Raw genomic sequence first — 244513 nt, forward strand, 5'->3', positions numbered from 1 at the left:
CAGAGCCTGGGGCCTGTGTGTTCTGTACACCTGAGGCTGGCTCTGCGTCTGGCACAGGGACAGCGCCCGTTTATCCAGCCTGGAATTCCACCAGAACATGGTCTCTAAAAAACCAACCTCATCCCATGACTACAAAACAACTTCTCACAGCTCCCCCTGTCTGTTTTTCCGTGCTTTCTGTGTAACAGCCACACAGCTCATCCGAAGTGGGAAGAAGGCAATGTAAAACCACAGCTTCTGCCAGCACCTCTGGGGAGAAATCACTGGCAGTACTCTGAGACCTCTGTCACCAACCAGCAAAGTGTCACCTAACACAGACTCTAACACTGGAAACAGCAGTTCCTGGGTTTTGGGGCTTTTTTCATTTGAAAACCATTAAATTAAAAGGGAGCATCTCCTCCCATGTGCCAACTAACACCATGTGTTAAGGCAAAGCACATATGAAACAGAACAGCAAGTGAGTCAACTTTGCCCTCACACCCCTGTTTACAATTAATTTGCAATAATTTATTACAATTTATAATTCTGAAATCTTTCTTGGAGGAGAGATACTGGAAGAATTTTCAGCTCAGCATTACATCAGAACTACAGGCACAAGAGTTCTCTGCTAAAACTCTCAAAACAGGGGAAATAATGTCCCACCACCTTTGCTGAACAGCCCCAAACCACTTCCTCACAGGTGAGGGTGGAATATTTTAATGCAGAACGTGGCAGAAAAAAACCCCTTCCACAGATATTTTCCTTCCATAGATATTTCCCCTCCTTCTTCTAAGCATATTTAAAATTAAAATCTCTCAAAACAAATTCTCTCAGCAGTGCCATTTTACTATACAGATAAATAACAAACAACTCAGGAGGGTACAACTCATGACAGTGCAGAATTTCTTCAGAACAAGACAAAAGAACGCAGGAGTTGCCAGAGAGAAGCTTTGAAACTATAACTGGCCATGTTTTTAAATAGTGTTAGTGCCTACACTCCCTGAAAACATCCAGGTTGCTGATATTTAACAGTGTTACACACAAAGTACTTCGTAAAAAAACCGAAACCCAATGCACGTGTATCTGAAAGGGTGCAGGATCCTTGTGTGACGTGTAGGTGCTTATTTCTCTGTAGAAAAAGCCCTTTTCATCAACGGGGGGGGGGCTTTTCCAACATCAAACATCATTTCCAGAGGAGGATTGTTCAGACAGCACCAGTCGGGAATGCGGCCTGTCTGGCTGTAATATTCCTTGGACACGGATCGGCTCCCAAGGATGTCCTGGAGTGCTCCAAAAATGGCTCCTGCATTATTGGGAAGGAAGAAAAAAACCTGCATTCATTTGATGTACTGAATTTCATTCCCTAATTCTTCCCATCAAGAATCTCAGCTGGTTGGGCTTTTCCAGCTCTGTCCCACAAATTAAAGGAATGAAAGGATAGAGCTGCTTTCCTTTTCAGTAGCCCAGCTAATCCCAAACTGCTTCCATTTATGTCCCTTGAAAGTAACTGAAAACAAAGAATCATCTAACTCTCTGCTGACAGCAAACCTGGCCTGGTTAACCAACTTCTTATGACAAAGTTTCCTAAAAGTTTTTATTTTAAGCATTTCAACCAAACCCCTTTTGTAGGGGGTTGTTCAAGGCAATTTCAAGGCAATTTCCTCTCCCCAAAAAGATGTCCCACAACTTCACACAGGCTGTGAGAAGGCCCAGCCCGTGGCAGCTGACCAGAGCTGCCAGGGAAGAAAAGCATCAAGAACTTGGGTGCCTAGAAACTGTCCTGGTTTGCTAATCCTAAAAATAAGAGGTTTGAAAACTAAAAGTTTATGGTGTTTGTTACTGGCACTTGTAACCAGCACAGGGAGTTGGCAGCCTTTCCATAGCTCCTCCATCAGTGATTAAACTTGATTTTTCCATAAGGAGATTATCTCACAAGTAGGAATCTCTGCTCTGCCTTGTTAGTATGGAAGTAGCTCTGTCCTGCACCTGAGCCAGCACCTCACCTTCTGCCTGTTTCCAACTGCTCCTCACCTGTTTAAAGCTCCCACAACCCTCAGTGCCCTCCCAACATCCCTGAGAGAGCTTTACCCCACACACACACTAACAATTCCCCAGAGCTCACTGCAGCTCCATTTCAACACTTCACCTCGTTTGTCCTGCTATTTATTCATCACAAACCTCACTTGGAAGGTTTGTTTTCACCTTCGCCCCTCAGTTGTTCACATTCTTACCTCCCAGCCAGGCCACACAGTTGGGTTTGGCGGGTGGGGTGTGAATCCTGAAGGTTTTGGTGGCCAGTGCTTCCTTGTACTTGGGTTTCTCCACCAGGTACCTGATCTCTGCCATGAGCCTGTGGAGGAACCCCGGGAGCATCGCGGTGCCCCCGATCACCACCAGGTTCTCTGCCAGCTGCTTCCTGGTGTCTATGGGGCACTAATGCAAACAGGGAGAGAAAAAGAAAAAACAAAACCCAAAAAAATAATTTTAACTGGAATTGCCTGAACTTGAAGTGCATTCAGAGGTCTGTTAGACATTCAGTCCATTTCCATGCCCTCCAATTGCTGTTTTCCCATGTTTAACTGGAACATAATCAACATAAGCCAGAGGGAAATGCCTGGAGGTGCAGAGGTGAGGGGTCCAGGCACAGATCTCCTTAAACAATTTGTTTGCATAAGGAATTCTAATTGAAGTGTTTGTCATGTCAGCCCAAGTCTGTGGCTCTCCAATAAATTATGTCTCAGCAACTTTATTTAAATGGCATCAATAACCACAGGGAGTCGACTTTAATTAACACACATCCATCACCACATAATGAAAATTTCCATTTATAGTGGGTTTTTAATGCATTTTTTTCCTAAATATAATAAGAACTGCAGTGTTTGTATATGCCAAGAAAATTTTCTGCACTAAATCCAATATGCTGCCTGTAATAAAGATGTCCAAATTAATTTTATTCCAGCTCAGGTAAACCAGCAGCCTGCAGGACTCAGAGTCTTGAGTCATTTATAACTGCAGGATCTCCAAGGCTGGAGGAATTCCATAAATTGTTTAATACAAAGATACCTGAACGAGGGAATCCAAGATCAAAGTGGCAACAGATGTCTCTTCATTATCCTGTTCAAACAGTATTTCCACCACGGAGTCTCTGTGGAACAGGCAGGAAAGTGAGTGTTAACAAGAAGCAAAACCACACTGTGAGCTGAACTCAGGAACAGCAGAGCTGAGATAACCTCAGACTTCCTGCTGCCAGCACATTGTCACCTCTGTCACACAGCCCATGCACTGGGCAGTGCCAACAGGGAGGGGACAATCGTGGAATCCTTAAGATTGGAAAAGACTCCACCACTTCCCTGGGCAGCCTGTTCCAACACTTAACCCTTTCAATGAAGACATTTTCCCTCATCTCCAATCTAAACCTCTCCTGGTGCAACCTGAAGCCATCTCCTCTCATCCTGTCACTTATCACTGGGAGAAGAGACCAACCCTCACCTGGCTCCACCCTCCTGTCAGGGAATTGTAGACAGTGAAAAGGTCTCCCCTGAGCCTCCTTTTCTCCAGGCTAAAATTCCTCATTCATGTCACTAAATCTGTCTCATCCTCAGGCATAAACACCCATTTCTCCTCCCCAACCCCTCCAATCTCCTTGCTCTCACCTTCCTCTCTGAGCTCTGGAGAAGCCACCACCTCCCATGCTGGGTCTGGACTCTGCCCAGCATAAATCCTTTATTTAGGAGGCACTAAAAGCATATGCAAGTGTTTCATTAAAACTCAATTTTATGCAAACTAATGTGCTTTTAGAGTTGAGATATATCCTCACAGTGATCAGTACCCTGTTCTGGCATTTCTCACCTGATGGGGCCAACCACATGGAGAATCTTTTCTCCATCCAAAGGATAGTCCACGTCTGGAGGTGGTGAAGGACGCTGGAAACAAAAACACAAGGGTGATATTTTAGAGGCCAAAAAGGCTCCAGCCCCCTCATAAAGAGGAGGATGAGCTTCATCCTCCACTCACCTCAGCACTGCCATCAATGTTGAACTTGGCTGCCTGGATCTTCAGCCCACGTTGGAGATCACTCACAAAGCAAGTACGGACTGCACAGAGGGAAAGGGCAAAGTGAGGCTGTCTTGGATCTTTTAATCACCAATAAAGACTAATTTTTTTCCAATTTAGAAAACAACACACAATTCAGGCCCTTGCTGGTCCAAGCCATTATCAAACAAATGCAAAGAAAAGCAGTCTCTACACTCCAGCAGAGTTCAGATGGTGTCTGACCGTGAGTTTAAACGCAGCTGAACCCAAACCACGCCAGGACAGGCAGGATTTCTTCCTCAGCCAAACCACAAAAGATTTAAAGCCAGAGGGATGTTCCTGATGGTGCCTTCAGCCACCACAAGGTGTCAGGGGTTGTACCCTGCTGTCAAACGCTCCACTGCAGGTCTTGCACCACCACTTCAAATGAGACACTGCCCTTTTCCTGAACAAGCTGCAATCATGGAGTATTTGTCCTGGTGTAACTTCTCAGCACCCTAAGAATTCCAGAGGGGTTTTTTTTTCCTCCAGGCAACACTGACAGAGCACAATCTCATTGCTATCCCAGCTGCAACTGTTATTATATACTTATTTATTTGTATCTGGCACAGATGAGCATCTTCATAAACTGCTGTTCCAAAGAAACAACCCTCCGATACACAGACAACCCTGATTCCATCCCTAGTGTGTTCCATCTGCTTCCAAAAGACTGCCTAAAAACCTGGACTGGTCAGAAAACTGTCCTCAAGTCCAGGAATTAGAAAAGCAACTTCCATCTGACAAATTATTTTGCATTTGACCAGTGGATTTCTTCCGTATTTGGTCCAAGATATATATCCTAATTGCTATTTTCTAGGTTAATATATATTTTTATATCTCTAGCACATGAAACATTACACAGGAATTCATCCAAGTTCTGCTCAATGAAAGACTCTATTTTTTCTGATATAAATGTAGTCCTTGTCTCATCTTGCCTACCTGACTAACACCCCAAAATGTCTTTTATACATACCTTTTTTTTTTAATTAACTTTAAAGCAAACTGAGTCTTTCTAGTTAATCTACAAACAAATCTCCACAACAGTGCAATCCTCTCTCTGTGCTCATCCACCAAATCCATCTCCAAGTTCCATCCCAACAACACACAGGCTGAACTGAAAGAGGAATTCAACACACAGTTTTGGTTTTGCTTTCAAAGAGTAAAAACACCACAGGTTCTTCCAGCAGGTAAGAAATATGGCAAACAGAGAAGGGAAATAATGTCCTAAATGTAAAATATTGCAATCTTATTATCATACTCTAATGCACAAGTTAATAAACCAGAATTTCACAAAGCAAAACAAAAAAAAATAATCTTACCTTTTATGTCCTCTACTATGTCTTCTGGAACTGAGCCTGAAATGAAAAAAATAACTTAGAATTAAACATTTATTTTTTTTTTAAATAGAAGGAGAATGAAACTAAGTTTGAATTACATTTAATATATTAAATTTTCACTTTCACAGAATCATAGAATCCCAGAATGGTTGGAGTTGGAAAGCACCTCAAAGATCACCTTGTTCCAAGGACATCCTTCCACTAGACCAGGTTGCTCCAAGCCCCACCCAGCCTGGCCTGGAACACCTCCAAGGATGGGGCAGCTTTTAAAGATTTCCAAGATTTTAAAGATTTCCAAGGAAGAAAGGATATTAAGAAGTGAAATAAGGTGTTTGTCTTGCCTCAGAACTGATGGGAAAAATTACTACAGAAGTTTACCTCAGCCCTTATCCAAAACTGCTGTTATGAGTGGCTTATCATAAAAATAATATACCTGTTAAATACAAGGAAAGAATTCATCCTTGTGGGTGACACAAGAGGCAGTGATTATTAAACTCATTTTGTTCACTGTCAGTATCAACCCAGTTTCCCTGGTGCAAGTTCACAGCACATCTGCCACATCCCAGACCTTACCCATCACAGATGGAAGGCTCTGTCCTTTGGCTAATCCTGTATCCACTGTGCACTGCTCCAGCAACTGATACTCCAGCTCCCTAAAACATTGCACAAAGGTAGTTAAAGACAGCCAAGAACTCAGCCTGGTTCTCTGTACTACCCTTAACAGGCAATATTTACCCCTTTCAGTCACATCCTTCTAAATACAAACTTCACAAGATCTGATTTCCACAGCTTTTACCACATCAGTGAAAGCCAAACAGTGGTAACTCTAAAAACTGGACGATGTTGCAGCAAGTTATGATTTAAAAACAAGAATCTCTGCTCATGAATCAAAGATGAACTTTCACAAATAAATAATTTGTGGATAACTGTGAACTTACTTGTGGATGGCCCTTCCTCCCAGGGGCAGGGAACCCCAGCAGCTCAGGATTGGAATTCCTTCATAGATCTACAGGAAGATCAGGAAATTCTCCTTTTTTTCTGTCATGAGTTTTCAGTCTGCTGGAACTAAATGCTTTTCCCCCTGCATTAGCTGTTAGAAACACTTTCCAACTGGCTTTTCTCCAAAACTAATTTCTAGTTTATAAAGGCTGAAGTCATGAACCCACTTCCCAAGGTTTGAGGGAGCACAGATGCCCCACTTCAGCTGTGAAGGGATTCCCCAAGCTGTGACATCCCACAGCCAAAAGCCAGACTGGTTGAGCTGCTCCTATCAGTGAAGTCTAGAAAAATCCCATCTTGGCACAACAGCCTTACTGCTGAAAATTCAAGGATACAGGTAGCACCAAGCTTTCTGCATATCCACAGTCCAGCACCATGGCAGAATTGATCCCAAGGGTCAGGAGAGACATCAGGTGACTTGGAGCAAACAAAACAGATGGAACCTACATGGAAACCAAAAGGACAGTTCACAGGAGTGGGGAAAAAGAAACAAACCACTCAACCCATCTTAAGTCTTATATCAGGTTTCTTATTGTCACTGAAAAGACATTAATACACAGCTACTTGAGAAGCTGCATAAAGACTTGAAGATGTGAACAAAAATGTGGAAACTCAGGTTAAAATTACATAAGAATTACTTCCTTCTCCCAGAATTCCACAAATCAAGTTTCCCAGATAGCAACAGTTCCTTCAATGGAACACCTTGGAGTGTGAATTAAATGAGAAATATCAATAAATCCTGCATTTATGGGCAACATTACTGACATTTAGCTCAGAGGTGTGAGTTGGAATACTGAGCCTGTATTAATAAACCACTTTTATTCTTTGCTCCAAATGGAAAGAGAAACCAGAGAGAATTAACCTCCCATCAGTATTAACTGACTTCCTCACAAGTTACAAGGTGTTTCCATCAAAATATGACTCTGAAGTCATGAGTAATTTTTGCCAAACCACTTTGGATGGGATGTGCTTTATCTGAGACACATTTTACTCCTGTAAGGGAATTCGGAAAAAAAACCTCAAACAAATCACTGAAATCTTTCAGCAATTTCAAGTCATCAGAAAATTGTATCAATAGTAAGAAAGAATTATGTAGAAATTTAGCATTAGTTGGTAACTGTGCTGTGGAAGCACAGTGAAGAGGTACTGCAGACAAAGTTTCACTGATTTTTATAGAAGAACCTTAACTTCTGTTCTGTCTGAATTGAAAAAGTATGGAATCACCTTCCAAAACATTTTCTAAGCCAGAATTAGCTTCAGACTTTTCACAGAATCATAGACTGGTTTGGGTTGGAAGGGACCTTAAAGATCATCCCATGGGCAGGGACACCTTCCCCTATCCCAGGTTGCTCCAAGCCCCGTCCAATTTGCCCTTGGACACTTCCAGGGATGGAGCACCCACAACTTCTTTGCTTCAACAAATCGTCATTAAAAACACTCATTAGGCAGAGAAGATAATTAATTTCAGGTAAGCTCTTATCTAAATGAGCACAGCCAGAGCTCAGCTCACGTGCCAGGCAGAGCTATTGATGCTGGCAGAAATCAGGAGACTGGCTGACAGAGCACTAACAAGTGTTTAAATATAAATCCTGGCTCCAGGCAGCGCTCAGTGGGGATTATTGGATCTGTCTGGGACAGTGGGATGGGAGCTCTATTATCCTATAAGCCAGAGAAACCTTTCAGAGTCTTGTTAATTGCTGCTGCTTTGTGGCCTCATGAAGAGCCAGAATGGAACAAAAATGGCCTTTAAACCAACTTCCAAGCTCTGTTTCCTCAGATGTTTTTTCTTTAGGCCTCTCTCGCTCTTTTTGGCACTATTTTCATTTCTTGGTCCACATCTGGCACCGACTGTAAGCACAATTTCTACTGAGAAGTGCTACACTGAGCACGTGGGGCAAATTTACATGTTTCTGGAAAACATGTACCTCAAAATGCTTGAACAGGACCCTTGTGAGGGTGTCTCTGAAGTGGGAAGGGCACAGGACCGATTCTATGATCACGACACGCCGGTCTCGGGGATTCACCAGCAGGTGCCTAAAAAAGGGGCAAGACATGTAAACCAAAACTGAGAAGTTCAGGCACATATTTTTAGACCTACCTTATATTCATATTCCATTTTCCCCCAAAAAAATCCTAAACATTTGCATTTAGATAGCATTTCCTACAGAAGATCCCAATATAAATATAAAAAACCCCAACGCTTTCCTCGAAAAAAGTTAAGAAAGGTGTGGTATGGAAAATAGAGCTTGTAGTTCTGAATATCCACTATATACTTCTAAATCAATATAAAGAAATGCAAAAATAAGTCATTGCTGGCTTGTTCAGTATCACACAGCATCATAAAAGACTGAGAATGATGATACAGATGTTCTGATTTCCGTGGAAGAGAAAGGAATTGTCGTGATCTCAATTACAAAGCAACGGCCAAGGACAAGAGAAGAAAAGAAAACCCAACCCACACCAGAAGATCTGAGGCCCAGAAATCAAATACTGGTTTCCCTGTGAGGGTTTTTTACTGTGTAAAAATAAGGATTGGAAGCAAAGAGGAAAGACCAAGTCCAACGCTGTTATTCGCTAAGTGTGCTAAAAATACAATAAAAAGAGGTATTGTTGAGGTAAAAATATTCCACAGATTAAGATTCCTCCTTCCAAAGCACTGTGGAGAGCTCTGCACTGGTACAGGATGAGCTCCAGCCCGACCAGAATCAATGCAGCTTCCTGGGTAATGACTTCCCCTTACTGAGTCCTTTAAAAATGGCACAGTTAAAAGGGCAACTTATCAAATAATTTCTATTTCTAGAGAGCAAATGATGCTGCAAGGACATGAGCTCGCTGGGATACAACCCAAATCTCAGCAGCACTGAACTTCTCCTGCAAGAACAGAGCCAGGCAGCTGCTTTTAAAGTCCTGTTTGTGGTTTTTTTTTGTTTTCTTACCCATCAGAGCTCAGTGACCCTCCTCACAGCTCCCCAGGTGCTCAGAAAGGAGCTGCAGGAGGGGCCTGAGGAACTGCCAGCCAGGGATCTCTCACCTGAAATACAGCATGTGGATAAATTCCTTCAGGTAGGAATACAGCTCTTCGGTGTTAATGTTGTACTGAACCACCCTGACAGGCTGGGAAGGGAAAACATCCACAGTCAGTGATTACATGTAAATATACACAGGGTATGTGAAGAAATATGATATATACAGAATATGTTCTACCTGAACATACCTCATCTGGCACTATATATACAGAAAAACTCGCTCTTTGTCCTTAAAGCACCTCAGAAACTCAGCCTATAACTAAACTCCAGAGTTTATCAATGCTAATTTTGCATTATTATAATTATTTCTCACTATTACTATCACAGGCAATTTAACATTAGTTTTCCAAACCTCCACTCTCTACCAAAAGAAAGTATAAAAAGCTTTAACTAGGCAAAGCAATTTCTCAAAAAAATACCCCAAATTAAATCAGCATTGGCATCACATCACTTGTATCAAGTCACAAGCTTCTAATAGCAGCAGTTAAAATACTGAAAAATATATTAATATTCCAGAATATTTTATTCAGACAATGAAAAAACCAGCCTGTGATGGACAGAAAAAGCACCTGCAAATCCTTTCTATCTCATAACACACCAAACACTACAAAGCAGCTGAGGTAACACATTTCACCTTTGAGACATCAGGTTTCTTTATCTCACTGGGGATGATGCATCTTGGTCCTGTTTCTCCTGCAAAGCCACACCTGAAAGAAAATGCAGAAAACTTTAATATTTGAAGTCACTGTTTAACACACTGGGCCTGGGAACCATCAGAGGGTGATGAATTAGGGCTGTTTCTGGGACTGCAGAGGGGTGTTCTGCACAAAGATTTTCTATCTGGCCATTTACAGATGGATTAAAAGATAGAGAAAGATTCTATATCTTTTTTATTGACTCCCTTAATTTATCCCAACAAGATAAAAATAGCAGCAATCCCCAAGCAAACTTTTCAGAAACCCACCTGCTCTTCCCAAAACACACAAGAACAAGGGACTGAAGAAAGGAAATTAAAACCAAAAGAAATTCAATTTATTTTAATAAACCCAGTGTCTGAGATTTGTTTCACCTCTGCCAAACCTCAGAAGAAAACTACAGTAGGAAACCAAAAAGCTGCTGGACTTGGAGCTCTTTTAATGCAGAAGGTCAATTAATATTTGATTTTCATAGTTGACAACTGTCAACGTGTTGGATCATCTCAGAAAAAAAAAATTAAAATGGCCACAGTTCAGAATTTAATTATTTTCTTCAGTCTCCCAAAACATTCCTGTGCAGTCCCAGTGTGCACAGGAAGTTTTCCCTGCCTGTCATCCTGACAACTTTTGAATTTTTGGCTGATTTCAGCCTTATTTGGAGATGGACAGAGACATCTCTCATGCAATTGTTATTTCTTTACAAGAATGAAAGCTGAAAACAGGCCCTAAAAAAAAAAAGAGGAAAAGCTTTCCCATGGGAGTATTTTATTGGATAAATTACGCCCAGGGGATAAACCTCACAAGCATCCTAAATTTGGGAAAAGCCTCTGACTGGCCACAGGGCACAAATCCACAAAAAGCCACTCCTGGAATCACTTGTTTCCATCCTGTTAAATCCTCTCATTCCCGGGTAACAAAGCTGCTGCTGGTCTGCAACTACACTGTCACTTGAAAAAACCCCAAACAAATAAAACTAAATAATAAACCAGTTTTGGACAAGGGACCCTGTCCCCTGCGATTCCTGCCTGTTTTGGCAACCAGGGAACTTCCCAGGGCTTCCAGCAGGGAAAAATCCACGTGGACACGGCCACAAGCCTTGTAAGAGTGCTCAGAGCTCAAGGGAGAATTAATCTTGTAAGATAATAATAATAGTAATAATCAGCTCACTGACACCCAGAGAGCATTTCCAGACAGTTTTAACTTTTCTTAAACAGCCCCTTTGTCACGAGGGGGGTTTGTAACACAAGGGGGTGTTTGGACAAGGGGAGGGCAGAGGCAAAGCTGCACTTTTGGGCCACGAGATGAATTTACTAAATAAACACCTGAGTGTTTCTGCCTCAACTGCAAGCTACACCTTTTTTTAACCTAAAACATCAGATTAAAACCCAAATCTGTTATTTTTGGCTTTGCACCACATTGGTCGACACAGAAAGGGAGTGAGGGGGAAAACCCCGCATAATTATTCTTAGAATCCCAGAATGGTTTGGGTTGGAAGGGAACTTAAAAATCATCCCATTCCACCCACCTGCCATGGGCAGGGACACCTTCCACTAGCCCAGGTTGCTCCAAGCCCCGTCCAACCTGACCTTGGACACTTGCAGCGATGGGGCAGCCACAGCTTCTCTGGGCAACCTGTGCCAGGGCCTCACCACCCTAACAGCCAAGAATTTCTTCCCATTATCCAATCTAATCCTGCCCTCTGGCAGTGGGAAGCCATTCCCCCTTGTCCTGTCGGTCCATGTCTTGTACTAAGTCCCCCTCCACTATCCCGGAGCCCCGTCAGGCACTGGAAAGGGCTCCGAGCTCTGCCCACACCATTCCCTTCTCCAGGCCGAACACCCCAAATCCCGGCAGCAGCGCGGGGCACTCACTTGGTGAAGGCCTGTCCCAGGTCGATCACCACGGCGGTTTTCTCCCCGCCGCTGCCGAGCCCCTCGTACAGCGGCATCGCGGCCCTTCGCTCCCTCCCTCCTTCCCTTTTCCCTCCCTTTCCCTTCCCTCCCCTCCCGCTCCTCCTCCTTCCTCCGCCGCGGCTCCGCGGGGCTTTCCTACCCCGCGGCGCGCCGGGCTGCCCTCGGCGCCTGCCCGCCGCGCCGCCGCCCCGCCGCCTCAGTGGGAGCCGCGCCGCCGCTCCCGCCCACCCCACTGGGCTTTGAGAGTGTCCGGGAGCGCCGCGGTGACGGCGACGGGGGCGGTGCGAGGTGAGTTCCCCTCAGCTCCGCGCCGGCGGCGGGAAGGGCGGCGGGACCGCGGAGGGGCCTGAGGGGCGGTGGGGCCGGGGGAGGGCGGGGCCGGGAGCTCGTGGGCGGGATCACTCTGTGGGCGTGGCCGTGTGAGGACAGGGGGCGGGGCCTGTGTGAGGCGACCGCGTTGCCGTGAGGGGACGCGGAGCTAGGGCTGCTTCTGCCCGAGGAAAATCGTAAAATAACAGGCTCGTTTAGGTTGGAAAAGCCCTCCGAGACCATGGAGTCCAACCGCTCCCCCAGCACTGCCAAGCTCGCCACTAACCCGCGTCCCCAAGTGCCACATCCACACGGCTTTTAAAGCCCTCCGGGGATGGTGACTCCAACACTACCCTGGGCAGCTGTGCCAGGGATGGACAACCCCTTCTGTGAAGAAATTATTCCTGATATCCAATCTAAACCTGCTCTGGCACAACCTTGAGGCCATTTCCTCTCATCCTGTCCCTTGTTCCCAGGGAGCAGAGCCCGACCCTCAGCTGGCTCCCCCCTCCTGTCAGGGAGTTGCAGAGCCAGAAGGTCCCCCCTGAGCCTCCTTTTCTCCAGGCTGAGCCCCCCCCCAGCTCCCTCAGCTGCTCTTCATGGGACTTGTGCTCCAGACCATCCCCAGCTCCGTTCCCTTCTCTGGACATCCTCCAGTAACTCAATGTCTTGTCGTGAGAGACCCAAAACTGACCCCAGGATTTGAGGTGCAACCTCAGCAGTGCCCAGCACAGGGGGACAGTCACTGCTCTGGTCCTGCTGCCACACCATTGCTGACACAGAAAGAGCAGCAGCACCGTGGGGTGAGAGCTGGTCGAGCTTTAAGCCACAGTGAAGTGCCTGAGATGTAGGGATTTGTTAATTCACATCACACAGCTGATTTATGAGGGGCTGGACATCACCTGTCCACACCATCCAGCCCTGCATCAAACCATCTTGTGTCCTCCCAAAGCCCCCACAAAAGACTAAACCCACCACAGACCCTGCAGCACAACCTCTGTCTGCCACATTTAATGCAGTAGTCATTTCTATGAGGCTAAATACGTAGGCACCTTCAGGGTACAGCATCCTTCCTCTTGAACAGAAATGAAAAGTCTCAGGAGCAAAAAAGCCCCCTCACATCAATGCTGAGAGGTGGTGAGTGAAGGAGAGGAGCTCGAAATACAGTGAGGATAGAAATTATAAAGCCCACCATGGCTACCTGTGCAGGGCCAGGAGTTGGATTTGATGATCCTTGTGGATCCCTTTCAGCTCAGGATATTTATGTATCCATGCTTTCAAGACTGAGTCGCCTGTGACTGGTGATCAGAGAGGCAGAAGATCAGCTGTGATGAGAGATAACTGATGGGACATGAATCCTCAACAACTAATTTTAATCAGTTCAATTTTAGCCATTTTCATGGAAGTGTTTAATTGTAGCAGTACAGCTGGGTTTTGCCTTCATCTGTCTGCACTTTGAAGAAGGGGAATGTTTGGACTTTCAAAATCACAGAGCCATATCACAGGACACATTCTGTAAAGTTTGTGAGAATGCTGTATTATCTCAGATTCTCACAAAACAACAGGTGTAGAAACCAAGATCCTATTCAGTTTTGGAGCAAAGAAAAAGCTGTGTTTGTATATACCTACATATTACAACAAAATACTTTGACTTAGGGCTGAGATTTTAACCCCATCAAGGTTAGGAAATGTTAAGCTTTTCTAAATAATCTTCAGCTCTGCTACAGGTGGGATCAGTCACCACAGAAAAGTTGTCCAAAGTGTCTGAAACAGCCTTGCTCAGATGGTTGTGATGTTTCTGGTCTGTAACAGCCTGTGACAAAAGCACCTTTGCATGAGTTTGTGGGAATGGGTTCTGGAAGTACCTCAGAGTGTGGATGGAGATACAGTTACCTAAAAACAGACTGAAGAAAGGAGAATACATGCCAAAGGGGAGCAAATCCCCCAGGAATTAATAAGCCCCACAGAATAGGGCTTTCTGCATCCAGAAAAGTGGTGGCTCCACCGAGGCAAGAGGATTTTCCTTACACCTGATGAAACAAGGCACCCTTTCACACAACCATGGAATCATTAAGGTTGGAAAAAACCTTTAAGATCATCGAGTCCAACCATCAGTGCAGCACCAGTACCACGTTCACCACTAAACCGTGTTCTCAAGTGCCACATCCACACTATTTGAACACTTCCAGGAATTGTGTCTCTACCACTTCCCTGGACAGCCTGTCCCAACCCCTGACCACCCTTCCTCTGAAAACATTTTCCCCAGTATCCCATCCAAACCTCCCCTGGCACAATTTGAGGCTATTTCCTCTGGTCCTGTACTAGTTACCTGGGAGAAGAGACTGACCCCATCTCACTAGAATCTCCTTTCAGGTACTAGTAGAGGACAATGAGGTCCCCCCCTGAGCCTCCTTTGAGGCACTTGGTGAAAACCCACCTAAAAACTGTTGGCACATCAGTACAAGCTGGGATTGTCCTCCCAGCTGTTGCTCCAGCTGGAAAACTGAGAAGGAGTGTGTGTGTTTGAGTGAAGTGTGTGAGAAGTTATCTACTATTAATAATAGCAGTGGACTCCATTAATAGTAAAAGGCTTAATCAATAAAAGGTGTTCTGATGAATATTGTTCGTGATTTGTGAGTCCTTTGTGACTTGATGCCCTGGCTGGGAAAGGGGAGTCTCTAGCAGATTTTGGTTGGTGTTAACGAAAATTTGGGATCACTTGAGAAAGAGGTTCCTAAGGTAGTGCCTTGCCCTGTTCCCAACAGCCATCTCCTTTTCCCTACTAATCTTCCCCTTCTCCTTTCCCTGCAATAACCACACCTGTAAACCCAGCTGCTCTTCAGGCAGCTGCTGTGCATGTCCAGGAGTGTAACTGAGACCCTGCTCATATCCCCAGAATATCTGTCCCCGGGTATTTATATCAGCCAAGTGAATGGGGCCCATTTCTTCCTCAGGGAAGCAAAATGAATATTGAAAAAGCTATTAACTGGTGAGCTGGGTCTAGACATTTGCTCACTGCCAGCCGGGCCAGGCAGAGAGCCTGGGGGTTTGTGCAGAGCAGGACAAGAGATACTCATGAAGGAAGAGGACTTCAAGGTGGGCTGTTGTGATGCTGATGTGCTCTGTTGCCCCTGAACCCAACCCCCCTGAGCTGGGAGCTGCTGTAGCAGCTTGTGGATGCTGTGCTTTCCTCCCTGCAGCAGTGCTGTTTGTCCCACATCCACACCCTCCATTTACGATCCGTGAAGGTGGAGGTGTGTGGGAGAGCTGGATGATGAGTGGGAGTGATGTGAGACACCGAAAGCTGTCGCTGCCACCATCTGCTGTGTCTCCTGAACAAACCTCTGCACCAGCCCATGGGCTGCATCAACTCTCCTTTCTCTGCTGCTCCTGTCACAGCCTTGTCACCTTCCCCGCTTCTGGTCCCCCTAAAGTCACCTGAGTCACACAGAGGTAGTGCTGAGAAGAGAAGGTCTCTGTGGGTGTGTGTGTGTATCACAAGTGCAGACTGGGGGAGCTGAAGCAGATGGGGCATCCTGGAAAGGCTCTGCTGATGCAGGGTGTGAAGGGGAAATCTGCAGGGAGAGACTTCTCAAAAGTCCCTTACATCCCTCATAAAGCCTTAATGTCTCTCCTTCAGGCACCATCCCAAGACTCCACATGAGCCCATGCACTCTCCATACAACCCATCACCAGCTTCCCATCCTGTCATCTACTTTTCCTGAGGAGCAAGGAAAAGGCTGTAGTGGTGATGTGAGATGCAGGAACAGCAGCAGGACCAGCCCACAGTCCACAAGCTCTGGAGGAGGAGGGATCATTGCCAAGGCAGCAGCCAACATGTGACAGAATAAACAGACAAAACCCTGTAGCAATTAAACATTCTGACACAGAGCTCGGCTTGCCTTAATGTTTTGTGTGGTTTTATGTCTTTAATGGTTTTTTTAATTGTTTTTTATTGTTAGCATTTTATGCCCTCCCAGAACACGGAAATGCAGCTGAACTTTAAAGCATGTGCACACAGGGATGCAGGAAAATGTGTTTAAATGTCATTCCCACAACAGAACCTTAACTCTGCCCTGTTTGAGCAATGCCCCAGTGCACCAAGAAAACAGGCTCAGGTGTAATTCCACCTGGCAGAGCTGGGAATCATAGTCAAGAAACTTTTTTCTATTTGGGCCTTTTGTCAGGGAAATGATCCCAGAATTTCCAGGTTCTCCTGGGGAGATTCTGATTACACACAAGAGGAAAATTTTTCATGATGGGAGCAATCAGCCACTGGAATCATCTTCCCAGGGAAGTGGTGGATTCCTCAGTGTTGGACACTTTAGGATTCAGCTGCCCATTCAGCTGGGCCATCTTGTCTAGACTGTGATTTTGCCAAGAAAAGTTGGACCAGATGATCCTTGAGGTCCCTTTCCACCTGGTATTCCATGATTGTATGATAAGTTACTGCCCGGAGTGCTGTCTGCCCTCGCTGTCCAAGGACAGCAGGAGAGAAGCCATGAGGTTACTGTGCCTGGTGAGAACATGCTGTCACTGGAGTGTGAATTTTCCTTCTCTTAAATTCTGTAAAATCCTCTTGAATATCTCTCTGATAGGGGCCTTATAAAGACACAATATAGTATACCTAATGTTGTTGCTCTTGAAATACTTAAGGTTTAAAAAATGGGAGTAATTTAGATAATATATGGTTAATTTACAATCTAAGCATGATGTTTGCATCACTTGTTTTCATCTAAAAACCTCATCTGTTTATGATAACTTACCGTGCCGTAATTGCATATTTACAGCACTATGCTTATGTTTTAAATATAATTTTTAATGTAAAATCATTATTCAGATATGTTTTGCAGAAGTCATGGGCCTTTCTTGAAATCCACAGCCCATCCCTTCCTCCTCAATGTATTATCCCTGGGTTAGGAACGATCAGAGTTTCCTGCTAATCACACCACCATCTTCATAGTCCACTGGAAATCCTCTTCTTAAATTACATTAATCAATCACATTTAACATGAGTTCTGAAATGCAAGCTGCAGCTTAAAAGTGGCTTAATTTAATGGATGGTCTTTTCAGAGCCTAGAAGTTATTGATAACAGGAGCCAGAGAGCCGGAGATGAGCCAGGGTTTCATAACAAAATCCATCCCCGCCGTGCTGGTTTAATCAAGGGAGCTGCTTGCATAATGTGAAAAGTGCTCGTGCTCTCCCAAATATGTGACTGTTGGAGAAACAGATGGTGATGCTCACCCAAAAGAATCAGGCTATAAATACCATGCAGGATAACAATATAAATGGAGATAATCATTCACAGTCTAAGGAGACGGTGGGACAATTAAGCCAGCTTGTAAGTAGAAAGTCCAGAGGAGTAAAAAGCAGGAACTCCCTAACACAGTAAGAAATTATTCCCTGAATGCAGCCAGGGAACTGCAACTTTTGGGAGCGGTGATACCTCTGACAGGCAAGGAAGAGGTCGCACAAGTACATAAAAATAAAAGAAATTAACAGTAGCCCATTGTAATCAGTGAAAACTCTCATATTGTAGAATCACAGAATGGTTTGGGTTGGAAGGCACCTTCGAGATCATCCAGTTCCAACCCCCTGCCATGGACAGGGACACCTTCCACTAGATGAGGTTGCTCAGAGCTCCATCCAGGGTGGCCCTGAACACTTCCAGGGATGGGGCACGCACAGCTTCTCTGGGCAGCCTGTTCCAACGCCTCACCACTCTCACAGCCAAGAATTTCTTCCTATTATCTAATCTAAACCTACTCTCTGTCAGTTTGAAGCTGTTCCCTCTTGTCCTGTCACTACATGCTCTTGTAAAAAGTCTCTCTCCATCTTTCCTGTAAGTTCCCTTCAGGTATTGGAAGGCTGCAATTAAGTCACCCAAAACCTTCTCTTCTCCAGGCTGAACAATCCCAGCTCTCAGCCCTTCCTCTGCTCCATCCCTCTAATCATCTTGGTGGCCTCCTCTGCGCTCGCTCCAACAAATTAAAATTTGTAGGACAGTTCCTTTTGGTTAATGCAGTTCTTTTTTTCTTTCCTTTTTCTTTTTTTCAGGACTCTGTTGGTATTCAAGCAGCAAAAAAGAAAAAAAAACCCAACCCTTTCAGATCTCCTGCAGACACATCATTGTGACAGAGCAGCTCTGTGCTCTCCCTCCACACGGAGCCTTGAGGTGGCAGCTACAGAACCAGCCCCGAGGGTTAAAAGGGAACGTTTTTCATAAAGAAAATTACTTTTCTGTATGAGCCCTGAAATACAGCAGCTCTCAGCTGAATTAATCCCCTAGGTGCACTTGCAAACACTGGAACCATAAAAGAATGTGTCCTGCAGCACAAACACTGCAGGCCCAAGCGGGGACGGCACGGAGGCAGCACGCCCAGATAATACTCTGTTCCCTTTAAACCCAAAATGCCTATCTGGACCCCTGCAGAGACTGGGATTTCAGCTGAACCCCTGCATATTTCAACAGCAGAGCATTATTATTTTTTCTTGGTCATAAAATAAACAGTCTTTTGTGTCCCTACATCGGCTGGCTTAGTCTGTGTACTCGCTTCTAAGCCTCCCTAATCTCTGTGTACAGGCTTGTTGAGGCACATATCCATTTTTTCCTCAGGAAAAATCAGGGAATTGCGTACTTAGGGCCAGCTTTAGACCTAATAAAAGAGCTCCTGAGTATTTCCTCACCTTTTTTTGGGGAGTATGGATTCCAGGAGATCCATTTATCAGCTCTCCAAGAGGAAAAGAGGAAGAAAGCCCAACTGCTTCGGGTTCTGTTCACAGCTGGGTCTGGTTCCTGCTGTAGGATTTCAGCTTAATCGATTTGAATATTTCCAACACAAAAATGTGTATTTCTATGCTCAAAACCATCCCCAAAGTTTTCTGGACTTACCTAAAAGTCCCTCCACAGTGGAATAATGAAAACACCGGTGGTGTGTGGACGGAGAGCATCACTCTTTCACATCAGCACACTGCACACTTCCCACCCAGATGTCCCAATACCACTCGCATTGGGAAAAGACCCCAAATCTCCCTCTGGTGGGGTCCTTCAGCCCCTCTATTCTATTTTAGAAAAGACTGTACTGTGAGGGATGGGGTAGCAGTACTGTCACTGCACTTCTTTAAAACTTGTGGGTTTAGTTTAACTTCAAGTTTTGAGAAGCAAAAGAGAGCTGAAGTTTTCAAAGTCCCTGTATCAAGGGAACAACTCTATTTCAGATGATGGAGAAGCTGAGGGTTTGATGTCAGAACCGGGCTTAGGGTTATCTTGCTCTGGGGTCGTGGGTCAAGTGCTTTTTTTATTGTCAGCCTAATTTTGTAGTGGGATATGTAGGACAGGGGGAAAAAAATATCCAAGCACTAAGGGGAGTTGATAGATGGTTCATGTTTTAGCTGAGACTCCAATATTCATGGGGTTGGCTTCCTCAGCACTTTATCTCTGGGAAAATTGTAATATGTGGTGTACCTGGATATTAAATGCATAGATTTTGCTGAAGGATATGAGGGGGGTGCAGTGATTCAGTTTTGGAGGGGAGCACTGGTCCTCCTGGGCTGTATTCCCAGAGCAACTGCAACTGATTCCGGTGACCTTGGAGCAGTCAGCAGGAGCCTGGCTCTACCCTGGAGAGCGAATGTGTAAAAATGGCATTTCCTACTCAGCAGATCTGGTCTCTGTGTGCTCTCCAAGCCACATCTGCTGACTTTAGTGACAAAAATAAGTTTTTACTGCTTTCCTGCTCTGTGGGCACTTCAGAATCACGAGAGCTGGGGAAGCAGAAGCTGGATCCCGTGCCCCCTTGTAGGACTGATTACTGTGAATCCCTGGCAACAGTGAGGCTGTACTGGCATCTCTTGGCCTTGCCCAGCTTTCCTCTTAGTGCTAGCAGTGAGGAACTTGGAAGAAAGGAATCCAGGTTGATCCTCCTGATTGAGATTTAATTGTAGATGGAATTTACTGAGTTTGCAGTTGCAGGAAAAAGAAACATGATTATATTTGAAATAATTAATTGGCCACAAACTCCCTGATAACTTTTTCAAAGTGGACTTGTTTTAAACAAATTTTCCTCTCGGTGCTGTTCTCACTTCCCCTGAATTAGACTCAATGCTACTCCATTGCAGTGACTGCTCTTCAGTGGGAAGAGCAGGCCCCTTAAAACAGATGCTACCAGCTGGTGTAAAGGTGAATGGTGTGATGGGGATGTGCACTGATTTGTGTGCTGGATGTCCCAAATATTCACTTTGGGAAAGTTATTCAGCAGCAAAATTAACGGTAACTATTTTAAAATTGCCTTTACCTTCTGTGGCATGTCCTGACATACTTAGGAGAGCTGATACATCTCAGCACAGGTGCCAGGAGTAGCAGCACAAGGTGCAACATTCTGATGTCAGGATGATTTTTTAGTTAAATTTATACAGACAAAATGCGCCTTCGTATAAATTTTTATGTGACCCAGTCTCTTAATTAGGACAAAATTTTTAGTTTGTGCAATAAAGGTGTGACAGGAATATCACCTTTAAAGGAAAGCTGATGTATTATTACTTTGCACAACATACTCCTGTTATAATAATACACAGATTTTATAAGGGACTCTTACAAAAATTGAGTTATTTCCATTTTACAGAAGGGGAAGTAGAGGCAGAGAGTGGTGAAGCTCAGTTTTGAAAGTCTTCTAATGAGGCAGAACTGGGAATGGGACATGATTCTGACTCTTTCCCAGCTACACTACCCTCATGGAAGAATAAACCATCTGAATTTAATCTCTGAATTTACCTGAGGTGAGAGATCTTGAAGGACAAGACCAACAGAGGATTGCACAGAAATATCTCAAACCAGAGCCAGGGTAAGAAGGGAAAGGAATGGATGTTTCTTAACTTGCCATGGGCTGGTTTTGCTTGGTTACTTATATCCTCTCTGGCCACAGATCTGAGTTTAAAAATCAGTATTTCCAATTACTAAACCATAGAAATGAATAACAAAAGAGTGCTCTCTGGCGATTTCTGATTTCTGCTGCTTCCATCACACCTCCTTTTTTAAGTCTGCAGATATTTTTGTTGATAACACAGAAGCCTCTGATTTTGGCAGGTTATGCGGGGTAGAGAAACTTGCAGCGTACGGGGAATATGCAATTTTAGGCAGGGAAAAAACACAGATAACCAGCTATTTTGGTTACAGTGATTATCAGTGAAATATATAACCTTGAGAAGACACGATGCCAATCTGGGTTCAGAGTCAAGGGGGAAGTGAAAACCTCTCCAGTCTTTTAAGTGCTCTGCACCCTTGGAGAATAGTAGAGCATCCCTTACACACGCTTTACATTTTAAATAACTTTTCTGTTAATTTTAAAGGTTAGATAGAAAAGGGGTTGAAAACAGTATCATGGAATCATGGACTGGTTTGGCTTGGAGGGGACCTTAGAGATCATCTCATTCCAAACCCCCTGCCATGGGCAGGGACATCTTCCATCAGAAAATCTGGCTGCCAGGTCAGCTGTTAGGGGTGAATTGTGGAGCTGCTGGAGCCAAGCCTCTGGCTCGAGCCTGGTGGACTCACTGCTCAGGGCTCTGATTTCTGGTGGGAGATGTCTCTGTTATCCTGCCCCTCTCCTTGCACATGGATGACTGAGCAGCTTGGGAATCAGTTCCAGACCCGCCACAACGTCCAGCTGCATAGAAAATAAGCCCTCACTGATTTTGGTTTCCTGCACAATCTGGCTGCACCATTAACTTCAGAAGTGGCACATCCATTCCCTCTGCTCAGCCAGAGCCCTTGGCCAAAATGATACAGAAGCTGAACCTGCTGAGAGTTTTAAGGGTCCCTAATTCAGGAGTCAAGGGAGTCAAAAAGGCCCCAAAAATGCAGCTCTTACTTCTTCCTTCCCCCTGCCCTGTCTCCTTTAGAGGAGAGAGTAAACATCCTTTCTTTTCACATATTTGTAGTTCATTTCAAAAGCTGGTGCAGCACTAAAAATATTGATTAATGAATAATTTCCTCAGATTTTACAACTCATAGAGGCAAAGCCAGAAGTGACTTTTCCCAACATTTTTTCTAACTATTTGCTACATCAAACATAACTCTGAAGTTCTTTCTTATGCCTTTTGCCAGTGACTGTCTTTACTGCTGATACAGGCACTTTGACACTTTATTTTCATCTCATGCAGAGCTTAGCAATATTACCTGGAAAAAAATTGCCCTGACCCACAACAAATCTGTCTTTTGAAACTTTTAATATTGGATGCACAATGCTACAATCAAATGAATTGGGCTGGATCCAGTTTGGTTGAAATCCAGCAGAAAACACACTGTTTCTCTAAAACTGAAGAGGTAAAACCTTGGAGTGTGTTTAGCACAGAGAGCAAACCACTAATATAAAATGTTGTTTCTAGTAGCAGAGCAAACAGAAAAAATAATGAACAATTTCCTGAGGAGGAATATTTCATTTTCTTTGATCAATTATGTTGTTTGTTTAAAGAGCTGAGTGACACGTACCAGCAGGTTACATCTCCCTTTGTCTGGGGGAAAAAAAAAAAAAAAAAGGCAGTTTATTTTGTAGTGTTTTATTTTAACTGGAGGATTCACTGATTTGCTTCCTGTGGCAGAGCACGTTCATAACAAAGCCAAGATTTCAAGTCACCTCTCCTATACCTTTCCTCTATTCCCTTTGAGCAATTCCACCCCCAAAATCTCACCTTAATGAAAGCTCGTTATTTTTGGTCTCTTCTCACCTGTCCCTGCCCACCACAAACGCTTTGCACCTGCTGCAGCCCCGCTCTGAATGAGTCACTGCCCTATAAAACCCTGTGTGTGGTGCTGAGACCTCGTGGTGCCTCTGACACCAGGCTTGAGGGAAGCAAGAGGAAGCTTAGCTGGTCTATTTTTTTGTGATTTTTGGAGTCAAGGTATGAATTGCTGAGCTGCTCTTTGACAAAGTGAGTTGATGTGCGAGCCAGGACCTGATGGTGTAAAGGTTTTATTTTCCTGTTGTTTGTTAGAGGGTTTCTGGCTGGGGACAAAAACAGGTGGGAGGAGGAAAATGCTACTAAAATTGCTTACTTTTCTTTCTCCTCGGTGTTTAGAACAAAGCAACAACAAAAAAAAAAAGAAACTGAATTAAGCTCTCCTAATACATGTGTGGGATGTTATTTAAGAAGACTTTCTCCCGTGCAGAGGGAGTGTTGGGGGAAGGTGACCTCTGCAGCCGAAAACACTGGAGGAGAATCTCTAATAGATGGAAAACTACTAAGGGTGCTGCAGGCCTTGTTTTCACAGCTCCTTGCAGGCAAAGAGAGGGGGGGAACCCGCCGGGTCAGGCTGCGAGGAAGAGTTGGAGGTGGGGGGGGGGGGCTGAGGGCTTGGATGCTCCAAAGTCAATGGAAAAGTAAACGTAAAACCGGGCTGCGGGCGGCCTCCCACGGGTGCTGCGGGCCGTGGGGGAGCACGGAGCCCACCGTGGGCAGGCGGGGGCCGGCGGTCGGGCGGGGCGGACCAGCCCAGCACAGCCCCCCGACACCGCCCGCCGGGTGGGCCGGGCTCCGCTCCGCCCGTGCGGCCGCGGGGCTGGGGCAGCGGCGCCGGGGAACCGCCGGGACCCAGGTGAGGCCGGGACACGCACACACACACACACACTCACCCCCCGAACACAACCAGCATCCCACCCCCGGGGCGGCTTCGCCCCGTGTTCGCTCGTTTTTTAATTGGTTTTTATTGTTTCCCGGCGATGCTCGGCTGCCCGCGGGGCAGCGCATCCTCGGCGCGGCTCTTTGTTCCCGGCGAGCGGCTGGTCCCTGCAGCCCCGGGGGATGGGAATGGGGGGGGAAAAAAGGGACAGCGGGAGCTGGGGGGGTGGTGGCGTCCTGCCGGGATGGGGGTCCCGGTGGGCTCCCTCGGAAAATCTTTGTGGGCTTGGGTGTGTGTTTTCTCCCCAGGGTGGTTTAGGGGTGACCGCTGCTGTCCCTCCGTCCTGCTGCGGGCCTGGGCTGGAGGGATCCCGGGGCGGTTGTTCCCCCTGGATCTCTTGCTGTGTAGGGAAAGGATGCGCTTTTGGGGCTGTAAACTCACCTGGAAATGTGACTGAGGAGGACGGGGAGATGGATCTGTGCCCCGCAAGCAGGCGTGCTGGGTGTCATGGAGCCTTGAGCCAGCCCCTGATCCCACTCCCTGGATCCCACGCAGGTCCTACCCAAGCTAAAAGGGCCTGACAAGGTGTATCTAATCTGCTCTTAAATCTTTACCTGCAGAGACTCATGAGCCTCCAGCTCTCCTGTGAGGTGTTGCTCTCTCTGTTTAGGTGAGGCACTGAAATTCCGGAGTGTTTCTTGCTGATTGGAATCTGAGTGTTATCCCTCTGCTCCCAGGCAGGCTGGAGAGCAGCGTTTCCATCCTGCTGCTTGAAAATCGCTGCACCCTTTGGCCTCCTTCTTAAGCCCCCCCTTCCTCCTCCCGGTCTTAATCCCTCAGGAATTCGGTAGACCTTCGACTTCTGTGGTGCCGGGGACCTGGCACGGGTCAGAAGGCACGGAGAACTATGCAGCTTTTACTTACAAATCCGAGGAGGGATTTCCAAAGGTGGTCTGTGGTGCTGCTCTGAACAAAGCGAGGGATCGGCTTCGTGGCTGGGGGAATTATGCCTAAAACATGTCATGTCTCTGGCTCCACAAAGAACTACTGCTGGAATGCCGAGGCTGGAAGTGGAGGTGATGTATTATGTATTAAGGTGCCTCACTAGGACCGGTGGGAAGCTGGTCTTACAGAATATTAATATCTCATTTGTTTGCTTGTAAGGATCAGCCCTCAAGGGTAGGGGAGGATGTGCCCCTCTGATGTGTGCTTGTCTTGACATAATTTTTCTCACCTGACTTTGTGTTGGTGTAGAGTTGTGTCACTGTTGGGATTTCGCTGAGCTCTTGGAGGTGCCTTATTTGGTGGAGTCTGCTTATCTAAAGTATGTGCTGCGAGAGCATCGACTCTCCCAATTCACTCGGTTGAACTGGGCAAGGACACAATGCAGGATGAAATCAAGGCATTTTTCTGGGCTTTTGTGTGAAAGTAGGAGTTGGAGCTCTGCAGTGTATTATCTGCTGGCTTTTGTATTCAGCACAAGTAATGAGGCTTGGATTGCATACATTAGCACTGTGTAACATAGCATTGGTGGCTGGCAGTTGCTGGAGTTGTACGTTTTGGCTAAATCTTCACATGAAAAGATTTGCAGCGGTTTTTTTTGTCCGGTTCCCTTGTCGATTGTCAGGTGAATTGTGGAGCTGAGCACACCCAGGCAGAGCTGGCACCAAGCTCGTGCTTGGAGGTGTGAGAAGCTCTGTTCCAAGGCAAGACAGGGATTTGTCTGGGGCTGACCTGTTCATCTCCTGCACTCTGCTTTATGATGCATGCAGCCACTTCACCTTCCCAGTGTGGGAAAGGGATTGATGGAATAGGGCTGTAGTTCAGTGAGTTAAAAACTTGATGCTTTTTTTTTTTTCCTTCTGTTTCAACAATTCAGGGGAAAACACAGCCAAAACTTGCCAAAGGCAGAAAATAACAGCAAATGGGTTTTGTTTTTTGGGGGGGGTTAGTTAAGTAGACTTGACAGGGTGACAGTCTAAAAAGCCCTCTGAGGGAGTAGCTGCACACGGCTGGGACAGAGGGGGAGAGTTTAATCCTCTGCAGTGTGTGCCCACAAACCACTGGTCCGTGCAAGGAGCAGCTATTGAAGGAGAGACATCTGCTCTGCACTGATCCCCTGCAAAACTGCACTGTTGGAGTGACCATAACAGGCTGGGGTTCCTCCTGAGCTGGCTTTTGTGTGGCTCCCCAAGAGCTGACCTCAGACAGGTCTCTAGAATTCACAGAGGGGTTAATGATTTAATAGGTAGTGCAAGTGCTAATTGTGTGGAGCAGGGAAGCAGCCTGGTTCAGAAAGATCCAACTGAGTGTGCAGAGCTGCTTCAGCTGGTGACCAAATTATATTTATTGTCCCTCAGCTTCCTGACTTGCCCACAGTAGTAGTAAATAGTTCTTAGTTCGTTTCTGATGGAATTTTGGCCCCTGTTTCCAACCTGGCAGTCCTTTGTGTTTCTTTCCAGCCTACCAGGTGTTAAAAGAAAACTTATTATTTTCCCTGCTAAAGATAAAGCTCCCTGGCTGCCTGCAGTCGTGCTGCCTTTGCAGCTGGGGGAACTGCATCTCCTGGGATTTGTTGTTATTAAGTGCAGGGGAAGTAGCTGGCACTGCCTCTCGCCCTCAGTGTGTGCTTCCTATTGGAAGCAAGGATTAGTTTTTCCACTGAGAGCTTGGCAGCTGCCCTCCAGGGCTTCTGCTTGTGGGATGCCAGGTGAAATCTGGGGACAAGGAGTTCCTGGGGCGTGAAATATTGAGTTACGAGCTCCAGGCTGGTAACAAAGTTTAAGCTTAGTACAGAGGGGGTGCTCGGTCAGGGCAGTGTGCTCCAGCCTGCTTTTAGTGCTTGGCTAAGGCTGGAGAGCAGAATGACTATAAAAATAGCCAGATGGGAGGATAAATGTGTAACTCAATGATGCTTGAGTAACAAAGTGCTCTGCAGCCAGATACCTGCTGGAGCCTGCATTGAGTGGAAGTGCTGCAGCAAGGTGTCAAACTCTGCTTAAGGAGATAGCCAGGTCACTGCTGTTCATACACTGCCTAATCCAGCCTCTTCCTAAAGCTAAGTAGATCTTAAGCTCTGACTAATCTTCTTTGAAGTGTGAACCTGTGCCATTATCCTGCAGCAAGCTTGGTGCCACTATCTCCAGCTTTCGCTGAATGTAAAGGTTTAGGTTAGCTTAGATCTACTTGTTGTGGATTTCCTGAGCAAATAACTCTCCAATATTATTTTTTTGCCCCATAGAAATGTAGGATTATGGCCAAAAGTGCTTTTCAGACTGAGAGAAATAACATGAGGCTGCCCAAAGGACTGAAGGAATTATTGTATCAGGCTGGTACTGACTGCCCACACATCTAATAGCCAGAAGGAGGAACGGCTCTTAACAGGGTTCTTTGCATTTTAATTAAGGGATGTCCAAAAGCCAGTGGTTTAGGGAGCAGCTTTCCCTCTTATCCACTGACACTTCTGATTCTAGTAAAGATGGAGTGAGCTTGTTGAGAAGAGATTAACATTTTAGTTCTTCTGCTAGCCACCTCCTGAATGTCTTGGGCTGTTGGAAAACCTGGAGCTGCAAACCTACTAATTGTCTATACAGATGTGTATGTGCATATGCATAATGTGTCTGACTGCAAGAGAAATGCTGTGGCTGTTTTTCAAGTGCAGCTGGAGTTCTGTTTAGGTTTAACCACTGCTGAAAGCATTTGTGCAGCCTGAAGACTCCTGACTTCTTGAGAAACTGTATTTAGGGCCAAACTCTTTTTGAAATAGGAAAAAAACCCCCAACTTCTTGATGTTTCAATATGTCTGATCTTAACAGGCATTTGCTAAAGAGGTGTGAGGTGAATGATTTATATTCAGCAGCATGGCAAGGCAGATGCCTGTAGTTGGGCCCTAACAGTTTAACTTGCATAATATACCCTTAGTGCTTTTTAATTACAAAATCTATAAATAATTAGTGTGAAAGAAGAGCTCAATATTGTCAGTTTTCAACTATTTTTGGCAGGAAGGATAGAGGACATAGATAGGTGGCCACCCATCTTTTAGAGGAAGAAGATGCTAAAAATAAAGTGGAAGGTGTCTGTGCTGGTAAACAGCTTTTGGTGGCTTCTGCTTGTCCCTGAGCACCTGGTGCATGTGTGTGGCCTGTGGTGGAGAATTAGTCCAGCAGCTCAAAATGCTGGGCCAGGGCTGCAGGGAGAGTGGAAAAACTGACTCAGTGTGCCCTGAGGGCTCAGCCAGATGCTGGAGCCTGCAGTGGTTGACTCTGAGCTGTGTTGCTGCACTCTGTGTGTGCAAATGCAAGTGATACTTGTCTACAAGCTATTTGGAGGGGGAAGTGAGGAGTGTGGCAAGCTGGGGGACCCATCCTGGTGCCCTTGAGCAGGACTGCACAGGGTAATGTTTGCTCTTCTTTGGAAGGCTGAGAGGCGACTGACAACCCCAGCAACTTTCCCGAATAATATTTGTTATTCCTGCAGTTTGCTTGTGAGTCACAGAATCATCTTGTTCCATGGGCAAGGACACCTTCCACTAGCCCAGGTTGCTCCAAGCCCTGTCCAGCCTGGCCTTGAGCACTTCCAGGGATGGGGCAGCCACAACTTCTCTGGGCAACCTGTGCCAGGGCCTCACCACCCTCCCCTCACAGGCAAGGACTTATTTGTAATGTTTTATCTAAACCTGCCCTCCTTCAGCTTAAGGTCACTCCCCCTTCTCCAAAAGTCCCTCTCCAGCTCTCCTGGAGCCCCTTAGGCACCAGAAGGTGCTCCAAGGTTTCCCCAGAACCTTCTCTTCTACAGCCCCAACTTTCTCAGCCTGTCTCCATAGGAGAGGTGCTCCAGCTCTGTGATCAACTTAGTGGCTCTTTGGGCTCATTCTAACAGGTCAATGTTCCTCATGTTGGGGGCCCCAGATTTGGATGCAGGACTGGAAGAAGGTACTAGAGAAAGCAAAGGAAGCTGTTGATGATTGGAGGCTTCTTGCAGTAGGGCTTAACTCTACTATTGACAGGCTACCTCCAGGAGCTGGAAGGAGGAGGGACCACACCAGCTCTGCTGTGTGATGGAGGGTTGTCTACTGTGTGCCTGAGACTGGTGTAACCAGCTGTCCTGCATGGGATGAATGGGACCATGGCTGGGATGGTCTCTGCTGTGGGGTGGTGGTGCAGCAAGCCCAGGACTGAGGGGCACCTGCCTGAGGGCGGTGTCTGGGAGCAGGCCCGGTCTGTTTGTCCTGCTCCTGGAGCTGTGTGAGTGGAGGCAGCAGAGCCTGCCAAGAGCAGGCTGTCAGCTGGCTGGATCACTGCTGGGATCCTGGTTCAATGCTCTCCTGGAAACTCTTGACTTGCACAGTGATTATAGACATGAAACTTTCTGGAAGTGCCTCCATGGTGCAGTGCAGCACAGGCACTGTGCTAATGCAGCAGTGCTGCTGTTCTGGGCTGTAGTTTCATCTGTGGGGCCAAAGGCCTCAGATAGGACCTGGCACTGGTGCAGCCCTAAAGCCTCTTGTGGTGGCTCCAGTCCTGAGTTGTGCTTTACAGACCCATCTTGTTCTCTGTGCAAGTTCCTTGGTTTCCTCCTGTCAGGGCCATAACAAACCTGGGACTTCATGGCCCTGACAAGCATCATTTTTGGACTTGAAAAAGGACACACAAGTTGATCCTCAACCATTGCTTACAAGTCTGATGCCTGCTGGGTGGAGCATAGCACTCTACTGCTGGTATGAGAGCTAGGCAAGGTCTGTCTTGGGCTTCAAATCAAGGTTTGGTTTTGCCTGTCATCTTCAGATAGAGTAGACTAAGAACCATAAAACAGATGGAGGAACTAATTGCTTGGGATATGTAGGAGGTGTCTGCTCACAACTGGCCAATTCTTGACACTTGTCACCCAGTTATTTAAGGCCCTGGGTCAGTGGATGGTTATGTGAGTATATGTAATCTTGGTTTCCTTTTGCCTTTCCAGGCCTTGCACTCTGGATTTGTCAGCCTTGCAGGCTTCTGGACACATCTCTTCTCAGCCATGGGGAGATCAGTAGGATTTAACATCTTTGTGGTCACCTGCAGCATCCTGCTCTTGTCCTCCAGCCTGCCATGCCTTGCATCTCAGCCCCTGGAGGAGGGGGACACGACCAAGGTCCAGCATGGCCCCTGGGCAGGGAATGGGCTGGAAGATGAAAGGACTGGCATGGTGGACTTGAAAAATACCTTGGGCCCTTCTGAGCAGACAGTTTCTGAAGAGCCATGCGGAGTGTCAGCAGAGCCGTCTGGGACACCCTTGAATGAAGCTTTCACTGCAGAAGAAATGCTCCCTGTGAGGCCCAGCCATGTCAGCCCCAGCACCCAAGGCCTGAGTGACCACACCTCTGCTGGGCCAGTGGCTGCTGTGAGTGGGGAGGAACTTGGTCCCACGAAGTCAGAGCTGGATGAGGATGATGCCCTCAAGGCCATGCTGACCACAGCTGTGACCACACTGAGCCCCCCTGGCCAGGAGGAGTCTGTGGGTGGCCCCATCAGTGAGGTCACCACAGAGGGTGGTGTGGCTGTAGAGCACAGCTCTGCCAGCCCCTCAGCAAAGCTCCCCCTTCCTGGGACAACTGTGGAGGAGCAGGAGGGGGCAGAGAGCAGCTCACACCCCTCAGCTGTGCCTCAGCCCACACTGAGCCCCAGCTCCCCCAGCTGGGAAACAGCGAGTGACCACCTTGTTATCCCAACTCCCCAGGCTCCTGGTGTGACCCCTGAGGTGGGAATGCTGAGACCTCGCACAGGGAGCCCTCTGAAATCCCTGGCTCCACCAGTGTCTGTGGCTGCTGAACGTCCCCTCGTGGTGACTGAGGCCTCCCTTCCCCCAGAAGCAGGGGCAGGGGTCACACAAGGAGAGCTGCCCACCACAGCTGGCACTGTCACCATCCACCCTGTGGACACTGTGCCACCTGACTGGGATGACACAAAGCTGGGGGACATCAGTCAAGGGGGAAGCACGTCTCATGAGGAGGTGACAGAGGACCTGGCGACGACAAAACCATCCCAGACCCCACAGGGAGGTGTGGGGGAGGAAGAGGACGCAACAAGAGCACTGCCATCCCCAGTGTCCCCTCCACCAGAGCCTGAGGTTGCTGAGGAGACTAACTGCACAGTGCCAACACAAGGAGAGGAGCTGCCAGCAACTTCCACAGGCAGCAGTGGTGCTTCCCACACTGGGAATGTGACGTATGGAGACAAGGCTGATCTGGACTCGCTGGAAAACACAAGTGCAGTCACAGCAGGGGAGGAGAAAAGCATTCTGCCATCACAGTCAGAGGCTGCTGCGGGGGCAGAGACTCAACCTGAGCTCTCCCCTACTCTGGAAAGTTCATGGGAAGGTAAAACTTGCTTGTTACAGACACTTGATTCGAAGTGTAGGTTTAGGAGGGGTGCTCTTGGGAATCTATGCTTCCTTTCAGAGAATTAAGAGTGGGAAAAGGTGTGACCTTGATACCTGCAATAGAGAGGGTGTATCTTTCCCCTCAGGAAAGGCTGTGGGGCTTTGTGTAGGGGTAAGAGCCTAAATGGGTAGTTGCCATCCATAATACACTGCAGAACCTTGGCTGTTTCTATACATGATTCCCTGTGCACAGTTGGGTGGTCCCCTGTCCTGGCTGTGAGTGAAGCAGCTGAGTTGAGCTGCTCATTCTGCTCCTCAAGCTGGGAGGGTGGTTGTAGGAACAAATAGGAAAGCTGAGACTTGAAAGGCTGTGGCAGCTGAGCCTGGGGCTGAGAGACATGGAGTATTTGGGTATGGACTGCAGAGCTGGAATCTCATCAGTGGAGACTTGCTAATTGAAAAACTTCCTTGTTCTTTGGTTTTGGTGCTTGAGTGGGGACAGCTGTAGTCTGGTTGAAGGCATCTTGCCTTGACCAGAGGTGGATAAATTGTCACTGAATAGTCTTCTGATTCTGCCCCTTCTGTGGGTAGGGAGGGACCCCAGCCTCTGACCCACTGGTAAAACACTTAATTTCAGAGAAGAAAACACTCCCCCAAGAATCCCTTTGATAGGAACCAAAGTACCCTTGCACTAGCCCATGCTGAAGCTCTGCAAATAATTCCTGGGGGGTTACATTAATTAGCATCTGGGATCACTTGGGTCTCACTTGCAGTCAGTGCAGAAGATGCAGAGACAATGGATGGCTGTAAATGCTTCCTAAATCCAGGAACAAGTGAGTTGTACCAGTAGCCTCAGAGTACCTAACATCTTAAATGACTTTACAAGAACACTCAGTTCTAAAGGCCTGTCCAGAGAGCTGCTGCCTTGTATAACAGAAGCTCCTGGTGTTGTCTCCCCACTCTGGAGTGAAGCTGTGGCCAGGCTCTGGCTGCCCAGTGCTTGTGCCAACTCTGTCACCAGGCAGGAATCTTCCTCCTGGACAGCATTCTGCAGGCCACCCTGTCCTGCATGGACCTGCAGAGGTGGCACCTTCAGCCTCGTGACAGTGTTTCTGCTCAATACCTAAAAGATAAAGGAAAAGGTTTAAAATACAGGGAAATGTTAAAAAAAAAAAAAAAAAGCCTGGTGAGGTGTTGGGCAGTCAGATCTTTCTAGGCTGGTAAGGGAATGTGAGCTGGGGCTTAGGACTTCTTAATTGCTGGGCATCTTTAATCTTCCTTCCCAGGCTACAGAGGCAGAAGGACTGTTTCCCTTTACTGCATCCAAAAGACCTAGTTTTTGCTGTAAAAGAAGAAAGGCTAATTGCAGCCTGGTGCTGAAACCTGACTGATTAATTTCTAGATTAATTTGTAAGCACTTGACCTGTCAGCAGGTTCCATCTCTGCTGCTTCCCAGATGACGGGAAAACAACACTGTCTGTCAATAAAACTTGTGCAACAAAAATAAACGCTTCTGCAAAGCTCAAGTCTCAGAGCTGTGAGGGCTGGTCACTCAAAGCCACCCTGCTGATACTTGGCTGGACCTGCTTCTGTAACTGTGGCCCTGGAATTGTTAATCATTGGAGTTATATTCCTTCAGATGTGTCCTCTGTTGCCGTCAGGTGTCCTGTGAGTTGGTCCTGACTTGTGTTCTCGCTGTAGGTGTTGCTCAGGAGGTGACAACAGTTGCCCAGGAGGCTGATGCTGGTCTGTCAGTTGTGGCAGTGGTGCCTGGTGCTACCCAGGGAACAGGAGCTGCAAGCTTTCCCCAGGAGAACAGTGGGGAAGACACCCAGATGCTGACTGCTCCCAGTGCCACTGAGGTGCTGGTGGCAACTGGTGCTTCCTCTGCGGTGAACACTCTGGACGTTGAAGGTAAGATTCTGCTTCAAGGACTCATTTCTATATGAGATGGGATGGGACATCTGAAACTAGTATCAGCATCCTTATTCTAAGTGACTTTTTTTTTGCTCTAACCTTCTGCAGGCCTCCTCTAGCCCTGGGCTGCCACTGTTTTCTGCCCATGCTGTGAGATCCACCACTTGGATATTTGCCAGCATGGGGTTTTTTTGCCCCAAATAAGTGGCGTAGAGATTAAAAAAAATTGCCCCAAACCATACAAAACCCCCTTGTCTATCCTTGCTAGCAAACTGCCTTTTAGCTTTAGACACTTAAGCCATTTTTTATTTATGGAGGGGGAGCTCTTACCCCTGGAGCCCAAGAAAGTCACATACTGCTGGTGCTCAGTCCAAAGGATGAAAATGTTTCATCAGGGTAACACAGGAGCAGTGTGTGGGGGGGGAAAGACACCTTCTTCTTGGAGTCTGGCAAGCCCTTGGGTGTGGAAGCCTGCATTGATATTCCCTTCTGCTGAGGAGTGGTGAGTTCTTGTCAAGTTGTAGCTCATACAGGAATGCTTTGGGCAGTTGTGTTCATCAGGCTGCTGCCTGCTGGCTCTGTGTCACCTCAGCAGGTACATGGAGGAGCCTGTCCTCTTGACAGGGGTGTAACAAGGGATCCCTCAGCACAAGGGCTGGCTCCAGGCTGGAGTGTGCTTCTGTAGCAGTAGGGACCACTGTAATGAAACTGCTGCTGGGCAGCTCTTATATTGCAGGGCCTTGAAAGGAAAAAACCACCTTTCTGCATTGTATCTCTTAATTTAAGGTCCCTTTGTGGGAGGGAGAAGGTTCTTCTGGCAGTTTCCACTAATTAATTTGCTTCTGGGGTTTAATTATAAATTCAACTGACTTTTATCTTTGCAATAAACAATTAGATCTGTCACTTGGTTGAGATATCAACTGGTGTCCTCAAAGCAACAGAATTAAAACTTTCTTTGGGGGTTTCCTCCCTCATTAAGGGGAACCTCCTGTGCTGACTGTCCTTGAGGAGAAAGTTTCATTACAGCAGAGTCACATCTTGAAGGAAGCAAAAACTTAATAACTTCCAGTCAGAGTTAAGTTTTCATTTAGGAGTTTGTTCTTAAATGGTAGGTTTTTAAATATTGTCGCTATTTCCTGTCCTCTGTAGATCTCACGGATGGGATCGTGGTCACCAGTGAGAAGGCTGTCCCAGCTCCTGGTGGGATGCCTTCTATCCCATCTGGACAGACAGAGGAACCATCCAGCAGAACTGTGGTCCTGGTCACTCCAGCATCCATGGCCTCTTCTGCCAGGAGAACAGCCCTTCCCTCTGTGCGGAGGATCAGCACGGCCGTGACCTACGGGCTGGACCGCCTGGAGTCGGAAGGTACCCCTGAGGAAAAGGGCCAGGCAGCTGCCTGTGCAGGGGCTCCCCTGCCCTGACACTGAGCCCCCAGTTTGTCTGCTTGGCACACTGCCATGTGCATGTCTAATTGTGCCCAATAAAGTTGTTGAACAACCTGTCCTCTCCCGGGAGGCACAGGAAGGAAGCAGTGAACAATGTCATGGAGGATGCCTGGAATTCCAGTGGCTGTGGTGGGAGGGATGGGATTTTCCCTTGGATAGGGATCAGCAGTGCTATTGCTGTTGCAGTAGAATCTGGCTCTGCACACCTGTGATGCTGGAGTGTGCATCCACTGCAGAGCCTCTGGACCAGGTAACACCCACCCGGAGATGCTGAGGTGAAGTAAGTGCTGCTCTGGAGCTGCTCTGCAGCTCTGATCTGGTACCAGTTCAGCTCACCCACAGTTTTCCTGCAGAGAATTGTTTCTTGCTCTTTCTCCTACTTGAACTCCTCTCTGCTTGCTCATCCATCCAGTTTTGTACTCCAGTGTCTGGACTGATACCACCTGGCAGGAATTAATCTTTCTGCCTGTGTCTGCTCCCCTTCCTTTATCTTGACCTTCTCTTGCCTTCGTATTTTACTGCAAAGGTTGGCAGCTCTCCAGGGGTGGCACTGCCAGATGGTATTTCTCCTCTGAGTAGAGGTGGGGTGCCATAGACAACAGCTCATCAGCATCTTTCCTCTACCGGAAGCAATAACTCTCACTCCTGTTAAGTTTGGAGGGCAGCAGAAGCTGGGAGTCCTCCCCATTGCCTTTGCAAGTCACTTGCTGCGTGCTTTGAAGCCTGCCCTGAGCTTTCTGTGACTCCAACTGCAGCACTTTTCCCTTGCCAGGATGAATCTTGCATGTATCTGGCAAGGCAAGGATGTGGTGCTGATGGGAGAGTGGCAGCAGGGGAAGGAAGGGTGTGTGTGTAGGGAAAACCTGATCTTTCAGGCTCTGCTTAGCAAGGGCAGCATGAATCAGGAGGCTAAAATGTTTTATAGCCCTCTGGGATCTCCTTTAGAAGCCTGGGTTTCTGCAGGGGAAGATAAGAGGGATTTCTGTTTCAGCTGAGCATTGGTCTCTCTCTATTTAATGAGACTTTCTGCACAGGCATTTAAAAAAAATCTTTCTGCTCCAATATAGGACTGATGCAACTTTCTTGGATTCCTTCTGGGTTCCTCTAAAGGCAAATGTGGGCTGTAGCTGGAACTAGCTCTCCTAGATGATGATTCAATTGGAAGGCTGTGGGTTTCTTGGCTCTGGGGTCTGGCTCTGCAGGGGCCTGTCAGCCAAGGGACATGGTGCTCTCTGTGCTGTGGGGATTTGGCAGCTGGCACAGCTCTTGTGGTCTAAATTTCTTCTGCTCAACCTAGACCTTGGTGCAGTGAGCCAGAATTTTCCCTGGTGCTGGGGGTCACCAATCCACATCCTTTAAAATGGAACAATTACCACTTGGGGAAAAGCTTTCTGCCTGGGGATCCTGCTGCCCCCATTAAGCATGAAGAGGAGGATTTTTTTTTTTGAGCTACAAGTCTGCTTTCTAACACCTCTTTGTATAATGGCAGTGAGGGGGTGCCACATCCTCGGGGTGGAGTGGCATTTGGAAGCATGGTTCCCAAAATTACAGTTCCTAGTGTTTGCCCTCAGAATATCCAAATGCTGCCAGATCCAAGGTGTTTGGGAGTGCATTGCTGTAAAGCTGCACTGAGCTCCACCCCAGGGTGCTCAGGCTTTTGGGGGATGCTGTTCTAGGCATGTGCTTGGGTCCCTAATGAGGGATCTTGGCCCTCTTGGGAGAGGCTGTGCCTTGCTCACTGTTGGAAGAAGTGCAAGGAGCTGAGTGAGCTCTGCTGCCTTCAGTGGGGTCTTGCTGACTTGCCTCACTGAGGGCCTGACTCATCATTAAATGTAACCCCCTGCTGCTCTGTTTCTTGGGGACCATCTGTGCCAAACTGCCTGTGGTTTAATTGCATCGGTATATTCACCTGCCTGACTTGGATGCAAAACTGTTTTAAAAATCAAATTGCACAGGCAGGTTGAGATGCTTTGAAAATATGTCTAGATGAGCTTCTCCTCCTCTCCAGTGGACTCTGGAGAGATGAGCTGGTTAAAAAACATCCTTCTGCCTTGACTCTGTGGTGAGACTGGTTCTACTTGCCCTTCCTCGTCAGAGAAATCCTATAAAGGGATTACAGGATATGGGGACAGGACACAGCAGAGGATAAGGCTTTACTTGTCTGGGAGAACTGATTATATATTTTGTTTCTGAGCCTAGAATTTATATGTCTCTCCAAGTTGAGCACTGCAGCTTTCTTTGTAGGGTTTCTTGGGTTCAAAGAGCTGCTGGTTCAACTTGCCTACTCAGGACCAGCGTGTAAACTTCCCAACACACTTTGGAAAGAAATGACATTCCTTTTGGACTTGATTCCTCTGCTGTAGGGGTTGGCAGAGGTGGCTGCACACCCTCAGCATGGCAGCACTGGGCAGGTATAACTCTCTGAAGAGGCAGGTCACCTACCAGGTTCCCTCTTCTGCAACATCCTCGCAGTGTTTAGTTGAAACATTTTGGATAGAGCACAACAGAATCTGGCTCCTTTCAGCTGGTGCTCAAGTAGCTCCTGTCACTGTTCCACCTGGGATGTGACCCAGGGATGAGCTGAGGCTCAGCAGACTGGTTCACACATTCTCCATGACAGCCTTGAGGGCCTTGTTATCCTTGAGTGCTAACCTTAAACCAGCAGTTAACCTAAACTAGGCAGTTGCCAAGGGTGATGGATCACTCACCCATCACAGCTGGGATCACAGCACCACTGTGGGGCCTGTTGCTGAGGGTGGGTCTGTCATCAGTCTGCACTGGCAGATAAGGTTTGGTGCTCTTGTGAGCCACCACCCTGCCTGACAGCAAAGAATCATGGAGTCACAGAATGGCTTGGGTTGGAAGGGACCTTAAAAAACCACCTTGTTCCAACCCCCCTGCTATGGGCAGGGACACCTTCCCCTAGACACTTCCAGGGATGGCACATCTTTAAAGCTGGTTCAGGTATCTGGTGGGCTGCTAGGTGTGGAGGGTGCTTAGAGAACTTTGTTAAAAGCAGGAGATGCTCTGCCTCTCTTATAGTGTTGGGAACAGTCAGTAACTGAATCTGGGAAACTTAAATTCAGTTACTCTAGAGGAGGAGATTTAACTGCGTAGCTCTTGAATGTGGAGTGTTTCCAGTTAATCAGGCTGGCTCTCAACAGGCAGCTGGCAGAGTTTGGAGTTTCATGTGCATTTACAGCCCACTGTGAACTATTTTGTCTATCACAGAACAGTTTAGGCTGGAAAATTCCTCCAAGATCATGGAGCCTGACCTCTGACCCAACATCACCATGTCAACTAGGCCAGAGCACAGAGGCCACACCCAGTTGTTTCTTGAACACCTCCAGGGACAGTCACTCCAGCAACTCCTTGGGCAACCTGTTCCAGTGCTTGACCACCCTTTCAGTGAAGAAATTCTTCCTGATCTCCAGCCTAACCCTGATCTTTAGAATAGAGGGGTTGAAAGGACAGCATCAGATGTCTGCCTGGTTGGCTGGTGTGTCCCCACCTGATGCAGCATTTGGCTGTGGAGAAGCCCCTCAGTGATGCTGGGACACAGCTGGCACTGCCCTGGGGATCAGAAATCCAGTGTCCTGCAGTTATGGGGCACTTCTTCTCTGAGCCTTGGCTGTGTTGACTTCATCTGCTGTGCTAAAGGCTGTAACAGAGCAGTGCCAGGGTGAAGCTTTAGACTTTGTGACCTTGACATTTTCATGAGATTTTAAAAATATCCTCTTGTCTTCGGGTTTTAACAGTTCCTATTGCTCTTTGCTGACCTGTGTACTCAAGTTTACCCTTCCAAGGAAGCTGTAGCTTATCCAGTTCTGGTAAAAAGAGTTCTCCTAGTCCTTTTCTCCATTCTCTGCCTCTTTCCCCTGTTTCCCCTGCACCTTGTTCTTCTCATGCCCAGTCATCTGAGCTGTGTTGTACTTCAGAAGTAAAGACAGTGGTTGCCATTTTTCAGAAAGTATTTCAGAGCTTGTAGCCATTTACATAAATTTATAAAAGATCCTTCAAATCCCCCTTACATTTTTCTTCTGAGCTGTGTCACACTAAAAGGAACCTTCTTTTTCTTTTTTTTTTCTTTTTTTTTTTTTTTTTTTGCATAGGAAGAGTGTTTTTGCTGGAAGTTGAGGCTCTGAAGGGGACTGTTATTTGGACCCTGACTGTATGGATTAAGATCTGCCTCATTAAATCTCTGCAACCCTGTTAAAAATTTAAATTAGGATGCAGAGGTGTAAATAAAACAGGCACTTAACCCAGCATGGTTAACTAGCCTGATATTATAATTTCTCACCAGCTCTTTGGATATCAGCTAAATTGACAGGGAATGGAAGATTTAAAACAAAGCACATGCAGCATGAATTATTAAATGTTTTTGGTACACACTTTTGTCTTGCCTCTTGTTTATTGCTACTTTTGAAGTAGGAACTGCTCTCTCTCTGTGGTGCAAGCTGACCTCTGTCTTCCTCACAGTAGGTGGTGGTTCATCCCTCATTCTCCTTTGTAGCAGAAAATGGTAAAAAAAAAAAAGTGTGACAATTTTGCATCAAACCTAAGCTGTTCCTTCTTTCTTTCTTCTCCTGTGTGTGTTTGACCAAAGATGACATCTCTGCTGCTAAATGTGGTGGTGACTTATTTTGTTTTCTGGAATCCCTCTGAGAGCTGAGGAGGGAGGGATGTGGAGGGTGATCAGGCCTTTAATGAGTTGGGAGCTTGGGTGTGAGCAGCTAAGAGGGTGTTGGGCTAATAAGGGCTCACAGGGAAGAAGAGAAGGGAGGGAACTCCAGCTGTGTGCAGCTGCTGTGCTGGGCTCAGCCTTGGCAGTGGGCTGAACATGGTCACCCTGCTTGGCCTCAGAGGCCCTGGCACCTCTGATGAAACCCAAACCACAGGATCCCTCAGGGCCTGACTGTGCCAAGGGATGCTCTCCAGGGCTTCATCTCTCAAACACCCTTTCTGCTCTGCTTTATGATCTTCAACAGCACCTCCTGAAGAATCCCTTGGAGTGGTTTAAAGCATGTCTGGGAAGGGACATTGGTCTGCCCAACTGGTTCACTCTTGGTTGATGGGAGGGGAAGGAATCTCCTCTGAGTAGAATAATAGAGCAGTTTGGGTTGGAAAGGACCTTGAAGACCATCTTGTTCCAGTCCCCCTACCCTGGGTAGGGTCACCTTCCACTATCTCAAGTTGCTCTGAGCCCTGTCCAACCTGGCTTTGAACAGTTTCAGGGATGGGGCAACCACAGCTTCTCTGGGCAACCTGTGTCAGGGCCTCACTGCCCTCACAGACAAGAATTTTGTCCTAAAATCTAATCTAATCCTGCCCTCTATTACCCCTTATCCTATCACTCCAGGCCCTTGTCCAAAATCTCTCTCCAGCTCTCTTATAGCCCCTTTAGGCACTGGAAGGGACTCTAAGATCTCTCTGGAGCCTTCCCTTCTCCAGTCTGAGCAAACCCTGCTTTCTCAACCTGTTCTTTGTGCTATTCTGGCACTGTTCTGCCTCAAGCAGGTTAGATAACATTTCTTAGTCTGACACACCTTGCTTCCTGTTCTGTCCAGGCTATGCTTGAATTTTTAACTGTATCTGACTTCTCATTTGTCCAAAAAATTAGAGTTCACTTAGATATCTCTTTAATGTTGTAGCTTTCCCATGCTTGCCTTCGAGCTCAAACAAAAACAACAGCAATCCCCCATGGTTGCTATTGAAAGGTAATTGGGCTGTGTGGGTGAAAGGTTTTAATGAGTTTCTGTTTGTTTTAATATGAGGATCAAGCAGTTCAACCTCCTGGCTGCAGAGAGGTGGATTCAGATAAGCAGGGATGTGACAGTGAGTGTCTGCAAGGAGTGTTTTCTTCTGGAGTTGCTCTTGGCTGGAGTCCCTTGGAGCATGGGGGATAGTGTTGCTCATGGAGCTTCTCTGGGAAGCTTTGGGACCAGGGATGCTGCAGGAGGGTGATCAAGGACTTGGAAAGAAGCAACAACTCAGACTAGAAGTGAGCTGAGTGGACTCACGTCTTTTTCCCTTTGGCTTCTGATAGGACTTGAGCCAAAACCTTGATGTTTCACAGACTGTTGCCTGTAACAAGAGATCCACCCTGAAATCTCCATCATCTGTGATGATCCATGCTGGGCTTTTCTAGAATATGAAGCTTAAATCAAATGTTTTCTTGATGCTTGGGCTGTTGGTTGTTTCCAGGCAGTGTGGTTGAATTGGATGCTTCTGGAGAGACACAGTCGGAGAGCCTTTTCCAATGAAAATGGAATTAATGTCTCTGCTGGGGCTTCTTTTTTTTTTTTTTTTTGATTGGAAAAAACACATTATGCCTACAGCTCTTTTTACGTGGGAAAGCATTTTGTTGACAGAAGTAAGCTCTGTATCTGCATTCATCTGTCTTGTTCTGCCCTGTCCCCTTACAGGTTGTGGTCATTAAATCTGGACTGATTTGACTGCTCTCACTTCATAAATTACCTTATTCTTGTCTTGTTTTTTATCCTGGTTAGTTCAACACCTGCACAACCTGGCTTAGAAGAGCTGTTCTGCAGCAAACTCTGTCACAGTCAATGCAGTGTGTTCTGCAGCATTCCATTTTTTTCTCCATTTAAAATAGTCTTCTGTTGCTAAACTGACTCTCCAGCCTGGCTCAGTGTGAAAACAATTTTGAGGTGAATGGTGCTGGAATGAGATGGTCTTTAAGGTCCCTTCCAACCCAAGCCATTCTGTGATTGTAGGAATAATTGTTTCTGATCTTAATACAGAAGCAGACCTGTGGTCCCTGCTGGAGTATCTTTTACCTTTGTTTTCCTTTTTCTTCCCCCAAAAAGTCCTTAGTACCTCAGATATTCTGTGACAAAGCAGTGAGCCAGAACTGTGAAAAGCAAGTGTGATTCCCATCAGGTTTGGGGGGAAGTAGGTTAGGATCAGGTTCCAAATCTCTCATACTTGTGCAATGTCAAAGAGCCTTCTGCTGGAGAGCAGCTTCTGCAGCTCTTGGGCTTTGGCAGGGAGAAGCTCCTAAACCAGCATCAGCTCAGCTCTGCTGCCAGGGGAGCAAGGATTTCCTTCTGTCACAGAAAAGCTTTGGGCAAGAGGAAACAGCCTCAAGTTCCACCAGGGAATTGGATATTAGGAGAAATTTCTTCACCAAAAGGGTTGTCCAGGACTGGCACAGGCTGCCCAGGCTGGTGGTGAAATCACCATTCCTGGAGGGATTTAAAGGATGTGTAGATGTGGCACTTGGGGCCATGGGTTAGTGATGGGCTTGGCAGTGCTGAGGGAATGGTTGAACTCGATCTTTCCAACCTAAGTGATTCTGTGATTCTGTGACATGTTATTTCCTCTTCTCTTGAAACTTCTCTGGGTAGGGTTATATTACCTTGCTTTGTGTGGTAGGATCCCATTCAACAGATGCATTCTTCCCAACAGTCCCTTTCCTTGTGCAATAGCCTGGATGCTGATACTTCCCATGGGAGGCCGTGCTTGATTTGATGCCCCTTCCAGAGCAAAGCATTTAAAACAACGTTCGTGCAGCATGGGCCACAAATACCCCAGATAGTGAACGTGACTGTCCTTAGCTGAGCTCATCACTAGGGAGGTTTTTCCCTGATCATTTTACATAGTTTCTGTGCCTGCTACTTGCTTGGGAATCTTCAACCACCATGGCACAGCTCTGCCCGGAGAGCAGCCTGTGCACCAGGAGAGCCCGTCCACATTCCAACAGCTGCCTCCTTCCAACCTGTCACTGGTTGTTCTTGGCAGCGTTTTGGAGCCCTTGGATGGTGACATTGTTACTGATCACATGAAAGCAGCAGATTAATAATAAAAGAGAGTTGTCCTAGAAAGGCCTCCCTGCCTTGACAGTCTGCTGTGATCACAAAAGCAGCACAGAAAGTGAACCAAGGAAAACATTTGGCAGAGGCTCTCTTCCTAGAGAAAGTGGTCATAGACTCCCATCCCTAATCCTGTGGCTATTTCCACATTATTATTTATATATTTACACACTGTTTTTATTAGCATACATGGGTGACCCTGCAGCACTGAGCATTTATGATATCACAGCTTAAACTCTCATGGATCATAATAAAACTCTGTGGTATCATTTAGACATCCTAGAATCAGCTGGGTTGGAAGGGACCTCCGAGATCATCAAGTCCAACCCTTGATCCACCACTGCCGTGGTTGTTAGACCATGGCATTGATGCCACATCCAGTCTTACCTTAAAAACCTCCAGAGATGGAGAATCCACCACTTCCCTGGGCAGCCCATTGCAATGCCAATTGCCCTCTGAGTTTGATGTGAGCAACCTGGGCTGGGAGGGAAAAGGACAGAGAAAATGACAACTGCAGGTTTTAACCTTTTAGTTCTTTTTTTTTTTTTTTCTTTTTTTGGTTGCGATTTGAATTCAGTTTGTGCCTGTGAGCAAATATATCACCTTCTGCTGAGAGTCTCTCGCTGCTCAGGGCACAGCAAGATATTTCTCTTGTGCACTAAACCTGACAAATGATGGTTTCTCAAATCTTCTGAGGAATAAAAGTGTTTGCAAACATAAATAGGAAATATCTAAAGATAGAAACATCCTTCTTCAGTGAAAGTTTCTTCAACTGCAGGCAGAGGCCCTGGTGTAAGTCTGTTGCCTTCAGCAAGGTTATGACCAGGGTGTCTTCAGCTGCAGCTCATTTCAAGCAATGATACCCCAAAAAATGGAGTCTGAGGCTTTTACTTGAGCTTGCTGGTTGTTGTCCAACTGCTTCAGACCCTGCTGGTCGTGGGTTCCCGCTGGGTCTGTGAAATCCCTCAGGAGGGAGGTGTGATGTGGTCTCACTTCTCTTTGCTGAGCCACAAAAGTCATCACGGATATGTACAGTTTTTTAGTGGAAGACCTGTCTTTGAAGCAAGCACAGGGGGAGCTTTTGCCACCCTGCAATAGCAAACCCCATCCTGTGGATATCACCAGTGTCACTCGTGGACCTGTTCAGAATCCCATGATAAAGGCCAATGGTGGCTGTTTCTGGTGACTGTTAATAAAGCTGGGACAGCCCAAAAAGTCTGCTAAGAATTTGCTGTTTTTTCTCAGGCTTGCTTTCTTGCTGTTCTCTTGTCACTTCTCCAAACTGGAAATTTTGAATGCCTGTTACAAGGTTGTCGAGTCCTTCAAAACTAAAATCTTTTGATGTGTGAAGTGGGAATCTAATTTTCCCTGGGGTTCCTGCTGCCTGCATCTTTCTTGGCTTGGTCCATCATCACAGCATGGAGGTGCTGAATTTCTTAGGAGTCTTTTGCTTTCCTGTTTCCATAAAGGCAGAGCAGAGCCTACGTTATTGAAACCAGTAGTTATTTAGCCTGTCAGAGAGTGACAGATTTTGGATTTCTTCACTCTTGGAAATGAGACTTTAACTGCCACTGGCTATTCTTGCAGTAGAAAATCCCCCATCCCTGGAACTGTTCTAGGCCAGGTTGGATGGGGCTTGGAGCAACCTTGACTAGTGGAAGGTGTCCCTGCCCATGGAAGGGGGTTTGGAACTGGGTGGTCTTTAAGATCCCTTCCAACCCAAACTTTTCCATGATTCTGTGAAAATACAAACGTCTGCTTAGACTCTGAGTGTTTCAGTGCTGAAGTCTCCTGGTGTTACCAGGAGAGGAGACAGGATGCCACCTCTCCTTGATAGATCCACATGGCACGTCATGGATTCGGTGCACACAAACAGGATAACAAAATCAGCTTATATGTGACATCTGAAGATCTGCAGAGCACGGATGGATCACAGCAGAAACTGCTTAGGTGGCCAAGAAGGCCAACAGCATCCTGGCTCATGTCAGCAATATGTGGCCAGCAGGACTAGGGAAGTGATATTCTCTTCTCCCAAGTAACAAACACAGGATAAGAGGAAACAGCCTCAAACTGCAGCAGGGGAGGTGTAAATTGGATATTAGGGAAAATTTCTTTAACAGGAAGGTTGTCAAGCACTGGAACAGGCTTCCCAGGGCAGTGGTGGACTCACCATCCCTGAGGGATTTAAAAGCTGTGTGGATGTGGCACTTGGGGACATGGGTTAGTGGTGGCCTTGGCAGTGGACTCAATGATCTTAGAGGGCTTTTCCAGCCTAAACTGTTCTGTGACACACAAAATAGTTCACAGTGGGCTGGAAGTGCCCATGAAACTCTGAATTCCTTCTGAATCTGCTGGGCTTTGCACTTTCAGTCCTTGCTACGTTCAGTCTCTCCTGTTTGTTTTCTTTCAAGCTGTTGCTGAGGCCTTTCAAAGGCCAAAAAGTGCCAATTTAGGAGGGAAAACGTGACTTCTGTAAAAGGCTTTCAAGTGAAGCACAAACCTCCAGCTTGAGATTCAGCTGTGTGATGCTCACTTTAGTTTTCCACCTTATGAGACTACCAAGCCTTCTGCACAGCCTGCCCACGGGCTCCTGTTGTGCCTCTGCTCTCGAAATCCCACATTTGTGAAGTTTCTGGTTTTTTTTTTTTTTTTTTTTTGGGAAGTGTAGCTTCCTCCTTGTGACCACCAAGTGGTGCTCTGCACTGCACCTTGCAGCAAGGCAAGCTGCTGGCATTTTGGGATGGGGTGGGGGGGGTGGTTAAAAAGCTGTTTTCAGATGTAGGAACGAGCCAGAGAGGAGAAGGAAACAAAGGAAGAGCCTTTTCCTGCTCCCTTGCAGCGGTTTGTGCTACAGGAATCACATTATTCACAGCTTTCTGCTGTGGCTGGTGGTGATTGATGAAGCTTGGTGATGATCAGCTGTGATAAGTGGTCTCAGCACTTTCAATTTGGGTGTTCAGCTCTGCTGCCTTCGAGGCTTTGGAGGCACGGAGATGGCTATCTGTGGGTTCAACACTAGATCCTGGCAGGTGTCTGGGATTTGGCTTGCTAAAATCACAAGAAGCTTCTAAAATCCTTGTCCCAAAGTAGTTTTTCAGAGATAAAAATCTGATGCCTGTTCTCTCTTGGCTGCTTTTTCACCCAGTCTAAGGAAAGCCTCTATTCACGTCCCTCTTCTCTACTGTTCTAGCTGTTAAATTTTAGGAATGTTTATAGCTGTGTTGCTCTCAGCAGGGGCAAAATACTTGCATTAACTTGTCTTTGCAGGTTTCCTGTGAGCACTCTCCAGGTGCCATTCTCAGCTTCACATCTGTATGTTTTATATGAAAACATGCAGTTTGACAGAAAAAATTCTTATGTTGATTCAAAATGATGGGCACACTGTAAGACAGAAACTGCCTATAAAATGTAATGGGAATTTAAGGGGCTAACTACATCCCTGTAAGCTCCATTAGATGCTCTGTGTGGTATAATTGTGTGCAGGAATGATTTTTCCCCAAAAGCCAGGAGATAGCAGGATGATGCAGCTAAATCCAAACAGCAGCTCATTTGTATGAAATACAGGACTAGAACTGAAAGGTGGCAAGTGGGGTTGTCTTGTCTGGTGAGCTGAGAAAAACATGCAGTGTTTGAAAGCAAATCCTTGATACAACCTCTCAGTCATCAGCCTGTGTCAGCAATAGTGTGGCAGCAGGACCAGGGCAGTGACTGTCCCCCTGTGCTGGGCACTGGTGAGGCCTCACCTCAAATCCTGGGGTCAGTTTTGGGTCCCTCAAGACAAAAAAGACATTGAGGGGCTGCAGTGAGTCCAGAGAAGGGAACAGAGCTGGGGAAGGGTCTGGAGCACAAGTCTGAGGAGAGGCAGCTGAGGGAGCTGGGGGGGAGCTCAGCCTGGAGAAAAGGGTGCCCAAGGGGGACCTTCTGGCTCTCTCCAACTTCCTGACAGGAGGATGGAGCCAGGTGGGGGTCGGGCTCTGCTCCCAGGGAACAAGGGACAGGATGAGAGGAAATGGCCTCAAGTTGTGCCAGAGCAGGTTTAGTTTGGATATTAGGAATAATTTCTTCACTGAAAGGAAGAATTTCTTCACTGAGTGATCAGGGACTGGAACAGGCTGCCCACAGCAGTGTTGGAGTCACCATCTCTGGAAGTGTTCAAAAGGCATATGCATGTGGTACTTAGGAACATGTTTTATTGGTGAACATGAATATGGTGCTGAGCTAACTGTTGGACTCAGTGATCTTGGAGATCTTTTCCAACCTTAATGATTTTATGATTCCCCAGGTTCCCCAGTTTGTTTCTCATGTGCTTTGGGGAAAGCTGTACTGGAGTGCATCACATCCTGCAGCAGAGAGGAGAGGAGTGAAGCATCACCTTCTTTACTTGCAGCAGGAAGGGTTTGTGCAGCCCCTCAGGTGTCCTACCTCAGCCACTGCATCTCATTGCAGTGTCTGTAACCTGTATGAGGTACAACTCCAGCAGAAATAAAGGGATATCTAGGTAACAAATGGGGATTTGGATGGATTGTTGGTTTTTAACATGGTCCTAGACCCTCAGCTAAAGCGTCAGCCCAGGTGCAGATGGGCTGTCCCAGTCTGAGCACATCAGGAGGGAATTTTCTACAGGGCTAAGTAGAGCTTTGTGCAAATTAGATAAAGTGCTAAATACTATGTTTTAGTTTCCAGCTTTGACAAACTAACCATAAGAAATTCAAAGCATGTCATTGTTTCAGATATTATCTTTTCCTGGTGGGTGGCTCCATTAGGAGCTATTAAGTAGCTCTGATGCAAATTCTGGCTTAGGAAGTCCTCAGGACTTTGGTAACTAATAGCTGGGAAGAGAAAGTGTGGGAAGACTGGCTCTGTGTGTTCCCCACTCTGGTCTTTCTTTAGCATCTGTGGCCACTTGTGGTTGGAAATAGGATGTGGACAGAAATGGCCTTTGGTTTGATCCAGCACAGTCCTTCCCGTGTGACCATTTTAGATTCTAGCTGTGAAGTACGGCTTAAATATTTGTCTGTGTTTGTTGGCAGTACAGACAGTTTTGGAATGGATGGTTATCTGCCGTGGTGGAGAATTTGTGGAATCACAGAACGGTGTGGGTTGAAAGGGACCTTAAAGATCATCTAGTTCCACCTTCCCTGCCCTGGGCAGGGACACCTTCCACTAAATCCACAGGGATTTCCTCTGTGTCACATTTATCTGCTTTTCCACAGGGTGTTGTCTGTGCTGCCTTGTTTCCAATGCTTTCCAAGGCCAGGTTGGATGGGGCTTGGAGCAACCTGGTCCAGTCAAAGCCAGGTGCCTTTTCTGGAGGAGGGACCATATCAGCGTAACTGGGCTGGAAAGCAGCACCCTTTCCAGAGCTGGGAAAGGCTTAATAAAAGTTTAAATCAAACCCAACTTATTGCTGCCTCCAAGATTGAAAATCAGGGAAATAGCTCTCACTTGAGCTGAAATGAGTTGAGCAGAGAGCTCTGTAGTTGCAGATGCTCAAGTGTTGTACACATGCTATTACACATGTTGTACACATTGTGCTCTGCTATTAGGAAGGAGAAAATTACTGTATTTCCCACTAATTTGACAGTCTGGGACAACGTCTCATTGTTACTCAGCAACTTCCAGTGGTGAAGAGCTCCTCCAAACTGACCCCTGTGGGTGTCTTTCCTGTTGGAAAATAAGCACAAGCTCGTTCTGCTGCTTTGCCTTTGGAGGAGTGGTATCAGCTTGGTGCTCACCTCTAGGGATTTATGAACCTGCTGTCTTGTGGGATCTTTCCTGATGTTTCTTTTCTGTTTCCCTGGCCAGAGGGTGAAGAAGAGGAGGAGGAAGAAGAAGAGGAGGAGGAAGAAGAAGAGGAGGAAGAGGAAGATGAGGAGGACAAAGACCTAGATCTGATGGATGAAAGCATGGAGGGCGACACGGAGCTGCCGGGTTTCACACTTCCAGGGGAGACCTCCCAGGATCCCATAGCTGGCCTGGAAAACCCTGTGGCCCAGCTGGCTGGGGTGTCCTACCAGGTTCCTGACACCATCGAGTGGGAGCAGCAGAACCAGGGTCTGGGTAAGAGAAAAAGCCCCTTCTCCCTTTACCCTTACAGAGGATGTATCTCCTGCTCTGCACTCTGCATGAGACAGTCCCTTGTGCCAGCAAGTCTCAGAGATTGGCTCTCAAGCTAAACACAAAGCTGGTTCATTTATGGAGGAACCTCATCCACCAGCAACAACTGGTTGAACTGGAATGAGCATGACCTAAGTTGTCATTTGGGGGAGAATGTGAATGCTCCAAATTTACTCCTTCATTCCCAGACCTTAGTGTCGTCTTGCTCCAAGGGTGGACAAAAAAATAACCTCTCAGGTGAGGTTCCTGGGGAAATTTCAGTTCCCTTTGCCCAGCATGTGTTGGTACAGGGATGTATGTCCTGTGAGGGCAAAGGGAGTTGGGTAGTTGCTCATCAGCCCATTTGCTGCTTCAGCAGCATTTTCCAAGTTCCACTTTTCTTTGGAATGTGGTCCAGCCATGGGACCCTGTGCTGACAGTGTTAAGACAAACCCACAAAGCCTCTATAAAGCTTTATACAATTTCTTCCCACTGTACATTTAGGCCCTGTGTTTAGTGACTAGAACTAATTTATTCCACCTAGGAATCAGGGTTTATATATGTTAAATCCATGTGATGCAGTTCAAAGCTGGTGTGGGACAAGGTAGAGCTTAGAAAGGAACTTGCTCAGCTTGGTTTAGGGCCAAGGAATATTTTCCCAGCATACTCAATTCCCAAACCAATCCCCATCAAACAGGAGAAGTAACCTTTCAGGTGAGTTTGTGGGAGCTGAACCACATCTATAGAGAGGGTCTTTGTGCCTGACTATTAGAGAATTATCTGTTCTGAGAAGCTCATCAACTAGAAAAACCCCAAAACTCTTTCACATGTTGTGTATCACATATATCTATGTGATGTCTATCACTTCCCCTGAATGCTTAATTCTGATTTAACCTGGTGGTTCTCCCCCTCTGATGCTGTTTCCAGCCTGCTTTAGTTTTCTTGGCTTCCTCTGAACTGAATCAAAGAGTGTGCTTCAAGAACTCTGTGGGAAGGTTGATTTCAGGAACTCCATGGGAGGATTGGCCTTTGAGGGCAGATTGAGTTTGCACCAGGTCTGATACTTTCCTATCCCACTAAATCTTGCTTGTAAAATACCCTGTTGGGTGGTTGCCGTGTCAGATCTGTTTCATGTGTCCTGTTATCCCACCAGGCTGCACAGGAGCTGTGTGAGGGGAATAATTCCAAGTATTTAAGGGTTTCTGGCTGGCTTTGGCAAGCTGGGTGAAAGAGGTACATGACAGTGCTCAGAGGGGAAGTGTGTAAGACATAGGATTAGAGTGGGAGTTGAATCAGCAGCTTCGTGTTCTGTTCTTACTCACTTCCTTGGTGCAGAGTCTTTCTCCTGAGAGAAAACAAGACAGGAGCAACATATTTTCTGCACTCAGGGTTGCATGGTGACTCTGTTAGCAATGGTGAGAAGGTTGCATTAAGCTGTTAACCACCTAAAGCTGTTTGCCTGGTTCAGGATCGTACCAGGATGGATGTCTTAGCAGAGCTTTGCATCTGAGTCAAATCCTGGCTAAGGGTGCCAGGGCTTTGCAGTGTGTTTGGGAGAGGCAGCATTTTGCCAAACACAAGGTGTGTCCCCAAACACCACGTATCACATTATGCAATGTGGAGGAAGATGGCACTGATACCTATTCTTCAGGGATCTTGGTACATTTAACCATCTCAGCCAGGGTGTCATCTGGCTTGGCTCACTGAAGGGTTCTGACAGGAGTCATGTTCCCAGGACAGGGTGCAGACAAAGGGTCAAAGGGTGTCTGGATACTGCTGAAGATGCTGTTGTATGTGATGAACTGTTCCCATGAGCTTTGGGGCTGTGGAGGAGCTTGTTCTGTCCACAGCTGGTCTGGACTGGAGTCGTGGCTGCATTTCCAGTTGCTGGAGGAAGAACAGTTTTCAGGGTAGGAGATACCTGCTTCGTACATGAGGCAGGTGAGAAAGCAGTGCCCAGAGGCTGAAGCTGTTCCTGGTGTGCAGTAACCCTCTCTGGCTGGAGAGGCTGTAATATTTGTCCATAAAAAAGAAGCAGGCCTGATCTGTGAAAGAATGTGTAGCTTTAGCACTCCTTATAGAATCACAGGATGGTTTGGATTGAAAGGGACCTTCAAGACCTTCTCATTCCAGCCCCCTGTCATGGGCAGGGACACCTTCCACTAGACCAGGTTGCTCCAAGCCCTGCCCAGTGTGGCCTTGAACACTCCAGGGATGGGGCAGCCACAGCTTCTCTGGGCAACCTGTGCCAGGGACTCACCACCCTCACAGACAAGAATTTCTTCCTAAAATCTAATCTACCCTGCTCTCCCTCAGTGTGAATCCATTCCCCCTTGTCCTGTCACTCCAGGCTCTGTCCAAAGTCCCTCTCCAGCTCTCTTGTAGCCCCTTTAGGCTGGAAGAGGCTCTAAGGTCTCCCCAGAGCCTTCTCTTCCCCAGGGTGAACACCCCCAGCTCTCTCAGCCTGTCTTATATATCACTGTGGCATAGGATGTGTTTTGAGGGGTCCTTGCCCTGGTGCAGAGCCTTCCTGGAGGATGCCCTTTGCAGTTTCTCTTCCACAGATCTGCTCCTGAACATGGGGCTGAGGTTCAGTTTCTGCTGTTCGATGTTTCATCATCCTGCAGCCTTCATCCTCCACCACCTTCTCTCTTCCTCAGACCTTGGAAAGGCCATCTTTCCAAAGTGTTCAGACATGGAATAAATTGAGGATTCTTCTCCCTAACGGATGTTTTATTGACCCTTGTGCAAGCTGGAGGAGGCCTGTGTGAAGCCTGTCAAGCTGGGTCAGCTGCAGAGCACCCGGTCCAGGCACCTGAAGGTCTGGGCAGACTTGGATTTTAATGTTCTCTGGAAGAAAACTGGCTGGGTTACTTGTCACCAGCTCCAAATGGTTTGGATTGCCCTTTTGTTTTTAAGCAGTTGCAGTCTGTGCAAACATCCATGAGGGAGAGAATGAGGCTGTGGCTGAGCTGAGTTCACCCTTAGGACTTAGATGGGACTTCTGTGCAGTAGTGGTGGGGACACAGTGGGATCAGTCTCTCTGTGACTCACCCCTCATATTGCATCAGGGAAACACTTCTGTAAGGAGATATTTATTCTTTTTCTGTCTAGATGACCTCAGTGGCTCTGTGATTCTGCTCCCCCATCTCCAGTGTGCTGAATGCCCACAGTGCTCCCAAGGGGAAGGGAAATTATTTATGCTTTAGAGGCACAAAGAAAATGGAACTAGATGGGGGAGACTGGAACTAAACCATTTTTAAGGTCCCTTCAAACCCAAGCCATTCCATGGTTCTGTGGTTCCATGATTCTGGGAAAACTGGGAACTTTCATGAGCTCACTGAGGCCATGGAATGAGCTGAACCCAGGTGGTGGGAAGGCTGATTTCCTGGGAGTGTGTGGGGAATGGGAAATGCTGTCACATCTTTGTGGCTGTACTGGGCTCATTTTCCCTGAGATGCTGCTGCAGGAGTAGAGACCTTCCCCTCCTTCCAGTTTGTCCCAGGTAGGAATTTCTGCCCTGCTTCCCCTGCTCTGGGTTCGTGGGCACACATCAGTCCATGCCTGGTCCTGGCTATGTGCTTCTTTGTGGAGTGTTTTAGGGAAAGAGGAAAGGTGGAAAAAGCATATACAGCTTGTGTCAGCAGGAATTGGATTGTTAAGACCATAAGAAATCCCCCCCAAACCTGGCAGGAGGCTGGAAGAACTGCTCCCATTGTTCTGCTGGAGCACCTGGAGACACCAAACACACAGTACAGGGCTTGTAAAGCTTTAGATCTCCTGCATGGGCTACTTCTCTTTGAAACCCTTTTTCTCTGAGTGATTTTCATCTAAAGATACCTCTTTGAAATCAGCTTCCTGTTATTTTAAGGCAGCTTTGTAACCACTGGACATCTCCAGATGCAGCCCCTGGATGCAGCTGGGTCAGGGGCATTGTGTTCCTGCCTGCTTCAGCCTTTGTGCATCCCAGGGAAGAGCTCTGTGTGTCTCTTCCTTCACCAGATAGTGCTGAGATGTGAGGAATTTCCCATATTGTGTGAGTGAAACATGGTTTAGAAGGGGAAGTTGTTCTGCTTCACCTGGGATACAGCACAGGAAAGGAAGGACTGGAAAAAAGATAATGGTACCCAACAGAGTACAGGGTGAGGGTACAGCAGCCAAGCACCAAACTTTTGCAGTTGGCATTTTCCATTTTTAAAATACTTTGCACCTGTGTCTTTCTCCTGGGGATGCACCTGTCCTCCAGCCTTCAGAATTGTGACATTTTAACGCTAAAATCTCTGGTACAGAGGAGCCCAGAAGTGTTGGAGTAGCAATTCTCAGGTCAGTTATTATCGAGCTTGCTTGGTCTGATGGCTGACACACTGCAAATCCCCAGAGGACAGGGAACTTGATCCACAAAACAGCTTGGCAGAACAAGAGACAGATCAGATTTTTGTAGTGGTCAGTGAGAAGGTGCTGGAGAAACAGAATCATTAAAACTGTCAGTTCTGGGCAGTCAGATGGTCCTACATGAACTCCAGCTGAGCAAAAGCAATTTATAAGCACCAGTAACAAGACTGTCAGTTTTACAGCCCATCAGCTGACTCTCTAACCAGCAATATTTAGACAGAAAGTAAAGCAGAAAATGAGATAATCTGTGCAGAAAATGAGATAATCTGTGCCTTCCATAAAACAGGAGTCCTTCTGGTGGCCTGCAGCTCTGGAGAAGGAAGGTCTGAATATGACTTGGGATCTCTTTTGTTGTCCTGTTCAAATGCTTTGCCTTCAGAGGTTGTCAGTGAAGGACACAGCAGTACTTTGGGACCTCTCTGCATTCTGTACGAGGTGACTTTGACCTCTCTGTGCTTGTTTCTTGATCTGTATGTAGGTGGTATGTGGTAGGAAAACATTAAACTCTTGGAGAATGTCAGAGGGGCAGGAAGACCAGGCTGGATGGGGCTTGGAGCAGCCTGGTCTAAGGGGTTTTGGAACAAGATGGTCTTTAAGGTCCCTTCCAATCCAAACCATTCTGTGGTTCTATGATTCTATTATTCTGTGAATCTTGGGCTTTTGAGGAATAAATAAAACCCCCTATTTCTTCCCTGCTACCTCTTTTGTGATGGTTTATGCATTACCAGGAGAAATGCAGTTGGTTTATCCGGGTTCAAATCTAGTGAACAGTTTTTGGACCTTTAGTTACTCCTCACGAATCTTAAAGTAGATTGTCTTTATTGTGCACTACCATGGAAATCAAACCCCATTTACTTCTGTTGGGGGTGACTTCTGTGACTGTGCTCTTCTCCCAGTGCTCGTGTCTGTAACTGTTCTTAATTTAATGACCATGAGCCAAGATGAAAATGTCCCCAGGCTTCCAAGCTGTTTGTTGATGCCTTAATGCTTGCATCATCCATGTCCCAAGACGAACAATTCCTGCTATCCATAGTAAAGTGACAGCAGGAGGTCTAGGGCAATTTACTAAGCCTTTAATTTTACTGCTTTGGGACATGCAGTAGTTTACTTTGTGCATTTAAAATCTGTGGAGCTGTTTAGAGTGACAATGACATTTTCACCTTGAAGCAATACAGAAATGTGATGTTTGGCTCAAGTTGTCAAAGCATAGCTTGTTGTGGTGGGCTTTTTCAAGATGTTGAATGAAACTACTAGTTGCTTAATCCTTGGCCACCATTAACAGGAGATAACAGCAGTAAAGAGAAGAGAGACTGATTTGAACCATAAACTTTGAAAGAAGAAACTCCATTTTTATGCTCGAAACCTTTTATGGGCAAAGAGGAGCCACACCTCATATATATACACAAATATACACCCAATAATTTATTGCTAATAGAACTGAAATCTTCAGAGTATGCACATTATTAATCCAGATTTAATTATCAAGGGAAAAGAAATGATAGTGCAGTTAGGATTGTTACACACACACTCCTCATTTCCTGTACTTTATCCTGGTTTTGTGCTTGTCCTTGCTTCTGTGGGTCCTAAGCTGGGAGGTTTCATTCAGAGGTTTGTGGTGGCTCAACAACTTCTGGAGTCCTTGGCCAGGAGAAGTACAATGTTCACATTGATGTTTTCTTCTTTCTCAATTTCAGGTCCATTTGATATAATTTTTGTATGTTTGCTGACATGGTTTTGCACCTTGCTCTGTCTTCATTGACCTGCAATTTCATATTACATCTGAATTTACTGTCTGTGGTGGATTTTATGTATGTCAGCTACGATTTTTTTGTTTCTCTTTTTAACCCCAGACCCATTTTTTGTCCATGTCTGCACTTCTTTAGCTGAGCATTGATGTGTTCTTCACCTCCACCTGTTTATGACAATACCAGCTTACAGGGCTGTAGCTTGTGAGAAGTCACCTTTGTTGCCTGGTTCCACAGCATGGGTTGTAGGTTTCCATCTACCCATGTAGTTATTTTACACAGTGGAGTTTGGACTATCCCTGTAGATGGGATTTGGAGATAAACAAAATATAATATAGCAATTTAGAAAGAAGTTATGAAGTGTGACAATGTAATTCAAAACATGTAGCTTCCAAAGTATAAACCATGTCTGCATTTCATATATTTTTTTGTGCTTTGGATGTTAGTTCTTACCCTAATGGAAAGTCATATAACTCTCTCACTTAAGTAGTGACAAGGCACTTGCATAATAAACACACTTTTAGAATGTGAATTTTTTTTTTATGATGGATAAAAAATATCTGCAGCTCTGAGCAGCCCCTTATAGAGAAAATGGCTCTCACTGTATTGCAGATCTGTGGCTGCAAATCACACTGCATAAACCATATAACAGATGCCACTGGTTAATGATGGTGAGGCAGAGGGACAGCAGTGGAAGATGATGAATATCTGAAATGTCATTTTTACAGGAAGATAGGATTAATGCCTTTATGGGCAAAAATAACCAGCATTAGGAAGGCAGGAGCTGAGACTCAGAAATTAGTAATATGTTCTTTAATTGCTGCCCCAAATGGATCTATTTTAAGTACTCCTACAGCTCGTGGTATAGGAACATCAGAGTGCCTTTTAATCTTTAATGCATTTATCTCCTTAATCACCCTGGGCAGGTTGATCTGTGTCTTAAAGGTGGTGAGCAAAACCATGGAGAGGCCAAGTGACCCCACTGGTTTCATGAGAGAGCCTTTAGCAGAGCAGGGATTTGAAGGAAGGGAATGAAATCCGTGCTTGGTCATTGCTTTTCCCATGCTGGAGGAAGGATGTGCACACCTGCACTCCTCCCTGGAATGGGAGCAAAGGGTCACACAGAGTCACCATCCCAACAGAAGGGACTGAGTCCATAGGAATGCCAGGTGAGAGAGGCTGGCAGGAGCCAGGGTGAGGAGTGGAACCAGCAAGTTTTCCTTCCCCACATTTTCCAAGTGCAGCTCCCTGCAGCAATCCTGCCCTCTATAGCTTTGCCCCCATACATGTTAGTGGGAGTTTTGGGGCACCAAACATGGGCTGTGTGAGGCCAGGGTACCAGGCAGCTGCAGACCGAAATGAGCAGTCTCAAAAATGTAGGTGATTATTTTTCCTGTCTTTCTGGGTGCTTCAAACAATTTATACAGTTCCATATGTTCCTTGCTGGCTCCCCTTCCCTCTCCCAGGCAGCAGTAAAGCTCCCATCATCAATCTGTGCCTAATTCAAGTCTCTGTCCCTTGTGAGGTATGTGCACTCTGTTTGGAATGACTTCCTTTTTTATCTAAGAGATTTTTCACGGTTGCATCTTAACCCTGGGGCAGACTCATATTTGACCAGGTTTGCCCTGGCAAAGGACATTCTGCATCCACCTGTGAACAGTGATGGTCCTCTTTGCCACCTCCCAAGAGGGGACAATTCCCATTTGGAGATTGGATTTTTCTTCTCATAAAATTTAATCCCAAGGTATTTTGGAGGACTGTTTCTCTTTCCCTTCTTTAATATTGCTTCTGTATTCGACCTTGCTTGTGTTCTGAAGGCAGCTGAGATGAGGAGCCTTGCAGTGTGGTGCTCAGTGTGTTGGTGAGGAGCAGCCCTGTGCCTCGTGTCGGGATTTTGGGCAATGGGACTGTCCAGGAGACACAAAACTTGACAAGTCTGAGCCCTGTGATCCCCACCTACCACTCTGCTCTTCCCTTTTTCCATCCAGCCTGAGACTGCTGTGCCCTGGTGAATGAGACCAGTGTGTTTTAAGGGGAAGGCACCTACAAGTGTCTGTTCTGGGAACTGGGATGTGGAGTTTCCAACCACGGAGTAGGAACAGTAACGAGTTGGAACCATGTCCTTCCTCTTGGAAGCACCTCAGCTCTTGTCCTCAAAGCAGAAATCAAGACTAAGGGAAAGGAGTAGAGATGAAGGAACTGGTACAGTCACCATTCCTGGAGGGATTTAAAAGATGTGTGGGTGTGGGACTTGGGGACATGGTTTAGTTGTGGGCTTGGCAGTGCTGGGGGAACAGTTGGATTCAATGATCTTAAAGGTCTTTTCCAGCCTAAATGATTCTGTGATTCTATGAGTAAAAGAGAAGATTGGAGGGTGTTTTGGTGATTCCCAGCTCAGCTATCAGAAACAGGGGACATAAAGTGTTGCTTGCCTTAATTTATTGTAAGGAAGGGGAGGACAGCAGGGCCCTTTCTGCATGGAAACCTGCATCAGGAAACTCGGGCTGATATTTTATCCTGACATTTTTGATGGGGTATATCAAGAAACAGCAGCACTAGAACATCTTTGGATGCATTATTTTGAAATAGCATCCCATCCACAAGGTTTATGCATCTGGTTAAACCTGTGTCAGAGGAAGACTAAGCCCATTTGTTACCAGCCCTTAAGTGCTGCCTTCAGAGCCAAGGGAGGATTTATAGGAGTTTGCTTGAGTTTAGCTCTGCCTTCCCTCTCCCTGCCCATGGAGAAGGTGGAACCCCATCAGACAGGGTGCTAAACTGGAGTCACTGGCTGTTTCTGGGGGGAATGAAGAGGTCCTGTCCATCCACACCATTTCTGCCTCTTTTTCTTCACTTTGGAGTGAGGTGGTGTGAAGCCATGGAGAAATCAGACAGTTTCTTGTGACTTATGGTTCTTGAGAGGAGAGAGGGGACATTGGTCACTGTGGCTGACACATGAGAGGTCCCAGCTGGGGTCTGGCTGATCAGGGGAAGTTTCCAATGAATGCTGGAAGGCATGGACAAACCCAAGTTCATCCAAGTGAACGAGGCTGAAGAGGAGCAGCTGAGGGAGATGAGGGGGCTCAGCCTGGAGAAAATGAGGCTCAGGGGGGACCTTCTCATTCCCTACAACTCCTTGACAGGAGAGTGGAGCCAGGTGAGGGTCAGGGTCTGCTCCCAGAGAACAAGGGACAGGACAAGAGGAAACAGCTGCAAGTTGTACCAGGGGAGATTTGGATTGGATATTAGGAAAAATTTCTCCACCCAAAGGGTTCTAAAGCACTGGAACAGGATGCTCAGGGAAATGGCTGAGTCACCATCCCTGGAAGTGTTCAAAAAACACATGGCTATGGCACTTGAGGACGTGATTTAGTGGTGAATGTGGTGGTGGTGGTGGTTTGATGGTTGGACTTGATGACCTTAGAGATATTTTCCAACCTTAATGATTCTCCAGAAGTCACCCTCCTCAGTGTGCTGGGCAGCACGGAGAGGCAGCTTGCAGCACCACCAAGCTCCTGTGTTTCCCAGCATTGGAGGACTCCCTCCTGACAGGCTTTCTGCTGCACCTCCAGTTGCTCTTGTTGGCCCCAGAAAGCAGAGTTGGAAAACTCAAGCACATGGCTGAGCATTTCTGACCTTCTCCAGCTGTTTGTCTCCATTTATCCATTTGCTACACCCTTTGAAGTTAGGATATGTCTACCTTGGAGCACGACTTTGCATTTGCTGCTCCAGGTAATTTGTCTTGTTTTTTTTTTTTTCTCCTGGATTAAGGGATAGGGTCCATTAGCCTGTGCAGAGCTCCGTGCTCTGAAGGCTGGACTGCATCTGCTGCCCAAGCACCATCTGCACGCTGTGGTGAGGCAGAACATCCTTCCAGGCTGTCAGCTGCCTTGGCACTGCCTGTCAGCCCTGCTGGAATATAAATCATAGTGTCTTTGCTCTCTTTTTAGTCTGCAGTAGTCCTTTTCCATTCTCATCCCTGCAGTTTCAGTGTATACATTTCACATCTTTGCATCTTCGCCTACCCTTCAGTTTATACATGTCAGAAAACTTGGCTCCGTTCAGACAGAGGAGCTGGTTTTCAGCCCTCTCTCCCTTTGGATTTTAGGAATCACTTAGCTTGACTGAAGAACACAGACAGGGCAGTAGCTTTCTCTGGGTGAGAGTTATTAATTTTTCCTTTACGTGTTAGTCTGTGTGGCCTTTGCCACGCAAAAAGAGCCTTGTCCTTATGTTGGAGAAATCACATTTATTTTCTGATAGTGATCTATGCTGCAGTGCAAAAGATCTGTCTGTTTTCATGGCATTAAAAAAAATGGAGAGAAGGGAACGTGAAGGTTCATCAGCCTTGAAATGCCTCTGTCCTTCTGGGGATTTGCGTCAGAGGCTGATCTCTGGGGTTAAAATGTTGGCTCCATGGCAGAGCTGGTAAGAGAAAAATAGAGGAGAAGAGCTCTTTGCAAAGAGCAGCAGGGAGAGAGAGGTTAATTTATTGAGAGCATAGTTTTATAATATTCTTTCCTGATGAGAATGTAGATACACTTTCTGCTTGGCCAGTGCAAACCTCAAATGACTGATGCTGAACCCATCTCCCCTCTGGTGTTTGCTCAAACTCACACCCTTTGAGAATCAAAGGAGATCCAAGTTCCTGCCTGGAAGGATGTTCTCTTGATATATATATATATATATATGTAGAAGTCCTGCTCTGCCTGGGAGCGAGTTAGGAACATATATTGGAAATAGGTAAATTGCTCAGATTTTGTCTGACAATAAAATAATTACCTCAAACCTCCAGCAATTGTTGTGCTGAAAAAATGCTGAGTATCAGCATTAATCACAGAGAGGGGTCGATATGGTGAGAATTACTGGAGGCTTTTGCTTTTATTTTTGCTTTTTTTTTTTTTCTTTCCCCTTGTTTTTTAGTAACTCTAATCACAGCTTCATCCAAGATTGGCATGTAATAAAGGGTTTCAGCGAGGCTGCTCCCTGATAGCACATCATTTATTTTAATAGATGGGCAGCACCATCTGTGCTTGAGGCTTTATTAATCTGAAGTGAGGCCAAGAGGTTCTCCAGTTTGATTCCTTTTCAAGGCTGTTTTTCCCAAATCCCCCTTTACCCCTCTGATCACTCAGGCTGACTTTCTCACTCAGGTATTTGCAGGAGTGGGTACTCAGCCTTCTGCTTGTTTTAACAAGGGGCTGGATGCAGTACCTGGGGGCTCTGCCCTCCTGGCCACCCCTTCTGCAGCCACAGTGTGTGTCCCCATGGGACTCCCTGTTTTGTTTAGCAGTGTCACATGCTGTTCTGCTGTCACTGTCCCCTTAAGTTGGATGTGCTGTTGCATCCATCATACCAGCTTGGGATGCCCGTGCCCAGGTGATCCAGATGATGCTCTGAGCTCCCTGTTGGGAACCCAGCTCAGGAACCCAGCCCTGGCACATGTGGCATCGTGATGGCCCTTTGCACGTGCCAGTTATTCCAGCATTTCCCTTTGTACACTTTGGGACAGGGATAACACCAGCAGAGGTTTTCCAAAGCCCCTCAGTGGCTTCCCCACACCACCCACTGACCTACCATGGGACTGCCCCCCTTGAGCTGCCCTGATTTTGTTCCCTTGCACCCCAGGTGTCCCAAACCCAGACTCGAGCCCCTGCTTTGGTTTAGGATTGAGGAGAGATCTCAGTGTCTGCCCTTCCAGTCCAGCCAGAAGCTGTTTCTTTCTGTGAGTGAGGGGGTTGCTTTGCCCTGCTCAGGTCTGGCTTTCCTTACAGCTATCCATAAGCAATTTCTGGAAAATGATAAGGTAGGATTCAGTATAAATATGCTGTCAGGAAAATACCTTTCTTGTGGGTTTTGTTATTCTCTGTATCTGTTAGAACTGGTTAAGTACAGCCTCTTTCTGTTTTTTGGTTTTAGGAAGTGTTAGGTAGAGGGCCAAGTATAGTATCAAACCAAGAGAATATCCTCAGTGAAGCAAAGCCTTCTGGTTATATGTGCTCTTCTGGAGCCAGAGCGTGTTCCTGTGAGTGCTGTTTGTGAGGCCTGGATTTTATTAAGTGCAAATAACACACTGTTGATTTAGAAGATCTTTTGGGGGTTTAGTGGGCAAGGATGTAGTCCAACACTCGGCATCTGCTCCCTGTAAGTGTGTGCAGCTGGGCAATATCTAGGCTGGAGGGGGGTTTTTTCTTTGCCAGACAAAATGCAGCTGCATAATTCTGTACCCTTTGCTGCATTTGTTGTAGCCAGCAAACAGGTTCCTGGTTGCAGCCTTCCTGGGAGACACATTCCACCTTATGCCTCAGGCTTGTGGCAAGTCATGGAGCACCAGCTGAGGCATGTGGGCTGGGTCTGCAGTGACCTCGTGGTGACGTGCCATCACCTGGTCCTGTGAGCCAGGACAGAGCACCTGACCTTTCCCATGGGCTGGGAATGCACCTGTGGCTGGTCCATGTGGCCCAGGAGTTCTGTGGGAACCTCTGAAGTCACAGTTTGTGGTGACTCTGTGGCGAGTCAACCCTGCTCAGCCACATGCTCCACTACAGCTGGATGGACTCAATGATCTTAGAGGCCTTTTGCAGCCTAAATGATCCTATGGTTCTATAATTCCAGTCTGGAGCAGGAGAGGCAGAGTTTAATTTAACTTCTAGTAGACAGAGGCAAACCAGGAGCATTTTTTGCTGAGGTGCATAACTTAACGAAGCGGATAAAGTCAGAATCTCAGCGGGCAAAACTGACCATCACTCTGGTGACTGCTCTGTCTCACAGCCTTGGAGCTGCAGTGGGGGCTGTGAACACCTTTTCTGGGTCCACATACCACTTTTCTTCAAGCTTAGCAGGGCTGCATCACTGGCTCCTCGTGCCTGACTTGAGACTTTGCATCCTGACAAGCTCAGAGCAAAGTTAAGTTTGGCCCAGGTTTAATGTCTCAAACGATGCCAGATCACCTCTACCTGGCTGCAGGCAGACTCTGCCAGCACCAAGCAGACAGAAATGCCTTCAGGGGCAACACAGAGCTTGGGATGCACTGCATGGCTCCTTCCCAGGGCACTGCAGGGAATCCTGTTCCCTGAGATGTCTCCCAGAACTGTCCCTGCAGCCAGTGGGAGCTCCTGGGATAGTGCATGAAGATGGTCCAGCACAGATGGTTGGACTCGATGATCTTAGAGGTCTTTTCCAACCTTAATGATTCTGTGAGATGCTGCAACACCATCCCTCCAAAGCAGAGCTGGCATCTCCAAATCAGAGTCCTCTGCTGTAGGGAAAGCACACTTCAACAGTGCTAATTGGCAGCAGCAGTGATTAGTTATTAAGGTTTGATTAGTCACTACTGTGTGGGCTCTGAAGATGAATGTGAGGGTTTAAAAAACAGTGGGACTCTCAATTTTTTAATATATTCTGAATCTGCTTCAAGTTCCTGCCAGCAGTTCCACTCGATGTATTACACAGCATGGGTGAGCAGTAGAGCTCCCTTGTCCTCATCTCCCTGGGATGAGCCAGGAGAGGTCTGCAGCTTCCCAGAGTGCTCCTGAGGGTGCTGGAGTCCCTCCTCATGGCCTGGCAGCTCAGTTGTTTCCCTCCTCTGCTCTGCAATGGGTAAAAGTTAGATTGGATATTAGGAAAAATTTCTGCACTGAAAGGGTTGTCAAGCATTGGAACAGGCTGCCCAGGGAAGTCACCATCCTCAGAGGGATTTAAAATACATGTATATGTGGCACTTGGGGACGTAGGTTAGTGGTGGGCCTGGCAGTGCTGGGTTAGTGGTTGGGCTCGATGATCTTAGAGGCTTTTCCAACTTAAATGATTCTGTGATTCGATGACTAAAACCAGAATTTACTAGCAGGGTTCCCAGGTGATGAGTGCTGACCCTTCCCACCCTGTCCCAGGCCCCAAGCTGTGATGCAGAGATGTTCTCCACAGTCCCTCCAAGCTTGGGATGGGTGGATGTTAATGCTCAGAGTAAATATCCCTGCTGAGTCATGAGAAAAATAGGACTTATTTATGCCTGTGCAAGTAGGAACAGTTAGATACCATTTCTGAAAGATATCCTGGAGAAAATCCTAGGGACAGCCAAGTTCCAGGGGGAAATTTAGTCTGAGAGTTATTTTTATTGTTAGTCCTCTCACCACAAGAGAGTGAATTTAGCTGGTGAGCTGGGAACTCTTGGCAAAGAGTAGAAATTAAAGCAAATTCTCTGCTCCAAATCCTTCTGAGAGAAAGGGGAGGATGATACAGTAGGAACACACTGGCCTGGTGGGATGTGGGGGAATAAAGGAACAGAGAGAAAAACAACCACCAGCATTTTGGCTCTGAGTGCTCAGTGCCATTCTACCCCTCTGTGCATCTGGAGAAGGATACAACAGAGCTGGAAAAAAGGATAACCAAAAGGGTAAAATAACAAGAATAACCAGAGGATAAATGGGATTCTGTGCAAGGAATGACTACTCAGACCCTGACCAAAGCTGGTAAAATCACAAGGGGAAGACCAAGTGACTGTCCCCATATACCACCCCTGGGGAGCATCACAAGAAAAATTCAGAACAAATTATGTGAGATTTGGCTCAGTTCATCACTAACCATGAGAGAACACCCATCCATAGGCTGCTGAGGATGCTCACAGTCTGTGTGTTTGCTTTTCCTTTTGGGTAGGCGATTTCACAGGGGGAAAATCCACCCCTGTGTCTGGCTCTGGGGGTCTCTGAGCCCCAGGAGGGTGTGCAAAGGGAGCATTGCTGGGTGATCATCCCATTCCTAAGCTTTTCCTAGACAAGTGGTCACTGTGAGCCTTACTAAGCCAGCCCAACCTTTGGTCTGACCCAGGTTGGCTGTAAGCAGAGCCTGATCTCCTCATCTGTTTGATTGCTGGCAGTGCTGCTTTTTTTGTGTATCCTTGAGCAAATCACTTCCCCATCCCGTTCCTGAGTCCTGGTGTTCGTAGATTGGACAATATCAGTACTCTGGGGGGGTTTATTAATTTAGGTTCTTCTGGGCAGATTCTGACTCTCTTTGCATGTTTGTGGAGCATTTATGACATGTGTGTGTCATCTCAGCTGGCCTTTCAGGTGTCACAGTAATAGAAAGGATAAACACGAGATTCTGTCTGTTCCTCCCTGTGTTACATTTTGCTCATAAATAAAATGTTGACAGTTACTGAGACAAGAATCTGTGTTGAAGCCTGCTGAGGAGGAAAGATGTGACCCCTGGATCAGAGGGAGAGTGAGGTAGGGAAGTATCAACTGCGTGTTTGCCCTGCATTTAGGCTTCTCTGTGAGCCTAAATGAGCCTTCAGAGATGGGATGTGGGGCTAAGCTGAACCAGTACAACCATTCCTGCCTTCTCTTCATTTGCCACAAGGTTTCCCCCACAGCCCTTAACCACGTTCCAGGGGCAGAAAACCCAAAAACTGTCTGGCAGGGAGTGGGACTCAGGAAGAGAAGGTACCTTCCAAAGCAGTTACTTACTCAGTGTCTCAGACCCACCAGGCTCCACATAAAACATTTTTATACTGGAATCAGAGGTGTGACCTTGTTGATAATTTAACTCAGGGACCAAAGACAGGCAGCTGAGCACAGACATCAGTCTCTGTCATCCCCTTCCCTTGCTGAGGACTTGGCACATTTTCTTTTGTGGTCAGGCTGCCCTGCGGTTGCTGTCACTGCTGGACTGAGTTAATTTTCCTCTTGCAGGGCCTTATCTCAGCTTTTCAAGGCAGAAAAACTGGTGCAATAGCACAGAAAGTCACGGCATTTCCAGCAAGGCTTTTCTCTGCTTTGCAGATATCTTTGCTGTTCCCAAATACCAAATGGAAATATTCCTGTACACATAAATTACCTGTGGATTCCCGAGGCTGGCTATGGGTCCAGTAGCTCAAATGGAAATGCATGGGTTGTTGCTCCTTTAGTTTTAGTAGATCTGTTTGTTATCTCTTGGCAATGGACTTTGAAAATGAGACTTAAGCTCCTGTATCCCTTTGGGTTACAGGTAAATGTGGACAAATAGCATTTCTCAGCCTGGAGAGATTTATAAATCAGGATGTTGTGATGAACTGATTTGAGTCAACAGTTCTTTGGGTGCATCAATCAAACTCCTAACTAGGCTAGATCAGCCATTGCCCAAATCTGCCAACTGATTCACAACATTATAGGGTAAGGCCAGTAATTCATCTTTCATGTTTAGGACCAAATTTCAGAAGTGCTCTGCAGTTTCATTGTTTTGCGTACTTGTAAAGAATTTCAGATTTCAGGTGGCCTGTAGAGGTTTTGTTTGTGATGTGGAAAAGACAGCCTTTCCCCTGGGAATTCCCTGTTGAGAATGATAAACCAAAAAAACTGCAGCTTAGCCAGGCAGAGCACTCTCCTGACCCATGAGCTGTGATACTTTTGTAGCAGCCAAAAGAAACTTCTGGTTCCCAACTTTTTTCTTGGCCTCGTGTGTTTCTGAAATATGCTGTTGGATGAGGATTTCCTTCTCAGGGAAGAAGCCTTCTGCTGCTGCTTCTTGTCTTTTTTGACTTGTATTGCATTTTCTTACCTCATGGGTGATGCTGTGACCTACAGACCTCCAGACTGAAGGGGACAGTCACCTCTCTGGGCAACCTCCAACAGTGCCTCAGCACCCTCATCCAGAATTTCTTCCTGACATCCAATCTAAATCCCTTCTTCTTTAAAACCACAGTGCAGTCAGGCCACTGCAAAAATGAGTTTTAAAAGTGTCCTCTGCTTATTCCTTCCTTAGGGCTTGTCAGTGACTTTTTTCTGTGTCTGTCTCTGCAGAGTCTGTATTTCTAGAGGACTGATATCACACTTGTCAAGTCAAGAGAACTTTCTGGCCCATTTGGTGGCCCTTGGAAACCAGGCAGCACTGAGTGGCCATCAGCATTTAGATAATAAACACTTGCTGCTACTTTGAAAGCAGATGAACCTCTGAAGCTTTATCCAGATAATTTTGTGAAGGTTCTCACAGATTGTTTCTTCATTATTTGAACAGATGATGGCAGCAAAATCAGGAGTTCATTCAGAGATACTCATGTTCCAAAATGTCTTCTTAGAGCCACATCATATCACTGTCCTAATCAGAAAGGGCTCTGACCAGTTCCAATCAGGGTAATGCCCTTTCAGGATAAGTAAATTGTTACAGATCATCTTAATCTGCTTGGAGAAACTCCAGATCCGTTCATTTCTGAGTGGAAGGAGTGGGATGGAGAATGCCACAGCACCTGGAGCGGATGCAGGGGGAGAGCAGCAAACCCCACAGAGCCTGGAGTCACACAGACATTAATCACACAGGAACAGTGCTCTGTGCCATATGTGAAATAAAAGGGAAATGTGGATAACAGAGGAGCTGAGGATAAATTAACCCCTTCACCTGCAGGGCTGTGCAGAGCTGTCTTGGCGGGTGGCAGCAAGGTTTGGCGGGTGGCAGCAAACTTCACCAAGATTTTTGGATATTAGTTTGTCTGCAGATCCTAACCCATTACTAAGTGCTGCAGGTCCTACCCTGGTGCACACCACCTTGAAGTTGCCAATCTAGCCAGTAACGAAAATTGTTCCTCTCCTCCAAAGCATTTCCCTAAAGTGTTTGAGATCAGCCCTTTCTCCCTATGCAAGCTGAAAAAGGAGCTGCCAAATATATTTGTGACTCCTTTGTTTGGATAGACCAGCATCAGACTGTCATGTTCTGCCTCCTGCAAGAGTTTTTGTCTGTCAAACTTGCTTTCTCCTCAGCCAGTACAGACTCGGTGGAACCTTTTTTGTTTGATTGCCATCATCAGGTGTCTGAGTCATTATTACTGGGAAATACCCACAGAATTATATCTGTGCTGAAGATATTTGCAGATTTTCCCTCTGCTTTCTTCTCTGGCTTTGAGTCTTCCTGGCTCCATTTGGCTGTAAATAGAATCATGGAATCCCAGAATGGTTTGGGTTGGAAGGGACCTTAAAGCCCATCTCATTCTACCCCTTGCCATGGGCAGGGACACCTTCCACTGTCCCAGGTTGCTCCAAGCCCCATCCAACCTGGCCTTGGACACTTCCAGGGATGGGGGAGCCACAGCTTCTCTGGGCAACCTGTGCCAGGGCCTCACCACCCTCACAGCCAAGAAGTTCTTCCTAATATCCAATCTAACCCTGCCCTCTGTCAGTTTGAAGCCATTTCCCCTTATCCTGTCACTCCAGACCCTTGTCGAAAGTCTCTCTCTGTCTTTCCTTTAGGCTCCCTTCAGGTACTGGAAGGCTGCAATTAGGACACCTCGAAGCCTTCTCTTTTCCAGTGTGGACAGTCCCAATTCTCTCAGCCTTTCCCCTAGGAGAGATGCTCCATCCCTCTCATCATCTTGGTGGCCTCCTCTGGACTCTCTCCGACAGGTTGATGTCCCTCCTGTTCAGGGAACTCCAGAGCTGGATGCTGTACATCCCATCAGTGCTTTCAGGTTTGGATTCCCAGTCAGTAGATGAAGATGGTTGTTTATATTAGAGAACTGTTGTGAGTGCAATTAATAAAGCTGTTAAGCTGAAAAGTAGTGGAAGAACTAAATATCATCACGTAATGAGACCTCCTTCACAGTAAATGATGTGAAAAATGATTTCTTGCAAAGAATAACAAATCGCTGTGGCTTTTTACCCTAATTGTAGATGCTTGATTCTAATTTGTTGTTTGTCATTTCCATGTTAATGAAGAGTTTTAGCTATAATTACCACATTTATGGCAAACAAGACATTATCATTTACCAAGGCTCACAAAGCACTGGCTTCTTTAGAAAGAGAAGAACTGATTAATTATCCTTGTTGTGCAGCCCTGGGAAGGACCTACAAGTCACAGTGTCCAGCTCCCTGTGCAGAACAGGTCTTGTGCAAGATGCTTCTCAAAGGAAGGTGATCTCATTAACCCTCTTCTGCATTTGTGGAGCCAGGACTCAGACATGAAGTAACTTCCCAGAGCACTCAGCAGTGCTCCTGGTGCCTGAATCCCTCTCAACAGCATTTTTTCATCACTCTCACGACACAAAAGACAGCCAGAGACATCCTTTTGCTTGGCACTAAGTTTCCCTTGTTTGTCCTAGTTATCCTAGTCAGGGAGATGATCCTCAAGCCCCATTCTCTGGTGTATCGCTGAGATTAACTTGACCAAGGCTGTGTTTGACTTCCATTGGAGGTGATAGGGAGTTCCTGGGTTTCTAGGAGTATCTCCTCCAAGGCCTGGAAAGTCCTGGTGCAATAGGAAGCCCACAGCTGCTGTTTTGGGATGAAGCAGTATAATATTTGTGAGTTCCACCAGATTGTGGTCTTCTATTGCATTGATAGACGTGGTAGTTCCTGATCCTGTGTTTTAGCTACATCCTTTCTTGTTATCCTACTCAATCCAACAACAGGGGCAGCCCAGCCTGGTATTCTCTTCATGGGATGGCAAAAGGTGATCTGGAGAAGCTTTAATGAGTAGAAGCAGGAAGGAAAGGTCCTGGTGCATTGACTTGAGATGCTGGTGAACACGTGGCTTCTCAGGGATGGGCAGCTGTACCTCACCATCCTCTTCCTCCAGCGAGCTCCAGCTCAGAGCTGCTTTGAGGTTTGGTCACTGTTATGAGTGGAACCTTGTTGCTCTGATCGTGAGAAACCTTTGGTTTTCCAGTCACAAGTGCCTGTGGCCCCTTTGTCCCTGGAACAACAGGATTGTTTAGCTTAACTACTTCCTTTTTGTGGCTCTTCCTCCTGTCCTGGTTCTTGCACAGTGGGATGTGCTTATGGAATACATTGGTGCTCCCTTTCAGCCTTTCCTGTGGCTGAATGAGCCAAGAGTCTTTTGCTTTTCCTTTTAAGAGAGTTTCTGGTTTTTCTTCCTAGCTGAGAAGGACTGAGCACATCTGTTATGGACATGTTCCATATGTGCCTTTTCATCACCTGTAAGGGAAGGTGGAAGATGTTGGGACACCAGGAATGTGATGGTGCTTTACAAATGTCTTAAGGGTCTGGTGGGTAGCCTGGGTAAGAGGCATGTGCTAAGCTTTGGGGACAGACAGATCCAGTGCTGGATAGAAGACTATGATCCTGAGTGTTTAGGATATATGACAAATTAGTGATTCACCTCCCTAGAACCCCTCAAAACAGGGGTTTTCACTTTTTCAATCCTCTTCTTGTTCTGAGTTCCTCCCTTTTGTCACCTGGGCTCAGAGCCTGGGAGGTGCCATGGAATGTGTTCAAAGTGGAAAAAATCAGTGGGCACTGCGTTAAATTTTCCCAGACTGAGCTTGTTCCCTGCAAAAGGCAGGCTGTGAAATATGGCAGGAGAGACAAGGCATGAGCACTGCCAGAGCATCCACAGTGATCTGAGCACTGTACTTGCCCTGAGCAGCAATCCCTGCCTCCTGCAGCTCCAGCCACCCGGATTTGGGAAGGCTGAGCACAGAGGGAGCTGGAGGAGAGCACTAAGTGCACTTCTGCCAGGATGCCATTGCTGAGATCCTCAAGCAGCTTCTGCAGCTCATGCTTGGAGCCACTTCAGCCTTTCCAGTCAAACATGAGATGTCCTGGGCTGCTTCCTGGAGGAGGAGGGCACGAGCTGCAGTGTGACTGTGTGACAGCAATAGAGGAAAAAGTGTTCTCTCTGTTGTGTTCCTACAGAGACAATCTCTTGTCACCCAGCTCTGAGTCTCCAGCCTCTTGTAACAAAATCGTCAGGAGGGAATGGCCCATGGTAGTGAAGTAGAGGGGACTTGGTTAACTAGAGCTTGGCTCTGCTGTTTCCTTTGTATGAGATAGGATTAAATCACTGCCATTCAAATGATGCAGTGATTTCTGCTCAGCTTATATTGGTATATCTGAGCTTATATTGGTATAAGCATGCATTAGCAGTGCCAGAAGAATTTCAGCTTGTCTCAGAAATGAGTCTGGAAAGACTGTGTTTAGGGCTTATCATCTTTTCTGGGGCCAGATCTTTCCTTACATCCATCTAGTGTTGGATGGGAACATCCCTAAGCACCTCAGTGGACTTGCCCACCAAGGAGACCTGTCCTGTGGACAGCCCAGCCTGGAGGTGGAGGAGAGCAGGAGAAAAGGAGAACCCTTTTTACACTTTGGTGTTGTGTTGGCACCTAGGAGCCACCTGACAGTGGGACCTCACCTTACAAGTGCTTGGGGACAATCAGAGTGGCCTCTTCCCTCTTTGCACCGTGTCCCCATAGACCCCTGTGCTGTCACTGACAGTGTTTTCTCCCTGTTGCAGGTTTTTCTTCCTCACTTAGTCTTGTGCTAAGATTTGGATCAGGGTGGTGGGAGACAAAACTGATTTAGTTGCAGTGGATGGAGCACTTCTGCTGTGGAGACAGGCTGAGTGAGTTGGGTTTGTTCAGCCTGGAGAAGAGAAGGCTCCAGGGAGACTTTATTGCAGCCTTCCAGTACTTGAAGGGGGCTTATAAAAAAGAGGGAGAATGACTTTTTGCATGGGAAGGTAGTGACAGGACAAGGGAGAATGGCTTTAAGCTGAAAGAGATTTAGATGTTAGGAAAAAATTGTTGACTGTGAGGGTGGTGAGGCCCTGGCACAGGTTGCCCAGAGAAGCTGTGGCTGCCCCATCCCTGGAAGTGTTCAAGTCCAGGTTGGACAGGGCTTGGAGCAGCCTGGTCTAGTGGGAGGTGTCCTTGCACATGGCAGGGGATTGGAACAGGATGATCTTTAAGGTCTCTTCCAAGCCAAACCATTCTGTTATACATGATTCATTCATGTTTCATTTATGATTCTATGATCCTGTGATAATTCTCTGCTGTCTCAGGAGCTGCCTTTTCCCTTGAACATTTTCCAAGGTCTGGGGTTATAAGTCAGAGGTTTATGACCAGGGAAGGCTCCACAGCATCTGACCTGACACCACACCACTTGTATGGGATGAGCCCACATCCATTGTGACAAATGACCAAAGAGCATAATTTCCCATGGAGATGGCAGTCAGAAAAGAGCTACAAGGTGGCATAATATCAAAAAAACAAGGGACTTGCAGTGCTGGCTTTCATCCCACCCCAGGCACTCTGCTCCTCTGGTGTTCAGGCTGCTGCGGTGTTGGGCACAGCATATGATCAGGCACAGAGCCTTCACCTGGGAGGTGACTCCAAAATCACCTCAAACTATTCCTTAGCCTCAGCCCCTTCCCCTGGGAAATCATTTTAAGGCAGCTGCCAGACTCCATGTGGGGCTTGCTAGCATCAGGAGTGAGCACATTCACACTGGAGGGGCTGATTTGTGCTGGCAATGGATCCACTGCCCTGGTGCCTGTGGATTGCCCGTGGTCACTCTGGTTCCTGTAGGCACCAAGCAGCCTGGTATGACAAGAATTATGTCTCTGATTTATATTTCATTTCAGTCAGTGCTGTAGTAACACTTCCTGATGCATCAGATCCCGTCGCTTGGCTTCTGCTTTAGCCTGGTCTGACAAGATTTGAAGGGATGTACACGGGCACTGCCCTCCCCCACTCCCTATGCTGTAAATTTAGGATGGCAGTGCTCATTCAGGATGCATTACAGGGAGTGCAAGGCATCATTCACGCTGCCTTGGTGCTGTGTGTCATTACCTCCCTGTCTGCCTCGCTTCCAGGCATGAGGCATTTCTGTGCCATGGATTTCCTGGAGCTTGGAGTCTCATCAGCAGTCTGCTGGTACCCAGCTCTCCTGTGACCTTCTTGCTGACCTGCCCTCCAAGGAGTGCTGTAATTCCTGCAGTTTTTGCTGTTTTCTTAGGGGATAAAATTGCCAGTGACACAGGGCATTTGTAGACAGCAGGAATAAATCACTGGAAGTGTAAACACACTGTAAAATCACTGTACAACTCCTAAGATGCTGCTATGTCCATGTTGTCTCCTCATTGTTTTGCTTTACCCTTTGGCTCATTCCCTGTCGCTTCTTTGTGCTTTTCCTAGGGCCCATTCCCGTAGGTCTGCCTGGAACATTAGAAATAGTTGGGAATAGTTCTGAGAAAACAAAAGGGGGGCAGGTTTAGATTGGTCATTAGGAAGAAATTCTTGCCTGTAAGGGTGGTGAGGCCCTGTCACACGTTTGCCAGAGAAGCTGTGGCTGCCCCATCCCTGTAAGGGTTCCAGGCCAGGTTGGACAGGGCTTGGAGCAACCTGGGATAGTGGAAGGTGTCTCTGCCCATGGCAGGGGGCTGGAATGAGATGGTCTTTAGGGACTTTTCCAACCCAAACCATTCTGTGATTCTATGGAAATCACTTTCTTCACCTGCCTGATGAAACTATTTTATTTTTCTTCCTTCTTCCCTGGCTGGATAAGGATGTTTTTCTCCACAGATTTTCAGACTTCCCAGTTGTGAATTTTACTGTAAGTGGAGATGGGTATTGATCACTTGGGGCTTAATATGTAGTTTGGTCAGGTTCACACTGACCTTAGTGCACAGTGGGTAAGGCCTTGGGTGAATTAAATGTAAGAGCATCTTTTCACGTTCTCTTCATCAGCATTGAGTGTGAACTCCAGGCAGGGACAGGTTGATGAGTAGCAGGTGGGTATCACCTCTTCCCTGGAATCAAGCTTCTCCTGGGAGCATGCATGATTTTCTCTAACTTCCTGAGGTATCAGTGGACTCTACAGGTGGATAATGTGACAGCAAACCTGGATAGGGCACATCCCCTGGTGGGATGGTTCAACTCTTCTGAAGTTCATGGGGGTTTACCACAGAATCATAGAATAATTTGAGTTGGAAGGGACCTTTTCAAGGTCATCCAGTCCAACCCCTGTGTAGGGAAAGGCTGAGTTTGGTTTGTTGTCCTTCATTTCATATTCCTTCCTGGAGAAGGAGTAAGACCAAGTTCAATTTCTTTCTCAAATACATATTCAGAGCAGCAGAATTCTTCCCTCTTTGGTCCTATAGTTACTTAAGAGTTTGTTTCTCCTTGCAAGTGTTCATTAAAGAGTTTTCTGGATGTTTTATCTTCAGGAATAGTTGATGCAGTCTGGGTAGATGTTAGTGAGGGTAGGGAAAGGAAAATATATTTGTGTTTCCTGAGCATCCTGGGTACTTCAGTGCTTAAAATAATGGCGTCCTAAGGAACATCTGTTTCCCAATAATCCCATTTTGCTGTGATTTAATATTTGTGCTGTATTAACTCCCAGAACATCACATCCAGATGGAGGTGTTACAGTAGGGGCTGTTAAAATAGGGAGGAAGAGGCTCTGACACAAGCAACAGAAACAGAAGAGATATGCTAGATATGATCTATTGTACCCTTAATATTCCCATGGTAAGGATGGGAAATGGAGTAAGAGAGATTAATTTACTTGCCTTGGTTATACAAGAAGCCAATTGCAAGGCTATTGAACTGGTGTTGGGGACCTCGAGTCCCCATTTGATGTTTCATCACAAGAGCATCGAATCACAGTGGGAATCAATGTTCAGTTCTGGATGCAGGAGGAGTGTGGGATCAGACTTTTCCTGTTAGCAAACACAGGCAAGTTCATTTTCTTTTTGTGACTAACACTGGACAGTGCTCCTGTTGCCAAGTATTTGCATGAAAATGAGTCCCTGTCATAATAAGATCTTATTTTTAGCATCTAATCGATGCTCAGGGCTTTGTGGTTTAATCACTGGAATAATTGTTTGCTGAAAACATGGTCTAATATTTGTTTTTTTTTCCTTTAAAGGTCAAGTCCATCATTTTCCTTTCCAACCATTTAGTACTTTATTGATCTTTATGTCATTTCATGGGGAGCGCTGCGTCTTGCCAGATGAAATAAAGGCCGAAACTTGAAATAAGAAAAATACTTCCTTTTCCTTAAATACAAAAGTGGAAAAATCCCTATTTCAGCCTTCCTTGCTGCAGGCAAATCCTTCATCCAGTGTCCCCAGGAAAAATGGTTCTGAAAATTACTTTTGTTCTTTATGGAAGGGGAAAAAAGCACCACCAAGAAACTTTCCCCAGCCTGATTAATATCAGACATAAACTGGAGTACAGGAAGAAATTTTGCAGTTTATCTGCTGATCCTTTAAAGCAGATAAGGCTGCAGGCTCTGTCAGGGGGACAGGAAAGTCTTTGTGGTTCGCATTTAGAGAGGGCTGGGTGAGAAATGCCCTCTTCTTTCAGTAAAAGGGAATATCACGTGGCTTCAGCTGGAGATTTAAAAGGTGTTTAGTCACATAACAGCCACTATTATTTTGCTGCCGTCCTGCAGCTGAAATGAGGTGCTGTTGGAGCAGAGGGATGTGTGAGGTGCTCTCCATTTGCAGCCTCTCCAGCTTTTCCACTCCTCTCATCATCTTGACATTTGGGGTTAATTTGCAGAAATCTATCTGTCTTTGCCAGGCTATGAGGAAGGGTGCTGGGTTATGGAGTGGAAAATAGGCTTGGTGAAAAACGGGCATTAAAAGGTAGCAATGGACCAATTTCCATTTTGTGCCCTTTTTTACTACAAATACTCGGGGCCAAAGCCTACACTTGTCTCTCAGGCAAAACCAGCAGTGATTTCAGGGGGACTTGGTGCCAGAAAAGCTAAAACATTGGCTTAATGTAGGGACACTGCCCTGTAAATCTGCACATGGCATGCCAATCATTCAACTTGTTGGATTTATATTCTGTTGTCTTCTAGTTCCTGATAACTTAACTGAATTTTAACTGTTTGGACCAAGATTTTGCCATGGGCAAAAATAAACTATTAATAAACTTATTACTGGAGACCTCTGAGAAAAAAATAATTGTACAGCAAAATTTTAGAAGAATTAAGAGTGCAGGGATTAGCACAAACTCTGGGAGAGATGTTTTAGTGCCCTGAAAAAGCCTGGGAAGGCTTTCTTTCATAGGACATGTGGCTCTTCAGCTGCTGCTTCTATGCAGTTATATTTGGATAGTGATGTGTAAATAAACAGCACACAAAAGCTACCTTAAAAAGGTTATTAAAGCTGCAAAGTCAAAGCTCGTGAGTAAAGAAAGATTGTGCATCTTCAGCAGGATATCACTTGATAAAATAGCTCCAGGGAGACTTTAGACCCTCTTCCAGTTCCTAAAGGGGCTCCAAGAGAGCTGGAGGGGAATTTTGGATGAGGGCCTGGAGGAACAGTTGGAGGAATGGCTTCACATTGACAGAGGGAAGGGTTAGAGGGGATATTGGGAAGGAATGCTTGACTGTGAGGGTGGTGAGGCCCTGGCACAGGTTGCCCAGAGAAGCTGTGGCTGCCCCATCCCTGGAAGTGTCCAAGGCCAGGTTGGATGGGGCTTGGAGCAACCTGGGATAATGGAATGTGTCCTTGCCCATGGCAGAGGTTGGAACGAGATGGTCTTTAAGGTCCCTTTAACCCAAACCATTCTGTGATTCTGTGAAAGCTGGTGAATATGAACATTTTCAGCACACAGGAAACCCCATTAGCTAAAGGAGGGTGGATTCTCCTTGCTGGTAAGTCCGTGTGTTGCTCCAGGAGCTGTGCCAGGGCAGAGTGATGGAGAAGCTGATCCCGTGTCTGCTCCAGCAGAGCATTTTCATGAGCAAATTTTGCCATTTCCATGAACAAAGTTTGCATTTCCTCTCCCAGAGTGCACACAGCTTTTGGACACTGTCTGATCCAGTAAATGTTTACTCATCCAACAAATTATGACAGGCAGTTCACAGCAACAGCCTCCTACTGCCTTTTACTTTTAGGATACTGAGAGGTTTTGTACCCTTGGCTTTGTCTTAGCAACTTGTGCCTGTCTGGGGTCCCTCAGAGAGAACCAAACAGTTTATCTGTGCCAACAAGTGTTTTGAAGGCACCACAGAAGAACTGAGTTCAGAGGGGAATGCCAAGGCAGAAGGGCAGTGCCTTTGCCAGCCTCAGCAAGTGGCTGCTCAGATCAAAGTAGAAAACAGCTGAAAAAGTGCAAGGAAAAAGGAAAAGGAGGAACCAGACCTAATGCCATGGGGCAGGCAGTGTCAAAAGGATTGATAAGGCCAAGGAAGGAGTTGGGAAGCCCATTTTAGTTTCTACTTTCTGGATGAGCATGGCAAGTTCTCTCCCCATCTTCATTTCTCTCCCAAGAGATTTGGGCAGGTCATGGCAGGTGATGGTGTGGAGCCAGGTTTGGATTGCAGCTGGATGGACAGGGAAAAGGTGGAGTTGGTAGAGTTCAGAGACCAGACAGTTCTGTGGTAACTGTTAAAATTCACTTTGTCAATTCAAAGTTCACCCAACCAAAATTCTTGCCTGAAAACATAAATGGTAATTGTCAGTTTGACATTTGTTTGATTATCTGGCTGTTCAAGTCTCCTCATGTCGGGCATGGCAGGCATTTCATCCATCAGCATTCCTATCAGGTAGTTCTTCTTCTGGAATTAAAAATATGCTGCCTTCCAGCCAGATGCCGTTTTCTTTATTATTTATTTGTGCTAGTAAGTAAATTGAAAATCGTGGGTTTTTTAAGGGAAAGGAGCTGCTGCAGCCTTGTGCCATTAAGTTGTCAGAGCTGAGCAGATGAAGCACGAAGCATTTCTGCAAAGTTGTTCTCACTAGTCTCATTTGGGAAAGAAGTCTCACCTGCAAGAGAACGGGATGAAATCTGTAATGGAACAGGGCAGGTTTCTTGCTGTATACAGACTGATTGAAAGTAATTGATCTTTATTTTTTTACACTTTAACCAGCTTTCCTTTGCTGAAAGAGCATAGGTTTGGATTAGATATTAGGAAGAAATCTAATATCTGATTAGATTAGATGTTAGATGGGTGTGAGGGTGGTGAGGCCCTGGCACAGGTTGCTTAGAGAAGCTGTGGCTCCCCCATCCCTGGAAGTGTCCAAGGGGCTTGGATGGGGTTGGATGGGGCTTGGAGCAACCTGGGATAGTGGAAGGTGTCCCTGCCCATGGCAGGGGGTGGAATGAGGTGATTTAAGGTCCCTCCCAACCCAAACCATTCTGGGCATTTATGAATGAGGAATGTAGTTGTTGGCCCCAATGAGATGCAACACCAAACCCCAGCCATTCCATGCTGGGGGATGGGAAGAGCAGGGTAGCAGGAAGGTGTGGAAGAGTGGAATGGATTTGTCTTGGGGAAGAAGACGATGGCAAATCTGTGCTGAGCTGCATCAGCTGCAGGATGCACTTACCTTTCACTGTGCCTGCAAAAAAAGCCTCCTCACTATGGATTTACAATTTCCACACTCCTGCAGATACACCAAGCTGGCCTTTTGTTGCCTTACAACACTTCGTGGGTGGGATGAAGGCCTTGTCCTGCTGGAGGAAGGCAGAGCAAACCCAGCATCCAGAGCAGGCATTGCCAGTGCTCAGGAAGGGCTGCTGTCTTTACCTCTTGGCTCCATCCACCTTGGCCTCCTGGATGTGTCTGGTGCACTTGCAGTGGGAACTGTCATCTGCTGCAGTGGGGACCTTGTCCTTAAACAGCTTCTCTGACTCCTGAGATAGGGATGTCTCTGATCTCAGGCAGATGTGAAAGTAATTAATAGTATCTGTTAGATCAAAATCTTTTCATCCTCTGAGCATGACTGATAGTTTCTGATCTCCCAGAGTGAAGTTTGGTGCAGCCCTCTCAGCCTATTGCAGCTCAGGAATTGCAGGTGTGATGGTTGGGGCAGGTTACCCGAGCTCCAGGTTAGTTCTTAACCATTAAACCATCCTTCAGTCCTTTTCCCTGCCCTTGAGAGAGCGAGTAGGATCCTAGGAGCCACATTTTCACCACTGATCTGGTGGTCATGGTGGAGAATTATTAAAAGAGAAGGTGATGGATGAATCTTCATCAGTAGTTCTGGAATGAAGAGGTAAACACCGGATTTGAAAATAAAGGGAGGTGTGCAGGGATGAGGGATAACGTGCCACGGAAAAACAGAATTGTTTTAACTGATGATTGAAAAAGAGAATATGATTAAAACAAGCTGATAAGATGAAACCAAAGTGACAAGATAAAGCAGCAGGGCATCCAAGAGGGGAAGGGGGGAGACAGAAATGATGGCAGGAGGGCATGAATTATTGATCGAAATCTGTACCAGAAGTCTTTGCATTTTCTTATCTGGGAAGGGAGAGAATGAATGAGAAGCGACCAGAATTATTAAGCAGCTTTATCATTGCATTGGAGTGGATAATTAGGCAATTAGGATTACTAAAAGTTGGCAAAGCAAGAGGCCTGGAGGCCTTGTGATCCTGATTCTAGAGGGGGGTGGTGAGGGAAGCAGGGAAAAGCCTTTGGCAAGAGATTTGATGGTGCATTATGGTCAGATGAAAAGGCAGAGCCAGGCTCTGGCACCCAGTGCCCTGCAGCTTCCAGAGCAAAGGGGGACACCGGAGACCTGACTAATGAAACACAACTAATTTGAAGATGGGCAGTCCATGGAACAGCAACAGGAAATGAGATCAGGAGTGATGGCCTAACTTATGAAGGATGTGGACCTGCTGGAGGAAGCCCAGAGGAGGCCACGAAGATGCTCAGAGGGCTGGAGCCCCTCTGCTCTGGAGACAGGCTGGGAGAGCTGAGGGTGTTCAGTCTGGAGAAGAGAAGGCTCCAGGGAGACCTGAGAGCCCCTTCCAGTGCCTAAAGGGGCTCCAAGAGAACTGGAGAGGGACTTTGGACAAGGGCCTGGAGTGACAGGACAAAGGGGAATGGCTTCCCACTGCCAGAGGGCAAGGTTAGATGGGATATTTGGAAGAAATTCTTGTCTGTGAGAGTAGTGAGGCCCTGGCACAGGTTGCCCAGAGGAGCTGTGGCTGCCCCATCCCTGGAAGTCCAATGTCACTCACTGTCCCTCTCCAGCCTGCACCTGCCACAACCTGAACTTTCAGAATGGTTTTGCTTGTGGGGGTTTTTGACTGTCCCCTTAGACCAGGTATCTCCAAGGCAGGGCCAGGCAGACACCACAGGCTGCTGCTTACCCTCCTTTAGTTGGCACCATAGCATCTTAATAGCTAGCTGCACATTTTGAAGGGGAAAGCTGGGTAAAAATGACTAAAAATAGCACAATGTGAGTGTCTCAATTCATCCTGAGCTGCTCTGACACCACTGTCAGACAACTGGGCTCCTCCTCTGCGCTCCTGACCAGCTTAATCTTCATCTATATTCTATTTAAAATTAATTTGTAAAGATGCAGACATTATATTATAAATCACTGAGGAAATGTCAGATTATGTATGTAATTTGCAGAAGTGCTCCACACTGATCTTACTTAGCTCCCCATGAAACCAAGGGATCAAAATTAAGCCGAGGCAGAGTTTGGACAGTTCACCATCCTTAAAATGCCATGGAAAATGAGCCAGTACTGCAGACACTTGTTGGTAATTCACACCCAGAGATTGTTGTAATGTCTTCAGGACATTTGGTGATCAGGGAAGGAGAAAAAAGGGGGATGATGAAAAATACATGGACTAGAGTATCTCTTAGTAATTGTTTGCTTGGCCTCATTGGAAAGTCACCTGGTGTTCTTGGAGAGCGTTGTGTGTTCATGAGGAGGTGCCAACCACAATGTTCCTCTTCCAAGACCAAGTTCAGAATATTAATCATGGATAATGATGCATAATTAGAGCCTGAAGTCCAGAGTTAATTGATGGTAGCTGCTTAGCATAGATATCAAATCTAACCTGAAATAATGCTTTATCTCCTACCCACACCCCACAGTGTCTCCAGATGGGTAAGGAATTGTTGCAATAAGTGCTTGGTTTTGATGACACTCTGACTTGTCATTTCCTCAAAGGTGCTAAAACAGTTTTGTGCATTAGTGACAATGAAAAGTGTTTGTAATTCATGGTAATCCAGGGCTCCTTGACTTGTCCTGGCCCCAGCCTGACAGGCTGCAGAGTCCAGGACCTTGGTTGTGATGGCTCCGCACTCTCTGCTCCTTCCCAGGAGAGGTGAATCCACTGCTGCCACACACCAGTGCAGTTCTGCCAGGACATTCAAGGGTTTTTGACCTCCTGCTGCCTTAATCTCATGAATTTAGGGCCATTATTTTCTTCTAGCAGAGGTTAGAGGCTGTGACCCAGCCAGCCAGCCTGTGACTGCATTACAGCATCCCTTGGACAGCCATCCAGTCTGGCAGAAATCACCTTGGGTTGTTTTTCCTGTGGCCTGGGTTGATTCCCAGAGGCATCTGACATGTGCTCTGCATGGCTGAAAACAAGGTTGGTTTTAATAATGAGCAATTATGTGATAGCAAACAAAGATTTGTACTGTGGAGCTTGTGGGTCCCAGCGGACGCGCTGCCGTTGTTTTGTGGAGCAGAGGGGAACGAAGCCAGAGCTTGTGTTTGCTGGAAGTAGGTAATAGAATATTATTAGATCAGCCCCTGCCTCTGCCTTGGCAGAAACACTGCGGAGTTAATTGCTGCTTTAGAGCACCGTTGTTCAGCTGCAAGAAAGTGGGTCGGCTATTGAGGAGATCACTGATCCCATATAATTGCTGTGAGAGACATAAAAATAGGCTTTGTGCTCAGCTTGAGTTTGGGCCAACTGAGCAGCACAGTGGCTTTCATCAGTGGTGGGCACACACTGAGGGTACCTGTGTAGCTGTCTGGGCATGCACAGGGGACATCAGTCCAAAGCCCTGTGGTTGTTACTGTGTGACTGAGCCACTGTCACCACCCTTCTCATCAGTGTCACATCTGGAAACCCAGCTGAGAAACCTGGTCCAGGGGAACCATGAATTCCCTTCCTCTCTAGTGTTCCACTGGGAGTGACTTCAAGGCAGGCAGGATGGTGATGGCACCTCCAAAAACTGAGTTTACTACGGCTTAGTCCATGCAGGGCAAGACTAATGGTGGGAAGAGCTGATAAAAGTAGACCTTTTGCCCTCTCCTAGTGCTGTGGGTGTCTCTCTCCTGGATAATTCATCTTTTTTCCCAGGTCCTTGTCAGACATGAGTTTGTGTGTGTTCACCTGTGCCTGTTTCACATGTTTTCACCTCTAGGTAATTTGGGATCCTTTTTTTTTTTGGAAGTGTTATGTTATTAACACTTAAAAGGGGAGTATTCAAATCACTTTGAATTTGTGGTCTGAGTCATAAAATAACCATTTACTGCTGGCCCCTCCCCACTCACAGCAAGGCTCCCTTCTGAAGGATGCCCTGGGTGGTGTATGTGCATGTGCAGACTCTAATACTGCTAATACAAGCTTTGAAAGCACTTTCTATCACAAATCAGGCTTGGAGATAGGGTCTCACTCCATAAATGATGAGTTACATTTGAAATTTAATGTGTCCTGGGAGAAATATCCCTCAGAAGGACATTGGTGTTATCCAAGAGTCCCCTTGTGCCCGTAGCATCGTCCTCCTGGAGAAATGGGAATGCTTGGCCAGACTTAAAACACACTTGGTGAACCCTGGAAAAAACAACATTTAACTGTTTAGTTACTTCTTACCTATGAGCAGGAATTAGTTAAAATCCTGGTGGATCTCTGTGGGCGTTTTGCCCTCAGACACATCCAGTGCCCTGTGGTGTTGATGTTCTTTAAGACTAGCTGGATATTTCATCCCAAAGTCCATGCCATCACAGAACTTTAATTCTCAGGTATCGTGTTTCACAGGACTTACATTAACTCTTAGGAAAAGAAAGTCGCTGTGCTGGCAGTGTAAATTTACTTAGTTTACAAATTTAGCACGTCCAGTGCTACCCCAACCCTCTGGTGGCTTCCCAGAGCAGGCAGTGGCTCTTCCAGAAAAGCAAGGGAATAAAAGACAGGGAATAATACTTTTTTGGCCATGATTACAGGCTGTTCCAAACAGAAGGAAGAATATCTATGTGGAGGAGGCCAGTGGAAGGGGGTACCTGCACTGTAAGGTTTTCTTCTTGTCCTTGTATGAGAAGTAAAAATCCACAACCTGAAATACTGGTTTTATATTCCTTTTTTAACCACTCTGAAGATGTGAATTGCTCAGGCAAAAGTGAGCTGCTTGCCTGCCAACTCACTTGAAGAATTGCTGGTGTTGATTTTCAGCTGCATTTGCTCTTTCTCATGAATGAGAAGAGAGGGAATCTAGTGTAAAGTCTTATCAGCTTGTCAAGTTAATTACTGTCTATTTTAATATTATCATTATCAGTCGTTGCTAATTAACGTAAGTAACATGATTACAGCTTTTTTGTCTTATTTTTCAGTGAGAAGCTGGATGGAGAAGCTGAAAGATAAGGTAGGAGGCTCAGTGTTTCAATTCCTTTCAAAGCAAAACATGTTTACTTGCAGGAATAAATAAACTCATGTCAGTGCAGTTCTTTATCTCTACAAAGACAATTGAGAAAGGGCTTAAAATTTTCTCTGGAAGGCAAATGAACCAGATGAAGCTGGTATATGGTGGTGTGAATCCACAAGACATCCCTGATGGGCAGTTACTAAGGGCAGAAGGAGGCACAGGGGTATTTGATTGATCTCTCTGCACCAGAAAATGACCTTGTTGTCAGACAACCAGAGCTACTTTTTCAGTGCCCCTTGACTTATCATAGAATCACAGAATAGTTTGAGGTTGAAGGGACTTTTAAAAGGTCATCTAGTCCAACCTCCCTGCACTGAGCAGGAACATCTTCCACTAGATCATAATCAGGTTGCTCAGGACCCTGTCCAACCTGACCTGGAGTGTTTCCAGGGATCCCAGGGTGAGGAACTTACCTCCACACCTTTTCTCTTAAGTGCTAAGCTTGGTTCTGAATCCAAATCAAGAGATTTTTGGTGCTCCTCTCTGGTGAGAGGCTGTGTGCCATGTCACCTCTTGGACAAAACATTCCCTGCCTCCACATGCACGAAGAGCTACAAATCCCTGGAAGGAGAAAAGAGTAAACATAGGAAGACTGAGAAGGTAGCAGGCCCTGATCATTTCTCCCTGGTGTCACAGGGGGTAATCCATTGGAATCAAGAGCTGTGCCAGCCACAGGCAGTGATGGCTTTTTAGGCTCTGTTGCCCTGGAGCAAATATTAACATTTTGAAACGGTTGTGAAGCCTTCCAAATGTCGTGTTGCTGGTGGCAGAGCCGTGAAGCTGGAAATGAAGGTGGCAGTAGTGTTTTAAGGCAAGAACATTTTGTGAGTCAACAAGGCTGGGAAATTCTTGAGCAGGATCGGAGTCAATGGATGAAAAAAACCACCACAAGGAAACTCTGAAAATACATCTCTGAGCTGAAGCAGCCTCCTCACCCCAGGAGCCCAGCCTTCCCACGTGGTCCTCACCAAATTTCAGCAGCACTTTACTGCCAAGTCAGAGCAGAGGGATGGGGTCTGGGTATCAATTTTCCAGGACAGGGGAGTGGAAGGGTTTAAGGTGGGTTCCTGCCCAGCCTTTTTTGAGTTGCTTTTCTGCCCACACCAGGAAGGAGGAATGTCTAGTACGAGCTCTGCTCATGGCAGAGCTCTTTGGCCTGGGATTCAGCCCAAGCAGACGCTGAAAGGACAGAGAATGGTTTTCCCAATGAAGGTAAAGAGCAGACACCAGGGCTGGCTGGGTGCCTGGAGTGAATGCAGCATGCACAGGGCACCTGCTCATGCCAACTGCTCATGCCAACACGTGGCACACACGAGCTTGGGGACATCAGTGTGTTCTCACTGAAGTGTAGCTTTCACTTCTTTCCCCTTGGCACCTTGGCCTCCTCTGTCCTTCCCCGTTGCAGAGGGGGTGCTTGTTCCATGTTCCAGCCTCTTGCAGGTAAATCCTGGGCTGCCTGGAAGTGCCCAGCACAAACACTGGTGTAACTGAGGATGCACTGGTGTCCACTTAAAAGAGAGATTTGGCCCTGAGCCATCTCCCTCCTTTGGGGAACAGCAGACACGTGGAGGCAGATCTTTCACCTGGCTCACATTTTCCCTTAGAAGAGCCCAACAAAAAGCACTTCCCCACCCCCAACCAAATGCTGGTGTAGCAAACAAACCTGTTCACCCCATTCCCTCCTCTTCCTTGTTGAGTTTATCATCACCAGTCGTATGTGCCCTACTCATTTGCCCTTTTCCTCTGTTTTACAATCCCTCCATCCAGAAGAGGATCCTGGCACATGATGGCCTCATCCCTGAGAGATACGTCCTTGTGTGTCCCTCTCCACGGGAGAGGAAAGGGTGTGGGGAGTGTGGGACCAGGAGCAGGGGTCAGGGACAGATTTATGCCTGGTCTCCTGCAAACACTGTGCAAATGTTGCATTTGGTGTGGTGGATAATGGACATGACGTTCCTCTGAAGTTCTCTTGCTGTTATCTCAAGGCTTGGGAAGGTCATGGTCATGGACTGGGTGTATTAAAAGCATCCCTAAGGAAGCCACATCTTCCCCATGGGAAAGGGTCAAAAACATGGCTTTGGAGCTGCCTATAAAATGGGGGTTTCTATCAAGCAAGTGCAGAAACCCTCAGGAGCTGGGCTGCACAGCACAGAAGAGCTGGGTCTGTGTCACATCACAGGCTTTTGGGGTATAAAACATTGATCTGGGTTTTGAGGGAAACCTGTAAAAGGCCACGGGCTGGTCAGGTGTGATAAAGGCTCATAGACAGGCTAAGGAGTTTGCTGTATTAAAAGCAGTGATTTCTAGGTGGAAACTCAACTGGGCAGCAGCTAAAAGCCATTTCCAGTCACTGCCTGTGCCAGCAGCAAAGTTCCAGAAATAGAAAACCCCACGCTACACTAATTAGGTCACCCAATTAAGGCACCTTAATTGCCTCTCAGAGATAGAGCCTTTTTAACTGTGTTCTCACTAACCTCCTTTTTTCAGGAGCTGGGTGCAGGGATGCAGCCCCCTCCCAGCACCTGTGCTGAAGGGGGATGGGTTTTCTGGGAGGGTGTTCAGGGAATCCACAGGATGCAGCTGAAGATCCCTCAAGCCTTGGGATCCACACACAAAGGTGTTACTATTTAAAGCACTGAGTAGGATCTGGAGGGGTTTGGGAGAGCAACCCAGCCCTTGTTAGCATTGTGTCTGCCCTAGATGAAAGCAGTTATTTTCATTCTCCAGGTAAGGATACAAAGGCAGGGCAGTGCACCTGAATAGCTTGCTTTTTTTTTTTTTTTTCCCCTCCCACTTTGTGAATTATAGAAGAAAAGTGATTCTGGTGTGTGTGTTGTGGCTCTGTGTTGCAGTTTGGGAGTGCAGATGAAGATGAGTGGTTGTAAGCAATGGGCTGAGGCTCTCTGAGAGCTGGCTGATAGTCCTCAGGATTGGTGCATCTGTCCCTTGGCAGGTGTAAAATCTGGTTTGGGGGGTGGACATGGTGAAGGGTAAAGCTGTAGTGGCACAGCAGAGGACTCTGCTGCTGCAGTGAGAAGAAAGGCAGAGCTTCTGAGGGAGGGGGGCCAGGCTGTACCTGCCTCCCTTGCAGCACTGGGCCCCCCAGCCTGAATTAGGTGAGGATTCTGAAGCAGTCTGTCACCTTGGAACTTATGTTCATTTTCATTTGAAGCAGTAAAATATAAAATAACAAGGACTAGGGAATATTTTCCAAAGGATTTTAAATGTTTAGATGTGTAATTTTTAAATTAGTCTTGCTATTTATATGTTTTTTTAGTGGGCTGTGCAAACATATGGATCACAGCAATGGAATTAGAGCTGATTTACTTTTGCTGTGCTTCCCTTAGGGCCAGCTGAAGGTCTGTGTGCCCTCCCTCTATGTCATCATCCTGCTCTCATGCAAGTCACCCCTTCCCATGCAAAGAAAAAGTGTTTGCCTCAAAGATTTTGAGTACAAAGCAGAGAAGACCTAGGCTGAGCTGGGCACAGAGAGAGGGCAGGGTGTCCCTGCCCATGGCAGGGGGGTTGGAACAAGATGATTTTTAAGATCTCTTCGAACCCAAACCATTCTGTGATACACCTGTGCCTTTATTTGTGGTGGTGGTACCTGGGGGGCTCAGAGCAGCACTCAGCCTACTTTACACAGCATCTGGTCAGGCTGTTTGAGTGGTCACAGATCTTTGGTGTGACTTGAGATTGCCTGGCCTTGGTGATTGAGGTTTTCCTTCACACTTACACCCATATTGATAGACACTTCACCCAAATTGTTCCTTCTCCTAAATCTGGGCAGGCACTGCAGGTTCTCAACTATCAACAGCACATATCTGTTAGAAAAAGCTGATGGTGAGGGAGCTGTGGTGGTTTGACAGCTTGGTCCTGGAGTGGGGGCTGGTTGGGGCTTGCTTAGCCCCTGGAACCAGGGCTCATCCTGTGCAGGCAGGTGGTAGGGACTCAAACCCAATAAACTTTGAGGAAAGCACCACAGGGATACATCTCAGCCCTAGAACTGGTGAAAACTGACTCTGAAAGGATGGTCTTGTGAGTGCTGCTCTGCTTCTCTTTCCCACTTAGGCAGGGTACATGTCGGGGATGCTGGTTCCCGTGGGAGTGGGAATAGCAGGAGCCCTGTTTATCCTGGGAGCGCTCTACAGCATCAAGATTATGAACCGCCGAAGGAGAAATGGCTCAAAGAGACATAAAAGAAAGGTATGGAAAGTGCAAAGAAAGACCCCAATCCCACCCATTCTCCCATTAACCCTTTGGGCTGTAAAGCGAGCGCAGCCTGGGTATGACTGAAGTGCCCTGGATGTCTTGGTTAAGGGATGGAGGGATTCAAATGCCTTTTATCCAATCTCCTTTTTGCACGTGGAGCTCTTTCATGTCTCTTTTTCCCCCGCAGCAGAGGGAGTTTAACAGCATGCAGGACCGAGTCATGCTCTTGGCTGACAGCTCCGAAGATGAATTTTGAACCGGACTGCGGTGCCCTTGTGACTTTTCCGAGGAGGGAGGGAGAGGGAGAAGAAGAACAAGTGACTCTGTGCTGCATCCCTGCTCTCTCCACCACCCCAGGGCCCCAGCAGGGCTCAGTGCCCTGGCCAAGGCATGCTACGCTCTTCGTGTCCCGCCAGTGATGTTTGTTTGATACAATAGTGGAGATTTCACATTTCAGATCCACAGCGCGTCTTGTTACAGCTGGAGCTGATCCATATGGATGATTATTTTCCTATCACCCTGGTGTACTGTTTTGGTCCTGGCTGGCAGTAATCTAATCATAACAATAGCTCTCACCTAACCTGGGAATGGAAATCTTTACTGTGAATGACTGCTGTCCAATTAATTTTAAATGTTACATTACCTGAGCTAGAGTTCATTAGTGCTAAGATTAGCTGCTCTGCTTAATTAATGAGTTGTACACCTGAACTGTGTCCCTGGCCACCTGAGAAGTGCCCACGTTCAGTGTTCTTGATTCAGTTTGAAGCACATTTCTGCACTTGGGTGCCCGACTCTCACCCCTGCTCTCTCCCTTCAGCTCTGCTCCACACTGCTTGGAGACACACGGGAATGGCCTCAGCACTTGATTTCACCACAAAAATCCTGTCCATTTTCAACCAGCACTGTCTGTTACAGCACAATAAATACCAGCGCTCGCCTGCTGACGGGTGGTCTTGCATGGATCTCTCAGCTCTTGGTCAGTGTAGGTCAGAGAACAGGCAGATCTGAGGCTTCCTCAGCTCCTGCCTCCTGTTTGAAGGACACTAGTTAGTGGTTCATCTCTTTCCAAGGCTGCTTTCCCATAGAGATGAAAGTGGAGCATCTGTCCTGCTGGAAATTGCATTTTCAGCCCCTGAAAGCTGCACGAACAGCAGCACCTTTGGGGGATTTGGATGGGTCTTGTCTTATAGAATCACAGATTGGTTTGGGTTGGAAGGGACCTTCAAGACCATCTCATTCCACCCCCCTGCCATGGGCAGGGACACCTTCCACTAGCCCAGGTTGCTCCAAGCCCTGTCCAACCTGGCCTGGAAGACTTCCAGGGATGGGGCAGCCACAGCTTCTCTGGGCAACTGGTCTCCAGACCACGGAGTGCAGAAAGGCACTCAAGGTTGTGGAGCAGGTGACTGCCAGTGTTGAGGGATTCGTGGCTAAGATTGGGAAAGCAGCTACAGCTGGAGAGGTGTTTGCTGCAGGGATGTGAAATGGTCACACTGGGAACCTTTGGCCATGGGGGGGGAAGGTAGAGCTGTAGGACAGGTGGATTCAGGGGTTGTGGCGGTGAAACCAAGGGTGGCACAGAGTGAGGGCAAGCTGCTGTGCTGCCTGGGTTAGCCCTGCTAGCCCTGGGTTACAGGGGGAGACACAGCCACTGCCTGAGATGTCACAGGCACCAGACAGGGGAGGCTGATGTTGCTTTGCACAGAAACGCTGTCAAAATAGCCAGAAAAGGGGCTGCGTTACTTTATCTCTGCTTCTGGTAATGGAATTACTTCAATCTGACATTTTGTGCAAAGCATCCATGTTTCTGAGGTGGAAATCACTGTTTTGTGGGGAATCATCCTTCATGCAAGGAACGGTGATTGTTGCCAGAGGAGACCTGATCAGAGAAATAAGGGCAGACCACACATCTGTGAGATTAAATCCCACTGAGCCTTTGAAGAAGTGGAGGGAGGAGAGTTTGAGGAGGGGCAGGTGCAGGATGTCATTCCTTGTGAAGGTGGAAAGATGGTAAAAGGTAGATGCTGATGATGGGAAGCAAATGCCTTGTGGGAGTGTGAGTGGGATTGCAAGGCAGGGAGGACATTCAGAAGCCCCTCCTCAGGCTGAGGTCTCTTTGAGGAGGTCAGGACCTCCTCTGGACATTAAGTCACCAGATGTGATGTTCAGCTCTGAACAATCTATGCTCTTCAGAGGCCAGGTATTTTCCTGAGAGCCTTACCTTTACACCTACTGAGTCATCTCCCACCTGGAGAAGGACAGGTGAGACAAACTGGTTTCAAAATGCTGCTAATGCAAGTCTTCCAGTCAAACAGCTGTGTGTGGTCCCTCACACATTCATCCCACCAAGTTTATGGGAAGCAGGTTGGGGAGACTGGTCCATCAACGTGTTGGGGAAGGTCTTCATACCCTAGTCCCTCCAGGTCAGGCTTTCCCAGACAGGGAAATCTCACAGTGCATCTCTCCCTTCTTGTTCCTGAAACTTTAACGAGGAAAATCTTGCCCTGCTAAAATCAGCCCCATATCTTTAACAGGCACTGAGGGGCAATCCACCAAGTCCAGGTGCCCCTACCCAAAATTAAAGCCTCTTTCTCCCATAATAAGCGATCACTCCAAGTTAAGATGAAGTTTTCCTTCCAGACTCATCTGTCCCTATTTCCTTCTCATTCCTAAGTCTCTTGGAGGTGCTCAGGAAGTGTTAACAGTCCAGGTGAGCATTGCTGACTCTCTTGCAGCATTGGAAATCAGGAAATGTTGTCCCTTGGGCTCTTTGGTGATTTATTCCTGGCAAGGTATGATGGGAGTTGCAAAGTGAAATGACTTCTCCCTTCCAGGTTTCTGGAGATCATCTTCAGAAAGGCTTGTTTTTCAGGAACAGTGCCAGGCTGGAAATGAAACTCAGGCAGCTGCAAGGTGTTCTTGAAGTGCTTTACCCTGGTCCAGCTTGGAAGGCACGAGGAGTCAGCAGTGATAAAGGGCCCTGGCCTCTGCAAGAGGGGGCCTGTCTTGGAGCATAAGTTGTGTTAAGTACTCAGTAAAATGCAGAGCTGCTGGGCCTGTCAGGAGAAGGAGGAGGGATGGCTGAGCAAAGCTGCAGGCTGCTGGTTTAAGTACCCCAGCTCTGGCAGCACAGGAGGATCTTTATGGATGGGTTGTCAGTTTGATGGATTGGGAAGGCGGGTGGGGAGGTGCCATGGCCTCTGGTTGTGCTAACAAATCCACAGTTTGGGAAACACTGGCTTTCTGCAGCAGCAATCAGTCTCCCTGTCTTTCTTCTGCCGCCCCAACTTAATGAACTTGAGGAGTTAAAGGCAAGCCTGTCAGTCAGAATGACAAAGGTGGGGTTTTACTGCATCAGCTGGGTGCCCTGGTGTCCTCAGAACCAGGCTTTCCTCAGAGGGGACATGGCAAGGCTGGGATGCTGGAAATCAGCAGTGCCACAAGTGGGGCTGACAATTAGTTGTAAGTGGATGTATGGAAGGTATGGTGGGACAGCCTGGGCAAGCAGGAGAGTGGTAGCCAAAAGGGAGACCCAGCTGCATGCACAGTTCAGTGTGGGCTCTCTGATCTGTGCTGGAGACAGAGTTAGCAACTAGAAGGGTTTTGCTGGTGGTCCATCCTCACTGCCAGGCCTGTCTCTGACTCTGAACACCAACCAAGGAGTCTTGACTGGGAGCTGACTACTGTTGGCCAAATTTCTGACCCGCTCAGCAGTGCAGAGATCCCAGCTGATGTCCATCTGGAGAGGAGGTGTCTGTTGAATAGTTGGTTTTGGTCAGGTACCAGGCTTCCCATGTCTTTGGCTTAACCTGGAAGCAAGTTGGACAGTCAGAACCAGCCTTGGATCCCAGGGAAGCTTGTGGGAGCCTTTGGAGCACAGACAGGGTTTCCTGCAGTGCCCCCGGCATCAGTGCAGTTTGTGAAAGTCCTGAAAGCACAAGCATCATTCAGCTCCTTCCCTTCTCATCCAAGGCCAGTAGACTTTGGATTGGGCTCTTAAAATTATTCTCTATACAACTCCTGGAGCTTAATTCATTTCCTTGAACAGAGATGGCAGGAGGGAGGGGAGGAGGGGTTAAGGTGGGAGCTGAAACTCCAGTGGCTTAAAGCTCTGCTGATTTAATCTGTACCTCTGCGTTGCCAAACAAGCAGATTCTTTTGAGAGAGACAGGACAGGAAAGGCAGCCAAGAAGGATCCTCCTCATCCTCTGTGCTGGGTGAACTGTAAGCCCCTGAGTGCTGAGGTGACCCTGGCACGGCTGTGACTGTGACTTCACTGCAGCAATAGAATAATCCCTCGACTGACACAAGACAGGTCACTCACCTCTGTTTTGCATTTTCCTGATAGCACAAGCCAGAATTTATTGAAGGCATCACACAACAGCATCTCCAGCCCCATTTCTGACAGGAGGAACCAGCCTGGTGTGCAGCTCTTGCCCTGGTGAAATGCACCTCTTCTATACAGCTGCTGATTTTTAAAGGTGTCTCTAAGGCCAGATGTTCCCCCTGGTGAGGTTTCTCTGGACTGCACTGCTTCCATAGAGTGATGTTAGCAGTCCTCATGCTTCCTCGTGGTTTTTTTTCTATTTTGGACAGGAACAACTCCTCATACTGTAACTATGGAATGTAGCACTTTGTTAAATGAAAACATTGGGAAATAAAAAGCTGTCCATCATAGCTCACTCTGAGCCCCTCGTCTCCCTGCTCTGTGGTTTGTGGCATTCACTGGCTCCCAGGTAAAGCTGTGAGGAGATCATTTGAAAGTCTTGACTGTTGTGTTTCTTTCTCCACACTGCGTGGCCTGGGCAGGGACTCAGGCTGGGCTTGCAAGGGTGATAGGAGCCCTGGGGAACTTCAGCCTGGGACTTCTTGGGTAGGATTTACCAGGAGGTAGATGTTTGCCATAGGCTGTGATGAATAACACCCCAAATTCCCTTGGTGTAATTTGCAGTAGCAGGAATGAGCCCCACTACTGACTTTCCACATGGCCAGAGGTCTCTCTGTGCACACCAGGACATTTTTCTTTCTATTTTGTCCCATGAGCAAAAGTTCTGTGCCCAAACCTTTCAAGACCCCAGTGATACAGCACTGGTGAGCTTTGAGTGTCAGTTGTAGGTGCTGCAAATGTTTCATAAAAGCTGCCTTATTGCAGGTGAGTATTCATAGAATCACAGAGTTGTGGAATGGTTTGGGTTGGAAGGGATCTTAAAGGCAAACTTGTTCCAACCCCCTGCCATGGGCAGGGACACGTGCCACCAGACCAGGTTGCTCCAAGCCCTGTCCAACCTGGCCTTGAACACTTCCAGGGATGGGGCAGCCACAGCTTCTCTGGGCAACCACCCTTACAGCCAAGAATTTCTTCCAAATATCGCATCTAACCCTGCCCTCTGTCAGGGTGAAGCCATTCTCCCTAGTTCTGTCACTCCAGGCCCTTGTCCAAAGTCCCTCTCCAATTCTTTTGGAGCCCCTTTAGACACTGGAAGGGGCTCTCAGGTCTCCCTGGAGCCTTCTCTTCTCCAGACTGAACACCCCCAGCTCTCCCAGCCTGTCTCCCTGGCAGAGGTGCTCCAGCCCTCTGAGAGTCTCCGTGGCCTCCTCAGGACTCACTCCACTAGCTCCATGGTTTGTTGGAGGCTCTGGAGCTAGATGCAGCACTGCAAGTAGAGTCTCCTGAGAGCAGAGTAGAGGGGCAGAATCCCCTCCCTCACCTGCTGCTCACCCTGCTGGGGATGCAGCCCAGACACAGTTGACTTTTTGGGCTGCCAGTGCCCATTGCCAGGTCACGTCCAGCCTCTCACCCACCAACACCTCCGAGTCCTCATTGCACACCCTTCCATGGACCCACAATCCAAGCAGCAGGATCAGAAGGACTTGAGAGTGAGTAAAAGGTGTATGGGCTGGCTTTGAAATTGTCCTCCCAGTGCCCTGTTTGCAGATGTCTTTGCATGCATTGAGTTCCTGCATGTGAGAACAGGGGCTGGGTGCACATCCCGTTGCCGTGGAGGTCCCAAGGTGGGAATGTGAGCCCTCCCAGTGCACAGCCAGTGGTGGGGGCTGCCTGCCCCTCTCCCCTCTCCCTCTGCTAATAAGAGCCAACGAGATCTATTTGTCACTGTGTGTATTTTCTCTAATGGAAAGTGGCTTGTTCAAAACAAGTTATTCCCAGGGAAATAGCTGTTTGGGGATTGCACGAACACATTCTTTGCTAATTGGCAGTTGCCAAAAACAATCTGTATATTCATGAAGCTGTTTGCTGCACTGCTGGCTTTTTCCAACGGAAAAAACAAAACCTGCTGAAAGAAGATAAACAATGACAATGTTGGGGTTTTTTTCCCCATAGGTTTGTTTCCTAAGGAAATTACTCTCTGTGAGCCTCTGCCCATCAGCCTGTCTCCTTCTAATATGCCTGACTCTGCCAGCCAAGCCAGGGGTTTGTGAAAACTGGGAAGAGGAGAGAGACCATATTAAAAAAGAAAACAAACAAGAAAAGCACGTGTGGAGCTGTTCTAAGGCTGCAAAAAACCTGCATATGCAGGTTATATGTGCCCTGATGGAGGGGATGAGCTGGATATCCTGGACACCCATTGGGGTTCCTGCCCTGTGTGGGGTTCCCTGGTGCTGAACAAAGCATGAGATGAGTCTGGCACAAGGCTCAGCTTAATTCAGTCACAAGCAGCAGGCTGATTGTGCAGAGGAACGCTGGCAGCCCAGCTTGGGGTGGTTTTGATTGATGCATTTTGGAAGGACAAACCAGAATTCATTCCCTGTGGTGGTAAAGCCACCCGTGAGTGTTTGTCACCCCTGTGCCTGAGCCCACTGAGGTCTGTGCTTGGGGCCAGGCACAAAAAACTCCTTTATTTTGAGGCAAGTCTCACCCTGCACCTGTGAAACACCTAGTCCATGTGGGGGCTATAAATGCCTTAGGGTTGGACTTCAATGGGCAAAAATTTAGTGCACAGGGATGTTGACTCTCAGCTTACTCAAGGCTTGCGGTGGTTTTCCCTTTTTCCCCCAAGGGTGATGCTCTCCCAGGGAAGGGATTTGGGTCTCAGCCAGCAGCAGGGAGTCAGCAGAGGTGGCACTTCCCAGCCAAAGCATTTCCACCCTTGGAAATCCCTTCCTAATGGTAAGTGCTGGGCACTCTCTGCTCCACAGATCTACGTGGTATTTGCCACACAAGTTTTCCACCTGCCAGGCACAGTGGTTTATTTCTGATTTACTCCAAGTTGCTTTGACTCAGGTCTTTTCTCAGTCTGATTTCCTAGAGTCTTACCCATTCTTTAACATAAGGCTTATTGCCTGTGGAATCTGCTGAAGGACACACAAGAGGGATCCTTGATGGGACTCTGGGAGCAAAATCTTTGAAGCAGAACCCAAAGGTAGGACGGGAAATGGTGAAAATCTCTTCTCAGAGCAGTGGAAATGTGCCACTCACCTTCTGTCCAACAAAAGGCTCCTTGTTGGAATGGGCTGGGTTACAATGCTGGTGTTTGTGCTTCTCCCATCAGAGAAGTAAGAGGAGCACACAAACCCTCTTGGCACGGCTTATGGGCTGCTTAGCCCTTGATGGGGACAGCCCTGAGACAAACAAGGTGTGAGACCAGCTCCATGCCTTGTAGGAGTTGGTGGATCCAGGTGCAACCTTTGGATGACACCTACAATTTCATTCTGGGGCTGAAAGAAGATCCTTGATGTCCAGGCAGGAATATTGATGGGCAAGGGGGAGTCGATCTCTTGTCCCAAGTAACAAGCAATAGGACAAGAGGAAATGAGTTCATGTTGCACCAGGGGAGGTTTAGATTGGATATTAGGAAAAATTTCTTCACAGAAGGGGTTTTCAATCACTGGAACAGGCTGCCCAGGGCAGTGGTGGAGTGCCCATCCCTGGAAGTGTTTAAGAAACGTGTAGATGTGGTGCTTAGGGATGCGATTTGCTGGTGGGCTTGGCACTGTTAGGTTGGTCTCGATGATCTCAGAGGCCTTTTCCAACCTTAATAATTCTGTGATTCTCTCACTCTGACACTAAAAAATTGCCAGAGACCTGAGCAACTGCTGGCATTGCTGGGCTGCTGATGCAGCTTCAACACAGGGGTCCATGGAGGGACATAAATGGAATTGAATGGCAGCTCTGGAGAGTCCCTTTCCAAAAATATCCCCGGAAAGGTCCTGGGTCTTGCACATTGTGCATGAAGGGAAATGTTAACCACTGTGTTGGTGCCAGCACTCAGGAGTGGAGCCTTACCTGGAGGTTTCCAGAGCCTCCTGACAGAGCCTTTGTTTCAGTATGATGGATAATGAAGGCACTGGAGGGAAAGCAATAAATGTTTTCCTCCAAAGCCAGTTCTCAGGAGCCACATCTGACACCGAGGGCAGGATGCCGGGTCCAGCCTGGTGTGACAAGTGTGTGAGTGTTTCCAGCATCCTCATCCTGAATCCCATGAGTCCAGCAGGAAATAAATCTCCATCAGAGGGTTGGAAAGGGACCCGTGGGGTGCCCAGCACGGCTTCCAGGTACTGCTGCTGCTGCATTTTCCAAATCTTTCATACAAAATGACTGGAAGGACAAACTGCAGTCAACGAGGCTCCTCACTAATGATTTCATTTCACTTGAAGCAGAGGAAGTGGAAGTGGGTGATGAGAAAAAGCCCGATGTTAACGGGTTCACTTACACTGTTCTCTTTAATGGAGGGCAAATTGGTAACGTGGTAAGAAGGAGGAAAGAAAACACCTGCAAAAGTATGACCTTATTCATATAAGGGGGATATTCAGAAATAAACCAAGAATTTCTGCTGCAAATTTAAAACGTCTGCTATTATACAAGCAAAGTCTCCATAATGAAAACATTTGCCAGCATCAGGCTGTAACCTGACCCGGGATTTTGCAGCAAAAATGTTTAAATCACTGCACTTAACTGTGCTTTATATCAAGAGGCTGAAAATCCTTGTTTTAAATAACTTGTTGACTAGCTTTTTTTTCATTTTTAGCTCTTTTCCGAAGGTTCATTCTTGCTGGTCAATATGCCCTTTAAAACTTATTGATTTGCCTCTGGAGATCATCTGCCCACAGAGTTGTGCTTTATTCTTTCCATAACTTACTCTGCACTTATGAAAGCAATTTCAGGGCTTCTGATTATTTTTTTTCAGATTATTTACATTTTGCGTTTTTAATAATAAAAAATAGCAAACAACATCCTTCTATTCAACTGGTTTATTGCATTACACTCCAGTCTGGTTAAATTCCACTTGGATACAGACTGAAATTCAACTGGAGTACCCAGAAATTAGATTTTTGTTATAAGGTGTGAGCTGCACTGTTGCATGAACATCCAGGACTGGTTTGTGGTGACAAACGAGGCAATTTGGAAGGAGCTGGGGGGTTTGCTGATGGGGTCATGCTTTCTGAAATTAAATAACACAACAGCTCCATCAATCCCTGCATCCCAGAGGAATTTGGAGCTGCCCCCACTTCAGCACTGTTGGGCATGAAGAGTTAACTAGAGAATATTGATATTATATTCGAGACACGGCCATGGCTAAAGGGACCTCCATAAAAGGTACTCTGGTCTTGGGTTTAAAATGGAAAGGAGGGAGGCAGTAAAATGCATCATTGAATTCAGGCTGGAATGAGAGAGAGCCATGCTGTGCCTGCATGAAAAATGGTGGTGGAGGTTTGTCAGGTGTTTTGTTCTTGCTGTAGGTGATGGAAAGGGTTTTCAAACCCACTCACAGGATCTGTCTGTTGGGCAGGAGGTCACTGCCAGGGGGCTGGAGGAGGGGGAAACTGCGCACCCCTTTGCTCCTGGCTGCAGTATCTCCTCCCTGCCAAAAGCCTCTGGTTGCTCACACAACTCCCTGCTCAGTTTTATCAACTGTCCATCATCAGCATGGGACAAAAGCACATGGTGCCAAAAGTGAGTGTTTTTTGTGTCAAACTTAATCCAGAGGATGACATTTAATCTCCTCCACAGGGGGTGATGTTCTCAGGTGCTAAATGAGTTCCCACTTTACAGCTTTACGTGGCCACTCCAGGGTGCTGTGAGTGAGAAAAAAAAATTACAGGGGTGACACATCCATGTGTTTTTGTGTGAGATATTTCAGCTGGCTGATGAATGATCTCTGCCCCACGCATAACAACAACCCCTGATCTCTGCACAGGGACATGGGGCTGAGCTCATGGGGCAGAGCACAAAGCTGGACCCCTCTGTGGTGGCATCACACGAGCATCACCTTCCCTGTAACCTTCATAACGTTGGCAGGGAAGCTTCAGTGAGGTCTCCACGTGGGGGACCTGCTGGTGGCTCTGGTGCTGCGTGGATGGAGGCTGGATCGTGGTAGACACCACGTCTTCTCAGTGGCACAGAGGCTGCTGTGCTTTTAACTTCTCCAGATGGTTTCACAGGACGGTAACTCTGGGACGTGCAGGGGTAACTTTGCATGCCTAGCTCCAAGCCAAAGGATTTTAGAATTCAAAATTAAATTTTTCTCTGTAAAAACAAAACAAAACAAACAAAAGAGCCAAGAGAAATAACCCAAGTCCATCCTTGTTTCCAGCAGAACAGAGGACAGGTCAGTGAATTGTTAAAGGCTCAACAGCAGTGAATGAGCTGATGAGCACCTGATAGAGAAGACTTTCCTCTAAAATTGAAAGTGGAGAGTGTGGTTTAACAGCATGAAAAATGCAAGGCTAATAAAGGGATTTGGCTGCATGCAAGCTGTACAGCATCTGCTAAAAGTAAGTATTTAATTGGATGTTTGTTTTACTGTCAGCATACTGGGCTTAAAAATACACACTTGCCCTGAGACATCTGGGTGTAGAAAGGAGATGAGGCTGTGGAAACACTAAGCCAGAAGATACATGGAGGGTTTTTTTGGATGGCAGATACAGACTTTGAGGAGACAGGAAACAAGAAAACCATCTTATTATTTCACATTTACCTTATAACATCTTCATCTTATAGGCACGTGGTAGCCCAGGGCACTGGAAGTGTAGGGTCTGCAAATGTGCCATGGATGAGAGAGGGCTTTAAGCATGGGGGGGTTGGAAATTCATACAGGTTGAGCATTGTTAGAGTCCACATAGAGACTCTTTTGTAGATACCCCAGTCTGACAGAAACCTGGAGCTAAAATCTTAGTGTGAGTTGCTCGTGAGCTCTGCTGCCGTAGCAAACCCCTTACACTGCTGCACACGGGGAAACCACGGTTTGGGAATCTTTTGCAGAGGAGGGATCTCAGCTGACACTATGGAAATAAAGTGCTAGTGATATTTCATGGGCTGAAGATTGTCTCTGAAGAACAGCGAAGTGAAGGAAAGGCTCTTGCTTACCTGGCTGCTCGTGAGCTTACAAACCTATGGCCACTGCTTGTGAGACAGAACTGAAGCAATATATGTAATATTGGGTTTAGTCAGCAGTAAATAAGTACATATGTCATCAAGAATTGGTGCAGTAGAGAAGTGAATTTGTGTAGTGATCAGCCCAGATTTAGCAAGTGAACCTAAGCACTGGAAACACTGCCAGTGCCAAGGATTAATTTAAACCTGCATCCAGCAAAACCCAGGACATCATAACAGAGCTGGCTGGACCTGCCATGTTTTAGGCAGTCATAGAAACATTTGCATGACCATGTAAACTACAAGAGGCACTACAAGTGTGAAGTGCCTGGGCAAGGACACCTTCCCCTAATTCATTGTGTGTTGATTTAATAGATGGAGAGGACACATCTTTGATAGTACAAGTGCCTGACACCAATTTGCTTCATGGCTGAGCATCCTGGCAGGTCCTGCACTGCAGAGGAGGAGGGAAACCCATTTAAGGAGGGAGAGTTCATGAAAGGATGTCTCTGCCTCTAGAAGAGCAGCAGAGTTTGATGGGCACAGGCTGGGACACTGGAGGTTGAAGTTCACATGCCCAAGGGTTGCTGGGTGATCCACCAGAAAATTAATTTCATCAGCCTTGATTTTCACTGTTTAAGAGAGCAAATGGCTCTGCTGACGTGCTCATGTCCATCTGCCAATGTCAGCCCCTGTTGCAGGGTGTTTTTCCTAAGTAGAAGTGCAGCGTTGGAAGACAAAAAGGTTTTTCTCTGCAGTTTGTTTCTTCCTCTGTGATATATTGAAGCGTCCAAAGAACGAATTGAGCACAGATGAATTTTATTTTTCCCTAAAGCTCATAACCAGCTCCTCACAGGGTGTGTGCAGAAAGCAGCACCTTCAGTCCCACACCTTCTGAATGTGTTTCCTCCTCTGGAAGGAGCTCAAGAAATAGATGAGACCTGGGCACAGCAGAGCCCACGATAATTTCTCCAAGTCCCTTTGCCCATCTGGCTCTACTCTGCAGATCATTTAGTGTGGAGAAAGCTTCTTTTTTTTTTTTTTTTTTGTTTTGCCTTTGATACTGAGAGCAGGGAGAAGGGTAATTGGAGCCTGGAAGGCGCAGTAGCTATCAAGCAATCTCAGCCCTCGTGGTCTCTGATGTGCTGAAGAACTCAAAGGGGACTTACAGTTACAACCCATTACTTGCCCTGGATGATGATTTATCTTGCAGTCACATGAAAGCAAAATCTCTCTGATCTGGTTCTTTTTTTTCCCCCTCCCTGTACCTGGTCAGGATGTATCACATTTCAGATTAAAGGGGCTTTCTTTTCAAACGCTGCAAGGAAAACCTGTGTGTGTGACGTTGGATTATTCTGCCCTTTAGAATAATATCCCTGATGAGAAGGGAGTTGTTGCTGTGCTGGTGTCCTGAGAAATTGGATGCTGAAGTGGATGCCTGGAGTATCTCATAAAGGGCCACAAAGCAAATGGTTTAATCGATCATTTTAAGCTCCTTTTGAGAGGGAATGACGGCTCATTAGCTGGGGAGTGACCCAGGATGCAGGAAATGAGGCATCAGTTCATCGTGTTGCTGCAGATGCAACAGGAAAATGAGTTAAATGCAGGACAACAAATTTGGTGGATTGGGTGGCAGCTTGTTTGCAGTAAAGCCCTGGGAGCAGCCACCCAGGGAGGGTGTTACATGCAGGACAGCTCGGGGATCAAATGCACCCACCCAACACACGGCACTGTGTGGGCAGCATCCTTCTGCTGGATGGGCTTCCCTGGGGATTCAGCAGGAGCTGCTCAGGGCACAGGGGAGGAGGCTGCCCTGGGGATGGTGCCTTTGGGATGCCAGAGTGTGGGAACTGTCACAGGAGGTGAGAGCCCTTCAACATCCCCTCCTGGTTTATACAGCCCAAGGTGTGCTCTGAACAACAACTGACACTTCAAGGTGAGATCTGCGGAGCCCTGATGGATGAAATGAGCTAAAATAGGGAGCTTCTGCCTTAACATGGGATCAGTTTTATTTTGGCTCAGGTAACTCCTCAAGAGCTGACCCCTGAACTGCTGCTTGGGAACAGGCAGCAGCCTCTACAGAGTGTCATCTCCAAGCTGTAATAGCATTAAACCTCTGGAAATAGCTGAGGTGTTCTAAACTTGACATTTTCCCTTCTTTTCATAAAATATAATAGCACATCACAGGCGTGGGCTGCAAGAGAAACCCTCCTGGTAAGTGGCAGTGCCACTGCCGAGGAGGATCGTGCTTGTGATGTCTCTTTGTCTGCTGCTCCCCTCCAACTCCTCTCTATTAAGAGGTGCTTTTCAAGGGAAAAGGAGAGGCTGCACAGATCCCAAACTCCCACCGCTTCAAGGCAAATGAGACCCCTTTCTTTGTTCAGCAGCACTTTGAAAGTGCAAGTCACAGACAGAGAAGGGAGAGCAGATCTGCCTCTCACTTCTCCTCCTGGCTCATCAAGCATCCCACGCTCCTCTGCAGATGAGGCTGATTTGGGATCCACGGTGGTGGCGGGGCAGTGGGGAGGTGGTGGCCTGATGGGTTCCCTTCATGAAACAGCTTTGGCTGGTGACATGGTGTCACAGAATCAAAGAATGGTTTTGTTGGAAAGGATTTTAAAAATCATCCAGTTCCAAACCCCCTGCCATGGGCAGGGGCACCTTCCACTATCCCAGGTTGCTCCAAACCCCATCCAATCTGGCCTTGAACACTTCCAGGGATGGGACACCCACAGCTTCTCTGGGCAACCTGTGATGGTCTCTGCTAGAGAGACGCTTGAATGATCTGTGGGATGTAAGGAAGGGAAAATATCCCAGGAAAAATAAGGGAGTTGGCCCAGTCTGGGGTTTATGTGCTATCACAGCTTCAACCATGGGCCTGGAGACCTTGGGTGTCACTGAGGCCTTGAGTGCTGGCTCTGGGCTGTTTGTGTTTCAGGGCACAGCAAACACCCTGCACACAGCTCAGGGAATGCTGCTGAGGAGCTGGGAGCAGCTTGTCTCCATCAGCTCTGCTCTGTTGCTCTCCTGGAGAAGCTCTCATTTGGGATGGGGATGTTGCAGCAGGATGTCACCAAATGCTGTCACGGACACAGAGCCCGTTCACACTGTCCTTGCAGCCCATCTGTCCACTTGTGGTAGCTCTTGGTGAGGCTGGAGCCTGAATCATTATTTTAATGGTCTATTTAAAAGCACAGAGACCTTAAAAAAAATAATTACTGCAAAGTGCAATAATTTGCTGGGTACAGACAAAAAGAGGCACATAAGTGCCCATAGAGGACATGATGTCCACCAGTAGCTTTTGAGCCTATAGATCAAATGCTGCTGTGACCTGCTCTGCTCTGACAGCTGAACATTTCCATAAAAGCATGCATATTATTTTTTTTTTTAATTGATATGGTTGTGCCTGCTCTGAAGGCAACAGGATTTTTTTTGCTGCTCTGAAAAACCTACCAAGTGTGAGGAGAGTCCCCACTAACTCTGAGCAGCAGAACAGGCTTTCCCTGAAGAGAATAAGTAGCAAAGTTTCATGACTATTTACCTCTCTTTCTGAAACACGTCTGCACAGAAGAGGATCCACACAGCTTTCCATAACTCTCAGGGAATTTTTGGGCAGCCTTTAGAAGACACATGGGAGAAATATTGAGGGTTGACCTACAAAATGACTTTCTGGCTTATGTGCATGAGCAGCCCCTGGTCCCAGAGAACTGAGTCAACATGTGTGTTTTCCAAATGCATGGGGCATGGAGACTGGAAACATTTGGTTTGTCTCCCTAGAAGAGCAACTGGTGCATGCGTTCCCCCAGATAAGGCTTTGGAATACTGATGGATAGTGGGCTGTGGCAATTTTCTTTCTTTATGTTTTTCTGGGTGATTACTGAGCAGACCCAGAGAGGAAACTGCAGGGAGGGTGTGTGCCTTTGATCCCTATTTCCGAAGGAAACACAGTGCTGGAATCAAAACAACTCCAGCAAACACTTTCAGTGCATCTCCTCAGATCCTCATCACGCAGTTCCCACAGGTTACCCTCCTTGCTGGGAGATTAACAGCTCCTCCCTGGAACTGCACTGGGTGGAGACTGCCAGGAGTTTAAAACGCTCCTACTGCGGGAATTTTCACTATCCCTGATTTATGAATGGAGATGGATATGAAAAGAAGTCCAAATCTTCTTTCCCAGAACACAGCTGCCTCTCAGGGCTGTCTATGTAGCAGGGGCTCATCAGACCCCTGCCAGCCCCTGGGCACAGTGAGGAGGAGCTGAGAATTTGAGGAGCTGGAAAGCTGCCAGGGAAATGGCAGTGTTGGCCTCAGCATAATTCTCCTCCCAGGTGCATGCTCTTGCTTTCTGCAGTTTTTCATGCTCTGGGTCATAACAAGTCTCCTCACCCTTGTAAGAATTCCTGGCAACTGCACTTTCTCCATGTTTCTTTGGGGCAAGGGAACCAGCACGGGCCAGGGCTGCATATCCCTGGAGAGCTCTGGAAGTACGAGGTGATCTCAGGAAGGAGAACCACTCAGTATCTTTTGGAACCACAGCTTGAGAATTCCACTTAAAGACACTTCAGGCTCCCTGGGATAATGGGATCTTGAACAGAAAGAAGGGATTACATTTTCCAGGGTAGCTTATGGAAAAATTCAGTCTAGCCAGGGCTGTGAGTGTCTGGGCTGGCAGCACCAGAGCACTCAGGTACCACAACTCAGTGCTGAGCTTCATCCAGGATGAGGAAAGTGAATTGATCCATACCTGTGAGGGCAGCTAAAGTAGCTAAAGAGTATTTTGAGGTCACCTCGAGGTGGCTCTCATGGTTGGAGTTCAGGAGTCTCCTTACAGGGCTGAGACAGGGCGAGTTTTTCTGTCCCTGTGTTGGAGAAGGGATCTGTGGAGAAGGACAAGTTACTGAGGGAACGTGTTGTAATTCCAAATGACCACTGCAGAGCCTAAATTTGATTATTGTAATAAGACATAGCAGGCAGCAATTTTTTTACACAGGATTGATTTCTGCAAACTGCAATCATATCATGGAAATTTTATTTTTTTTTTAGAATGACTGGAGATGCATCTTTTCTGCTGGGATTTGACCATAAAAACTTCATCAAGTTTGTGGCATTGTTCATCATTACTTTAGATTAGGTAAAAGGAGAGGTGGCTGCAGCACTACCCACACATTTCCATTAAGCAGCCCTAGGTATCCAGTCAATTCATAACTGGAAGTAATGTCCTAATCCACATTCTATAGATGAAAAAAGTGAGTCACATTTTGGTGCAAAACCTTGTCAAAAATCATTTGTCAGAGGTGGAAATAGTCTGAGGGGTTTGCTACAACACTGCAACATTTAATATATGTGCAAAGACCAAGAATATCCAAATGTGAAATGAAATAACTAGTGTGAAGAAGTATTTCTAACTGAAATCCAAGGAGCCATAGCAGTGAAAGTCAACCAAAGATCATCTTTATTCATATAGTAACTGGAACAGACATAAAATTACAAACAGGTTCTTAGAAATGCTGTCCATGGGTGGTTGCACGCTGTGATGATTGATGGCTTGAATTCTTAATACTCCCTCTGGGTTTACTATAAGCTGCTCACACTTATTATAGATCTACTATATTTAATTTTGTTACCAAGTTAATTGTATTTTCCCTAAGAGCTCCAGCAGCCTGCTGTGTATTTCTGTGTCTTTGCCAATGAACTGCCCCACTTATTGGCTAATAACTGACTGTAAGAATTTCCTTTATAAATGCAGTCCCCTTAAATGTTCCTGATAACGTGGTCTGCATAAGGATTCTTCTGACTTCTCTTTCAGTTTGCCTTGCTCTGAGCACAGTAATATTTTGAGCTACTTAAAGGTTTAGTGCCCCTTTGTCATATTTACTATCAGTATCTGACCTGCAAATAGAAAAATGACTAGTTTGTAAAAGCCACTGTAATTGCTCCCAAATCTCCCTCAGTGCAAGTGAGTCTTGAAACAAAGGCTTGGAAAGATTGTCTTTGTCAAACTGTGCAGTGTAGCTGGGGAGTAATAGGGAAATAGCCAGGGAAGCAAGGAAAAATAGCCTTTTAGTACCTAAAGGGGCTTCAAGAGAGCTGGAGAGGGACTTTGGACAAGGGCCTGGAGGGACAGGACAAGGGGGAATGGCTTCAAGCTGAAAAAGGGCAGGTTTAGATTAGATGTTAGGAAGAAATTCTTTACTGAACACTTTAACTCTGTTGGATTTCATTTGGCAGAGTCACTGTTGGAGAAGCAAGAGGAGCAATGAACTGGTGCTGCCTTCCTCTATATGGGATTACTCTTCCCTTAAAAGAAGTAGTTGTCATTTTTATGTCTATTCAGAAAAAATTTCTAGATAAAATCTATTAGTTCAGATCAGAAACACATCAAAATTTGGGTCCTGTAAACAGTTACTGATTTGTACTGAAGATCTCCAGGAGAAAAGACTGGCCAAGAGTCACATATGGACTATAAATGCATCTTTTGTTTTACAGCTGAGGAAACCTGAGGCAAGAAGAGTTGAAATTTGGCCTAAAGTCACACTGGCAGCCAGAGATTTCCCCTGAGTCACAACTCATGGAAATTATTGTGTTGCTTTCAGAGATTTTTGATTGGAAACTTTTTTGTTTAATCTTCCTTAGAGCACCTGTTAAGACATGATGCTAAAAGGCATCTATTAAGGGTGTCATCAAGGATCCTTCTCCTCAGGGTGGTAAAAATGCAGAGAAAATAGTAAAAAAAGGATCTTTAGATACTAATGAGATGGTAAAATGCAAGATGACATGCAAGGGAATATAGAGTTACAAAATGCTAATTAAAAGCTCTAAATTAACTGCTACCATCCAGAAGAGATCTTCCAGCTGTGGCAACACTTCCAGACCCAGAGGTGTTCAAAAAGGAAAACATCATGGGAGGGTTATTGGTAAGACTAAGTAACAAATCAGAAACTATCACTTGGCATTTTGTGCAGCCCCACAGGGTGTTTGCAGTCACGTTTTATGCAGGGCTGCTCTCCCAGCCCAAAGAGGACATCTCAGGAAAGAGCTGGAGGAAGACACAGTGAAGGACATCAGAGATGGCCAAAGATATGCAACTTCTGTTTAAGGAAAAGGGAAATAAATAAGACCCTTCAGCCTGGAGCAGAGATTAAAAGGGAGAGAACATGATGGACTCATGAAAACAGCAGTAGCCTGCAGAAGATTTAAGGGAACAGTTCAACACTTTTCTCATAATGAGGAGAACAAGGGGCACTATCAAGTGGTCAAGTGGGAGGTTTTAAAGCAACAAAATAAATTTCCCTTCACAATAGGCATTTTAATGTGAGGAACTCATTGTTGTAAAACATTGTTTATAGAAATGCCTACAGACATTGAAAGAATTCAGGGAAGAAAAGTCCTTTTAGATGCAGCTTAGCAATCACATGGAAAAATATCCTGCCACTTGTCTGAGCCATTGGGACCAGGATGGGATGAAGGATCCTCTGGAACTGGTAATCTTTCTCCCTTGATTGCAACAGGAATGCAAAGGTCTGGTTTAGGCTAAAGGAACAGCTAAAGGAAAGTGTGATAATTCTTCTCACCCTCTCTGACAGGTTCTCCTTGGCACTGCCTTGCACAAGGTTTGTAGGAAGAGAAATTCTTTCAGGTACAAGGTGGTGAGCCCAGCTTGTGACCAACTCAGCAAAAAGCTGGATTCTCTGGCTCGGTGTTGGAAAAGCACAGGAACAGCAGTCTGTGTCCTGGAAAGATAAGCAGCATATCCAGAAGGGAGTGGAGGAAGGTGGAGTAGTTCTGTGTATTACAGATTCCGCCAGGTTAGTTTTGATGTTTTTGTAATCTCTTAAGTAGCAGTTTGAGGCTTCTTTCCGAAGTGGCTGCTTGCATTTATGTTTGTGATTTTTTTTTTTTAACACAGATATGATTGTGTCTTTGTTCCATATCATTTTGCCCCTGGTTTTCCTCCTGTATCCCACGGAGCGACGCTGTCACAGAATCATTGGTCTCTCAGGTGAGCAACAGGCTGCAATTCTGGTAAAGAGATTGAGATTTGTCTGAGAAAATAAAGCCTTTGTTAGTGTTTCATTGCCAAGCACCCCATGGCAAGGCAACCAAAGCAGGAGGAGGAATAGCAAACAAGTTTCTTATCCCGTGTTTTCCCCTGTGGTCAGTGATTATCAGTGATTTATTTTGTGAGGTCCCCACAAACACACACTAGGCCTGATTTTTGGGTGTCTCAAGCTCTCCAAGCTACCACTGGAGCCACTGAGAGCTGTGCCTTGAACACATAAAGTGCTAAAACACAGTTAAACATCTGGGAAATTGGCACCTATGTCCCTGCACCTACTTCCCTGTGTGTGAAACGAGGGCAGCCAGGACTCCTGGCGCGAACGGCGTGTTGTGAAGGCAAAGTCTAAAAAGTGACTCTTGCACTTGGTTTGCAAAACTCCCAGTTTCTCCTGTGATGAGTGTCCCAGAAAAGTCCCACAGGGAATTATTTGTGTTCTATTCATTGCAGAGGTTTGGTGCTGTTTGGAAAAGAGGGGCTCAGCTCTCACACAGGGCGTGGAAAAATAGTGACTCGGTGTCTTGTCCCTCTCTGTGTCAGCACCTCCAGGAGGTAAGAGGGGAAAAATATGCAGTCATTTCATGGAATATGGGCTTATGTTCAGCAGGATAAGTAAAAGATAGCTCTGAGGCTGTGCTACTTAATAAGTCCTAGAGATATGAGAGGGGTTGTGTGTGGTAGGAAGAATGGGGGATGGTCTGCCTCTAAGTCAAAGGACAAGAAGAGGATGAGGAGGAAGAACCATCATTTAAACTAGGCATAAATAACTTTAACATAACATAACTTTAACATAAATAGCAGCTTTTGGAAGCAGAGCAGTTGCACAGGGCAGAGGTTCTTGCCAGAGCCATTTCATAACAGCAGTTTGGGTTCCAGGCACGATTTCACAGGTGGTAAAAGTCCACTCAGCACAGTCCTGCTGACACAGACAACCTGAAGCCTGGTGCTTCTGAACCTCTTAGTGCTTGGCTTTGTAACCTTGACCTTAATGGTCCCTGTTTTCCATATAATAAATTGGGAGTAGCAACAGAAGTTTCAGATACACACGACATATCCTTGAAATGGAAACTTTTGATTTATACCACAATTGAATAGCTGGCGGGGAGGTAATTTATTACAAACAAAGGAAAATGGCTGGAAGGCCACTTATTCTTCACATCAAATGATAGGAAGCAGTTATTGCTGCTCTAAATTTCAACAGTATGATAGTCACAGCCCTGGGATTAGTAAATTAATTTCTTTTAGAGATTATGCTGGCAGATGTGTCACTTCCATGTTACACTTGAAACAGAAACACAGCTCTGTCCTGGTTTTGACACGAGAAGGTTTCTTGACATGTAGTGTTACTTCTGCAAAATATCATTAGGTTATCATACAAAAAAATATAAAACAAAATAAGAAAACCTACAGAGCCAGTACTCTTTTCAAGTAGATCTCAGTGCCACCCCAAATACCGTTTTTGTCCTTGAAAAGTGATGCTGCCAGCAGTGTTGGGTAAGAACAGAGGATTTTTTCTTTCTAAGTAAAGAAAAACTCTGTGGTTTCTTGGGTGTTTTTTTGTTGTTGTTTGTTTGTTTGTGGGTTTTTTTGGGTTTTTTTGTTTTTTTTTTTTAAAGAGACAAATATTCACATATGGCAAGAGGGAGTAGCAGAAAATTAATCACCTCCAGCCACTGAAAACGTTGTTCATGGTAAGTTACAGTACTCAGGAAAACAGCAAACAGTGCTACTATTTAAAAATAATATATTTAGCTAAAAAACATTAACAACTGGGTCTGTTCCTGATGAGAGATTTAATAATTTATGTGATGAATAGCAAACAGTTTTGATGTTATCTGGGTCAGTATTTCAATATGACAGCTTGTTCTGGCTGCTGAATATGTTGGTCTGTGCTGGTATTTGACAAGCCCTGTTTGTTAGATACACAAGGCAAACTCTGATCATGCAAACACCAAAGACCTTATTTAAGTGACTTCAGTGTGTGATCACTAAGGGAAGAACCATACTTCAGTTTTCTTTCTGTCCCTGTAGTCACATTCCATTTTATCTTGTATAACAAAACTGAATCAGGTGGAATTAGAATGGAACATTGTGGGAGAAAGGAAATGATTTTTTAAGGATGCAGCATCAAGGACTGGGTCTCTGGTGCTCTGGGGTGGATGGGTTCTCTGCTGTGGGATTCTTTTTAGGTACAGAGTGGCTACAGGTAGATCTGATTGTCCAACCTGTGAGGAAGACATGGCTGCAAAGACCTCTTGGGATGTTGATTCAGGTGCAGCTTTCAAACACAGAATCACAGAATTGTTTGGGTTGAAAGGGACCTTCAAGGCCATCTCATTTCAACCTCCCTGCCACGGGCAGGGACACCTCCCACTATCCCAGGTTGGTCCAGGCCACGTCCAACCTGGCCTTGGACACTTCCAGGGATGGGGCAGCCACAGCTTCTCTGGGAAACCTGTGCCAGGGCCTCACCATCCTCATTGTTTTCGTGGTTTTATGATCCCTGAGGGCCTTGAGGGCAGGAGGAGTCCTCTGGCACATCTGGAGTTGCACTCCTGGTACAGGTTTCTGGAAGAGCCATCCTTGCCTGCGCTCGGTGGTAACAGGCAACATACCTAATTTTCTGCCTGATTTTGAAGAGATGTGTGGCATTTGAAAAACATGGGAAAATAAGCTTTACTATAAACTAGAATACATGCTGTCCCACCTGGGAACAACCTGGGTTTCGCTAGAAAACTGTTTGCAGAAGAGATCTGCTGTCCCTCCCAAGCCTTCTCCTCGGACACAGTGATCGATCCCCAAAGAGCTGAGCCGGGTCAGGTGGTGGAAAACGGAGCCCTTGAACAGCTCCGGCTTTGGTGCAAGGTAATGGTTGAAACATCGCACCAGCAGAGGGAGCGGGACACCAGATTTCTCTTCCTGCGTTATGTGTCTAATCCGGAGAGAAACCAGACGCTAAAAGCCAGACTTCACGCCACCGATCCTTTAGAGAAAGCGTTAGTTGATCCAAGTTTTCTCCCGTGGTTGGGAAGTAGCTGCAAAAGCAGAAGAATAAAGTCTCCAAATATGCATTGCAGCAAATATTATGGAGAAAGCCCACAATGGGGTATTTTTTTAGCATATTGGTCCTTCCAGTTTTGTTTTTAATGTCCTGTCATGAGACATCTCAGATTTGAGGCATATGATAGATTAGGGAGTGAATAGTCTGGGCAGTGGGGCTGCAATATGAGACCTGGATGAGGAGGCTCAGTCAAGTTCATGGTGTTCTTTGGGGGGAAAGCAGCTGGACTCCTTTGGCAGGGTCTTTGGAGTGATGCAGAGCTGCTGCAAGGGCTACATTTGCAATATCAGCAGCAGCAGGTCACAAGTCCTACATGTCCACCTGTGTGGCAGAAGAGAGCTCACAGTGCTGGGCTGTGAACATGGCAGGTATGAGCCCAAAGGAGAGGGGGTGCAGAGCTCCAGCCACATCTGCCACGTGGTAAGAACATGACAAACCTGACTGGAGGAAATCCAGGGAATCTGAACCCATGAGGTCCTTCTGAAGAGGGGTCAGGGGTGTCAAAGCTGCCTGGCAATATGACAAAGTCAGTGTGCTGAGGCTGGGCAGTGAAGGCTGATCACAATCTGCTTCACTCAGCCCAGCATGTAAAACAGATGGAAAACACAGGAGAAAAATCAACCTCACCTTCACAGGCAGTTCACGCCATAAAAACCTCATTCCCAAAAGCAAGAAGGCTCAGCTTTGCAGTTGTGCTTCTCTAAAAGATTGATGTGGCTTCCTGAGGCCAGCTGGGAAAGCAGAGCACAGCTAAAGGGACAATCCCCAGCCTGGGAGGCCTTACTTACTCCACATATTTACCTTTCTGACTGGCCAGCTTGTTTTCAAGGAAGATATGGACACACACACAGACTTACAGAGCTAATCTGAGTGCTTGCTGCTGTTTTCTGTTGAGCTGTGCTGCCCTATCCCCTCCCAAGTGCAATTTAGATAGTTCAGAGCAGACAGTCAGCAAATCCATCAGCCTTGGGACACTGCAACATCCTGCTCTTCAGCCTCCTGGAAGTCTTTATGACTCAGGAGGAAACATCCCAGTCTCTAGAAGCATCAGGATGATGTTTTTTCCCAAATCAAGTCAAAGATTTATTTAGTGGTGACACTGAGGGTTTGGTTTGCACAAAACTTCAGAGCAGTTTGGGATGTGCTCTGGTTCATCCTCAGACATCAGAAGGAGCTGAACCTCCATCCTTCCATAGAATATTGATCTGGAGGACCTGTGAAGGTCAGGGGACAGCACGAATTTTATTGCTGGGGCTAAGTCACATTGCTCGTTTTAATGTCCATGGTTTTGGGACCGAATCTGGAAATGTGCCCACTTTCTCCAACAGCACAAGATATGCCAAAGGGAAGGAGACAGAGGAGAACTTTCATCTTGGCTTAACTGGCCAGAGTGTGGAGAAGCCTAAAGGAATTGATCTGATGTAGGCAGGGAGAAGCACGGGAAGGAAAAGCTGAGCACAGACTGGACAGCTGCTGCTCAGGTAGCACCTTATGTATCCCTGGGAATTTTAAGGGACTACAGAACTGATCTGAAGTCACCAAAATCTTTACAGTGATGTGAGATGGTCAGGTCTCAGTCCATCGTCTTTTTCCTGTGTACACAGAGAGCAAATCACTGCCACCAGGAGGTGGTAGAGATTTTTGAGTTTTTCATGCCATTTTCCATGAACTCTTATCTCCTCAGAACACCATCTGGGAAACTTCAGAGGTGCAGATGTATCAAAAGAGCCAGGACTTGATCATCTGCAAGAAAACTGCTTAGTAAAACTATCCAGTACTGCAGCTTTCTTCTGTGTGTTACGTTGTGGGTCCTGCTGATGTCAAAAGCAATTGAAAAACTGTCATAGATGATTGCAGAGATTTCTGACACCACATCATGAGCTCAGTGTTGTCCTGATCACCAGCCATCCAGGCACTTCCATGTCAGTGCATCAGCCAGTTCACTTTGGATTGACACAGGCCTCCAGATCCAGGGACAGGGGTAAATACACAGAATCTTATCAGGCACTCATAAACCAGGGTGGGTCTCATCACAGCTGAGTCCTGAGCCAGTGTGGAACTCCAGTCCCTCCATGCCTTCTGAGTGCTGAAGACTGTTCTGGGATAAAATCATGGTTTGAATGGGAAGGTCAGGTAAATTGTTCCTTGGAAATACCATCATAGATTTATTCCAAAAAGTACCTTGTTTCCTCTACAAAGAATAATTTCACCTCCCTGTTGCTACCTTTACAGTCAAACTGAAATCTGAAAGTCCAGTTAGACTTTGTCCATCTGAATTCTCACTATTCCCAAGAAAGATCTGCTGGTGCTCATGGTCAGAGCTCTACTGAAAGGAGCAGGAAAACCTGGCTGTGGAGGTTCATCATTCTCAGACATTGCTGAATAAGTGGGAATTGAAAAAGGGTATCAGCTAAATCTGGCAGTCAAAGAAGGAAGACAAAAAACTTCATAAAAACAGGTCTCAGTCCATCTTGAGTTGATGCATAACACAGTAACCGTGTGCTATTTGCATTTATATGGAGTTCTGTAAGTGTTAGCCTTATTTTTGTCATTGGGACTGAGCAGAAGTGTCTTGGATGATCCTTAGGGAGTAAATACCTGCAACAACCAGCTGCAATTTGGACTGAGTCTCTTCTCTGTTTCCCCTCTCTTTGAAACAGGCATCAATACATTGACTACCGCTACTGCTAAACAAATGTTTCCAGGAAATGTTTGAGTGTGGGCTCAGAGGAATAACTACCTCCCCTTGCTGTTTGTAAACAGAAATGATGAGTGCCCTGAAAGTTCCTTTCTTGCTATCTTTAGTTAGAATAAATGTACCAAGCTGGGGGGTTGTGATTTTATACACTGTGGGGGCAATTGCTAAATGCCCCTCTGACTCCTGGTGTCCCAAGTGCATCAGAGCATGGATGTATTCACACAAATTGCTTTAGAGCATGGGTCTTGCTCTGGCAGCTTTCTCTTCCATCCTTAATACCATCTTTGTGTCTTAGTTTTGGAAAGAATTGATTTGTTTCTTGTTCTGCCTCCCATCAATTAAATCAGCTGGCATCGAAAAAGCTGCCTTGCTCCTTGCCAAATCAAAACCTTTTAATATCTGGTGATGCTCTGCAATATTTTGGAACTGGACTTCAAATTTTGTTCCAAGCTGGAATCTCCCCAGTTTTCAAACAGAAGGGGAGAAAAGCTCTTAAAGCCAAGCTGCCAGACCCAGGCATCTTTACACTAAATGGTTTTGTATTGTCAATGAGTCCTTTTGACCTTGATGTCAACAGAGAGACCAGTCCATCCTTCATTCCTGGTGTGTGTGAGGCAGAGTGAGAAAGAACTGGCTTTGCTCCAGTGGCTTTCATGGGCACCACTTAAGAGGACAATTAGAGGAACTTCAAATGCTACAGATTTTCTAAGTATTCAGCTTCTTCATGTTTATGCTTGTTTTACACCAGCATGATTTGTCTGAAAGGAGAACTGGGCCCATAACACACAAAATAATGTTCTCCAAATGACAGAAGTCCCCTTTGCCGTGACTTTTTAGAGATTCTTGCTAAGTTACAGTTCAAGCCAAAGTGACACATTCTTGTTTAAAAAAATCAGTGTATTGGAAGAATGAAAACAGTTAATTTGGAAGGATCGACTTGTAATTAATTTTTCACTTTAAAGACTCACTTGGCACTAAACAATCCTTGCTGTGTGAGCTCTTTTTTCATTTTTTCACATGTTCACAGGCTCACAGATAAGGTGCACTCAGGAATTAACAGGCACTGATAGACCAAAGCTGCCTGAGGTTTTTTTTTATAACTCTCAATAACAAGTTAGGCCTGAACCTCCTCAAAGAGCTGACATGACAGGATTGGCAGCAGCCTCTGCTCATGGACAGAAGTCTCCCCTTTTTCTCACCTCAGGTGGGTTGGGGAGGTATGTGGAGGAGGGTGTAGTAGAGAAGGAGAAGGAGAGGGACCTGGCATGGGAAAGAGGAGAGCTGGGTTGTATTCCTCAAAGCCTGTAGTTGATCTGCTTTAGGATCAACCACTTTAAGTATTTTTGTTATCACTCTTGTCTTGTGTCTTTCCCTAAATCCTAACCTCAAAGGCTCCAGGATGACCTTACTGAGGCCTTCTAATACCTAAAGGGGAGCTGGAGAGGGACTTTGGACAAGGGCATGGAGAGATGGGACAAGGGGGAATGGCTTCAAAGTGCCAGAGGGCAGGGTTAGATGGGATATTAGGAAGAAATTCTTGGCTGTGAGAGTGGTGAAGCCTTGACACAGGTTGCCCAGAGAAGCTGTGGATGCCTCATCCCTGGAAGTGCTCAAGGGGCTTGGATGGGGTTGGGTGGGGCTTGGAGCAACCTGGTCTAGTGGAATGTGCCCCTGCCCCTGGTGGGGGGTAGAACAAGATGATCTTTAAGGTCCCTTCCAGCCCAAACCATGCCATGATTCTATGATTCCATGACCCTTTGGGCTGTTTGTCCAGCATGGGGAGCCCTGAGCAATCACTGTTGGGTCTTTAGGGTGTCCTACAACACAAATAAGGGACTACAACAGAGGAAATGATGCCTCTTGCCTCCTTGGAGAAACAACCAGAGCCGACGTGGTCAGCAAACAAGCAGGTAAGGAAAGGTCTGGACAGGTTTGCTTCTTCAGGCTCTGCTCACGTGAGGATACTCATGGTTTCCTGACAGCCCCATCCAGTGGGATCTGAAAGGCAGCTGTAAAGTACACCCAGACTCTTGTTCCTTTCTATTTGAGGCTGTCTGGGAAAGCTGTGAGCAGCAAAAAAGACACTGGGACTGTCTGCAGAATCAGCAAGATGATCAGGAGACATTTACATTGTTCTCTCACTTGAGAAGTTATTTTTGCAAACATATGGCCTGGAGTTAAATATGTTTTTTTGAAAACACTGTGGCCAAAGTCTGTGGCCATTAATAGTGTAAGGCTGTTTCTTTTCCTAGAGAAAGACAGGCATTTGTAGATTCTGGGGGAAACTCATCCTGTACGAGAAGCTCCAGGTTAAATTGATGCTTTCAGAGCTCTTTTCTGGATCAACCCCTTAATTTTATTTTTCACAGAATGGTAAATACACAAATCTCTCTGCAAAATCACTTAATCATATTTATGCAAATAGTGACTTTGATGGACCTGTTAACTTGAAGAGAGGAAAGAACTCTCCATGTGCCCCTCATCATCTCTCTTTTTCTCAGTAATAAATGGTAGTTCATGCATCTTGCTCAGCGAGGTTTCCTCTGCACTCCTTTAACTGTAACTTGTAAAAAGCCCAATTGCAGGAAAAGCAATTTGCCTGAGTTTTCTGAAAAGAAAAATGGTCAGCGTAGTAGGAATTCAGAAACGATACGAAGCTGCAATTCATTACAAGCTTTCAACAAGGCAGAGGGTACCAGTGGGCATCTATTGCACAGAGTGATGTTGGAAGGGAACCATGGGCAGGAGCAATTTCAAGAATGGCTTTGCTTACATTATCATCTAGTGGTGTTTAAACATGCACAGCATGTCCTTGAAAGCCTAGGGATAAGAGGAAGAGAGGAGATGAAAAATTAAACCAGAACTAAGGTGTTTGGAAAGCTTGAAGCTTAGAGTTGTTTCTGGGCACATCAGTTTAACCTTCAAATGAACCAGGCATTTCTTTCCTTCTCTTCAAAGTAACGCTTTTAAGTCCCGAAATTTGACTTTGAAGCTGAGATCAATGCTGGTAATGTTCTCATAACACCAACTCCCACTGGAGGTGAAATTGGGAAGGGGGGGACTTGTAGTTTGTTCAGAGATTCCACACAACACACCAGGCAAGTGATTTTTGCATCAACTGTGCTTCCCTAAGTAGGGCAGGGAATTTTAATCTTGCAGAAGCGCTTAGAGCCTCACCAGCTCCTACTGACCCAGCACCTCTCAAAGCCAAATAATACATGGTCTGGCTCTCAGCTGCTTCTGTCCCACGGTCTGTGAAATCCTCCAGGGGCGTGGGCTGCTTATGACACCCCACAGATTAGAAGCAAAAGAAAATATCTGGTGTCAGTTGGCATAAACTTGCCACACGGGAGTCTGTGTTTCTGTTGAGCAAATCAACAGAACAGATCTATATGTTGCAAAACATTAAAAGTCCCTGATCTTATTTCATAGCTAGACTAAAAGGGTACCTTGAATTCCCAAGTTGTTTTGGTGGCTGGTGGTTGATTTATCACTGATTTGCAACTGCCCTCAAGTATTGCACAGCAGCAGGGCAAGAGACAAGAAATCAAGATCAAAAGGGTATTTAATATTGTAAGTGAATTTATTATATCTGTACCCATCCACCAGAAAACCTTGATCTTCAAAGCACTGTGCAAACACCAACCAGCTAATGACTCCCTGAGCAAAGCCACAGCAATGGCTATTTTTAATACATCTATTATTTGTTTGTGCTCATAAAAGGAGGTTGTGTGCCATCAGCTTATTTAGCCAAGCACAGAAGGGAGAAAAGTGAATGTGAACAGAGGAGGAAGGAAGGGTTATGGAATGTCTTGACTGGGTTCCCCATGCACCAGTTAATGAAAATGGCTGGATGAAATAGGAGTAGGTGAAGATAAGTGTGACAGAGCCACAAAACAGTGAAAAAAATTAATTTATTACTAGACAGAAATATGTCTTGAAGGAAAAAGGCTGGTTGCTAATGGTCTTTTCAGTCTAGCACAGAGAAGCCTAATGAGGACCAGTGGCAGGAAAAGTCAAGTAATTCAAAGCCCAATTTTTATCAGAGGCAGAATTAGCCTCTGGAATGAGTTACAAAGCCAAATGGAGAATTTCTCACTTTTTTTTTTTTTTCAAATGTAGGCAATGATTTAGTGGTCATCCTACAGAGAGATGTTAGAGAAGGTGTACAACCTGCCTGGGTGGCTGAGGGAAGATATGCTTTCTCCTCCTCTGAACTTTCCCACAGTGTGCCTCCAAGTGACATAAAGAGAGACATGGGCTCCTCTGGAGGGACATGATGAACATGTCAGATCAGAGGGCTGGAGCCCCTCTGCTCTGGAGACAGGCTGAGACAACGCCTTCCAGTGCCGAAAGGGGGCTACAAAAGAGGTGGAGAGGGACTTTGGACAAGGGCCTGGAGTGACAGGACAAGGGGGAATGGCTTCAAACTGACAGAGGGCAGGGTTAGATTGGATTTTGGGAAGAAATTCTGTACTGTGGAGGTGGTAAGGACCTGGTACAGATTGTCCAAAGAAGCTGTCCCATCCCTGGAAGTATCCAAGGCCGGGCTGGATGGGGCTTTGAGCAACCTGGTCTAGTGGAAGGTGTCCAAGCCCACGACAGGGGGTTGGAATGAGATGGTCTTTAAGGTCCCTTCCAACCCAAACCATTTTATGACCCTATGACATAGACACAGTCATATTTCACAAAGTGGTGAAACCTTCCCTCCCCGAGTCCTCTGAGGCCAAATTTGTCCTCCCTCCTTCCCCTGAAACACGTGCAGCCCCTGGGAGGGGGTCAGATCTGAGGAGCTGCAGCTCTGTAATTCTCAGGTGCCGATTCCCGACACCCTCTGCTCCGGCACCAAACCCCAATTCCCAGCGCGTGTGGAAGTGCTGCCCATCCCGGAGCAACCCCCCTCACCTCCCCATCGCCCTGCGTCCCGCGGAGGGTCCGGGGGTGACAGGGTGACACCGGCACCCCTTCACACGGACACACAGACGCCCCAGCGCTCCGGGGGCAAGATCCGACCCTCACCCCCCCCGCCCCCTCTTCCCACCCCACCTGCGGCCCGGAGGAGCCACTCGCTGCCTTTCCCATCCATAGAGGGCGGGAGCCGCGCTGCGGAGCCCGTCCTGCACCAGGCGGCGGAGGCAGAGCGAGCGCCCCGCCGGCACCGCGAGCTGCGGCGGCCGTGCCCGCGCCGCCTTCCTCCTCCTCCTCCTCCTCCTCCTCCTCCTCCTCCTCCTCCTCCTCCTTCGCTTCCCATTCCTCCTCCTCCCGCTCCCGCTGCCCTCCCGGCTCCGCTCGCCGTCCCGCCCGGCCGCCCCGCGAGCGGCTCCTTCCCCCTATGGATGGGAAGGCAGCGCCCAACGGCGTGGCCACCATCGAGGACCGGATCCTGCGCATCACCGGCTACTATGGATATTACCCGGGATACTCCAGCCAGAAAAGTAAGGCGCCCTCCCGCCTCTCCCGGCCCTTCACGGGGGGGGTGTGTATGTGTGGAGGGAAGCGTCGGCAGAGCCCGTGGCCCCCCAGAATGCCCCCCCCCCCTCCATCCCTCGGGGTGCGTGTGGGGTCCCCGCTGTCCCCCGCGGCTCTGCGGACGGAGAGGGGGGCGGCGGCGGCGTTTGGCCGCGGAACTTCGCGGCTCGGGAGGGCAGCGGGGGCCTCTCGCTGTTGTTTTGGGGTTTATTTCTAATTTCCATCCCCCCCCTCGCCCCCTACCCCCGCGGTGTTTGGGGGGGTTCGTTCTCCGGGTGCCCCGCGCCCGCCGCACCGGGAAAGTTTCGGTCCCGGTGGGTCCCCCCCGGGCGGGCGCTTCGGCGCGAAGCTCCTGAATTATTCACCTTCCTCCCCAAACTAATGAGATTTTTCCAGAAAAGTGGGGAGTTACCGATGGGGGCTTCCCTTCGTCCCGTTTTAATACGAGACTCCTGTGGTTTAGGAATTTACTGTTGGTTTGGGGTCTTCTTGTGTGTGTGTGTGTGTGTTTATTTATTTACTTCCCTTAAACGAAGAAGCAGAAATTAAAGCAGTTGGTCCTTGCAGAAATTCCCTATCTTTTGCTTTTGAAGTTTTTAATTGGTAGCAGCGGGTTTCTAGCAGCTGGGAGGACCTCAGTGGGTTTCTCTGGAATTCTGGCAGTCCCAGCGCTCTGTTTGACGGAGAAAGTTTGGCTGAGGAAAGAAATTATTAATTTTTACCACCCAGGAAACACATGCAATCGAGTTTTATTGTGTTAATAGTTGCTTTGCAGTTGGCAAAAGCTACAACATACCACAGCTTAAAAAACAAAAAGGGAATTGAGGCAAAGTGGCGGGGTGGGGGGGAAAGGAAAGGCAAGAAGCCCACGTTGGTGAGGTGAGCATTAAAGAACAGACTTTCTTCTGAATATTTAAACTCCCCTCGGAATCGGGGGTGGGGTGTGTGAACTGATTTCCAGAACAGGCAGTGCAGTGCTCTCCAGGTCCAATGCAACAATAAACCAAAACACAGTTAAGAAATTGCTAAATGTGAGACAAAGACATCTGTGGGATTTTTCTGATGGAGGAAAGCCATGCAGTGAAAACACTTAAAATAAGAAATAATAATTCCTTTGTGTGATGGTCATCACTGTTGGATCTGAAAAATCTAACAGTCAATCCCTGTGGTTTTATCCAGCTGTTATCTGTGGCATGTTCACAGCATGGCAGGTGTTATGGGCATTTATTTGGTGAGGTCACTTGGTTTTTCTGTAGTCAGAAGAGTTGAGAAGAAGCTCAGAACAATCTGGAGGAATGGCTGTATGTCAGTCCAGGGACTATTTAAGTCCGACCCAGGTGGAACCAGTGTCCCAAATTCTGCAGCAATTCCAGACGGTGTCTACAGTGTGATTTACCAGAGAAGGGTGAGGATTTTGGCTTAATACTTTGTCCCAAGTTTGCTTTGGTGTCAGAACGCAATTTTTCAGTCTGCAGCGACACTCCCACTCTCCATCAATCTGTAGACCTGAATTCAGTATTGGCAATGCAAGTGCTCTGTGTGGTGCAGTGGCAATGCCAGGAGAGCACTGCCCGGACAAAGAGAAGCTCTTTCAGCCCAGGTTCAGGTTCTGCAGATGCTACAAAGCACATCTGCTTAAAATTAGACAAAGCGTGTCAGGAGAGGCCAAGGCTTTCAGAAGTACTGACTCTTGGGATTTTGTTGCAAACCTCCCAGCCTTTGATGACTGGGTGCTGAGGAAAAAAACAAAAAGGATTAGTAGCTCAGGTTTTGCTGGTTGAAGAAAATAAACTACATTTGTGGTCATCATGCTTGAAGAGGAAAACTGCAAGTGCATAACTCAGAGGTATCCCAGTAATTAAATGCCCTTGGGTAAATGAAAAGCATGAACCCTTTCTGACCTACGAATGGATTTTAAATAAGTCTCATAAGTTTTGGAACCATCCTCATAATTTTTGGAGTGTTTGCAGTTGGTGGGTGACTGCTTTATCCTCGTGGCTGTGAGTTTTGGGTTTATAAAATACTTTAATGTTCTGCAGTTTTCACAAAGATGTTCTGTCCTTACCTGGGTTAAACACAGGCCTCCTTCAGGCATCATGAACATATATCCTCTTGGCATTTGGGCAGCGAGAGTCACTCTTGCAGGTCCTGGCTCGGAGTTCTTACTCCATTCCTGTGCCTTGGCTTTAGTCAAGGGTGGTGCTGCTTCAAAGTTCTGCTGACTGACAGTTCTTGCCACGGCTGATTGTTCACACAGCAGCAGGACTGTCAACGTGTAAACACACAGGGTGGGGAGTTTGTACAATCAACTATTAATAGACTTCATATCTCAGTTTATTTAAGTGAGGGCATGATTGTTGTCACTGTTGTCCAAATACAGTTTTAGTGCAGCTGGACAATGCTGGTGCCTTTGGCTGGAGAGCAGGGTGCTGGTGGGGTGCAGTGTGCTCAGAATTCCAGGTGGGCTGTGTCCCTGCCCTCCCCAGTGGCAGAGGAGTTGTTGTCCTGTCCCTGTGTCCAAACCTGTGGCGGGTGCAATCATCTGCCTACGCTGTCGCCTCACTCCTGCCTGGGTCTGAAGGGTCCCTGAGGATGAGCTGTTGCCCCCAGGATGGCTTTGTGCTGTCACCCCTTGGGTCTGACCAGAGGGCTGGATGGGGATGTCATTTGGGTGGTGACAACCTGCTGATGGTCACCACCTTTCCTGAGGCTCCTCTTTGTCCCCAGCCTGTGGTGCCCAGCTAGGGACAGGAACATTTACTGAGGAAAGCTGAAGGCAGGGCTGGGTGGCTGTTCTTCTGCTCACTCTTGGGGGGGACCTGGAAAATGACAAAAAGCCCCCAAGACTCTGAACTGTGCTGGTGATTTACATCCCTCCCTCAGTAGATCAGCAAGTATTCTGTGGTTTAACAGGAGACCATGCCTGGGTTTCTGTGTGTGAAGGCTGAGGACTGGTCACAAATGGCCATGGAATGTAATGTCAGAGGGCTGTGGTGTTCAGGAGCTGTTACCACAGAGAACTGCAGTGTTTTCTAGTGACTTTTGCTTCATCTATATTTGTGTGCACTTCAGACTTGGAGTGTCCACGTGACGAGTCTTTTGGTACTTTTACCATTTTTAATTATCCTTTAAAAAGTTACTAGAGAAGGAAAATACCTATTTTATTTCCCTGTAAATCATCTGAAAAATCAGAGACATGTATTTTGGTCTGGTATTTACATCCATGTATGCTGCAAAATTCCTATATCCTGCCTAATAAGTCACAGGAATTGGAACAAGATAATATGGTTTTTTCCCTCCCTCACTTGGTGCTGAAATGGAAAGGGCTTTTCCTGGTCCCAGTTAACCTGTACTTCTGTGGGAAGAAAGAGGGGCTGTGTCTCTCTTCCAGTCAATTTCTTTGGAGTTACTCCGTAATTTCCAGGACATGGTGCTGGTGTAGATCAGATGCTCCAGCCTCTGTCCTGGGGTTGCAGATGGTGCTCCCATGTTAGTGACCATGAACAGTGGGAAACTCTGTTCCCTCTCCCAGCTCTTTGCCATAACTTCTCATTCTTCTCTGACTTTTTTGCTGGCAGTACAATCACATTTAGTGTTTCCAGGTTCAGGAATTTGTATGGGTTTGTTTCTTTGTGGGCTTTGTTTTTTGTTTTTCTTTCTTTTTTTCCCATCCTTTCCAACTGCCACCCCATCTGCCTTTCATCTCAGTACTGAAACCTTTTTTACTTTCACACTACAAAGTTCTTCTCCTTCAAGTCTGTCCTAACACCTCTCCTGTGCCTTCCGCTGAATCAAAACTGATCCAGTCAAAGTTTCCTGTCTCTAATCTTCATCAACTTCACCAAGTCCACCTCCAAGTCAAGTTTCTGTCTGTGTAATGTCTTTCTGATGGAGCCTTTCCAGCATCCACAAAGTCTCATATCTTGCAGGATGCTCTCAGCATCGCAGATCTGCATTTCTGTAGTTCTGTTTTCTCAGGCCTGGACAAGCACAGCATCAATGTACTGAAAAAACAGTGGTTTGTCTTGTGAGGCAGCACCTTTTTTTTTTTTTTTTAATCATGTTTGGAGAGCTTCTCATGTCTGGAGGATTTGATTCCCACCACAGCAGATTATGAGTGCCCATCTCCACCAGGCCCTTGCCAGATTTTTAAGCAGGTTCCTTTGGACACGATCCTGTGCTGATACGATTTCCCCTTCTTCTCTCCTTCAGGCCTGACCTGAAACCATGGAGTTGTGTAAGCTCCTGGAAGGAGAAGGTGCTGCCACGTGGCTCTGCAGCAGTGGGACTGTGACACTGTGACAAGGGGTGACCACCCCTGTGGTGCAGCCGCATGGTCAGATGTGTCTGCCAGCAAGCTGGAGAGCCCTGACACCAGAGTGTGACCTTAGCAGTGCTTGGCACCTGGGCTGAAATGCTGAACCTGTCCTTACTAATAGCACAGTCACTGTCAGGAATAAACCACATGTTTTCTTACTCCCCTAGAACAGCTCAAGCAAGGTTTTGCGCTTTAATTTGGCAGGTTCAACCTCAAGTCAGCAATGTGAACTTAAGCATCTGCTTAAGTCTGAACTTGCACTAAGCCACCGGGCTTTGATGATGTGTTTAAAGTTAAGTCCATGCTTAATTGCTTTGCCTTAATAAGACATGGCATGCTGAGCCAGCACCACTGGCTTGACAATTTGGCTCTTGCTCTCTGCGTGGAGTAAAAGGCTGTGGAGGGAAAAGCTAACTCTGAAACATTGGACAGAATTTTCTCCTGGTTATCACAGCAGCTGTGCCAGCAGCTCTGCTGCAGTACAAATCACATGGCAAACCCAGATCATCTCTGCTTACTGAACACCCTGCCCTCCTGGTGGCTTGTCACTTCCAGTGAGAGGAACAAAGTCTCCGTCTGTTTACTGGAGGCTCCCAGCTGCTTCTCCAGCTCTTCCCTGTGCAGAGCAAACACAATGGGAGACTGGCAAAGGGGCAGTCGAGCAAAGGTGCTTTGAATTGTTGGTGGATGGGGCCGGTTCCATGGAGCTGTGTTTGGGGGGTCTGGGAGGGAGGTGGTGGTGTCTGAATCAGTCTCTGTGTGAGTTGAAGTCTCAGGGCTGTTTTAGCTCGTACCAGTTGTGGCAGCTGCCCCTGTGCCACCTGGTGCTGTTTGAGTTGCAAGGACACCAGATGCAGGGCTAACCCAAAATAAGGTTTATTTTAAAGCCCTTCCTTTCCCCGCTGGACAGTGATTGTTCATAGGGGGTTATTCCCTTGGAGGGTGTGCAACAGTGAGGGCTGAATTAAACTGCCAGTTTAACAGTATTTTCCTCCCCCACTCTTGGGCACAAATGGATGTCATGGCACAGGATGTTGTAGATGTTTCTCCTCACAGGCTTGTCTCTCTGTTCACGTAAAATAAATTGTGGCTGTGTATCAGCACTGGTAGCAATAACTTATTAAGTAATTTCTTTCAGCAAAACAGATTTTGTAAATACTCCTTTGCTGACTAGTTTTGGCAAGACCAGGTATGTATTCTTTAATGGAATGGGGCCATTTGTGTGGATTTCTGTTTGTGCTGGAAGGGACAACATGGCAGCCTTAAACCTGTGGCTGGAATGGAGGACCTCCCCTCATCTGGGGACTCCAAGTGTTTTGGAAGATGAGGGGTCCCATTAGCTGGGAAGAGAGGAAACTGGTTCAGTCCTTGGCCTTTCCTCAGGGACTGATTCAGCCTTTTGGGGTGAAATCTCCAGGTAGTCGAGCTGTGAAACTGCAGCACTGGACTGCAGTTCTGCACATCTGTGGGCAGGAGGGATGGATTCAGACTGGGAAGAACACCATTGTGAGCAGGGCAATGAGGAGCATTATCCTTGGAAGAGGGGACTGATAGAGCTTAGCTTGTGTAGGCTGGCCAGGGTGGGAAGAGGGCTGCTGCTCCAAATACATCCTGGGAGGATGAACAAGGGAATGTGGGAAAGAAGAGTGATTTAAGCTGAAACTGCGTGTTGGCACACAGACAAATGGGTATGAACAAGCCATGAATAAATTAAGGCTGGAAATTAGCAGAAGGCTGAAATTAATGGCCAAAAATCTCACTCAGTCTTATGTATTTAAATAAGAATTATTTCCCAAGCTTTAAAGGTGCCTCATAAAGAAGTATGCCAAGATTTTGAGAAAAATTACCCCCATTTGGCAGGGAAAATTGAGGCAGTAAGGTGGGGGGAGCAATGCTAATTTGCCAGAGGTTGTTCAGAACAAGCCATAAAGTTTGATGGAGCGATCTCTGCCTCTACTGGTGACTGCACAGCAGGTCTGATGCTGTACCTGGTCTGGTGCTGAGGGTGGGAGAGCTGCCTGCAGTACCTTGATAGCTTTCTACATGTGCTCTCTGCCTGCTTTTCAGTTCCCCTCCCTTCCTGGGCTCATTTGCTCCAGCCCTTTTCCCATCACCAGTGGTGTTCCCCAGGGCTCAGAGTTGGGCCCAGTCCTGTTTAATATCTTGATTGGTGACTGGATGAGGGGATTGAGTGTACACTCAGTAAAGTCATGGATGACACCCAGCTGGGTGGGAGTGTTGATCTGCTGGAGGGTAGGAAGGACCTGCAGAGGCATCTGGACAGGCTGGACTGATGGGCTGAGGCCAGCTGGATGAGTTTCAACAAGATAAAATGCTGGGTCCTGCACTCAGGCCACAACAACCCCCCTGGAGCACTCCAGGCTGGGGGAAGAATGTCTGGAAAACTAAGAATGAAAAGGATCTGGGGATGCTGCTCGACAGAGGCTGAACATGAGTCAGAGTGTGCCCAGGGGGGCAAGGAGGACAATAGTATCCTGGCCTGTACCAGCCAGAGTGTGGCCACCAGGACTGGGGAAGTGATTGTCCTCCCATGCTGGGCACTGGTGAGGCCCCTCAATTCAAGAAAGACATTGGAGGCTGGAGCATGTCCAGGGAAGGGCAACAGAGCTGGGAAAGGGTCTTGAGGGTAAGCCCTATAAGGAGCAGCTGAGGGAGCTGGGGGTGTTTAACCTGGAGAAAAGGAGTCTCAGGAGGGACCTTCTCACTCTCTACAACTCCCTGACAGGAGGGTGGAGCTGGGGGGGGTCAGGCTCTGCTCCCAGGGAACAAGTGACAGAACAAGAAGAAATGGCCTCAAGCTTCACCAGGGAAGGTTCAAGCTGGATATCAGGAGGAATTTCTTCATGGAAAGGGAAGTGAAGGATTTAAATGGACTGCTCAGGGAGGTGATGGAGTCACCATCCTTGGAGGCATTCAAGAAAAGACTGGACATGGCTCTGAGTGTGTAGTTGTCAGGGCGATGATCAGAGGTGGCACTCAACAGTCTCAGAGGTCTTTTCCAACCTAAATGATTCTGTGGTTCTGTGATTCTGTGATTCTTGCAGAAAGGCTTCCTCACTGCCCAACCCTCTGGGTGTTGGATGGGCTGTGCCTCGTGCTCCCAGGTGGCACAGCTCCTGTTTCCTGCTGCTTTGCCTCACTTGGCTCCATTCACCTGAGGTGGCTTTAACCTCACTCAACTTGACACCATCATGGCTGCGTGGAGCTGCACACTTCCTTCTTTTCTTGTTTTTCCTGAAAGTGTGGCTGCTGCACACAGCATTAGGAAACACATTAGGAAATTACCTGGGTATGCCATGAGGTCCTGCTCACTCCTCTGGAGTGCACAGGAGAGATATCCCTCATTTTGACTGTCCTTCCAGCACTCTTTCCCTGACTTTGTCTTCCCCATCCACTCAGGCAGGCAGCTGCATATTTGGTCTTGCTTAAATGTTGTAAAATAACATTCCAAGGTGACAGATGGTTCTGGCAGACTTTTATCCTTCCAATGCTCGCATTCCTGTTTTTTAATAGTGGTTTTAAAGGTTCGCAATTATTTCTTCTGCACATTTGGAAATTGATGGGCTTTTGCTCAACTGCCTGCATGGGAATTCACCCATGAAAGTGAACTTGCAGCTTTACTGTTGAAAGATTGGTGGCAGGAATTTTTTCACATAAACCTGCTGCTGGATGATCACGTAATAATGAATAATGAAAATGCCTGGGAAAAAAAAGGTCAGTGTCGCTCTGTGGCAAATGTGCAAATAGGGTGTGTGTGGGGGGGGAGAAAAAGTGAAGTGCTTAACTGACCAGTTAAATTATTCACCAAGTGGACCAGCTCTACTCAGTGAGACTGAAAACCTTTTTTTTTCAGTTGTGGTGAGGTGAAGTGAGACTCCCCGGTGGCCTTCACTTTGGGCCGGCCCCTCTGCAGAGTGGCAGATTTCACTGCACAGGGATAGAAGCTGCAAGGTTTTGTGAGCTAATACCCAGGGTATGGCTTTCACAGCCATGGCAGAGCTGTAAGTGAGAGCATCCCGGGCACTTTGAGTGGCAGCAGTGATTTTATTCGGGATGTGTTCAAGTGACAGGCTTTCAGTGTGTCTGCCACAGATCTTTCTGTTATTACTTTAAAAACACATTGAATCTTCCTAAACGTCCCTTGCAAATACTCTTGATGAAATGGGTTTGTCCTTTCCTGCCTTTAACTGGGCTGGAGCAGGGGTAGAGGAGTGAGGGAGTGAGAAAGGTGCCTCTGCTCTTCTTTTGTAGAAAGTAGAAGATGATTTTCTCCTCTTCTGGCTTCTATATGAGCCAAAGTAAGGGAGCAGGATTCAGATCTAGGGGTAGAAGATGAGGTTTCCTGCTGTTTCTGGCAATCTTAAAGCTGTTCTGTGTCTCAAAGCTCTTTTTAACTGATACAAGAAGAGTTCCCATGCCTATTTTTTTGTTTAAGTTTCCAGTTTCATATTGGACAGGGAAGAAGGGAGAGACAAGTACCAGCATGGCAGCTCATGGGTCAGTACAACTTCACCAAAACAAGTCTACCAGATATACTACTAGAGCAGTCATAGTCCTGGCAGTGATCCCTCCATCCAGAGTGAGAAAGACATTGTAGCCTGAAGCCAACCTGGCAACTCTTCCAGTTTTATTTCTTCTTGCTTGTGTTATGCCTGAGAAGTGGCTGTTTATGGCACTGAAAAAGCACTGCTTGAGCAATTGCCTGCTTTTATATACTATATACAATAGTGCAGCTCTCTGTCTTCCTGTGGAGGCTTGGTCTTCTGGGGGACATTTTTGATGAGGGCTAACACCTCCCTCTATTATTAATGGGGTAGTTGGAGATGCTGTGCACTGCACTGAAAAAAATACTTCCCCGTTGGGGACTGATTTTTCACAGGATTCGTGGGAACACAGCTGTGCAGGCCCATTCCAGCTAATGGGCATCATATACCTGGATGTCTGAGGACAGCACTGAAATCATCTGCTGCTGTGCCTGAGTAAGATAAGCATGAAGCAAGGCTGGAACACGTGTTCTCTGTCGGGGAGAGAAAAGTGATCACATTAGTTTTCACAGTGTGATTTATATTTGGCATCTTAAGTGAGATGGCACAGTTATAGAGCAGTTGATGGTGCAGTCATTATGACCCTTTTCTTTTATATATCTGAATCCTGGAACTTTTAACTCCTTTCTGAGACAAAGCCTGCCATGTGGAGTGTGCAGCCCTGGAATTGTGTGGGTGCAGATTGGGGTTTTTCTCTGCATGGTGCCAGAAATAACCTGTTGTGTGATACGTTACAGGGGCTAGGATTTGTAGCAGCTTGAGTGCGAGTGGGATGCTTCAAAGTGCTTCACCAGAGGAAATTCTTCAATGCTGACAGCATGGATGGCAGGAAGGTGAACTCTTCATGGTGTTCCTGCACTGTGGTTTGGAATTCTACCTGGGGAGGATTGGTTCTATGTGTGAGAAAGCATTTACTCAATGCTCAGTATCCAGTGAGCCTGCTGACACAAAGAGAAGGTGGAAAATGATTGAACTTAGCATTTACCAGGAAAAAAACCCCATACCCCCTACCATACCATTCTATCAGTTTTTGCTTCTTTCCAGGGTGGGATGGTATGGGGGAAAAAAAAAGCGAGGAATTAGATAAAAAGAAAATTTTAAGCATTTTGAGAACATTTCTTCAGAGGGAAGAGAATCCGGGGCAGGAATGTCACTGAAGAAGTGCCACTTTTCACATGCATTGCAAAACAAACCTTGGAGGAAGGAACAAAAGACGTTTTTCAGCAGAAGGACTTAGCTGAGCTGTTGTGGGTGTGCTGAGCCATGTGTGTCCTGTCGAGGTGATTCATCCACGCAAGGCCTGCCTTCTGTCCCTGCCCTTGGGGGCCCTTTGGCAGAGGACATGGATTTATCTGTGGTTGGGTGGCACAAAGGGGAGCATTGGACTGACTTCGGGGTGCAGTGAAGTGCACAACTGTCCTCTGGCCTGGTGTCTTCATGGAGCTGTGTGTCCAGGAATATTCCTTCTGAAGGCCACCTGCTCTGGGATGCAAACCTCACTGAGTCGACTAAAAAGGCTGGGTTTTTCCTTCACCTGTAGGTGCACTGCAGCATCTGAAAGCAGTGAAGCTTAGCTGGGTTTTCTAAGGCTGGAAAGGAGGTTAATTAGATCACAAATTAGGGCAACTCTATTTCTAGCAGGGGTCTGTGCCGTGTTTTTGTGCTCGTCTGCTTTGAAGTGAATTCAGAGCGACTGTTCTGAGCATCTCTGTAAAGACAGGCATCCCCAGCTGGGGGCTTGAGAAGTCAGCCAGAAGGAAAGATGCCTGCATGTGGGCAGGTTCCAGAGAACTGCCTTCAACTTAGGTATTCACACAGGTGCAGCAGTGGCTCTTCTGAGAGCCAAAGTCTCTTAGGCAGAGCTGGAAGTGCCGCTGGTGAGTGTGTGCGTGGCTACAGCACCCTCAGATTTGGTGTGCCTGACTTTTAGATGCACCTCCTTGAAAATGTGCCCCTTAATTACTATTGGTGTAAAATATTTCTACAGTATAGTGAAGTTTCATAGCATTTTGTGGAGTTTACTGCTTCAAGGAGTCAAAGGAAATGGGAGGTACAGCTCTCAGATTTGCCCTGTGTGGGGGAATGGAGAGTAGAGGAAATCTGTCACTATCACTGGGCACATTATTAACAGATGTCTCTTATTAAAAAGAGCTTTTGTTTTAGCTGGGATCTCTGATTTAATGTAGTAGTAGTAGTAAGGGACAGACCTCAGCTGGCTGGGTTCAGATTTACTTTAGTTCCAAAGCTACTTCCACGTGTGGGATGTTCACAGCTGAGGATGTTCTTGGCTTAGTTGTAGACAAAAATTAAGCCCTTTAAAAAATGATTTTCTGATAAGCACAGCTTGGAGAAAAATGTCAAGGTTCTGATAATTTTCTATGTTTTTTTTTTTTTCTCCTCATGGTGAAGCACTTCTAATGGTAAAAGATCAGCTGGCAAAAGATCAGCTTAGAGTGGGTGAATCTTCTGGTGTCTTAATGACTGTTGCCCTTCACACCCTCCCTGTAGATAATGGATGGTGGATGGCTGCCTAAAGCGAGTAATCTTATTTTATTTGTGATCCCCAAGTTTTTCTGTTTCCCTCCTGGTACTGTGGACAGAAACTATAGTTTAGAGCAGCCTGAATTGCCATATATCCTCCTTACACACAAAGACAAGATTCACAGGACTTCATTTGTGGGGTTACAGTCCTCTCCTGTCATACTCAGGTGTTCAGAAGCAGGTGTCTCTGAAATCCAGCTGGAATTGCACAGTGCAGTTTGAACTGACTGTGTAGATCCTGGTTCTTCTGCTGCATTTCTGCTTTCCTTGTTTATCTCGGTGGCTTAAGCCACTGTCCTTGGTTCTGACTTTCCCGTCTCGTCTCAGCCTCCCTTCTCTCCCTGTGTCTGTAGCGTCGGACTGGGCTGGTTGAAGGGACGATCTGAAAGGAAATGTATTCAGTGCTTTTGATGCGCAGAACCCTTTTTTTTTTTATAAGTTATGAACAAAAATTGTGCCTGTGTGTTCCCAAACTGAAGAATACATGATTGCTCTTCCCAGCCTTCCTCTGAGAACAGGCTTTGACATCATTCATACTCTATAATTTATGGTATTTTTGTAGCACTCTGTTAAGGTCTGCAAGAGAGAGAAAGGGATGATTTAGAAAGCAAAGAATAGTCCTGTGCTGGTAGGCCTGTGACTGAGTAGGTTCCTGCTCCTTGGAGTTGCTACCGGGTCTCTCTTTTATCATGGAATCATTTTTCCTGCTCTTTGGAGTTGCTACTGGGTCTCTCTTTTACCGTGGAATCATTTTTTTAAGGATGATGTTGTTTTCCTTAATGTAAGCACTTGCTCCTTGTCAAACACATCCTCGTATGCCCTGTTAGGACTTTGCGCCTCATTCCAGGGTGTTTTAAAAGCAAATTACAGAACGTCTTGTAACTCGTCAGCCCTTGATTTTTTTAACCTGGTTTCTTAAGGAAACAAGGCCTATGTTGAACATCATATCCCTCTCCCTACTCCCTCTCTCTCCCTGTAAAATCCAAGCAAGCTTACCAGGAGTCAGAGAGAGTGAAAGGCATGGAGCCCTGGCAGGCCTTACGTAAACACGTGGCCAGCTGGAAAAAGGGGGCCCTTGGTTCTCCCGTGGTGAAAAAACTGTAGAATTAGCTCACTCCTGAAGATGAGATGGACTGCACACAATTTCTGGGATCTCATCAAAGCCACATCTAGTGAACATCCAGCGTCAGACTGTGGTGATGTGCAGGGAAGAGTATAATGGAGGCTCCTGGTGCATTTCCACCCATCACTGATCTGCGCCTTGGGACATTCTTGGTGTACGTATATTTTAGTAGCTCTTAGTGAATTTTCCTTCCGTGAATTTGTAGGGAAGAGACTGTGTCCATTTTGCTGTTGTTGGATTTGTTTTCTCTTTTGCTCCTGGCTCTTTGGAAATGGCTCTTCAGCTGAGGAATAACTCCCATGAAGCCTTGGAGTCAGGTCCTCCCCACCCCCCAGTATATGTGGAGAGAGAGGAGGAGAAAGAGAACAAAACATTGGCCTGTTCAGTGTGAATAAACATCCTGTGGAGCTAACACATGTTTTATTCCATAATTCCTTCCAGCACAGAGATAAGATACAGCCTGGGAAGAGAGAATTTGGCTTCATGTTGTTTGGCTGCTCCTTCAGGGGATGTAGTGGGATGCCAGGAGTCTCACAGGGTACACCTGCCTTTGTTTGGGGCTTTGAGATGATGCAGTAAAAAACCATAAAACAGTTCCACAGGGGAGTTTCAAGTTCTGGTCTGAAATTCAGTGAATATAAGATTACTTTGCAGAACCACAGCTGTTGATAAAGGTCTGTGGAGCATCACAGACAATGGTTGTGAACCCTTTGCAGTTTTAAAAAGTGGAGAGAATGGGCTTGTTTTATTAAGGCTACAGAAAATGTTATCAAATATTCATGATGATCATCTCCTCTTATTTGAAATAATAAATCCAATGTTAATTTTGTGCTTGCAGAAAAGTGGTAGTGACTGTTGGCCCCCTATTTCTTTGCTGGTGTAATGCACTGAAAATATTTAATATTTTATCTACTTTGCAAGGATGTTATTAGGCTTACAAGTATGTCATGGAGCCCAGAGAAGGAAAAGTAAGTTTCTCCCTCTTTTTCCTGCAGGTTAGAGAGATAGAGGCTCCTGCAGTAATTTCAAGCTCCCTAAGAGCCCAGGGAAAGAAAACATTGTGCACAAGAGGGCTCACATAAAGCAAAAAAGTTTGTTAGCAAATTTAAAACCCAGTATAACTCTTAGCTTTAAAACAGGCAATAAAGAAATACCACCAGTTCTGTTTATTTTAAAGGCTAAGTTCTTAGAAATTGTTTTTGTCACTCATGCCATCCATTGTGTTGCCAGTTATGACATTTCTGACCCGTGTTGAAAATTAGAATTTGACATTGTAGTTAGTGACTGCACTGAACAAGGAAATGTGCTGCAGGGCTTTATAAATAGGATTTAAAGCACCCATCCCATAGTTGCATTTTATTATCCTGCTGTACGTGTTTTTGTTAGTTATTTATGTTCCCCAAAATGAATGCTAATTTTTAATATCACCATGTGGCAACAACATGAAGCCTTTTTAGTCACTGCTGCTATGCAAAGTATTGTAAAGTCTGACATCCCTTTGAAGAACTGTTCTTAGCCACTGCTGCTATTTTTATTTTTGAGTTGTTCTCTGTTAGAATATTTTTTTATTTTGTCCTCGCCTGCCCTGAATTTTCAAAACACTTTCAGATCAACTTAAGACAAATCAATCGAGGTCTTTCCTCCTCCTGTGTTTTCCCCACACTTATTAACTTTTACTGGACTGTGCCTTCGAAAATCTAGTTGAAATGTTTTTTTCCCTTGAACTCCAAAGAGTCTTTAGAGAAATATCTGCCAGAAGCACTGACCTACAAAATCTATTAGGCTCTCCCCACTGGTGTAAACTCATTTATGTAATGCTGCTGGATGGGAGAGCAAAATACAAAATTCAGTCTTCCTTTCATAAGCATAAGTGCAACTAAGTGGCTGATAATGAGATAATGTTTGCAAACCTACAGAAGGCGACTTGTGAAGTTTTCTCCTGGTTTTTTTGCCTTATGGATTTGTAGAGATTGCTTGAGGGCAGAGACCTCAAGGAAGGTTTAGCACCTAAGGGCTGGCAGCCGGGTACTCTGTGCTGGTTCTTGACTTCTGGGAGCATGTCAGGAAAACCAGCCTGACACCCCTAATGAGAGAGCTCTGAGAAGAATGATGCTGGCAGTTATCAGTGAAACTAATTCAGTTGTCTGTGCTGTTCAAACATAAACTGCATAACAAGGTCACTTGGGGGCTACATGAGTGGAGTTGGGTCAAGTATTGGCAGTGCTGTTCTGCTGTGTTGTTCGTGGTCCTTGCTGTGCCAGGAGAGGGCTGGATGGTGTCCTGTGCTGGAGGGAACTGGGAAATGCCAGAATCCAAACCAGAATCACAGAGTATTCAGAGCTGGAAAGGACCCACAAGGGTCATAAATCCCAACTCTTAAGTGAGCGACGATTGTCATGGCAAATTAGAGCCAACATTTTCTGCTTTGGCAGAGGTTGCAGAGGATCACAGACTGGCTCAGGTTGGAAGGGACCGCTGGAGGTCATCTGGTCCCACCTCCCTGCTCAAGTGGGGTCCCGCAAAGCACAACACTCAGGATTGTGTCCAGACAGCTTTTGAATGTCTCCAGCTGGGGAGACTCCACACTCTCTTGGGTGTTCTGTTCCAGTGCTTGGTCACCCCACAGTGAAGAAATTCTTCCTCACGTTCTGGTGGAACTTCCTGTGCATCAGTTGCTGCCCATTGCCCTTTGTCCCATTGTCTGACACCACCGAGAAGAGCCTGGTCCATCCTCTTGGCACCCTCCTTTCCGACAGCTTGAGGAAGAGAGTACTCCCCAGGCATTTTTCAATCCCTTCAGCTTTTCTGTACCAGGATCAGATACAGGAGCAGAGTTTCTGGTGGAGGTGTAGGGATCCAGTTGGCAGTAGATGAGTTTGCTCCATTGGCAGTGCCAAAGGCTCTGGAGAGACTGACTTTATCTTTGTGCCAGGAATGTTTAGTCTTTGGGTAGAGGTGGGCTTGCTCTGCTCATGCTGTGAGCCGTGGGCATGGATGTCAGGCAACTCCCAGTTTGAAATGGTGGTGCCATGGCAGCTCTGGGCTGTGTTAGCCTTGAGAAACCCTGTTGTGGCTCTGAATGAGGCCACAACTTGGTGTATCTACCTGTAAAAGACCATGGGGGTGTATCTGTAATATCCCTACTGCTCTGGGATAGTAGGATACAGAAAGAAGAGTTTAAGGAGAAAGTATGTCAGCATTTAGCATATTTTTTTATTGAATTTTGCAAATGTTGCCTGATTATTAACCATAAGAAAAAAGGCTGCATGTTAACTGTGATCCTATGTAACTTGTCAGTGGAAATATGGCAGAGAAGGGTGTCAGCAACAGGGGAATTAATTTCCAGGGCGTGTCCGAGAGAGAAATGTTTCTGCCCTCCATTTCTGAGCAGAGTAATAATTTAGTGTCAGGATGATTAGTCTTACTATAAAGACAGAAATATAAACAGGTGATTGGGAGCACATCACTAGATGGCTAGAGGTTGCATAAATTATCTGGTGATCTTTCAATTTTGATCATTATAGATCTAATTAGCAGCTTATTCACGCTCCATGTATCCCTTAGAAATGTGCCCGTCATGTGAAGTGTGACGCAGTATCAGAAGTTTATCTCTTTGCCCTCTGAAAGGTCTTTCAGGGGTGGGGATGCAAAGGTGTCTGTGTCTGCTCCACCACAGCATCAAAGTGCAAGCAGCAGAGAAAGCAAAATGTCATGTGCACCAAGTGGATCAGAGGGAAAGGGCAACCAGCCCATGAATTTGAACTTGCACTTCCCTGGCTTTGACTTGTGAGACGGATGAGCAGAGGAGGAAGTTCTGAGTTTTCCTCTTCAACCAGTTTTGGGGATTTTGGCCGTGGAGAAAGTTCACTCAAACTTTGTCCCCTTCGGATGAGTGAAGTTAACGTACAGCAGTGCTTCTAATCTTCACTATGTAAGGGCACGAAGAGGGTAATATTGTATCCAGCAGCTTGGATCTGCACAAGTGGGATTAATTTGGAATGCAGCCTTTGGACTGAGGCTGACCTTTGTCTCTCAGGGTCGGTGAAAGGATGCCTTAATCCTTCTGCCCCCGAACCTATTTTTAATGCTATGCATTCCCCCTTTTGATTTTTGGGGAAAAGTTTTCTTATTTCCTTTGACTCCTTTGAAAGTCGTCATCTTTATCTTTTTGAAGAGACATCTGAAAGCTGTGAATGCCTTCAGTGCCATTCCCCAGGGAGCCTTGGCATTTCTGAAGTGGGCTGGGGGATGTGTCCCAGACACATTAATAAAGCTCCACATCATGAAGTAGCAGAAGGAGCTCACAGAATATAATATTCCTGCTCGTTCCCTGACCTTCCATAATTGCCTCTCATTATTCTATTACAGCAGAACATTTAAAAGTAATTGTGGAGTGTAAAGCCACAAAGGTAGTCCTAAAACTTTGCAAAATCATGAACAGGCATCCAAGTTGTGAGTCAGTCTGCCTTAATCTTCTTTCTCAAGTGAGATGTTACCCAGGCTGAATAATGATTTGTTCCTCAGATGAAGTTACATGGTGAAAAGTGGCAGAACCTGACATGGTTTTTGACATTTTTGCCATCAGTGCAGATTCCAGAGTCAGGAGAAGTTTTGGCCAACTACAGTGTTCAGGATTTGGCTACTTTTACAGAAATTTCATTGGTGAGCTCCGTGGTTTGAGCAGTGATCATCTAATAAGAGGATTGCAGAGCTGGCAGAGGTATGGAGAAATAACTAATGCCTTAAGGAGCAGGGTCACCTGGATCATTCTGAATGGATACATGTCTAATCCATTTTGAAAACATCAGTGGTGGAGATTGCCCAGCCTTCCGGGCAGTCTGTTCCAGTGCTTCATTTTCTGTTATTTTCTCATGGCTAAATCTTTCTTGCTGTAGTTCAGACCCAATACTTGTCCTTGTTACCTTGTAACTGGTCTCCTCCTTTGCAGCAATATCTTATAGATCTCAGGGCCTTTTTTTTCTCGTTTTCCTTCATCTTTACGGAGTAAACCAAATTCTTCCACTCATTCTGTGTAACCATATTTTCTGGAAACTTTCCTGTATTCTTTATCTCCTGAACTCAATTGAGTAGCTATCACCTTTCTTAAAATGTGGTTGCAGCCTTCCTGTTAATTATAATTTTAGGCACAATGATTAAGCTCCCTATTACAAAAATGACAAATACTAAAAGGACCTTCACTTAAAATCCTTCTGCTTGACAGGGACCCACTGATAAAAACCAGGTTTGGCTCTTGGGCACTTTTCCTCTCTAGTGAAATTGTTTCCCTGTTGTGTTGTGCTGGGCAGTGTCAGCAGCTGTACTGGCATCAACATCTGTAATGTCTCCTGTCCTTCCCTGTTCACAGACCCCTTATTCTCTCATGGAAAGAACTAAAAATAATCTGATGGGATTTAGTCTCAAGGAATTTTCTGGTTTTCTTACACATAGCCTTGTTTGATTGTTTGGTGTAGTATTTTGATGGGAATGGAGGACACAGGCTGCCTTTTATATCCAGCAGCTCCTATTTCTTTTTTATTCAAGTTTGTGCTTTTCCAATCTTTTCCAATTTCTTTTACCTACACAAGGTTGTCCAAGATGCTTTGAGCAACCTGGTCTAGTGGAAGATGTTCCTGCCCTTGGCAGGGGGCTGGAATTAGATGGTCTTAAAGATCCCTTCCAATCCAAGCCATTCTATGTATCTAGGAAGATCCCTATAACATATTTAAACTAAGTTTAGAAGTTCCACTAAGTTCCCAGAACTGTGCTTTTTTGTCCTGGATATACCAGAACAAATTGTTGATGTGAAATGCATCCCAGAAGCTCCAGACAGACCTTGGTTTGGTGCCACCTCATTCCTCTTCAGAATTTACTGCTTCACAGAACAGTGACTGCAGAGGCATGTTTAAGATATAGCATTTCATTGCTCTATTAATAATTTAAACATATATATTAAGATAAAATTCTGCTTTTCCCTTACTTTTAGGAGGTGATCAAGGCAAAAGCCAGGCAGATAATGAGGCAAAATTTTTGGCAAAGTTATCAGTGACTTTGAAATGATCTTCATAACTTACTTTGTGATCTTTCTCTCCAGCATTTTCCCAGTGTTTTGGAAGTGAAATCATCTCAGCATATTGCTCACAGATGGTGACATTGTTAGATGTGGTGGATGGCAAGCAAAGGTTCAGGTACCATTTGGAGTTGTAGACATCACCCTGACCTTGGCACAGGTTGAAAAATTCACCTACATAGCAAAGTATGGGAGACCAAAGGAATAGTGAAGCAGAAACTGCTTAAATACCAGAAGAAACATGTGTAATGATCCTGATAAACTGTTACATTGTGGAAGTGTTCAGGAGACTGAGGTTGTCCAATTCAGACCATTTTGCCTGCTGCGTTTTGTCCCATGGCCTTGGGAAGTGAAGAATATCCCTAAAACAGCAGATTGGTCCACCAGCCAAACATCTCCCACTTCATCACTGCATGACAGTGCTGTTGAGTTGGACCAAGAGTTGCAGCTGTATCCATAAGAGGTCTGAGTGGTGAAGGGGTTTGAATTCAAAACATCGAGCCCACGGCTGAAAAGCCTGAATAATCTGTGACTAGGCTGTACAGGACATTTCCTGAACAGGGAGCAGTGACTCTTGGAGTCAGGTTGGAGCAGGCTGCTGGCAGATCTGCCATAGTGTGTGTTATTTCCCACCTTGAGTGGGAGAACCTCCTTCCCAGCCCCAGCTCCTAGAAATGGGATCTGGGAGGAAGTGTCTCCCTGTGGCCACCCAGGCAAAGGGCCCAGCAATCCGAACTCTCCATCACTTGCCACACACCAAGCCCCAGCCAGATAGGTCACGACCCTATTTGTTTCTGAAAACTCATGGAAATCATTTTTTTGAGTTCATAAACATCAGCGTGTCTCTTGTTACTGTGACTAATTAATATTTTAAAGATTTTTATTTTCCCCCTTAGTGCTTTGTATGCAAAGTGTTGTGCTCCTGGTGGCCTGACTGTGGTTTCAGCACCAAAATCCTCACACAGCTCAAAGGGGGGTGACCATTCATCTGTGCCCCAGTCTCATTTTGCATTGTGTGGAGAAGCTGCCTGGATAAGCTGCCTGATGACTGTTTTTTCAGAACCATCTGTTTTTTTCGTTGGCTTGAGCCCCAAAGCTTTAGTTTTGCATGCCAGTGACAAACCCTTTGTGACTTCGGTGCCATGGGAAATGCAGAAGAAGCTGACGAAAAGCAGAGCCTTGCTGGCTGTTACATGGCTTAGGGAGAGGCACTGATTTGCTGGCAGAGCTGTCTGTGGGTTGGTTGTTCAGCTGCAAATAGGGTTCCAGAGCTGGAGTCCTGACCCAGACAAAACCACTGAATGGGAATGTTGCCTGGAGTCAGGGCTGCACAAGTCAGCCCACGGTCTTTTTTCCCCCCCCTGCTGCATCTTGTCTTGTTTGCACCTGCATGCAAATCCACTGTACTTACTGGTGCATAAAGTGAGTTAATTTTGATCTTGGCCTGTGCTTATTTGCAGGTACTCATCCATCAGCCTGTAGTTGTTTATTTTACCCTCTTCCAGGATCATCTCTGCAGATCCTGACTTGCAGTCTAGAAAGACTCAAGCTGGGAGAGCAGATTGCTTGGGGTGTGCTCAGGTTTTGTCTGCTGCTTTGTGGAGTATGTTTGTTTGAGTTGTTTGTAGGAAAGCAAACAGCTGACTAATAACTTTAAATGTTATATAGTATGTCAAAGCAATAGCAGCACTGCTAATTTAGTGATCACAGGAAGACAAGACTGTTGTGTGAAATTAGAGAAGATTGTATCTTTGTTATATTCTTTTATCTGAGAAGGCAAAGAAAGCCTACTCTATCAGTTTTTTTCTAGAGCAGCAATATGTTCGTATCTTAAACATGCCATGTAACATAAATAATTAACCACAAGGATTAAAAATAGAAATAAATATAGGTTAGTAATCTTGTGTGTAGATGAATCCTTTCTCCATTTAAGAAAAAATACAGGATTACACCAGTGTATACCTTGTGTGAGTGAGATCAAAATTAGATCACTGAATGTTTAGGTGCTCTGCCTGTGTTTGGCAATTCTTCTGTCTCGGTGCTTTTCAGAAGACTGCTGGAGTCTATTTATAGCACAGATTTTGAGCATCTGACACATAAGCTCCTGTGGACAGTCGGGTTAGTTTTTAAATGCAAAATACACAGTTTGCTCAAGTTGAAAATGCTTTTTTAATATTTCCTTGTTAAGCTGTCACCTTCCCCTCCAAGCTGGAAATGTGTCCATTTGTGAGCTTGGGATCGGTCTGAAGTAACGACTTATGAATAACTCCTTTCCAGCATGGGAATTTATTTCAGGTTCACAGGGATATAACCAGGATCAGAGCATTGCCCAGCCCTTGGATACACAAATACTGCAGAAACAGAGATCACCTTTAGAGTGCTTTGTGGTAACTTTGAATTTAAATTGCCTTTGAACAAAAGTATAGTCTGCTGTTTGTAGGGGCTGACTTTTTGTTGTGGTTGACTTGAAAAGGAAGGGGGAGTTTTTGACAAGCAAAGGAGACTTGTAAAAAAGAAGGAGAATGACTTTTTACATGGGCAGATAGTGATAGGACAAGGGGGAATGGTTTTAAACTAAAAGAGAAGAGATTGAGATTAGATGTTTGGAAGAAATTTTTTACTCGGAGGGTGGTGAGGCCCTGGCACAGGTTGCCCAGAGAAGCTGTGGCTGCCTCAACCCTGGAAGTGTCCAAGACCAGGTTGGATGGGGTTTGGAGCAACCTGAGATAATGGAAGGTGTCCCTGCCCATGGCAGGGAGTTTGGAACGAGATGATCTTTACAGTCCTTTCCAACCCAAACCATTCTAGGATTCTATGAATTCTTTTGGACTTGCAGATGAACTTCCTAGGATGGCTACTAAGGGGAAATGGAATGTATTCTGCATTCTTCCAGCTCTGTGGATGCCTGTTAATGATTTTACTCCTCATTAACCTGACACACATTAAAGAAAGCATGATAAATAAATAAATTAAAGCTCTATGTTTTCTCCTCCAAGGGATTTCCCTTCTAGTCTATCCAAATCTAATTCATGTAGATCTAATGCATCCAAATTTCCCACTGTGTCTGGTTAGAAAGCATGTGGGAGAAGTTGTTTTGATAACTCCTGAAGTGAGCCTCCTGGATATCACTGATCATCTGAGATATTTTTGAATTTTCGTAAGGACAGCTGTACCTTGGAACCACTTCTCAATGAATTCTCTTCTGTAGTATTTTTGCTCCAGAGGTCTCCTTCCTGTCTGTGCTTTGTGGTCTGCTGAGAGGAAACAGGAAAGTAGAAGTTTAAAATGCCTTTGATGTAAACTCTGCTCAACCTTTGCTGCTTTTGGTGCTTACCTGCTGCAGGTATCCACGGTACCATCAGGGAAAAGCGATTCTACCAGGGCTGGAATTTTCCTGGCAAGCTGAGAAGGACCTCCAAAGTTTCTGGGTGAAACTCAGCATTACACAGGCAACCATGTTGATGTAATACTTCCTCTGGAGTCAGTCTGCTTGCTGGGAATCCTGAGCTTTGGTTATCTGCTGCTCCTTGGATTTCAGCAACATTTGAGCCAGGGAGCTCTTATCTGGTCAGGCTACCTTGACTGAGTTTGCCTGGCTGCTGGATCAGCTGGTTCTGTCTTCCTAAAGCCTTGTGGCTGATAGATGTTTTTAAGACCAGAAGGGACAGTTAAGGTTAACCTGACCACCTTTACTTTTGTGTATTCCTTACATACAAATACACATTATTCTATAGCCCAACATTTAATACATAAACCAAGACACACATGTAATGTGATTTTAATGTTTATGTTTTAAAACCATAGTATAGCAGTCAGTTAATTTTCCTTGAAGCTATGAGAAATCCTTGGAGAGTCAGGCTAGTCTTTGGCTGTAGCTGGACTCAGGGCCTCTGGATCTCAGCAAGGGAACATGAAGTTTTCTGCCTGGAGCTTGCTGTGAACTCAGAAGTGGTGCCTTGCTCCCAGCCTCCCATGTCTGGACACAAATTGGTCAGTTCCTGCTTAGGGGAAGGTCATTTCAAGCTCGAAGTGAACATTTATAGATACTAATCAATGGAAAAGGGAGAACAATTATTTATAGTCATGTTAGCAAATGCAAACTGCTTTGGAGTTACAGGCTTGTTTTTAGCACCTTCTCCTTGGTGTGTCCCCGAGGTCAGGCTCACATCAGTGGAGCTTGCCCAGAAGCCACCTCCTTTTAACACTTACTTTTGATCATAATTGTGTGCTCTAGTTGACAGACTGGATTTCTGAATGAAGTTTTGATCTCATATTCTAAATATAAAAAGGGACCAGCCTTTATGAGAAATTCTAGTTATTTTTACCAGTGTACTTCATGAATAACAGTGGCAGTCAGGGGAGATCTTTTACCCCAGTGAAAATCCACAGATTTTACTGGAATTGTTGGAGATTTATCCTGGTGCAGTTGGGAAAACCTGGCCCATGTGCTCTCTGTTTTTTCCTAAACACATCTTGCGTTTCAGTCAATGCATCTTATCCCAGAGCATGAAATAAAACAGAAACCTAAAATTCTACAAGACAATGCAAGTTGGCCAATTTTCATTTGTAATTTCATTGACCTTGACCAATACAAGCTCTTCTGTCATCCCTGCTTACTTTAGCTTTTCTTGCCCTTAATCCTGTCCAGTGTTTGTAGGAGGGATGTTTGTGGGTATTTATCAAGTGTGGACCTCCAGCCAAAGTTGAAATGGTGATGATGGCTTGCCATGGGAATGAAAAGTCTGTCCATTAGGGTTTTATTCTAATGTCTGATCTCAATGAATAAAAAAAAACCCAATAAAACCACACCAAAACTGAGAAGTTCTGAAGTTTTTCTTTGGCTGTTCTGCCTTTGATCAGTGTCAATCCAGCCTTATAAGAGTATTTCATCATGTATTTTTGCCTATTTTGCATTGCACGTCTATCCAGGATAAGAATAATTCAAGGATAACTGCAAGTATCCAGCTGTTTGTTTGTTGTATAAATTATTGTTTGATCCTGAATTAATTAGTTCTTAATGCAGATCAGACTGAATTATATAAACACTTGGAAAGAAAGGACAGAGAGATGACAAAAAAATTAACTGGTTATGATAGAATTAAAAAACAAGACTAAAAATGCTTTATAGTTTTGCAGCACAGCAAGCTTTTTTTCCAGCTAATATGAATTGTTTAGGAGTTTTATAAAGAGGGCTGCATTTACTTCCTGCTGTCTGATTAGGGGTTTGGGCCTTTTATACATTTCAGCTTGGTATGTTTGCCAAGCACTCTTATTACTTCAATCAATTTAAATTTGCAAGACTGATGATCCTGACAGAACCCATTGGCACATCATGTGATCCTGGAAGCTAAAAATACCATTCTCTATGGGGCTTACTTATTTCATGCTTCAAAGCCTAAGAAATGTTCATTTTAGGAGAGGGGGAAAAAAAGGAAGTTTGCACTTCGAGCGATACCAATAACTAACTGGAGGAAAAATACCTGGTGCTTTTCATGGAACCTTTGGCATGTTGTGCTGTTTCAGTGATGAATTATAAGTTGTTTTGTGGAAGTGCCTGAAGATTCCAACTGGAGAGTGAGATACCATGTCGGGATACAGAAGAGCATCATCTCCTCTACTGGGGCATGAGAGGGTGAGATAGGAAGGAGGGTGGGGCACGGTCCCAAACCTGCCTCAGCAGGCATAGGAATAGGACCAGCTCTAGCATGTCTTCCTTGATCCAGGCTGCCAAGCTTCATATCTTCATTAACTAAATGATGTTTGCCTGCCCCAGATGTGACAGCTGAAAGAGAGCTACAAGAATTGCATCGAGTCTGCTCTGGACTGTGACTTTTTGTTTTAGAAAGTGTGTTTTAGAGCCTCTGTGTGGCCATACAGTCATATGCTTTGGCCTGTTTTGGGGTCATTTGGCTCCACCATTCACTGTGTGCCTGTGCAAGTAAATACTAGTGGGATGCTTGAATTCAGTCTGTTGAAGTCTCTGTGCTTGCCTTCCTGACCATGATGCAAAATGCTACTGAGAGCTTTAAAACCTGCTTTCTGTTGCTCAGCACTCATTCAGAGCTAAGGAACCTGAAAAAATTCAGTGCTCTGTGGGCTTGTTCTGTTTGACTGGCTCTGCATTGGTATTAACCTTTGCAGTAGCTACAAGCTACAATCTCATCTTCCGAGAAGCTCTGAAGTTGTTCCTCACGTTTTGCTGCCTCAGCTGGAGATAAAAATAGCAGTGAACTCCTAAGCCTGTTTGGAAGGGTGATAAAGGTCAATGTCCTTGTCCTCCAAGTTGCAGCTTGGGAGGTTCATTTGGGGAACTGTTGGCACAGGCAGTGCTGCACTGAAGCAGGCTGTCCCAGGGAGCAGCAGAAACTCCATCCTTGGCTCTCAAAATTCAACTGGATAAAGCCATGGCTGACCCGATCTGATGCTGGCCTTGGTACCACTTCGAGTAAGAAGTGTCATGGGAAGGGACCCTGGAATGTCTCCAACGTTTCTATGTCTCTGTTGCAGAACAGCTGCTTTTTATGAATGACTGATTAACGAGGAGTATTTAATTAGTGCCCAGCACTGTGGGTTTCCAACAAAATAACTGCTGGTGGTGAGAGACAGTGTCGTGATATGCGGTTTGGTTTTTTTTCCCCTAATTTTCACCTTTTTATCTCAGCGCAGGGATTTGGGCAGCAGGGCAGAAGAGATGTTACTGTATCCAGAATATATTCCACAGGCTTAATTTTGGCACCTGACTCTGTGTGAGCACACACTTCCCTGCATAGTAGTAGGATACAGAATGAGGCCCTTTTTCCTCTCTTTGCCCTTCACGTCTGGAGAGCTGAGCTGAGTTGCTTCTTCACCCTTGGAATATTTTCTTCACTTGTGTTATTCCACAAGTATTTGTGCCCTGTCCTGGGATGAGAAATCTGGGCTATGGTGAGCTGTCATCATTCAGCTCCACAGATCACACCTGGAAAGCTTGGGCTCTCCTTGCTCTCCAGAAGCAACTATGACAAACTTCTTGTAGCTTCTGACTTTCCATTTTGTCATTCCAGGCTGTTTCGTGACACCCAAGTGATAACTTAGTTCTGATAGAGCCAGGAGAACTTCAGCCTGATGTGATAAAGCTGAAAAGGTTGGAGGTAAAGTCTGATGCAAGTAGCTGGGGGGTTACTTAGAGAATTACCTTGTACAGAGAAGCATTTGACTCAGCATTGTCCTGACAGGGACTTAAATTATTTGCAAGTGGTAAGAGTTCTCTAATGGGATGAACAAACACATGAAGGAAGAGCTAAACAGCAATTTGCACTTTGGGCACAAGCAGGTTCTCAGTTCTTCTCTCTTTTCATTTGGAGGATTTTCTGTGCAAACAGCACCTCAGGGCTGCTGGAAAATCTTGAGATAGTTTGTTTTTTGTATGTAAATGTGTTCTCTTCCTCCAAACTGCATGAGAATGAAGAAGAAAAAAGGGAATTTTTCTTAGATGGCCTGGGGAAAATCTTCCTTGAAAAATCTAATAAGGATCAAATTAGTGCAAATAAGATTTGATTAGCTCCAGAAAGGGCAGTTTCATAGGACTAATCCTTGGCTTTTTTTTTTTTCCTTGAACTACTTAGTTATCAGGCAATGGTTGGATTGCTTTCATCTGCTGGAGGCAGGAGACAAACGAAGTGATGTGCTGAGCAGCACACTGTCATCCTTCCTGCCATATTCATCCCTTTGGTGTGGAGCAAAAGAAGTTAAAGCCTTGTAACATTTGTTTGGGTCTAGCCCTTGGTGATAAAGGATCTCACTACAATAGACATGCAAACTGTGCCAATTAAATCAAATGTCCATCCTCCAGTGGAGCTTATTCACTCTCCATCTAACTACAAACACTTGTTAAATCTGTGCTTTTGAGCCAAATATCAGCCTGAGCTTGTTCAACAGACCATGTCCTCTGCTCCTATTAGTAACCTGCAAATTGGGGTGAGGAGGAGGATCTTGTGTAATCTCCAGTGGTGGAACACCAATGTCCCATGGCTGGGTGCATCGTTCAAGGCTGACATTCCTAAATTGTCCGGCTCTAGGAAGGCTGGGATAACCTAGAAAGGTTTTAGGTCAGCTGAATAAAGAACTCTGAGTGCTCGAGTTAGAGCTGTGTGAGGTGTTGTGTGGGTTATTTTTTCTTTGTTTGTTGTTTTAAAATGGGTAAGGAACCTTTGACAATGATCTGTCTCCTGAAATTCTGGTAGGATGAAATCGGACAGAGATGAGAACTTGGATTTTTACCTTCCTTCTCAGCTCTTTTGCAGAGCTTTGCAGAACTGTTTATCAGTAAAAGAAGCTTTTCTTGTCTTTCTGGAGTCATTATTACTCTGTTTCAAGGAGTATTTGATGGTGAAAGGAAATATCCAGTGAAAGTAAACCATTCCTAATCCCAGCAGCAGAACCTTTCCTTCCTTTGTAACTGAGACACAGCAACTAAGAGAACTGGATAGAAATACATGGGCTCATTTAACGTTCTGGCAATCTGAAGCAGACAAAGTTCATCTTAAATTTACTTTGTCCCCTAAAATATCAGCTTGGTGAGACATGCCCTTCAGGGATAAGTTCCTCTAATCATAAATAAAACATGTGCTTTCCAAGGAAGGCAAAGGAAGGAAAGAGAACTGAAAGATTCAGCAGTAAATTAAGACTGTTGCTTTGCTTTACTGGGGTGCTTTTCTCCTTAACAGCGTTGACGTCAATTTTGGTTGATGCAGGCAAAGATTCTGTTTTGATCTCTTCCCAATTCTTAAATTTTACTTTATACTGGCATGAAACGATTTGGGGTGTTTTAAGTAGATTTTTATTTTTTTTTATTTCACCTCCTGGTACATAATTATGCTTCTGAAAGAAAGAAAATTCAAAATTGGGATCAGATTGCCAGTTATAGGAACTTCTCTTGCATTGTATTTAGTGCAGCTGCTGAATTTCTGGCTCTCAACCATCTTTATTGTGGAGTAAAAAATATGTGAGGCAGGAATCAATGCCTTACATAATCAATCCACCTTCTGCAGTGAACTTCTGCTTTGGCTGGAATGCTAAAAGAATGTTTGTTTACCAGAGATGAATTTTTGTCTGTGTTTAGGAAGATTCTTTAGCTGCTGGAGCAGATAATCTCCTGTAGGCTGTAAAAGAGATACTAAGGTCAGCACAAACCTTTGTGTTTTGCCCAGCTAGGCTGGTGAAAAACAGACACATTTGCTAGAAAAAAATGCATTTGGGGGAGCTGCTGTTGAAAAATTAAAGAAATAAAAAATAAAAAGGGGTATAAAAGCATTGTTGTGCCTGACCCTTTAGTGGGAACTTTATGGTTCCCTTATTGGATGTGCAGGGAGGTACATGCATCCAAGAAGAACCTCTCTCAATGAGCTGGAGCATTTGAAAAGTGGAAGGAAGGTCTGGGCAGCAGTGAACAGTGGTTACAAACATTCCCTGGTGGCCTGGGATTTATTTCAGAGGCTGCTTTCCTCAGATCTTTTGTGCTGTTCTGGCTGACTGGTGATAACCAAGCTGCTCTCTCTGGTGTGTGGCCAAGTGTCCACGCAGCAAATGATGCTTTCCATGAGGATCTGCAGTGATTTCAGGATGGTGGGAATGTTTTGGCTGATTGTGGCCTGAAGTGAAGGCAGAGAGCTTTAGTGTTCACCTTTCTGTTTCTTATACAAATCTGAGCTGCTTATTGCCATGGTGGATGGTGCAACATCTGGAATTCACACCTGGGTGACAGGAGCATGCTTCTGTTGGATGGTGATTGCACAGGTTAAAAGCAAATTCCCCTTGCTCAGTTCCATGGAGTTGGGCAGAATTTGTCTGTCAATGGCAGCAGAGAACTACTCCCAAGATCTCAATCCTCAGGCTGCGGGGGCATTCGAGTCAATGGGAACTTCCCAGTCTCTGCTTCCCGTTCTTCAGGCCTCGTATTTCCAGCATCCAGAAGCATCAAGCCTTTTGCAGAACTGCATGTCTAAATCAGAGCTGCCTTGTGAATTGGATTGCTTAATGGAATGAGCACTGCTATAATCCTAAGTAATCACCAATATGCCGGCGTCTCAGAGGAGGGGAAAAAAAAAGAATCCGTGAAATCATTTTTTATTGAAACAGTAATGAAGTAGATTGCCTGGTGTGTGCATTGCTGGATTAGTCACATTGGGTTGGAGCACAAGCCATTATTTTGTGCTGAACTGTTTCATTTTAACGAACAGAAAAATTATATCCATGTTTGATTACTTGGAGGTGTAGTAATGGGGCAGGTGAGAGCATAATCCTCATTTTTCTCTAAGAAGGGTATTTTTTCTGATACTTTATATCTCCACCTTGTTGACACAACACAACAGCACAATAATCCAAGGTCTTCATTGAACATTTACTAATTTTGATCCTTAGGTAATTCCACTGAATGTTTTGCAGAAGCATGGCTGGTTTTGCGGAGAGTAACAGTGAAGGATTCAGAAGGCTTTGCTCTGCTCCTGCCACTCTAAGTGTGACCTGTAGTTTTCTGCTTCTAATTGATAGTAAAACAGATGCAGATCCCATTTTCATACCATGATGAAGGACACAGTGCTGCAGCCTTTGGAGAGTGAGATGTGTTGGTTTTAAAGGATTGAAGGACTCTGGTGCACTCTGAAATGTCTCAGGTGACTTGAGGACTTTTCCCATGCTCATGAGCATAACTGAGCCATTTGTGCCTTGTATCCTGCAGACCTGAAGCTCAGTCTCTGATAAACTCTCCTGCAGTGGTTACTCCAGTCCAGATCTACTCTTTGGGTTTTTCTAGAGCAAATCAGAGCATCTCAGCCTGAGGCTGATACCAGCTTTCTAGCCCTTACCTACCTCTACTTCTTAGTTATCTAAATACTTAAAGTCAGCACGAGGGGATTTAGAAGCATTTGTGCTCTTCATAGGCTTCTTGTTCCTAAACTACCTAAATGCTTCAGATTTCTTCAGCTGATCTTGTGAATGAAATGCTGCAGTTCCAGGTTTTGGGCATATTGTTGTGTTTGGAAAATTTACCTTGTCAGCCACAGGATTACAGCTCCTCTTGTTGCTGTGCAGAGTAAGTAAGTAAGTAGAGTAAGTAAATTGTATGAAGCTAGGGCAGGTAGAAAGTGGTGGAGAGGAATCGGAGAACTAAAGCATTTTAACCCCAATTCCCAATTTGTTTTAATCTGCTGTCACATTGCTGAAGTGTTGCCTCATTCGGCTCATATGGTTTTTGCTCAGTATTATTTTCAGGGCAGGGTTAAGATTATGCCAGTGCACAAAATGCATATCCATCACATGTTTGGATTGCCAATCTTAACTCACAGGTCTCTGTGTTTGCTTTGTATCTGATCCTGTAATGAGTGTGAGGGTGAATGGTGAATATTTCTCTGAAGCTCAGCAACATGTTTTAGATTAGCTGCTCATACTGATCACATCCTACTCTTAGGTGGCAAAAATGTTAAACCCTGACTGTTCTTTCAGCCTTAACTTATTGATGTGTGCTCTCAACTTACCTTGATGTATTTTCTTTTTTCTATTTGAGTCTTTCCACTAGGAAGTCCACACGGCCTAAGCCAAGTTCAAATTATTACCTTTTTTTTTTTGTGCTTTTATTGGTACTGTTTCCTCAGAGCAAGAGCAATCAGAACCTGGCTCTCTATTGGGTCTGATCCATCACTCTTTGAAGGCACTGGTTTGCCACTGGAAGGTGTCCATACAGTTGACTGAGTGCTACCGTTTTCCCTCCTTTCCCAGCCCGTATCAGAAATACATTTTTATCCATATGTTGTGGGCAACAAGCAGTGCAGTGTGAAGGGCAGCCAACTGAGGCAAGACAGATCTCAGATGTGAGCAGTGGCTTTATCACTCAACAGCCAGCTGGGAATTTTCCATCTGACAGATGCCAGAAGATGGCAAGTTTGTTGGAGGGATGGAATTCTTGTGGGAATGCTTCCTCTGAACTGACAAATGAAGAATACCTGTCAGGTCAGAGAAGAGATTCTGATCAAAGGGAATAACCAGTTTCCTGGTTCTAGGGCTGTGCTTTGGGAGTGTGGGGCTCAAAATGTGTCGTTTGTAGGAATTTTCAGCAAGGCCAGATGTAAAATGCAGTGAAGGCCACCAGGGTGGGTGGGGGGCCAGGGCACAGCCTGTGGTTTTGGTCCCCAGATAGTTAAAGTTGTGTTTTATAGAGGGTGGAGTCACATCCTTTTCAAACATGAGACAACAAATGTATGTTGCAGCAAGAAAAATCCAGTTGGATATGAGAGCAGGTAAGAGCTGAAATGAGGTCAGTTGGGAAACTCTTTGGAGACATTCAAAACTCAACTGGGTGAGGCCCTGGGCAACCAGACCTCACTGATGTGGGGTCCTGGCCTGAGCAGAAGGTTGGACAAGCCCATGGAGGACTCTTCCAACTTCAGTTACTCTGTCATTGTCACAGTCATCACCTGGACAGCTTGGAAGGCCTGGAAGGGAAGGGAGGAGCCTCATCATAAAGGTGTGATGCTCTGAGACATTCTGTGAGTTAATAGAAATAAAATTGGTGCTCACAGTGGGCCTGAAATTGCAAGAAATCTTTCCAAGAAGTGTTTTGTTATGGAAAAGTATAGTGACCTGGAGGAGATGGAGTGTCCCTCTCAGCTTGGCAGCCCTTGGCAAGGCTTGTCTTCAGCAAAAGCTGCAATCTCTTTCTTGTTCAGCAAATGAGAATTACATCCCAGCTGCTGGAGAGTAAAATTTAAACTGTCTGGGCCAGTCATCTAGATCCAGAATCACAATTCCTGTGTCCTGTCAAGGTCACTCCAATGCCTTGCTGGAGGGAGATGGGTGAGCCTTTGTTGCTGAGTGTGAGGTGTTGAAAAGCTTGTCCAGTACAGGACAGGCAGGACTGAGGTCATGTACAGTGTCTGTCATCAAAACATTAAAAGAAGGGAATAAGCTGTTGTGCATATTTCCCCAAAGGCAAAGACAAGAAATATTTGTTTGATATGAGGCTGCAACAAGAGATGTTTAGGGCACCCTTCAGGAAGGATGGGTCAGTGCTCGGATCTGCAGGGATGGATCTCATGAAATGGAATCACAGAATCACAGAATATCTTGGGTTTGAAGGGACCCATGAGGATCACTGAAGTCCAACTCTTGGCCTTATCTGAGAGAACCCCAAGAATCCCACCATGTGCCTGAGAGCCCTGTCAAACACTTCTTGAACTCTATCAGGCTTGGGGCTGTCACCACCTCCATGGGGAACCTGTTCCCTGAGGGTAGTTTTCCACATCAGTCTAGATAAACCTATTTGGTTGTGTCTTAGACCAAGAGGGGGTAAACTGAGACCAACCACATTTCTATGCCAGTTTTGTTTGGTTTATGTTTGTAGGAGCAGAATACACTGAGAGCAGTGATTACCATACTGCTGCTTCACATTGGTAAGTCTTCCCCAAAATCCATGGAACTGATTCACCTGCTTGAAGGACTCCTCATTTCAGAGGCATAAAGGCTCAGAAGGGATGTCTGAGTGCTCCTGCCTTTAGGGCATGAAGCACGAGGTGGAAGTGGGCAGGAGGCAGGGCCACAGCCACCCTTCTGTGTCATCCCTTCCCCAGGTTTGCAGCTGTCCTGGTGAAAACAGCGTGGCTCCTGCTGTCCTCCAGAAGGCCTGTGTTGGACACAAGGCCATCCATCACAACACAGCCTGACAGCTCCCAAGGCTGCACAGTTGTGAAAAACATGGATGGGAGAACAAGCTGTTCCACTTCAGGTCTCTGAAGTGGATTTGTGATGTCTGCACAAAAGCCAGCTCTGTCCTGAAATCAATCTGCTGCTTCACAGCACGGGAAGGTGCCAGGGCTCCTTTCTGCCACAAGGATGTTCAGGACAGCTGCGTCCTTTGTCTGCCCTGGGCAGTGCTTGATCCAGGTGACCTTTCCAGCTGGAAGGCCCTGTCCCTTTTCCTGCTGATGGGCTCCAGTTGCAGTGTTGCTTCAATAATTTCAGTTTTCTTTCTGAGGACTTTCCTCTCTTGTATTTTTTCCCTACAGAGTTGTTTGCCTTTACATCACTTCCCCTCCCTGCCACGTTTGGGGTAAAGTAAGGAGAAGCTTTTTTCCTGCTGCTGTTTCAGTTGATGCTGGTACTGTGAGGAGCCCAAGGGATGCTGAGAAAAACGAGACAGGATATAAAAAACCCCGCACCTTTATGTAATGTATTTCACTTTCCCATTCTGAGTGGAGATCACTGGTGTGCCTGATCTGAGGGGGAGAGGTTATCCATGTTCTGCTCAGTGATGCTCTCTCCTCCTTTCCTTTGCTCTGTATTTTCAGCACATTCCCAATGGGGGTGATGCCAGCTTGTCTTGTGTTGCTCAGCACCGTTTTACTGCATCCCATAACATGTAAATCCCACAGATGAAATATGTCAGCAGGAAGTAAACCAGCTGATACTTTTGTTTGGAAACTGCTGTTTTCATCCTTTAACCCGCAAGTCTTTTAATTATGAAATACCGGCCCTCACCTAGGAGCTGTAAACAGGGCAGCTCTGGGTTTTCTAGGCTGTACCTCTTTGAGTGTGTTTGTGCAAAAAAGGTATCTCACCTCTGTTTTGCTGTGCCTGATTTATGGTAGACTTTGCAAGCCAAGTTCTACTTGGGTTAGAAAGGCATGTGGTGAAAATTCCTGAAGAAAGCAGCCTTTTGGAGCAAGTTAAAAATAAATGTCTTACGAATAGTAATGTTAGTTACTTTCTAAATTGTGTAGTCAGTGTGGTTGTGCCATAATTTAAAGGTAATAAAATTAAATAGGTCTATAAAGATGCATCTGTGTAGTACAGACCTTGCTTACAGCTGCAGCAGGCAATGGAGGGTCTTTGTGGGCCTTTGTCTCTGGTCTGGAGCTGAATTCACTGTGCACACATGAAGGAATAGACACATCTCTCACATTGTCCTCAACTGAAAGTTGTGCTGTGACAGGCAAGAAAGGGGCTGCTCCTTTAGAATAAAAACATACTCTTTATGAGCTGTTTGGTGATGAGGGCATAGACTAACAGGCCAGAGAAGAACTTGTAGTAGTAGTAGACCTGACAAATCAGTTTGTTGGGATGTGGAGTGGCTTTATGGCTCAGAGCAGGGAAAGGCAGCTCCGAGTTGCTGTCAGGTTGCTGGAATAAAGTATCTACTTACATGGGCAAAATAGCTCATTGTAATGCTTGAATAGACTGTTATTTAAAGGCCCGTGAGTCTCATTCTATATACAGCAACATTTCAAGGGGTAAAAAGACTACATTTATGTTGGTATTTTATTAAAATTTATGCTGGTGCAGCAGTACTGGAGCTCCAGTGGAAGCTGAGTTGGCTCTTTCATTCAAAGTCACAGTTCTGCCTGCTCATAACTTAGTGAAAAATTACCTGTGGAGACGGAGGTTTCTCATCCTGATCTCAGCCTGCTGGGGTGTTTGGTCTTTTAAATGCTTCATAACCGCTCTCTGCTGCTGGGGGTTTTCAAGTGATGGGGCTGGGAAAGGTGTTTTCCTGGTGAGGCTTTCTCTATATTGAAGGTTTGAAGCTCTGTTTTCTTACTTAACTAATTCTTTGCTGTTGCAGAGGTTGGGAACGTGGCTTCAACGCTTCCTGGGGAAAAACAGAGGAGCTCTTCAGCCTCTGTGCTGGGTGGGAGGGGGCTGGGAGGCACAAGGATGTGAAAGGCTTTGCCACCCTTTCAGAAGCTAGCCAGCATAAGGATTCATAAGCTGAATCCTCTGTGCCCTGGCCCACACTCCATCCTCAGTTAATTATCTCCAGCTTGTAGATCTAACGGGAAGGGTTGAAGTCATCTCCGGTAGCTCTTGGCCCCGTGGCTGTCGCTTGGCCTCTTGCCTTGGAGCTGGCGTCCCCTGCAACGTGCACAGCTCAGACTGAAACAGGAGTCAGTTCTGCACTTGTCCCACACTGCTAGTAAAAATGGAAAATAATAGTATAACCCCCTTTGTAGTTGGAAATAAAAATGACCTCCTTTTACTTAAGCACAGCCCAGTCTGGGTTGAATTGCAGGCACGGTGCACCCTCTCTGTTAATGATCCGTGTTCCTGTAGCCTCTCTGCTCGAGGGATTTTGTGTTTTGAAATTATTGCTGCAAGTGCCTCATTGAGGAACTGTTGCAGTATTTTTGACAGGCTGTTTTGGTAGCTGGGAGGAAATTTTGGGTGGATTTGCTTGTTTTTTTTTTTTTTTTTAAGGGGGTGCTGTGTTCACCTTTAAAGTTTTATTTCCGTTTTTCCTTGTTCTTCTCTGTTCAGACAAACTAAGCCCTGTGCCCTTCCACTGAGGTGTTTTCTTTGTGCATGCTGGGGTAGTTTGTCCACGGCAGCCTTGGCCCAGGTGATGTCAGAGCTTGGCTCAGTGAGGTGTCCTCAGAGACAGGAGCCACCTGTCTTCACTGTTCTTTTGATGTTTGAGGCCGGCAAATCCCTGCTAGGGATGGCTGGCTGTGAATCCCTATTGAAATTCTGGCCCAGTGCTACTTTAAAAACCCTGCAGCAAGCGTTCAGGCCTGGAAATGCTGCAGCCTTAAAACACCACCTGACTTCTGGTTCCAGAGTAAAGTCATTCCACCAGAGGATCTGGTAGAGGTGTCCTGCATTGGTGCTGATGCTTCAGCAGAATTTACTTTCCTGTCCTGTGACTTCCTCACGTGATTTCATCTTAGTGGATGCCAAAGTCACCTCTGAAAGTCACCTCTGAAGCACTTGTCCTGTATAATATTCCTTGCTAAATAGCTTCAGCCTGCCTGCTGGAAGGCCCTGTTGTAGTTTAGTCCATGTAAATCCTCCTCTGGTTTGCATCTTCAAGTCACCTTTTCCGTGGCTGGTCACATGTGCCTGATTGGCTTCACCTCAGAATTGTGAGACCTGGGTGAGCAATCCTGAAATCCAAAGTGTCTCAGGATGCTCAGGGATGATGTGCTTTGGATTGGAGGAGTGGACCTGCTCAATGGTGGATGGGAAACAGGACTTGTGTGAGGTGAAAATACCTTGGAAGCTCTTGCAAGATGAAGGCAGGAAAAGCGATGCTTCAGTTCTGCCTTTCTTTGAGAGCTAAAATGTAGGTGTCCTCATTTTTTTAACTTGTGACTTTGTCATCCAGGATATGGTCAAAAAGAGAAACTAAAATGAGCAACTTGTTCTCTTTTTTTTTTTTTTCCCCTCCAGAGTTGATAAACATATCAGCCAGGATTGTGACCCAAGACTAGAAAACGTCTGGCTTCTTTCACTTGTTCTGTTCTTGCTTCTCAATAAGCAGAGAGAGGGTCTTTTGGTCTCTTGCTGGTGCTTTTATGATGCTGATGCTCAGGTGAAGCCCTCTGACAGGGTTGGTGTGCTCCCAGCACCCCTGTTCCCGTGCTCTTGCCTGTACTACTGCAGCATTGCCATGTTCTGCAGTGGTTTTTATGATCTGATTAAGAATGTGCCAGGATGGTTACATTTGTATTCTCTGCCTTGTCTGAGTTGTTCATGCAAAGTCTCTCTTAGCTTTCCACGGTGCTGTAGGAGCTGTGGACTCTGTTCCCTTCCCACCTCCATTATTTAGGGCTCGGTACAGCAAAGCTCTTAAGCCCATAGTTTATTCTGAGCCTGCAGAGGATTTCTCTGAGAGCAGAGCTTGGGTCTCTGTTCCAAGTTTTGTTGTGATTATTTCAGTGACAATCAGAGAGCCAAGATAAGACAAGTAGAACCAAGACATGAACTTGAGGTTTTTTAATTGCTTGCATCTCTGCAGTGAAGAAACCAGTGGAAAGATCCTGTGAAGTGATGCAAATACAGAGCAGATGCTCCAGCTGGTCTGGACTGGTTCCAGATCTGTGTCTTTATGAGAAATATGCTCCTTGGATCTCACTGGCATCTGGAGGGGAGGTGAGGGGGGTGCTGGTGACTCCACAGAGGGACGGTGTCTGTGCTGGTGACAGGCCCAAAAGTGGCACTGCCAAAGAGCAGCTCCTTCTGCCAGTCCCCTAGCTGATTCTGAGATGCTGATAAACTACATGGCTTTACCCAAGGCTTATCTGTTTTGATGACTAAGCCATTATAAGAATGTGGAAGAGAAACGCTGAGGAATTTTCTGCTTTGGAAGGGAATAATGTTGCTTGGTTGATTTGAAAGCCAATTTATGACATCAGGTCAAAGGCAGTTGCTTCTGCTGCTTCCCAATTAGAAGACTTATTTATTGACAGATGGCTGAGGTGAGGAAGTAAAAAACCTGGATTTATTTTTCCTCCTAGAAGAGTCAGCTTGCTATTGCAGTGGCCATTTCTCTTCTCCTCTGATTAGGGCCTTGTTTATCTTAGGAGTGTGATGATACCAGTAATCATTGTGGCTCCTTTGATGCTGTGGAGATACCATCTATCAAAACTGGCCTGTGCTGCTTCAGTGACTCATTGTCCTTCTGGGATGTTCTGAGAATATGCCATGGAACAACTTCTGATTTTATGGCATTACTGATGAGGAATTGCACTGAACTTTTCTTCTTCCTTTTCCATGTCCTTGCAGACACCTCCTATTGGGTTAATCGGGCAAATCTATAAAGCTTTCTGATATCACATGTCATGGGAATGCTGTGGAGGTTTTGGGGACCATCAGGCTCATTTTTTGGCACCCCTGTCCAGGAGTGTCAAGGGGTTCTCTGGCTCAGAGGACTGGTGAACACGACCTACAGGGTTTTTAAGTCCAGGTGAGTCAGCACTGAGGAACAGCTCTGAGCTTTTAAATATGTGAAAGAAATACAGGACACACTGTTCTCCAGGACTGTGGTGGACAGGGCAAGAGGAAATTTAGTTTAGAATGATGAAAGGGAGTTTGGCTTCATATTAGAAGAGATTTTCCCAGGACTCAGTAGGGAAAAACATATGAAATAGTGGGACTGACTGAGAAGGAGACTGTGGAGTACCCACTGCTGGTGATGGTGTGAAATAGATCCTGCTCTAGTGGAAGGTGGAGAAGGATAGGGAATGTTGTGCTGCATATGGTACCAGCCAGGCAGGGCTTTGTAGTTTTGTAGTGCTCGTGTTTGATGATGAGGGCCGGGGGCATTTGGAATGACAGAGGATGGAATGGGCAGCTCGGTTCCCCAGGCAAATTTTAATGGATTTGGTACACAGGGTGCTTTAAGAGTCCCCAGGGCACAACACCTGGGCTTAAAGGGACAGTTCTCATCCTCAGAGGGCACTTTTGGTAAAAACCAAAATTAAAAAAGCTGAGATGACTTTTGCTGCATTATCAGCCCGAAACACTGCGAGTCAGACTGCAGGGACTGAGCTTTGTGCTCCCTCTTTACTCTGCACATTCTCTAGGTGCCTCTGACTCGGTGCTGTGCTGGTTCAACTCCCTCAAACAGCAGAAGGAAACACAGAAGGTGGGAAGGAAAGCACTACAAATATTCTTTTTTTATTTCTTTCATCTCTACAAACTCACAGTTTTAAACAATGTGAGCTGTGCAGAGGAGAGATGATGTTGGGTGGCTGGAGGGAAAAACAGGATTGCTAAGGTAGTAGGCATGGAGAAACCTTTCCTAATAGGCACAGAGAGACCTTTCCTAACAGTAGGCACAGAACAAAATGCATTTCTAACTGTGCAAGTCAAGGAGGTCTCACAAGCACAACATGCTGCAGCATCTCAGTCTTCCAGAAAAGGGAAAGTTGCAAAATGTTAATAAGAGTTCTGGCAGCAGTCTGGGGAGCAGGATTTACCTTCCTGCCCTTAGGAGGGGAGCCATCAGGTGAGAGTGAGAGGTGTGACTCATCTTGGAGTTGGTCACCATAAAACCTTTAGAAACAGCAGAGCTGCCAGTCAGGCAGGAGGGAGGAAGGTCCTCTTTGCTGCCCGCAGCTTGGGACAGTGCCATCATCATCTCGTCTTCTCTACAGCTAAGGTTTGATGTTAAAAAAAAATAAAATAATGTTTGAATAAAAATCCTAAAGAAACACCTTGAGCATCTGGGGGAAGAGGTTAGGGGTGGGCTGAGCTTTTTGTTTATGGAAATTATGCTTTTCTGTGCTCGCTCTCCCCTTCCTCTTATTCAAATAAGATCACACTGCCCTATCTCAGCTGCACATTTTGGGTCCCTGCACCCTGCCAGGAGAAGGATTTCTGTGTTTAACTAACAAGATAAAGCTACCAGGCTCGGTGTTCAGCAAATGACCTCAGTTCTTAATCTTCTTCTCTGAAAATACCAGGTTACTGTATGAAATGTTGCAGAGAAAATGCATCTGAGGAACTGCACCGTGTTTTCAATAGATCCTGGCTTCAGGTGGAGGAAAAAGGTGGTGTAAGAATTTCTCTCCTTGTTGTATTTTACCATGATTTCTTGGAAGGCAGTTGAGATTGTGTTGTTGAGATTCTCTTTGTTCTTAGTAACTTCTGAACCCATTGCTCCATTTGAAGCAAATTACACAGATCTTGGGATTATTTGAATTTACAAATTAATTCTAATTGCAATAAAAATTAATGATCAGTATTAAGATCCTATAAATTCCATGAGCAATTAGTTAGTATTGGAAGTCAGAGAACTGAGTCAAGAGGCCAGTGTGGAGTGGGGAATCCTTAAGAGCCAGGTTTTGCTGGCTCTACTGTGCTGCATTTTCTTATTTCCATGTGAGATAGAGCCAAGGAGACTCCAGAATGTCCAGCAGTGACTGGAAGTCAAAAGGCAAAAAAAGAAACATATCAAGAGATCTTTTCAAGTGCATTTTAGTTTTGTGTTACTGGTTGGTTTTTTTTACACTAGATTTTTTTCTTCCTCCTACATCCGAATGAGACAATATCCTCTTATTTTTTAGATTCTGCCAAAATGGAAAGACAAGTGATTTTTTTTCATGCAATTCCACCTTGCATCTGTGACTGGGACATGCTGCATGTTTCTTTACATGGATTTTGTGAGCAGTTGTTAATGAGGCTGAACTGGTTAAGCTAAGTCCCTGGTTTGATTGACAATTAAACAATGAAAACTTGCCCAAACTTCCCAAAGCTGGCTTAGCCAGCAGCTACATTACCTGAATCCCTTTGGTTTTTCTACTGATTTCAGTCACCTTTCCCTTGCAATGGACCAGCCTGGGACAACACTGGGAGAGTGGTGAGGCCCTGGCATGGGTTTCCCAGAGAAACTGTGGGTGCCCCATCCCTGGAAGTGTTCAAGGCCAGGTTGGACAAGGCTTGGAGCAACCTGGGATAGTGGAAAGTGTCCCTGCTCATGGCAGGAAAGTTGGAACTGGATGATCTTTAAGGTCCCTTCCAACCCAAACTGTTCTCTGATTCTGTGATTCCATAGGCAGAGGCACATTGCAGACATGACATTTTTGTCTCTCATGCCCTCACACCCATTAGGTGTTGGCTGGAGGAATCTTTAAGACAGACATGCACAGACACCCAGACAGGTATCCAGGTGCAGCAAATTGGAGGTTGGAGGGAGACCTTTGAAAAAGCTGTGATAAGTTGTGTTGGAGATGCTGACCAGCTTTGAGTCCTTTAGAGGAAGCAAACAGCTCTGGAGCACTGTCCCAAGAGAATGGTTGGGGGCTTCAAAAAGTTACAGCTCATCCTCAGGTGAAAAAAGCTTGCAAAGTGAGAGCACTGCTGCAGCCCAACTATTACCATATCCAGGTAATGAGAACTGATGTTATATCAACTTACAGCCTCAGCTCTGTGTCCACAATGCTTCACTTATCTGCTTCTCCTTCCTATGATCCTTGCCTAAGAGGGACTTGTGACCGTGGCGATAATTATATCTCTCTATATATGTCTCCATATTCCGCTCCTTGAAGTGTCTGAAAGCTTCCTCTTTGATGTGATTCTGCTCCCCAGAATACATTATACTTTCCCAAAACAAGTACTGCGCTTGTTATAATTATTGCAGAAGTGCTGAGCGTTTTCAAGTGCTTTTCATCATCCCCAAATGTGGAAATAGATGACTTGGCGCTTTCTTTTTACTGCCAGCTGCTAAAGAGGCCAGTTCTGGATTAGTAGAACACAGTGAATCCATTGCAAAGGAGTGTCTGTGGTGGTTGCACAGCACTGGTGTTGTGTAAGGACTGTGACTGTGTAATACTGGAGACTGGGGTTTATCTTCTACCTCATATATAGACTGGGGTTTTTGGTCTTTGACTTGGTTTCCAGTTGCACTCAGTTCTCAAGAGCAGGGACTGGCACAGGGCCACAGTGGCTGGTAGGAGAAATGGTCCTTCATGCTGTCAGTCATAGAATCAGAGATTCACAGACTGGTTTGGGATGGAAGGGTCCTTAAACACCATCTAGTCCAATTCCCTGCCATGGGCAGGGACACCTTCCGCTATCCCAGGTTATTCCAAGCCCTGTCCAACCTGGCCTGCAACACTCCAAGGGATGGGGCATCCACAGCTTCTCTGGGCAACCTTTGCCAGGGCCTCACCACCCTCATTGTGGAAAAACAACAACAACAACAACAACCAACCAACCAAACAAACCAACCAAAACAAAAACATCCCCCCCCAAATTTCCTTATATCTAATCTGAATCAACCCTCTTTTGGTTTGCTCCTCATAATCTTTCCTGGAGATTTTAAAGTGGGGGACACATCACCTGTGCTGACTGATGTCACCCAGATCAGGCAGCTCTGCCCCTGCCAAATATTTTAAGCAGATATTTTTTTTCTTCATTTTTGAAAAAAGGCTTGGTTTTCAGAGTTGTACTCAAATTAGCCTGTGACTGCCTACAGATGGATTTCTATCTCCAGAATGTTGTTTCTCTCTTCAACTTGTAACAAAAGCATTGAGAGCTACTTGCAAAAAATCAATATTTCAAATTAAATCCCCAGTGAAAATTCTCAAGAGAATTCAGCTCCCCAGAAAGTTTAATTCAATTTATTGTCCTTAGAAAGAAAGCACACAACCTATTATTTTAGGGAATGGGACATAGCCTTGGTTGAGCTGCACAAACATATTACGGACACAACAAAGCCATAAAATTCTTTGGATGCAATTTTAAAAATAAAATTTCACTAAGCCTTCGATTAAGTAATTAATCACTAAGGAAGACATACTCTGAAACACAGAAGCTTCTCCAGCTGAATTTGTTCTTTGCAGTGAGCCACTTAACCTGAAGACATTTGTGGTTTGCTGGAGAAACTTCTCCTTCTGGATTTTAAAATAACCCTGGCCCTTCTTAGCTGGAAGTGCTCAAGTGTCAGATTTAATGATGATATATCAATTTGGCTAATGAAAGTCAGTAACTCTCCCTAAAAGCAAGCTTTGCCTGCAGAAGGTTTGCAACTTATTAATAATGGACTTATCTCCAGCGAGGAATGCTGTGGAATGAGTTGGATACTACTGGCTTTGAGATCCTCCAGGGAACAGAAATTCCTGTATCACTTGCCAGCTCCAACTTCTCTCCTGAGGGTGATGAATATTTTTACTACAAGCCCAGTGATGTGGCATCAATCATGTTGGTCTCTTTCCCTTCTCCTCTTTCACTGCTCCCAGGTAAGAAGGTGGAGGCCAATTCTAACACGTTCCTGCAGGGATTACAGGTGGTGGAAGCTGATGTTGGTTCACACAAGTTCATTTTGCTGTTAATAGGTACTGGTTTGGCCTTTAACCCTTCCATCTTCTTCTTTATATTACTGGCTGTGCATTCAGAGATTCCAACCACTAGTTGCTATAATTTTTCTTTCAACCTCATTTTCTCAGGATATGAGGCAATAATGTTGCTGTCATCGTGTGCGTATGGTGCTCGTCTCATCCTCTCCACAGTTTTGAATCTCTTGGGCCATCCAAAAGGTTCAAGAGATCCAAGGTCTTGCAATCCCAGCTGAATTAAAATTCAAAGACACTGTCTTTTTTGCTAGTTCTGGGCATGCAGCAGGCAGAGCAAGGAAAGAATTCCTCAGCAACTGGCTCTGGAAAAGTCTACAGGTGTGATATGAGGAGTGGGTTCAGCACACGTGCTTAGATTTGTCTGCATTTGAAGTTGCATTTTGCTGTCCTGTGTTTTGCTGCTCTGGTGAGTCTGGGACTGGTGTGGCCTGAAATGCTTTGCACGTCACCTCAGCAATGCAGGACCCATTGCCCTCTTGCTGTGGGAATGTGCTCCAATTTCATGCCCAGTGTATGAGCTGTGGCAGCTCTAAAAGAGTAATGCAGCTCCCCTGATGCTAAACATTTGTGGTTTGTGCAGAGATATTGGATAAAGTGAAAATAATGTGTATTTAGAGTAGTGTGACCTTATACTGCTGCCTGCCTTCCTTCTAGGAAGTCCAGCTGTGAATGCTCAAATGGTCTCTAGTGGTGCTTGCCAGCCAAGTATTTTTTGAGTGTAGCAGTGAGCATCTACTTACTCCTGACTCCCCAAACAAAACTAGTACAGACCAGTGAAAAATGTGGAGTCTCCAATAGGCCTTACACTCTTTTTGTTACTGCCTACGGAAGTTTTCCACTTGCTAGAAATAACCTGGTCATGTGGGCTAAAAGAACGTGAGACTAGAAGGGCACAGGGTGTGACTGCAGCCTTTCAGCATCTCTTTGCTCCTGGGAGATGGTTGTGCTGATCCCAGCCAGCTCCTACAAGGTGTCTCCACTGGTCACAGGCTGTTCAACGGGCCAGAGCCTCAGCTTAATCAAATAATCTTTGGCATATCCAGTATGATTGTGTCTATCTGACTATTTATAGCCTGATACCATGTGTGCCAGACACGTGTCCCAGATTGTGTCTGAGGGTATGTTTGATAATAGATTTACAGTTGCTGGAAAGAAGTGTGGTGATGGGCACAGAATTTTGATGGCTCTCCCTCTGCTGCTGCTGTGGTTCAGATTTGTGATTCTTAAGGATGTTTTAGAAATGCAGAGGTGCTGCAGCAATGGGTGTCTCTAGGGGCTTAATGTATTTACTTCTAGGGTGAACCTGGCTGTATTTTTAACCTTGACTGGAAGAGAGAAATGATCTAGCAGTCATTTCAAGAGGTTTTGGAGAGGATTTTTGTAGAGAAACAATGAATGTGGCTGGTAGATAAGGCTATATAGGATATTGGGGACACCAGGTGGATGTGTATGTTGCAGTCACACAGACATAGCTGCCCATTTTGTAATTCTCTATCATTTGCAATCTTGATATCAAGACTGTATGGCCTCAATTTGGCAGCACAAACCCAAAGCTGAACTAAAGCAGAAAGCCCCGAATGAGATTCTGCTTTGTGTGAGCAGGCAGAATGGATTTTCCCATGGGATGGCTTTAAAAGCAAAGAATTGTAAATGTTGTAAAAATTCCCAAAGTTTACTTTTGCCTTCAGCTGTGACCCTTGGACTGAGGCCTTGTGACTCTGCTGCCTACAGACCGTGGAGCTTGTTGCTTAATGAAAACCTGCCAAAATAATCTTGGCAATTCCTGAATTACCATCTTCATTTTTCATCTCAATCAAGAAGGGTCATCTTCACAGCAGATGTGGACAACTACAGGCGAGTGCTCTGTGCTCATTGCATCTGAGTTAAGAGAGGGAAGATCTGCCTATAGAGAAGGAAAAAATGATACATAGACTAATTATTCCCCCACTGCTTTCTGTTTTTCTCGGTCACAGTTGGAAAACTTTGACTGTAGCTTGAGTGTGACCACTTGAGCTCCTTCAGCTTGAAATGGCAGGGAAGGAACTTTGCAAGGGGATTCATGGAAAAAAATCATAGAACCACAGAATTACAGAGTATCCTGAGCTGGAAAGGAGCCACAAGGATCCAGCTCCAACTCCTGGCCCTGCAAAGGACAACCCCAACAATCGCACCATGTGCCTGAGAGCGTTGTCCAAACACTTCTTGAACTCTGGCAGCCTTACTGTTGTCACCAATTCCCTGAGGAGCCTGTTCCAGTGCCCAACCACCCTGCAGATCTCTCTTTCCTGGAGAGATGGAACTGTGGCAGAAGCGGAAGGAGGGTTTCTGTGCGTATGTAGAAAAGGGATAAATCTGTAGGAGAACAAGACATCATCTGTTCTCTTGCTCTGAGAACAGCTTGTTTTTACAGAGATCTGTCCCTTCACATGGGAGAGCTTTGTCAACAACAAACAAAGAAAAAAAAGGAAGAAAAGTTAAAACTTCCTGCATAACCTACAGTTCCCACTGGTCTCAAATAAAATGAGATGTGAGCACCTCTCTGACTTGAAATAGCACATGGGTAATCAGTCCTTGGGGTCTGGTGATAGCATCAGTAACACTGATTGGATTCAGGGGATTAAACAAAAGAACCAAATCTGTGCTACTTTCATCTGCATCGGGGTGGCTGAGGAAAAAATCAATACTTGTTAGCTAAATAGGGACAATATTGTCATCCCTGGAAGTTATTTTCCATTCTCTGTACTCTATTTAGAGCTTGTGAATGATCTGGAGTCCATCCATTGCAGAGGAGACAAAGGGTGATTTGGGAGTTAAAACTGAAAATGGGTCTGAGGTTTGGTTTTGATTCTCTGCTGTTCCAGAGGCTCCTCGTGTGACCTTGGGGATGTTCTCAAGCTTCCTGCAAATTTAAGGCAACATCTCCTCACTCATTTAGAGGGGGAGCGACTGTGGGCTGGCAGCTCAGTTTATGGCCAAGTTCAGCCAAGTCTGTGTCCTTTTGCTTCTTGTGGGCTTGGATCTTTCTCTATTTTGGTTTGATGATGGTGTCTCATCCTTCGGTGTCTGGAGCTGCTCTATGAGCTTTCCACTCTCCACTCCCACTAGTCAAACTGGAAAGTCAGAGGAGCTGCTAAACCCCTTTGTGACTCTGGCTGGTCATGGCCATGATGTTCCAGCTTGTCTCTTTCTGTAACCTTTCCGTACAAACTCCAACAACTCAGGAAAGCCAGGAAAGGTCTCTGCTGTTTCTCTGTGCCTGTGCCACCTTAACTGGCTGAGCACTTTTCAGTGATTTATGATTAATAGAGACACTTCCAAGGGTTTGTGGGGGTTTTTCCCCTGGTCCTGCCTATGCTGACAGTGACCTTATCTACATTTAACTTTGCCTTCTGGATTCTTGAAGACAAGCATAGATTTAAGCAGTCCGAAAAGAAAGATTAAGCCATCCTTTTAGCTAATCTTCATGCAGAGGAGACTGTCTGCTCTTCCTATCTTGGGTTTGAGAAATTCTATTATACTACAGCATATCTCCCAGGAAGGATTTGAGTGATGATGTTAGCAACCCACCTTACACTAATTTTTACACTTAATAGCACATGATAAGCCTCCTGTTGTCTGCAGAGCAAGATTTTCTTCTTGAAAAATGACTCCTGTCACTTGTTGTGCTGCAGCATGAAAATATTTTGCAGTTTTCTCTCTGAGCAGTTTTAACTATCCAGTGTCTGCTGCCTGGTGATTGTTTCCACTTTGAACCCAACATACACCTGAGCCAGCGTTGTTGCTAGGAGGTTTGTAGGAACTGGATTATAGTCACAGAATTCTCCATGGACTTCTTGCAGTGCACCTGATAGAGCTGTGAGGTCTCTGATCACCTGTCAGTTCTCTGGAGCATTCCTTTGGGTCTTCAATTTGTCCCTTCTTACAAAGCTCCCTGCCAAAACAATTCCTTTCAAAGACACTACCCCCCTTAGTTCAAAACCACTTGAGGTCTTAGAGCTCTCAAAAGCCTTCAAACCATGGCATTTCAGCCCATCTGTACCTGCAGAATAATCTCACGCTTTTCCCGAAAGACAACCACTGATAATCTCCTCTGAGACCTCATTAGAGAATGTAAAGATTTTCCTCAGTGGATTTATGGCTTGGTCCTCTTATCCTGGCAGCTAGAACATCCCTGTTTGCTGTCATTCATCCTTCTGTCTTGCCCTTCTTAGAGTTACAGAATCATAGAATTGTTTAGGTTGGAAAAGAGTTCTAAAATCAATGAATCCAACTGTTCCTCCAGCACTGCCAAACCTACCACTAAACCATGTCCCCAGGTGCCATATCCACATACCTTTTGGTGGCTCCACCACTTCCCTGGGTAGCCTATTCCAGTGCCTGACCACCCTTTCTGGCATTTTTGCTCCTTTACAATTTCCCTCTTTTATCCTCTATTCTTCTTCCATGACAATTTCCACTGTTTCTCACCTGCCTTTTAGTGACTCCTTTGTGATATCTCTTCTTTTCCCTCCTTTTAATCTCTGGTATCTTCTTCCTTCCTCAACAAGTACTGAGTCTTTTTTTTGCTGGCTTTTTCAACTATTTCCTGACTACATCCCCAGTCATTGAGGTGGGCTTTGTAAAGCTGTCTTTGTAAAGTCCCTGCTGGACCTGAACACTGCCATGTTATATATCTAAAACTTATGTTTTTAAAAACCATTACAAAAAAAACTTAGGACCATCTGCTTCACTTTTACAGAGTGTAAACAAACTGCTGTGTTGGCCAAAATGATGTGGTCACTGTGATGTTTCTCATTGTCAGGCTGAAATTCTACCACTCCAGCCTAAAACCAAAGTGCTTTCAATTCTGTATATGCAGGCAAACCATCACTTGGTGTTAATTGAATTGATAAAATGTTCTGCTCAAGTGTGCTCAGTGAAGCAAATGCTACCCAAACTGGATCATCTTCTCTGCTGCAACATCTTTTTCATGTCTAAGACTTCTATTAAGAAGTCAGAGAGCTTCCAGAGAAGAGAAGGCTTCAAGGTGATCTTGTTGCAGCCTTCCAGCACCTGACAGGAACCTACAAGAGAGATGGAGAGAGACTTTTTGCAAGGCTATGGAGTGATAGGAAAAAGGGGAACGGCTTCAAACTCACAGAGAGTAATTTTAGGTCAGATATTAGGATGGAATGTACTGTGAGGGTGGTGAGGCCCTGGCACAAGTTGCCCAGAGGAGCTTTGGCTGCCCCATCCCTGGAAGTGTTCAAGGCCAGGTTGGATGGGACTTGGAGCAACCTGGGATAGTGGGAGGTGTCCCTGCCCATGGCAGGGGGTTGGAACTGAATGATCTTTGAGGTCTCTTCCAAGCCACGCCATTCTGGAATTCTATGATATGATATTTCAGCTCAGTCTTGAGCATTCAAAATGGCCTGAATTGTGCCAAATCTGAGCCTTTTCATGAATGTGCCCTGTGCCTTCCAGTGTGGATAAATTTAATAGTGGCTAAACCAAAGTGGCATCAGGTACCTGGTGGAGTCTGGGCAGCAAGTTTATGCTCTGCCCTTGAAAGTTTGTGATTCCTGCTGACACCAAAGAGTCCTATTTGTGGGCAAAGCAAGGACTGGGCGGTTGTTTCCACATTGGAGAGACAGCCTGGCAGTCAAAGAGAGCTCTTGGGCTTGGGTGTCATGAGGGCTGACAGCTCCCCCGGCAGCTTGAGCTGCTGCAAAGCTTCCATGTAATTGTTTTTACAGAAAATTCACTCTTGAATTGAAGCCTTTCTTCAGGGGAAGGTGGCTGTGGGCACAGGCAGTCACTCCCGCCCTGCTGCTGCTGGGTTCCACTCTCCTGGGTCAAGGTGGGCACTTACACCAGTGTCATGGAGTAACTCCAGTAACCAGGTGATCAAAAACCTGGTCAGAAAGATATATTTCCATGTCACAGCTCAAGCTTTCACTTCTTTCAGCCTTGTCTTGAAGCTTTGACTGGTATCTTAACACTCTAACAGAACCACTTTCTAGGAAGTGTGTTAGTGCCTTCCTCATTTTTTTCTGCTTTCGGTGAAACAGATGGATTTCAATGTCTCTTTGCTCTAGATTCCCCCTCCCCACAGACACTTTCACAAGTTCTTTTCCCCAGAGAAGATAGATGAGTGATCAGAAGATCTCAGGCAACTTGCACAGTCCCTGCAAAAAGCCCCTTGGCCCTTGACTCCTCCTCGGAGCAGCGTTCAGAGTTTTCAGAGGTGCACACCTTCTGATGAGGCAGCCCAGCAACTGCACATACACAAGTGTTTTACAGCTAAATGAGCTGAGTTTTATAAGCTGTGCTTTTTTTGAAGATGGATCAGTCATCTATTGTTTAAGGGCAGGTTTTCAAACAAGCTGATTGACATGTTGGCTTCTGAGTGAAGGGTGCCTGTTTCAAAACTGAAGGGCTTTGGAGAAGTTTCTACTCTAATATTTACAGCTATATCCAGACAATTTGGGCTGCACTGAGGCTGCTGGGTTAGTTTTTCTTATTGACTGAATAGGTCTTGTGGTCTTTATCAGTTTAGGTGGAACTTGGGCCCATCTCTGGCTTTACTTGGGCTGTTTAGTGATGGAATAGAAACAACCAGGCGCACCTTTGCTGTGCCAGGTGAGGACTGTCTGGTCCCACTGGATTTTCCTGCAACCCTTGTCACAACCAGAATGGAGAAGCCAGTCAGGGAAGTCCCTGGCTTTGCCATGTAAGTTATAGCTCTGGGCATCATCAGCTGCCCTCAACTCCCAAGAGTATTCCTCGCAAAGCACCCGAGTGCTGGAGTACCAGGAGTGACCAGAATCTCCTGCCCTATTATTTACTGATGCTCAGGGCAGTCAGCAGCTTGCCTTCTCCTTTCACAGTTTGCTCCTGCCACATGTAGGGAACTAGATCCCAGGCTGTGTTTTCAGGTGTAGGGAACTAGATCCCAGGCTGAGTTTTCAGGTGGATGGGTCCAAGGGTGTTATATTGTTTCTCTCTTTCCGGAATTATTCTTTCTTCCTGAAAATGGAGTTTCCCACATGATTACAGGCTATTTTAACTATTTGTTTAAAAGCTGGAAGAGATGAGCCCTCTGTGGGCTGCTTGGGTGGGACCTTCAGGGAGTGGGCATCTATGCTGAGCTGGTGGGTGCTCTCAGAAGAGCCAGACCAGGTCACACAAATCAGAGCACCCATTTAACTGCTGTTAATTGCTCTGGCTTAGGTCAGTCTGAGATCAACTGTGATTAGAGAATTGTAGAGCTGAGAACAGTTCTCTGATTTATGCTAAGAAGATTCTTCTGGAAACAACATTTGAATCCGTATTTTTAATAGATTCTCAAGACAAAACTGTGCAAGGGCTCATTTCCTAGCAGTTCGTGTTAAATACGTTGTTGGTGTTTTGGAGCTTAAATATGTTTACAGCTTCTATAAGCGAAAGAAAGAATAATCTCTGGGTATTTTACAGATATGTTGAATATCAGCTATGATATGACAGCAATAAGCACATCAAACTGTGGGTTACTGGCATCATTTATATGCTGTGTATGCAGAGGCTTTGTACATCACTGGGCTTTCTGCCTGACAACTGCAAGGATGTTAATTATTATGCCATAATTCATCAGTTGAAGTATCTTGCAGCACTGTTATTAAGCCAAATTCTGAGGCCTTTGCTAGGTCATTAAGCAAAAAGTAAGTAAAGACTAATTTATTATGCTATTAATCAATAAATTAAATATATTCAGAAGTCCTGTTTTGAAATGCAAGGTACTGCTTATGTGAAAAGCGAAGAAATTGAGTAAAAATATGTAAAAAGAGAAATTATTAACTCTTCCTATCAGCTTAAATAATTTTGGAAAACAATTATTTCTGCAGAGCTATATGAGCCCAGATCAGTTCCTGATTTGAGGAGCTAATGGGCTCACAAGAAACAACAAAAATGGGGTGGAATTTTACTCAGTAAAGTAGTTCCCATTCTTAACTTGTGTCCTCTTCCTCCTGTCTTGTGGCTCTGCCGTGGTTTGTGACTGAGGACCCTCTTTACTGTCCCGATGTAGACAAGGCATCACTTTTTCAGACCTCCCCATCCTTTAGCTTGGGCTAAAAAGCTTCTTGATTTTCTCGGCTTTGGATTCAAGGCTTTCGAGTTCACAGCCTACCTTGGTGAGACCCTGACCCTGACCCCCAAAAATGAGCTGTGCAAGGAGTGGCCTCAGCCATCTGTAGATTATTTGATCCCAGGCATTTGAGTGACCTTGTTGTCAGTGGTCACTGAGTCACTTCTTCTCAAATACCTGGATTTGTGTTATCCTCTCTGGCACTCAGAACAGTTTCTTCTTCCTTGTCGTGTGACTGACCAGGGACAGGCTGGTTTTCAGGCATGATTTTCCAGACCACTCCTGTGGCAGCAGCATGATGTGACCCTTCAATAGGTGCCAGATCCTTCCCACTAGAAGCACTGCTCAGCTCCCAGTTTAGCTCCCCAGAGCTCATATTCATCTCCTGAACCAAACCCAGCCCTGGCTTCTGAGCTCTCCCATTTGGCCCATCTCTGCTGCCAGTGATGTTTTCAGCTGCCAGGGCCTTTTGGAAGTGCCAACTCAGCGGCTTCCCACAGGGACACGAGATCAAATTTGGGGGACTATCAGCCCGTGGGGCTTCCAGTTTTTTTGACCTGCTTTTGCATCAGTATCTGACAGGCCCAAATCCCACGGTACTGAAGAATTACAGCAAATATTTACTCTCCTTTCTGTCGTGGCAGCACCTGAGAGGCCGTCTCTGAAACATGAAGCGTGTTGTGCCGAAGCACCGTTCCTGTGCTTGACTTTTAGACACAGATCCTGCCCCAGGAGCATCCAAAAGCAGACAAGGAAGTTGCAGAGAGGTGAATAAATTAGGACAGAGTTGTGAGGGTGTCTGTAGCAGAGGCAGACACTAAACAAAACCCTCCCGAGCTCCCTTCTGCTGCAGACAGTGGTTTGTGCTGTGAGGAGGCTGCCGGCTCATCGGGCTGGGCTGACAGGGGTGGGATTTGCAGGCAAATCACGTCTGCCATCGCCCCACCAAATGAAGGGAAGTTGGAGAATGCTTCTCCTGCTTTCTTATTCTTCCACGTTACATAAGTACGTGAGTGCCAGGATCATTAGGGTGAACTTTCCCCCGTATTTCAAAACCAATCGCTTGTTTTGACATTTGCAATCTGGCTCTTCCCTGGCGTTCTCATGGTGGTTGTGTGGAGACGAGCAGCCTGCCTTCCCTCCTTCCCTTTACGTGACTTGAAAGGAGAAGTTCAGGCATCTATTGGATTCCCACAGAGAGACGAGCGCTGAAAGAGGAGCTAGCTAAGATTTCATGCAGCTCGCCTAATATTTATAGTTCAGCGATTTAAAGCATATAATCAAGTTTGTTTGGGTGAGAAATGCGTTTCAGCCTGTTCCTATTGCCATGGGACGGCCGAGGAGGGAAGTACTAGTGGGAAGGGAGAGAACTGCAGGAGGGATGGAGCAGGGGGCTGACAGTAGCTGTCTGGTACCCGAGGCAGTTTCTTTTCAACTGAAGTGTCTATTTCTGGCTCATGCATATTATGGCACAGATATTTCCCAGAAGATAATGTGGCTTTTATTCGAAGCCAGCTCTTTCTGCTGACTCCAGGTGGAAAGCCAGGGTATTTGGGTTATGGCCTATATGTGCAAATCACCTTCAGTGTAGTAAGGAAAAGGGGCTCAGTCCACAGAATATCTAGAGCTGGAAGGGACCCACAAGGACCATGGAGTCCAACTCCTGGCCTTGCACAGGAAAACCCCAAAAATCACACCGTGTGCCTGAGAGTGTTGTCCAAATGCTGCTTGAGCTCTGTCAGCCTTGGTGCTGTGACCACTGCCCTGGGGAGCCTGTTCAGTGCCCAGCCACCCTCTGGGTGAGGAACTTTTCCCTGGGTTTTATGTAAGGCTGAATCCTGCAATCAGTGTGGTCAGTCTGCAGCTTTTGAGCTACATGTGGCTTCAGCACAGTTGAGACAGGGTGACTTTGAGCAGTGGATCTGTGCTGGAGGAGGTGCTGTGGGATAAAGGAGGGCGATAAGGCACTGAGGACCAGGGCCACAAGAGCATGGTCAGCCCAGCCCCACCCTGCAGTGGTGGGGGGCAGTGGGCCTTTGGGGAGCTGCTGACCCTACCTGTGGACCCTGCTTATACCCTCAGCATAAGAAAGATGTGGACCTGCTCTAGTGAGTCCAGAGGAGTCCATAAAAATGCTCTGAGGACTGGAGCCCCCCTGCTCTGGAGACAGGCTGGGAGAGCTGGGGGTGTTCACCTGGAGAAGAGAAGGCTCCAGGGAGACCTTAGAGCCCCTTCCAGTACCTGAAAGGGGGCTTATAAAAAAAGGAGAGTGACTTTTTATATAGGTAGATAGTGATAGGACAAGGGGGGACAAATTTAAACTAAGATAGGAGAGTTTTGGGTTAAATCTTAGGAAGAAATTCTTGACTGTGAGGGTGGTGAGGTCCTGGCACAGGTTGTCCAGAGATGCCTCATCCCTGAAACTGTTCAAGGTCAGGTTGGATGGTGCTTGAAGCAACCTGGGATAGTGGAAGGTGTCCCTGCCCATGGCAGGAGGTTGGAACTGGATGGTTTTTAGGATGATCCAACCCAAGCCAGTCTGTGATTTTGTGATTCTATGATTTGAAGGTCACATTGCCTTTTGCTCTCTGGAGAACAGAGTGGCTGTATCTCAGCTAAATGGAAGTTTGGGGTTTGCTGCCAAAAGCTCTGGCTCCCTGTGGTAATTTGCTGCTGTTTAATTACAGTGGAGCTGCTCTGCGTTGGCTTTACAAAGTTAAACACAGGCTGCTAGAATTGTACAAGGCTGGCCGGGCAAGTAGGTGCTTTTTTTTGCAAAATCTGGAGTTATCCGAGGGCTGCTAACGAGGGCTTCTATCTCTGGGCGGCACACAAAGGCTGGGATGGTGCTGACTCCTTGTGCCGAGGGCAGGGAGGCTGGTGCTGCAGGAGTTGTGTGAGGCTCTCAGCTGCCTGAGGGGATTGTGATGTGCTCTCGGGATGCCTCGTCTGCCACTCCGTGGCTGTTGTGTGACAGCAGAGATGCACCAAGCAGCCAGAGCCAGGTCAGAGCCTGCACAGGGGCTCTGCTCTGCAGGTTGGGAGCTGTCGCTGTTTATCTCTTCAGAGTCACCATCGGAGGCCAGAACAAGCTTTAACCTCTGCACAGACAATAAGGCACACCCTGTCAGCCCTGAGATTTGTCTCCAGATGGGTTCAGCTTCAGATTTGTCAGAGAAAAATGCTTGGAAATTCGTCACCAGATGCCAGATATGTTAGTGTTGTGTCCATCATGAACAAATAAGCTGCAAGAAACTGGGGAATACACAGGAAGGGATGTAGCACTGTGGTGCAGAAAGGTCGTGTTCTACAATGTGAGCATCACATGGGAAGAAAAATATCATAGTAGAGATCATGGTTAACCCTGGTCACAAATGATGTGCCTAGAGCTGGAATCCATCACTGCTACAGCTCTGTCAAGTGGGAGAGAGATAGAGGGAAACTTAACAGCTCTATGAGTAAGAAAATCTAGTTGCAGCAGCAAGGCTCCCTGCCCTGGTGAGGTGCAGCTACTGTATTTTTGTTCTTTTTAGCTCCTTTCTTTCCCACTGCCTCAGATGTGAGTTGTGTGCCTGCCTTGTAAGGGCTCTGCTGACCTCTCCATGTCCTGCCTGTGACCTCCTGGCTGTCTTTGCTCTGCAGTGCTGCTCTTCACTGCCTGTTTAAGACAACTTCTCACAAAGGATGCTCACACTTTCCCCTCCACTGCTCTTTGCACAAAGGAGGGACAGCAGCCACATCCCTTTTGCTCATTTCTTAGATCTCTGCTTAAAAATCTCATCTCCTGTTGAGCCTCCAAACCTCCTCAGCGAGTCTTAATACCCAAGGGCAAACCCATGGAGCTGTTTCTCAGGCCTGACAAGATGCTCTGCTTTGTATCTCTGTGCTTACTGTCTGTGGGAACACAAGTGCTAAGCCGGGTGATTTCCACAGGAAGCAGCTCTGTTTAAAAAAAAAGTGAGTTTTCCTGAATGTTTTCACTCTGTATTTTCACTCTATGCCAGCAGAAGTGACCTGAAACTCCTGCTTTTCATCAGGCACCCTGGGGAAACTTTGCTGTGGTATACTCATTCTCCCTTGATGCAAAACACTTTGAATCAGAAAGTGTTCCCAGTTGGGTTTGTGTGACCATGGCTATCACAGTGGGATACTGGTTTGTCAGATGTGATATATGGTCATTCAGCCTGTCTAAACTGCCCTTGCTTTGAAGTTCATCTGGAGCAGGATTAAAGTCGTGTCCTGGGATGCTGTTGAACCCTGCTGTACATGAAAGGCGTTGAAGCAGAGACCTGGTGGGTTTGGTCAGTTGTAATGTTAGATCCAAATGGGATTCATGGCCATAATGGAAAAAAAGAGACCACTCATTCCCTCTGAAAAAAACAAACAAACAAATAAGAACCCCAAAACCTTCCTTAACAGACTAGGAAGTATTTTTCTTTTCTCTTTTCCAAACTGAAGCTGCATTCTTTGCCTTTGCCTGGATGCACAAGTCCAAGGCTTGTACAGCTCTGGGACACCCACATGGAGCTAAGACAGGCCTAAGCCTTGTTAAATGCAAACTCGTACATCTCTCGCTGGGTCACCGCTGTGCACAAGATCCTGAGCGGCCTGGCTCTTGTTTCCAGGATAATCACCCTGAGATCTTCCTTCTTTGACTTCCTAGAGTACATGTTATGGTGGATCACACAGTGGGGAGAGGAGCGGCTGCTGCAGTGACGTGTCAGCCTGCTCCCGATGTGCTTGGCTGTGCTTCCACAGACGGAAAGGCTCGGAGAAAAATGTCAGAAGGACCTGAAATATTTCGTGTTTGTTGAGCTCAGAAGCCTCATTTGAGCCTCTGGAACTGGTAAACTGGTGCTGAAGTCAGAGCAGTCTCTTAGTGTTTTCCTCCTGTAGGGCTCTGTTTGGTGCCCTCGGATTGCCGGCAGGGGTTTGAGGCAGCACAGATTTTGAAAACGTTGGCATCAAATTCTGCTGGGGAGGAAACTTCGACAAATGATGCAGAAGGGGAGGGGGAAAAGAGAGGAGGAAGACTGGGAAATGAGCTCTGACTCTGCAACTCAGAGCGTGACCTGAACATCGGTATCACGAGACTCTCCCAGCTCTGCTCCTGCCAATCACCTCTCCCTGACCTGTCGGCTCCATCCATTTCCCAGATGCTTCCAACTGGGTGATCCTCCTCTCTCTGCCCCTCCTCCCTCAAAGCAGTTGAAACCTTAATTCCTCCTGCACTTCCCTGTCAGCTACTGTTCATGTCAACTCACCATATCCGCAAATAGCAAAAAAATGAATCTCCTGCCTTCTGTTTGGCACCCACTGTGCCTGCCCCTGGTGTGGAGAGGCAAAACAACACGGATATCATGCGTGGGGAGGCTGCTCGGATCATTGGATCAGCATGGAAGGGAGTTAAGCACCGAAATTAATAAACAAGAGGGTTTGAATGCACACCCCCCAACTGCAGTGATTTTCCTCACTGAAGCACTGATCCATAAAGTTTTGAGCTGAGCACTCTGTAAGTTCATTTAAAAATGCATCCAGTCCTGGCTGCAGGCATCTGCCAGGCTGGGGCCTGGGGTGGAACAGTGGATAGCTCAGAGGGTTGTGCTGCCTCTTCCTGACCTGGCTGTGATCCCTGCCACTGTGGGACTCTGAGAGGATGGATTAATGGTGTCCTCAGTGCTCTGCTGTTGGTATGTGGGACTGGGGCACAGATCCTATTTTTCCATGGCCACGGGAGTGGAACATGCTCATTATGGTTTTGCAGGGAGCAGAGGACTGGATGTGGGCAAGTTTTCAAAGTGCCTGGTGATTTTGGAGTGTTTCACGCTAAAGACTATTCCTTTTTCAGAGCTAAAGTTCCATTATCTTCTGACTATCAGCCCCATTTCAGCTTTCACAATGCATAGCTCCCAAATCAGCTGTTTTGTGGGTTTTTTTAACAAAGCCTGGCTTAGGAAATGTCCCTTAAGTCATCTGTGAAAGATTCTTGCTTGCAAAGCTACCTACTGATGTGCTCCTAATTACTGTAATCACATTATTTCAATGATGCCTCCAGTACAGAGGATTTTATCTTATCTTTCCTAGTACAAGGTGTTTGTATTTGGATTTTCTTTGGAACTAGAAGTTGTGATCAGCGTTTCTGGAGCCTTCTAGGGAGTGTGTGCTCCCTCTTACTTTATTAAAGGGTGTACAGCCAAGGGAAAGTCAGTTCATCTCACTTCCCTGTCATGAGATGCACTGGAGAGCAGTGTTGAGGGTCAGGACGGGGTATTTTCAAGCCTTTACAGGGTTCACTTGGCTATTGCTGTAATTATCTTGTTCTGGCAATTTTAAGTTTCACACTGACCTTTAAACTGTAAATCTCTTGGGCCTGACTCGTGTGGGGTTTTTTAAGTGTTTTGCTGATTTCTTTTTTTTTTAATTTGAGTCGTTAAGGCAGGATGAGGAAGAGGACAGGTTTGTGATGAAGTCACTGGATAGCAGTGAGGTCTCAGCCCAGTTCTGGGTTTGACCTGCCTTTATCCTTGGAAAGGATGTGTGGACTCCACTGTCCAGTTGTACTTGGTATCTCAGCTGGTGAGAACAAAGTGCATGGATATCTTTGGGGGTGGATGAGGCTTAATTTCTTGACTATGTCACTTCCCTCCTGTGTGAGATAAAGACAGTTATACCTTCTTTCTTTTCCATCATAATTATTTCTCTTGTATCTCTTTACACTCAGCCTCTTCACCTCAGGAGCACCTTTTCTTGGTCAGCTTGCAGGGTCAACTTGCAGGGTCAGCTCCTGTAACACAAGTGGTAATGGAGTGGAGCTTCGTGGCTCTTTTCCCTAGACAAAAATTTGGCTTTGACATATGTTTCCCTAAAGCATGAGCCTGATTTCTAGGAAAAACAGAAAGGAGACAGTGGGTTCAATTCTTCATGGTGCTGGTTGTACCACAGGCACGTGAGCCAAGGGTCACTGTGCTCACCTGGCTGTGCTGTGGTACTCACTGAGGTTGTTTCCAAACAGGCACCTCTGGCACAGAGCCCTCTCATGTGGTAGGTTTGAGAGCCCCAGAATAATTTGGTTGTTGTTCTGGCTAATGTGTAAGCTGTAGTGAGGCTTTTGGTCTTCCCTCTCATTCCCAAAGTTTCCTGAAAACCAGAATCTAAACAGTTATGTTTTGCCCAGGAGTGTGTTGCCTGCTGTAGGATATTGACTGGCAGAAAAAACAGATATCTGGGGCCAAGTCCTAAATCCAGCAAGGTAAATACTAGAGCTGCCATTGTTTTCAGTGGGGCAGTGTTTTCTTAATTCCTTCTTTTATTTTATTTTTTTTTTTTTTGCTTAGGAACAAAACCTAAATGATTAAAATCATCCCAGGCTGTAGTCTTGTTTGTCATTCTCTATTATCTGCTGTTTATGATGTCTGTTTAAGAACCATGTGAAGCATCACAGTTTCCTAACCTGGCACTGTTTCATCCCCTCCTGCTTCATGCCTTGCTCAGCGATCAGTGAAGCAAATGAATCCAGGAGCTGAAAGGCTTTTGAGCCAGACCCCTGGAGCAGAGCAGGTCAGGACTGCCAGACATGGTGGCTTTTAGAGGGCTCGTAAGCACCAGAGCTGCTCACTCTGGAAAACTGGAAGGAAAACAGTAGGGACTTTGGTTTCCCAAATGCCAGGAAAGTCAACAAGAAACTGTTCACGCTGACTTTGGTGAAGATGGTTTAGGGCACTGATAAATAGAGGGTCAGTGAGCACATTAGTGAATTGATGTAGGTGGTTAATGCTGTTCAAGGAACGGGTCTGTGATGCTTTATGACTTTACTGGTACCTCGATCTCCACAAGCCTACCAACCTTCAGTTGCCTCCCAAGTGAGGGAGCTGTGGTGGTGTTGGACTGTTTTTGGCTTTCTCCGCTGGTGGATCTTAGAACAGCTCTCAGGAATTAGCTGTCTGATTTTTTTTCCTATTCCCACATGAGGCAGATAAATACCATATGTACATCAGCCAGCTGAACGTCCCAGTTACAACAGACACCTAATTTGGGTGATGTGGCTGTCGGAGTGTCTGTGCTTAAGACAACAGTGAGTGGGTTGATCCGTTTACTACCCAGGGATCTGGTTTCCTATGAGGACAGAGGAGCTGTCAGTGCCTTGTGCAGCTGAGCTCAGCTCAGTGCTTGCTGTGCAGGTGAGCTCTCCACGCTGACTGCCATGGGATAGGGTCTTTCCATGGATCACCTATCCATGTCAGTGCTCCTGCACCCAGAGGTCCCTTCAAACCTTAATGATGAAAGGCAGAGTGAAGCACCACCCCCTGGCAATAAGCAGAACACAGAACCTCAATATTTTCCTTGAAGAAGTCAAAAGGGAAGTTGCATTGACTCCTGGGATTCATTTGCTAAACACACATATATCATTGGATTGGGAGGGAATGCTGTGTCATGAGAGACTTAGGTCAGATATTAGAAGGAGGTTCTTCCCCCAGAGGGTGTTTGGGCACTGGAAGAGGGTCCCCAGGGAAGTGGTCACAATCCCAAGCCTGACGGAGTTCAAGGAGAATTTTGACAATGCCCTCAGGCACATGGTGGGATTGTTGGGGTTGTCCTGTGCCAGGCTAAGGGTTGGACTCAATCCTTGTGGGTCCCTTCCAGCTCAGGATATTCTATGATTCTGTATTGGAGACTTTTAGGATAATCTAATGACTTTATGGGAATCATGCTGGCAAGGAAATACCCTGTCTCTGGGAGCTGCCTGTGCATGAAAGGGGAGTCTTGGAGGCTTGTGATCAGACACATGAAAATGAGTGAGGACAGGATTCCCTTTCAGACCGGATCCCGAGGGGGCCATCTGGAGGAACCCAGCTCCTTCCATGGCCCATGAAGTGAAGGTTCCTCAGCAGGACAGTGTGAGCTGTCCTCTGTGGCACAGCTTTACTGCCCTTTCCACAGGCAACCTCTGTGGGACTATCTGGAGAAGTTTGGATGGGCGTAGCCAGCCCGAGCAGACTAAGCACTGCTCACAGGGCTGTCTTACATGCAGGAAAATCCATCTTCAAATTGTGTAAGTCTTACTCAGTGTGTGTCCCTCCCTCATCAATTAATTTACAGGGAAATACCTTTTGGGATGAGCTGAGCTACATTTGTCAAACTTTAATAACCTGTTTGCTAATGTAAAGGCAGCAGTTTCCCTCCTGGATTTTGCCCTCAAAACCCACAGTGTGACCACTGCACACATGTATTTCAGTGTTCCTAGAGCACAGCTGAAAATCCTTCTCTTGCTGCTGTCAGGAGCAGCTATAGCCTGCCCATGGCCACATGTGAGAGAATTACCATGGCTCTAATTTGATGCACACCCAGTATTTCAGAGCATGGAGGGGTGCTGGAGCATCAGTAAAGCTTGAAAAGCCTGCAGACTCTCCCAGACTGAGGTGGTCGACTTGCATTACTTGTGGTGGACACTGGGAACAGGACAGGAAATAAAAGGTTTAAACTGCAGTCAGGCAGAGTTATGTTACCTCCTCAGGATAGTGAAAGTCTCCAGCAGATTTTGAAGTTGTTTCTGGGGGGTTTAAATAGCAGGGCAAGCTCACATCATCCTCCTGCAAGGCTGAGTGGAGCCTCTGCTGTGCTGGAGAAATGGATCGAGTGACCTCTGGAGGTGTCTTCTTAGTCCTGTTTTGGGATTTAGGGCTGTAGCTTTGGAGAATAACTTTTTTTTTTTTGCAGGGGTGGGGGGGGAGTGACATGAAATTATATTGCAGGTGGTGCCCTCAAGACCCCTTACAGGCTTGGTGTGGTTCTGGGCTGCAGCAGGGAGGGATTAGAGAACAGAATTGTGAAGGTGGTTCAGCTGCTGAGCTGTTTAGCACTGGTGGCCACCAACAGGTCTTGGAGAGCTGGCAGACAGCAGAGTCAATGTAAAATGTGTTTCACATCACTTTTATGGTGATTTGTAGGAGTTGAGATTGGCTGTTGAAGTGTGAAGTGTGATTTCTGTCGAACTAATAGTACCACCATTGAAAAATTTCGTATTAGAGAGGTTATGCTCATTCACTTTGGAGTTTTGGCCAAATGTCCACACTCAATGGTCTATTAACTGCCATATAAATTTGCTCAAATCATCACACTAAATATTTCCCCAGAGCTGGCTCTCAGCCTTCAGCAGAGCTGGTCTTGGTGAGCTATAGTCCTGGTGTTCCACCCTTTAGGCACAAATCTAGTGTTTCTTGTGTGCTCTGGCTCACCCAGTCTGTGTCTGTGATCAGCCTCAGAACCAGGCAACTTCCATGTAGTATTTTAGTGGGTAAGTGACCAGTGAAAAGTCCTAAATCTGGAAAAAAACTAAACTTCTACTTCAATTTTCAATGTCAGCTGAATACTCAAGGGAACTTTAACATGGTGTATGAATAATTAACGCTAGCAGTTTACAGCACTTTTCTTGCTAAGACTAAGCACTATGCAAAGAAAGTAAAATAAAAGTCACCCTTTAAAAGTTCCCAAAGGGAAAAGGAAAGGTAAATAATTATCTAACCTCTTGACACTTTGGTGAAGTCAGAAACTTCCATTAAAATTACTGTCTCTAAATCAATTTAATATTTTAATTGCCACAAAATCAGGGAATTCAGTTACTATTCCCAGAGAAAACTAGCTGTGTCTCCCTGGTTGCACTGTTCTCCTCTCATGATTATACATTTCAAAGGCAGTGACCTAACATGCTGCATGTACACTCAGAAGTTCTGCTTTAAAAATACAGTTTAAAGAGAAAATTTCCTATAAACACTACCTGGCTTTCCTGGAGGAATAACTGTTTTTTCCCATCCTAGTATTTTTCTGAGCCTGCATCACTTTGCCTCTGTTGTTCCACAGCATTGGGGTGAAACACACTTACTGGAAGGGAGAGAGCTGGAGCTGGTGCTGCAGCTTTCCAGTTTTGTCTCTTTCTGTTGTACAATTCAGGGTCCCGATTTTGCTCTCACCAAAACCCCTACTGGTTTTCCGTGATAGAGTTCCTTTTAAAGCAAGACAAAAAGCACAGTTTTTCATTAAATACGTCACCAGAAGATTATACTGCTGTGTACCCTGATAATCATAAAGAAAATACTGAGCAGATTTAGTTAAACTCTCCAAAGAAATTCACCTCCAGGCTGAATGCCAGCATGAGAAACATTGGCTTAAAAAGGAGCAGTTTTGGAAGGTGATAAAGCCCTGGAAATAGGATGAAATTTCCAAATGCTCCAGAGCTATAACAAACAGCTTGTGGTAATAAGGAGTTGGCAAGAATAATCCCTGTTTGATAAGAGTTTCTACAGGATGAAGCAAAATAAAGTTGCTTAATATCGGTTGAAAGTCTGGCCTTGCTAGTGAAGTCATTTTTTTGATAGAATTATAGGGTAGTTTGTGTTGGAAGGGTCCTCAAAGATCATCCAGTTCCAACTCCCTGACAAGGGGCAGGGACACCTTCCACTGTCCCAGGTTGCTCAGAGCCCAGTCCAACCTGGCATTGGCCACTTCCAGGGATGGGGAAGCCACAGCTTCTCTGGGCAACCTGTGCCAGGGCCTCCCCACCCTCCCAGCCAAGAATTTCATCCTAATACCTAATCTAAAACTACTCTCTCTCAGAGTGAAGCCATCTCCCCTTGGCCTGTCCCTCCAGACCCTTGTGCGAAGTTCCCCTCAGCAAGGAGGCTGTTTGTGCTTCCACTTGTTGTTGCCTCCATGACGCCATGGAGCAGCTCCTGCAGCCGGGACAACCATTTTCAGAGGGCTGATGGGATCAGTCCCGTCCTGCACCTCCGTGTCTTCCATCACTGATTATTTTGAAGGCACAGCATCCCAGCAACGCCCAGCTCCTGATGGAGCAGAGATCAAAGGCAGAAACCCACTGTTGTCCTGCCAGCTCCTGATTCTTTACAGATGTATTTGGCACGGTGATCCCTGCTTGTTCTGTGGTGGGTCACCTTGAGAAGGAGTTCTTCCTGCAGGGTTCATTGCCTGTGTGGCCACGTGATCCACGAGGTTCATTTGGTGGGCTCTGATATCTGGTTGATATCCATCAGAGTCCAGCTGCTCAGTGCAGAACAGCACAGCGTAGAAATCTCCTCTCCTTCTGTTGCTGCCTTTCAACAACAAGCTAATTCCATTTAATACATACTGGTAACACTTAATTGGTGCTCAGAACTGAGAGGAAATGGGCAAAAATGGATACAAATGGCATCTTGGCTCTGATTCAGCTGGTCCTGCACTTCCTCTGGGTTTGAAGAGGAATATTAGAAAGGGACAGTGTGTGAAAAGCCTCATTGAGGGAGTGCCAGTGAAAATACAGTTTTAATTTATCTGTGGTCAGGCAGTCTGACAGCTCTGTGCTGCAAAAAGGAGGATGCTTAGCACGTTTCCCTTCAAATAAGGGTGTTTTCGGGCATCTTTGATTCCTTTCTCTCTGAATTTGTTCCTAGCTCTTGAAATATTATTTTTTAAACGGCACTTTTCTTTGGAATAATGAATAATTTAGGCTCATAAAATGTAAGAAACTCTATTCTCCCAGATTGGCTTCAAATGTACTTTGAATCCTCAAACCCAGCGGCTTCATCGGGTGCAGAATTACAGCACTTTGTCACTACAGGCTCTTCCTGCCTTCCTGAAAATGTATCCAGATCCAGCGTCTGTCCCAGAGCACATGTGGGAAGTTGACTTCACCCGCTCGCCCGGCTCCATTTGGCACTGCCTGGAGGTGCTGATCCGTGACCTTGAAGCCTGGAAGGCGCCTTGTGCGAGCAGGGGGCGTGAAAAACAGGAGAACCGCAGCTGGAGTCGGAGGCGCTGCAGGTTTCCAGGGAATTTGTGGTGCAAGTGGCGTGAGTTTGTGCTTGGAGGGGAGGTGTCCAGGCGCAAAGGGTGGCCGGGAGGGTTTCACAGATGCAGGTGCCAGCAGTGCTTTGGTGACACAAGAGGGAGCTATGGACTCTCCTGAGATACCGCAGGGTTCACCCAGGCATGGAAACGTGTGAATGGGCAGGAGAAGGAATCTCGGAGCACAGTCCAGGCACCTGCTGTGCTTGTACTTCCAAGGTTTCTTTGCTAGTAGTTAACCCTAAGTGAATCTGGAGAGGAAGCTGGAAGGGAAAACATCTTCCTTAGGGAATTCATATTAAAAATAATTGATGGTTAATGCTCGGACTCGATGATCTGAGAGGTCTTTTCCAACCTAAATGACTCTGTGACTGTAAGATCCCATGATCTGATGTTCCTGAATTTGGTACCATCGTGGAGATGTGAGTGTGGAATTACAGTTGCTTCACTTCACTTTGTACCTGTTTAGTCTAAATTACACCTGGCTGTAATTCCATGTCATAAATAGTCAATCCTTTAAAATTTGCATTATATGAAGTTTTTTTACTTTGTCTTACAAAGGGAAGGATGGTCGTGGGGACACAAATATTTGGACACAGGAGGCCAAAGTTTGCCTCTCTGCTCATGTTTACGCTATGGGTGGTGAGAGGGATGTTGTTTAGGCCTCAACCTGGAAATGAGACTTAAGGGGAATTTAGGATGTGAGACCCATGCAGGGATTCCTCCAAACCCATGCCTAGTTCTGTAAGCATCAGCTTCATCAGCAAAGCTTCCTGGAGGCTTCAGATCAGCTGCTGGACAAGTTCAGGGCTATCACTAACATTTGGTACTCTACAGAAACCCAATTTCCACCTTTCCTGGCTCAATCTCACCTTCTGGATAACAGCATTGCCCAAGTTATCAGGTGGTCTGTATATCTGAGCGCCCTCAGCATGCCTTGACCACTGGTCCACTCCCTTCCCTGTGTGTTCAACTCTGCTTCTTCTCAAATATCTGGCGTATTTTTGCTCAAACAAAATTGCTGCTTTCCCTCCCCCCTCTCTTCTTTAAAGCCTTTTAAACACCTCTTGCATTTTTGTCCTCGTTCTTGCCTTTCACCCCAGTTCCTGGGTGGATACTACGTGCTATACTTGATACAGTCTGAGCTATAAATAAGAGGCAGTTTGTTGGAAAGTAAAATTAGCAGGCCAGATTTCCAATCGCGCTTCTAAATCTGCGCCCAGCCACCTCAGAGCATGCATGTCCTCGTTTTCTGAGGTGCTGAATCTTGTTGTTATCCTTGATTTCAATGGGGATTTGTGATGCTCAGGGGTCCTGAAAATCAGGTCACGTTTTTATTTGGGTCCTGGGTATGGATGGAAGATCCTAGTCTCCACCATTGTGTTGTTGGTGGAGAGACTGAGTCGTGGAGAGGTTGGAAGCTTGTTCCAGGTCAGCCCGTACTGAGCAGCAGAGGGATTTTGGACTTCTTCCATGTGTAAAAGGTAATATGAGATTCTCAATGAGTGCCCATAGACTCACTTACATCCCTGCAGTGAAAGACTGCAAGTTCTTGAATCATCTGTCATTTCTCTTTGGCTTCTGTGGAATGTGGTTGTAGGCATTTGTCAGAAGCTGGAACTGTTTCCCCGATCTGAACATTGCTCAAAGGGGATCGTCTGCAGATCCGCTGCTGGTGACTTTTGGCTGGAGGTAACCACACAACTTTGTCTCTTGTAATCATCCTAATGTGGTGCCAGCTCCATTCTCTTTCAGTCATTGGAAGTGTTGCTGCCCGTGAGAATAAAAAAAGAGGTTCAGTCAGGAGACTGAGAATTTTTTTTTTGTAAGAAGATAAATTCTGGAATTTAGGCACGTGAAAAACGGCAGGGCAGCTCTCAGGTTAGTGTTCAGATGGAATCAGATTGCCCAGCTGAGTGTGTAGCACTGAGTTACCACACTAATGACCACAACTAGAAATACCCACAGAGAGATTTCCTGGGCTTTTGTTTTTGACAAGCAAAGAACTGATGAAAATCAGGACAGGGACAGCTTGGTTGTGCTCCTGAAAATGCACTCAGCTGGGGTGCTGCTTGCTCTTTGTGTTTTGGATGAGGCTTGGAGCAGCCTGACCTAGTGGATGGCATCCCTTGCCCATGCCAGGGGGTTGAAACTGGATGATCTTTAAATTCCCTTTCAACCCAGACTATTCTGTGATTTTATGGGCACTACCCCAGTGATAAGGTTAGCTGAAATCACAATTTCCAGTCAGAATTCCACCAGTGCAAAACGAAACATTTTAGAGGTGCAGATTATCATATGGATTGTTTCCTGTACCGAGGAGCTGGTCCCCTGCTGTAAAACATCCAAAATACAGCTTTTAATGCTGGGAAAAACAGCATTACACATACAGCTTATATACAGCTCTATATTTTTCCTTCCTGGGTTGGAGGCATTCAGTAAAGCCAAATTAACCACCACTCCTGGCCTGGCTGGGGACACAAGGAGCTGGCACGTGCCTGTGCTGTGCTCTGACTCACCTGTGACCAGCACAGCTAAGGCTGTGTTAAGGCTGGGACAGATTGGGTTGGTGCTGGGAACCCTGCCTGGTGCTTTGCAGCCTTGTTTTGATCCATGCTGAGCCAGGCAGGTGTTGGAAAATGGGCAGGGAAACAATTAGTCTTTTCTAGATTAGGGAGGTCTATAAACACAGTAGGAAGATCATAAAGGAGCGGACCCCGGGACTGCTTTACCTGTGCCACTGTAGCTCATGGTGGATTTGTTCTCCTGAAGTCTCCTTGTGGGTTCTCCTTGCTCCGGGATAAGCTGGAAAAACACGGGCTCTGCAAGTAGGAGAAATGGCCATATCTCACTGAGTACTGACATAATTTTTGTCTTTCAATTTGCTTTGTGCTTTATCAAAAAGCCCCAAGTGCTGATTGCCCACGAGCAGAATTAAGAGGGAGCTGCAGCTGGAGCCACGAAAGAAAGGAATGACAAAAGAGGGGCTGGTTTGATAGATGCCTGTTGACACTGCAAAGAGAAATAGTTGCTTTACCTGCCACCATGAAAAATAGTTTTGGGCTTTTGACTGTGTTTCTGGCAGCTTTTCCTAGCACAGCTTTTGTAATTAAATTGTGCCCCTGGTTAGGAAGGCACAGGTAGAGGATGATTAAAAGCCTCAGAGGATGTGGCTGCTGGATTTCTCTTTTCTGCAGCCGTGTAACCCAGGGCTCTGCTCTACAAAACCCAAACGCACAGTGAGTATCAAGCAGAAGGATGTTTGCATGCAGAGCATCCAAAACAGGTTTTTCTTTGTTAGCTCAAGAGCCTTCAACTTCTCCCTCCAAAGCCTCTTGTGTGCTCCTATGCCAAGAGGAGGACTTGGCATCCTCCTCCACTGCTCGGAGCTCTGCTGGAGGAAGAGCAGCTGCTTCACTCTACATTTCCCATGCCCTCTCCCAGCACAGCTTTTCCCTCTTCGGGAGGAGTGTTTACTCAGCTACTTTAAGCAAGCAGGGATTACAGGAAGAGGAGGTTAAAGATGAATTTGACTTATGGGGTTTCTGAAAGCTTTGTCTTGCATCCTCTGTTGCCAGCCCTCTCCTGCTGCATCCTTCTGGGGTGTACTTCATGGTGGAAATGGTCTGGTGGGGACTGGGAGTTCCTGAGCCTGGAACTCGGTATCTTGTACTCAGTCGACAGACCCCGCAAGGGAATATATCTAAAAGAGAAAGGAAAGATAGAAGAACAAGTGGAATGAAACCCTCTGCAACCTCCTTTTGAAGCAATTAGGTTAATGCTGAGTCACTTCTGTTACAAACCCCAGGAGATGATAGCTGGAGAAGATCTCCTGGAATAGGGTCCCTCGGAGCAGGGAAAGCCATCCTGGGTGGCATATTGCAGAGTAAAAACAGCTGTGGGACAATCCCTGAGGGAAAAGCTGCTGTTCAAATGAGAGCAGAGTGTGAGAGAGGTCAGCCAGCTCCACTTGGAACAGAGCTCGAGCAGTACAGGGAGACCTGCCTTTCCCCACAGTAAGTTCACTGGTAGTTTGCATCATTAGAGCAGTTTTTGTGCCCAGTAAATACAGATCTGCATTGCTGGGTGAACCACAGCAGTGCAAGCCTGCAAGCTGAGGAGGCTTGGGTGAGCCTTCACCAGACTCTTGAAGTTTTGGTGGAGAGAGTAAAAAAGTTTCTCAGTCTGACTGAGCCCTTCCAGGAATCTCCATTTGAACCCAGTTCTTGCAAAGAAAGGCCTACAGGCATTTTATGTGCATGAGAAATTAATGCAAAGTTTTCTTGCTGTCAAGACACATCTGTAAGAAGCTGAAGAGTCTCTGTGCTCTGCCGGGGCCTCTGCTGCCTTGCATTGTCCCTGGAGTGCTGTTCCCAAAAGACCCTTTATTCCAGATGCTCCCATGGAGGATCCAGCAGTGCTGGTACTGCTGCATCTCCCTTCTCCAACACCCAGCACACCTGAGGGAGAGCACCACACCTGGAAGTGGGATTTTTTGTTCTTTCCTTGCCCTTATCTGGATCTTTTCATTCCCTGCCTGAGGCTTGGGAAACTTGCCACAAAAAACCAAGTTTGCAGCCTTTTTAATTTCCTGCTGAGGAGAGTGGTGTCTTTCATAGAATCACAGAATGGCTTGGACTGGAAGGGAGTTTAAAGTGTCCCATGGGCAGGGACACTTTCCACTAGACCAGGTTGCTCAGAGGCCACATTTCTTCAGTGTTGCGCTGCTGCCTGCTTTTGGACTCCTGCATTTTTAATCCCCCAAAGTAACTGGTTTAGTCACAGGCCAGCCTTGTTTTATGGTGCCAGTTCCCAGAGCTCCAAGTTTCTGGCCATGCTGGAGGCCAAGCCCAGGAGAGCTGGTGGGATGTGCCAGGGAGGTGAGCCCACAGCAGCTGTGAGTGTCAGCAAATGTACCCACCTTCTGAGATGCTGAACACACCCAGCTGTGTGTTAAGGCCTCGGGGTGACCAGTCCTTGCTGTATGAGGTCTACATGGCACTTGGCAAAGTACAAGTTTAAGAACCAGGATTTATAACTCCCTGACAGGAGTTTGGAGCCAGGTGGGGGTCGGTCTCTTCTCCCAAGTAACAAGTGACAGGACAAGAGGAAATGGCCTTAACATGCAGCAGGGGAGGTTTAGACTAGGTATTAGGGAAAATTTCTTACAGAAAGAGCGGTCAGGAATGGGAACAGACTATCCAGGGCAGTGGGGGAATCACCATCCCTGAAAGTGTCCGAAAAGCATGTGGATGTGGCACTTGGGGACACGGTTTGGTGACAAACATGGTGATTCTGGGTTAATGGATGGACTCGGAGACCTTAGAGGTCTATTCCAACCTTCTATCATTCTGTGATTCTATTATTCTGTGATTAATCATGGTCCCTCTGTTCCCCAAACAGCACTTACTGGGAGGAGACCTTCCGTGCACTGGTGCCTGTTCAGAAATGCTGGAAATCATCTCTTGTGCCCTGATTTGTTGCATTGCTGGGGCAAAACATTTCCAGGGGGCAAAACATTTCCAGGGAGTCATCAGGGGATTAAAAAAAAAAAAAAAGTCTTTAAAAACCCCTATCTTTTCATTGACATGGATCCCAGGCACTGAAAGATTCTGGAAAAGTGGGCAACAGCTCCTCATATATTTTAACATGAATGCCAAGGTGTTAGAAGTAAGCCTTTGATCGTGTGTTCCACAAGCTGTGGAAAGCTGTGCTTCCCCCTGCTGGGTCTCTCAGGGAACCTGCTCTGCCCAGACCTGCCCGTTCCTGCCCACTCGTGATCCATGCTGTCACACAGGGATTGTGAGCAGAGGGTCACCTTGAGCCTGGAGATGCCAATAGTTAGCAGGGTTTGTGAGGGAACGCTTGGGTGCTGGATTAATTGTTGGGAACAGAGTACTGATAGCACAGTGTGTTTCCTAATTAGGAGAAGGGCTCTTCAATAACTCAACAGAATCCTGCTGCGGGCTCTGATTTACCTCTGACAAGTTAAACCAGTGCCAGATCAATACTGGGCTCTGCGGCAGTAAATAGGCTTGATTTTAACTATTGAATAAGAATTTATTTCAGATTAAGGGTGGATTTTTTAAAGGCTAGAGCACACTAGCCTTTCGAGTCTGAGGATGGCTGCTGGACTTCACTGCTCCAGATTTCAGCTCCTGCAAAGCCTTGGTTGGGAAGCCAGAGAAAGCAGGGGTACATCCCTTTCCTGGGAACTGGAAGGCAGGAGAGATCTCAGGGGTACCCTTGACGGGAGCAATTTCACTTTGAACCACCTTGTTTTGAACCACCAGTCAGTTCCCTAAGTGATGTGAGGACCTGAGGAGGATCCTCATGAAAATAGCTCCCATTTCCATCAGGTAAAGTGAGTTTGAATGGGGCTGAGCCCAGAACATGTTGCTGTGGTCGTGTGCCTGGTTCTCTAGCCCACGATAGGGATGTGTGTGGGGAGGATGGACTCTCAAAATATCCCTGAAAGAGATTCATTGTTCATGGGACTGCCAGTTCCTTTCCAGGAAAGAGATGCCTCAGGTGCCCATAAAGCCACATTACTAAAAGGTGTCATCATCCTAAAGAAACAGAAAGGGGAATAGAAAGAGCCTGTCTCACTTTTACTACCGATTTTCTGGTGCATAACATAGAATAACAGAATGATTTGGGTTGGAAGGGACCTTGAAGACCATCTCATTCAAATCTTTTGCTGTGGGCAGGGGCACCTTCCACCAGACCAGATTGCTCCAAGCCCCATCCAACCTGGTCTGGAACACTTCCAGGGATGGGGCAGCCACAGCTTCTCTGGGCAAACCTGTGCCAGGGCCTCACCACCCTCACAGCCAAGAATTTCTAATATCTAATCTAAGTCTCTCCTCCACGCTCAGACTTTCACATAAGTCAAGAACAGACTCCTTGTCCCTCTTCTTATGTTGGAAACTGTCCCCAGTCACGAGGTGATGGGTGGGTTCTTCCTCCCCTTGTCACACCGAGCACAGTCCAACGGGACAGTCCAGGGACTTGAGTAACCAGCCCAGGGAGGGTGTGAGGAACCAGACTAATTATGATGAATACTCAGCTTCGACATTTTCATTGTGTCACGACTGTTTAATCCTCCCTTAAATCCCCTAATGCTGCTCAGTCTACTTTTCTTGTGTTATCTTCATTGTCTCGCGAATAAGATGTTGCACGTAACAGAGATTTGGACTGAAAGGTATTAGGGAGGATTATGTGAAGATTAGACAAGAAATGCTCACAATAGGTTGTAGATTTCTGAGTACCAAAATTTTTAATTTCTATAGTGCAAGGATTTTACTGTTTTTCCAAAGAATTTGTAGAGCATTTATCCTAGAAAATTCAAAAAGTTGTTATTGTTCGAAAGAATTCTTTTGAATGTCAGCATTGGTTGTTTTTCAGACTAGTACTAGCTGGATTTGTCATCTGGTTGTATTTGGGCTTTTTTAAAAAGTGGACCCAAATGATGAGGCAAGAAAAAAGAGAGGAAGTTAAACTTGCATGGGATCTGTTTTCTGCTGGACCAGGGATACATGAGCATCCTCTGTGGTAGCCCTGCTGATAAGTGCAGATGGACATTGGCACTCACAGCACTGATTTCAGAGGGCTCTGTGGCTGCTGGAAGATGTTTTGTGCTGAGCCTTTATAACCACAGCTATTTACCTGCTAACTCCAAGGCCTGGCAGCAGTGGAGTAGAGGTGATGTCTGGCAGCTGAGATTTTGGGCTGTTATTTCACCATCAGTAAATAAATATAGCTGGAATTTTGCGGAAGCAAAGCCACCCTGGCATTAGATCAGCACTTAAAATGAAAAATAAAAGCAGTCCTAAATAAAATAGCAGAAACCAAGAAGGGAGGTGTAGATTTTAGAGTTAACTCTCAGAGCTACTGGAAATTAATCTTATTGTAGGACCTTAAACCAAAACCACCCACTGAGTCGGGACTTGGTCACTTTGTTCTCCTTCAAAAGCTACAACACTGTGCGTTCAGTGTCAGCTCCTGAAGGCAACTGGGACACAGTGGATGGTTCATGTTCCTTCCACTTGAAGCCCTGATGCTCTGCCATAGGAGTTTTTCCCAAGACTTCACATCTGCCTCAGGAATCTTCTGTAACCAAGTATCTGATGCTAGTGAGTATCAAGTTGTTTTGACATTTAGATATCTAAATTCCTTCCAAAGAAGTCACAGAAAAAAAGAATAATAAACAGTACTTGCTGACATATTTTCTCTCTTCTCATGCCTGTCCTTAGCAGTGGTCTTGAGTTGCCTGTTGTACACAGGTTGCAAAACACCACTTGCAATGATGTGGATGCAGCAGCAGGATGCTTATTTAGGAATTCTACAGAACATCCTACTTCTGACACCCATTCTGAGCTCTCAGTATGTTTCCTTCACCCTAGTTTTTATTGTCAGCTCAGCTATTATTAAATACCTAGTGTTTATTATTAGCACCTTTTTATTATCAGCTCAGTGTTGCTCAGTTAATATAGGTTGAGAGAATCATGGAGCCACAGAATGGTTTAGGTTGGAAAACACCTCTGATACCATCGAGTCCAAACGCTCCCCCAGCACTTCCAAGGCCACCACTAACCCTCGTCCCCAAGTGCCACAACCACATGGCTCTCAAATCCCTCCAGGGATGGCGATTCCTACACCACTCTGTGCAGCCTGTTCCAGTGCCTGACCACCCTTTGGAAAACTCTGGCACCATGCTCTGAGGTGGCCAACCCCACCTCATGCCTCCTGGACAGCCTGAAAACTTTCGGCGATGGGAATCTTCTACCTGGCATCATCCTGCTTAGTGGTTCACTGTTCTCCTTGTTTAACAGTTGGCCTCCTGTCCCACTGAACTTCCCATTAATGCAATAAAAGCCTCTCAGTCCTGGCTTTGTCTACACAGACATGCCTAATGAATCCTTTCTTTTGTGCAGGAAAACTCATGTGAGAATAACTGGAACAAGATGATCTTCAAGGTCTCTTCCAGCACAAGCCATTCTATGACTTTCTCTCTCCCCTCTGTCTTGTTGAGGTTGTTTGACCTCAGTTCTTTCCATCCTCACACACAGATGTGGGGTTTTTTTTGGACTTCTGATTACCCTGGTCATTATTCACATCTTCTCTGAAGCTTCAGATCTTGCTTCAAAGGCTCTGAGAATCCTGCACCCAGCCTTTAAAATCAGAGAGGCTGGGAAATGTGAGGCATCACCACTAATATGACAACAAACTACATCTCATGCTGTGATTTGTCCTAAAAATTGGTTACATTTCTTCATCCAATGAACTTTCTGATGCCATCTGGGGTGGTGGGGGTTGTGGCATTGGATGGTGCAAGTTCCTGCCTCTACCATAGTACCTGCTTAGACAGAAACACATGGGTGGCTAAATTTTGGGACTAACCAGCCCTGGATCTCTAGCCTGCTATGCAATTCTGATTTATGGCATCAAAAAAAGCCGTAAGCCACCTAATTATAACTGCTGGCTACCCAAAAGATAGCAAATATGAGAAGTGATTTACTGTCACACTGACATGCTCTGCAGTCATGATGACAGGCACAAAATGGAAGTTTTCTCTACTCAAATGCTCTCTTGTGGTAAAGAAGAGGCACTTCATAACTGCAGAAGCAGAAAATGGAAACAGCTTATTTCACTCCTGGCAGCTTTGTTAATAAAACACTAGGAAAGCAAATAATTATCTGACATGCAATTACATCTAAGCTGTTTTCCTTGGGATAAAAAAACAACAATGTGAGTGTTGGGCATCTGATTTTATTATCCTGTCTGGAAAGGGTGTATTGGATATTTGAAATGGATACGCGATTTATGCTTTGTTATTGAGCAGGCTGAGCACTGGTTGTCTGCTTTTGCTGTGTTTTACTGCCAGGGAGTTTCAAAGTGGCCAGGGTGAAGTAGGAACCTTTCTCCTAGACTCTTAAATTTGGAAAGAGTTTGACATTTGAGGTGACTTTTGATGAGGAATTTTGGTGCCCAGTCTCTGGTAGTATTTCAGAAGCTCATGGCATGACCTCACGGCCTTGGAATTTTGCCAGCGCTGCTTCTCAAATGAGCAGATCACAGAATCATGGAATGGTTTGGGTTGGGAGGCACCTTAAAGATCATCTTGTTCCAACCCCCTGCCATGGGCAGGGACACCTTCTACTAGACCAGGTTGCTCCAAGCCCTGTCCATGTATTGTTTCTTATAAATGTCAAAATATTGAAGGTGCATCACAGTTGATACATTTGCTGTTTCCATGAAACTCTGAGTGACTTTTATTAAAATTGAAGAAGAGCTCTCCATGCCCACAATTCATGGTTTTTCTTTACATCTTTAATTGCATTAGAAGTTTAACATTCCTTGCTGTATGGTATTTTCCTATTCCAGCAGAATAAAAAGTTTAAGAAGCTGCTCTGCCAGCTCTGGAGACATCAGTGTGTCCTGATCATTGCCCGGTGGATGGTTTATGTTTCAAAGTTTGCATGATTAAGGAAAATCTGAGGTGTTTATTTTAATTGAATATTTAATCCTTGTGCTTCCCAGTGAGGCACTAATTGTCAGGTCTGTAAAATCACACAGTAAATAAGAAGCTTTCCAAAAGCACTGTAACAGAAGGTGTTGCTACTTTCAAGTCAGTGGAGTACTTCAGGGAGGGGGTGCTGATATTGGGGTGGGGGAATCATCAGATACTTTGGGTTTGCTTTCTGGTTCATACTCTCAGTCCCAGAGGCAGAGGTGGAGGAACTGGACAAAGCAGGGTCAAGGTGGGACTTCCACTACATTATAGCACTAACATGTAGCTGATGTAGTTGAAACTGTGTCTGGTCAGGGCAGGGCATTGGATTAGACAATCTTTAAAGGTCCCTTCCAACCCAAACTATTCTGTGGTGGAGGATCTGGCCTCTGGTAGCAAAGACATGACTGGCTGTCAGTATTTTGAACAGGTTTCACTTGCTGTGGGAGCCAGCAGCAGAGCTGAGCTGTCAGCTGGTCAGCAGCAGCTCCTTGAGGATCAAGGAGCTCCCCGCAGCACCGCTGCACATCTTCATGTTGTCATCTTTGAGAGGATGTTTGGCTGGTGCTGTTTATCTTATTTCTGGGATTTGCCTGCTTGGGATGCCTGAAAATAGATCATGGTGTGTTTTTTCCTCTTACAAAAACAGGGTGAGCATTAAAGAGTGAATTCCTGGGCTGATTTACTGAAAATAACAACCCATGCTAACATCAGCTAGAGATCAGTATATAAACATGCAACCCCCAAGGGTACTAAAATGTCTTCAGATTTAGTGGGTATTTCTTGCAGTTATTAGGTGAGAATTTAGCAGGCAGTGAGTACTCTGCTTCTTGGCATTTGCAGAGTATCAGAGAATCTGGATAAAGTTCAGTTTGTGCCTCCCTGAGCAAAATGTGTGAGGCTGTAATGTCTTCAATATGAACATTCTCAAACAAATCACCCCTGCTTATTAGGGGTCAGTTTTGGATCTGATGCTGTTTAACATCTTCTTCAGTGACATGGACAGTGGGACTGAGTGTACCATCAGCCCTCAGCAAGTTTGGCAATGATACCAAGCTGTGTGGTGCTGCTGACAGGCTGGAGGGAAAGGAAGGCATCTAGAGGGACCTGAACTGTCTTGGGAGGTGGAACTGTGCAAAGCTCATGAAGTTCAACAAGGCCAAGGGCAAGGCCTTGCACTGGGTCAGGGCAACCCTAGGCACAAACACAGTCTGGTGGGAGAATGGATTGAAAGGATCCCCAGGGAGAAGGACTTGAGGATGGTGACAGATGAGAAGCTCAACATGCCCCAGCCATGTGCACACAAGAGCCCAGAAAGCCAAATGTGTCTTGGGCTGCACCAAAAGCAGTGTGGGCAGCAGCTCATGGTGAGTGATTCTCCCTCCATTCTCTGCTCTGGTCAGACCCCACCTACACTGCTGTGTCCAGCTCTGGGACCCCATCACAAAAAGAACATGGACCTGATGGAGTGAGTCCAGAGGAGGTCACAAAGATGCTCTGAAGGCTGGAGTGCCTCTGCTATGGAGACATACTGAGAGAGCTGGGGATGTTCAGCCTGGAGAAAAGAAGGCTCCAGGAAGACCTTAAAGCACCTTCCAGCATCTAAAGGGGCTCCAAGAGAGCTGGAGAGGGACTTTGGACAAGGGCAGGTAGTGATAGGACAAGGGGGAGTTGCTTCACACTGACAGAAGGGATTGGATATTAGGATGAAATTTTTGGCTGTGAGGGTGGTGAGGCCCTGGCACAGGTTACCCAGAGAAGCTGTGGATGCCCCATCCCTGGAAGTGTCCAAGGCCAGGTTGGATGGGACTTGGAGCAACGTGGGCTAGTGGAAGATGTCCCTGCCCAGGGCAGGGGAGTTGGAACGAGAATAAGATCCCTTTCAACCCAAACCATTCTGGGATTCTGTGATTCTGTGACCCTCTGTGTACAGTTCTATCCACTCCACATGATGTGTGGGTACACACTGGTGGAACTGAAGGACCATCTCCTCCGTGGTAGGTGTTACTGGAGTGCTTTGCAGACCAGAGCTGATATTTCTTGGTTGCTGGGCAGGGGGATCCAACAATTTTTAAGCCTATGAGAGTTAAGATAGAGTAAGGAATCCAGAATTTGATTCTTTAAAACCCATATGACATGGCTGGGCACAGCAGTACATGTACAGTTCTTTTCTCTGCGAGCCTTGGAAGTTGTTTTGGATTGAGTTTGTTGTTTGAATCAAGTAACATTTGCTGTATGTGTCTGATTTTGCTGGAAGCAAGGCAAAAGTTCAAACTAAACTCTTGACTTCGCTACACATAAAAATTCCTTTTGTAGGATATGTCTGCTTTGATCTCAGTTTGACTGTTTGTCTCTTCTGCATCTTGCATCTCATTTATATTCCAGCAGGATAAAACGAACTTGATAATGGCCTTTTAGCTTGTCATCTTAAAACACATGCTCAGCCTGGAAGAGCCAATAAAAGTCATACTTATGAGAGTCTTACGGTCCAGTGGTTGGGAATGGACTGACCTGGGGGCTGCAGGGACACATGCAAAGTGGATTTCATATGGATCTTGTAACTAGTGGTGTTCAAAACAAACAAACACTTTAGCTTTGGATCTGAGCACTGTTCCAAAACTGATTGAAGCCGAAGAAAGTCCTTCATGTCTTTACCAGGCATTCATGGTGTGTTTTGTTTCCCATTGGGAGCATCTCCCTTAGCCATGGTGTCTAAAACCCAAATGACCACATGTGTGCAAGTCACCTCACTGCCATCATAGCCTGGGGGAAGAAGTGGGTGCCTTCAGAGAGTTACTAATATCAGATATTGATATACCTGATATACCTGTAAAAGAGATGATTGTGAGTTGTCTTCTGAAGTTATAAGTTTTCCCACCACTCAGCCTAAAAAGATGTTGGTATAGCTGGTTCAGAATTAGGTCAAAGTCAAGTGAGATGAATCCCGTTATCAGTGCAGAAATTCGTTGTTCCACGTACCTGAGCAGCTGTTTTCCTTTAGCTGTGGTGATTTGGTCTCCCTGGGGCCACAGCACACTTGTCACCTTCTCTGCCTCAGAGAAACCTGTGCTTACCTGGAGTTCAACTGCAGCTTTGATGTAGGTTGCAACTTCAGTGGAGAAGAATAAACAGCCTTTAGTTTTGCAGCAGGTCCCTTGAATATGTATGAACAACTCCTGCCAGCAGAGATGGTGCAAGCCAAGAGAGCAGAGGATGTTTTGACGGCATCAGCCCCTCTCAGCTGAGCGTGGAGAACTTGTTAGGGGCTGTGATTCAGCACTCTCCAGCTCTGACTCTGCTGCCAGCACTGGTTTGCTGCCTGGTTAGTGAGTCAGCAAACTTGCAGCTTCCCCGTGCCCTTGTCTGGATTAATATTTACTGAGCCAGGGGACAGGGACTGCTGTAGGCAGCATCTGCAAAGAGGATAAAGTTCAGTTTGGAGGGTGCTGGGAAGAAAGCAGGATGTGCTTCAGAGACGTCCAGCCGCTGGGACTCTTGGCTGGGATGAGAAATCTGTGCTGGGCCACACCCATTCAATTGTTTTCTTTTACAATAAAGCTGCTGCAAGGGCGTGGGTATGTCTGTCTGGAGAGCTTTGGTGAGTTCCTTAACTAGGAGCAGATGTGGAGTTGTGAGCCTGCAGCCTGTGCTATCATTTACGCTCTATAATTGCACTGTAGTTTGTAGTTTACATTTTACACTGCTGTAATTCAGACTGCGGTTTTCCTTGGCAAATAGGAACTCCAGAGTGAAAATAATTGCATATGTAGGTTGATTATAGAATCATTTAGGGCTCTTGAAAGTGACCTCTAAGATCATCCAGTCCAACCATTCCCCCAGCACTGCCAAGGCCAGCACTAAACCATGTCCCCAAGAGCCACATCCGCATGTCTTTTAAATCCCTTCTGGGATGGTGACTCAATCATTGTTCTGAGCAGCCTGTGCCAGGGTTTGACAACTCTTTCAGTGAAAAAGATTTCCCTAATATCCAATCTAAACCTCCTCTGGCTTAACTTGAGGTCATTTCCTCTTGTCCTGTTTCTTCTTGTTTGGGAGAAGAGACCAAACCCCCACCTGGCTGCAACTTCCTTTCAGGGAGTTGTAACAAGTGAGAAGGTCTCCCCTGAGCCTCCTTTTCTCCAGGCTGAGCCTCCCTCAGCTCCCTCAGCTGCCCATCATCAGATTTGTGCTCCAGAAGGTTATGTTGTGTGGAGCAGTGGATTGTTCTGGTGTTTGTTCATTCTAGGCTGTGGCTGACAGTGATCTGGAGCTCATAATCATGAGCCAGAATTCCAGGTATCACACAGCTTCCACTCCCTGAGAATAAGAAAACTTTAGCATGTTCCAGACTGAAAGCACAGAACTTGAAGCAAGGAACAAAATACAAAGAACTGTTTTAAAGGTACATGGAAACTAGTTTAGTCTTGAATTTCGGGGGAAAACCCCAAATTTTCCCACTCTAGTGCCTTGCATAAGCATCAGTGAATAAGATGGCACAGGACTGCAAATTTTACATTGACTTGCAGCCTTGCAATAGTTACTTGGAGTAACTATTATGCCATCCTGGTAAATCAGTAATCACAGTGCACTTATGGGTGGATTGGTGTCTGATGTACCTCAGGAGAGAGTGACAGAGCTTCCTTCTCTCTCTTCCACTCCATATGGTTTTGTTGTTTTCTCCAGCACACTTAGAGTGGAGATAAAGGGCACAGAGGAAGGATCAGAGGGCCCACATGAACAGCATCTCGTACAGAAATGCAATCAGCTATTCATAGTAGGAGCAGAAACAGATGGCCAAAGCTTGTTTAGCCAGAGAAACCAATGCTTTTCAAGCTGCAAACCCTGATGGGAGTTCTAGGTACCAATCCAACGTATTTTAGAACAGCTTTCTATTTTCTTTGTTTCCCTTGTAGCTGTGCAAAGCAGAGGCTCTGGGGTAGAGATCTGAAAGATTGCTTTGAGGAATAGAATATGGCTTCTGACTTAGAGTGTTGAAACAATGGCTGATTCTCCCTTGAATAAAAAGAGGCAGCAACTCTTAGATGCAGTCACGTTCTGCTGTTAATGCTGAAATTGTCTGGAAGAAACGTCTGGAATTGCTTGACATTGTCTCATGCGTTTCATCCCCGCCATTGTTAAGGTTCGTTAATGATTCCATTATTTGCAGAAATGGCTTTCTAAAAGCAATCTCTGGGTTATATTATTATGTTGTTTATGTTATATAAATGCTCAAGGACTAGACACGTATTAATAGAGAGCCTTGTGATTGTGGAGCCAGCAATTACTTGAGTGGTGATTACTCCATCACAGACTCTGCTGACTCTCAGCACTTTGGACGGGAGGATAAAATTCCTTCTGCAAATTGGAGGAGATAATTTTCTTTGGAATAGCAGTTGTTACACGGTGCTGGAAACCCTCTGCATGCAGATAAGCCGTAAAAGCCAGTTAACTTCAGGCAATGCAGTGGGATGCTGTGGAATAGACTGTCATGGTGGAGAGCCTTATGAGTCACCAGGGATATAATGAAGATCCTAAAGGAGAGCTCCAAGCCCTCCAGGAGAGGATGTGCTGGGTGGAAAACCAGACAGCTGTAGCCATTTCTCCTCCCTGTGCTTCTTCCGTACTGTGTCCCAGGTATGTGACACTGGGGCAGGGTGGCCATGGGAGAAGGGGTGATGAGGTACTTTGTCCTTCCTTTCCATGGGGTAACCACTGTCTGTTCCTCACTGTGTCACTGCATCCCAACAGAAGAGGGCGGGACTTGGTCCCCCAGAGACAAATAAGAGCAGCATTAAAGGAATGTGCAGGGCAAGGTCAGGTGTTTAAGAAAACACCCAGTGCTGCTAGGTGGTTACTCCAAGGATCCAAGAATCCCTTCCTCCCCCTCTGGGTACAGTGGAGTCACAGGCTGCCTCTTCCATTAGGATGCCATAGGACAGTTCTCCACATGTGACAGCCTCTTCTGTCCAAAGGATGATCCAGCTGGGATTCTGCTTCCTCCCCCTCTGCTTCTCCATGTGTCCCAACTCCTTATGGATGAGAAAAGGGATCACTCCATGTGCACATATCCCAAGCACAGCTCATGTTACTGTGTAAAACATGGGAGATTGCAGCAGGGTGCTTTAGGAAGCCCGAGACGGGACATTCCAGGTCAGCGATTCTCCATCCTTTTCAAACCAATTTGGCCTTCTTCACAGCTGATGGCTTCTCCCCCTTTGGTGGGATAGTAGAGAATGGAGGAAGAAGCCCTCAGCCAGGAATGCCCACTCCCAGTTCATAACAGAAGTACAAAGGCTATAGATAAAAGGCCCATACTTGTGCCTCTTAAAAACTCAGCAGCTTTGCTACCAGATTCTGGTAGAGCTAAGCTGCCTTTCTGGCCTTTTCCTTTTTATTTCTTGTAGTTCCTATAGCAGATACCTTGCATATCAATGGTAAAGCTTTCTCCCTACAAATTCTTTGATAACACTTGTTAGTAGGTCTCTTGGTGAAGAGCTCTGAAGCCAGGGCTCTTCAGAGGTGTTGGTAACACCTCCTGGCCAAGAAAGCTCCCAGCACAGTGCTGGCTCCACGAGTGGATGGGATCTTTTAAAAGTTGCAGAAGTTGTACAGGTGGGTTGACACTGGTTTGCTCAGTGAAGATTTTCCATTGCTCTGAGTGAACAACTTCCAATAATACTAATAATTGTAATAAAAGGGAAATACAGGAGAGAGAAGATGTCAGGGAAAGAGGGACAAAACATGTCCTAAGTGACTCAAGGGAAGTGAGGAAGAAATGTAGACCGGCCATAGCCTGTATATATTTATCTCTTGGTTGTGACAATTTTTATAGGGCGTTAGAAGAGCCTGCACTGCTTTGTTATCAGACACAGAGATAGGTGTCACTGGCTCTTTTGCCCCAGGCTTTCCTGATTTATAGACTCTATAGGAGTTCCATTATTCAAAGTTTATTTAAAATAATTACTGTAATCATCCGTACATTGTCACAGTGTAAGGAACCAGAAAATTGCGTTGCATAATTCCCTTGCAGTTGTCTGAGAAACCCCTGTCTGCATTCCCAGCACAGCGCAGAGATTTCATGTGAAATCCCTCTTTTCCTGCAAAGGAGCTTTCAAGTTTCCGAGGCGCGGTCACTTCATGTATTTATATTTTATCTGCCGCGCTTAACAATCGAATGAGGGAAAAGTGTTAGCAGAGGTCAAGCATTGTTTGAACGTGTTGCAAATGGTTTCCCAGGGAAACAGCAAATCACTACTCATAGGCTCCTGCAGCATCTCCAGAACAACATCCAGCCACCAGCCCTCGCCCCGTGTTTGCCGTAGTACTCGGGACCAGAGGCGATGCAGGACAGAGCCGGAGCGTGAGTAGGAGAGCAGTCCCAAAGGATGAAGAAACGTTCGGCAAGAGTGGCACCATTACCCTCTTTCAATGTTTCAGAATTAAATTCGCCTGTGCCAGACGGTAAATGCTCTTTTTTCCCCCCCCGTACATCTAATCCTAGGCAGGAATTCGCTCCGCATGCTCCTCCTGCTCCATGCAGACTAACGGGAACGTGTGTGTGTGTGTGTTTGTGTGTGTGTATTTTTGAAGTAATTCTCAGACAGCTTTTTGAGCACTTTAATATCATCTGGGATAAGTGCAGTTAAATTTCTGTTGCCTGTGTTCAACTGCTGTGTGAATGTTTTCTGCTGAAGGAACTGACGTTGAAACGTGAACAGCTGATAAAGTTGTTGTACTTCAATTCTGGTTTTTAAAATTATGTGAAATTAGGTCCATATAATGTCATTGATGTTTCTGGTGTATTTTAGTAGTGTGCTCTAGATTTATTGTTTTTGCTGTAAAGGCAGAGGCACCAACTTTTTTGTGCTTGCTGTCCCTCAGCTCAAGATAGCAGTTGTCCCCTTAAACTGCTTTTTTCCCCCCTTATTTTCAGAAGTGTAAGCTCTGAAGCAATTCCTTAATAGAAAAGCCACAAGAGAGAAATTGGGAATTCTTTTCTATGGTCTTGATTGGACATAACAGCCTCATTCCTTTAAGAGAGCCCACCAACTTCACATCACACTTCAGAGTCACTGGAAATGTGGGGATGTTGTCCAGCATGAGATTTGACTGCACTGACAGTGGAACAGAAATAAAGCCGAAAACTTACAGAGGGTATATGTGCCATATAAACCAAGGATTGACTGGAAAGCTTTTCTAAAAATATTCCCAATGTTCAGGTTGCAGTTTTTGTTTTAAAATGCCTGTAGAAGTCTCGGGCTTTAACTGCACTGTTCAAGTTTATGATATTCACTGTCAGATGTATTAAAGAGCTGTGTGGTACTTTCTGAAGTTGCTTGTTGTGCTAGAAACAACCTGTTTTCCCACCAGGTATGTTGGTAAGAACTCTGAAACCGTAAAATGGCAAGGTGTGTGCTGCCTGTGGTCTGAGCAGACCAGCAATGGAAATGTGATTCCTTTTTGTGAGTTAAATTCAGGGCTTCATCCAAGAGCAAAACAAAGCAAGAGCCATGGTCCAGTGCTTGTCAGCAGAGCGTGACTTCCAGTTCTTCGATCTACCTGGCTCAGGCTGGCTTAAATTACCAACAGGGCTGGGTTTTGATAGACCAGGCAATAGTTTGTGTCATTTTTCTTGTAATTTTATGTGTGATATTAAGAATTCTGTGGACTTGGTAGTTGCCTGGTGCTTCTTTCTTGAAGGAAAAATGCCTTAAGGAAAATTGAAGGAGCTGCCTGCTTACTGCTGGCACACCAGGTTTTAGGATGTGCGATGCTGTAATTCATACACTCACCTGCTTTTTTGGGAGCAGTGTTATGGGCAGGTGAGCTGGTAAAATGGGGTGATTTGCTGCTCTTTGTTTCCTGAGAGCTCGGACTGGGCTCGTGTCATGCCAGTTGGTGAATGCAGAGGATTAAAGATTGTTTCTGCCCCACACATCTCACAAGCTGTGGTTGCCTTCAGCTTAACCTGTCCAGCTGCTGTCAGGTGTCTCTGTTAGACCAGTCTTAACCATTCTCTCCATGCTGGGCTGCAGCAGCAGCGTCAAAAACCGCACTAGGAAAAAAGGGCAATAGACTGGAAGTGACTACATGACAGGACTTGTCACATCCAGCAGGCTGAAAATGGAAAGGCTCTTGCTAGGGACGGAGCTGGCCAAGCTGAATTAATACTGGACCCATACATTAAATGTGTGTGCAGCCAGTTGTTGTTTTTTCTTCAGCAGGTATTCCCAGAGAATCCTAATGGGATAGGGCAGCCAGCTTCCCAATAGCACTGTGTCTGTCTTCCCTTTCCTTGGCAAGCATGAGGAGGGTACATGGAAGAGATTCCAGAGCAGCTTGGGACTCTGGGCCTGTGTGCTGGGAGGAGAAGCAGGGGAGCAATGAGCTCTGTGTTGGCAACTTTCACACAGTTGAGGTTTGTGGCTTCCTAGATAACTTCTGGTAGAACCACAGCAACTGCTGACTCCTGGAAAGTGGAGTGAAATCCAGGCAAGAAGACTCCCTCAGCAGTGAAGAGACATCCAGATGCTTGCAGATAAGTGGTCACAAAGTGCTGCTCACGTGGAAAGAAAGGGAGCAGAGACAGCTGCCGAGAAGGGTTGGTGTGTGGGTGAGTGGCTCTGGAGGACATGAGGTGTGTGCCAAGCTGACACCACAGCCACCAAATACTTTTGAGAACGCACCTTCACCTCAGCCTGGCCATCCCCCTTTCCCCAGCAGCAGCTAAAGCAAGGGGACTGAGTGTACCCAGGTGGGTGGTATGGACAACTGTCTCAAATATGCCATCATGGAAAGGCAGGGATCAGACCTGTGAGAGCTATTACCTCAAGGGCAGCAGAGAAAACAGATGGAAGTACCTCCTGGGGTTGCAAAATGCAGCAGTACAGTGATAAATACTTACTTTTGCCCCAGCTGCTTACTTGGAAGATGTTTCTTTAACCCACTCTTCCTCAAATGGGTTTAATTGGACTCTAAGTCAGGCAAGGAGATTGAAGCATGTGCTCAGTGTCTGAGACAGTCAGGTTTGTACTCATCCAGATGCATATAAATGTAAGCCTTGATAAGTACTGAGAAAGTTGTTGGAGCTTCCTGGAGTCAGCAGGAGAGCTGGACACTTCTGAGAGGTGATTCACCTCCTAAGATTGGTATGTGAGGGAGCAGGAATGAATCACTCCCTGGAGGCACCTCTCAGCCAGGAGAGGCAATAGTTTGTGTAGGAAATGAACGCAAGCAGTGTGTTGCTGGGCTGTCTGTCAGTGAGCTGACTGCTTTTACTCATGGATCTGAGGAGACCCGTGAACCAGCCCGGATTTACTGCAGCGTTTCTTGAAAGTAGAAGCTGTATCGTGGGTTATTTATTAATGAGATGCATATGAGTGGTTTCTGGACTGTCCTGGGTCTAAACCCCTTTCACAACAACTTCATGCCAAAGCAGCCTCATGGCTTTTATTGATACTTTTCTTGATTTACAGTGGTAAAAGTGAGAGTTTAATTCAGAATGTCTGTTTCTTTTTGGAAATGTCACTAAATTCTAGCAGTGACAGGATTCATTTTCAAAGGATTTTTTTATGGACCGATAAACTTTTGCTTTGGGGTATAGTGTATAAATTTTTATATGATTGGAGTCACATCTGATACAATTTATTACAAAGTTTCTAGGAAAGATTTTTTTTGACGGGATGGTGCGGAGCTTTGAATTAAATGATTCTTGTTTTATCTTGCTCAGTCAGTGCTGAAGTGGTGAAAAGGGGGTCTAATCCCAGGCCAGTGAATCTACAGTTGGCTGGAGTTGGTGTCAGCTCAAGTATATCCCTGGATAAAATAAAGTCCCATAGGTCCATTGCAGAAAAGAATATCCCTTAAAATGTGTGTCCAAGGGACTCACTCAGAAGCTTTTTCTGAGGTGGTCTCAGAGGGACTGTTTATGTAAGCAAGAACTTAAAATAAAGTCTTGGCTCTGGAGCTGCAGTAAAGGGAAAAAGAGTCATAAGTCCTGGGGGCTTTTCCCTCAGACATGGACGTGTTGGCTTCACCTGAATAAAAATATCTGTCAGTCCAGCTTCCTCCTCAATAGGAGTCTGGTGTGGAAGTGAAGTACACCCGTCATCCTCCCCAGAGGCTGAGCCAAAGCTCATGAAATTCAGTTGCTCTTCCCAGGAACTGGGGATTGGATCTGTTGGGGATTGGATCCATCTCCAAGATGTGGATTTGTTTGTTGGCATGGGCTTTGCTTGGCAGCTTGGCCTGGCTTTCCCCAGCAGCCCTCAGCCAGAAATTTGCTCTCTGTAACATTCATGGTGTGGAAGGATCTTACAGCCTTTCACATGACTTCTTTACGAGTTGCAGGGGTAGCAGAGGGAGAGTGTTTGTGTGCCTGGTCCTGACCTTCCCAGGCTTCATTCCAGACACAGAGTCCAGGTGGGTAAGGAAGGATCACCAATAGTCAGAGGTTCTTGCTTGGGAAGAGCTCAGTGCTGAAGGAGGAGGTGTCCACAACCTCATTGGAGGCCAATGTTCTAACTCTGGAGTTATGAGACATCGACAGAGTAAGTATTTGTTTTTGAAGGCGAATGGAGATGCCAGCAACGTTTTCCGACAGCGTAATTCAGTCCAAAACATTCCACTCCAAATGGATGTTCTGGATCTACTTTTGTAGGTCAGCGTAGATAATTTTGTGTAGGAGTTGTAGAGGTTTTGATTTCAACATGTAAAAATCATTCTTCGTTTGCAGCACTTCCTTCCAAATTTCTTCAAACTCTGAATATGTTGCCATGGCCAGTAATTTTAAAATATGTGTAGCCACTGTGTTTCAAAATGCATACTCCAGCTGCCAGTTCCACCACAGATGTTCTCAAATAAGCTTCTTTCCCAGGATCTGTTCTGACACTCCCACGCTGGTGCTGGTGTGTTATTTTTGGTGTCAGATCAATGGAACTCTTTGTCAGTGCTTAAACAGAGCCAGTGACACACTTGTTTGAGTTATGCTGAAATGAGAAAAAAATATTTCCAATGTTTCTTATCTGTGCTGGAACAAGGGTTTAAATGGGGATTTGGGTTTTTCTAATAATTGGTTTTACATGTTTTGAGGAACAGTCTTGATCCAGAGCAATACAAAGAGGAGACATTTACTTCAGAAAGACAGAATTTGAGAGGTCCTCCTGAGTGGCCATTACACTCATGTATCAGGGCTCCTGAAAAGGTGGTCTGCAGGTTGCTTACAGCCAGTAGAGCCTTCATATGCTTCCTCAAAAGGTCTTTTTTGTTGCTGTTGTTGTTTTTCAATAGTTGCAGCTCTAGAACATAAGGGATGGTTGCAGCCTGGATTCATTTTGTGCTGCTGGCCCCAGTCAGGGGCTTTAGGATTCAGCACTGGGTGCAGACTGTGCAGATAATACTCCCTGGTTGGCACAAAAGCATCCATCTCAGTGCAGGTTCTTCAGCAGAAGAACATGTAGCTGATGTGCAGAAAGATGCATTTATAGACTTACATTTATCAGGTTTGCATCAAAACTTATGGCATCAAACTTAGAGCGATTAATATGGGAACGCCCGTCTCAGAGACCAGCATCAAAGCTGTGGGGATCTGGGGACATGAGAATCAGTCATTGCATGAATAGGTGCCTTTGTGTAGCTTATTTAGCAACTATTTCCCACTTTCCTTATCTGCAAAAGGTGAATAGTCATATATAACTGTACACCCATATGACCTGGTTGTATTGAACATAAATAGAAGCTCCTCAACTCTTCAACATGAGCGTGTCAAATCTCAGGGTTAAGTCATGAAGTCACAGTATTACAACAGGCTGGAAGAGCTGGGGCTGTTCAGCCTGTAGAAGGCTCCAGGGAGATCTTAGAGAACCTTCCAGTACTTATAGGGGCTAATAAAAAAGAGAAAAAGGAACTTTTTACACGGGCAGACAATGACAAGGGGAATGGTTTAAAACTGAAAGAGTTTTAGATTAGATGTTAGGAAGAAATTCTTGGCTGTGAGGGTGGTGAGGCCCTGGCACAGGTTGCCCGGAGAAGCTGTAGCTGTCCCATCTTTGGAAGTGTTTCAGACCAGGTTGGATGTGGCTTGGAGCAACCTGGTCTAGTGGAAGGTGTCCCCGCCCATCAGATCTCACAGAGTGAGATGCAGATTGCACTCAGCTCCTTCTCACTAGTTCTTTGTATTCCTTTTGCTCAAAGCTGAGTTATGGTTTTGCAGTTGGCAGAGTTGAGCACATCTTTTTGATTTAATGGCTCATCCTCAGTCTGTCCAGGTATTGCCTGGTTTTCTTTCTGTTTAGGTATTGATTTAGATTGTTGTGCTCCTGTTCCAGATAGTAGTTATAAGGGGAATCAACGTCCTTATTTTTTCGGCAGTCTGGACCTTAAATCACAAGTTCCACCTTGGGATTTGGTCCTAACACTGTTACCATCACAAAGCCACAGAGATGCAGGGATGGAGGGTGACTTCAGGATGATGTCTGTGTCATCTCTCCTCTAAGGCAGAATCAGATACACTCTGGCCATCCCTGATAGGTATCTCTGTCATATGTCTCTGCTGTGAGACCACCTTTCAGGCACTTAGTGGCCACTATGGACAGAGCTTTCCTTCTCCTCATGTGAGAGGTGGGATGTGAGGGTGGTCTTTCCCCAGGTGTTGGATGGTGTAGCAGGGAGGTGTCTGTTCCATTCAGGAGCACGGTGCCTCGGCTGTAGTCAGGGAAGTGGGAGGTGGAGAACTTCACAGGTGAGATTTGGTATCAAAGCACAAGACATCACAGGTGCCTATGGAGGGGATTTTTTTTTTTTTTGCCTGTCTAACTCGTATTTCCTCCCCTGACAATTAGGCTGGAACTGCTCCTCTGGAAGGGTAATTAGACACATCCCTTGGTCAGGCACTAAGTGATTTACAGGATGTGAAATTTAATTATTGACTTCCTTTGCTCCTCTTTGTTCACTTTATTGCAAGGATGGGAGAGCGCGTGGAAGTTGTTGAGATTCCTAATTGTAGGCAAAATTGCTGTCTGCTGATCTGAAGTGAGGGCTGTGTACAGACACTGAGGGGATAATTGGCAGAAATTGCTGATGGATGTCACCAGTAAACTACAACAAAAATACCTGTGTTTTGCTTTCTGCTTTTGACAATAGTTAATCATAGCACAAGAGAAATGCTGTGCACCGTCACTGAGTCATTTGGTTTTCATTATAATTTGAAAATCTTTTTTCCCCTAGGACAAAAAAAAAATTATTGTAACCTTCTTATCCCCTTCAAACAGAAAAACTTCCAGAACAAGCAAATAATAAATGAACAAGGCAGCACTCTGAATGGACATATGTGCATTAATAATACACACAGACCATTGCAGCATCTTGGAAGGGTGTGTTTAAATGAAGAACATCATGTCCAAAGGTCTGAGATGTGGTGAAATGATTTTTTTTCACTGAACAAGAGATGCTTATTCCTCACACCTGTGTAACACACTGCCTGCAAAGCGTGTTTGCTTGTTTTCTTGATTTTGCTTGGGTTTAGTAAATGTAATAACATCTTCATGTCCTTGGTCAAACTGATGGTTCTGAACACGTTGAAAGTTGGGGAGAGTTTGTCCTTCAGTTTTAACTTCCCAGGTCAGCTGTTATCTTCAGGTATGGCAGTGTGTGCCCAGGCAGCTGGGCTGCTTGTCCTGAGTTGCTGTGGGTTTACACCAGTGCAGTGAGGGGTAGAATTTGGTTTTACAGGCAGTAGCTGAGATAAAATAAGCTATGGACCTAACTCGCCGTTGGATGGATACTGTCGGATAGCCCTGCTCCTAGTTGTGTGCTAACAATAGCAAACAACCCAATTAAAGCCATGGCTAATCCAACCTAATGAGGTTTTGTTGTTGTGAGATGGACAGGAGCAGCTCTGTTCACCTCTACCAACAGCAGTGCCGCTCAGTCCCCTTTCCTGTAGGGCCGCGTGCATCCGGTATTTCCCTGACCGCAAAATCCGCGTCATCCTCTCCTTGCTGCGTGCCATTGAGACCAGAATTTCACCACAAAACCCTCCAGCCCTCACGGTGGTGAGCTGCCTGTCCAACGTGGGCACGTGTACAGGCTGCTGGAGACCATGGTTTGGTGATGTGTGAGCGGGTCCGTCATCGCCACGCCAGCAGGTAACGCTGCTGCCAGTTCTGCCACCGGGGCCCAATTTAGCAGGAACACTCAACTGACGTACTTTCCACACGACACCAGACTGGCTCCTACCTCCATCCATCTGTCAAAGCCCAGCTATTGTTTCCCTGGCAGGGAGACGTTGTTTTGTCAGTGCAGAAACAATGGAATATTAGGATCTGAGATTTTGAGGACGCGGTAGAATGAACCTGTTTTGATGCTGAGTGAGTATTCAGTAGATTGTAGGTGCCTTGACTGGCCTCTTGGAAAAGGTGGTCTCTCTTCTGACTAGAGGTGATCTCTGCTGTGCAAGGCTTTGGGAATATAATACGAAAAAACTGTCCAGCTTGCTTACATCACTTACATAACCATCAATTTAGTTGTGTAAACAAAGAAATGGTATGTATTTTGGCACATACCATCAAGCCAGATGTTGCTGTCTCTAAATAAGCCAATACTTCATGTCAGTAATCCTGTGTCATGAATGCACAGATGGCTTTCAGAAGGGAATTCAGTTACCTGTTTGAGAGGTTTTAAATTTCCACCAGGACAGTTGGATAAAAGACAAAAGAAAATGAAATTATCAATTCTATGATGATCTGGCCATAAAACTTCTGTCCAGGACTGCATTTTTATGTTGCACTGATTATTTAACTGGCAATCCATTCGATCTAGAACCAGAGGGAATGGCAGGAAGCTGTGTCAGGGGAGGTTTAGGTTGGATATTAGGAAAAGGTTCTTCACCCAGAGGCTGGTTGGGAACTGGTCATAGCACCAAGTGTGCCAGAGCTCAAGGAGCATTTGGACAATGCTCTCAGGGTCATGGTCGGATTCTTGGAGTTGTCCTGTGCAAGGCCAGGATTTGAACTCAATATTCATTGTGGGTCCCTTCCAGCTCAGGGTATTCTATGATTCTATGATCCATTTTTAGTAGCAACTTTGAGACCAGAAACATTGTCCCAGTGAAATGCTGTGGGTTGCTTTTTTGTTATTCCAAGCACTGCTGTCACGTGCTAAAGTTGTCATACACATGAAGATGATTTGAAGACAATTGGCTTTGAACCTCAAAGCATAATCCTTCTCTCCAAGCCCCCCTGGAAAACAACAAAGGGATTTTTCTAGTCAAGGTGGGTGAGGATGCATTTTCTTACTGAAAATCTGTGTATGAACAAGAAGCCACAAGTCATGTACCACATCTTTTAAGGGGGGTAAGGGGCTACTTATGGATGGTGGAAAGGGTTGTCAGGACCAGGATGTGCTGCTGGTTTCTGGCCTGAATGGGCACAATGGCAGCAGCACATGGTGGTCACCTCCTCCCACAGCTGAGTCTGAAGATGGTGTTAAAGAACATTAAAAGACTGGACTGGACTTTAGTGATATTAATCATGTGGTTTAGGCCACTCACAAGCATAATTACCTTGCTAAATTGAAGCACACTGGGGTATGTATATAATAATTAATGCAAGACAGGACAGACTTCGTTAGAAGCATAAGGAAAGCCCCTTGCTGGTTTCCCTCTGGTCTCCATGTGCAGAAAATGGACTTGCTTCTTGTGCTAAAAAGAATCCACATTTGCATGGCAAGGAAAAAGATTTGCTGAAACAGGTTAATAAACTAGAGGTAATCATAAAAAAAACATGGGAAAGAGCAGGGATTTGCTGTTATCCAATAACAAAAAGTAATCTAGGTAGAGTTGACCTATAAAGATGTGCTTGATACAATCAAATGTGGTACTTTCCAGTTCTCCCTTTTGTCTTTTGTCAATCCCATTGGCACTGAGTGTTGCTTTGACACTCAGTTATAACCCCCAAGGAACACTTCCAGCAGCAAGATCTGACAGTCTGGCAAAGTTTTTTCCTCTTTGTTTTTTCCTAATCTTTTCCAGTCTTTCCAGTCTCTTAAAATATCAAATGATGCCCAAAATGTAGATTCACTCTCAGCCTGTGGCTCATCTCCGCTAAAGCCACAAGTTGGACAGAAAGTCCCACCCAGTGTTAACGTCTCTGCTCAGGATTGTTGTTCAAGGCCAGGTTGGACTGGGCTTGGAGCAACCTGGTCTAGTGGAAGGTGTCCCTGCCCATGGCAAGGGAGCTGGAACTAGATGTGCTTTAAGGTCCCTTCCAGCCCAAACCATCCCATGGTTCTGTTATTCCCTGTATATTCACAGGGAGATGCAGGTAGTCCCAGGGCATTGCTTTTCTGATCCTAAGATTAACATCTGAAATAAGTCAAATGAATCCAACCCCATTTGCTGTGGAGGAGGTGTATTATGGTACCATTTTAGGACACAGTTGCTTCTCCATTTGCTTGTGGCAAGTCATGGCAGCACCCTGTTTTTTCCCTCTCTGGGGAAGACATGGTCTCACTGCCTAAAACCACAAGGTCCCCACACATGTGTGGGATTTATGGAGTTATATGGAACTTCAATGGAAACTGCTGCTCTTGATCCCTCAGAATGTGGAGGGTCTTAGCAGATCTCTGCTTGATAGCTCATAGTTCTGTGTGAGACAGAGAACTGGAATTACCAGAGTTCTGCCTTCCCTTCTTCTAGGAAGGTGGGGTCACATTGCCCACCTGGGAGGTTTCACTGCTCAGATGTGCAACTGGTGGTTTGCTGCCCTTGCTGCTGAGTCCAGGTTTGGATAAGTCAGCCCAGCACACATCTCTTCACCTCCCCTGTCAAAGGACATCCTTAAAATACATTCAGATTCAGCAGCATTAGATTGTCCCAGGCTTTCTAGCTGTAACAATGACACATTGATAAATGGCTCTGCTGTCTGATTGCTTCAAGTATGAGGGAAGAAGATTTCAGTAAATCAAGCAGTGACTTTCCATTAAATGCAATGTCTTGAATTACAGTTTTGGTCTCAACTGCTGAGGTTCTCAGTGCACAGGGGAAGATTCACACTGCTCTGCTGTACCAGGTACAGATAGCTCAGAGCTCTTTTAGAATGTGAGGAAGAATAGGTTTCCTTCAAATTTTGGTTGCAGATCACCTGCTAGACTTCTGCTGAGCGTAATGTGAATCTTGGTCTTGTTCTGAATTGAACCCGAATTGAGACATAGCACGTGTCTTTCAACATTGTGCAATCTCTTTAAATGATGAATATCAAGGTGAGGAGTGATTTGGGTCCAGCCACATCAGTGACTGCTTCTCTGAGGACAGGCAGTCAGCAAACACTTCCTAAAAACAAAACTTCTTGAAGATGGGGACCTGAAAAACCCTAAATGCCTTCTTGAATATTTAGCCCCAGAAGCACTGACTGGCTTAACCTCGTGAAGGCTGGAACTGACTTTCAACTGTCAAATTAGGGTGTTCTGGTGAGGTGAGTGGCCAAGGGCTGCCATTTCTAACACACTGTTCAACCTCAGAGTTGAACAAGATGTTTGCTAAGCCCTAAGAAGCAGATAATGTTATCCTTGTTTGACTAGTGGGAGAAGTAACACTTGGAGTTTTGAAATGAGTGGAACCAAGTCGTGGGAGGAGCTGTGTGGCTGTTGGAGCATAGTTTTCTCCATTAAAAATTAAATATATGAAGGTGAATGGCTTTTTAAAGGTCTGAAAACATCCATCAGGCTCTAAAAAGCTCTGTAGAAAGGAATGCTCACCAAATATGAAAAGGGGCAACACAGTGCTTAGACATCATATAGGTCTTAATATTTCAAGGTCGACTTGTGGGTCTGCTGTCAGAGTGTGGGTTGTTTACTGTGTTGATTGGATTTGCAGGAATTCCTGGCAAGGTGTGACTACTTGGCAAGGTGGAAAGGAACCTAAACTTGGGTGTCCCTCTTGTGTCAGGGGTACCTCATACTGGACAGCAGAGAAAGGGAAGAGCATCTTGAGAAAGATCATCTGGAGGGGATTAGCTGCTGGTTCAGTCACTTGTCTACTTGGTGGGTAAGAATTAACCTTGGGGGCTCTAAATAGGCTGAGAGAGGAGTTTTTTCTGTATAATTCCCTATTTTATACATCTCTTCCTTCGAAAAGATGTATAAATCTTAAATCTTCCTTTGAAATCTTTGCAGTTAGACCTGGTGAATTCAATATGGCTTTAAGTCCATCAAAGGTTATTTGAACTCTACCTTCCTCTGGCAAGATTCATGCAATCTCTTGAATCCTGAATACAGTCCTTGCTTTGGAATATACTTCTATGTTGTTGGGCATGGAGTTATTTTCGGAAATTGTACTGGAATGACTCATGTTGCAACAAAGAAATTCTCCCTCTGAGATTTCTACTGTATTTGTTGCATGTGTGGCACCTTACACATGGGGTTTGTGTCTGGTTTTGTATTCTTTTCAGCATGAAATAGTTGGGATTATAATATTAAATCCTTCCAAGTCACGGCAAGGTCAGTGGCTGCCCTGGGTATGTGTATATTCCAAAGGTTTAGGTAAGATGGTCACCAGTTGAAGTAGCAGCTGCAAGAACAGCAGTGGATGATCTCACCTGGCCATGAACACACATTTATACTTAGCAAGATGGCTTGTAATCTTGACTTTCTGCTGGAGAAGAAGACTCTCTTGTGCCGCTCGTGTGTTGACCTCTTACAGAGACACCTTCAGTAAACTTGGGAATACATCCAATATATGTCCAGGCACACTGCTGGATTCCAGCACTGCACTCCTTGCTGTTGTTTGCTGATTTTCAACCCTGTCCTTCAAGTTCTTACTCTTCAAAGGGGATGTCCCGCTCACTGGAAAATTTTTCATCTGGTATAGCTGATGTTTCTGGGACCTGGCTCTTCTCTGCTGCCTCGTGCCTCGATAGAGTCTCCAATGCAGCGCCTTGGGGGTGCAGAAGAAGAAAAAGCAACTCCTCTGAAGATGTGGAGACTCTGATTTGATGCATGTAAAGGCTTAAAATTGGTGTCTTCAACGCTGCAGCAGAACTATTCATGCAAAAGTTCTGTCAGTGACTGTGTCTTTGTTCTGTGCAAGAGTCTCAAGGATCGTTCTGGAGATTGGAAAGAGGAAGCTCTCCTCTGGAGAGGCTCTCAGCACTCCAGCAGGCAGTGGTTCCTGAGCCCTGCTTTCCACCCTGAGGGGGAATGGTGACCTCTCCTTTGGCCTGATTCAGTGCCAGTGCTCAGGAGAGGGGCCCACGTGAGTACAAATCCCTTTGACTGTGCAGCCCCCACGGATGGAGCCGTGGGGCTGAGAATGTACAGTGGCATGGGGCTCTCATTTCCTCAGGGGAAAGACTGGTTGTCATACAGCACCTTTTTATCCATAAGGGGGGAGAGAGAGTTAAGTATTTATTTACTCACTGATTTACTTTATTCTGAGCAGAGCTGGAACCTTGATTTTTGCCGTGCGCTTCCCTCCTCCCGCGGATCCGTTTGTGTGCGTTTCACTGACAGCCCCGCGTTCCTCCAGGGACTTTACAGCCAAACTGATGCAAACTCTTTCTTCTCAGGTGCCTCACGATCATCTGTCATCCAATGCAAGCCAGGAGGCAACTGCCCCAGCAGACACAGAGGCATGACTAGGCAGCTCTCCCCTCTATCTGTTGCTGAAGATTCTGCTGCTCCCATTCTTGAGCTGCAGAATCGAAGTCCCTCGGGAATCTGTCGGCACAGCAGAGTCGAGAGGCAGAGCAGATCAGGTAGGAACATTCCCAGCATGCCTGTGAGGGGCCTCTTTCCTCTGCCTTTTGAAGGAATGGGCAGAGCCCGAGCATGCTGACGTTGATTTACGGTGCTGAGAACAGCAAAGCCACGTGCAAGTCCTTCCCGTGCCTGGGTGCAGACTGGGGTTAGGAGGGAAGGAAGCATGGATGGGAGGAAAAGGCCTGGGAGTCAGCAGGTACATGTAATGTGTAAGGTATCTGAGACATCCTAAGGCACAGAAGATCTTGAAAGCTGATTAACATTAGCACAGTTAGTTTTTACAAAGTGATTGTGTTTCCTCAGCTTCAGCCTGGCCAGAGACCAGGACCTTTAAGAGCCAGCCCTGTTCCTTCTCAAAGACAGTGACAACCTCAGCTCGTTCCGTGGATGGTCTGGTGAAGAGGAAGAGAAGGAGCAACAGGTGGAAGGATATCTAGGGAAGACCATCACAGTTCAGATCATCGGTCAGCTGCATGTCAGGGCTTCCATCGGGAATGTGTCACCCACTTTTACAGCAGAAGTTTAGCTCCAATGAACCTGTAGGTATTGTGAACACTGACTTCTTCACCATGGTGTCCATCCATCTGTCAGCAGCAGGGATGGGATGGGAGCAATTATAATAGGGGGCCACAGGCCTTTGAGTCTGCTGCTGTTGAGGAGGAGAGATGTTACACGAGTGAAATAATGTGACTGTCCAAGCGTTTTGGAAAGAGTAGTTTAATTGTCCAAGTTCTTTGGAATACTCTGTATATGCTGTGGGCAAAAGGGGGAGGAAGAACAGGCTGGATCTCCCTTGCACACTGGAATTGGGGAAGATGAACCTTCCTCTTGTCCCTTCACCGCCGATGGCAGCAAGAGTCGGCCTTTTTCCTCTTGTGTGGGAAACGGAGGGATCTCATGCTCCAGGAGTACTCTCTTCATGGAAAGTCTCAGAAAAGTGTTGGAGGTGATTATTGCTGCACAGAGTGGATGATGCAGCATCTTGCAGTAAAGATCATAGCTAAGAGACCAGAAAATCAATCTCATCTTTGCAGACATCAGGCTGAAGTAACTGTGCCTGCTGGCACTGGGGTACATCCAAAATCAAAATCCATCTTCTCTGAGAAAGGACTTTAGGCCACTTGTTTAGGCCTTGACATTACACTCTTCTAAACATTTATTTTGCATTTATCAATTTCCCTTTTTATCCTGATCTTCCCTTCCTCATCAGTGAAGTCTAAGTAGGACTGACCCGACAGGTAGGAAAACAAATATAAAGAATACTGTTTTTCAGGATGTAGTTGCCAAATAGTCAAAAGAGTTCAGATGAAAATCTGTAGGTTTTGATTTTCTTCATCTCACTCTTCTGAAAAACAAAAGCAAAAGGCTTTTCTTTGACCATCTTGTCACAGAGAATTATACTAAGGAGCAAATGACCACGCAGGGGTATTTCTACTTCCTGCCTTTCACACAGTTTGCTGTTGGCCAGTGTCATCTCCTCGAGTCCCCTGCAGTGTGATCTGTATTCTTATCTGCCATTTCATCCTTTCTGAATGCTGAGCTTGCTTCTGTGCTCTTGCCAGGGTAAGTCTCTTGGTTTGCTTCAGTTTGATCTCAATGCACACACCGAGGATTTCTGCTGCCTTGCTAATTGTAAAATGCTGTCTACCAACTACTTCAGCTGATCAGTTTGTTTCCTCCTCATTATCATTTGGTGTCTGAACACAAGTGCTAATTCCTTGCTTGCTCAAGCCCCAGCTTCATGACTTGGAAATTCTCAAACCTCTGTAGTATGAACTGTGTGCTTCCTCACCATGTGTCTTCGAGTTCAAGACCTGTAATTAAAGATATTTCTTATCTTTTTCTTTGGATTCTTTGGCCAAGGGTTAGGTGTGCACATCCCATGGATTTTGAAAGCAGCTGTTGAGCTTCCATAGCACTTTGGCCAGGGATCAATCTCAGTTTTATGTAAATTAAATGTAAATATCTCATCTAGAGTGAGATAAGTGTCTTCAGTGGGCTTGGATATATATGTGAGGATGGAATCAGCTACCCTCTCACCATGCCTTTCCATTGTCATTAAATATAAAGGGCTTCTAGACAATATGTTTAGCCTGAGTACACAAATATTTGCCAACTCCATCACATGTGATGAATCCCACTCTTTAAACACTTAGAGAAACTCCCCACTGTACATTTAATCAGCCCAGAATTTACACAGGTCTTTAAATCCAAGGCAGGTCCTGCAACAAGTGTGTATTTCTGTGCCTTTCCCTGTCATTCAGACCTGGGACTGGGAAATCCAAGTCAAATGCTAATGGTGGTGTCATGTGTAGGAACAGCAATTACATCGTTATTTGGTAATTGAAAAACAGAAAGCACAGATAAAAGCGCTTTATTTTTGTATCATTATGTGATTATTTGAACTGTTAGCTGAAGAAGGACTAATTGCATGGTAGTTTTGCTTAGTAGGAAATCCTGCAAGTGGATGTTACATAATATATTCTTTCAAAGCCATTCTAACTTGCAAATAAACTGTAATTTACCTTTTAATGGAACATGTCACTCATTATTAGTACCATAAAAATATCTATTTTCTCTCAGCAGCCAAAAAGAAAGCTAAAAGGATGTTTGCCTTTTCAGACCAGTGGCTGATTATCCTCTGCATGTTTTTAATAAACCTGTAATTTTATTTAAATTCTTGATTTACCACTAAACAATGGAGCCATCAAATACGGATTATTTTCAAGAAAAAACCACATCACACAATTACAACTACAAAAAGCTCCATGTCCTGGTTAGGAGAATTCTTGATTACAAATGCATTCCCTGCTATGGTGAATCTTTTTTTAGGTGTAGTGTTGGTCTAAAGTAATAACTTGGAACCTCAGTTTGACATTTCTCTGTGGCTGCAGCAGAAACATTGATATAAAAGGAAAGTAAACCTGAGTCTGAAAGGATACCTCTGTCAGATATAAGTTGAATATAGGACAGTGGATGCCCCTACTGTAGTTGATCTATAGCTCCTTTTAAAACCACATTATTTCTTATATAAATCACATCAGGTGTTGATGTGAGTGGTAATTGATAGGAATAGTTAAGAATAGCTCCAGGTCATGGTTTTTAGAAGATTTTTTTCCTGTTTCTTCTATCAAACTGATGTGATTCGGAGTAAATAGTTGGAGCTCAGTGGTGCCCCATGAGCTCATGGGGCAACAGTGTTCGTGCTCCTTGTTGTTACCAGATGGGGTCTGTGAAATCAAAGTAGGGTTCATGGGCTGCCTCTCTGGGAGATGTGTCTGGAGAGCAAGTCATCAGGCAGTGAGATTCAATTCTCTCCACTTCTGTTGGGAACTCTGCGCAGGTCTACAGGTTAGATCTGAAAAGCACTGCACTAAAGTGGGAAATAACTTCTCATTCCTCCTGTTTGTGTCTAGAGGTTTATTTCTAGCTGTGTGCCAAGTTTCACTTTTGTCCAGTTTCCTTTTTTAACTTCAAGAATTTAAGTACACTGACTTGACTGAAAAAAGATTTTCTCCACCTGGATATATAAAACCAGCAAATTGTTTCCTTTTTTCCCCTCCCTGCTTGCAAATAAAAAAGTGATTATGGAGTTAAAATCTTGAATAATAAGAATTTGTTCCTGGCTCCAGAAGTGCAGGGTCAGCAGAGCCTGTTGCACAGGCTCTTCTGTTGCACACATGCACAGCAATTGTCTTCAGAATGTTATTGGTTCCAAGAGATGTGTTTTTATTTTGGAGCTTTGCTGACAGAGGGAAAGAAGGGCTGATAAAGCAAATGGTGACAACAGCTTGACTGTGACACTATTACCTCAGGCCTCGGTGTTGTGTTCGTGTTTTGTTCCTGCCTCCTTGAAGTGACAGAGGTGGTATCATTAAAGTATTTTGGTGCAGGATTTCAGTATTTATGGGACATAGAGGAATTACAGGGAGAAGGCAAGGGATGATTTGTGACTGGATTAGAAGGGGAGATTTTGCCAAGAAGTGTTTTGAACGCATTCATTATATGTGCAACTCTGTTTCTATAATTTTCTTTTTTTTTTTTTCAGGAGAAGAAGGAACACAAACGCACACAGAGAGCAGCAGCCAAGAAGCTGAAGGACAGACACGATGCCAGTCTTGCACATCCACATTTCTCAAGCTTATCTGGAGGTTCCTAATCATTTTGTCTGTCTCCTCCTCCTGGGTCGGGACCACGCAGTTTGTCAAAATCACTTTTGAGACCTTTGACTGTCCTTTTTTCATGACTTGGTTCTCAACAAACTGGAACATTATGATTTTTCCCATTTATTACTCCGGACACCTTGCAACTGCGCAGGAAAAGCAGTCTCCAATCAAAAAATTCAGGTAGGCTCTGTCGTGGCAATACCCCTTTAAAACAACCTGATTCCTGAGGACTGAGATCACTGCTCTGCTCAGTTCGACCCCTGGTGTCAGAAGGCAGAATAAAGGTCATGCTGCAGAAAACCTCATTCGTTAATAGCTCCCAGAAGGCTGACAGATGAGTGATATATGCTGAATAAAAGGATACTTGATTGCCAAAGGGTTTTTTTTAATGAGTTGAGAAGGTCAATAATTTACTTATAATACTGCTGTTATATTAACTAATGTCTCTATATTTTGTGTTCTTGTCTGGATCAGGCCATTAATTAAACTTTTCTGGCCCATTTGTGATAGAATAGTTGTGTTAAGTGCAACCAAACCAAATCATAGATGAGAAGAAAGACGTTCAGAGCTGAGGAGATGGTTTCCATGAGGAAGACCGTGGCTTGCTCTCTATCCTCAGCAAGTATAGCAGGATAAAAACTGACCTTTCCTCCTGCTGGATCACAATGTGGAGGAAGAGCATCCAGGTAGCCTGCTCTGCTCTCTTTTGTGTGGGGTAAAAGGTAAAGCAGGTTGCAGACTCTTGGTTTCCTCCCCCTGTAGCTCTGAGGGATAATTTGGCACAGCTGAGTGCCTGTCATCCTGAGGAAATGATGTGGAGACTTTATTCCATCTTCTGTCAGGCTCCACATGAAAATACCTCTTCCTCTGTGTGGTGAGTCAGGGGAAGACATCCCTCTGATTCCAGCCTTTCCTTATGCCACATGGATGCATGCTGTTGAACTCTGAACCTCGAGTGCCAAGGAGTCCATAGCACTAACTCCCAACATTAGGCTGCAGGGGTGGAAATTTATAATTCCCTCTTCAGTAGCTCTTGGGAAATCACAGAAATACAAGGTTAGGAGGGAACCCAAAGAAATCATCCAGTCCAACCACCAGTACTGCAGCAGGACAGAGCTGGCTGAGCTTCACCAGTTCTTAAGAAAACCACATCTAATCCGTCTTCGGGGCTTGGAAGCACCATCACATTCTGGGACAATTAATTTCACGCTTCCTCTTCCACTTCCATTGTTCTACTGATCTGACAGTGATGCAGGAGCTGCTTTAAAGAACGGAACAAAACTCAGCTTGCCGAGAGATAACACACCTTGCCCATGAAGGGAAGAAACCCACAGGGTAATTGTGAGCTGGGACCTGATTCTGTTATAACCAGACTGTTATTCCAGTGCAGACTTGCTTTGAAAACAATCTCAGTGACTTGAGCAGAATTGTCTGTCCCATCAGGCATTAACCAGCGTGTGGCTCATCCCTGGCTCCTGCTGACAGAGGGTTCAGCACAGCTGTCACTGAGCACACAGGGAATTCAATTTGTGACTGTCAGGCTGGAGTGTGGCTGGGCCAAATTCTTCCCTCAGCTGCTTTGGCCAGGATCTGGGATGTAATTTGGCCCTGAATTATCATTTCTGTCAAATCAGCGTGACTGAAGTTGAGCAGTTGCACTTAATTAAGTGCTTCCCTGCAAACCCCAGTGCTTTGTACATTAATGATGCCTTCATTCAGATCTTTGCTGGAGTGTTTGTGAGAGCATTAACAGTGTCAGCTTGGCTTCTGGGTATGGGGTAAAGTAATAACGATTGCACAGCAGATAAGGAAGAAGGTGTGAATAAACATCCCTGCAGAATAGATCCTCTGCAGTTAGTTGGTGGATTACATCTCTGTCAGAGCAAAATTTTGAGCATAATATTTGGGGCAATGGATAAAAAGGCTGTGCTTAAATAATTGATACATTTCCCCAGCTGTTAGGAATTTGGCTTTTAAAGCTGGAATACTTGCATGCCCAGAGGAATTTCTGCACACACAGGGGTGTGCAGTAGGTCTGTGAATGTGTGGAATCAGGAGACCAGTGTTAGAGATGATGGGCATCTTCCCAGGGTGTTTCTTATTTCAGATACATCAGGAAATCATATCCCAGGGAGGAATTGACTGCTTGTAAATAATGATTTTATCATGGGGACCAACAATTTGGTCTGTACCGTGTTACAACTTGACTACCCAAACTTTTTTCAGTTTGGATATGGGATAGAATCTCTTCAGGATGAACTCTTGATATTTTGATGACTTAAATGATTAAAAAGCATCTTTTGTAGTTTTTAAATTCAGAGACTTGTAGGCAGATTTAATTTGGAAAGAATTTTTGGAGGTCATTTAACCCAGCCTCCTGCCCAGAACAGGGGTACTTTCAAAGGTACATAATTTGTTTTATATTTGCCTGGTTTGCAGTCTTGGTATTGTTCCTCTTACAAGGCTTTTAAGATTTGCTTGTTTTATTCCTGTGGAGTAGCTAATTTCTGTCAATAAACCCCTCCTGTAGCAATTCCAGGCTTGCCTCAGGGGCCAGAGGTGATTTATCATTGTGTTCCTGGAGGTTGTAGTTACTCTCTAGCAGCTTTAAAGACATATGACATCTTGTCCAGCAGATATTCCCAGTGGATCTGAGCAAACAGTGTCTGTGATATCTTGGCAGACATCAGCGATCATGTGAGTGACTTGCAGAGCGCTGCCCCAGGCCAGCAAAGCTGTAAAGAGCCACTGTTCTTTTCATAAATCCCACTTGGAAGGACAGGAGTCCCAATCTCCAACTTTAGATTGGCTTCCTGAAAAGTTTAGGCCACTCAGTGCCTAAAGGAGCTACAAGAGAGATGGACTTTTGACAAGGGAGTGGAGGGGGAATGGCTTCAGACTGACAGAGGGCAGGTTTAGATTGGATATTGAAAAGAAATTTTTCCCTGTGAAGGTGGTGAGGCCCTGGCACAGGTTGCCCAGAGAAGCTGTGCCTGCCCCATCCCTGGAAGTGTTCAAGGCCAGGTTGGATGTGGCATGGAGCAACCTGGGATAGTGCAAGATGTCCCTGCCCATGGCAGGGAGTCAGAATGAGATGGCCTTAAAGATCCCTTCCAACCCAAACCACTCTGGGGTTCTATTATTATAATATTTGAGATTATAACTTTTGTGTTCCTTACCTTTCACACTTTACCTTAGAAGTTCAGTACTCTGGTCTTAGAAGGTAACTCGGGGTTATGAACTCCCAGCTGCACTTTGGTGAATTATCTTGGTTGTCTTGAGACAGAAGACATAGCTCTTGGTATTCACTCAGTGTTGTAAATAAAAGGCATGTCCCACATAAAGAGCTTGAAACTTCCATTCCTGGTGGATAAAATGATGTGAAGCTCAGGAAGCACAGCAATAGGAAGTCTAACCCTGCCACAGTTTGCCACAGCAGAAATCACTGCACAGACTTGACTTAGGATCCTATTAGAGTTGTGATTTTAACAAAAGGTGGGTGACATTTTCCATGTCAATAAATTTTGCCTCCCCATCTTCTGTCTTGTCTTCTCAAGGACAAACAGTGACATTCAGCAGCTTCCTACCAGGATCTATCCATGGTGTAGCAGCTGAAGTCAGTGCTACAGGCACTCCACAGCCTTGAGACACTGGCTGGGGAGAGTGTTGGTAGGTGTAATGTTTAATGAACACAAAAGCATTGAGATGAGTTGGTTTTCTAGCAGGCAGGATAGCAGGAAGTGAGCATCACCTGAAGCAAAAACTGAGGCGTAAGCAGCTGGTATTTGCAGTCATCGCCCACAAATCTCTCCCTCTGTGTTGCAGCAGTGGCTCAGGCCAACTTCCTCAGCCACCTGCGGAATAATACTGCAAATCCAGGTCTTCACTGCAAAGGCTTTTCAGAGGAGAGATGTGGATGTCCGATGCCTGAAGCTGCTCCAACTCTGAATGTCTCAGCAGTAGGGAGGAAGACCTTCAGCACAAAACTAGGCTTCCCATGGACCATTCCTGTGGGAGACAGCATTCCTGTGGTGCTGCCCCCTGAGCCAGGCACTGCTGATGTGAGGGTTTCACGCAGAATTCCTTTTCCTTTTGCTTCAGCTCTTGACCAGACCAGTATATCTGATCATGCTCTTTCTTCATGTTCAGATTCTACCAGTCCTGGAAAACAATTGACCAGTGTGCTTGACCACACTCTACTTGGTGCCTGTCTCCTGCAATGGAGCTGGGAGGTATTTTATTGCTGCAGATGCCATCATTTAGATAGAAGGACCAAATGACTTGTGCTTACAGAAGGTGCCGTGGTGCTGCCCTGCTGTCACTGGAGGCCTTGCCAAGTTCTGGCCTGGGTGATGTAATTCCACTCACAGTATTCCCATCACTCCAGGTCTTGCCTGTTTGCTCTGTTTTTCCTGTGAGCTGTCTAAAAGCAGATGCTGGGTTTCACTCCAAAGGCTGCTGTGTGGCAGAGGTGAACAAACCCATTCTTGTGCAGGGGTTGGCATCAGAATGACTAAGAGGCCACACAAGCTATTTAGGGGGTGCCAGAGGCAAAGCTACACGACTGCCTGAGGGGCTGTAATTCCTGAGAGCATGGCACGCTGCCCAGAGCTGATGGCTCAGGGCTACCTGCAAATAAAAAGAACTATTTATGTGAGAGGGCAGGTTTTAAATAGACTCCTTGTGCATTTGGAAATAGTTTGTGTCATAGTTTCAGGGTCAGCTGTCCTTAGACGTGTCTGTGCCTTTAAGTCAACAGCCTGCAGATACTACCAGTGTGTGTGTGGGATCCTGGGAGCCCTCTCTCCTCAGCCCAGGGTTTCAATCACTGTCGTGTCTGATGACTCCTGCAAGTTTAATTTTAGTTGCATGTCAAAGAGGCTGAGTTAACCACTGAACACCCAACCCTCACACAGCCCCAGGCAATCTGCTGTAGCCATGACTGGGAAAATAAAGTATTCTCCGTATTTCCTCATTGTCTGAGCATTATTCATGGAGCTCTCCTAGGCACAGAGGTGAATTCATCAAGTCTCTGTCTTGTTTGGCAGGACTCTGTCACAGTCTTTGCTGTATTTTCTTAATTGAGAGTTGAGGAACCACCGGCCCCTGTTTTGTCTGGTCACTGTACACTGCTGTGTGTGATGGAGGCTCTTCCATCTGCTTAAACAGCCCATTGCCTGGGGCCTGTGAAACACTTCCAGATTTCTTTTCATAGTTGAGAATCTCTGCTCATTCCTCCCACTGCTCCTGGGAACTCACAGTGACATTGTCAAGGCTGCCACAACTGCCTCTCCCAAATCATTGACCATCCTCGAGTCCAACACAGAATAATAATCACTGAACCTTCCTCCTTCGAGAATTCACACTGTTGAGGCATTTTGTACTCCATCCTCGTGGCTCTGCCCTGGGTTTGTCTGTGTGCAGGACAACAAAACCTCACCCATTCTGGCACCTGGGTACCCAACAGTGCCCTGCATCACTGTGGGCAGTCCAGGCACCTTTCCTGTCTTGTTTTAACACAGCACAAGCTTGTTTCCTCCAAGATCCTAGCAGCTTTTGAGGCAGGTTGGATTTACAACTGTGTAATGATCCGATTGTACACCAGATCCCACTGGGCTGGAGAGAGCAGGTCTAGTTCACAACACAGAGCTCTTGCCAGTAGATGGACCATCCTGGCTCTCGTGTCATGTAGTGGTGGTGACACAGCCATGGTGCATTCACCTGTCTTGAGATGAGATGTAGTTTGAGTCCAAAATCACCCTCTGCAACCAACTAGAGTCTCAAAGGGAAGCATCTTTTAAACACAAACTGCTAATATCTGCATGTCAAGGAACACTGAAATGCTCCCACTGAGTCCATTCTCACACAGGGGAGCTCATCACCTTTAACTTCTGTTGAAATCAGTGACACAAAAGCCTGCAGTCAAATTAAGCATTAATATATTTGCTTCACTGAGTATTTGCTTTGCATCTCAGATAAATGATACACACTACTGGCTGTTTTTTGGTTTGTTTTTTTTTTTCTATTTGAAACGATTTTATCCTGATCTTTGGGGAACAGATTAACTTCTGAGAGCATCCAGGTCAACTAGAGTGGAGATAATTAGCAGATCTGCCTACCTGAGTGTTAACTTGTTGGACACCCTGGCACAGAGTTTGAGAATGGAATTTATTATTACCAGAAATGACTGCTTTGTACCCCAGGTTGTCTTAGCAGCAGCAGAGAAGGAGTGGTTATTAAGTAGATTCATAGAATCATTTAGGTTAGGATGTAGCTGATCTCTTTTTTTTACATAGATGTTATTATTCTGCTTCCCTCAAAACAAGAGTGATGGTTTCCACTCTTAATAGTAAAAAAAGTAATGTTTTTAACAGCAGAATTCCCAGGAATTACTAAAAATGGTTAATGCATCCTGAAAATGGTTTTGTCTTCCAGATCAGGATAATTATCACACCACTTCTCCCCAAATAACAAGTGTTTTTGACTTCACGTTGCAGTGAAATCTTTGAATTTACTGATTAGTTCTGCATGAGTGTTTTAGCAATCTTCCAAACACAGCCATGTTTGGCTGTGAACACTTTGGAGCCCTGAGGCCTCTTGGCATTTAGATCAGTCCCTTCACACGCTGCAGTTTGGTGGTGCCTTCCCTCAGTCCCTTGGTGTTTGGGTTGTATGAAGTGTTCCCTTGTGGGACCTCTCATGTTTTAAACCGGTGTGTCAGAGAGCCTCTCGTGTCAAGAAAGGGAAGCATAATGAGAATATCTTCAGGAATACCTTTAACCAAGAATGCAGGCAGTGGAGTTGCTAAAAAAGCCCTTCCCAGTTTGGGAAAGGTAGAGATGTTTCAGGAGGGGTGCAGTGTTCAAAGCCAGGTTGTGTCCAACACGGGGGCTTGGAGCAACCTGGTCTAGTGGAAGGTGCCCCTGTCCACAGCAATGGGATTGGACCTAAATGGCCTTTAAGGTCCCTTCCAACCCCAACCATTCCAGGATTCCATGTGCCTTTAATCTGGAGTCCTCAGTCTCTTCTCAGCCCATGAGGTACCACTTTGCACAGGACAACTGTCTGTCCCCAAGAGCAGTGTCTGCTGAGCTGACCCTTCTCTTTCTTGAAATCCTAAGAAGCACACAGTTTACTGGAGCTGTGTGTGACACAGTGTCTGGGAAACTAGAGATTTTGTTTGCAGTTTGGTCCACAAGGAACTGTCTCTTAGCAAGCAAAACTTTTCACTATATATTAAAATAAAGGTATTAAATTTCCTTCCCTCCCTTTTTCTTCCCTCTCTCACACTCCTGTTTGCCTGGCTCGGTCCCACTGCCTGCTGTCTCACTTCCCCACCATGGTGATGTCTCTGGCAGTATTTTTTAGTATCTTTAGGCAATTCTTGAAGCTTACTTGGCCATAGGTGAGAATATATTTCAATAAGAATAAAAACAGGGTTTGGAGCAATGCAAGAAAAAACTGGCAAGCTACAGAGAAAAAAAAAAAGGTGATTATAATCCCTGTGCTCATGGCCTGGAAGGCAGAGTCTGGGAACTGTCAGAGCATTATAGATAACCTTCATTTCTGTGTGTGAGTCCCTGGGATTATTGTTGCTCAGAGTGTGATTATTCCAGGTAAGTTACTCCTTTTCTATTTGCGAAATCGCTGTTTTAAGAAGATTGTGGGTTATTTTCTCTATGTGAATTAAATAATGGATTCTCATGGGTGCAAAGGAGTAAGTAGGAAAAGCACTTAATTGAATGCAATAAAAGTCTAATGAATGTTTGTTGTGCTGGAGTGAACGCTCAGGAAAATCCTGGCTGAGACTGAAACTCTTTTCTTTTCATAGGGAATGCAGTCGGATTTTTGGTGAAGATGGTCTGACGCTGAAACTCTTTCTTAAAAGGACTGCTCCCTTTTCTATTCTGTGGACTTTGACTAACTACCTGTATTTACTGGCTTTAAAGAAGCTGACAGCCACAGACGTCTCTGCCCTGTTCTGTTGTAACAAAGCTTTTGTCTTCTTGCTTTCTTGGATTGTGCTGAAAGACAGGTTCATGGGAGCAAGGGTAATGATGTGCCTCATTTTCCACTCTCTCTTGTTTTCATAAAATTGCACTTAAATCCATAAGCCATTGTGCTGCCATAGCACTGCTGCATTATGGTATAGATATGCCATGAAAGCATTTCTCATTTTATTTTATTATGGAGATCTAACCCTCAAGATGAGTTAGAGATCTCAGAGTCCAGAGGTGGGAAATTTCAAGAAGCTATTACAGCTAAAGCATAATGCAATAAATTAAAATAGAAGGACTTCCAGTTTCACATAAACTCATTCTGTCTTGGCTTACAATGCTGAAGTTTAGTTAGTTTTATTTTAAACTTAATGATGAATGCTTAGGTTCTGACCAAAGCAGTTTTATTCCTTGTTTGGCTAGACAGCTGTTTTCACTGTCTTACCTATTTTTCTTATGCTACCCTATTACTTTTTACACACTGATACCCACGTGCACGTGCCAAAATTGGTTTAAAAGGAGCTCAACTGTTTTGTGTGAAGTTGTATTTTGCACTGAAGTGTTACAGGACTCAATGGCAGTAACATGGACCCTGCAAAAATTGGGAAGAAAACCCCCTCAAACTAAGTGCTGTGTGCCTGGATCTGGGGAAAGCAACATGTTCCCTGTAATTTTGCACACACAGATCTCCTAACAGGCAGCTGGGTTAAACTGGATAAGGAGTAATGAGGATTCCCAACAGTTCTGCTGATATAGATTCCTCCTCTGAAATGGCTCAAGGCCTGATGATTCTGGGTGAACTATCAGGAGCCTTGAAATTCCTTAGGAATTGTTTGTGGCCAGGTGTGATGCCTGTGATCAGGAGATGCCACCAGCAGTTGGATTTAAGTTCCATGGAAAGTGGGATGGATCAGGGCCTCATCTAAGCAAACTTTTTTTTTTTTTTAAATGAGCACAGCAGCTTTTTTTTTTTTTAATGAATAGTCTGATAGAAGGGTTCAGAAATGAAAGGAAAAGGCATTCTGGTGTACAGGTATCTCATCTGGCTCTTGGAGCAGGCACCAGCACACTGAGCAGAGCACTGTGCTTGCCAAGTTTAGGAGGTGAACCCATGTTTCACCCTCAACCACGGTGCCCTTGAAGGTAAGGACATGGACATTGCACCTTGCAGTGCTAAAACCAGGCACCTGTTTCATATAAAACTTAACATATAGAAGCACAAGATTAATGTAACCTCCCCTCAGACCACTGATGACTAACTCAAAGAATAAGCAGGGTTTAAAATCCTCAGTTCTTCTCTACAGAAATAACAGGAACAGTAATTCCCTCCTCTGCCCCTTGGTCATCTCAGGTCCCAGCTGAAAAAATAGGAAATTTTGTACCCTTTGAGGTAATTTTTGTCTCAAAGCAACATCTTCCTAGAAGAGCAAGCATAGCTCTTGTGTTTTCTTAGCCTGCCCTCTTAAAGAAACCTAGAAATAAAAGCTATTTTCAGTTATTACTTGTTTTTCACTGCCTAAAAAAAGGTTGCTACAATTATGCATTAGTATTAATGCTGTAAAACACCGTGGGGTTCACTCAAGAAAAACCCAGCAGAAAAAGTGAGCAGCAAATTCTGCACATAAAAGAAAACTGGGTTTTGCTGCTAAGAGGCAGATTCTGGATACCCATTGCTGCAAAGGTAAATCACAGCATTCTTCCAGCAGCCAGAGTAACACTTAATGATGTTAATAACCACACAGGAGACTGTTTGAGAGCTAAAATACAACAAAGCAGCACAGCCCCAGCCTTTTGTGCTTTGAATGCCTCTTCTGCTCTCACCCACAGCCTCTCAGAGCAAGGGTAATTGAGTTATTTGGACAGTAAGGAGACAGAAAGAAATAAGGGCTTAATCATATACTCTGAGCCATTTTCCATAGAAGCACTCAGCACCCGGGAGCTCAGCCAGGTTTTCAAAGGAACTCAGCTCCTACCAACTCTCCCAGAGCTTCGGAGCCGTCAGGCACATCTGCGTCTCACCTGAGACCACTTTCATCTGCCTGAAAGAGAACCAGCAGCCTCAGTGGCTCTGCAGCAGATTCCCAGCTCCCTGCCCAGCTGGTGTGGCTGCAGGCAGTGTCCAGACTGGCCATGGATGCCCACGGGCATTTGGATCTCTCCTATCCCATGGCACAGCGCTCCTACACGGCTGGAAAGCAGCCCCTGGCCAGGCTGCTGGGCTGGATTTTTAGATGTGCTGGCTAAAGACAAACCTGTCTTGATGGCCACCTTATGGTATGGCTTAATCCCACTCATGGAAGCACTTAAGAGCTGCAGAAAAGCTGCTCTGGCTGTGTTTGAGTTACCTGGAGTGTGTGTTCTGCAACAAGAGCCTTGTGCCCTTGGTGGAGAAGTTGTACCACTCAAACCATGAGAGAGGAACACGAGCTGGAGAAAGTATTCAGCTGGGAAGGACAGATACAGCCATGACTATATAGCTAATGGCCTCAAGTTGTGCCAGGAGGGTTTAGAACGTATATTGGGAATAATTTCTTCACAGAAAGGATGTTCAGGCATTTAACAGGCTGCCCAGGGAAGTGATGGAGTCACCATCCAAGGAAGTTTTCAAAAAACATGTAGAGTGGTGCTTAGGGACATGGTTTAGTGGTGGACCATGTCAGGTTAAGGTTAAGCTTTGGCTCAGAACAAGCACAAATATTTAGAAGACTTTGCATATTTGAGCAGTTCTTGGCCTGTGTTGCTCAGATTTAGCCATATGCTTATATGTTTGCATGTTTGAGCCCTTGGTTGGGTTTCATCTGTGAAGCGTAATCAGTGTTTATTAGTAGGTACAGAGAGATTTGGGGACATTTTTCTCCCTTGAAAATGTTGACTTTACCCTGTCCCTGAAGGTGTTCAAGGCCAGGTTGGACGGAGCTTGGAAGAACCTGGTCTAGTGGAAGGTGTCCCTGCCTGTGGCAGGGGAATTGGAATGAGGTGATTTTTAAGGTCCCTTCCAACCCAAACCATTCTGTGACTCTGTGATTCTTAACTACACCTCGTTTTCTGCTGTGGTCTACATGGGAAAAAAATAATGTTCCTGAGTAAAACGTTGGTTGGCCTTGCTCTCTTCCAGGAAAAATAGAGGGAAGCTAATTTCATTCTGTACCTAGGAGGCTTCAAAAGCAAGTTACTACACTCCTCCACTGATTAAAAGCCCTGTTTAATGAGCTGGCAGCTGCAACAACCATCTTTGCTTCCCTGCGACCTTGCTGCTGCTTGTCAGTGTGGAGCAGCACAGGATGTGCTCTCAGGTTTCTGAAGCAAACACCTGAGGGTTGCCAGGCAGAGGTCAGCTCTGCTGATGCTGTGGTGGGTAACGTGCAGGAGGAGCTCTGAACATGGAACTTAAACATTGTTCTTGCTGTTTTCAGTGTCAGGTCTTATTTATGGAATGTCTCATGGGGTGGTTTTACCCCATATGTGTCCATCATTTTAGTTGTTTCAGGAAAAATAAATGGGAAAAAAGCATTCTTGGCTTTCTAAATATTTGATTAAATTAGGAAACTGGCTCTCTAAATTTGGTGGAGTCGGACTGGGAAGGAGTTTTTTCCCAACAGGAAGAATCTGCTGTTGGAGATGATGGATCACTCATTTTCACTAATACAAGGAAAGAACTGAGAGATGAGTGTTCTAAGAATTAGATCTTGATCCTTTCCCTTGGAAGGAGGGGTTAACTGCACTGGACTCTTCTGGTTTGCGTTGGGAGACAAACTGCATGAAACATTCCAGATGAATTATTCCAGCTGACAGCTGAAATGCTGCATCTGAATTATGTGCAAGGCAAGGTGTTTAGTGCAGCCTGTGATGAACCCAGCCAGGCAGTGGAACAGGGAAAGGGGGGCTTCTGGAAACTGAGAGGAGAGGCCATGGATGTCTGAGGGGTCCTCAGTGTAATTCAGCACTGCTTCAAAGCTGGGACTTCTGTGGAGTCTCCCAGGATGGCCTGACTGCTGGGATCCTGGAAAGGAGAGGAGGGAAGCTGTGTTGGTCCCCTCTTGCTAAAGCCCTTCCAGATCTCATCAAACCACTGAGAGACTGTGATTACACAAGTGACTCCAGCCCACATCATTAAGCTGGGGGACTTGGATTTCAGGGGGGTACCTGTGTGCCTCAGGTACTGGTAAAATAGGGATAATGGTGACAGGGAAGTAATTAAAGCTGCAACCGGGAGATGAGTTCCTCTGTGAAGATGTTGGCCTAGGTATATATGAGATTTAGGAGCCCCAACATTTTTACCTGTAGTCTCTACTGTGGGAGTTTCCTATTGTCTCCCCATGTATGGACACCTTTACCTGGGTCAGGTGTTTGTCCCTGTCCTGTGTATCTCTTGAATCATGAGACTGACTGACTCTGTTGAAATTGTTTTGTGGGATTTTTGTGTTCACTGCCTCAGTCTGGCTCACAAGTGCTTGGTAGGAGTATCAATGGGTTTTCTGGGACTCTTGGTCAAACTGTGAGCTCTGAAAGTCAGACTTTTCTGCAGAAGGGCACATGATTGGATCAAGACACCTTTAAAGTCTGTGGCCTGAAGCATGTGAAGCTTAGGTTTGTCTAGTACCAAATATTTCTTAATTGGAGTTCAGTGATGTTTTCCAAGAAGCAAGTGCCCATCTCTCTTTGGTGTTGGCTCAGGAATTGTACACTGGCTCAGGAAACACCTTTTCCTCTGCACTCCATGGAAGTTGGGTCTTCATTGTGTTTGAAATTCCCACTCCTTATTTACATGCTGAGGGCAATTAGGTGGAGAGGGGGAGTTTTCCAAAGAATAAAACATGTTGGGCTCCCTATCACTTCCTTAAGGTCCTTGGAGTCAGGACCCAGGGTTTCAGACATGGTGTAGTTAATTATTCCTGTTCTTTTTCTCTGAAGCTTCTTAGATGCCCTGTCTGAGATTTCCAAATGAGGCCAGAAACCTAAGCACAAAGGTAAAGGCTTCATGGAGAAACTAGGTCATGTCTGTCCAAGAAAGCTGGCCAGAACAGCCTGGAAAAGCTCCCAGTGGTACTCTGGCATTCCAGAAGACAGGAGTCATTCCCCTGGACTAATGTCCAGGAAGTTTGGCCATCTAATGTTTGTATTTCAAGTCAAATTTGGGGTGTTGCTAAATACTTCTCTTGTTGCATAATGGAACACAATGTCTTAGAATTTCTTGATCTTGGAGCCATCTCTCCAAAGGGAATGTTTAGCTGATAAAACAGGTAATGGTGCAGGTCCTGTCAGTAGGTCCCAGCAGAATTTGCAATGCTATAGATCCATACCACTATCAGTGCTTACACTTTTCATTGTGCTTCACATCTCTCCCATAATTTTTCCCATTTAAGGGAAAACAAGAAAGCTTCAAGTCAGAGAAAGTAGCCAGTGACACTCATGAGAACTCCACACAGTGAGGATCTCTTCCCATGGGCTGAAGTAGCTCTGAGCTTTACACTGCTTTGCTTTGTCTGTGCAGATAGTTGCAGCAATCATGGCAATCACAGGAATTGTGATGATGGCATATGCAGATGGTTTCCAGGGAGATTCAATCATTGGGGTGGCATATGCTGTGGGATCAGCCTCCACATCTGCCTTGTATAAGGTAGGTCACGACTGTTTGTTTGGGTTCTTATATTCACTATTATCAGCTGTTAAAAATGCACAAGTACAAAGAGAGTGGCTGTAAAATAAATGTTTTATTTCCTGCATCATTCATGTTGTGACCAGGTGATGTCACCATGTTAGGAAATCCACCATGAGAGTAATTAGTTGTCACCTGCCAAATATTTGGGGTGGCTTTGCTTTATGAGTCTTCAATGAAATCTTCATTGCTGTGCTATAAGGAGTTTCAGATAATTTTTTAATCATGCCAATGCCGTTTAAAAACGCTGTTTCAAAGGGACTTTCCACGTGCAGAATGGAGAGCCTGGATGTGGGATGTGCTGCTTTCCCTAAGTGGGAATGCAGGGCTCACCCCAGGCCTGCACTGCACATGCTGGGCTCCTGCTGGGTTTGGAGCCCTGGTGTGAGCTCAGTACACTTGAGAATGCTTGGATGCAGTGGCTGCTCTGGAAGGTGAGGGATGGAAAAGGCAGAGTCGTCTCAGAAACAGGTTGAGCTGAGCGTGGCTGTGTTTATTTTCGGCTTGAGGAGAGTGAAGTGGGTGTGAATTTTGGAGTTTGTTGTAGTGGGATCAGAATTTACCTCCCAGCTTCAGAGTTTGCTCACGTTGGTAATGAATTTGTGCAGGAGAACTTTGCTCCCATGAACTGTCATGACGTCTAAACCCCTCCTCTCTCCTCTCCTTTCAGGTTTTGTTCAAAATGTTCCTTGGAAGTGCAAACTTCGGGGAAGCAGCTCATTTTGTGTCTACCCTGGGCTTCTTCAATTTCATCTTCATCTCTGTCACCCCAATCATACTGTATTTTACAAAAGTGGAGTACTGGTACCCTTTCTCTGCTGTACCCTGGGGTTACCTGTGTGGAGTAGCTGGCCTCTGGTTAGGTATGTGATGAAAAAAAAATACTCATTTTTCCAGCTCTTTTCTCCCCACCAATACAAAATTAGCCTCTGGTACAAACAATTCCCCCCTGTCCTCCTAAACATCAGAGCTCTCTTACAGATTAAGTCTGGTCCCAGTGCAAATTGGTACTCCTTGGAAATGATTTATATTTTTCATTATTCTTAATGAAATAATACTAACAATTAATATATAATTAATAATTAAGATATAAGTGATAATTATAATTAATAATTAAAAGTGATGATAATAGCAGGGAGTAAACATGAAGCAGCCATACTAATGGTTCACTTTTTCATCCCTACTGTAGTTCCATACCAATTCCCCTGTCTCTGGAATAGCTTGACTGCTCTAAATCCCATTTCAAAGGGCTGTGTGTTCTCAGTGTCTTCCTGGTACACTCTGTGGGGTGTTTGTGCACTGACACATGGATCCCCAGTGCTGGGGCACCTTTCTGTGGGTGCTGCAGGTGCTGGGCAAGGCTCACACAGCCCTTCCTGAGCCACAATTGCCATTCTCTAGCCAGGCACAGTATCTGTTGGATTCAGCCCGGGGGCATTTTAATTTCCAGATATAACAACATCCTTTCCTTTAGTAAAGTCTCTGTTATTTCATAATTGAAGAGGTTTCTGTCTCCACTACACGTTTATCAAATGGAAGCAAAGAGAATGCCTGGTACACAGCCTGTCCTGAGATGTGGTTGGGCTGACAGCTGAGCTCTGTGAGCGCCTTGAACCAGAATTTCAGCTCCTCTGTGAGCACCTGAGGGACAAAAAGCAGGGCTAATTTATCACCCATCAATCTACCAAAGTGTATAAACCTAGCCATGAGAGAACAACCTCATGGAGCAGACAAGGATGAGCAACTCTCTGCTCCTTTTATGTAAGGGACTCAGCAGCAGGACTGAGTGACCAGAAGAAAATTTTTGGAAGTTTCTGCAGCTTGCTTTTGACCTCCCAAGGAAATTGTAGCTGGCTGGTAATGCTGTCATGTAAAAAAACCCCAAAAACCCAAAAAAAAAAGCCAATCCATAAATTTAAGGTGGTGAATATTTTTATTTCTGTCAGATTTCATTTTGCCTTCAACATGGCACCAAGGCTGTGGTCTTGCCCCAGTCTGCTTAGTTTGCAGTTAAATTCGTCAGCTAATTGTGTTTAGTGTCCTTTTGAGTATGAGTTCCTGTTGCAGTCACCTTTGGGGTGTGGTCCAGGTGGAGGGTGTGCAGCCTTTTGTTGAGGAAATGTCCCACTGAGACACAGACATCACAGCCTCAGCCAAGAGGGCAAGCTGGGATCGCCACCCTTCTGGTAGGGGAACAAATGAAGGTTTCTGGCAGCAAAATCGGGTTGTTTGTATCTGATTAAAGCTTGGGAAAAGCTATGAAATATGAGTGTGATAACCTTGGTATTACAGTTTGTGAAAGGCCATCCAGCCCTTCTCATTACTCCATTCAGAACTTCCCCTCATTTCACACTCCTAAATAAAAAAACCAAAATCACTCACTTTGTGACAACTACGTAATTGTGATGTGGATACTGATATCACCCTTGTAGGGTCAAGTGGAAGAGAAATATCTCACTCTAGTGTTTTTCCCTGTAATCATGTGTGATTTGCTCTGTTTTTCCCTAGCTTTCAATATCCTGGTTAACGTTGGTGTCGTGCTCACATACCCCATCCTGATCTCCATCGGCACAGTGCTCAGCGTCCCTGGAAATGCAGGTACCACGGCTGGTGGTGGAAAAATAAGCCCACGGGCACACAGACAGCACAAGCAGTTTATTGTCCAAATACTCAAAATCTGTTGTCATCAGGGCAGGGTGTATACGTGGAAATTTATTCCACAGTCCTGTCTTGTTGAACAGCCTCTGCCTCTGCTCTTCCACCCTCTCAGCCTTGCCGCTCCTGGGATTTGAGTGTGTTTTCAAAGAAACATCTATTTTTAGGGGGATGCAGGTCAGAGCTGCAGAACAGTCAGTACCTGAAGGAGGCTGCCCAACGGCTCAGCTGCCCTCTTGGTGCTGGTTGTGGGTCTTGGAGGCACTGACTCCAGCTCTCTGACACACGTGCAACTCTCTCCCCATCCCTGGTCTGTGCAGCCCAAGGAAACATTCTGCTGATGCAAACTGTTGAAGATAAAGAGTTACCATAAAGTGCCTTCCCTCTCAGAGCAGAAATCATGGAATCATACATTCATTAAGGTTGGAAAAGACCTCCAGAAGCTCCAAGGAGATTGGAGGTTGGACCTCCAAGTCAAACCTTCAACAAAATACCCCCATGGCCACTTAACCATATAGTGAAGTGCCACGTCTACTCACTTTTTGAACACTTCCAGGGGTGGTGACTCCACCACTTCCCTGGGGAGCCTGTTCCAGTCCTTAACCACTCTTTCAATTAATAAATATTTCCTAATACCCAACCTGAGGCCATTTCCACTTGTTCTGTCACTTGTTACCTGAGAGGCCAACACCCACCTGTCTACAACCTCCTCTCAGGGAGTTGTAGAGAGTGAGAAGGTCACCCTGAGCCTCCTTTTCTCCAGGCTGAGCCCCCCCAGCTCCCTCAGCTGCTCCTCATAGACCCTTTCACATGGAAACCTTCAGGCTTGGATCCCACAAGGCTTCCTCAGAGCCTGCACAAGGTGGTGAGGGATGGAAGAGATATGGCACTTCCAGTACTGTGCTGTCAGGTCAAAGCTGTTCTCTGAACTAAGGGCACTGCTCACTCTGGAGATCTGAGAGCTACATGGCCACCGTCACAGCCAGAGAGCAGCACACGGGTCACAGAGACGTGCCAGGCTGCTCTGATGCCATCATCCATCTGTTGGAAATCAGAGACAAGGAAAAAACTAACAAAGACAATTCAGCAATTGTGCTGAAACTCTCTCTGTCTGGGAAAAAAGATAACAAAAAGATTGAAAATGCAGATTAATTACCATGTGAAGCGAGCAATCAATAACCAATAGGAGATAGAATACTAATTAATGAAGAGGATTATGAAATTTATAGCCAATGAACATTAATTCCTTTGCTAAAAATGCAAAAGTAGTGAAAAGTATTGAAAGTGGGTGTGTGTGTCTGGTGGAGTGACCCCATAAGCACCCTGATAATAATAGTAATAGATTATTATTAAAGTATATAAATGCATAGAAATAACAAGGCAATAAAGTAATGCCTGCTTTCCAATACTAAAAAAATAGCTACAGAGTTCGATTTATCCTGGTTTTGGTGACACATCCCACTGCTGGTTTGATGTTGTTGTTGTTTCCTTCCCCGCAGCCGTGGATCTGGTGAAGCACAAAATGATCTTCAGCGTGGTGAGGTTGGGAGCCACCATCATCATCTGCATCGGGTTCCTGCTCATGCTGCTCCCCGAGGAATGGGATGAGATAACCCTGAGGTTCATCAACAGCCTGAAGGAGAAGAAGAGTGAGGATCACACCGACGAGATCACAGAGTCCAGCGTCCACACGAGGAGCAGGAGCAGAGCTAACGGGACAGTGTCTATACCACTGGCTTAGGGCTGGTGGACCTCCCCTGCACGCAGATGTATATTCTGTGAATATAGCTGAAATCCCCTCACCACCTGTATGCTTAAAAAAAAATGACATTTAACCTGAACAAGGGATGGACTGTAAGATAAGAGAAATACATCTATAATAAATGTTTACATTTATACACTTATCGAGGAACGGGTGTAAATAACTACAATAAAATGTTTTGTAATAAAAAAGACATTTCTGCTGGCGTCTCAGTGAAGTGGTGGGTTTAAAATCTGGATCAAGTTTACATAATTTATTTCCTTTTGCTTGCCAAAGGAGAGGCATTCTCAAGGATACAAATCTTGGATATTTCCAGCCAAATCTCAGAACTGAACATCTCGACTTGCCTTCAATAAGGTGACCCTTCAGCAAGGTACTAGGTTTGGAAAACCATTTCAAACCTCTCCTGGCATTTTTGAGAATTCATTTATGAAAGACCCTGATGTTCTTGGTTACATTTGGAAGTATTATCAGAAAATATCAGCAAAACATGAAGCCTCCATCCATGCTGAGCTGTGCCTCTTTCTAAAACCACCTTTCTAGAATTGGTGCTGGGATTTGGATGCCTTTGGCAAAGCCAAAAATGGTTTTATTCATCTTTTTTCCCCCAGAAAAGCTGCACTCCCAGCTGCACAACAAGCTTCTCAGGAGAGATGGAACACCCCAGACTGCCAGCGTTCCTGGGAAATTCCTATTTTCAGTTCCTATTTTCTAGGACTTCGGGACAAACTAATATTTTTCTTTACCTCCACTGTGGAAAAGTCTTTCCAAAGCCAAAACAAATCAAACAACCTTCCAGTCCCTTCCCTAAGCCTGTTGCTGTGTAATTTAGGCTGGCTTACAGCATTCCTAGGACTGACCATGCAAGACTGTCTTTATTTGAGAGCACTTGATATGCAGACAAGCATTTTTTTCCCTTTTCCAGAAACAACTGTAAAGTATCACAGGTTGCTGAGCTGTGCTGGCTCTACTGCCCACAGTCTGTAAGTTTGATTAGCAGCTAGAAGGAGTTTTTTTGCTTGTGGGTATTTTTTTTTATATGGATAATATTTCTGCCAGGAAAAAAATAGTCATGTAAATAATAACAAAGGCACTTTTTTTATTTTATTCTTCCCTTTGAGGTTTTTTTTTTATCCTTTAATGTTTGTGTCCAAACTGTTCCTTGCAACCAGCAGAGCTGAAAAAGTACTTGTGTATATTTAAAAAATCCACAGTTGGGCTCCTTTACCAAATGGCTGAAGAATTAGGGCTGTAGAAACCAACCCAAACCAACTGTTCTCTGTGCATTAAACTCAGAAGTGTAAGGTTTGGGTACATTTTTACAGCTCCTTGTCTGCTGCTTTTGAAAGGATCTAGACATAGAAAAATATCCTAAAAAAGCAAAGTCTATAGAACAGGAGATACTGGTGGGACAACACCGATGGGCTGAGAGCACACAGCATATGGCAGCTTGGACACCACCTCAAGTAGGTTTTGGAGTTGATATATTCATTTACATTACTAGATTAGGGGATGTGTTTTGCTGAAATTTTAGCTCCTGCCAAACTGAACACATGGGAAAAACAAAACTTTCATTCAGTATGCACTGGTGAGGATTTTTTGGCAAGCAGACTCATGGAAGTGTCTTCAGGCACAGGACTGGATCCTTCAAGGAACCTCACTGAACTTTAAAGCACCTGTCTGAGTGTCCCTAGGATGAGTGAGAAGGCCTTAGAAAGGATGGAGTACTCACTCTCTCAACTCCAAATCATCCAATACAGATTTGACTTAGTATTTTTGAGCCCTTCAAAGCTTTCCTGGCCAGTCAGCTCTCTGCAGCAGAGGGAGGATCAGTGTTTTTGCAATATCCTCCCTTGTTTGGGGTGCTTTTAGAAGACTGAGGGAACTTTTGTTCCTTGAGGGCTTTTATCCCTTACTGGGACTATTTTATTCTTATCCCTTAATAAAAAACCCTTTGCAAACGAAACAGTGCCAGGTTTTTTTGGTTCTGTTTAGTTTTTGAGATTGACTCTCAAGGGACCATTTGAAGGCAAATGAGTTGCTGCTGATTTCAGTGTAGCCGTGGCAGCATTTGTGCCCTTTCCCACATGTTGCTCGTCTGTGTCACAGCCCCCTGTTTAGATGGCCACCAGCCAGGACTTCTCCCAAGGAGGCCATGCCAGCTTCTGTGGAGGCCCCGTGCCCTTCCTGCTGCTGCTGTGCCGGCAGCTGAGGGGGTTCCTTCTGCTGCCATGAGCGGATACAGGAGGGGAGTGTTTGCTCCTTTTTGGAGCTGTTCCTAAAGTTCACATCCATCTGTCTCAGATGCTTTAGGGAATGCATTCCTTCCAACCTGGGGCAGGTTGGCCAGGTTGGGGGAGGCCCCAGGGCACGTGTCCGTGTGTCACAGGGCCCTTTGTGACATGGTGGCCGTCACCAATGGGATGGGACAGGGCAGGGTGTCCAAGGGCCCTTTGTGACACATCCTGATATAGGTGTTTGTCGTCAACGCGGCCGCGCCACAGTGCTCAGAGCACGCGTCTGGTCAGGACGGGAGAGAGCGGTGCTGTGAGGAGTCTCCTCGCAGCCAACTCGTTCGTTGCTGACCCGAAGCGATTCTGAGTGTTTTTTTTCTTGCAAGTTCCCTCGAGGCCAGACCACAGGAGTTGGTGACCCGGAGGTTTTTCCGAGGCATCTGCACTCCCTGTGGGAGTGGCCCTCGAGGCCAGGCCACGGGCCTTGGTGACCCGGAACTTTTCTGGGCATCACCAGTGCCTGTGGAAGGTGCCTACGAGGCCAGACCACGGGACTTGGTCACCTGCAGTCCCTGTGGAAGGTGTCCTCGAGGCCAGACCACGGGACTTGGTCACCTGCAGTCCCTGTGGAAGGTGCCTTTGAGGCCATTTTGTGAGATTTGCCCACCAGGGTATTTTCCAAGGCATCTCTCGTGCAAGTTCCCTTGATACCACACTGTGGGATGGCAGGGAGATGCTTCAGCCTGTTCAGGCTGCTCAGGAGGAAGAACAGGAGAGGCCCAGGGGTGGCCCCAGCACAGCAAGCTGAGGAGCCCCTGCAGCAGGGTGAGTGCTGGAGCTGGGCCACAGGGCTGGTGGCTGCAGCCAGCTTGGCCCCTTCCTGTCCCGTTCCACCCAAGGACAGGGAGGGGGGAAGAGGGGCCCAGGCTGACCCCCCAGCATCCCTGCTCCATCCACTGGGCACCCCAGGAGTGCCTCTGGAGTGCAGGGCTGGGCTGTGTTCCCTGGCCTCTCCTGCAGCCCCTCAGCTCTGCCTGCGCTCGCTCTTTGACAGATCCAGGCCAGGAGCGGACAGAGGAGCAGGACCGTCCTAGTGGCCGCTTCCGCAGAGCAGTTCAGGTACCTGCAGCCATCCCCCCCTGGGCTGGGCCTGCTGTCCCTGCTCAGCCTGGCACTGCTGGTGCAGCACTCCCTTGGACTTCCCTCTCTTCCCTGCCCTTTCTTCTCCTGCAGAGGTTGCTGAAAATCATGCGCATTCGGCGTAGAACACCCAGGACCACAGCACCTGAGCTCATGGCAGAACCTGACACCAGGCCAGCTGAGCTCAAGGAGAAGCCTGATGGCAGCACCGAGCCGATTGATCACACGGCAACCTCTGACACCGCTGTGACCGAGGACACGGCCAACCCTGACACCGCACTGGCCGATCTCATTGCGAAGGATGACACAGAACCCACTCATTGCACAGCAAAGCCCGACACCGCTTTGGCTGAAGACACAACTGGCTCTGACACCGCAGCCACTGATGTCATGGCCAAGGCCGACATGGCGCCGATGCCAATCGATGGCACATCACACTCTGACGGGGCACCGATGGACGGCACAGCAAAGCCTGACACCGCTTTGGCTGGTGACACAAGCGGCTCCACCACTGACCTCGTGGCACAGGCTGACATCACACCGATGCCGACTGAGGGCACAGCAAGCTCTGATGAGGCACCGATGGATGACGCAGCAAACCCTGAGACTGCCATGATCGATGCTGAAACCACAACAAGTGATCTCATGGCAGAGGGTGACACCACGAGTGAGGGCATCGGAAACGCTGACACCACATCAGCTGAGAGTGTGACTGATGCTCCCAATCGGCACTTTTTGGAGGGGAAAGGTGTCTCCAGTTGGATGCCAGTAAGCAGCCTGTGGCCAGGGTTTAAGTCCCCCAGGGGTCTCGTGGCCTCTCAAGCCGGGTCCGCTGGCCTCCTAAGCCTTTGAGGCCAGCAGAGTGTGGTGGGAAGGGAAGCACTTCTCGGGGAAGCTGGGCAACCTGGTCCCTCTGGCAGCTCCCCAACTCTCCTCCACTGTCTCTCCAGGTGCCATCCATCGTTTGGTCCATCCACCACGACCTCACATTCCCCATGGTTCCTCACACTGACATCTGCAGGCTTGCTGAGGCACAGCCACGTGACATGGTGATGACTCTCCTGCGCTGTGCCCCAGAGTGTGACAGGTACAGGGCCCAGTTGCCTTGCTGGCTCAGGAATCACCAACCCTTAGAACCCCTCATCCTGGAGAGCCTGTCCCATGTGGTCTGCCAGACAGATGGAGACTTCCAGGACCCTCCGGCCCCTCCATTTCCCAGCCTGTCAGCCCCCAATCCTACTGCCATGTGGCATCCCTGCCCCTCAAGGCACCGTGGCTCTGTCACATGGGTCACCACAGTTGCGCAGGCCACAGTGCCGGGGCTGAGACCCCCCTGACCCAGAGCTCTGGTTCCACAGAGCTGCTGCAATGATGTGGAGAAGCATCGCCTCCTCGGGAACAACAGTGGAGAAGGTGCTGCCAGTACTGCTCTGCGTGATGGAGGATTGGCCAGTGCACGGAATGTCCACCTCTGATGGTGACAACAGAGACGTGTTTGCCCTGGCTGTGAGTTTCTAGAAGTGGCCTTTTCTCCTCCCCACATCGCCTCTCCAGTGACTCTCCATCCTCCCCCACCCCTGCATCTCCCTGACTCAGGCCTGGGGCTGCAAATGTGGCTGAGGGGCAGGTTCAGGGACAACAGGCAGGCTGCTCCCCCTGCCTCTCCCCTGGCCTCTCCCTCCCACACTCGGGCCCTGACGCATGGACCGCTCGCACTGAGCGCTGTCTCTGTGTGCTTTGATTGCAGGCAACCCTGGCACTGTGGTTGATCATCCAGGAGCCCACGTGCCAGGACGCAGTCATGAATTACGTCCCCCGCCTGCTCATGGCTCTGCTGTTCCAAGTGTCCATGAGCACAGAGCAGGTGCCAGAAGAGGTGAACACCTTCTGGAGGGGATGCCTGGAGCAACACCGCCTCCCCACCCAGCTCAACAGGTGCTCCATCCCTGTCCTCTCTCCCTGCCATGCCCTCAGGGCTGGGGCCAGGGCTCCCAGCATGACCCGGCCTTTGCTCTGCACACAGGTTTTTGGTCCAGACCATCAAGGCCCTGCTCTGCCATCTGCCATGGGAGGATATTTGGATGGCAAGGAAGCGCAGGCTTGCCTGGGACCCACTTGTGAATTCTGACAATCATCACTATGCAGTGGGTCTGCATGTCAGGTGAGACAATCTTGTCCCTGCTGCTCCCATCATCTCTGCCCTGGGCACAGGGCACCCCACACAGCTCCCGTGGGCGTAGGCCAAAGGGCCTTGGCCCCAAGGGATGGCCGAGCAGCTTGGAAAAGGCTGCGGGAGGTGGGTGCACAGGAGGTGGGAGCCACCTGCCATAGTGCCCACATCCCATCCTGAGCTGCTGGGAAAAGACCAGGACTCTGTGAGTCAGTGCTGGGAGAGCTTTGCTCAGGGTTCATGCTTTTCCCCCCGACAGGGAGATGCGCCGCCAATTGACCCCCTCCCATTCCCCACTGGCAATCCACCTACTGGGGATGCTCAGCACTGAGGACCCTCGTTGGGAGCTGCCTGCCCTGGAGTTCCTTGTGGAGGTGAGCCCGATGGCGAGCGCTGCCTGGCCCGGCTGCCTCCCCCTCTCTGCCCTCTCACAGCCGCAGCTGCCCGGGACGGTGCCTGCGCCCTGTGCTGCTGCCTGGGCCCAGCCCTGGTGGCTAAGGGCTCCTGCTTCCAGGGCACCCCATCACTGCTCTCTGCCTTCCAGGTCCTGGACTATCTGGACGCAAGGAGATGTCAGAGCAGTGTCGAGCAGATCCTGTCAGGGCACCTGCAGAGCGAGTGCCCAGAGAGACGCCGCCTGGCTCTCCGAGGCCGCATGGTGCTCTGGATGGATCTGTCAATGGTGAGAAGGGGACACCCGGCTCAAGCCACACGGGCAGCCTGGGGTTGGGGAAGGCAGTCCCTTGGGCTTGGCTGGGCTTTGGGAGCTGTGGATGCTCCTCCCAGTTCTCCTGCCTCCCTCTTCTGCTGCCCGGGCCCTGTAGGACAGGCCTTTGGCCTCTGGGCCCCGGGGCAGCAGCGTGGGGTTGCACCGCCAGAGAGCTGTTGGTGGGGCAGCTGTTCAGGACTTCACAGCACAGCACTGTGTTCCACACAGGCCAAAAGCATCTGCAGCCTGTCTCAACACCTCCTGGAGCTGCTGCCTGATGAAGATGGAGACGTGGTCATGATGACCCTCTCTGTGTTTGTGAATGTGCTCCGGGACAAAGACATTCAGGCATTCATCTCCACTGCCCCCAAGCTGGCTGAGGCGCTCCGGCCACTCTTTGACAACGTAAGGCTCTGTGCCCCCCAGCCACGGGTACTGGCTGCTGCCAGGAAACTTTGTGCTCTGTGGATGTTCAGGCCTGTGCCTGGACCTGGTGGGCCTGGAGCATCCAGTGCTGAGGTCTTTTTCTCCTCTTTTTCTCCTCTGCACCCATGTGTAGCTGTCCTCCTTTTGCTTCTTCCAAACGGTGATGGAGGTACTGGTGGAAGGGGGAACAAAGCCCTTGGAGATGCAGATGCATCAGAGCCTGGTGCTGTGGTTCTTCCTGCAGTATGATGAGCACCAGTGCGTGGCAGAGGTGAGCACTTATGGGCTCTGGGGTCCCCGTGGCAGTTGCTGGGCTGCCTCCTGTCCTGGGGTTTTGTGGGGTCCAGCCTCCTCCTGGCCAGGGACCAAGACCTGGCCACAGAAACTCAATACAGCTGCCATTCCAGATTTTTAGGGAGGGGAAGTGTGTCTCTAAGTAAGCAGCCTGTGGCCACGGCTCAAGTGCCTCGGGGGTCTCGTGGCCTCTCGTGCCGGGTCTGCTGGCCCCTAAGCCTTTGAGGCCACACTGTGTTGTGGGAAGGGAAGCACTTCTCAGGGAAGCTGGGCAACCTGCTCCCTCTGGCACCTCTTCAACTGTCCCCCACTGCCTCTCCAGGTGCCGACCATCGTGAGATCCATGCACCAGTGCCTCACCTCCCACATGGCTCCAGGTGTCAGGATGCACACCAACATCTGCAGGCTCGCTGAGGCACAGCCACGGGATGTGGTGATGACTCTCCTGCGCTGTGCCCCAGAGTGTGACAGGTACAGGGCTCTGCTGCCTTGCTGGCTCAGGGATCACCAACCCTTAGAACCCCTCACCCTGGAGAGCCTGTCCCATGTGGTCTGCCAGACAGATGGTGACTTCCAGGACCCTTGGGCCCCTCCATTTCCCAGCCTTGGCCTGTCAGCCCCCGATCCTACTGGATGTGCCTCCCTGCCCCTCAAGGCACCGTGGCTCTGTCACCTGGGTCCCCACAGCTCCCCAAGCCATGGTGCCGGGGCTGAGACCCCCCTGACCCAGAGCTCTGGCTCCACAGAGCTGCTGCAATGATGTGGAGAAGCATCGGCGCCTCAGGAACAACAGTGGAGAAGGTGCTGCCAGTACTGCTCAGAGCGATGGAGGATTGGCCAGTGCACGGAATGTCCACCTCCGATGGTGACAACAGAGACGTGTTTGCCCTGGCTGTGAGTTTTGAGAAGTGGCCTTTTCTCCTCCCCACATTGCCTCTCCAGTGACTCTCCATCCTCCCCCACCCCTGCATCTCCCTGACTCAGGCCTTGGGCTGCAAATGTGACTGAGGGGCAGGTTCAGGAGCACCAGGCAGGCTGCTCCCCCTGCCTCTCCCCTGGCCTCTCCCTCCCACACTCGGGCCCTGACACATGGACCTCTCGCACTGAGCGCTGCCTCTGTGTGCTTTGATTGCAGGCAACCCTGGCACTGTGGCTGATCATCCAGGAGCCCAAGTGCCAGGATGCACTCATGAATTACGTCCCCCACCTGCTCATGGCTCTGCTGTTCCAAGTGTCCATGAGCACAGAGCAGGTGCCAGAAGAGGTGAACACCTTCTGGAGGGGATGCCTGGAGCAACACCACCTCCCCACCCAGCCCAACAGGTGCTCCATCCCTGTCCTCTCTCCCTGCCATGCCCTTGGGGCTGGGGCCAGGGCTCCCAGCATGACCTGGCCTTTGCTCTGCACACAGGTTTTTGGTCCAGACCATCAAGGCCCTGCTGTGCCGGCTGCAGTGGGATAATGAGGTGGTGTCAGTGGAGCGCAAGTGTGGCTGGGACACGCTCCTCTGTGCTGACACCCAGCACTATGCAGTGGGGCTGCTGGCCAGGTGAGACACCCTCGTCCCCGCTGCCCCCATCATCTCTGCCCTGGGCACGGGCCACCCCACACAGCCTGCTGGGGGAGCTTTGCCCACCCTGCTCAGGCTCCATGGTTCCTTCTTTCCCCCTGACAGGGACATGCGCCACGTCTTGGTCCCTTTCTATTCCCCCATGGCCATCCACCTGCTGGGGCTGCTCAGCACTGAGGACCCTCGTTGGGAGCTGCCTGCCCTGGCCTTCCTTGTGGAGGTGAGCCCGATGGTGAGTGCTGCCTGGCCCGGCTGCCTCCCCCTCTCTGCCCTCTCACAGCCGCAGCTGCCCGGGACGGTGCCTGCGCCCTGTGCTGCTGCCTGGGCCCAGCCCTGGGCGGCTCTGGGCTCCTGCTGCCCGGGCACCCCGTCACTGCTCTCTGCCTTCCAGGTCCTGGACTATCTGGACAGGAGTAAATGTCATGACATGGTCCTGCCCATCCTGTCGAGGAACCTGCGGAGCCAGTGCCCAGAGAGGCAGCGCCTGGCGCTCAGAGGCCTCCTGGTGCTTGCTGTGGATCCCTCAATGGTGAGAAGGGGGCACCCGGCTGAAGCTACATGGGCAGCCTGGGGTTGGGGAAGGGAGGTGCTTGGGTTTGGCTGGGCTTTGGGTGCTGTGGCAGCTGCTCCCAGTTCTCCTGCCTCCCTCTTCTGCTGCCCAGGCCCTGTGGGACAGGCCTTTGGCCTCTGGCCCTGGGGCCGCAGCGTGGGGTTGTGCCAGCACAGAGCTGTTGGTGGGGCAGCTGTTCAAGGCTTGACAGCACAGCACTGTGTTCCACACAGGCCGAAAGCATCTGCAGCCTGTCTCAACACCTCCTGGAGCTCCTGCCTGATGAAGACGGAGAGCTGGTCGTGATGACCCTCTCTGTGTTTGAGAGTGTGCTCCGGGATGAAGACATTCGGGCATTCATCTCCACTGCCCCCAAGCTGGCTGAGGCGCTCCGGGCACTCTTTGACAATGTAAGGCTTTGTGCCCTCCACCTCCAGGCCCTGAGTGCTGCCATGAAACTTTGCCCTGTGGATGTTCAGGCCTGTGCCTGTTCCTGGTGGGCCTGGAGCATCCAGTGCTGAGGTCTTTTTCTCCTTTTTTGCCCCAGGACAACAGCCACGTGCAGCTGCTCTCCATTCGCCTCTTCCGAGAGGTGATGGAGGTGCTGGCGGAAGAGGGAACACAGCTCTTGGAGACACAGGTGCACCAGAGCCTGGTCCCACTCTTCATCCATGGGCATGATGAGAACCAGTGCGTGGCAGAGGTGAGCACTCGTGGGCTCTGGTGTCCCCGTGGCAGGGGCTGGGCTGCCTCCTGCCCTGGGGCCTCAAGGGCTCCAACCTCCTCCTGGCCTTGGAGCAGGGACGCAGGGGCTGTGCCCTGGGCTGTGGTGCCATGTCCTGCTCTCTGCTGCTCTGCAGGCCTCTCGAGAAGTGCTGCTTTGCGCTGCAAGGTTCCTCAAGAGAAGGGACCTGGAGAAGCTGCTGAGGAAAGAGCAGCACTTCAAGTTCTGTGATTGCCTGGTAAGGATGACCCCAAAGGCCCAGCCCCAGGCTGGACAAGCCCCAGGCCCCGATGCCCTGTGTGCGGGGCTGGCCCTGTGCCCCTGGCACTGCTGCAGCCACAGACACCCCCCTGCTCTCTGCAGATGGATAGGGACGTGAGCCGAAGGGCTGAACACCTGCACCAGGCCCTGCCCTACCTACAGAGCCCACAGCAGCCCCTGCGAGAGGCGGCCGTCAGGTTCATGGGTGAGCCACTAGCCCGCGGTCCCTCCCTGCCCCGCTGCAGCTCGGCCCCAGCCCCTCCTGCTCCAGCAGCAGCAGGATGCGGCCCAGGGATGGTCTGGGGAGCCCCGAGTGCCCTGGTGGCTGCTGCCGCCCTCTGCCAGCTGCACCCTTGGGTGTCCCGATGCAGGAAGGCCCCGGGCTCAGCCCGGCCAGGCCAGGAGGCTGTGGGTGGGGGAGCTGTGCCGCTGGGGCCCTGACACGCTCTCTGTTCCCAGGGATCGCTGCCTGGCACATGCAAGACCTGCAGCTCCTCATGAGGGGTGAGTGAGGACAGTGGGCTCTCACTGGGGGCTGGCAGGGAGGAGCACAGATACTGGCCATGGTGCTGCAATCCCTACCCTGCCTGCATGGGGCTCTGCTCCCTGCACGGACAAGGGGCGCTGTGGGCAGAGCATGGACACATTTCAGGGGCAGGGAGAGGATTGGGGGCCAGCACCTTCCCACTCATCCTGTTGACCCCTGCTCCCTCCTGGTCATGGCAAGAGCTGGCTGGGATGGCCCCGACAGGAGGGTCTCCTCGGGTTCCCACACATCCAGGCTCTGACCGTGGCTTCGTTCCTCTCTCTTCCAGGCTTTGAAGCCATGAGCCAAGACGACTGCCCGTCCTACTGCACCATGCGGACTGAATTCTTGTCCGCTTTTCGACGGGCAGTAACAAAGTAATCTCCAGCCACACAACCAGCGTCCCTCCAACAGCACCAGAAGACCAAGGGACGAGACCACTTCTCTGCGGAGCTGGAGCTCCAGCTGATGCTGGGCCCAACTGAGCCAGCCGGCAAGGCCAGGCAGCTCCTGGCCTGCCCATTGCGATGGACATCCCCTTCCCAAACCTTCCCTTCCCAAACCTTCCTGT

At 46.4% G+C, this 244513-nt stretch overlaps 4 protein-coding genes across 8 annotated transcripts; 3 read left to right on the forward strand and 1 right to left on the reverse strand.

Moving 5' to 3' along the window:
• Positions 1–804: 804 nt before the first annotated feature.
• Positions 805–12139, reverse strand: ACTR10 (actin related protein 10 homolog). Its single transcript, XM_027662501.1, has 13 exons — positions 11979–12139; positions 10047–10119; positions 9418–9500; positions 8312–8420; positions 6722–6829; positions 6326–6393; positions 5961–6040; positions 5370–5405; positions 3994–4073; positions 3829–3902; positions 3043–3124; positions 2211–2412; positions 805–1282 (listed from the first exon to the last, which is right to left on the reverse strand). Exons 1-13 carry the CDS (start codon positions 12053–12055, stop codon positions 1101–1103), a joined length of 1254 nt encoding a protein of 417 aa, XP_027518302.1. The 5' UTR covers positions 12056–12139; the 3' UTR covers positions 805–1100.
• Positions 12140–23862: 11723 nt separating this feature from the next.
• Positions 23863–90761, forward strand: ARMH4 (armadillo-like helical domain containing 4). Of its 2 annotated transcripts, none has more exons than XM_027662592.1 (8): positions 23863–23920; positions 29903–31298; positions 33002–33214; positions 34367–34585; positions 48306–48560; positions 81770–81801; positions 85933–86067; positions 86261–90761. In XM_027662592.1, exons 2-8 carry the CDS (start codon positions 29960–29962, stop codon positions 86327–86329), a joined length of 2262 nt encoding a protein of 753 aa, XP_027518393.1. In that variant the 5' UTR covers positions 23863–23920; positions 29903–29959; the 3' UTR covers positions 86330–90761. The 2 variants fall into 2 exon arrangements, with proteins under 2 accessions (XP_027518393.1, XP_027518395.1); XM_027662594.1 differs by having other exon boundaries at positions 86264–90761.
• A 25739-nt stretch (positions 90762–116500) lies between these two features.
• On the forward strand, positions 116501–233531 carry SLC35F4 (solute carrier family 35 member F4). Of its 4 annotated transcripts, none has more exons than XM_027662558.1 (8): positions 116501–116652; positions 210910–211098; positions 215151–215448; positions 223100–223319; positions 228757–228882; positions 229592–229784; positions 231430–231519; positions 233076–233531. In XM_027662558.1, exons 1-8 carry the CDS (start codon positions 116550–116552, stop codon positions 233315–233317), a joined length of 1461 nt encoding a protein of 486 aa, XP_027518359.1. In that variant the 5' UTR covers positions 116501–116549; the 3' UTR covers positions 233318–233531. The 4 variants fall into 4 exon arrangements, with proteins under 4 accessions (XP_027518359.1, XP_027518361.1, XP_027518362.1 ...); XM_027662559.1 differs by lacking the exon at positions 116501–116652 and adding an exon at positions 197756–197812; XM_027662560.1 differs by lacking the exon at positions 210910–211098.
• Positions 233532–235636: 2105 nt separating this feature from the next.
• On the forward strand, positions 235637–243534 carry LOC113956228. Its single transcript, XM_027662525.1, has 20 exons — positions 235637–236397; positions 236627–236691; positions 236806–237480; positions 237663–237799; positions 238071–238218; positions 238460–238647; positions 238736–238873; positions 239142–239256; positions 239427–239564; positions 239820–239996; positions 240151–240288; positions 240634–240782; positions 241058–241205; positions 241447–241634; positions 241723–241860; positions 241987–242101; positions 242273–242410; positions 242665–242841; positions 242979–243134; positions 243292–243534. The coding sequence occupies exons 1-20, from the start codon at positions 236295–236297 to the stop codon at positions 243532–243534; spliced, it is 3474 nt and encodes a 1157-aa protein (XP_027518326.1). The 5' UTR covers positions 235637–236294.
• Positions 243535–244513: the final 979 nt, after the last annotated feature.

Source organism: Corapipo altera, unplaced genomic scaffold, assembly GCF_003945725.1.
Source record: "Corapipo altera isolate COAL_440 unplaced genomic scaffold, ASM394572v1 169, whole genome shotgun sequence".
NCBI lineage: Eukaryota > Metazoa > Chordata > Aves > Passeriformes > Pipridae > Corapipo > Corapipo altera.

Coding starts and splice junctions, on each gene's coding strand:
- ACTR10 (XM_027662501.1), bottom strand. CDS start 12,055: ATGCCGCTGTACGAGGGGCTCGGCAGCGGCGGGGAGAAAACCGCCGTG. Junction 6,394..6,721: donor CAGAAAGCTTGGTGCTACCT/GTATCCTTGAAT, acceptor ATCTTCCTGTAG/ATCTATGAAGGAATTCCAAT. Junction 2,413..3,042: donor TCTTGGATTCCCTCGTTCAG/GTATCTTTGTAT, acceptor TGTTTGCATTAG/TGCCCCATAGACACCAGGAA.
- ARMH4 (XM_027662592.1), top strand. CDS start 29,960: ATGGGGAGATCAGTAGGATTTAACATCTTTGTGGTCACCTGCAGCATC. Junction 34,586..48,305: donor GGACCGCCTGGAGTCGGAAG/GTACCCCTGAGG, acceptor TTCCCTGGCCAG/AGGGTGAAGAAGAGGAGGAG. Junction 81,802..85,932: donor TGGAGAAGCTGAAAGATAAG/GTAGGAGGCTCA, acceptor TTTCCCACTTAG/GCAGGGTACATGTCGGGGAT.
- SLC35F4 (XM_027662558.1), top strand. CDS start 116,550: ATGGATGGGAAGGCAGCGCCCAACGGCGTGGCCACCATCGAGGACCGG. Junction 116,653..210,909: donor GGGATACTCCAGCCAGAAAA/GTAAGGCGCCCT, acceptor CTTTCTTCTCAG/GTGCCTCACGATCATCTGTC. Junction 229,785..231,429: donor AGTAGCTGGCCTCTGGTTAG/GTATGTGATGAA, acceptor GTTTTTCCCTAG/CTTTCAATATCCTGGTTAAC.
- LOC113956228 (XM_027662525.1), top strand. CDS start 236,295: ATGGCAGGGAGATGCTTCAGCCTGTTCAGGCTGCTCAGGAGGAAGAAC. Junction 240,289..240,633: donor AGCACCAGTGCGTGGCAGAG/GTGAGCACTTAT, acceptor CTGCCTCTCCAG/GTGCCGACCATCGTGAGATC. Junction 241,861..241,986: donor GCAGTGGGGCTGCTGGCCAG/GTGAGACACCCT, acceptor TCCCCCTGACAG/GGACATGCGCCACGTCTTGG.